At 45.7% G+C, this 288,358-nt stretch overlaps 2 protein-coding genes across 2 annotated transcripts; one reads left to right on the forward strand and one right to left on the reverse strand.

Moving 5' to 3' along the window:
* The first annotated feature begins 35,129 nt into the window (after positions 1-35,129).
* On the forward strand, positions 35,130-188,189 carry CPXM2 (carboxypeptidase X, M14 family member 2). The gene is made up of 14 exons (XM_033180031.1): positions 35,130-35,760; positions 47,026-47,124; positions 64,855-64,964; positions 85,269-85,408; positions 136,584-136,668; positions 137,645-137,795; positions 153,425-153,513; positions 162,542-162,665; positions 164,827-165,023; positions 166,365-166,544; positions 171,676-171,973; positions 176,449-176,588; positions 179,055-179,154; positions 186,801-188,189. Exons 1-14 carry the CDS (start codon positions 35,457-35,459, stop codon positions 187,052-187,054), a joined length of 2,271 nt encoding a protein of 756 aa, XP_033035922.1. The 5' UTR covers positions 35,130-35,456; the 3' UTR covers positions 187,055-188,189.
* Positions 188,190-245,622: 57,433 nt separating this feature from the next.
* GPR26 (G protein-coupled receptor 26) lies at positions 245,623-268,833 on the reverse strand. The gene is made up of 3 exons (XM_033178505.1): positions 268,130-268,833; positions 260,322-260,435; positions 245,623-246,702 (listed from the first exon to the last, which is right to left on the reverse strand). Exons 1-3 carry the CDS (start codon positions 268,795-268,797, stop codon positions 246,471-246,473), a joined length of 1,014 nt encoding a protein of 337 aa, XP_033034396.1. The 5' UTR covers positions 268,798-268,833; the 3' UTR covers positions 245,623-246,470.
* Positions 268,834-288,358: the final 19,525 nt, after the last annotated feature.

Genomic DNA, 288,358 nt, shown 5'->3' on the forward strand with positions numbered 1-288,358 from the left:
AATTGGGACAGAAGCCAGGGGGAATGACTCATTCCTATCTCTGATGTCTGGGAAGCCTCAAAGGCTAGGGGACTGAATGGCTGTGGGTTGGAGTCATCTGAAGCTCATTCACTCATGTTGAACATGTGGTGCTGGCTATTACGTGAGATCTCAGCCAGGGCTATTAGTGGAACACCCAGAGATAACATCTCCATGTGGCTGCTTGGGCTTCCTCACAGCATGGTGGCTGGCTTCCAAGCATGAGTGTCCTAAGAGAACAAAGCAGAATGTTCTGACCTTGTCTCAGAAGTCACATAGAGATAGGGATGTTTCTACCATCATCTGTTGGTCAACACAGTCACAGTATCAAGGGGAGGGGACAGAGATGCCACAATTTGATAAAGCAGTGTCAAGGCCACATTATAAGAAGAACATGCTGTGGCCACATGTGTTGGTGTATTCTGCTTTGTTGAGACATAATTCACATGGAATAAAATTCATCAATTTTAAATCGCAGTCATTTAAAATCTGCATCTTAAAATACAGAAACAGTCCACCATTCCCAGGGGTCATCAGACCATCCACTTTGGCTCTCTTTGAAGAGTTTTTGGAGAGGTTTGGGACCACCTATTGAGGTTGACTGGGCCAGGTGTTCACGGACAATCTGTGTGGTGAATCAAAGCTCTCTGGTGACCTCCCTTGTTCAGCACTCAAGAAACCAGTTTCCAAGCATGAATCTGTGGTCTGTGAAGGTCTCGCAGAAGGTGGGATGATAGGAGTACATGGTGGTGGAGGGGAGTGTGTGCCACGGCCAGGAGGTTTGGCAGACAAGCTCTGTGCTGTGTGTTAATATGGGCATTGACATTCTCGAATAGGCCAGGAGGCTAGGGCACAGTTGAGTGTGTTAGTCCTCAGGGGTGTGCAGATCCTGGTTGGACAAAGAGAATGGGAGTGCCTGGTAGCTACCCCCACACTGGGGGGTTCCTAGAGAAAATCCCCAAAAGGGAGATACAGGGAAATAAGATTGGATATCTTGCTAACAAGTAAGTGGGAACTAAAACCACACAAATGTTGAAAGAAATTATGAATGTGACCCATTTGTACTCACCTGGGGGTAACAAAGCCTGGTGCAGTGAATGCACAAGCAATTACTTCCAGAGTGGCAGGTGTCTGGCCGACGAGAATGGTTATTAACAGTTACTGGGAGCTAATGAAGCAGGTGCAGTTGGGAGCCCTAAGGCCACATGAGCAACAGGTAAGCACCTGGACTCCAGAGCTCGCCTGCTTGGTATAAATCCTGGCTCTGCCATTCATTTGCTGTGTGACCTTGGGCACGATGCTTTAGTCTCCTCATCTGTAAGGTGAGGTTGACATTAGACTTGTAGGTCATGGGGAGGATTAAATGAGTTAAGGGCATGTGAGGTGCTTAGGATAGTGCCTGGCATGGGGTAAGCCTCTCTAGTTTTTGATCTCTGATTGTTTGTAAGAATTGGCTATTCTGATTCTCACATCAACTCTATGAGGCAGGTACTAGCATCATGCCCATATTACAGATGAGAACACTGAGGCACAGGGGCATTTTGCTGGTCTGACATCATTGGAGGGTGGGGCACAGGAGGCTGCCAGGGAAGAAGCCTCAAGGGAAGTAGAGATAGAGGAGAGACTGTCCTTCCTGTAAAGGGAGCAACCTTTGAAAAGGGCCCAGTGGTGAGCTGGAGCTTGGCATGCATGAGGGGATCCCTATGGAGTGTGACTGGGGTCTGGAAATTGAGAGCGGGTAGTGGTGAGACTGAAGTGAGAAGGTTGGCAGAGCTTCAGTAAGGTCACGTGCCCATCCACAGATGAACACTTACTGGGTTCCTGTGTCCCAGGACCTGTCCCAGGTCTGAGATGCAAGAATGAGTGAGTCTGTCTCTTCCCTGAGAGGCTCTGTCAGTTAGGGGGCATTTGGCTGGAACTCTCATGAAACTTGAACAGAAGTGACTTAGTGAAGTGAAAGTGTTTTCTTCACATAGCATAAAGTCTAGAGCCAGGCAGTACAGGGTGGACACAGAAGCTCAGAAGCCACTGGGGATTCCCCCTGTCTTGTCTTCCTGTCTTTCTGCTGCATCATCTTTAACTCATGGCTTTAGTCCTCAGGATTGCAATATGGCTGCTGCACTCTGGACATACATTTATGTTCCAGGCAGGAGAATGGGGAGGAGCAAAGGACAAAAACAAAAGGCAAACAGATTTTCTGGATGTATCTCTGTTAAGAGAGCTTTGCAGAAAGCTAAACTGTTTTGCGTGGTCCGCTTAATTGAAAGAATATCTAGGACAGTGAATAGTTTTAACAGAACCACTGCTCTGGACAAAATTGATGTTCTCTGAGTTCTAAAGAAGGGGAGAAAACATGTTCAGGAGGCAATTAGAGGTATTTGTCAGGAAAGTTCAGTTCAAGGGAGAGAGAGACACAGATGATTCCAATAAACTGTGCTAGGTGCCATGGTAGAGGTATGCCCAGGGCACTGGGGGAACCAAGGAGGAGCATCCAAGCAACAGAGGAGTACTCAGAGAAGGCGATATCCAAATTAAATCTTAAGGACAGTAGAGCTAGCAGAGGAAGAAGAGCAGAAAGTGGAGGAAACAGCATTTCCATGGTAAGACCTGGTATCGGAAGATTAGGTTATTGTTCCCAGTTCTTCACTGCCTTGGTTTGGAATTGGTTGGAGACTTACTCTGGCCAATGGCATGTTACAGACATGGCACAGACACTATGGTGCTGGCCCTCTGGTCTGCTTGGGATCTGCCATGAGAAGAGCACATCATGGGTAACTCCTGTAGAAGAGGGTGGGCTTGGGACATGTGTCTCTGGAAGTCCTTCTAGCCCTGAGATCCTGCTATACTTTAAAAGCATGATATGCATACATACGTTACTGAGATTTCATGGGAAATCAGCAAAAATAGGGCACTTTTGCCTAACGTATAAATCTTGGACCCTAATTTTTAACATGTTAAATTATTACAGTTTGGTATGGTTGTATCTGGAAGCTCCATGGATTTGCTCATTACTCTCTCGATTCTAGAACAGAGCCTTGACACTTAGTAGGTTGTCACTAAATATTTGTCGAATGAATGAATGAATAACTCTTAGAGTCTACAGGAAAAAGTAGACAGGTAAACAAGACAGAAACATGGTGTGGTAACTGTGGTAGGGTGGGGGGGACCCATAGTGTTGCAGGAATAACAAGCTTTACCTCATAATACACACAAGAGAGGCAGGAGATGCCAATTTTGTTGGCTGTGTGCAACTTACAAATATTTTGGCACAGACATAAGATTTCCAAGAGGATGTTTACAAATTAGGGTGTTTTAAAATTTATGCATTTTAATTAAATTCACTCTATTATGTGAAATTGTTGTGGAAGCCACTATCTCTCCCGGTACACTAATTAGCAATCAAGACGCCGATGTGTTTTGCAGATTTAGCAAAGGCTGACAAAGCCGATCTTGGATTCACTGGAAAACAAAATTAATAAGTGTGTGAGATTCTTTCTAATAATCTCCACTGCTTAATGAGGTCTGGAAACTTGCTGAAGAACTGGGCAAACTTTCAAGCCTGAATTATCTGTCTTTTAATTGAAAAAAATAACCAGTGGATCATTTCCTGAACTTCTCCCTGCTAGAAACATGTGTAAAACAGTGGAAAATCCAGCAGATTTAGGGCATAAATTGGACCCAGGGGCCACATATCTCTCCCACCGCTCTGTGAGTATATATATATAAATCATGTGAAAATAAGTTATGACTTATCATGACACTTCACCCCTAAATCATAATGCCTTAGCACTTACTTCCTAAGAACATTTTCTTATTGTGATACAATAAAAATATATGCATTTGGTCTCTGTTCCTGGTTTCTGGCACAGAGCCCCTAAAACCTTTGGAATTTTTTCATCAATAAGGTGTTCTAGGAGTGTCTTTTTTTCTAATAGGGGTCTTTTGTTCTAATCAGGGTCTTTGACCCTGGTTCCTGACACAGAGCTCCTAAATCCTCTGGAATTTCCTGAGGTGATAGGGGCATGTTTGTTCTAATGAGATGACTCTTATTGGGCCCCTGAATAGCTTCACAATGGAGTCTGGTTACCAGAAAGACCAAGCCAGGACTAGACGCTTGGAACTTTCAGCTCACCCACCACCACTCTGTATCCTCTGGGGAGGAGAAAAGGACTGGAGATTGACTTGATAATCAATCATACAAAAGTGATGAAACTTACATAAAAATCGGAGAGCTTCTGGGTTGGTGACACGTCCCTGTGCCAGGAGGGTGGTGCACTCCACCTCCATGACGACAGAAGCTCCTGCACTTAGGACTCTTTCAATCCTCATCCTGTGTGCCTCTTCTTCTGGCCGATCATCTGTGTCCTTTACCATAGGCTTTATAATAAGCCAGTATCAGAAACCAGGAAACCAGTAGGCATTTCCCTGGGTTCTGCAAGCCATTAGAACCAACTATGGAACCTAAGGAGTGGGTCATGGGAACCCCTACATGGGGTCATTGTGGATACTCAGACAGAAGTGTGGGTAACTTGGGGACCTGCTATTTGTAACTGACGTCTGCAGTGGGGGCAGTCTTGTGGGACTGAGCCCTTCATCTGTGGGGTCTGCACCAACTCTAGGTAGGTAGTGTCCTAACTGCATAGCAGAATACACAGTTGGTGTCTGGAGATTTGGTAAGCTGTTTGGTATGGAAAATCCACACATTGGGTGTCAGAAGTGAAGTGTGTGTGAGAGTGTAGAAAGAAAAATAGTTTTTTTCCTTTTTACTTATATAACCATGATACTATTATTACACTTGAAAAAATAACTATCATTTGGACCTGTGTATTAGTCTGTTTTCACACTGCTGATAAAGACATACCTGAGACTGTGATTTACAAAAGAAAGAGGTTTAATGGACTCACAGTTCCACGTGGCTGGGGAGGCCTCACAATCATGGCAGAAGGTGAAAGCCATGTCTCACATGGAGGCAGAAAAGAGAAGAGAGCTTGTGCAGGGAAACACCCCTTTTTAAAACCATCAGATCTTGTCAGACTAATTCACTATGAGAACAGTATGAAGGAAACCACTCCTATGATTCAATTTTCTCCCACTGGGTCCTTCCCACAGCATGAGGGGATTATGCAAGCTACAATTCAAGATGAGATTTGGGTGGGGATACAGCAAAACCTTATCATCCAATTTATGTTCTAATTTCCTCATGTGTCCTAAGAATGTTTATTTCTTAAGAGCCAGGATCCAATGCACACACATTTCAGTTGCTTGTTATATCTCTAACTCTTTTTACATTTAGCATGGTTGCTCCATCTTTTCTTTTTCTTTTCCATGACATCAACTTTTTGAAGAACGCAGGCCAACTGTCTTTTAGAATGCCCCAGATTCTTGATCTGTTCTTCTTGTGTCCTTGTGGCAATTTTGCATGTTTTTCTATCCCCTTCCCCCCGCCCCCCCCCGCCTTAAAAAGCTCTTATCTTATTCACAGAACATCCTTTTGGCCTTAAAATCTGCTTCTGCCATTTGAGGCTAGTTGTATTTTTTATTTCTTTCTTCCTTTCAGTCAATGATTTTATCAATTGTGAAGTAGTGGTTACCGACAGCATCTCAGAAGATTCTTTCCCATAAAGGCCTTTTTCTCTTTGTAAACAGAATTAAGAACTTTAAGAACTGTCAGGCAGGCCAAATCTATAATGTCTAATAATTTTGAACTTTAGATGCTTTTTTAAAAAAATTGTATTATGAACATAGATAATTGGAACCTCATGAATATGGGTGAAAGCTGAAACAACTGACCATATTCTTCATCTGGTGGGCACTCTCTTACACCTCCTCTCTTTAGAAAGAAATCTTTAACAATATGTTCTTCTTCTTGGACTAAAATTGAGAGATTTATTCCACCCTTTTCCCTAACTAACCAGTGCATTCAGAAGTAATTTTTTTTAATGTTATAAACATGGTTGATCATTGTCTTCATCTGTTTTTTGTTGCTATAACAGAATACCACAAACTGGGTAACTTATAAGGAAAAAAATTATTTCTCAGAGTTCTGGAGGCTGGGAAGTCCAAGATTAGGACTTCTTGGACTTGTGAAGCCCTCTTGTGAAGGCATCTTGTGAAGGCCTTCTTACTGCATCATCTCATGGTGGAAGGTGGAAGGGCAAAAGCGTGCATGTGAGAGAGAAAAAGAGAAGAGGGAGTCAAACTCATCCTTTTATAAGGAAACACAACATAAGGAACCCACTCCCACAATAATGAATTCACTCCTGAGATAACAGTATTAATCCATTCATGAGGGCAGAGCCCTCATGACCTAATCAACTCTTAAAAGTCTCAACTGTCAACACTTGGGGGACTGAGTTTCCAACACGTGGGGACTGAGTTTCCAACACATAAACTATGGAGACACATTTAAACCATAACAATTATCCACTGTCATTTTGGAAAATATTAAAAAATAAAATAAAGTGACAATTTACCAATAGATCTTTTTGCCAAAAGAAGTCACTAATAACCTTTTATTTTACTTCTACCTAGCTTTTCCTCTGTGCACAGTATTTTTGGACATAACTGCAAGAACACTGTTTTTTAAATTTTATATCATGATTTTTTAAACATTAGATCAGGAATTTTTCAAAGTAGTAACAAGCCCTTTGTAAAATAATTTTGCATTGTATTTATTTTTGAAATCTATTTTTATATTTATACACTACTGGTGATAAATTATCTTAGTTTTCCTTCATCTGAATATATCTTTATTTCATTTGCTTTCATTCCTGAAGGATACTTTTGCTAGATATAGGAATTATGTCTCTGAGAACTTTAAAAATAATTTTCAATAATCTTTTGGTCTCCCTGGTCTTTAATAAGAAATGACACTGAGGCTCTGTTAATTTATTTTTAATATTTTATCTCTTTATCACTGGTAATTTCTATTGATCTATGCCATGGTTTGGATATAGTTTGTTTGACCCCACTAAATCTCATGTTGAAATTTAACCCCTACTCTTGGGAAAGGGGCATGGTGCGAGGTGTTTGGGTCATGGCCGTAGATCCCTCATGAAAGGCTTGATGCTGTCCTTGTGGTAATGAGTGAGTCCTCACTCTATTAGTTCCCATGAGATCTGATTGTTAAAAAGAGCCTGGAACCTCCTCCTCTCTCTCATGCTTCCTTTACTTCCTGAAATGTGATCTCCCCACCCTGCCTCCCTTTCACCTTCTGTCATGAGTGGAAGTTTCCTGACGGCCTCACCAGAAGGAGATGCCACTGACATCCTTCTTGTACAGTCTATAGAACTGTGAGCTAAATAAACCTCCTTTCTTTATAAATTACCCAGTCCCAGGTATTTCCTTTATTGCAATGCAAATGGACAAAGACAACCTGTCTTCAAATTAACTGACTCTCTTTTGTCATTTTCATTTTGTTATTGTGCTTCTCTAGGGACTTTAAAAAAAAAAATTCTATTTGTATGTTTCAGTTTTTAAAACTTTCTACTTGGTTCTTTCCTATTGGTTCTATTTCTTTACTGAGAGCTTATAACTTTCTATGTGTTTCAAGAGTGTTCATTCTTACTTTATGGAGTATGGTTGTCATACCTACTTTAAAGTCTTTGTCTGATAATGCCAAAATCTGGGTTATCTTGTGGTTGCTGGGATGTATCTGGTTCTTAGTATGTTGAGTAAATTTAGACTGTATCCTGGATATTTTTGAATATTACGTTATCACGCTGTGGGCACTGTTAAAATCTTCTGATAAATGTTGATTATTTCATTTTAGCAGGTAATCAAGCTGGTTAGGATTGGACCACAAGTCCCTGTGCATCCTTTGTGGGCTGCAGTTTCAATGTCAGTTTAATTTTCAAAGCCTCTGTGGTGCTATTTGGATATGTCCTGTGCGGGGACCACCCAGGGTCCAGTCTGGGTCCCGCGGTGGATGTACAGCAGTTAAATTCTCAAAGCCTTCTCTGTGCTACTTCATGTCAGTTCCATACATACACAGCTCAGAGAGGAGCTGGGGGCTTCCAACACAGACTTAGGGGTTCTCTTTCTTCAGCTGCCTCCTCTTCCACATTTCTTCCACCATCTCCAGCTCCCAGTGGTCCCCTTTCCTGGTGCTCCAGCTGGGGTTTTTAACATCCCTGGGTTTTTTATGCACTCCTTGTGACTGGTCCACTTTAGGACAAAATAGCTAGGAAAAGAAGAAAGAGGAGATAACAGACATCCTTCCCACCTCACTCTTTGGACCACAGGGACCCCTTTTCCAGCTTCCTCTAGTCAGAGGAAAGAATTTTCTCAGAATTTTACATGCTTGTATGGCTTCCATGACCACTGCTACTGAAGGGGATCACAGCGTCATGACTGGGGATTGCCTCAGGACAGGGCTGGAAGAGTAAAAGGAGGGAAAAGGAAAACAAAATGCAGATTTAGCCCCAAGCTGTGCACTGCAAGAGCTGCCCTTCTGATTTTCTGGCCAGAAAAGGAGGATTTCTCTTGGAACTTATTCTGTGCACATCACATCTGCCACACAGTTCAGGATTTAGCTGCCCTAGTGTCTAAGCCAGGAAATATGAGGTGGGGGCACTCCAGGACACTCTGCTGGATCTGTATTTCTTCAAGTTTTTATTTCCTTCTCCACTCTGCTGTTATTTTTCACAGTACTCTGAGAGTTGTTTTATATAGTCTGTCCTGAGTTTTTAGTTGTAACCAGTAGAGAGTAAGGTATACTTCCTAGCCAGAATCAAAACCTGCCAAGTTATTTTTCATGGCTGCATAATATTTCAGCAAGCACAAGTGTCATAATTCCTTGAAATTTCTCCCTATTCGATTTTAGGTCATTTCTATTTGTTTTCATTATTATAAATAAGCAGTGAGTATTTGTTTCTGTATTAATAAGTATTGTCTTACAATAGTTATTCAGGTGAAATGGCTGAGGAAATAATAAATACCAACATGTTTAGATACCTGGGCTTCCTTCCGACTGGAATACTCTGCCCATATTTTCTGTCTCTCACACCTGCCCTACAGTCTTGAACACATCACCCTGTTTTAATTTCTTTATGTATTCCTATTATAACATCACCCTGACAATAGAGAGATCTGTCTTCTGTACCACTGTATCCCCAGCAGCCAGGATAATGTCTGGCACATAGTAACTGTTCAATAAAGATTTGTTGAACAAGTTATATAGCACAGTGTTGAAAGACATGGGTTTTTTGTCAGGTGGTCCAGATTGGAATCCTTTCTCAGTCCTGAAAAGCTGGCTGAGAGGTATAAATGAGACTGTATGAAAGCTCAGTGCCTAGAGTATGGCAGCCATTCAGTGAATATTAGTGCTTATGTGCTATGAATCATCAAATTGCTACTTCTGTAAAATGGGGCTAGTAATACTTCTCTCCTCTTCAATATACAAAAAGTGAATGTTTGTGAGAGCACATGTGGTTATTAGGTAGAAAGGTGCCATTAAAATCTGAGGCTTTACATCTATTATGATGCATACAAAATAGCAAGAAAACGTCAAATGAATTCAGAAGCCTATTATAATCTTCTATCAAGAGCAGCAGTTGGAAGGAAGGTTCTGTCCGCAGGCTCTCTCCAACTCCCTGATGTCTTTGCAATGTTTCATTTTGAAAGAAAGTGTTGAAAAAAGTCCAGGCTGAGTGTAAGAAATGACTATGTAATTTAATTATTTTTAATGACATTAAAGATGTTAGTCATTGTAACTTTCCTTCCTGTGCCTGAGCACATCAAAGCAGATCCTGAATTAGAAATGGAATAAAGGATCTTTTCTATGGTCGCCTCTAGAGCGATGTTAAGGGAGATTTGGGAACGTTATGAGTATTTTGGCATCTGCTGATTGTATAGATCTATTTTCATCTCCTACTCTCTCCCTTTTTGCCTTAAGCTGAATGTCTATGCCTCCACCCAATCTCACTCAATTTCAAAAACACCAGGTCCAGGCTTGCCTCCCCTCCCTTCCTGCCCTGGCTTCCCCTCTTCCCCCTATCTCCCTATCTGTCATTCGCACTCCCTACTCACCCCATCCAGCAAACAACTGGAATCAAGGTGAGGATCAGAGCTGGGTGTGGTGGCACGTGCCTGTAGTCCTAGCTACTCTGGAGATCAAGGCAGGAGGATCACTTGAACCTAGGAGTTCCAAGCCGCAGTGAGCTATGACACCACAGCACTCTAGCCTGGGCAACAGAGCAAGACCCTGTTTCAAAAGAAAAAGAGAGAGAGAGAGAGAGAGAGAGAGAGAGAGAGAGAGAATCGAATCAAATGGCATAAAGTAACTTGAGTTAGAGGAATGAAAGGATTCTTCAGATCATTTAGCCAGATCAAACCAACAAACATTGATTTGATGCCTGGTGTTTGCCAGGTTCTGAGCTGAGGAAGAGAGAGGAACACAATGTCCCTGCCCTGGAGGGGCCTGAGTTAGGGAGGCCAGATGCACGCGTGGAAAGCTGAGCAGTTAGGGACTTTAGTCACCACTCAAAGGAGTGGGCTTAATGCAGTCAGAGACGACTGGTCAACGGCAGTGAACAGGAACTCCCATGTGGCTCCATGGAAAGGAGTACAGAGTGAATGGGGGTGGGGTGGGAGTGCTTAGTTAAGTGACTTGATGGCTCTGGTTGTCTCCGTCTTGCAGACCTGGACACAGAAGCCCAGAGCAATCCAGAGCCTCATCTAGTGGATCGTTCATCAGAGCAGAGCGGCTTCTCTATCCCAGGGCCCCTACTCCATGGATCCCACCACCTACTTCCACTTCATCCAGCTGCCTCTGATCCCACAAATAATAGCATTTTGCCCCTAATCCCCTGGGATGCAATACAAGCTCACCAATGACCAACATAGTGCCCCTAGGGCTGGGAATGTTTGGTGGCTGAGATGCTTTCCCCTCCTGTAGTAGTTCGGGTTTGCACAAGTATTTTTTTTTTTTTTTTTCAAGAAGCGTAAAGTACAGCACCAAACTTCAAGCCTGAGAAAGAACAGCCTTATGCCAAGTGCCCTGGAATCCATAAGCTTTCAAAGCTGGTGACTGGGTTCCCAGAGAGCACAGAGAGTCACAGCCAGGTGTTAGGTGTTGGTTTCAGGGGCAGAAAATTGCTCAGAGCAGCAGAAGGCTTTGCTGGCCGATGTCAGGAGTGTTCAGCAGAACTCCAGGGCTGGAGTGGGCGCCTGCTTCCTGAGCAACCAGGACCAGGGACTGGAAAGTTCATAGAGCACTTTCTTGGTTCCCTGTCGTTGTTTTCTCTCTGCTTAGCTTTAAATATAATACATGAATACACATTATGGACCGACTCTGAGGATGTAGTGTGGATCAATCACAGACTCGTCCACAAGGAGCCATTGACCAGCGAGGAAAGTTGACGTCATACAAGGCAACAAACTAAGAAGAAATGATCAGTTGTCTGAAGGGCTCAGCAGGTAGCTGAGATGGAGAATAATGTGTGGGGCTTTTGGCTTTTTTTTTTTTTTTTTTGACAGTCTCACTCTGTTGCCCAGGCTGTAGTGCAATGGTGTGACCTCCACTCACTGCAATCTCCACCTCCCAGGTTCAAGTGATTCTCCTGCCTCAGCCTCCCAAATAGCTGGGACTACAGGCACCTGCCACCACGCCTGGCTAATTTTCATATTTTTAGTAGAGACGGGGTTTTGCCATGTTGGCCAGGCTGGTCTCGAACTCCTGGCCTCAAGTGATCTCCTGCCTCGGCCTCCCAAAGGGCTGGGATTACGAGCATGAGCCACTGCGCCTGGCGTACGTGGGGCTTATTTTGAATGGAAAGGTAGGAGGAGCTCTCCCTGCCATGCAGGGATGATGTGCAGAGTCCGATGTGTGAGGCAGGAGCAAGTGTGTGAAGGGCAGGGAGAGGACCTTCAGGCAGAGGAACAGTGAGTACCAGGCCCTGAGGCAGGAAATATTTGAGAAACTGAAAGGAGCTAGTTGGGGTAGAAGTGAGGAAGGCATCAGAGGAGCCGCGGGAGGGGAGGAGACCAGAGCAGGTCCAATCTCAAACCTCTTGGTAAGGACTTTGCGTTTTATTCTTTGGGTGGGAGGAATCAATGAAAGAGTTTGAAGCAGATCCATTTGTTGTTATGAGCTGGCCCCTCTGGCTGCTGCATGGAGAACAAATTGTCAGGAAGCAAGAGGGAGCATGGGGACTAGTTAGGAGGCCGTTAAGCAAATCCAGGTTGTCAGGGAGCAAGAGGGAATATGGGGACTAGTCAGGAGACTGATAAGCAAATTCAGGTTGAAGAGAGTGGTGGCCTGAATGAGGGCAGTAAAATCTTAGGGAATCAGGGAAGAAAACAGATTCATGGTATACACTGGAAGTTGAATCTACGAGATGTGCTGATGGATGCTATGCTGGGGTTGAGCATTTAGGGCCCGGGTGTCAGTCTTCTGGCTTAAGTAACCATCCAGGTATATAATGGTGTTGTTGGCAGAGAGCAGGAAAACAAATGTGGGAAAGAAAATGGGGAGTTCACCTTTTGAGTGAAGTTTGGGACCTGGAGGGGGCATCTGAGTGGAGATGTCCAGGAGGCTGTCAGATGCACAGACCTGGAACACGGGACTTCTCTGCATGAATTTAAAGCCACAGCAATGGGTGGAATGGACAGGCTTCCCTAGAGAGAGAAGGGAGAAATCTAGAAGCGAAAAGGGGCCCAGACCCAGTGCTAAAGAACATGTACATCTTGAGTCTCAGTGAAGGAAGAGGAGGCAAGAAGGCCTGGTCAGGACATTCCAGTATCCCAGATGGGAGAGTGTCCAGGAAGGGAGCCACGGTTAACGTGCTTGATGTGGCTTAGAGATTAACTAAGAAATGGACTCATGGTTAGTTTCATGGAGTTCCCGGATGACCTTGGCAAGTGCTGTTTTGACCTCCAACTCGACTATGCTCATTTCCTCTGCTTCTCAGGCACAGGGCAGGCTGGAGCTCCTCCCAAATTGCATGCTCCATGCCCAAGAGGTCAAGCTGCCAAATGACACTGACTTCCTGCCTCTCAGGTTGGATTCAGAAACCCCAGGAGAGGGAATGCAGTTGGCATTGCCCGACTCCAGTGCTAACTCTGGTCCATCAGGCATGGTTCAGGGTCTGGGAATTATGTATTGCACGGGCTGTGGGCAGCTTCCAGCTTCCAGAGCCGGGGAGGGGGTGCCTCCTGAGGAGGGATGATGCCTGGAAGTATGCCACAGCATCCGGTTAAACAGCCAGTCCACACTATCTTCCAGAGCTTTCTCTCTGTGGACCTGGAGCTGCTGGTCACCATGGAAACAGAAGCTTTTGTTCACCACTTCCTCTTCTCTTTTTCTCGCTCCCCACCCCTCGTCTTTCCTTCCTCTCCTCACACCCACTTGCCCTCCTCTCTGCTTTCTTTCCTCTATTTTTATTCCTAATTTTCTATCTCACTTGCCCTGATTTCCTCATCTATTTATTTAAAATTTATTTAAATTTTATTACGTAGCTTCCTTAGCCATCTTTAATTCCCTTTGTGGGAACAAGGTGCAGAATACATGCGTATATTCATTCAGATGTATGCACGCACCCACCTACACACGTAAACACACTTATAGTGCAATAATTGCAGTGCTCTTTTGCCAAGCCAATGCCCCCTAAACGATCATTAGGGAAAGAATACAGAGTGACAGGACATGTATTCTAGCCTCGTTATTCACCAAATGCTACTTGGAGAATACATATTCTCTTTTGAGTTTATCCTGAGACTCCACCCTTGGATAAGGCTGCATTTCGGTATATCTGTGTATAACTTCAAACAGCCAGGGTTTGACTGCTCCTATCTTAATAAACAGAGCTATCAGTCCTGTGTAGCTCAAAATACCCACAGCGCATCTTTTATTTTATGTATACACACACGACCAATCCAGAATCCTCCAAGAAAGCCTCTGCCAAACTCCACACTCATTAATCAAATCAAGGCAGAGAGCCTGGCAGCCTCCTAGAGTAAGAGCTATGCAGATTTAGAGCCCTTCATCTCTGCAGAGTAGAGCCCAGGGATCCATTTCCATCGCTAAACACTCTTTCAGCAGAGAACTTCCTGTGTGGATGAGCTGTGGAGGTGTCTGGGGTATGACTATGGATATAGGTAAACTCACGAGGTCTGGCACTTCCTTCATGACCCTCTACACCTAGTTGGCAAATGAAAACAACAACAAAGTAGTTGAATCTGTTATGTGGCTTCAGAGACAAAAATAACTGGATGGTTGTTTGATAAATTAACAGGTTGTGGGAATCACAAGAACGGAAGTGGACAGTGGATGAGGGCCAGGATGAAAAAACCTAAGTGCCTTTCAGAGCCTTCCTCCAGCCAGAGTGGAGAGGGCTGGGGGTGTTTCAGTTCACACTCCCATGCTCCTAATCCCTGGCAGTGCCTCCTAAATTAGCAGGCTCTGGGATGAATACCCAAGAGGGCATCACAGATGAAAACAAGCCCTGGCCTCCAGCCCCTCCCCTTCTTTTCCACACCGGTGCAATGTCTGGGAGGGGACCAGTCTGCAGATGCGGGTGTGGAGCCGAATCCCAGAGGGCAGCCTCTGCTGCCTCTCTCATGGGACCTGGGGAGAGAAATGTCAATGCAACAGGTCTCACTTTTTTCACCTGTTCAAGTGCTATTGTGGGTAGCTAGTTAGGTATGAGCAGGGCAGGAATGCCCCCCTCCGCCATCCGCACACACACACACATGCACTAGGAGTGTTGGGTGACCATCAGGTGATGGTCAGGCAACTGTCAACTGTTTCTCTGAAATAATAATTGGTCACAGCCGCTGCCAGGGAAAGGCAGGCTCCTAAGAGAAAACACCTGAAACTGGTCAGCAGCTTCCTAATAAGATCTCAGGAGTGGGGAAAGAGAATGCAAGATCCTGGAAGTATTCCAACGCAGAAACCCCCCAATCGAGAGGTCTAGCTGTGCACTTGGTTCCTCAAGTCACCTGCTTGGCCCTCTTCCAAGTTGTCCTCCCCTCTCCTCCCCTCCCCTCTCCTTTCTGTTCTAAAGCTTTTTAAATAAACTTTCACTCCTGCTCTGAAGCTTGCCTCTGTCTCTCCTTCTGCCTTGTGCCCCTCAATCTAATTCTTTCTTCAAAGGAGGCAAGAATTGAGGTTGCTGCAGATTCACCACCGGTGAGCACCCCACCCCTGCAGGGTTACAGGAATGATTACAGGAGACGGTGCTCACAGTGTGTGTTCAATGGGTGGCACCTGAAATTAGAGCCCACAGATGCTCTGTGGGTGCCTTGGCATCACAGTGACATGTAAGCACCCATGTGACTTTCTGGAGTTTCATCTCTTGCCATGCCTCTGTTTCTACCTTGCTGAATCATTCAAGGTTTCCTAAAGTCTCTCAGCTTCTCTTATCTCTGAGTTTCTTGAAGCTTTTTTCATTCATGGCCTCTTTGCCTGGCTATTAGGTTGGTGCAAGAGTAATTGTGGGTTTTGCCATTACAAGTAATGGCAACCTAATTGTATTCAGCCTAGTTCTCATCTCCATCACTCTTTGCTCTGAGAAACTTCATCGATGCCCTAAGGCTGGGATAGGAGCCCCCTTGGGGCTGCTCTGCTCTGAGTGTCCTCAGACTGCACTTCCTAGCAGCTGCCGGGGGACCTGTCCCCTGGACTGTCAGTTCTTGAGGGCAAAAGTCCCTCATACCCGGTGTGGTGCATGGAATGTAACAGGTGCTCAATAAATACTTGCTGAATGAATTCCCAAATGAAAGAGTCATGAAACTAGATAGATCAAGGGAAACATAAGGTCTGTATGGCTTGAATTTTGTCCCCCACAAAAAGATATGTTGAAGTCCTAACTCCCAGTATCTATGAATGCAACCTTATATGGAAATAGGGTCTTTGAAGGTTTAATCAAGATAAGATGAGGTCCTTGGGATGGGCCTCATCATTAATCCAGGGTGACTGCTGTCCTTATAAGAGGGAAATTTGGACACAGACGCAGACACACGAGGGGAGTGCCATGTGGACACACAGAGACCCAGACACAGCAGCACGATGGCCCCATGGAGGCAGAGGTGGAGATTGCAGTGATGCTGCCACAAGCCAAGGAACACCTGGGGCCATCAGACCTGGAAGAGGCAAGAGTGGATCCTCCCCGAGAGCTGGTGGAGGGAGTGTGGCTCTGTGGACGCCTGGATCTCAGAATTCTGGCCTTCAGGACTGTGAGAGAATAAATTTGTGTTGTCACCCAGTTTGTTACTGCAGCCCCAGAAAACGGATAGTCAATAATGAGGCAGAGACTTGGGTGCAGCTGGGTAAGCACCCGTGTCCACACCTGTATTTCACACCAGTTACGCCTAATTCACTTCCGCAAATGTCTAGTAACCGATGATTCTGCACCAACCTGGGGCTTGTTTCTGGGCAGGCACAATGAGGAGGATGCTGAGGTAGCCCTCACTGACGGGAAGTGAAGAAAGCTGGGATCCAGTGGCTCAGAAGAACTCCCCCTGGGAACTGCACCAGGGGCCGGTGATGCAGTTCCCAGAATCTCTGCAGTGGGGGAGTGATACTAGATCTGATGAATGCTGACAGGACATGAAAGGGCTCTGTCCAGGTGGAGGTCATGATCTTGGCCATTGATTTGACAAAGAATCCTACCTCCAGGGCTGCAAATGCACAGAACTGATTCCCAGACTCCACAGGGAGAAGGAGTGAACAAACCCGGCCAGGTGTCCAGGCATTCAGAGCAAGGCACCTGTCTGGCATGGGTGAGCAACCCAAGGCTGAGTCGGGAGATGAGGCAGGTGTACAGGGGCCCGAATGTGCAGGTGGGCCAACGAGGTGGGGCTAGGTTCAGTGCGGGACATTCCAGCCTCTGTCTGCCACTATGGACTGTGGTGGCCCCACCTGCCGATGGTGGCCGCACCTGCTCCCTGCACTGGCTCTGTGGGCTCAGGCACTGCCTGGCTGCACCCATCAGTGCAGGTAGGTCTCTGTGACCCTGGCAGTCCTGAGATATGGAAGCTGGGCCACCTCTCTTGAGGGCATCTTTGTTTCCACGTGCATCAGCACGGAGGGAGTACATTTTGGCATGAGATTGTGGTGAGGGCACTGCTCCGTGGCCCTCATGGGTGACCACATGACTGATACTGTCCCTGGACATTGAGGAAGCCCCAAATTACCTCCATTGTCTCTGCTTTGAGAGAACACGACAGGAAGAGGAGAGTGGTTATAGTTATCCTTTCTTCTTTATTTTATGAAAGCAGAATGACTTGTTGAAAGATGTCCCTTTGGGAACTTTTACTAGCTTTCCATTTGAGTCATTGAGGGCTGACTGTCAACCTCTGCATTTGGAGAAGTGTTGACAAAGATTTAGTACTGTACAATGGAAAGAGGAATATCCTGGAGGCTTTGAATGGCCCAGCAATGAAGCATCATCAGACATGAGCAGCCTGGGTGAATGCAACTAGAACCCAATGCAGGGCTGAGGGAAAGCAGCACCTGGCCAGGCTTCCACTTGTCAGGCGGAGCCTTGTGGAACATAAATTATAGAGCTGCTTTCCCTTGCTGGACATGGCACTAGTTAATTACTCAACACAGACTTTGGCAAAGAGGGTTCTTTAAAGAAAAAAAAATTAAGCCTTGTGTGGACTGCAGTCGGAATTTATAGAAACAGAATTCCGGAGGTGAACTTGCTGAGGGCAAGTCCCCACTGCAGGCCCTGAAGACCTGTTCCAGGTGGGATGTGGGCTGGTAGTGTACTTTCTGGAGACCTTTCCTGGATGCTGAACCTCAGGGTGGAGGGAAGCCAGTGTCCTCAGCTGCACCAATCCTACTCTTGTACTGTCTTGTGTGGGATCTGCCATGCCTGAGGTTGATGGTGGGGTGTGCCTGTGCCTAGCCAAAAAGCTTGAACCTATAGCTTCAAAAGGGCTGAGTTGCCTCTTAAAAGGTCAAGTCAATGCGTTAGGTTATTACAAAACATTCACTTAAATTTAGTGAGACTTAATAATGAGCCTCCTGGCTTTTTTGTGTTTACAGTTTTAAATCTTTTTTTTTTTCATTGAAGATATAATGTACTGTTAGCAAAATTTACATACAGTGAATTAGATGTAAAGTGTACAGAGTGCTGGCTGTACACTGCTGATTTATAGATTATGCATTTAACAAATTTATAATCTGTACCCAAACCATGATATGGAATATTTTCATCACTGCAGAAGGTCTCCAGTGCTCTTCTGCCATTAATAACCTCATGGCTGTTTAAACCTGCAGTGAACTTGAATATGTGGATAGATCCTGCCCACCTCCAGCTGTTCTGGAGAACTCTGCTCAGTTATCTGGTCCTTGTGCAGCCATCCGTGGTGCCCCAAGCAGATGGACCAGGTGGCCCCTCCCCACACCTGTCTCCTTGCCCTGAGCCCTCCATGGTAGCCTTGACCACCTGGGAGGGTGGTCCTCATGTGCATGTCTGTCTCCCTACTGGGCTGCAGATTGAGTCCTTGTGGCCAATTTCCCGGAATCTGCCCAGGGTCTGGCTCTGGCATGAGTTCAGCCAGTGTCTGCTGATTGAGTGAGTGATCGAATGAAGAACTTGCAGGTGATCTGGTTTATCTGCACACAGGATGGTCTCTGCACTTGGCCTTAGCAGAGAGTCTCTTGTTAATAGCTGCTGCTCAAGCTGCAGCCTTTGGAATCTAACTGCTCTTACTTCCTAGTCTTTCTCCAGCAGAAGTGCCCTGTGCGAGCCCCCACCCCATCCTTTCCTCCTCTCTCCTTCCCACCTGCAGCCACTCCAGGACTTCCTACTGGTGCTACCCCTACCAGTGAGCTTGAATTTGTCCCCTTATTCCCTTCTCCACAGTCCCTGTCCCATCCCAAGTCACCACTATCCCTCCCCTGCACAAGCCCCAGACTGGTTTACCAGCATCCCCACTTTCTACCCAATCCTGACTATGGTCCTTGTTACATCCCTCCCATGTTTAAAGCCTCCTATTGAGTCCTTGCTTCCTCCCTTCCTTTCTCATTTCTTCTTTCATTTCCTTCTTCTTCCCCTTTTCCTTTCCTCCCCCTCCTTTCCTTCCTCCTGCTTCCCCACTCTTCCTTCTTTTTTCTTTTTAAAATGTTTATCAAAAGTCCTATGTTTTGCTGATGTATTGCCCTGTTTAGCACCATCTTCCTAGTCCCCACACTAGAAAATAAGCTCCATGAAGGCAGGGATGGTGCCCTCAGTGTACATCTGGGTGGGTGCCTTGCAGGGTCCAGTCCCTCTCTTGCACCAAGGAGATGCCCACTATTTGATGGGCACATGAATGAACTTGGGGGGAGCATCTATGTTTCTATGATGGGAATGGTAGAAGAGACATTTTAAACTATCCTCCAGAAATGTCAGAGCTGTTGGGGACCCATAGCCAGTTTCTAAGAGAAAAATGCACGGGATGGTTCAGTATCACCTAAGTGATCCCCAGTAGGGTTAGGGTGGGACTTGGGGTGGGGGTGGGGGATTGTTCTGGTGACTGCATCCTCCCTCTGCTGTGGGAGGGTAGGTAAGGACGCTGCGAGGACCCCGCCCAGCGACGCCGCTTCTCTGTGTGTTGTCCGCCCCACGTAAATGCAGGTTTAGGATAACATCGCATAAAGCACAGAAATGTGAGAAAAAGTAAAATCTGACTTGAATAATAGTCTCTCTCCTAATTACAGAAAGCTGTGTGGTTTGAAAGGAAAAGAGTTTTCCATTAAGAGGCCTCTAAAAATAGTCGCTGGGAGTTGAACTGCCTTCTCCAGTTTCAGCCTGAATGTTAATTACACTAGCAAATCGTGTTGGCAGCAGGAGCAGGTATGTCTACCACACCGCTGTGGCAGCCTCTCGTAAACACTCGGTGCTGATGGAAACCCTCCTGGAAACTCTACTATTTAGAAAACACATGCACACACCGTGCTTTGTGTTTCCTAAGGTGCCTCCCAGCATGAACTTTGCACCAAACTTGTAGGGCAGAAACTTGTAAATCCTTTAGGTGAACTTCAGATGGGTAGCGGGCATCCATCAGGCAGCTTCTGGGCAGTTGGAAATTTCACCTGGAGAAGACAAGAGCTGGTTATTGCAAGGGAGGCAGCAGGACATCCGTCTAGAAAGCGGCAAAGACATCCTCCTTAATCTCTTGCTCCGGCACCATTTGGGGGTTGCTTTCCATCCTGGTCTTTTGTGGTTTGGGACTCCTCTTGTCCCTCCTTCTAAAAGTGCATGGGGATGGCTTGAATCCCGAGGCCATGTGAGAGGTTTCTTGCCTAGATTTCCTATCTTTGGAAGGTCCCAGATCTTTTGGAGCCAAGTTTGGGGGTCTTCAGGGCACATGGGGTGAAATGAAGTATTTATTTCGGATTACTTTTTCGGTTTGGCATTCCACAGTGAGGAATTTGCAGTTTAAGTTTTATGAAGCGTTGCAGCTTCTGGATTTAATTTAAACTTTATTCCAATATCATGCACACATGCTCAGAAGCTCAGAGGCAGCTGAGGGAAGCTGACATGATTTATAGCAAGGGTGTTTGGGGAGCAGTGATTTGGCAGATCCATCAAAATCCCACAGCTGTCTGGAAGAAGAAAGGTCCTGCATCTACGAGAGTGAGGAGGCTACTGTGGGTGGGGAGGAGGAGTGAGCTGGCCTTGACTCAGCATTGGGTCTGACATTTACGTAGCATTTCCTTTTGTGAAGCACCTTAGTTCCATCTCTCGTCTAGGTAGACATTAGTGTCCTATTTTATAGATCAGGACACAGAGGCTCAGTAAGGTTAAAGGACGAGGTAAGCCTGTGGTGTGCCCATGTTGCCCTTCAGTCACATTTCTGAGGACTTCTGGGACGAAATGCATGGACTTGGGGATCCGGAGTGGGAGATGGGTGCAGGAGCAGACAGGGGGAAGCTTCCTGGAGCTGGCAAGGCTGTGCCTGGCAGTGAGATGTGAGAGCAAAGGTGCGGGCCACGTGGATGACCTGCCCCCACTTCAGTACCTGGGCATCGCCGGTGGAAAGAAGAGTGAACAGACCATCGGGAGGTGGGGCTTGGCCTGTTCACATAGAACCCGAGAGCCAGAGCCCGGGCTCTGGACGTCAGCCTCAAGGTGGCCTGGAAACACCACAGGGCTTGAGCTTGTCCCCTGAGGGGGAGATGGAAAAGGCAGCGTTTCTGGGTGAGGAGTTGGGATGCAGGAGATGGAGAATGACTGGGTGAGGGTGGGGTGGGAGGCAGGAAGGCGGGAAACAGAAGAAACTACAGGCAGGAGGGCTGGGAGGGGACCCCCAGGACGGTCTGACCCTGGCATCACAGAGATGGCTTCGTGAATAGGGGGAAGCTGCGTGGGAAGAAGGAGGAATGGGAATGTGTGGGCACATTAGGCGGGAGGCAGCCTGGACCCAGGGGCCAGAGGAGGTCTGGAATCTCTTGTGCTGGGTTGGGCCATCCCTCGGTCATTGGCATCCTCTGCCCTGGACTGAAAGCTTCAGAGCTGTGGTCATGCTTTATCAGAAAAGTCAGGGGCTCAAACGGCAGGGTCATCTGTCCAAGGCCTGGATTGGCAGATGGGGCAACTGAGGCCTTGAAAGCCTCAGGCACAGAGTGTGGCATCCCCAGAGCCAAAGTGGCTCCTTGTCTAGTGCTCTTTCCCTGGGCTTCACTATCCGAGACCATGGCTTTATCAGAAGGTCGCACCATCCCAGCACAAAATCCAAGCAGGGCTGTCAAGCTGCTGTTGGAAGGTCTTCATTCTGGAAGCACTGCCTGCAAATGGCCCAGCTCCCAGGCTGTGTGGCGGGGTTCATTCTTTTCTCTTCATTTCTTCTTTTCCCTTGTTGAAAGGCCCACATTACAAATAGCCTCACTTGGGGGTATAGCTCAGTGGTAGAGCATTTGACTGCAGAAATAGCCTCACTCAGGGGAGCTCCACTTGGAATGCAAGTGCCTCATAAGAGGGCCGGAAAGCCCTGCTCTGTCCTTGTCTTCATACATATTCCTGCACAGCTGCTACCTGCCACCTGCCTGACCCAGCTACTGTCACAGGGTGAACTTCAGGGACTGGTACTTCACAGAGCACAAGAGGCTGATCCCTCACTTGGATGCAGGTGTGATGCAGAGCTCGGGCGGGTGGGTGGAGGGGAGGTCACAGGATGCAGGTGCAATGCAGAGCTCGGGCCCTCCAGGTGAGTGGGTGGGACTGGGAGGTCACAGAGGTTGGGGAAAAGAGGGAAGGGCTGACATAACTAGAAGGAAGTGGTATATGGGTGCTGGCAGAGGGCAATGCCTGACGACAAGGTAGGAGAGCTGGATGTGTGAATGCACAAGAGGGTGATACTGAACTAGGCCAGGAAAGGAGATTCATGAGTAGCAGAAGTGACGAGGAGTTTGGAGACACAGGTTCAGACCAGGGTTTGGGAGAGCTCTATGGTAACCTTTACTGAACCCTGGCCCAATGCCAAGCATTGTGCTAGACATGGTCATACCTCAGTAATAAAACACTTAGGAAGCTGATGATGATAATGGGAATAATATAAATTGGCCCCGACGTCAAGGCCCTGACCCAAACACTCTGCGTGTGTTAACTCGTTTACTCCCCACAACTGGTCGGTGAGGTGGGAATGATTGTTATCCCCATTTTCCAGGTGAAGACTCCGAGGCACAGAGAGGTAAGGTGACTGCTCTAGGACGTAGCCGTGGGCAGCTGAGCCAGAACCTGACTGCAGGGCCCACACTCTTACCCACTGCGCCTGCCTGTCCCTTACTCACTCAAACATCAGCACAGTTGGAAAGAAGTGGCCCAGTGGAGTGTCTGCCCCGAAGGGAAAGTACAGGTTGCAGAGCCAGGAAAGAGGGAAGAAGGGTAAGTCCTGTTTGAGACAGAATTTTCCAGAAAGGGGTCTCTGAGGAAGTAACATTTAAGCTGAGATCGAAAGGATGAAAGACATTTATGTAATGAATAACTGGGAAGGTTTCGTTTGAACAGAAAAATGGTATACCGGTTTTAATTGTCAGGCTCTTTTCATTTCACTTCCTAAGGCTCATCTATGTTTTTCTCCAAAGAGGGAGCTGAGAGTTGCATCGGAGGAGATGGGGTGAACTCACACAGCTGGGGCCATGTGGGGACTGACAGGAGGGGCTCATGTCTTAGCCAGGCAAACCCATGCCAGAGTCTGAGAGCTTCCCCCAGCACATCTCCTATTTCTGTCAGGTTACAGCTACGCCTGGCAAACCTTGCTTCATTTGAATCTCTCAGCTGTTTAAAAAGTTAATTGGTTTGGCTCCACTTTTTCCTCCTTTGAGAACGAGATCTGTTGTAAAATTTCAAGTGTCTGTGCCAACTGAGGAATGCTTTCTGCACATTACAAAGCCCCTTGGCCTCCCAGCCTCAGGGCTCCACCAGCGTGAGATGAGGAAGAACCATGCTCTGGTCTCATAGGAATAGCGGAGTCCTCTTCCCCTATCCCTGAGAGGACTTCACCCATGTTAAAGCAGGGACCTAAGGTCTGGGTGGAGACGGCAGAGGTGGCGGGACAGGACAGGTGGGTACCCCAGATCTCAGCTGAGCCAGGAGGCCAGCAGAGGACACTCAGAGGAAATGCAGTCCAGGCCATATGCATTTTGAAAGTCAATTTCAATGCATGACTGTTTATTGAGCACCTACTGTGTGCCAAGCACTGGGACAGGCTCTGAGGATGCAGAAAGGAATCAGACTTTGCACCCTGCTCTTAAGGTCTTTGCATCCAGCCATCCAACTCCAAACAGCATTTACTGAGCACTTTCTGCATGCAAGAGGGATGCCAACAGCTCTGGAGGAGGTAATCAGGTAGCAGGGATCCCTCTGTGTCCTAGGCCCAGGACAAGGTACTCTGTGTCCTATGGCCAGGACAAGGTCCTCTGTGTCTATGCCTAGGACAAGGTCATGAGGGCTGTGAAAGCCACTTTAGGGGAGCTGTGGGAGCCTGGGGGTAGGAACACAGGATCTCACCCGCTATAACCGTCGAGGGCTCCCCTAGGAGGAGGCATTAGAGTTGGGCTTCGATGTGCAAGTAGGTGTTTGCTGTGAAAGGAAGCACCAGAGAGCACTCTAGGTGGTGGCAACTATGTCTGCAAAGGCAAGGCATTGACAAGGAAAGAATGAAAGGGCACGGTGGGGAGGTGGTCTTTCTTCTTCAGGCAGTAATGAGCATGCGCTTTACACTGACAGGCTAAGATAATAATCATGAAGAATGACAACAGCCGCCAGCCTTTCCTGAGTGTTCACCCTGTGTCACAGTCTGAATGTTTGTGTTTCCCCTGTCAAATTCATATGTTGAAATCCTCACCCTCAAGGCAATGATATTAGATGGGGCTTTGGGGGAGGTGATTAAGTCATGAGGGAGGAGCCCACATCAATGGGATTAGTGCCCTTATAAAGAGGCCCAACGGTGCCCCTTCCAACATATGAGGACACAGGGAGAAGCTGCCCTCTGTGAAATGGGCCATCACGAGGCTCCGAATCTGCCAGTATCTTGCTCTTGGGACTTCCAGCCTCCGGAACTGTGAGAAATGAATTTCTGTTGTTTATAGGCCCCTCAGTCTACAGTATTCTGTTATAGCAGCCCTAATGGATTAAGACACTATATGCCAAGATTTACTCTAAGCTGTTACATGCATTATTTTATTAAATTCTCACTGTAATTCTCTATCAGGTTAGGACAGGATTTCCCCACTTTACATATGTGTAAACTAAGGCTAAGTTTGTGAGGTCAGCCTGCTCCAGGCTTTCCAGCTAGTGTGGGAAGTCAGAATGCGTGGTGCTCAGGCTCATGTCAGATTACTCCCCTGGGTAACGTGCCTGCGAGTTGCATGACCTCGCCTGGCCCACTCCAAGTTCAGATAACCCCATTTAGAGACTCTTTATATACTGAAATATACCATTTAAACACTTCCATATTTAACACTCTTCACCTCCAATAAGAGCAAAAATGCTGTTTTATCCACTACAGTTTGTAAGCTTAGGTTTGAAAAACATTTAAACATTTTATCCAGGTTGTGACAGTGGTTACTTTAGTGGGATACTCTGCACAAAAGTTCTCTGGAAAACAGTTTGGAGGAAAGAGACTTCATTCCAGTCAACAGCTGGCAATTCTGGCAAATGAAAAATTCAACCTGGCTTACCTCCGAGTGATGACGTAGCTGAGCCCTGATTGGTCACTATAACTGAGCCCTGATTGGTCAATACTGCTGAGCCTTGATTGGTTGATACAGCTGATCTCTGATTGGCACAAGCAGGTGAACTCTGATTGGTTGGTTCAGGTGCGCTGTGAAAGTCCCAAAGTTAAACAGAGGTGTTGTTTTTTAGGAACTCAAAGTTATGTGTGAGACCTCTCTACTCAGCAAATGGCCGCTTGACTGTACTTTAAATTTTGGCTCAGTTAGCCAATGGTGATCCATCTTGAAAGATTGGCTCTTTCAAGTTCACATTTGTTCACAAGACCCAAAGCATCAGATGTTTGAACTTGAAAGTTAACCTTCTCAGAAATAGGAATGGTTTCTTAGCTACCAAGCTTATAATGCAATGTGAAAACTTGCTTTCATTTGCATAGGGGAAACACACACACACACACACACACACACACACACACACACACACCTGCCTGGGTGGAAGGACAAACAAGGTGTTTGCTGTTCCCAGGAGCTCCTCCTCTGTTACGCCTCAGCCCTGGAAGAACACACTGGGTCTCAGCATGTGATTTACAACTGGAGCTAGTCAGTGAAGCCCAGGTGTGAAGGAATGATGCCAAGGCTCTTTTTTTAATATTGTATTTCCTGATTGTTCCCCTAAGGGTAAATGTAATTCAATTGGATTTAAACTGCTGTGCCTCTGCTTTGATGTATGTTCAGTATTATGATCTCAGGTAATTGCAGCTTGAGAATTAGTGATCTATTTTTCTTACTGTATAAGGGTATTTATATTACAAAGTCCCTGGAGGGCAAAAGGACGTATTAGAAATGCTTTTAATACATTGCATTTGTTTGCTTATTCTTTATGTCTCTTACTCCCTAAAAGCAATCAGAAAATTATAAAAGAATAAAATGTTAATCCTCTTTACCAGATAATTAGTATGGGGTGACTCTAGAATGAAACACCATAAAAAAGGATTGATTCATTCAATTCAGTAGAAAAGAAAAAAAATCTGTTAGGTTGGTTGTGCCGTCTTACTTTTTCAAATGGTAACATGTAGAAACTGTTTCAGTGACTTGTGTCCTGAGTTAATGTAATATTCTCTATTGGCACAAGCATTTTAATAAAAAATGCTTCTCAGCTACATTTATTTTAAATTTATTTTCATTGGACTCATAATCTTTTATGTCTTTTATATGCACCTTTAATTATGACAGACACATGTTTTGGGAATGTCAGGAGCATGCATCTGCTCTCCCAATGGGTGGTACCCATCTGAATCCTCACCAGCAGTGCTCGGGTGCCCCAAAACTCCACACCATCACCAACACTTAACACCATCCAGCTTTCTGATTTTTGCCCAGCTAATAGTTGTCAGATGACACTTCTTCATTTAAATTTGCATTTCTCTGGTTACTAATGGCTTTGAGCATTTCTTTATATGTACTTAGCCTTTTGAGTTTTCTCTTCTGTAAATAGCCTGTTCATAGCTTTTGCCCATTTTCCTATCAGGACTCCTCTCTTTCTTCCTTATGTATCATGGATATTAATTTTTTGACCAGGTGCAGTGGCTCATGCCTGTAATCCCAGCACTTTGGGAGGCCAAAGCAGGCAGATCACTTGAGCCCAGAAGTGTAAGACCAGCCTGGCTAACATGGTGAAACCCCTTCTCTACTAAAAATACAAAAATTATCTGGGCATGGTGGCGAGTTTCTGTAATCCCAACTACTAGGGAAGCTGAGGTAGGAGAATGGCTTGAACCTGGGAGGCAGAGGTTGCAGTGAGCCGAGACTGCATCACTGCACTTCAGCCTGGGTGACAGAGTGAGACTCTGTCTCCAAAAAATTTTTTTTGGTTAGACATTGCAGGTATTATCTCCCAATATGTTATCTGCCTGTTCATTTTGTTCAGTGTGTCCTCTGTAGAACATTAATCTTTTATCTTGATATAAGTAACCTCATTAATTCCTCCTCTTCTTATTTTTGCCTTATGGTTTGTGCTTCTGAGGTTTTTATTTAACAAGTTTTTCTCCATCTCTAGGTTACAAAGATATGTTTATACACTTTCTATTATTGTTATGGTTTCACTTTTCACATTTAGTTTTTTAATCCATTTGGAGTCCACTTTCGTGTGTGGTAAGGATCCAGTTTTACTTTTTTCCATAGAGAGAGCCAAGTTTCCCAAGGCCACATGGTAAAGAATCCACCTTGATGTGTAACAGTCTCATATTGTGTGTTGTTCCCTAAATATTACACATAAGTCTGTACCTAAGCTCTCTATTTTCTTACATTGGACATTGGTCTGTCTATTTCTGTGCCTAAGTCCTTCCTTCCTTCCCCTTCCCCCCAGAGTCTCACTGTGTTGTCCAGGCTGGTTTCAAATTTCTGGGCTCAAGTGATCCTCTCACCTTGGCCTCTCAAAGTGCTGGGGTTAGAGGCATGAGCCACCATGCCCAGCAAGAATTGGATCTTTGATCCCAGGTTGCCCCATGCAAAAGCATAGGTGTCTTTCCATTTGTTCAGAACATCTTCAAACAGATGCTCTATATTATGAACTGCTTTTCTAATTCAGATAATTCATTGATTTAGATCATCATACAACCTTTTTCTTTTGATCTATTGACATGATAAATTACATAGGTAGATTTTTCTACCGTCTAACCATTTCTGTATTCCTGAAATAAAGCCTACTTAATTATACTTTATGGATTTTATGTATACTTTATGTATTTTAAAAAATAAGCTATTGGATTCAGTTAGCTAATATTTGACTTAAGATTTTTAATGTCTATATTTATAACAAAATGAACCTTTTATATTATTTTCTAATAATTTCCTTCTCTGATTTTAGAATTAAGATTACATTAGCATAATAAAATTATCTAAGTAGATTTCCCTCTTTTTCAATTTTCTATAAAAGAAAACTTTCAGGCCGGTTGCAGTGGCTGGTCCCTGTAATCCCAGCACTTTGGGAGGCTGAGGCAGGCAGATCATCTGAGGTCAGAAGTTCAAGACCAGCCTGGGCAACATGGTGAACCCCCATCTGTACTATGAAAAAATACAGAAAATTAGCTGAGCATGGTGGTGCAGGTCTATAATCCCAGCTACTTGGGAGGCTGAGGCAGGAGAATCGCTTGAACCTGAGAAGTTGATGTTGCAGTGAGCCAAGATCGTGCCATTGCACTCCAACCTGGGCGACAAGAGCAAAACTCCATCTTAAAAAAGAAAAAAGAAAAAGAAAAAGAAAAAGAAAACTTTCTATAAGGTGGGAATTTCAGCTTTTAAAAAAGTTTAATAAATTCAACTGGAAAATTGAAAAATGATCTGGAACTTTTGTTTGTTTGTTTATTTGCTTTTGGAGACAAAGTCTCACTCTGTTGCCCAGGCTGGATTGCAGTGGTGTGATTATAGCTCACTATAACCTCAAGCTCCTGGGCTCAAGCGATCCTCCTGTCTCAGCCTCCCAAGTAGCTAAGACTACAGGTGCACACTATCACTCCTGGCTAATTAAAAAGATATATATTTTTTGACGCAAGGTCTCACTGTGTTGCTCAGGCTGGAGTTCAGTGGCTATTCACAGACGTGATTATAGAGTACTACAGCCTTGAACTCCGGGGCTTAAGCGGTCTTCTTGCCTCAGCCTCTCAATTAGTTTGGACTACAGGTGTGTGCCATTGCGCCTGGCTTAGAATTTTTTTTTAATAAAGACTGACTGCCATTTTAATTTATTTAATATTATTGGTCTGTTCAGGTTCTCTATTTTTGTGTCAGCTTTAGCATTTTATATTTTTCTAGGAATTTATTAGATTTTCAAAGTCATTAGGTTCATTAGTTTATTACATTTTTAGTCTCTATCCTACCAAGTTCAGTGTCTCTTGTGTGGTGGGGAGAGGCAGAGATGTTCTCTTGCAGAAACATCAGTGAGACCCCTGGTTTGGGGTCTGATTGCCCGACAGTAGACTACAGGTGTGGGCAGTCTCTCCCAGCCCTGGGGCCTCATAGAGTGTGTGGACCAACTGCATTTGACACTGCTGTTTCAGAGAGCCCTGCACCTTGACTGAGAGGATAGAAAGCGGGATGCCTAAACTCAGACCTTCCAAACCTTTGCTTCTGACTCTGGGCCAGAGCATGGCAGCCCTGCCCATATGGCAGTGATGGACTGGAGGCCGGGGGCTGGGGCAGCATCTTCCTCTGCTTTGCTTCTTGGCTTCTCACACGGAGTTCCTCTTCATGCAAATCTCGACTCCATGGAGATGATTGCTTCTTGTCTTTCAGGCTTCGTGCATTAAGTGACCACAGAAGCAGCTCCAGAACTTCTAAATTTAAAGAACTTAGATCTCGAGCACTCCTGATGGATGGAGAGGCTTGAGATTTACTGGAGACTAAAGCCACCCCCACCCGTGACCACCCCAGGGTGCCCATGCTGCACCCTGACACACTATGCCACTCTGCCTAAGCGCATCTCGGGTCACCTGATGGGCCACCATTCCCTTTGGCTTGAGACTGTAACATGAGTGACGGAGGTGGAAATTTTGGAATGAAACAGTTGGGGGTTCAACTGACTTGATCACTTGTTAATTACATGACCTTCAGCAAGAGACTTAGCCACTTCTAGATTCCTCAGCTGTAAGACAGGGGCAGCTATTCTGCCCTCACGAAGCTTTGGGAGCATAGTATCAGTCAGGGACCCAGCAGGAAACAGAGGCACACACAGATGACAGGTGAATTAAATGAAGTGCAGAGGTGTGGGCAGGGATGTGGAGACAAACAGTGATATTGAGGCTAATGAGTGGAGGCTCAGGCTGTCAGGAAGTCATGTTCCCCCACAGGACTGCAGGGCTAGAGTTGAGGAAGTGGGTTTCAGGGAAGCCCAAGGATCCAGCCACCACCAGGACCCCTGGGCCAAAGTGGGTGGGGGGCATGGAAGGGTGGGGGTGGAGGAAGGGGAAGAAATACCCAGAACTCTTTCTCCTCACCTTCCTATCTCCATTGGTCAATCCCAATCAGAAACCAGATGGCAAGGGGACTAATTTACAAGGGCCTCCCAGTCTTTCAGATACAGAGGCAAGCCCAGAGGGCTGGAGACCGAGGGAGTGCAAACAGAGAACCCAGCTTACAAAGGTCAAATGTGATCACTCCTGTAAATGATCCTGCACATAGTAGGTAGACAAGAAACACCGTGCCTCCAAGGCCTTTCAGCAGGCTCCGGTGTATCCGGTGTTCAGTGTCTCCCCAGGTGCCTGTTCCTGTGGTTTCTTAAGAACTTTCACAACAGCGTCTTACTGTTTACAAATGGAATATCTCATGCCAAAGCAAGTGTCCCAAAGGCCAAATTGAAAATGAAACCACAGAGTAGAGATAATAGTGAGGAGAGGAATGAAGTTGCAAGAGGGATCCACGAACTAAGAATAAGGCTTATCAAAAGATGCCAAATGTACAGGGTATGGGAGTAAGAACAAACATGCTGAAAATTAAATATGAAATGGGTAATTATGTAGTAATGAGATTGAGGACATTACAAAGGACACTGCCATTTAAACTACCACATCTCAACACAGTAATGAACGAGAAAAACCCTCCAGCTTTGTAATTATAATGATAGTTGCCATAACAACTTAGTATCTCTCTCCCTGTGCATCCATCTCAAGACTGTATTTTTAGTAATGGCTGTGCCTGAGTATGTGTTTTTCTTTATATAGCAGCTAATTTTTCAAATTAATGATCTTTCAAAAAAATTCCATTTTCATTCTCTCTGAAAGTGTAAGAGTCTCAGGGATAATTAGGGAAATGAGCAGGTGTGAAAAGTCCCTGATGAAAAATGCTATAAAAATATTGATGTCTTGACAATATTTGTTTCAACAGCATGTTCTCTGGACCTGCACACTCTATTGTTCCTTGCCAAGCCGCTTAACATAAATCCCCTCTGTGGGGCTCATAAATATTTGAAAAATTATTAGCCGTGTACGGTGTTTGAGGATTATTAGACAAGTATGGATTTATGTTGTATAACAGAAACTGGCTTAGCAGAATCCTGTCTAAGGGATGAATGAATGGACAGACACGGGCTTATTTTGCTTAGCGGAAGTGCACTTAGCAGATTCTCAACTGAGGCAAAGAAACAATGGTTGACTTTAAAGAACACCATTTGAAGAACTCAGAAACCAGGGGGGGATTCTGAACTGCCATTTTGGCTTCCCAGTTTGCCCCCATTGCTACCCCTGACTGGAGTGTCTGGTTTATGGCATGGCTGACACCCAGGGAGAGTCAGTGCTTTCTGGAGCTCCACTTGCCCTATGCAGAGAGACTCACAGCCCCTCCTGAGGGTTCCAGTCCTGAGTTATATAGACAAATTATTAGACTGAGAACAAAAAAAGTCTTAGAGAGAAACATTCTTTGGCTGATGCCATGAAAGACTCTAGGCAAGATTAGTTACGCAGAAGGGGTTATTGAAATTTTCTGTGTTTCTTGTACTCTGCTGGTTTCTGTGGAAGATGCAAAGTTAGCATATTATAATAATCACAGAGCTTATCAGTGCTGTGCAGAAGGCCATAAAGAGTCTGTCTTGGCCGGGCATGGTGGCTCACGCCTGTAATTCCAGCGCTTTGGGAGGCCGAGATGGGTGGATCACCTGAAGTCAGGAGTCTGAGACCAGCCTGGCCAACATGGTGAAACCCCGTCTCTATGAAAAATATAAAAATTAGCTGGGTATGGTGGTGGGTGCCTGTCATCCCAGCTACTCGGGAGGCTGAGGCAGGAGAACTGCTTGAACCCAGGAGATGAAGGTTGCAGTGAGCCAACACGGTGCCACTGCACTGAAGCCTGAGTGACAAAGTGAGACTCTGTCAAAAAAAAAGGGAATCTGTCTTATGGTTGTTGCCCAGTGGTGAGAGGAAAGAGCCAAGTTTGAGTGAGCTAGTAAGCCTTGACTCTCACCCAGAGGGGTTAGGTTTACATGGGATTGGTTAGCCCTGCAGATTCTTCGGTCAGGGAGCACGGTTGTTAATGGGTGTTTTGGTTGGTGAGCAAGTTGTTTATGGGTGTTTAGGGAGAATGAATGGCTTGTTGCCTTGAAGGAAGGGTGAACGGCAGGTCAGAGAAGCCCCAAAGCAGGGAGACCTGCCGAGCATGGATTCCCATCATCTGCCATGGGTCTCTGAACCATGGGCTGAGTGATGGGCAGCGGGAACGAGGAAGAGGCAGATTAAAGAATGTGTGCCATGAGATCAGCAGGACTTACTGCTATGTATTAGAAGATGAAGGAGAGATGGGGCCAAGATGACCAGGGAGGTCTTCATCTGAGAAACTGAAGAATGCAGGACCCTTCCAGACAGATAGGTGAGAGTTGGGAGGAAGGATAAGGCTTGCAAACCAAGAGAATGAGTTCAGCTTTGCCACCCTATGTTCCTAAACTTCATGAGCTCTGACTGTGCGTTGCACATTTCCAGGACAGGCAGCACCAGAGAGAGGGAGCCAGAGGTAGACAAAGGATGCTCCAGGAACAGTGCCGTAGGCTTCTGTGTTGGGAGAACTGGCATCAGTGTAATCTATTCTTGTTCTATTTGTTCTGCTTGCTTTCATTATGTGTCTCTCCAGGGAAAACAAACAAGGAAGCATTAATAGGGAGAGCAGTAATAAGTGGGACTCATTTCTTTATTCCAGGGACATGTTGAGAGGCATGTTTCGGTGGGGCTTTTTCTGGACACTTACCAGACACTGCAGAGCGGGTATATGTTATGTTACCTAAGAGGTGCTGAAAAGCAGTAAAATGTCTTCAGGACTCATGGGTTTGAGGCCACTGAGATGTATATGTCCTGACTTTAAATATTGGGTAAAGGCAATAGAGCAGGGTTAGTCCTGGCCATCACTAGCTTGCTGTGTGTCCTCAGGCAAATCTGGGTCTCAGGATCCTATGTAAAATGAGAGGGAGAAGATTCATTTTAAATTTGGACGTGATCAGAATTACTTGAGGAACTTCTTATATATGCTAGTGCTTGAACCCACTCTTTAGGAGATTCTGAAGGTTTGGGGTGCAGCCTGGGTGTCCGTCTGCTGTTGAGCAAGCTCTGGGGGTTCTGATGGAGGTGGTGCAGGGCACAGTCCTGGCCTGGGCAGCCTCTGTAGTCCCTCTGGCCAGGATGCCAGGTCAGCCTCTTGTTAGTGCTTCATACAGCTCGCTGGAACACTGGGTGTGCTGCTTGCTGCTGGAGCCGCTTTCTGTGTCATCACTGAAGACTCTGTCGTTGTCTGGAGTGCCTGGCTTCAGATAAAACTGTCCCCAAGAGTGAGCCCTGGGGATAGGTCATGGAGGAGGGTGGGCGGGGATCCAGGAAGGGGCGGGGAGCAGAGAGTGGTGGGTGGGGAAGGGGACCCTCCTGCCCTCTCACCCTGGAGACTTCTGCTGGCTCTGGATTCCGGAATGTCCTAAGGGTTTGATAGGCAGGACCAAGGCCTCCTGGTCCCTGCGGACAGGGCCTGCCTCAACCAGCAGGCTCCTCCTCTCCCTCTGGTCATTCTGCTTTGACCTTCAAACTGGAAGCCTGGAAGACTGGCCTAAAAGATGGCCTGATTGAGTGGCCTGTGCAGAAAGAGAATGAGAGCCTTCCTGGCCCAAGCCCTGACCACTGTGGAGTCTCAGGAGCCCCCACTCTAAGGAAGTCCTCACTCCAGGGCAATGATGAGGCCTTGCCTTGGTGCCCTGACTCAGCTCAGTGGCATCCTAGGATCATATCACAGGCCTAGAGGAACTGGGAAGGTGACAGGCCAATGCAGGCTTGAGGGTCAGTCTGTCCCTGTAGTACACTCCATGAGATCCCAAAGACATGTATACCTGAATACCTAGAACAAGAGATAGTTAGGGAACCTGGCAAAAAGTTAGGGAACATGGCAAAATGGACTTTGCCGATGTGGTTAAGGTCACCACTTAAGAGAGGATGACTATCCTGAATTTTTTGGGTGGGCCCATCTAATCACACACTCTCTTAAAAGTAGAGAATTTTCTCTAGCTGAAAGGCAAAAAGATGTGGCAGGAAGGGAAGAGATTTGAAGCTGCGTCATTGCTGGCTCTGAGATGCAGGGCCCACGTGCGAGGACCAGGGAGAGGCCTGGAGGAGCCTGCAGAAGACATGAGGAGGAACACAGGCAGCCAGCAGGAGGAAAGGCGCCTCAGCCCACAGCCAGCAAGTGAACTGCACGTCAGTCCTACTATCGCAAGGAGCTGAATTCAGCCAATACCTGAGTGAGCCCGGAAGTGGACTTTTCCCCAGAGGCTCCCCTAAATGACCCAGTCCTGCTGACCCCTTGATTTTGGCCTGGTGACACTTGCATCGGCCTTCTCACCTGCAGAGCTGTCAGAGAGGTGTTGTTTGAAGCCACTGAGTTTGTCGTCGTTTGTTACAGCAGCAAGGGAAACGCATGCAGTCCTTTGGCTCCACATAAAGAATCTATGCAGAGTTGTCCAAAGTGGGAGGCCCTTTCTCAAAGGATCCTCTGGGCCAGAGCCTGCTCTTGCATGAACCACAAACCCTCTTGTGACCTCTGGATGGCTGCCCTGGGGTAACATCACTCTCTTTCCCAAGGCCCCACAGAATCAGTCTCAGATGGGAGGGGGCTCCTCCAGGGTCCCTAAGCCCTGCTCCCAGGGAACTTTACTCCCAGAAACCCCCGGAACCTCAGGAATTCCTCATTCCCAGTTCCTGAAACAGAAGCATGGCTCGTGGGAAGTCCATGTCTGCGGGATGGTCAGCACACGGGGCAGGAGTTTGAGAGCTGGAGGCTGCTTGGGCTCTGATTTCCTTTAGGACCCCGGGCCAATCTTTTCTCCTCTCAGGTCACATTTCTCCACCTGTAAAACAAAGGAATGGAACAGCGGGCCTCAATGTTTTCTTCTAAGATTGAAACTCATTCGCGTCTCTGGGGAAGCAGGCCCCACGTTGGCCGGCCTGTGGGGGAGGGGAAGGGGGCTGGAGACAGACTGCTGGGCGCAGGGGGCTTTCTTGGGCTTGGCTGCTTGGAACACCTGCCTCCAAAGACTGGCCACGGCGGGTCGCGGGGAAAGGGAGGGAAGAAGGAAGGGCGGGGCCGGCCCCCCTGCGCCCGCCCCGCGCCTCTACGCGCCCTTGTTGGCCCCGGACCAGCCCAGCCCAGCCCAGCCCAGCCCCGCGGGCCGGTCACACGCGCAGCCAGCCGGCAGCCTCCCGCGCCCCGCGCGCCGCTCTGCTGTGCCCTACGCCCCTGCCCCGCGCCAGCCTCTGCGCCCGCAGCCCGCCCGGCGCTCCTGGTGACAGTGACCCTGCCCTGGGCGCGGGGCGGAGCAGGCATGTCCCGCCCGGGGACCGCTACCCCGGCACTGGCCCTGGTGCTCTTGGCAGTGACCGTGGCCGGGGTTGGAGCCCAAGGCGCAGCCCTCGAGGACCCTGATTATTACGGGCAGGAGATCTGGAGCCAGGAGCCCTACTACGCGCGCCCAGAGCCCGAGCCCGAGACCTTCTCTCCGCCACTGCCTGCGGGGCCGGGGGAGGAGTGGGAGCCGCGCCCGCAGGAGCCCAGGCCGCCAAAGAGGGCCACTAAGCCCAAGAAAGCTCCCAAGAAGGAGAAGTCGGCTCCGGAGCCGCCTCCACCAGGTAAGGAACTTTCTGCGCTGGGCAGCCCGAGGGGGCGCCGGTGGTTGCGCGCCTCCAGGGGACAACTGGCTTCTCCCCTCTGTGTGTCGGGGATGGGCCAGTCCCGGGAATCTCCCTGTTGCCGCCTCTGCCTCCCTAGGGACTGTGTCTGCGCTTCCTGCGGGCCTGCCCAGCTTCCCAGAACTTGACCTTGACCCTGACACGCATTTCAGCTCTGCCTTATACCCTTAGGTAAAGAGGGAGCTGTGCAATTGGGAGGCTGCCTGGAGAGTCAGAGTTCTTGTTTCAAGCTTGAAATCCCCTGAGCTAAGGATCTTTCTGCTGGATACCTCTTACTTCTCTGCCTACTTCTTCAATCCTCAAATGCGGCTGAATTTCCGCTTTGGGGATATGGATGGCTGGCTGTTTTGGCAGATGGCCTTCTGGGGAAAGTTCTGCCAGTAGGCCTTTACCCAGCTGTGTCCCTTCTCAGCTCCGTCCCTCCCACTCTCAGTGGGCCCCTTGGGTCCTCTGCCCGGCTGGGGCAGGATGACACAGCCTCCGCTGGGGAGTCTGTGCCTGCAGTCTGCTGCAGCCTGGACTCTGGCTTGGGGGCTACCTGGCTGCCTGCGGTGCTCTGTCTTTCATCCAAGTCTCATACCCTTCTCAAATCCATCTTCAGTTTCTGCCAACCCCATTTTCTTAGGAAAATGACTTCCATTAAATGACGTAGTTTATTAACCACCTTGTGAAGTGGGACTTTCTCTAGTTGTTCCAAATGTTCTTTGCTCAAATTGCAGGGGCTGCAGGCCTAGTATTTCAAGAGTAGGGCATGAGCAGGAATGTGGCCAAATTCTCTGGCCTCACAATGGCCTTTCCTGAAAGGAGATACGTGCGAGTGCCACCGTCACAGGGCTCCGAGTATGGAAGGCATTGTCTTTGGTTAAACTGCTCATGGAAGTCAGCAGCTAGGGCAGTGGGAAAGTGGAGGAGGGGTGAGGACACAGAACTCCTGAAAGGGTGGACCTATCTGAGCATCCCCCTTTGCGGAGGCCCTGGCATGCTTTCATTTGTGGACAACTTTGAATGGGCGAGGATTTCTGGGTTGTGTGACAACCCTGAACACATCCAGAATTTCTAGTGTCTCAGGGAGAGTTATGGGAATTCAGATGTGTAAGAGCCACTGTGGCTTAATAACAGGATTAGGAGTGGGAAGAGACTCATATTTGTAGAATGTAGACTGTGACTCCTTTAGAAACTTTATGTGCCAGTTTCATTTAATCCTTTCAGTGGCTCCGAAGGGTGGGTGAGGCTCAGACAGTTTAAGTAACTTGCTCAGTGTCACTTGCTGGCTTGGGAGATTTGAAAGCCTTTCTGCTGTCCTTTTAAATTCAAGGCCCTTTTGTTTTGGTAATTTGAATCAAATCCATGTGCATTCTAGTTTTTTTTTTTTCGTGCCTGCAACATGCTTAGCTCCACCCTGGGCATGGTAGGGTGGTATAGGCAGGAGACATGTATGTTGGGTTCTGGCAGTCCCTGGGAGTGGTGCCAAGGGGGAAAGTGGAAGGAGTCCCAGACTGGGAGTCTGAAGACTGGGCCTAACACCCATGTTTAGGGCTCATCAACTCGGGGATCTGGGATCATGGCTCTGTTTCCTGAGCTTTAACTTCATCATCATTTGCAAATAGGAAGACTGCACCTACCACCTCGCTTTACTTTGTCGATTGCTGTAAAAACCTTTTAACGAAAGCCTCCAGTGTGCCTGCCAGCTTCTGTGCTAGTCTTCCTGTGAACCTTTCATTCATTCCACAGGCTGTTACAAGAACCTGCTGAGCACCGGTGCTGGGGGAGATCCTAGGAATGGGGAGAGCAAGACAGTCCTCTTCCCTGCCCCCCCACCACGTGGAACTAGCTGGGGACTCTGAGAAAGTAATCGCAGTTGTGCAGCTGGGGGAGCTCACTGAATCTGTGGGGCTTGGGTAATGCTTCCCCGAAGAAATGATGTTTAAGACTTGACAAGTAAGTCAGATTTTATCGTCCTGGGGACTCGTACAAGTGACGGGACATCATTCCTAAGATAGGTTTCTTTCCCTACAGAAAACATCTCAGAAAGTCACAACCGGGCCTGAGCAGTGTCCACAGACTAATGTGTCTGCAGACTCAGGGGTTACATGGGGAGGTGACTCTCTTTAATCCTTGGAGAAACAGCTGTTGCCACTCTTGGAATGGGGTCTCTGGAGGAGAAATCAGAATGTAACCTGAATATGCAAGAGAAAGCTCATTTGCTTTTGGGAGGCCATCTTGCAGGTAGAGACAGGCCATGGGGGAGCCTGTTTCTTTGGTGTCTAGCCTCTGCTCCTGCAGGACGCCTTGCCCAGTTCAGCATGGCCCTGGCATCTACCGGGATCTCCAAGCCCCATACTGAAAACATGTCTTCAGAAAACCTAGAGACTCAGATCAGAGGCCTGCTGGGATAGCTGTCTCCGGACCTGCTACCATGTCAGCCTTGTTTCTAATGAATTCTGGGGGGCTTTTTTAGAGCTCTCCTCAACCATGGCAAGACATTTATCTCATATTTTTAACTCCTGTCCTTTTTATTTTGGTATTTGCTCAGCAGAATCCTCTGCCCTGGACCAGAATGGGAAGACTGGTTTAAGCATGAACTTGGTTAGGGGAGTCAGTGACAGTTTTGTGCAGTTAAACTACACTAGGAGAAAATTACTTTTTTCCACTTTAAGTAGTGGCTTGATCTATATGCTGCTCATGGTGTAACAGAAGCACTTATCTCCGCATTGGATTGTTTTGGAATATCTTAGGAAGTCACTTACATAGGAAGGAACATTGGACTGTGGCCTGGAGTGTTTAATGCAAACTTCTGTACTTTGCTTCACTGGGTGGATGATGCAATGCTATGTACCAGGCACTGAGGTGGGAGTGAGGGGTTCAATTTAGAGATGCATAAGAGTATAAAAGCATATATAACTAATTAAAAGTCTATATGTACTTTATCTTTGCAGATGATAAAATATTTCCCAGATAGCTTTTGTCTTGCATAAAAGTGAGTTCAAGGAAAGATGTATTCAGCAAGTCATTTCCCAGTGAATTTCCAAACAGGCAGATTTTCTATGTGGTAGGCCCTAGAAGGGAGCCCTCTTTTAACCATGTAGGGGGGTTTATGCAAGGAGCCAAGGGCATTGGGGATTTGATCTTGGTGTGGGTTCTGGCTTTGACCATTGGCTGTTCTTTCACACCACCACAGAAATGCCCAGTGGGCATACATGCTGACGTTCATGGAGATGCTTGGAGAACTGAACCCTTTGACTAATTGAGAATATTGCATTTTCCACGAGTGGCTGACAGGTTTCCGGAGAAGTAGAGCCCCAATATGCTAAAGAGAATGAAATCTTTAAAAACATTTATTTAAGTTTTTATTTTGAAATAATTATAAGCTCACAGGAAATTGCAAAAATAGTACAGTGAGGCCCCATGTACCCTTTATCAGCTCCCGCTAATGATAACCTCTTAGATGATTCTAGTACAAGATATTTCAATCTTGGCAAGGTTGATGTTTTGGGCCAACCATGTGTTTGTGTGTGTGTGTGTTGTGTGTGCGTGCCAACAGAGGAGGAAGGGGGTTGCCTTCCTGTGCATTGTAGGATGTTTAGCAGTGTCCCTGGACTTGAAATTGGATGCCAGTAGCACCCTTCCCTGTGATGTGACAACCAAAAATGTCTCCAGACATTGCTAAATACCCCCAGGGGATTGAGAATCACCATTGTATACAGTATCAAAACCAGAAGGTTGACAGTGATACTGTTAACTAGATTACATGCCTTACTCAGATTTGACCAGTTCTTGCATGCATTTGTATGCATGTTCTCTGCAGTTTTTATCACATGTCCAGGTTCATGGAACCACCACCACTATCAGGATGTGGAACTGAAGAATCTTTTTCTTAGGTCGCAGTCGGATTTTGGTACTGTACAATGTCTGAGGTCCTCATTGTGAATACTCATCCATCCCAGAATTTTAGAACTCTAAGGAACCTAAGGAACCTAAGTGGAAACTGAGCACAGATTCTTGCTTATTGCAAGATTCTAACAGTGAACCGCCCAGCCTCTGCTCACAGGCTTCCATGGATGGACTCTCACCATTCAGTGGATGAAGAGTACTTCTTGCTAGAATGTTCTTCCTCATATGGGCTTGACAACGTTCTGCTCTCTAATTCCATTTATTTAGCTGGTTCAAATCGAATTTCACGGTTTCTAGATCCCTGCAGTTGGAATGATTTAAGGCCACGGGAGTGACTCTCAGGTCCTCAGTTTTCGTTATCCCAGGGTTAAGCATAAGATAAGGGGCCACATTTTGCACGTGCAAGTGGATTTGGGGGTGTCTTACTTTGCATGCCATCTTCAAATTGATGACCCTGGTTTGCAGCCATATTCCTTTTGAAGAATAAAATAGAACAGAAAAATAAACCATAGTTATTGAACTTACCCTTTTCTCCCACTTGGCAGTGACAATCAAATCAAATAATAAGCTGAACTATTGATTTGAATGAGGGATTTGAAGATTTTATTTATTTCTCTTCATTGCACGTTGGGTTAGAAGTAGGCTTGGATATGTAGTCTTTAAATTTGAGTTTCTGCTTGGTCCTTTGTTCATAGCTTTCTTCATGCGCTGGTGACAATGCGCCACTGTTTGAATGTGGCCAAACCCACATCACCGCCATAGTCTTGAGCCCATGGAATTTGCAGAGGGGGCAGTGAGCCACGTTTGTGTGTCTGTGCTCAGAATAATTGAGTTTGCATTTTGTACTGTGCTGGGCCCCAGTTGCAGGGGGAAATAACCAAAGAGTTGTTCTTTGAGCATATTTAGTTGTAAACAAAGACTTTTCTGTTGTGCGTGCTGTGTGCCAGTTGGTGAAAAGGGCTTCACATTTAAGCTTTCCTTCTCTTTTCGGGGCGGTTTGCTGCATTTGGCTTTTGGATAGAAATGTCTTCTCCTGGGCAAAATGGGAGTGTAAGGATTAGGAGGCTGTGTTTGTAAATATTTCAGTAAGTACTTTACAAAGCAATCACAATGCTACTAGCATACCTAAACAATCAACAAGCAATCCTTAATGTCAAATCATATGCTCATTTTAAGAGTTAAATCCAAAGTGTTTTGTCCAGGTAAACTCCCTACAAAATTCCAAGGGGAGGACGTCATTTCCTGTACATTAGCAAGCAGCTTTCTAAGACACCACCTCCATTTCCAAAATGCTTTCCAAAGTCAACTATTAATGCTGGCAAATTTCCTCTTGCCTGTGCCCAAGGTTCCAGAAACCAGGGCTCGCGCCTGGATAGTAAAGGAGGACACTCCCGTGTTTGCAAAAGCTGGCCTGCATGCTGTGGTTCTTAAAAACAGCCACTGTGTTTTCTTTATGCCCCCAGTGTCCATGGCTGCCAGAGCGCATGGCACCTTTAGCATGGGGACAATGGCAGCCTAGCCCTGGAGCCTTGACTTTTGAGGTGGGGGTTTTCTCTGGATGTCCCTGAGGGTCCAGGGAGGCTGAGCTCTCAGGCTTGGCATCTCCAGCAATGGCTCTGCCCTCTGTGGCCCTCTCAGGCCCCAGCCACTGCAGCTACCTCTCTGGGGTCACAAAACCCAGGAAATTAGGGTTTCTTTGGATGGCCCCTGGAAGGGATGGTATCCACATCTGGCTGGCAGCCAGTTGGCTACTCATTGGACATCATAGGCTGGTTGACATGGCACAAAACACCTTCAAGTGTTAATTTAAGCCCCTGATGTCACAGATTTGTATGGAATGCCTGGTTCGTGCTAGGCACAGGTAGGTGCCCCATGGTGAGTTTTTTCAGGATTAAGAGAGGGCTGAGGTCAAAGTCTGGTTCTGCCACTCACGGGCATTTGTGACTTCTCCAAGCCTCAGTTCCTCACTGTGGCATGGGAACAATTAATAACCCAAGCTTTTGGAGGAAGTGTGTGATTGGATGGGTCAATGCCCAGCCTCCCAGCCTCCCAGCCTCGAAGCCTCCGGAGGGGCAGCTCAGAGGTGTCTCCCCTCCCAACCCCACCCTGAGTCCCCAGCCAGGTTGAGTCCCCATTGGGTCCTGCCAAACAACACAGCCTAAATTATTGGTGTTTCCCCTTTCCCCTTTTCACCTGTGCTACCTGAAATCTCCTCCCAGATACAGCACTGTGCCCAAGGCCTTCTTGTCTCAGGCTCTGCTTCCAGATGGAATCTAAAACGAGACTGGCAGGTACCAACAGCTCCCTGCACAGTGTCTGCACACACCCACCTGCTGCTGTTACCGGGGTGTCTCTTTAAAGGCAAAGGACTCTATTTGGTTGCAAGTCAGAAAGGCGGCTGCAGGCTGCACAAAGGGTGAGAGTGGGAGACCACAGGGCACTGCTGCCCCAACCAAGCCCACTCTTCCTTATGCCCAGATCTGAGGCCAGGTCTTCTACATGAAAGGCTGACCCAGAAGAGGGCAGGACTGACCAGGCAGGTTTCCCAGAGAAGACACAATGGAGAGAGAGAGAGAAAGAGAGAGAGAGTAAGAGAGAGAGACACAGAGAGAGACAGAGAGAGAGAGAGACAGAGAGAGAGAGGCCATGGGATTTTGATGGGTTGTTCGATTGATTGATTTTGGTCTAGTTTTGGTAAAAAGTTCTTAGACAATTTCATGAGTACCTCCATGTCCAGCCCACAGCCTCCCCTCCAGCTCCCATCAAGGTCATTGAGATGGATGGAAGCCAGCGCATCAGTCCACTGTTCAACTCACCCTTCAGGACCCACTGATCCCCTGGATTCTTATTTCCTTTGGGAGCTTCCTGTCCTCAGAGTTGGATAAGGGTGCAGGCAGTTCCTCCCTGTGTCATGGCCCTTTCCCTGCCAACATCACACAGAGCAGGCGTTTCTCACTGCTTTTGTTTAGATTTTTGTGTTCACCTGTGAAGTTCTCCTGGCTCTCCTGGTGTGAGTGTTTCCAGCAGATCTGGTGTGTTTGTGGTGATTTAGCCTTAATGCTGCAATTCCTTAATGCAATTCCGGGGAGCCCCAGAGAAGCTCTTTGGTCATGTCTTTCTCCTAATGTGGGTTCCTTAAGCAGAAGCAGGCAAGGACCTCAGAGCCCTCGGCTGGGTCCTTCACTACAGGAATGCAGAGCCAGTTGGAATTTCCTGGGGAAAATGCAAAATTGCAGCAAAGCATTTTTTTTTTTTTTTTCTGGCTTCTGGGGGTTGCTACTGTAAGCCCTTTGTATAGTGAGGGGAAAAATAGTTCTCTATTAACCAAAAATTATATTTATCACTGTAGACCAGAATAGAACATGTGGTCCGCACTGGCAATTCAGTTTCCTACTTTTAAGGAATTTGGTTTTGTCATGCAGCCCAGATGGAGATGCTGGCTTGATCCTGGCCCCTTCCCTGCACACTGTTTCCATTTTGCTTTCTTCTTTCATCTGCATGGACCATATGCTGCCTTTCTTGTTAGGAGAGAGGAAGGGGCTATGAAGCGGGGGCCTGTGTACTGTCTGTGAAGGGCTCAGATTTGGAGTCAGTCTCCAGCTCTGTCCGTGACCTTGGGCAGCTCTCTTCTCCCCTCTGAGCATCTGCATCCCCATCTATAAAATGGTATGCAAAGACCCTGTTAGAATCTATGTGAAAATGCCTTGTAAATTTTGACCCATGCTATGCACATTAGCTATTATTCCTCCAGCAACTGGAATAGCTCTTTGTGATGGGTGAGAAGATATAGGTCTTGTTCAGTGAGGCTGCAGGCCTGGGCCACCCTAAGCACTTCAGGCAGCATTTTTGTTTGCTGCTGGTAACTTCCAACATGGCAAGTATTGTTGCCTTCTCCTTTCCCTGATGAGGGAACCGAAGTGTAGAGAGGTGACGAGGTCATCCCAGGACACACTTGTGGGTGCAGGGGCAGACGTGGCAGCACCCCAGACTGGAACCAGGCCCTTAGGCCTGTACTCCCAACCGCCAGCTGCCTCCTCCCCAGTGAAGGCGCTGGGCCCCTGTCTGCTGTCTCAGCCCCATCTGCCACTCCCTTCGGGGAGTCTATTCCCCACATGTTGATCCCACCCCCCCTCCCCCTGCCAGGAGAGTCACACTCACAGTGTAGTAGGACTTTTGCCTGACATCCAGACTTTCACTGGAGTCCCAGAGCTGAAAGGGCCATTTCCTCATAGGCCTGAATCTGCCTGGGCCTGGGGTGCCCAGGCCATGGTGTTGTGGTGTGGGGGCTGGCAGGGCCATGGTGTGGGGTCTGCCCAAGCCGTGGTATTGCGGGCTGTCCAGGCTGTGGTGTGGGGGCTGCCCAGGCCATGGTATTATGGTTGCGGGGTTGGTGGGGGGTGCCTAAACCATGGTATTAGAAGCTGCGCAGGCCATGGTATTGGGAGCTGCCCGGGCCATGGTGTTGTAGTGTGGGGGCTGGCTGGGCTGTGATGTGGGGGCTGCCCAGGCTGTGGCGTTGGGGGGCTGCCTGGCTCCCTCTCTCACTACCTGTTCCGTGGAGGCCCCATGGAGGGGCCCTGGCTGAAAGAAGGCTGTCGTGAACACCATCTTCTGGGGAAGGCTGGAAGGGGCATTATTTTCCAGAACGTTGGCTTTTTTTCTCACATATTTTGTGAAACCTTTTCCTTTCCTTTTCTTAAAACATCTTATGTTTCTGCAAAATCCAACTCAGCCTTATCAGAAGTTATGCTCCTGATTTTGTGGAGCCACTAAGGCCTTTACGGAGCTCTGGTCAGGCTTTTTTTTTTTTTTTTTTTTTTTTTTGAAACGGAGTCTCGCTCTGTCACCCAAGCTGGAGTGCAGTGGCCGGATCTCAGCTCACTGCAATCTCCACCTCCCGGGTTCACGCCATTCTCCTGCCTCAGCCTCCCGAGTAGCTGGGACTACAGGCGCCCGCCACCTCGCCCGGCTAGTTTTTTGTACTTTTTAGTAGAGACGGGGTTTCACCGTGTTAGCCAGGATGGTCTCGATCTCCTGACCTTGTGATCTGCCCGCCTCGGCCTCCCAAAGTGCTGGGATTACAGGCTGGAGCCACCGCGCCCGGCCAGGTCAGGCTTTTATGGAGGTGGCCTCCTTCCACGGTTTTCCCACCAGCCAGGATGTTCCCACCCACAGAAGCAGGACACAGCCCAAAGCAGCGTCAGGCAGAGATGTGGGTTCAGCTCTCTGACTTGCCTTCCTCCTCTGGCCTTTACAGAGGTTTCAGTTAACTGGCTTCTAGACACTAATGGGGGCACTTAATTTTTTTATTTTATTTTCAGCTTACATGGAAATGAGAGATACTTCCAGCAGGTACCACCCAAGAATATAACAAAATGGGGGTTTCCTTTGGCTTGGCCCAATGTACTCCTTGAATTTTTTGAAGATTTAAGGTTTTCTTAATAAGTGTCCTTTTAGTATTTGACTGTAACATAGTAGGAAATGATTTCATTATTGGCAGAATCCACAAGCTGATTTTGGTATTTCAACTGGCTTTTAAAGTTCAAGCTAAGTTTCTTTCTCCACAGACCTGCCCTGCCTCTTGTTTTTGTTTGTCACTCACTGACTGGTTCATTTGTTCATTCATGCCTTCATTCATTCATCACAGTCTCCTAAGTCCCAAACTCTGGAGACAGAGCAGTGAGCAAAGCCAGAAGTCATCCCTGTCTCATCAACAGACACGTCCCATTGGCACTGGGATGCTGCCACCCAAGATGGGTGTAGAGCTGCGGTGTGGCTGCCAGTACCCCGCCCAGGTCTTCTTTCCCCACAGGGACACACAGCCCCCAGATACCAAGAGTCTCCTCTTCAGGCAGCTCACACCTGCTTCCACCTTTGCAGAAGCACCCTTGGAAGGCTACATCTCCCACTCTCAGGCTGTAGCCAGAAGCCAACTGTAGTAGAAATGACAGCTCCTTGTCCCGAGTCAGGACAACCCTGTGTGCAGTTGCTGCTCCTGTGGGATGGGCTGAGCCTGACTCTGGCTGAGACCACAGCCTTGCTTAGCTCCTTTCCTCACCCCATCCTACCTCCCTTCCTCTCCCTCTCCCTCAATACACCTTGTGCATCCAAACCCCTGCATCAGGCTCTACGTAGAGGCAACCTGACCCAAAGCAGGTGCTATCAACTTCCATCAAAGTGGATTTGATTTGAAAGTTTAAGGAAGCAATGCCAGAGCTGAGATTTTCAGGATCAGTAGGAGCTAATTAGCTTGAGAGTGAAGGGAAGGGCACTCTAGGAGGAAGAACAACATAGTACAAAGTTCTGGTAGGGAGGTCGGGAAAGTTTAAGAAGGCAATGCCAGAGCTGAGATTTTCAGGATCAGTAGGAGCTAATTAGTTTGATAGTGAAGGGAAGGGAAGTGTGCTCCAGGAGGAACAACATAGTACAAAGTTCTGGTGAGGAAGAAGCATGAACTGAAGGCTGAAAGGAGGCCAGTGTTGCTGGAGCAGGGAGAGGGAGTGCAGTGTGAGAAGGAGCCAGGGGGCCAGCAGGAGCGTGGCAGGCAGGTGTCTCAGGCTATGGCAAGGAGGCTCCCCAAATGGGGGCAGCATCCTTACCTACAGGTGCCAAGCCAGGGCCTGGGAGAGAGTTATGTTGGAGAAGCCCAGCAGGGTGGAAAATGCTAGCTCTGGGGTCACAAGTCTGAGGCTCCACTTCCAGTTCCAGAAACTACAAATGATGTTTCTGGGCCTCAGTAAGGATCGAATGTACTACCCAAAAGCATTCTTCAGTCATTTTTTTTTTTTTTTTTTTTTGAGACAGAGTCTCATTCTGTCACCCAGGCTGGAATGCAGTGGTGCGATCTCGGCTCACTGCGAGCTCCACCTCCTGGGTTCACACTATTCTCCTGCCTCAGCCTCCCGAGTAGCTGGGACTACAGGCGCCCGCCATCACACCCAGCTAATTTTTTGTATTTTTAGTAGACACAGGGTTTCACCATGTTAGCCAGGAAGGTCTTGATCTCCTGAGCTCGTGATCCTCGTGCCTCAGCCGCCCAAAGTGCTGGGATTACAGGAGTGATCTTCAGTCTTATAATAGTAACAACATGCAGGTGTAGGTTGTTTTTATTAGGAGTGTTTGTTCTCCTGGGTGTTTCTAATAACACATTTTCTTTCCTTTAACTAGAGACTCCTTAGAGTCCAAGACACCGTCTTTAGGGACAAGGGCACAGAAGGGGAGATGGCTGCTGTGCAGGAGAGGACAGTTGAACTCAGCATCCTGAACCAGCTCTGACGTATGTGAAAGTAAAGGCATCTCTCTCTCCCCCTTTAGGTAAAAACAGCAACAAAAAAGTTGTGAGAACCAAGAGCTCTGAGAAGGCTGCCAACGATGATCACAATGTCCGCGTGGCCCATGAAGATGTCAGAGAGAGTAAGTGAGGCTCTCACAGAGCCCCTACACCAGTCCTAGGCCCTGTTCAGGGAGGGTGGGCGGGTACAGGCCCCTGGTGCAGCAGCCTGACTACAGATTCCCGAGTGTGGGGCTGCCTGAGGCCTGCTGTCTATTCTGATCGATGCTGCAGGGGCGAGAGCATTCATGGCAGCTTCTGCCCGCGTTCACACTTGTGCACTGCCTCACAACTCACAGCCAGCTTCTCCGATTCAGCCGCAGTCAGTTTTGAATTTCCTGGAGCTCTTGATTGCTTTCCCCACCCCTCTCTCCTCAGAGACGACATCATTTCCTTTCTTGTGGGACCTCTTAGCTGCCCATGGCCTTGAGCGTGCATTCCTTATCTCCCAACCTGACCCAGGAACCTCTGGGGTCAGAGATCAAATCTACTTACAAAATATGCAGTGCTGGGCCAGCATCTCACAGTCATGTGAACATAGTGCACCTTCAATTGCTCACCTTGGGATGTTCAAAGGTATTAGTTTGAGACTCATGAACGATCTCTGGCCCACGTGCTATAGTTATTGCTATTAACTACTACCATTATTATTATTGTATCATTATTGTTCTAAACTGTGGTAACCAGGATCACATTTCGGCTAAAATGAGTATTAGTAATAGCAGCCATTTTTTTTTTTTTTTTTTTGAGACGGAGTCTTGCTCTGTCGCCCGGTCTGGAGTGCAGTGGCCGGATCTCAGCTCACTGCAAGCTCCGCCTCCCGGGTTCACGCCATTCTCCTGCCTCAGCCTCCCGAGTAGCTGGGACCACAGGCGCCCGCCACCTCGCCCGGCTAGTTTTTTGTATTTTTAGTAGAGACGGGGTTTCACCGTGTTAGCCAGGATGGTCTCGATCTCCTGACCTCGTGATCCGCCCGTCTCGGCCTCCCAAAGTGCTGGGATTACAGGCTTGAGCCACCGCGCCCGGCCATAGCAGCCATTTATTAAGCACTTATGCAGTAGCCAGGCACTTGGCTGAGTGTTTGGCATCCCCTAGTGCCCCTCTGACTGTGGGTATTATTATTATCATTATTATCCATATTTTACAGATGAGGAAAATGAGACATGGTGATGTGCATAATTTACTGAGTGTTATGCAGTTTCTACGTGGTAAAACCGGGATTTGAGCCCAAGATTTTCTGATTCTAGACTTTTTGGTTAGCTTAAAATAAACAATGCATTTCACAACTTTGCATTTACAGAGGCAGGACTTTAGCTGCCATGTGAGTCCATAAACCACGTTACAGAGTTGAGTGTCACAGATGGAAGTGCGTGCGTCCTTAGGCACAATGTAATGATTTGGGGCAGTGTTTCTAACCAAGAACTCACCATCAGAGAAATCATAGAGATGGCTAATAGTGCATCCTCAAGTGAAAACAGATGTCAACAACAGTGACCTACTGTGGTCACTCACCAAATGAAAGTTTATGCCTTCTTAAAGTGGGCAGGCGTGCACTCCACCCATCGCCCATTGAGAGCACTCATTGGACCAGGAGAGTGCGTTCTGCACAGTGCACGCTGCGGCTGTGTTTCTGCTGCTTGAACCTGACAGTGTGGTTCTTTGGGGTCTTCTCTAAATGGGGGGTAATAGGACTCCTCACCTTGAGTGGACCTTGGACATTGGCATTTTGTGCCCAAGCAGGCTGATAAAACACCAGCTGTTCCTTCAGGATTACAAATGCCACAGGGCTGACGTGGCTTTGAGAGTTGGTCTTGCCTCCCTGGGTCTTGCTGCCATCAGATTGGATCCTGGTACTTCTTCACGGCCTTGTTAATTTTTAAGTGCTTTTCAACATATTTTGCCCAGATTTTTTTTTAGTAGCTTCAGCAGAAGGGTTGGTTTGAATTATCTTAGTTCTTTATTATCAGAATTGGAAGTTCTTAAACTTTTGGGGAGACATTTTCAGAAAGATTTTTGAAGACTCAATTACACACACACACACACACACACACACACACACGTCTGAATTTGCCTTCTTTTCTGCCATGGGTACACCCCTCCCTACTGGCCCACCCAGGATTGCTCCCCTGGCTTTGGCCTCAAAGCTCTGTCAGGTTGGGATCACTGGTCTCATAGGCAGTCATCAAGGCTCTGGTTCATCGAATGCCCTAGATGTGATTTTAGCCTGTGAGACTTCTTTTACTAAAAGAAAAAAGGAGGGGTCGAGGATAACCTTGGAGGGGAAAAGCAGCTGAGGCGATCCCTGACATGCAACTGACAGTTGGTGGCCATGGAGGCAGGGCACATGTGGCAGGGTGGCATGGCCGTTAGGAACACAGGCCCAGAGTCAGGCACCTGAGCAAGCAAAGTGTGGCCTCAAATGCAGAACTGGGCATTCTCAGAAGCCCGAGTCCATCCTCCTTTCAGGATCTACTCAGGTTGCACTGGGGGGCTTTGAGGGCAATGTGGCGGAATGTTGGGCTGGTATACGTGACAGCTACATTATGTTCAAGGTGGCAGACAGAGCAGATGTCAGCCACTTCATTTGCAAGGTGGTGGGCAGTACAGGCGATGCTAAGCACATCGAGTTATGACAGTGGATGGGGTTAAAAGGCTCATCTCAGATGTAGAAGTCATCCTTATGGAACTTTGGCTTTTGAGGAAGAGAGCATGTACATGGCTGTCACTGTGATTAAGGAGTAGTTTCAGCTGTGGCAAGTATCCAACTACATTTTAGATGTTGTTTTGTAATAGTTTAAGAAGTTGGTTGAGTAATCATTCTAACTAATTCTTCACCTCTTCTCATCCCCACACCCTTTGCTGTGTAACTCTTTAGTTCCCTTTGCCAAAGCTGGAAGTCCCTTGGCTTTGGGCCGGTCCATGAGCCTTGTTAGGCCAATAGGGGTCGTATGTCAGTTCTGAGCCCATGCTTTGCTTGTTTCCATTTGTCTCTTGGGCCCCTTACATCTCCACAAGAAGAGTGTGCATACCTAGACTGCTGGTCCTAGGAGGCTGAGCAATGAGTGGAACAAATGTGGGCCCAACCAGCAACCCAGAGCTACCCAGCTGAGCTCAACTGATCTACAGACACCTGAAAGTAAATGCTAATTGTGTGCCATTAAGAGTTAGGGGTTTCTTGTTATACAGCAGTAGCTGACCAATACAATGAAGATTAAGCATGACCTTTTTTTTCCAAAGGTTACATGACATCCCATAATATAACCACCTAATAATAGACATTTATGTTGTTTTCAATATTTTGCTACTATAGACAGCTTTTGTTGCAATGAAATTACCTTATGCCATTTTATTTGCCATGCATTAATTGCAGAATTATACTCTACTTGGCAGTTCCCACCATGATTTTACCCTTTTTCTGGCCTCTGCTTCCCTTTGTTTCCAGCCAGATGAGGGCTTGTTTTTCACATGTGTCCCAAGCTTTAAGCCTCTGCTCACATGTTCTCTCTATAGGGAATTGGACAAGCATCAAAGTTGGTGATTGAGAGGACAGCTTTGGGATCAGACTTACCCTCGAGACTTTGGACAAGTTACTAACTTCTGGCTGCCAGACTCTGGACAAGTTACTAACTTCTCTATGACTCAGTTTCCTCCTCTGTGAAGTGGGAATAACATTACCTTTATAGGTATATTGTGAAGGTTAAGTAATGTCTGCACAGTGTAGCACACAGCAAACAGTAAGCTCTCAGCAAACGTTAGCTATGACTTGAATTTACCATCTTGGGGTCTTTTGTGTTCCTTAGAACAGGGGCTGGCAAACTTCTTTAAAGGATCAGATTATAAATATTTTATGCTTTAGTAGCTAAGAGGCAAAATCAAGATATTATATAAGTACTTATATAACCATTTAAAATGTAAACCCTGAAATATTTAAAATTTATTCTTATTTCACAGATCATACAAAAACAGGTGGTGGGCTGTATTTGACCTTTGCACAGGCTATAGTTTGTTAACCTCTTCCTTAGAAGTTCAGTGCTCTGCAAATCCCACTTCTGGGAAGCCTCCTCTGATCACTTCTCTTCAGTTTCTTATGCTTCTTTCTCATGGTCCTGGTTCCCTTGTTTCTCATTTCACAGTGATTCCTGTGCATAGCTCTTTGGTTCTGAAAGCCTGTGAATGCTTAAGAGCAGAGGCCTTGTCTGATTCATCTCTGGACAGACCCAGTGTTGGTAGCAGTACTTGACAATGGTGAACCTGTTTGTTGAGTACCCACATTGTGGTAGAGCCAGCATCATGGTGAACAGAACAACTGCTCTACATATGCTCAAATGGGTTCTCCATGACCCAGAACAGCAGCTGATACTTTCAAGGAAGTGGTCTTTGATTTCAGTTCTTAGAGCAAGATCTGTAGGAAAGAAACATGATCAGCTAGGTGCAGTGGCTCAAGCCTGTAATCCTAGCACTTTGGGAGGCCAAGGCAGGTGGATCACTTGAGGTTAGGAGTTTGAGACCAGCCTGGCCAACATGGTGAAACCTTGTCTCTACTAAAAATACAAAAATTAGCCAGGCGTGGCAGCAAGCACTTGTAATCCCAGCTGCTCAGGAGACTGAGACAGGAGAATTGCTTGAACCCAGGAAGCAGAGGTTGCAGTGAGCCAAGATCACGCCATTGCACTCCAGCCTGAGTGACAGAGCAAGTCTCTGTCCCACTAAAAAAAAAAAAAAGAAAAAAAGGAAACATGATGTCCTACCAGGATGGAAGTGGGATGGTTTCCCTGATACATGTTGGTGAATGCGAGCTTGCTTTGATGCATCTCCCTCATGCCTTGGCTGGAAGAAGTTTGAGGCCTCAATCAGGCACCATACTTGGGGATTGGCCAACTTAATGTATATTTGTGTGTGTTTTAAGCTTGAGGGTTTTCCATTGCATCACAGACAGTTTGGTTTTTCATCCAAGCCCTTGTTATGAGCCTCTTCTCTTCATTGCATAACCAGACAGTTCCCTGGGGCTAAGTTGGGTCTTCCTTCTTGACATCTGGCACAACTATTCCCAGATCCCTGATTCTGGAGGATTTTACCGACATAGTAGACATGATAAACTGCCATGCCTGTATTTCAGACTCCTATGGGAGTGACAGGGGAGGTGAGGGGCCGGAATTGGGACAGAGTCACACCCCTCTTGACAGACGGTGGTTAGGAAGCCCAAGAAATGTGGGCACTGGGAAACCAAAGGTGCCCCTACTCCTTGCTATTTTCCACTTTCTGCTCCATCTCAAACATGCCTAAAAAGTTCTTCTTTAGCCTCTAAAATGAAACATGTGCCTTTGAAGGATTTTATAGCATTCCTTTACAATGTGGAGAGTTTTATTTTGTTTTTCGAACAATGGGTTTGTGGCAGGGCCTTCACTGGGTTTGATTAGGGGTCCTGGGTTGGCTGTAGCCTACAGTAGACGTGTCTGTAAACTTAGTGTGTTTATGAACACCACATGAGCAGTGTGGCCAGTCTGCAGCTATAGGCTTCAGAAACCTTGGTCTGAAACCATAGGCACAGTGGACTTGTCAGCCTAGAAATACTTCCCAGACAAGGGTTTAGGGGACAGAACTCTGATGTGCTCGGTAGCACCCATAGGTGGCATGAAATTTCATTCATTTGTATCAGTCACTTGACCCCAAGTGTGGTTCTTATTGACCAAGTACACGCTGGTCCATTTATAGGGGAGACATTCTAGGGCTGTACCTCTTCAGAATCCCCATGACAGAGGCGAGTACATGTGCTTCTGTTGTTCTTGGGGAATTTGTTCTTGGCATACTGTGACCTATCTTGTTTCCATCTTCTCAAAGCTTCTGTGATAAAACCCTCTTTATTCTGTATTACTGACTCTGGGATGGATTTAATGGAAAACCAAATTTACCATGTTATGCCCTAAAACTTTATTTTAAAAAAATTGACTCTTAAACCACTTGTGGTGGAAGTTGGTCTTATGGTGAAAGTAGGTTTCTTTCCTGGCTTATTAAACATTTGACTATGAAAGCAGTAAACACATGCTACAAACTGATCATGTCCCCACAGAATGTGTATGTTGAAATGCCAACCCACAGGGTAATGGTATTTGGGGGTGGGGCCTTTGTGTGTGTGTGGTAGGGGGGGCAGGGGGCAGTGATTAGATCATGAGGGTGGAATTCTCATGAATGGGATTAGTGCTCTTATAAAAGAGACCCCCAAGAGCTCCCTTGGCCTTTCCTCCATGTTAGGACACAGGGAGAGGATAGCCACTGTCCATGAACCAGGTCCTCATCAGACACTGAATCTGTTGGTGCCTTGATCTTGGACTTCTCAGCTTTTAGAAATGTGAGAAATAGGCTGGGTGTGGTGGCTCACTCCTGTAATCCAGCACTTTGGGAGGCTGAGGCAGGCAGATCACCTGAGCTCAGGAGTTTGAGACCACCCTGGGCAACGTGGTGAAACCCCATCACTACTAAAACACAAAAAATTACCCTGGCGTGGTGATGCATGCCTCTAGTCCCAGCTACTCAGGAGACTGAGGCACGAGAATCGCTTGAGCCCCAGAGGTGGAGGTTGCAGTGAGCCAAGATCGTGCCACTGCACTCCAGCTTGGGCTACAGAGTGAGACTCTGTCTCAAAAAACAAAAAAAGAAAGAAAAAAAAAAAAGAAAGAAAAAAGATATGTGAGAAATAAATTTCTGTTGTTTATAATCTGGTACAGCAATTTGAATAGACTAAGGCAAGTACTAAGTACCAAATGAAGAGGCAGTATTTTGCAGTGCCACCTGTCTGTTGGATATCAAGTATCCATATATGCCTGGCTTTGTTTTCAGGCTCACTAATCTTTGTCATTAATGCATTTTTCTACCCATGCTTGAAATATCTCACTTTCTTAATTACCGTAGGTTTATAACAAATCTTGACATCTAGTAGAACAGGACCTGTTCTTCTTTAAAAGTTGTGTTTATTCTTGACCCATTGTGTGTACTTGTAAACACACACGCACACATTTACATCATGTAGTCAAGTTCTACAAAAATGCTCTTGGAATTTTGATTTAGATTTGCATTGATTTTACGAATCAATTTGGGAGCATGAACACATTTACAACATTGACTCTTCTAATCCATGAACATGGTATATCTCTCCACATATTAGACCTTCTTTAATATCTCTCATAGAAATTTATCTCTAGAGGTCTTATATATCTTTTAATAGATTTACCCTTTGATACTTGCCATTCTGTGATACTTTTAATTTCAATTTTCTACTCTTTATTGGTAGACTACAGTGTATAGTTAATTTTTGAATGTTGATTTTTATATTCAGCAATCTTGCCAAACTCTCATTAATTACATATTATTTGATATTTAAGTACAAAATCATGATGTATATGAAATAATGACAATTTTGTTTTTTCCTTTTCAATTTTTATACCTTGATTTTTCTTTACTGTGTTGGCAAAGACCTCCATTCATAAAGAATAGATCTACCTTGTGGGTTTTAATTCTGCTTTTGTATTTTTAGTTTTCTTGCTATTTGGCCTTATTTAAAATATTTTTCTGTTTATCCTTTTCTTCAGCATTTTTTTTTTTTTTAATGGCAAGTAGAGGCTATGACTCTTGGATTATACAAAGGATGAGCAGTGTCTGGGTGAAATATTTTCCTAGCTATCACATCAAGTTACTTTCAAGGTCACATTATTTCTCTGAGTGTTTTGGATGGTATACCTCCTTTAACGTTCTTTTGGTGGAATTTTTTGTTCTGCACAGACTGTACATTAGTGTTCGTTCTTTATTTATTTTTCAGTGAGGCAAGATTCAGCCAGATTTTCTCCAGGAGGGACAGTCTAAGCCTTTTCTCAGATCTGTAAATGTTGACTAGCTCAAAATGTAGAACCTCCAATACAGCAGAGTTTCCAGTTTCTTGCAGCATTTTGTCTTTTATATATTTTTGTTCTGAGGTCTCAACTTCAGTCCTCCTTCCTACTTTCAGCCAGTAACCATTACTCCTGCTTCTCCTCAAAGATAACTACCATCAGATACAACTTTTGCCTGTTTTGAACTTAATATTGATAGGATAACACATGGTATGCTCTTTTGTGTCTGACTTCTTTTACTCAATATGATGTTTATGAGATTCATCTATGTTGTGTATCGCATAGTTCATTTATTTTTATTGATTTATAGTATTCTAGTGCATGACTATACTGCAGGTTATTCATTCTCTTGTTGATGGGCATTTGGATTGTTTTCAGTTTTTGGCTATTACAAATGGTGCTGTTAGGACTATTCTTGAATAAGTCTTGTGGTGTATATATGAACGCATTTTTGTTGCATGTATACCTATAAGAATTGCTGGATCATAGTGTATGACTAAGTACTGCTGGAGATTTTTCTAAATTGATTTTATCAGTTAACACTTCTACCAGCAGTGAATGAAAGTTCTAATTGCTTCACATTCTTACCAGCATTTGATATTGTCAGTCTTTATTTTATTCATATTGGGGGGTATATGATGATATCTCATTGTGGTCTTAATTTGCATTTTCCTGATGACTAGTGACTAATGCTTACTTACCATTAGGATAACCTCATTTGTGAATAGGTGTTCAGTTCTTTTGCCTGTTGTTTTTCTTGTTGATTTATAGGAGGGTTTTTGTTTGTTTATTTGTTTTTCTTGAAAATACAATGAATATGAGTCCTGTATCAGATACATGCATAGTGAATATCCCACTTCTTGGCTCACTTTTAACTCTAGTAGAGGTGTCTTTTGAATAACAAATGCTCTTAAATTTAATATAGACCAATCATCAATATTTTCTCTTGTGGTCAGTACTTTTTGCTTTGGGCTAAGAATGTTTTTTGCCCACCCCAAGGTCATGAGATATTTTCATGTTATCCTCTAGTGATAAAGTTTCCTTTTACATGAACATATTTTCATTAAAGTAATCTGATTTAAATAAAAACATTAGGGAAATAATAGTGCAGGTGGTACACGGATGTGGAAAAATTTATGAAGATAATAATTGGCAAGTGCTTGAGGGTTGAGAAATGTTCTTTTGAATCAATAATTCCTTTTTTTGAGCCTTATAAGCAATGTATAAAGAATAGTGTTAGTTTTCCATGATGATGCAGACATAGGGATTATCAGTTATACTGGATCATAATGCAAATTCATTCATTTGGGAACATTGGTTGGACATTGGGCATTCGAGGATGATAACTTGTCATTGCTGCTCTTGAGGCTCACAGCCTGTTCAGGGAGACAGACTAAACTACCACGGTAACAGTGTGGACTTTTCCTAGAAGGTTAGGCTAAAGGCAGGAGTGAGTAGGCTGAGAGGGTTGAGTGCAGGGGAGGAAGTCTTGGGAGGCTTTTCAGATAGAACAGCTGCTGAGCTGGACATTTAAGAAGGAGGTAGGTGGTCAGAACCTTTGAGGCTGAGGCTCCAGGTTGACTCCAGATCTCAGCTGCTGTAGCCAGCGTGGGCTGGAACCCAATTCTTTGAGAGTATCCTCTGTTGGATCCACTGGGGTCTGGGAAAGAAAATCTCTGAGCTTGTGTAGCCTCACAGGTAAAAGACCCCAGCCAGGTTTGCAGGGACTCTCTTCTGAGACTGGTTGTCTCAGAAGAATCACCTGGGAACTTCAGACCAGTGGTGGGTTCCTTTGCTGTCCTATTGATCAGTTTCTGGGGAGGGGTTAAGACACCTTTCCTTTAAGTTTCTTTGAGATTCTGATGCTCAGTTGGGGTGAGAACTGCTGTCTGGAGGAGCTCAGTGATGAGGGTCTGAAGGATCATCTCTCCTGTGGTGGGTGTTAAAGAGCTTTCCAAGGACAACTAGATAAGGCTGAGATTGGCTCAGAGATTTCCCAAGACCCAGAGAGACGCCCTGTCCCTCAGGGAAGCCAGTGGTATCTGAGAAAGGCAGAGAGCTACTGCAGACAGATTTTCAGTGCACTGGGAAGCTGCCTCCACACTTCACTGATCAAAGGGAATGTCATGTTCAGAAAGGCGAAGGAAAGAATTCTGTTAAGTCAAAGCTACTCCATTTATAGGCGGCAATGAAAGCAAAAGTTCAGGAAGGCTGTGAGCTTGTTCCTGGAAGCGCCCACCGTGTCTTGAGGCGATCACAGCAGGCCACAGGGCCTCGTACTCTGAACTCTGGTCTGCCAGCGGGAGACGCCTGTCTTGGCTCCAGCCCTTTTCCTGGTGTGACCCCAAACACCACCAAGCAATTTCATTTGTGTTATGCTCTCGAGTTTTCAAGTCAGACGGAGGTGGTGTAAAGATTATGCTTGAGCTTTTGTAACTCAGACACCTAATGACTATTTAACGGTGTTCAGCATCCCTGAGTCTCAGAGACGATGAGCCACGATGCCCACCTCTTGGGGTCATTGTGCAGATTCAATGACAGGAGTCTCTAGCTGGTCTGTCTCGCAGTAGTTACCTGCAGGTTTTCCTTGTTGCTCCCCAAATCACTACACTTTTAAAATAATTTTCATGACCTGACTCCATAACAGCCCCCACCCCCCAGATTTGGAATACTGAAGGTGGGGTGTTGGGGTCGATGCTAGATTGAGAATTCTTACTTATATGCTATATTCTGACTGTGCCCTGGAATTTCTGGGCCACAAAGGCCTCCATGATCTTAAATGCAAAGGACATTTGCAATTTGTTCAAGAGTTGCTGTGCATAGATGGTAATGTATGGTGGTGACGATGACGATGAGGAGGACTAATGAATCTGTGCCAGAGGGCAGATGTCTCTTTGGTAAAGTATCTGTAATGCAGAGACTGCTAGCAAGAGACAGATCTAAGGCAGTGCGTGTGTGGGGTCGGGTAGAATGAGGCAGGGGACCCCATGCTCACCTCCCGAGGAATAGAGCATGGGGCTGGGAGATGGCGCCCTGCTCAACGTGGTGTGTTCTCAGAGAGCCTTTTCTCTTTAAGAGAAAAGCAGATTCATCGTGGATGATTGTCACTCTCCTTTCCTCCAGATGGTGACACATCTCTGATCTCTAATTAATATTTTCCTGAAATGTTTTCACACTTTTTTCTGTGTTCTCCTCACCCACATGCTTCTCAGGATTAGATCCTTTTTCCTTTCTAGAAGCAACAGAAACTTGATTTAATGGTAAAGGATGAATTTGTTTGTTTTAGAGGAGGAACGGGGAGCTCGTCTTGAGGCTGTTGGAACAAATTGGCTCAAGAGTCACTGAGCGATTGGTTGTTGGAGCCTGCTTTCCTGCATCCTGGCTGGGAACCCCAGCAGAACACTGCTGAGGGATGAAGAGCTGCCAATGAGTTTCCCACTTATTTCAAGCACTCTTTAAACCTAGTAATTATATCATCAATTGACATTGTAATACAAATATGTTACAGTTCCAACAAAGATTTTTTTAAACTCTCTGATTACAGATATTTAAATTAAGCTTCGAAACCTTCCTTCTCCTCAGTTTTGCTTAGTCACCCATGCAACAGTCCTGTCTTTCTCAGTAATGTTTTCTGAAGGATGGGAAAAAGTCCTAGTCCTTGGAAGTAGTATTGTGATTGACAGTTCCTGGGACCAGGAGCAGATGTTTCTTTGAGAATTTGAAGTCGATGGAATTCTAACCTCTCGTTCGAACTTTGCCATGCTTTTGGAGTTCTTTGGCTGGCAGTGTTCCCTGGGCTCATTTTGCGGGAAGTGCCATGCAGTCCTCAGTGTTTGCTGCGCCCGCCGGTCACGTGTCTGGTTGCCTTTATGTCTCTGTTTCTGGGCGCCGTTTTTCCAGCTGTTCTTTCAGTAAAAGCTTATGGTTATGGTGGGAGTAGGGTACGTTTTCTGAATACTCTTGTGTCTGAAAGAGCCCTTAATTACCATGACAATTACCATGACTGTTGACTGTAACTTAGCTGGTAGTGGCTTCCAGATCCCACTTTCTTTTCCTTCAGCCCTTAGAATGCATAGGTTGCTGCTGCAAAGTCTTGTGCTACTCTGATGATCACGCTTGGTCATCTCCTGGTAGTCCTAGACAAGCCCGGGACTGTGGCTGGGAGACAGTGCTTGTCTTCTTTCTGCCGTCTCTGCCCTTCTTTTGAGATTTCTGGTTTTGAAGACATGGAGGTTTCCTGGATGCTGGTTCATTCATGCTGTGGATCTTGTCTGGCTGCTGATTGCTTCAGAGAAGCTGCCTTGGGGTTGCGGTGTTAGCAGCAGTTCCCCATGGTGGCTGGGGTCCAAAGACCAGGGTGCAGCCCAGAGACTGAAGTGCTGACAATGATGTTACTTCAGGGACCAGGAGTGGCCTTGGGCACTGGCCTAAGGGAGCGGGAGCTGCTGGTTTCTGGTGACTTGTTTGCACTGTGCTCCCTTTGGTCTTTGTCAGCCCAGGGTGCAGCTGAGAGAGGTCTCATCCACTTTTCAAGGTGTCTGCAGGCCTGGGAACTGCAGATGTTTTCAAATGTTTTGCTCTAGCCCCTGTGGCTCTGAGGCCTCCACACCATTCTGCAGGTTGAAGATTCCCCAGCCCTCCTCTCTCCGACGTGGCTCAGCATGCTTTGCAAGTGGTTTCCTCATCCTGCATAATTCTCTCCCCACTGTAGTATTGTTCCCCTTAGCCGGAGAACTTGAGGGAGGAGCAGGTCACTTTATTCATTTTAGACATTGAGTAGACCTGTCAAAAATCTCTAGATGGGCCGGGTGCGGTGGCTCACGCCTGTAATCCCAGCACTTTGGGAGGCTGAGGTGGGTGGATCACCTGAGGTCAGCAATTTGAGACCAGCTTGGCCAGCATGGTGAAACTGCGTCTTTACTAAAAATACAAAAATTAGCCAGGCATGGTTGCAGGCACCTATAATCCCAGCTACTTGGGGGGCTGAGGCAGGAGAATTGTTTGAACCTGGGAGGCAGAGGTTGTGAGCCAAAAATCGCACCATTGGACTGCAGCCTGGGTGACAAGAGCGAAAATCCGTCTCAAAAGAAAAGAAAAGAAAGAAAGAAATCTCTAGGCTGATGCTCTCAGGGTAGAAAGAAAAGAAGAACAACGAATCAGGTTGAAATATTCTGAAATTCATCAGAGTGAAGTATTAAGTTTGGTGAATATTTCAATATTCTGTATTTTGAATTAATTTAGAATCTTTAAAGCGAAAGATAATTTTCCTGTCTTTTATTTTCTAGTCCTTTACTTTCCTGTTCTTTAGCATAGGAAAACCCTGCCTTTTTCTAAATGCAGAGATTCCTGTGTCAGATGTTCAATATAAGTCTTTAAGATGGGCTTGGGAACTTTTCTTGGGATGCTTTATTCTGGGATATGGGATTTTTGCCTTGTTGATCTTTGCATAAAGGTATGTGGGATAGTGAGCTTGTGCTTAGACTACTTTATTCTTAAACTTCTTTTTAACTTAACAAATGTTTTCAAATGGGGTTTAGTGAAGGTGGGTAACTCCCAGCTGACTCAGTGGGTAGTTTTATGTGAGCCTGCAGGATGCCGTGCTGCGGGGCATGGCGCCCTGCGTTAGGCAGGGTTGCAGTAACATTTGTGAATTGCCCTGATGCTCATGGAAAACAGGGTGAAGTCAGAGTGAGGCAGACATGGGATGGAAGGAAGGAGAGGAGGCTATCAAAAGGAAAAATAAAGAATGGAAGATTGATGAAATGAGAACCTTCCAAGTGAAGCTGACATTGCTGCTGTGTGCCTGACTGATACTGCGGCCTCTGCCACACGACAGTGAGGGGACAGAGTGCCGAGGAAGAAGTGGTGACAACCTTGAGGAGATTCTTTTGCAGCAGACATTGGAAGATGACAGGGTATTTGCTTCAGCTGCAGATTGCAGGCGGATTATTCCAGCTGTTGCATTCACACCTGCCTGATGGGAGCCACCAGGTTTCTGAGGCCTGCCTGCCACGTCAATAGGCCGGTCTCCAGACAAGCAAGTGGTCTGAGTTTAAACTTGTCTTTTTCTTTTTTCTTGAGACAGTGTCTCACTCTGTAGCCCAGGCTGGAGTGCAGCGGCATGATCTCGGCTCACTGCAGCCTCCGCCTCCCAGGTTGAAGTGATTCTCCTGCCTCACCGTCCCGAGTAGCTGGGATTACAGGCATGTGCCACCACACCTGGCTAACTTTTGTATTTTTAGTAGAGATGGGGTTTCACCATATTGGTCAGGCTGGTCTCGAAATCCTGACCTCAAGTGATCCGCCTGCCTTGGCCTCCCAAAGTGCCGAGGTTACAGGCGTGAGCCACTGCGCTCGGCCCTGAATGTAAACTTTGTGCATGTCATTGGATGCCGAGTGGTAGAGACAGTGCCTGTGACACCTCATAGCTGAGGTGTGGGCTCAGAAGGTGGATTGTTACAGGGAAGGGGAGGGCCTCTCTTAGGGAATCAGTCTGAGGGTGATGAGCCTGTGCCGCAGCAGGGGAAAGACTGCCCTCAGGGAGGTGGAAAGCAAAGTCCAAACAAGGAAGGAAGGTCTGGACTGAGAGGGAAGAAGAGAAAGAGCAGAACATTGTGTGATGGAAACCAGGGCCATGCGTGGTGCGGGGGTGGAGGAGTGGCTAAGAGCGAGAGACTGAGGGGCCCAGTATAGAAGAAACAGAGAAGAGGCTGAGGAGTCCCAAAGGGCCACAGAGTGATGAGCGCCACTGTGAATGAATGGAGTCAGGAGCAAAAATCCCAGGAAAGGAAGGGACAGAGGAAGCGAAGATGGGGAGGTGTTGCCCCTCTTGGGGTTGGCCAGTAGGAGGAGGCAGTTGGAAGAACCGATAACTCAGAAGCGGGACGAGCCTGCTTGAGCTGTGTTCACACTCAGCCCTGGGCAGCAAATGCAGATGCCTGTCCCATGCCCCATGTCGGTTGTGAATTTGGCATCCCCTTGTTTTGCTAACAGCACCCTGATCCCAGTGGGCAGCCAGGGGACCAGGTGAATCAGGCCCTCTCTGGAGGCATGCGTGAGGTTGAGTGGAAACTCAGAGGTGTGATAGGAGGTGGACAGTGCCATTGGAATCCACTGTTCTACTGCCTAGATGACAGGAGCTCTGTGCCTTTCCACCCACACATGTCCTGTGTCCCGCCACTGTCCTTCTCACTTTCTGCCATCCCTGTCATTTCTCTAGGGACTTCCCTTCCTGTCTAAGTTGGCTGTGGTTGGTTTCTCACAACCAAAGGGCCGTCGCTAACCCACGCAGATCAGTAACGCTGTCTTTGCCTTTCAAGGACTTTGTGTGTTCTCTGTGTGGAATCTCTAGCTTCTTTGTAAGTGGCACGGGCAATGGAGAAGGCTTCCAAACCAAACTAATGGCTCTAAAAATAGCATCTTCTAATAAGGACAAAAAATCCCAGTGTCAGAGCGTTGGGTTCCTGTAAGACCACATTTGCGAGCAGACCAAGTTCGTGTGTGTTTATCTGGGCTCCTCCCGCAAAGTCATCATCTGTGCTGTGGGTAGAGGGAGTGAAGTTATTGGCTTTGCCATGATACCGTCACAGGAGTGGACAAGAGTGGCTGTTAGATGTGGCAGCTGCCGGCACTGCTGGCTGCGGGAAACTCAGCCTGTGAGAGGGCAGGCATTGCACTTTTCAGTTGCTATTAGATGTGCATCCATGAAACACCTCACTTGTGGGCATTTTCTTTTCACCCCTTCTGTATCTTGGCAAGAGGATGTGACAGAGCTTCTGTCTCTTGGCAGAAAAGCAATTTTGATGGATATGTAATTTTAGTCAGGTACTTCCTTTTTTGAATTAAAATACTCACATGCATAGGAGTCATTGTCTTTTTCTGGAAGAAATGTTTTGAATAGCAATTATTGTTGCTTTATTGAGATGGTACATGATCTATATATGTCTGCCTGTCCATCTGGTGGGCTATCTGTCCATCTGTCTGTCTCTCACTTTGACTGTATAAATGATATAAATAAAGGTGGCTTTGCTGAAGGAAGTCCATAGAATTTACTGCCTGCTGTGTCTTCTGCTATCAAGGAAGAAGCTGGTGGATGGGAAGACTTTCGACATGGCAATGAAACAGGTTCATAAGATGACAGCAGATCCTTTTGGTGTTTCTGGTGCTTGGTTATGTAGGACTGTTGTGGGTATGTATTGAGTACCAGGATGTGGAGGGACAGGACCTGTGCCTGGTTCCCCCCATCAAGGTCTGAAACCCCCCAGGTCCCTTGAACCCTGAAACCATAGCTGGCAGAGTAAAGATAAATAGAGGCTATTCCCAGGCCACCAGGAATCGCCTGATAGAACCTGCTGCCTAGCCAGCTTGGTGTCACAGTCAGTTGGTGGGGTCTCTCTCTCAGTGGGTGGGGTCTCTTGGTGGGCAGGATCTCTCAGGACAGACTGGTTATTCCTGAGAAAGCTGACTGTGTCTAAGGCAGGACACGCTGAGACCAGGTGATGGGGAGAAGAGCAAGGAGTGAACAGGAGATGAGGATAAGAATGGGGCACAGAGGGGCAGCAACCCCAGCTTAGGGAACCCAAGAGCTTGAGCCAGAGCCCAGGCTCCTGGGGTCAGGCTGCAGGATGTCCTGGAGTCCAGCCTCTCAGAAGGGACAGGCAGTGTAATGGGTCAGTGGTCTTGACTCTCAGAGCTTGCCCTGGATTCTGACGAGGCCCTCTCGTGGATACCAGTGACTGCTGGGGACTGTGAGCTCCAAGAGGCGAGTGGCATTTGACAGAAAGGGCCCATTGTCCTGAGGTGAGAGTGGAGGGCACGGGCCCAGGCTCCTAGCTGTCTCAGAGAGTGACGGGGTGTGGGATTATAACCTGGGCTCAGGGGCCAAGCTACGGAGGTGCCCGACCATGAGAGGGGCAGGGTGGGGCTGCTGGGACAACATAAGAAGGTTCTGTGAAGAGGCAGGGCTGTTGGAGGTGCAGCAGTGAGGATTTCTGAGTATGTAGTGTGAGGATTAACCTTGCTGGTCAGCCACTTGAAGTCCATTTCTGGTAGGGAGGATGCAGAATGACTCTGTGAACATGTGGGACCCAGGAAATACCACCACTTGTGTCAGATTCATGTCCTTCAGGCCTGGAAGGTGTGAGGGTCCTGGGGAGGGAAGAGGGCATGGTAACCAGGGTTTCCTCTGTGAGGTCAGCCTTGGGTGATTGGCATGCCTGCTGCACAAACCCCCTCAATGCGGGGCCCCCCAGTTCATTGTGTGGCGCCCACTCGCTGCATGGCCTTTCGCATTCACTGTGTGCACCCCTCTGCCTTCACTAAATGCTCCCCCACTCACTGTGGTGGGCGTGGGGGCAAACAGCAGCCCAGGGGTCAGGAGACCCGTTCTGGATGCTGCTGTAAACACTGTCATTCTTACAGACAATGGGCTAGGCTAGGACGATCAAGCACTGGTGTTTTATTCCAGAGGCAAATGGTGTTTACTAGCCGTGCTCCATATTATCCGTTTTGCAGAGAATGGAAAACAATAGACTTTTTTTTCTACTTATATTCCTCTGCTCATTAGCATGCACAATATAAAGGCCAGAGTTGCTGAAGCAAAATCAGCAGGTTCTGATTAATTTGCAGAGCTCCAGTGATGCTTCCTGACTGAGTCACGTTGGGGAAGGATCCTTAATTGGGAACAGCCTCAGACAGTAGCATGCACAGCAAAAAAGAAGGAATATCAGAGCAAAAACACCCCTAAAGCAAATGCCAACAAGAAAGAACATAGGCTTAATGTTGACAGTTCAATCAACCGTGTCTGGAAAGACAGGGCATGCCTGTGGGTGGCGTTCAGGGGAAAATGGAAAAGCACGCGGCCAGATTTAGAAAATAAGAAACTCATCCCTTTCAGCATCTGTCCTTGTTTTTAACAAGCATTGTCCTTTCCAGGTTGCCCACCTCTTGGTCTGGAAACCTTAAAAATCACAGACTTCCAGCTCCATGCCTCCACGGCGAAGCGCTATGGCCTGGGCGCGCATCGAGGGAGACTCAACATCCAGGTACCTGGCTCTGTGGTGGGAAGGATTTTGACCGCCTTGTTTATTGCTCTGGTTCCTTGAGCTCGGGTCAGGCAGTGCCCAGGATTTAAAATGCATTAGCCTGAATTCTCACAGTAAGAAAGGATATTGCTGAATGATCCTAATTTTACAGAGAGAGCTCCGAGACTCAGGGAGGCAATGTCTTCTCCAAAGACTGTCGTGAGTAGAAGTGAGACCACCAGTACCTGCACCCAGGTTGTTCCTTTGCCGCCTTTTGAACATTTCTCTTCCACATGCTGTTGGTCTGGAAAGGACAGGAGGAGAAGGTGGAATGCCTGGGGCATGGTGGGGCAGCGCCGTGGCACATGAGGCAGTGGCATTTGTCTTCCCTTGCCTTCCTGCCAATGCTTCTTATCTCTGACACACACACATCTTCTAGGCTTTCCTGTGGCTCCCTCCATTGCATTCCCCCAGGTCAAGCCCCAGGCTCCTGGGGCCATGCACATTCTGGCTGGTCTCCCTCTTGGAGGCTCAAGGGCCTTTCTTAACTTGGGCCTCAAGAGTGTCAGGCCTCCCTCTCTGTCAGTCCCATCAGTCCAAGGTCTTGCTCCAGGAAAGTGAGCTCCTCCCTGCACACTCTACATGCCATGCAATTATTGACTCCAGACCCTTTCTGTAGCATGTTCCCCTGCCAGAAACTTCTACTGCCCAACCATGCCCCACTCACATGAATCCCATCTGCGCCATGCATGAGTTTCCTATTGCTGCTGTGACAAATAAATGTAGCCTCTTCCCACAAATGTATTCTCTTACGGTTCTGGAGGACAGACGTCTCACTGGGCTAAGTCAAGGTATGCAGGGCTGTGCTCCTTTCTGGAGACTGTAGGGAGAATCAATTTTCTTCCCCTTTTCAGTCTTGAGAAGTTGCCCTGTTCCTTGCTAGTGGCTCTTTCCTTCTTCAGAGTCAGCAAAGGCAGGTGGAGTCTTCATGTGACCGTCTCTCTGGTTCTGTGTTCTGATTTCTTGTTCCCCTTTTGAGGATCCTTGAGATTACACTGGGCCCACCTGCATAGCCTGGGATCATCTCCCTTCCTCAAGCGACCTTCGTTCCATCTGTGACCCTCATTCCTCTCTGTGATGTAATCTAATATATGCACAGGTTCTGCGGGTTAGAGTGTGGCCATCTTTGGTACGGAGTTATTCTGCCGTCCCATCCCCAGGTCTTTTTTCCTGCCCCACCTCCTGCCGATCTGTTCTTTCTCAACTTAGCACTTGATCTCTGCCGTCCTGTGTGGCTCCCTAATGGCACCGTATTCTAGTTTTCTTTCTAGAGCTCTTCTGTGTGGGGAGTAGTTTCCAAGTCCCTTTGTACATGCACCATCTCTGGTTTAGGGAAGGAGGAGGTTCCTTGCCCATGGACCTGAGGGCCATCAAGGGTGCACTCAAAGCTAATGACTTCCAAGTGGCAGAGCAGACCCCTCACTCCCCCAGTGATCTGTGTAAATGTGCGAGGGGCTGCTGCTGTGCTGGGAACTGTGTACGAACAGATAAGGGTCCTTCCCAGGGAGCTCATGGGATTGGGGACATCTGAGCCAAGCTCTGACTCCAAGCTTTGTTGTTTCTCCACCCCACCCCTCAGACTGCACCGCATCAAACAGACTTTCGAACTGTTTAACCTCCGCCACTTTTTAGTTCAGAGGAATTCAAGCAGAACATTTGTAGAACTAACTTCAATGAGATCCAAAAGTTGGTTTATACATACTCGTGTAAAAAAAGAATAATAACTATTAAGAAATATTTGGATGTGCACAACTGTCAACTGCAAACAAATCTCTTATGTTTTATGAGAGGGTGAACACATGAGCCCTCAAAGCTTGAGCCGGAGCTAAGTTCATGTTCGCACAGCGCCTCCAGTCCCCTAGAAGGGGTTCCAGTCCTCTGAGGAAATAACGGTCAGGCCCAACCAAGCAGGGTGTGTGCAGCCTGTTTTGTGCATTCATCAGGGGAGATGTCATCTGATGCTTTGCATGCTTTCACTATAATTGAAATTATCTTTTGAAAAAGAGAAAGTGCCCATATTTATTTGTGCTTTTGGTAAAAAATTAAAAGGTCCTGTTAATCCTAAATGTGTTGGGGTTGACTGGAAAGGTGGGGGGCGTGGTGTTTGTGTCCCTCCAGTTGGGAATTCCACCGGCAGAGTGCCAAGCAGAGTATGCCAATGAGACGTTGTAGACAGGCATGCTGAGTGCAGACCTTGGCCTTGACATTTCTAGACTGGGGGCCTTTGGAACAATGATCTCATGTCTCTGAGGCTCAGTTGCCTCATCAGAAAGACGAGAGTCCTGATCACTCACAGGGTTCCTTGAGTGGTGACCTTAGGTGACTTCTGATTTTAAAACATTCCCCGGATCATCTCCTTCCTCTGTTGAAAGGCTCTGGTGGCTTCTACTTACCATATGAGGAAAGTCCCAGGTTGGCCCTGGGTGACTGGGTCCCTCTCTGAACCTTCATTTACTTATTTCCTTGGGTTTTATCTGTCCCTTCCTTGTGAGTAAGCCCCATGTTAGACGTGGCCTTGTTTCTCCTGCTTGCCCAGCCCCTGGTGTGCAGAATAGCACCTGCAACATGGGAGGTGCGCCGAGGACAAGCACGGAGACCTGGCTCAGGTGCAGATGGTGTTTATTCACGGACCTGCCTTTGCTGGGCTGCACAGGAGCCTCGGCGTGGATGGGGTGTCCAGCAGGGAGCAGCTGGCGAGGCTGTCCTCACTTCATCTTCCCGGCTTCAGGTAGTCCTTCACCCATGGGAGGCCCACCCCAGGCAGACGCCAGGCTCCCCTCGGTGAATGCGTTGACCGAGCGCACTCTCCTGCCTGTGGTCGGGGTGAAAAGGAGGCCGTGTTCGGGAATCACATCAGTGCGAGTTGTCTTCATGGGTTTTTCTTTCTTCAGTGGCGTCTTATTTACCCTGATGCCTTCTCACAGGAAAGTCTCCGTACCTGCTCTTAGACTGGGAAGTTGCTGCTTTAACAGCCAAATCTGGGCCCGCCATCCCCAGCCTCTGGCTCTGACCCCAGTCAGGTACCTGGTGTCAACCCCAGAGAGGGCAGCGTCACTTGCAGTGTGTGTCTGTGGGCTTCGACATACAGCCCCAGTCCCCCATGGGAAGCTCACCAAGCTAAATCAAGGTGTCAGCAGGGCTGTGCTCCTGTGCCTGCTGGTGACACAGGGAAATGGGGACGAGGTCAGCCCACTTTTGTGGTTTGTGTCTTCCAGAGCCAGTGCCACATGCGGTGTGATTCCACTGTCACAGGTGCATAATTAAAGCCAGTGTGCTCCAAAAATACATCTCCCCACACAGAACGGTTTGAAACGCAGTTTAAAAATAACCACATCTTGTCTCACATACGAGTATTTTGTAGGCGTGTTGAGCTAATGGGATTTTGTGATCGAGAAACACCAAGATGTCAGAAATAGAAACTGTGTTTAATACCCTAGTGCAGGCTGTGAGGTGGTTTAGCCCAGCGCTGTGCCAGCCCAGGACTCTATAGGCGCAGATGTGGCCGTGGTCCAGGCTGGAAGGCATGGGGCTCACAGGCTGGGATGCTGGTGCTGGTCACTGCTGACCAGCCATGTGGCCTTGGGTGAGATGCCCCCATTCTACGAGGTTCAGTGTCGTCATCAGGAAGGTGCAGATCCCACCGCTGGCTCTGCCTCCTTCATGGTATTGTGAGGGTCAAAAGGAGTAAAGAAAGAGAATTGCCTTGGGCATTTCTCAAATGCATATTCTTACCCATTAGCATTCATTCTTACAGCAGACCCTTGTGAGGTGCCTGCTATGTGACGGGCACAGAAAGGGCCACGACAAAAAGCCCTAGGAATTCTCTGCCTTAAGATGCTTCAGTCTCTAGCAGAGGGAGAGTGGGCATCAGCTCCAGGCATTATTGGCACAGTGCTAAGTGCCTTATGCGCGTGATTTCATTTATTCCTCCAACATGGAAGACAGTCCTGTTATTATTATCTCTGCCTTATAGAAAACAGACACAGGGAGCATGGAGTGACTCAGCTCACATTTCCCAGGAGAGGCAGATTAAGAATCCAGGCAGCTTTAAACCTTAAGTGGTTTCTCCTAATGATGCCATAAAACTGCCTCCCAAGTCAACAGATAGAAGTGGTGTAGGTTCAACAGCTGGAATAGTGATCGAACTGTGTACATCTCTCTTTTCTGACAACTGTCTCACATTGATTTATTCATGGGCACCCTCACCAAATGCTGAGCCGCTTGCAGAAAATGTGACTCTTGCATTTTTGGGTATTCCCTACCCCGTGTGAGCACGGCGTCTGCACATATGGATGCGCTGAGTCAACAAAGCTTCCCTGGAGTGGCTGCAGTACTTAAGGGAGCTTAAGCAGGAGAAGCCTAGCAGGAGGCCGGGCAGGCTGGTCTGCTGTCACATGTGTTTTCCTAGTGCATATTTGCCCTGTGTGGTTAGCAGATACAGGGATGATGTCATTATGACACAGAAAAGCAGCATTGGTTCATGTACAACTTTCGCCAGTCTATGAATGGTCTGTGGGACCGAGTATCAGCACCTAACCACAGAGTGCCCTGTCACGGATAAGTGTGGAGTCTATGAATGGTCTGTGGGACCAAGCACCAGCACCTGACCACAGAGTGCACTGTCACGGGTGAGTATGGAGTCTATGAACGGTCTGTGGGACTGAGTATCAGCACCTGGCCACAGAGTACCCTGCCATGGGTGGGTATGGAGTCTATGAATGGGTCTGTGGGACCAAGCACCAGCACCTGACCACAGAGTCCACTGTCACGGGTGAGTATGGAGTCTATGAACGGTCTGTGGGACTGAGTATCAGCACCTGGCCACAGAGTGCCCTGTCACGGGTGAGTGTGGAGTCTATGAATGGTCTGTGGGACCAAGCACCAGCACCTGACCACAGAGTGCACTGTCACGGGTGAGTGTGGAGTCTATGAATGGTCTGTGGGACCAAGCACCAGCACCTGACCACAGAGTGCACTGTCACGGGTGAGTGTGGAGTCTATGAATGGTCTGTGGGACCGAGCACCAGCACCTGACCACAGAGTACCCTGTCACGGGTGAGTGTGGGGTCTATGAATGGTCTGTGGGACCAAGCACCAGCACCCGACCACAGAGTGCACTGTCACGGGTGAGTGTGGAGTCTATGAATGGTCTGTGGGACCGAGTACCAGCACCTGACCACAGAGTGCCCTGTCACGGGTGAGTATGGAGTCTATGAATGGTCTGTGGGACCAAGCACCAGCACCTGACCACAGAGTGCACTGTCACGGGTGAGTGTGGAGTCTATGAATGGTCTGTGGGACCGAGCACCAGCACCTGACCACAGAGTGCCCTGTCATGGGTGAGTTTGGAGTCTATGAGTGGTCTGACCGAGCACCAGCACCTGACCACAGAGTGCACTGTCACAGGTGAGCGTGGAAGCTGCAGAGTCCTGTGCATGGCGCCCTGTGCCTCTTGCTCCTCTGTGTCGGTGGGGCCTGTTCTGGTACATTGCTCAGGTCCCTTCCCCGTTTTGCCCCAGCCTTCAACTCAGCAGCTCAGCTGCCTTCCATTCGCTGACATCATCTGCCTCCCTGCTTGTTTCCTTTTCAGATCAAATCCTGTAATTACAGCTGTATTTAAACACTGTTTTGAACAACTCAACGTGCTTTCTTAATTGTGCTAATGTGTTTTTAGAATTAATTTTTTTCAGTCTTCTGCTTCCAGACCTGTATAGATTTTGAATGGGCTGGCTGGTGAGCTGGGTTTTAGACTGGGAGCTTTTACTGGAATGCATTTGCCATGTTACCGCAGAAATACCTGTCTCTTTTTCCATCATTTTAAGCAGAAGACTGAAAGAGTACTTATAACTTAACTTAATACTTCCTTTTTTCCAAGTAGTATTTTACTTTTGTTAATAATATAAGGTTAGAGGAAAAAAAACAACATTTACATTTTATCACTACATTGGGACAAAATAGGCTTTCCAGGAATTCAAGGAAGACATCCAGTTCGGCAGGAGAGCAAAAGTTCGGCCCCTCACCTATGATTATTCTTCCTGTGTGCCCAAGACCCTTTTATACTAACTCACTTGCGAGGCTGTGATCTCATTTAGAAACAATCACTGGTTTCTTCCATTCTGGGAGCAACTACAGACAGATTGGAAATTAACATCCTGAGTCTCCGAGTGTTTGTTGACAATGACCTCTAAAATCATGCTCAGGGCCAGGCACGGTGGCTCATGCCTGTAACCCAAGTACTTTGGGAGGCCGAGGCGGGCGGATCACCTGAGATTGGGAATTCGAGACCAGCCTGGCTAACATGGCAAAACCCTGTCTCAACTAAAAGTACGAAAATTAGCCAGGCATGGTGGTGCATGCCTATAATCCCAGCTATTTGGGAGGCTGAGGCAGGAGAATCACTTGAACCTGGGAGGTGGAGGTTGCAGTGAGCCAAGATCATGCCACTGCACTCCAGCCTGGGCGAGAGGGTCAGACTCTGCCAAAAAAACCAAACCAAACCAAAAAAAAAAACATGCTTAGATCCTTTGCCTGTAGTTCGTTAGTTAGTCTTAGGAAGTGACCCTATATTCAGGTGGGTCATCTACTGGCAACTCAATCACCTGCCCCACCCCAAAGAATCCTCCTTTGAGGACCCTAAGATATTTTCCCTGGGTCATAAACTAAGGAAGGGGGTTCAGGGACAGCAGCCCTGCCAGAGTGACTTATTGCACCACTGTTATTATTTTGGATATTTTCTTAGCTGGCAAGCCTTGAACAGATTGCAGTAGTAAGTACTGCCACATCAGAGGGCTGGCTTTCAACCTCATTCTCAAGGATTTAAATTACAGTAAGTCAGGATCTGATGTGTGATCAGAAGAAATGAAACACCAAGTGTGTGGTTGGGACTCATGATGTCACCACGATTCCTGCCTATAACTGGGGATGTAAAAAAGTTGGTGCTCAGATCAGAGCTTGGAAGAAACAGCTGATGTTTTGAGGTCACAAGGAAAAGCATAGTACACTGCCTACACAGCTCTGGGCGTCTTTGTGATAGTCTGGTCACAGTCGTTTGGCACTCTGTGGACCAGGTCTTGTCTCACCCATGTTAGAAATGACTGAGAGTTTGGTCCCCTAAAGAGAGAGGCTCACCTCTTGTAGCTCTTCCATAAGGAAACATCTGACCATAACAATAGTGTCTGTCAGAGCCATTTCCCCAGCACAACTGGAAGGAATCATGAGTCCTCTCCTCAGTCATTTCCTTAAAAAATTCTGTGGAGCATCTTGATGCCAATATTAGAATCTAATTCCAGTGTTCGCATCCCCTTTTTACCTAAAATGAGGTGGGATACTTGGAAGCAGCCGCTGCCCTTGGCTTCATATGTACCCCTGCATGAAGACATGAATGCAATTTTAGAACATTGAACCAACTGAGTTTTATCCTGTGTGACAGCTCATATTCCAGGGCATGTCCTGTACATGTCTCCCTGTGCCTTTTGGCCCCAGTGCTCTTGAGGCCCGACTTTGACCAAAGCTGGAGGCCACATTTCTCCTGGCAGGAAGTCTATGGAGTACCCTGGGCAGCACGATTTTCCCAGATCTCACCCGTGCCCGACCCACACCGGCCTGTGGCTGGGCCCTGCACCTGTGTCTTTGACCCTAAGCCTATCTCTCCCTCCAGGCCTTCCCGATTTACTGTTTTGTTTGTTTGTTTGTTAGTTTTTGTTGTTCCTGGTATGCAAAACCTTGCTGTGACTCTCAAGGTCTTCTTGGTGGCCATATATGTGCTAAGTGCTGCAGATGCAAAAATAATCACAGTAGACGTAGTTTCCGAGTCAAGGAATGTCGTGTTTGTTCTGATAAAGGGATTTTGTTCTACATCTGGCTTCAAGCAAACAGTCTGGGACACAGTGTTTGGATGCCAAAACACTGGAATTTGGGGTATTTGGATTTTTATGGGAATAACAGGACCGAATATTTTAAATTGTGACTCCCTTGAAAAAATCAAAAGGAGTATCTATTATGATGGTGATGCACTGTTCATATTTCTCAAGAAGCTTACAGCGTAAACACCAAGCAGGTAGAAGGGCAATGTGACCTCAAAGTAAAAAGGGTCCAAAACCACCAAAGCCTCCTTGACCCATGAATCACAGATTATTAAGGAACCACAGGGTTATCTGGTTCAGATATAGATTCTGTTCTGTTTGCTATGTGCATTTTTCTTTAATATGTTATTAAATTTCATATGTTGTGTCCTTGAAGCACTAACACAGAATGACCTACACATCTGATTGCCGGGAGACGTGCACATTCAGGAGACGGTCATCCTACCTGTGTACAGTGGGGCAGGTGCCCTGGGGAACCAGCCCCATGAGGCATCGCTGGAGAAGGCACAGTGCAGTTATGACTCCGAGCGGACACACAGGCTCCGGGGGGTGACTGTTGAACAAGCTGAGCCATCACATGGGTGCTGGAGCTGGCAGGAAACGAGTCCTGGGTTTATCTTCAGCCAGAAAACTAAGGTTAGGGTCTCAGGTCTGTACTTAGTAGCTGTGGGGTTAGAGCAGGTCACTTAGCTCCTGACTTCAGTTTCCTTATATCTAAAACAAGGATACATATTTGTTATATAGCTAGCTCTAGGACCACCCCTGCCTCCCAGCTTGTGCCCTATCTCCCTGACCACTGGCTTGAGTTGCCCCTAGGATCTCCCACGCCCACATCCAGGCAGGGCCCAGAACAGTCTGATTTGAGAGGCATCAGTAGTCACCTGTGTGTCCATTCAGCAGTCATAGCTGCTTCTCCAGTGATGCCTCATGGGGATGGTTCCGCAGGGCACCTGCCCCGCTACACACGGGTCAGATGACCATCTCCTGGACGGGCGCGGTTGGGAATCAGGTGTATAGGTCATTCTGTGTTAGTGCTTCAAGGACACAATAAACACTGTGTAGGCAGAAAAAGCCAGGATAGGGAGAGGGAGGAGAGGAAAAAGGAGAGTAGGAGGGAAGGAAAGAATAACAGAGCAGATTCTTTCTTTTTCTTTTTCTTTTTTTTTTTTTTTGAGACTCAGCCTCGCTCTGTCACCCAGGCTGGAGTGCAGTGGTATAATCTCTGCTCATTGCAATCTCCACCTCCCAGGTTCAAGCGATTCTTGTGCCTCAGCCTCCTGAGTAGCTGAGATTACAGGCACGCACCACCACACCCAGCTAATTTTTGTATGTTTAGTAGAGACAGGGTTTCACCATGTTGGCCGGGCTGGTCTCAAACTCCTGACCTCAAGTGATCCATCCACCTTGGCCTCCCAAAGTGTTGGGATTACAGGCATGAGCCACTGTGCCTGGCCAGATTATTTCTTTTATGTATTCATTTTATTATAACAACAATACAAAAACACAACACACCTCTGGAAACCTTTTATGTACTCAGCACTGTCATAAGAACTGAGGAAACAACGCTGAGCAAAAACAGAAGAGCCCTGAGCACTTAGCAAATATTTACTGGGGGTCTATGATGTGCTGGGCCCTGTTCTAGGTGCTGAGGATGGCTTAATGACCAAAATAAAGATTCCTGCCATCTTGAAGCTTGTGTTCTAGTGCAGGAGGCAAGTCAAGGCAGGTGTATTAGTCCATTCTCTCACTGCTAGAAAGAAACAGCTGAGACTGGGTAATTCATAAAGAAAAGAGGTTTCATTGGCTCATGGTTCTGCAGGCTGTACAGGAAACAGAGTAGCTTCTGCTTTTGGGGAGGCCTCAGGAAACTTACAGTCATGGCAGAAGGTGACAGGGAGGCAGGCACTGCTTACATGACCCTAGCAGGAGCAAAAGAGTGGGGAGGTGCCACACACATTTAAACAACCAGATCTCATGAGAACTCACTCACTATCCAACACAGTTCTAAGGGGGAGATCCACCCCCATGATCCAATCACCTCCCACCAGGCCCCACCTCCAATCCTGGGAATTACAATTTGGCGTGAGATTCGGGCAGGGATACAGATCCAAACCATATCAGCAGGAAATGTAACAAGTCGTAGTGTTTATTGTTATAGTATGTTAGAAGGTGGCACATACTGTGGAGAAAAGGGAAACAAAACCAGCGGACAGCTGGTAGTGGTAGTCAGGGGGCAGGCTCTGGGGAGGTGGCAGCCACTTTTCAAGAAGAGGATCAATGGGGAGCCAATGCGATGTGGGAAGAGCGTTCCGGGCAGAGGGGATGGCTCGAGCAAAGGTCAGGGTTGGAAGCATGCTCGGCATAGCCAAGGGGCAGCAGGAGGCTGGAGTGAGCATCAGGGGAGGAGACATGCGCCAGAGGTAGTAGGAGGCCTGCGGGCCCCTGGAAGAACTTTGGCTTTTAACCATGATCCAATTAGGGAAGCCCTGGAAAGTTCTGGACACAGCAATGACATGCTGTGGCTTACATATGAAAGGGATCAACCTGGTCACTGTGTTGACTTTCGGGGAGTAAGCATTGAAGCAGAGGCCTGTTAAAGGGGGTGACTTCAGGCCCTAGACAGGAGATGGTACTGGCTTGAGCCAAGATAGGAGTGATGGAGGGGGTCGGAAGTGGTTGGATTTAGGATATTTTGAAAGTAGGATTTTCTGTTACAGGGCAGATGAGGTTTGGATGAAGGATGCAAGAGAATAGAAGGGAGTTGGGCATGTTCCCTGTGCTTTTTAACCTGCAACTCTGATAATCTAGTAATCTAATGGGGAGATGAAATTACTGAAAAAAATCCTACCCGTGAATGCATAATTACAATCTGTAATGAGTCCTGGGAAGGAGAGGAGCAGGTGCATTCATTCCCTGGTGACTGCCATGACAAAGTTGTAAGCCCAGACAGGGCAACTGTAAACAACAAACACTGATTCTCTCACAGTTCTGGAGGCTTGAAATCTGAAATCAAAGTGTTAGCAGGGCATCTCTCCTTCTGAAGTCTCTAGGAAAGGGTCCTTCCTTGCCCTTTCCAGTGTCTGGTGGCCTCAGGCACTCCATGGCATCCCTGGGCTGATAAATGCATCACCCCAGTCTCTGCCTCCCTGGTCCCTCAGCCTTCTCCCCATAAGCCTCTACATCATCTGCCCTCTGCCTGTGTGTCTCTATGTTCAGATTTCCCCTTGTTTAAAGACACAGTCATGCTGGATATGCCCATCCTGCTCTAATCTGACTGCATCTTAACTAAGTACGTCTGTACCAGCCCTATTTTTTTTTTTTTTGAGATGGAATCTCATTCTGTTGCCCAGGCTGGAGTGCAGTGGTGCAATCTTGACTCACTGCAACCTCCACCTCCCGGGTTCAAGCAATTCCCCTGCCTCAGCCTCCCAAGTAGCTGGGACTACAGGTGCATGCCACCATGCCCAGCTAGTTTTTTGTATTTTTAGTAGAGACAGGGTTTCATTGTGTTAGCCAGGATGGTCTGGATCTCCTGATCTCGTGATCCGCCTACCTCAGCCTCCCAAAATGCCGGGATTGAGACATGGCGCCTGGTCACCAGCCCTATTTCTAAATAAGGTAACATCCTGAGATTCCAGGAATTAGGGCATGAGCCTATTTTGGAGAATGAGAAACACAATTCAATACTGTGGTTCTGTATGCCCAGTATACCTGCCTCAGGCTAGAGCTTGGAGGGCTTTCCTGAGGATGGAGTGAGTACTTGGGCTAAATGAAGAAGGATGATAAGTTGAGAGTTTATTGGACAAAGGTAGGCAGAGGGAGCGAAGAGCATTCCAGGTCAAAGGGAAGAGTGTGTGCAAAGGCCCTGTGGTGGTAGGGAACATGGTATATTGGAAGGACTGAGGCAAAGCTACACTATGGTTATGGTGCAATGTCATGGCCAATGGCCATGAGAAAATGAACTTTCCACCATTAGTCGTCAAGTAAATACAAATCAAAGCCACAATGAGACAGGATGGGCAGGCACCAAAATGGCTTTGAAAAAAGGATAATATCAAGTGTTGGCAAAGATGTGGGGCAATGGAAACATTCATACAATGCTGGGAATGTAAAGTAGCACAGCCACTTGGAAACCTGTTTGGCAGTATAATAGTCAGTTCTTATCTGGGGGATATGTTCCAAGACCCCCAGTGGATGCTTGAAACTGTGGGTAGTACCAAACACTCTTAGATGCTAGGCATGGATTTCTTTTTTTTTCTCCACAATGTCACAGGTAGAAAATTCATTCTTACCGTAGATCTTAGCATCCTCAGCATACAGTTTTATTTCTTTTTAAAATTAAGTTGAGACCTTTCATCTTTTTCACTTAAAGGAAGCATTTTACTTGTGTCCTGGGCATATCTGAATTACCACTACTAATACCCTTACATTGTGGGGCCATTATTAAGTAAAACAAAGGTGACTTCAACACAAGCGCTGCAGTACCAATTCTGATAACCAAGATGGCTGCTAAGTGACTACTGGGCGGCGAAAGTAGTTGGTGTGGATCGCCAAACAAAGGGAGGATTCACATCAAGGTGGAATGGTGAGAAACGGTGTGAGATTTCGTCACCCTACCCAGAATGGCACACAGTTGATAAATTGGTTATTTCTGGAATTTCCCATTTAATATTTTTAGACTGTGGTTGACTTCAGATAACTGAAACTGTGGAAAGAGAAACCATAGATAACAGGGAACTATTGTACTTATTAAAGTTGAACATTCTCATGCACATTGACTGAACAAATTCACTCTCATGCCTAAATGGAAATGTGCTAACATGTGCACAAGAAGACATGAATAGGTGTGTTCATGGCAGTGTTATTTATAACCCCCAAATAGAAATAATCCACATATATCATAAGTCATTTTTATGTACTACAGTGAAATACTATATGACAGTTAAAAGGACTAAATTACTGCTGCATGCAATTGTCTGGGTGAATCTCCCAGATATAATAAATATTGAGCAGAAGAAGCCAGACACAAAGAGTAGTTACAGTAGATTTAATTTGTATAAAGTTTGAAAATAAGAAAACCAGCCAGAGAAGAAAGAAGTCAGAGCGGTGGTTATGTCTGCAGGAAGTTAATGTCTGGGAAGGGGCACAGGGAGCTTCTGGTGTGCTGCTCATGGTCTACATCTTGGCCTGGATGTGGGTATGTGGGTACACACAGTTTGTAAAAGTTGATTGAGCTGCACACTTAGGATTTGCACACTTTTCTATATCTATTTTAAAATTAATGAAAACTTTATGAAAAAGCTGCTCTACTAAAGAAGAGAGGTATATTTGATTTAGTCTTTTAAAAGTGAATGTTAGGGCAGGCATGGTGGCTCATGCCTGTAATCCCAGCAATTTGGGAGATCAAAGCAGGTGGATCACCTGAGGTCAGGAGTTCGAGACCAGCCTGACCAACATGGTGAAACCCTGTCTCCACTAAAACTACAAAAATTAGCCAGATATGGTGACTGGCACCTGTAATCTCAGCTAATGAATCCAGGAGGCCGAGGTTGCAGTGAGCCGAGCTTGTGCCATTGCACTCCAGCCTGGGTAACAAGAGTGAAACTCCGTCTCAAAAAAAAAAAAAAAAAGGAAGAGTGAATGTTAAGAATATAATAAATGAAATTAGGTGATAAAGGGGAAGGAGGAGAAGCAGCAGGAAGTAGAAATAATGATGTAATCACTGCCCATAGTAGGGAGTTAATGGGTACTTTCTAAGAAAATATAGAATTAAGTATGTTATGTAAAAGACATAGTTACTAAATCAACCACTAAAACAAAGGTACAGCTCGTTAGCATTTTCAGAGGAAATATGCACTTAAAGCAAAAAAAAAAAAAAAAAAAAAAAAAAAAATCAATAGATAAAAATAAAACAAAGCTACAGGAAGCAATAAAAATAGAATATCTAAGAAACGCAGATGATTCATTCAGACAAAGAACATCTGTCAATGGGCTAAATGGACCTAACTCACCTATTAATAGAAGAAAACTGAAATTGTACCATAAAGCAAGTTTAATCACAGGTCACAGCAGAAACATACTAAACACAAAGGGAATCATACCTGTACCCCCAGTGGCTTCCATGTCTTGACTGTGTTTTCTGTGACAGGCTCTATATAAAATACCTGTAACTGTGACAGTCGTATTATCACATATTTTATTTCTATCCTCATTTTATAGACCAACTGACCTAATTGGGGGTATTTAAATAATGAGCTGTAGAATGAGGACTTGCACTTGGCCTGCATGGGTTTCTGAGCTGTGCTGCCTTCTTGGAGTGCACAGGAGAATATACACAATCTTTATGGGGTCACTGATAAGTGAATTAATAATTGTTTGAGAATTAAACTTGTTCCCTAGATATACAATGTTAATGGCTAAAGCATTTCGCAGATTGTCGTTGAATTGAATTAGAATGTTGATGTGAAAACATTTGCCTGTTTCTTTTCCAGTTAGTATATTTCTTCATCTTTTCTTCTTTTAAATAGTTAACAAATGGTTTATGGTGTATTGAATAGATTTTATTTTTAAATATTTTAAATTTTAAACTGTGGATGTTTACTAGGTTCCTTGGCCGATGCAAGGAAATAGTTAAGAAATTGGTTTTGGTTTTAAAAATTGCTTCAAAAACAATGAAGCAAAAACAGTGTTTCTGTGCAGCCTACTTTACTGATGATTAAGGTTGGAATTGGGACAAGGTGCATTGCCAATTTGCAGAAGGATCAGCTGATTGCACCTGGAAAGTTTTATGGGTTTATAGCAGTGGTTTATTACAGAGGTTTATTGAAGACAGACATTCAGACCACATGATGGCCATTTTATGGCAGATGACTTCCTTTACTAATCAGATGTCACAGCTAACATTTTTTAGATAACCTCCCCCTGAAAAGGCATTAACTTGCTGATAATCTATAGTTTCAACTATTGCTTCTAAATTTTTTTTTCTCAAAAATATTTAAAAATAACTATCAGTTTATCCTGTTTCTGTCCAAATAGCCCTGGGATACGTCTGCAGAGAGGCAGCTGTACGTCAATTATCCTGGAATCGCTAAATAGTTATATTCACTTGGATATGACTTTTTATTTGCTTCCAGATGTTTCTGTGTAGAGGCAGTCCATGATTATGAAATATGTACAGTGCAGATCAGTGACTCACTGCCGCAGAATGATTTTGATATTCACTGTTGTCTCTGTCTATCAGAAAGCAAAGCACTTTGCATAATACCTAGCACGTAGTCAATGCTCTGTAGATACCTGAAAAATGAAAAATAAACAGTAGACATTGTATCAGTCACGCTCTATATCTATATATCCCTTTCCTTTTGCATTTTAAAATTAAAACTTGTTTTAATCAGTTTTATAACAAACACACTTCACATTGCACCCGGCCCCTGACTGCCATCGAGCACTGTGGATGGCACAGCTACTGGAAACTTTTTAATTGTCTCTTTGGGAATTGAAATCTTCAATTTTCATTTATTTATTTTTTTTGAGACAGAGTCTCACCCTGTAACCCAGACTAGAGTGCAGTGGTGCCATCTCAGCTCACTGCAACCTCTGCCTCTCAGGTTCAAGCAATTCTCCTGCATCAGCCTCCTGAGTGGTTGGTATTACAGGTGCATACCACCACACTCGGCTAATTTGTTATATTTTTGGTAGAGGTGGGGTTTCACCATATTGGCCAGGCTGGTCTTGAACTCCTGACTTCTAGTGATCCACCCACCTTGGCCTCCCAAAGTGCTGGGATTACAGGCGTGAGCCACCGTGCCTGGCCTGAAATCTTCACTTCTAAATAATATGCACATATTGATCTGTATCAATTTATAAATGTGGACTTGATCTTTTAGATCCCTATTCTGGAAGATGAGGCTATCACACATTTTTATCACCCCTTTCCCCTCTTCCATCTTTCTGATAAAATTGTAGCTCAATTTTTGGGTAAATCTGTATCTAAGGTTTTCATTATTATGACTGAAAATTTTGCTTCCTACTTACTGAAACAAGAAATAATTTAATTTTGAGTCAGGAAATATTTACTTTATATCATTTCTTAACACCCTTTTGTTTTCCTGGACCTGCTGGCATTTTTAAGAATATATTCTTCCCCATACCCTGCAATAGGTCTGGATCTGAAAATAAAAAACAAAAAAAATTTAATATCACTTTTTATGCAGCCACATCTGTGCAGTGGTTTTTAGTCCTGTTTTATGTTTTACGTTTCTGTTAGACACCCCTTCAGAAGCCGTTTCACCTGCTGCATTTGAATGGGCTACTCTCTGGGTCTCCTACATGGCTACTGTCTTGGGTCTTCACCATCATTCTGAGAATTCTCTGCTATGTCGGAATCCTTCATTTCTGGATCTGATATATTCCTCTCCGTAGTGTTCAGCCTCATTTTTTTGGAGTGCGTCCTCTAGTGCAGGGTCCCCAGTCCCCCGTCCACAGACCAGTACCAATCTGTGGCTGGTTAGGAACAGGGCATGCACAGCAAGAAGTGAGTGGCAGGCCAGAGAGCAAAACTTCGTTTGTATTTACAGCTACTCCCCATTGCTCAAATTATGGCCTGAGCTCCACCTTCTGTAAAATCAGCAGTGGCATTAGATGCTCAAAGGAGCGCAGACCCTATTGTGAATGGGCATGTAGGGGATCTGGGTTGTGTATTCCTTATGAGAATCTAATGCCTGACGATCTGTTACTGTCTCCCATCACTTCCAGTTGAAAATGTCTAGTTGCAGAAAAACGAGCTCAGGCTCCCATTGATTCTACATTATGGTAAGTTGTGTAATTTTATTTCATTATATATTGCAATTTAATAATAATAAAAATAAAGTGCACAATACATATAATATGCTTAAATTATCCCAAAACCATCCCCTACCCCCAGTTGGTGGAAAAATTGTCTTCCATGAAACCAGTCCCTGGTGCCAAAAAGGTTGGGGACTGCTGCTTTAGTAGCTTCATGGAAATGGTATATGAAAAATAGATTTTTTGAGAATGTGTGAATCTGAAAATATCTTTATTTTATCATATGATTGATAGTTTGGCTGAGTGTAAAAATTCCAGGATGAAAAATCTTTCCCTTTCAAACATTGAAAGCACTGTCCCTCCATTCTTCTAGCTTCAGATGCTGCTATTAAGAATTCTGTCATTCTCATTCCTCTTTCTTTCTTTGTATGTGTTCGTTTTACTCCTTATTTCCTCTTTGGAAACTTTGAGAATCTTTTCTTTATTTCTGATGTTTTGAAGTTTCAAAGTGATATTCCTTGGTGTGTGTATTAGTTTTTTATGTATACCAGATTCTTCGTGTTTCAGAGACTTAACTGGAAAGTATAGTTTTTATTTGGTCGTTTTTTCCCCCCTAAAATCCTTCTGGGTTTCTTCCTCTGCTTTTCTTATTTTTCTCCTGTTATCTATTTTTGTGTTCTGTTTTACTTTTTGTGAGATTTCTTCAACTTTATCTTTTTAGCCTTTCTGTTTTAAAAATAGAAAGCCTTTCTATTTTGAAAGTTGCTGACATTTTAAAAATTCCAACTTCCACATTCTTAATTTCTAAGAGCTCTTTCTTGTTCAGTGCTTTTTCCTTCTTTAGAGTATTCTGTTCTTGTTTCATGAAATCAAGACCTTTCTAGAAATATTAATTATAGACTTTTAAAGCCTTTTTTCTGTTCTCTATTGTAGTTTGCATGGTGTTCTATAGCTGGTTGGGGGAAGGAGCTGGAGCATCTCACTCTTTAGTGTGCTGATGCCCCCAGAAGTTACTGTTTTTATCCATCATGGCACCCTTGCCCTCCTCTGTGCCTAGTGTCCCCAGTCCAGAGTCTCTAGAGTTTGCTTTCTTTTCAGAGAAAAATTTCAGGTCCTCTGTGGTGTGGGGGTAAAAATATGGGGGAATTAATTGTATTTTTTTTTGAGACTGAGTCTTGCTCTGTCACCCAGGCTAGAGTGCAGTGGTGCAATCTTGGCTCACTACAGTCTCTGCCCCACTGGTTCAAGTGATTCTCCTGCCTTAGCCTCCTGAGCAGCTAGGATTACAGATGTGAGCCACTGCGCCCAGCCTAATTGTTTTTTTAATACACATTTTGAAGGAATTCCCTGTTGAGTCCTGCCTTAGCCTTACCTGCCAAAGATATCTTGAAACCCAGGTTCTCAGCTTTTCTAAGTTCTGCGTGGCTTGTTTCTTATTGTGCTGTTTTGACATTTGCACTTCCTTCTCTTGCTGAGTCATTCAGGATTCCTCCATCCGATTCTGTCTTCATATATTGTAATTTAGGGCTTTTATATGTCTTCTGGTTTTATCAGAGATCAAAGCTGTATTTCTGTATGTTGCTTTCTTTCTTTGGAGTTGACTTTTGAGAGAAGAACACAGAAAAACTAACTTGTTTATCCTATCATCTTGAAACAGAAAAATCCTATTAGGTTGATCTTAGACAGTATCAGGTTTTCTCTTTGTTATGGATTTGATAATTCCCACATTTATCTGAAGCAAAATTGAGTCTGTTAGGTACATTGGTGTGCTTTCTTTAAAGTAAAAAAAAAAAAAAAATGCATATAATTTAATTTCCTTTATAAAATTACATTAATTCTCCATTTTTTTTGGTATTGTAGTGGAAAGATTCATTCCATGTTAGTGACGTTTTCAATACTAGTGGACCCTTTAAAGAATCAAACCTTTTATTTCATCAACTTTTAATTGAAATTTCTCCAAAATTTATCAGTGATTTCCCTACATTATTAAAGAGAAAGAGATGAATGCATTCTTCTTATGGTTTCTCAGAGGCATCATCTGAATATCATTTATTGCACGATGGTATAATTTTGTAACATCTCAGGGGCTGGTACCTCCTCTTTCACTGAATTCTCCCAGGCACTTGCTTTTTAAATTCATAATCGATTTTGCAGAGGTGGCTGTCACTTCCCAATGAGTCATCTTTGGAAAGAGCTCTCCATTCCCCTGACACTGTGCTACATTTAATTGACTGTCCAGTGTACTCAGAAAGAACTGAGATTGGCAGCAGAAGCAAAATATTCAGGCTGGCAAAACCAGGAGCCTTAAATTTAATTTCAAATTCTGGTCAGTAAACTTTGATGGACAGTTCCTTCCAGTTTCCATGATTCTATAGGGTACACATCTCAGGCTATGTGGCAGTTCTATTCTTATCTGCTAAGCCTTAGATGTCTAACACTGTACTATGGTTTTGTCCTGATACAACGCTTATGTTAGCTGGTGCAGTGATGGATAGAGTTTTGCTCAGCGCAATCATTGGCCAAGTTGTTCACTCCTATAGCTGGACTCTTAATTTCACATTTCCATTGCCCATTCTAAGGCTGTCCCCAGAATTTGAGCTGAAGGTGCTCAGAGATAGGGAAGATGAGCTGGTTGATCATTTTTATCATTCAGACTTTTAAAAAATCTGATCATAAGAAATAACTTTGTGAAATAGCCATGGAAAAATAGGATTAATAAACGAGGATGCTTCACTTGGTTCAGATGTCCTTTTTGGGAGGTGAGGAGTCAGGGAATTATCTCTTCACGTGGTGATAATATAGAGAAAATTCCAGAGCAAAAACTTTACCTATCTTGGAAATTTAGATCAAAAGAATTTTTGAGCAAGGCATGGTGGTGTGTGCTTGTAGTCCCAGCTATTCAGAGGACCGAGGAGGGAGGATCATTTAAACCTGGGAGTTTGAGGCCAGCCTGGGCAACATAGCAAGACTCCATCTCTGAAAAAAAAAGAATTTTTGGTAGTAATAGCAACTGATACTGAACACATCAAATGACTTAAACACTAACAAACAAATGTTCACTGGATAAACTTAACCCTTCAACGCCTAGTTCAAGTATCACCCTGGACTTGGGGCTTTCTGTCTATGGGCGGCCCTACACTAAGTTAGGGATTCTGTCCTTAAATGCTCCCACAGCGGTTTGCTCATATTCCTGAAATAGCGCCGGCCCCACTGTGTTCTAATTCATCTATTTTCACATCTTTCTTCCTGCTTAGATAGCGAGGTTCTGGGAGGGAACGATTCACCTTTGCATCCCCAGCACCTGGTGTGTGTGGGCTGCTGTGTGGGAGATGATTTCTGTGTGCTAGATGAATGAGTAGTAGGAGTACTCATTAAATTTCATCTTTCACACTGGGCAAAAAGAGGACATGGTATATTGAAATACTTTCAAGTTGTGGATACGAAGCATCTCCCTTTTATGATTTAGGGTAAGGCATTCAGGGCGCAATTATTTTTTTCTTTAACACCTTCCTCATTTTCTTCTCCTATCCTCCCTCCCTTCCTCTCAGTCTCAGGAAAAGATATGTCTTAATTTTCTTCAATTAAGAGTCTTTTTGAACACCCCTTTCTTTCTTTCTAGGCGGGCATTAATGAAAATGATTTTTATGACGGAGCGTGGTGCGCGGGAAGAAATGACCTCCAGCAGTGGATTGAAGTGGATGCCCGGCGCCTGACCAGATTCACTGGCGTCATCACTCAAGGGAGGAACTCCCTCTGGCTGTGAGTGTACCTGGACATGGGCTTTCTGGACCCTGTTTTGGGTCTCACTTTTGAGGGTCTGGACAGACACAGGGAAGTTGCAGAGAAGTGTTTGGTGATGGGCAGTAGAAGGGGAGAGAAAATTGGAATATGAACAGGAGGCCGGGCTCACTGTCGACACATTCTCCTGGAAGGAAGGTGCGTCTCAGAATGACACCCTCCGCCTGCACAGGAATGGAAAGAAAGATCTGCACCAGGTGCTTTAGGCAAGTGGCTGCTGTCTTGGCTCTGGGACGAGATATTGGTGTCCTGACTGGTGGCCAGGGCACAGCCCAAGGCAGGACCTCTGGACAAGCAGTGAGTACACAGTTCTGGAGTAGAGGGCATGGATTGTCCAGATCCTGGGAAGAAGGACTGGAAGTCTAGGTTCCTGAATGAAGGACCACCGGAGAAGTAGTGAAAGTCAAGGATGACACAGCTTGAGGCCTGCAAATGAGAAGGGGTCCTATTTCTCAGAATTTCACTCAGGGCCAAGGCTGGGACAGTGACAAGTGTGACCTGATTGTAATCCCAAGAGAGATGGGCTGCAGCCCCTGAAAAACCTCTGTCTGGTGACATATGCATACAGTGGAACATGTTATTCAGCCTTAAAGAGGAAGGCATGCTGCCACATGCTACACATGGGTACAGCTTGGGGTCGTTCTGCTAAGTGCAATATGCCAGTCACAAAAGACAAACACTGCATGATTCCACTTTCATGACGACCTAGAGCAGTCAGATGTATAGTGGCAGAAAGTAGAATGGTGTTGCCAGGGCTAGGAGGAAGGGGGAATTGGGAGTTAATGTTGAAGAGGTACAGAGGTTCAGTATAGGTTGATGAAAAGTTCTGGAGATAGATGGTTGCAAATGTGAATGTACTTAATACCACAGAACCGTACAGCTAAAGATGGTTAAAATGATAAATTTTATGTAATTATTTTACAATAAGCAAGCAAAAATACATGAACCAAATCACCCCGTCGACCTCGGCTCAGGGCTGGTTGTGGAGACCGAGGCAGAGCTGCATCTGTGAGGGATGTCGTGTGGCTCCAGCCATGTGGACAGTGGTCATGTGGAGCTTGGGGGCTTTGTGGAGGGGCGTAGTAGAGTCAGCAGGACCTTGGGTGCTTTCTGAACGTGTACAAGAAATCTTCAAATTCTTCTCACATCTGCCTACATTGAGAAGCCAAGATCACAAATGTCCCACACGTGAACATTAGGAAACTGTGATATTTGTGAGCTCAGATCCCTCCCGTCTGCAGTCCTCCCCAACCCTCCCATCTATACTGCACTCTGAAAGCTCGTGTCTTACCATCTTTCAATATTTACTAATTACTTGGCAATCAAATAAAATCAAAGTTTAATTTGCTGACTAGATTAATTTTAATTTCTGGAAGGTCAACATTAATAAATAAAGTGGGATAAGTGAGATGAACCTGGCATCTGTGCTCACATTTAAACACCTGTCATTGTCCCTGCAAAGAGGACTTTCTTACGCAGTGACAGTTGTCAGGCAGTGACTCATCATCTATTTTACTCTGAATTTTTTTTTTTAACTGTAAAGACAATAGTATAACATCCAGCAAATTTTTAAAACATTATGCATGATTCCATGGTCTTTATGCTAACAGATTTTTTCCCCTCATATTGCAATCATGTTACATAGCCAGTTATTTTATGTTTAACTTAAAGACATATCAGTAACATTTTTCATGCTGTTACTCAGGCTTTGTAATGATCATTTTTAATGGCCTGTAATTTACTCAGCCACACCTCCATCACTGTCCCAATTTTCTATTATCACATATCATGTTGTGAGAAAGCATTTTCATACTTTTTCTTCATTTGAATTCTTTTCTGTGAATACATTTTCAGAGCTCGAATAATTTGTGCATTTTGACAACAGTTGGTTATGCATTTATGCCATTTTGTGCATCACATTTTATTTGCCTTGCTTTTCAGTAGCGTTTGTGTATGTATTTGTTGATTTTTCCTCTGTGGCACGCGTTTTGCTTTTAGCAGTAGCTTATTCCCATCACAATTGTTTTCACTGTTGATATTCTGAAAGGCAAGAATTTATGGGGGCAGTTGGGTTGCTCAGGAAAAAATGGAAACTTAAAACAAAAGACTGTTTTGAGATTATCCATGGGGATTTTTGCCTTAATGTTTGCATGTTAAGCTGTCTGGCCACTGTCCTTAGAGACCCAGTAGTCGGGTTATTATTGGATTAGAAAATAAGTGAAAGGTAGGTATAAAGCTCACATTCCATTTCAGCTAGAAACACGAGAAGATTTGGGATAAGCAAGGAATTGCAGTGGAACAGTATCTTTCTTTGGCTCAAACAGTACAGGAACATCTCAGAGGGAAGGCAAGGGATAGAATTACTTTAAGAGTTTATTTTTTAAAATGTATTTCAGGCCAAATTATTCTCCAGGAACAATGAAAAGAAACCCGATGAGTTTTGGTTTGTCTTATCTCTTGGAATAGTACTGTCTCCAATGAGAACTGAAGAGGAAATGGGATTAGGATACATCTTGGTATCTGAGCCTTTTTCTATCTCAGTATGTTCAGAAAACATGTCAAAAATGAGTATCATTCAATGCTAACAGTGAAGAAGGCAGTAGTCATCTCCCTTTCTCTCTTGGCATAACCCATCCCCACACTGCTCCCAGTTCAGACGGCTATGGTACCATTTTTAATATTTCTATTGATTGGTTTTCATGTTTCTTCCTGCTAGTCTGTGATTCCCTTGATGGCAGATCCATGTCTTGGCAGTCTTTGTTCCTGGGACCTTACCCAGGACAAGGCGCCTATTAGATGCACGAGAAATAACTCTTTAATGAATGAGTATCAATATGAAGTAAAGAGTTGACAAAGACTCATTCACATGGAATGGTAATGAGCTAATTCATCTATGACGATACATGGATGAGCATTTATTTATATTATACATGTAAGGGGGAATGTGGAGGGGTTCGGAAAGAGAAGCTTGAGAAGCCACAGGTGTGTGGAGCTGGACAGCTCCTGCAGAGCAGCCGCCACGTCAGGGCTTTCGGCCCTTGCTGGTTTCGAGATTTCTCTTCTGTGACCCTCAGTTTCCTGTTCTCTAAAAATGAGATAACTACTCTCTATCTCATAAAGATGCAGTGAGAGTAAAATTAAATTATGATGTTTTAAATGAGCCAGCACATAATAAGTGCACAGTAAGTGGTAGCTGTTCCTGCCACACGTCTTTGGGTTTATCTGTAACTGTGGTTTTCAAGCTTTATTTTTAGGTATAGATTCTTCTCTCAAATAAAATTTTTCTTGGAAATATTTAGAAAATATAGACAGAGGGCCAGGCGCGGTGGCTCACGCCTGTAATCCCAGCACTTTGGGAGGCCGAGACGGGCGGATCACAAGGTCAGGAGATCGAGACCATGGTGAAACCCCGTCTCTACTAAAAATACAAAAAAACTAGCCAGGCGAGGTGGCGGGCGCCTGTAGTCCCAGCTACTCAGGAGGCTGAGGCAGGAGAATGGCGTGAACCCGGGAGGCGGAGCTTGCAGTGAGCCGAGATCCTGCCACTGCACTCCAGCCTGGGCGACAGAGCGAGACTCCGTCTCAAAAAAAAAAAAAAAAAAAAAAAAAATATATATATATATATATATAGACAGAGAAAGCTGCTTTGCATGAATCTGAGGATTTGGGGACAGTCACCTACCTGGTCCTCTCCTCTCTTTCCTCACAGGAACACCTCGGAGGACAAATTGGTGGAAGTATCTGTGTGTAGGAGCCTAGTAAATAGCTCGAGGGTGGTCTGCACAGGTTACTATCCTGCACACTCCCCCCGGTGCCTGTTGCCACTTCCCAGGTCCTGCAGGGTCGCAGGCAGAAGTGGAATTCACACCAAGACAAGCCATGGCAGAGTTGGAATTAGACTTTGAGTTTTCTAGTTAAGTGTGCAGAGCGTACCCTCATCTCACAGTGTGTTGCATTTTGGTTGGTAATGTTTCAGAAATGGAAAGGGAGGAACTTGCCAGCCTGGTAGATTTTTCCAAATGGATGTTGCTATTCAGAGTGGCTTCTAGCTGGCTACTGAAATACAGAAAGACTTGACTAGCAGTTGGAGTTACAATATACACTTAAGAAATAAACTTTTCCTTTATAGGACATTTATAGTTGGATTTTATTTTATTTTATTTCTTAGATGGAGTCTTGCTTTGTCACCCAGGCTGGAGTGCAGAGGTGTGATCTCAACTCACTGCAACCTCCACCTCCCACGTTCAAGTGATAATGCTCAGCTTCTTGAGTAGCTGGGATTACAGGCACCTGTCACTGTGCCCAGCTAATTTTTGTATTTTTAGTAGAGACAGGGTTTCACCATGTTGGTCAGGTGGTCGTGAACTCCTGACCTCAGGTAATACTCCTGCCTCGGCCTCCCAAAGTGCCTGGATTACAGGCATGAGCCACCATGCCTTGCCCTATAGTTGGAATTTAAAAATGAACATTCATGATCTTATTTGTTTCTGATACTCTCTGGATGTCTATGAATTCATTCCTGTGATGTTTATCAAGTGCTCTACAATAAGCACTAGGGATATAAAAGTGGGCAAGAAATGGCCCTGCCTGCAGGGAGCTTTCAATCTAGTGGAAGAGTCCAATACCTTCATGGGTCTACTAGACTCAGCAAGGCTCATCCCATGGTAAATGGGCACAGGGGAGCTGCTGTGAGCCCTGGGGACAAATGGGAGAGATGAAAAGGCGAAAACACGAGGCTTAGCCACCACAGTCCTGACGCAAGCTCATAACCAACTTGATGATAAGTTCTACAACCACAGTTTTATTAGTTTTCCAAATAATTCATGCTATTTGAAAGTAATACAATAACTTATACAAATATAAATTATTCAATATCATTAAAAATATAAATTATTCAATATCATTAAAACAACCAGATTGTTTTAATGATATTGAATAATTTATATTTTTCACAATTATGAAGTATCCTTCCCTACTGCATTATAATTTTGTGCAGTGTTAGTATACTAATGAAAAGCAATCTTTTATTTCCCTAATGACAGAAAGTATATTAGATATGAGTATTAACAGTTATAACCAATGTGATGATTGAAAAGTTAATTATTCTGCTGGAGGTGAATAGATGACTCTAATGATTTGGAATAAATACAGGCAGTTGGAAGGAGCCAAATCTTTTCAATTTTAGCTCTTTAATCGACAAAATGATTCTGTGTATATCTTGAAGTCTGTGCATTTGTCCTTTAAGTGGGGCAAAAATTTGATGAATGAGTTTGTGAGGTGAGGGCTGAGGAGGGTTGGCTGGTAGGCTGACTTTGTAAGAAGGAGTTAGGCTAATGAGAGGAAGATGGATGGAACTTTTGCTGTGAGCCAGGCTCTGTGCCTGAGAGCGCAAGGACGGGGAGGCTTAGCCCTGAGCCCTGAGACGCTCGCTTTCTGTTTGGCAATGGAAAGTCTTAGCAGGAGTTCCACATTCAGCTTTTCTTTGGAGAATTCTGATGGTGAAGGGAAGGAGTGGGTAAGATGCCAACATCAGAAGGAAGACCAGGAGAAGAAAGGCGAATTTCCCTCCTTGCTTCTTGGGAATCTGGCTGTTTCTCGGCTGGACAGAAGATCCAGGTGGAGGGAAAGTCAGTGAGGGATGGCTGATGGGGCAGGTCCCTGAGGGGCTGACTCTGGGGCAGGGGCTCACCTGGAAAGGAGGAGGGTCTCCTTTACCCTGAGATCTCTCCTGTGGGGAAGATCCAGGTGAAGGGAAAGTTGGTGGGGGAGGGCTGATGGGGCAGGTCCCTGAGGTGCTGACACTGGGGGGCAGGGGCTCACCTGGAAAGGAGGAGGTTCTCCTATACCCTGAGATAGTGAAGGTGGGGAGCAGTGCTGAGGGGTGTCCCAAGCCTTCACCCCAGAGGGTTTCACATTCTTGGTGAAGTAGAAGGTGGGGGTCCTCTGCAGACAGGGAGTGTGGCAGAATTTGGGGCTGGAAACTCAGAGAGAGTAAGATCTGCATTGAGATAAAGGACAGGGAGCATCTTCCTCCAGTTGCAGAGAGGGCTCTGTGGGCCTTGGAGATGCAGAATTGTCACTGTCCTTTTGGGCACGCTTGGTGGTATGTTTACTAGGGGCAGTGGAGTTGGTGGCAGTTGCAGCTGGAGGAGATCAGGAACGAGGGCAGTGTGGCACTGGTGGCACCAACTGTGTCAGGAGTGAGGGCCTGTGAGACGCAGGGCTGGTGGGGTGGGAATTCAAGCTAGAGGGCTGATTCCCTGGAGGTGCAGGGCAGGTTCAGGAGCCCCTGTGGGAGATGGCACTTCAGAAGTGATGGAGGATTGGCAGGGGAAAACAGCGGCCCTATCTGAGGACCCCATGGGGCAGTGGAGTTGATGACTGGCGTCAGGATGCAAGGGGCTGAGATGGAGCCACGGGGAGTTTCCAAAGGAGCAGTCTTCTGGGAATCTTGAGGCTTGAGGACTGGCTACTCAGCACCATCCCTGTTGGGGGGATCTCCAGGGGACACTGGACCCTGCAAGGATCGGGAGAGGAGATGAGGAGGCAGCTGAAGTGACAGTGAGGTCTCTAGCAGAAGCGGAAAGGGAGATGAGAAGGGCAGAGACAAATGCAGAAGCAGCTGGAGGACCTTGGTCCACGGCGTGGGGGAGCCCGAGCTTCCCCGAACACCTCCTTTGGCCGAGGTGCCCATTTTCACAGCAGGAAGCATTCAGCAAGGTCCACCCCTTCTCTTCCACTGGATCCAGCTTTCTGCTCCCCTGAGGCATCATCCTGGCCTCTGTGTCCCCTTGTTCCTCCCAAGAGACCTGGGCCCACAGGGCAGCAGCCTGCCACAGTGCAGAGAGAAGGTGCGGGGCCAGGCCAGGAGCTCAGAAGCAGAGTGCAAAGTGAGGCCAGCACTTCATAAATCATTCACCCGTCTTCTCGGGAGAGAGGGTGTGTGTGTTTTCAGAATGTGTCACGCTGTGTCTCCTCGCTTAGAAATGAAATGTTTGGCACCTATGGGGGGCTGGGGAGAGAGAAGTTTCCAAACTCCTTTCTAACGTCTTTGAAAACTGTCAGTTTCTGAACCATAGTGTTTAGCAAGAAATAGAAGCGTTTTAATGAAAACATCTCTAAGTTCAAGTAGAAGGCCAGGCATGCAATCATTTCCGCATTTTATGTTAAATTTCAGCAATGCAGGGATAGTTATTTGAAATTAAATAAAGCTTTCACAAGGGCTCGTTCTTGGCTTTCTGGGTGTTGATGATGAAGGCATGAGCTCTCAGATGGGGAAATCTCTGATTTTTGAGTTTGTTTCCGGATTGGAAGCTTCCACTCTGCTTTATCCAAGGGTCCTTGTTCCCCAGCTGTGACTCCCCAGGAAACCTCTCAGATGGTTGCTGGGCACACCTTGCCTTTGCCTCCCTCTGTTTTTTTGTGGGGAGGCCCCCTTGCTGTGGGCCCCCTCCCCTGATTAGCTCATTAATGTCTCCACCCTTTGACCCATGTCTTAGTCCATTGGTGTTGCTATAGAGGAATATCGGAGGCTGGATAATTTATAAAGAAAAGAGGTTTATTTGGCTCATGATTCTGCAGTTGTGCAAGAAGCATGGTGGCCGCATCTGCATCTGGGGAGAGCCTCAGGCTCCTCCTACTCATGTCAGAAGGCGAAGGAGAGCTGGTACGTGTGCAGAGATCACATGGGGAGAGGGGAGGCAAGAGAGAGGGGAAAGGTGCTAGGCTTCTTTTAACAGCCAGCTCTCATGGAAGCTTGGGGGAACTAATAGGGCAAGAACGCACTCAGCACCCCCTGCCCCCCACCAAGGAGGGCATTACTCTATTCATGAAGGATCTGTCCCTATGACCCAGACACCTCCCATTAAGCTGCATCTCCAATATGGGATCAGATTTCCACATGACATTTGGAGAGGTCAGTCAGACTACAGCAACCCACAAGGGCCTATGGAGACTGGCTCCTACTGCCCATCTGATGTCATTCCCTTTGTTCGTTGCACTCCAGCCCAGGAGCATCCTTTTTGTTCCACAAACACACCGGGCCTGCTGCTGCCCTGGCGCCTTTGCACTTTGCTGTTCCCTCTTCCTGCAGGCGCAACCCTCCTTGTGCTCAGAGGCCTTCTTTGCCCACCTTTTAAAACCCAGCCTCAGTTGCTTCATGTCCTCTCTTGGCTTTATTTGACCACCTATCTATTTGTACTTACACTGATGTTGCCCCTGGGGAGCAGCCACGGTTGTTTGCCCTTGAATCTCCAGTGCTAGATTAGAGCCCTGCACAGGGCAGGTCTCTATGACCAGCCCCTCCTGACCCTGTCTCCTCTGAGGCCAAACAGCTTCTGCCAAGCCAGAGTCCACCTAGCATAGGCGGGGCTCTTTAGTGCAGAAACCACTGGGAGGAAACCTGCTCCAGGATGCCCTGGGGGGATGCAGCTCCACTCCTTTGCTCTCTGTCCCCCCAGATGACCAGGTCCTCAATGGTGTCAAAGAGTGAATAATAGCTCAGATTCTGGAGTGAGACTGGGATTCCAGACCTACCGAGCTGCACATCCTTGAACCTGTTTCTGAGCCTTTCGGGCCCCAGTTTCTTCATCTGTAAGATGGAGATGTAATCGTGGCTACCACATAGGGTTGTTGTGGGGATTAAATGAGTTAATTCCCATCAAGCAGTTAAGATTGTCCTTGGCACGTAGCAAGTGCCCTGTAGGAATCTGTTGTTGCTGCTGTTTTCTTGGGTCTCCTTCCCTTTCGTGGAGGGTCCTATTCTTTTTTTTTTTTTTTTTTGAGACGGAGTCTCGCTCTGTCGCCCGGACTGGAGTGCAGTGGCCAGATCTCAGCTCACTGCAAGCTCTGCCTCCTGGGTTTATGCCATTCTCCTGCCTCAGCCTCCCGAGTAGCTGGGACTACAGGCGCCCGCCACCTCGCCCGGCTAGTTTTTGTATTTTTAGTAGAGACGGGGTTTCAGCGTATTAGCCAGGATGGTCTCGATCTCCTGACCTCGTGATCCGCCCGTCTCGGCCTCCCAAAGTGCTGGGATTACAGGCTTGAGCCACCGCGCCCGGCCGAGGGTCCTATTCTTATGCCAGTACTGCCCCTACCCCATTCCTCTATCTTCTCTCCAGCTAAGCTGAAATGTGCTCAGACCACATCCTCGGTTCTCTGATAACTCTCACTTGCTCTGTGTGGTCCTAGCATCGTTAACTGGGAGGCAGCTGTCACCGGCCTTGAGTAGGTGGGTGGGCCAGTGGCCATCTCGCCCTTCCAAGCCTCAGTTTCCTGGACCGTGGGAAGAGGAGACACCTCACTCTTTCAGCTTGCTGAGTGGTGGTAAGATGCCTGTGGAAAGCCGTGAGCTCAGCCTGGACACATGGCAGAGACACAATAAGCTGAAGATTCTCTCATTTACCAGGTGGCCTCATCTTACCTCTGAGCACCCCCAAGCCCTATTCATCCCTAGCTGGGAGCTCCAGCACCCCTAGTGCCTCCAGAGGGCACCAAGGAAGGCCCTGGCAACTGAATCATGTTGCAGCTAAGAAGTAGCATCTGACATTTTATGAAAATATTCCTGTGACATATCTGTATTTTGTTGGCATAAATTTGACCGACAGGAACTTTTTAAAAATAAAAGCACATGGGTTCCCTACACCAGGGCGGCTGGGCACTTTGCCTGTGTTACCTCCTATGCTGTTCATCGTAACCCTGCCCACATAGGTTCCTTTCTTCTCTCATTGTATGGATGAGAAAACAGGTTTAGAAAGCCCAAGTAACATGGCTTAACCTTCTGTCTTAGTCTGTTCATGATACTATAACAGAAATACCTTAGACTGGGAAACTTATACATAATTGAAGTTTGTTTCTCACAGTTTGGGAAGTCCAAGATCGAAGTGCTGGCAGGTTCCACGTCTTTTGAGGTCTCCTCTCTGTTTCCAAGATGGCGCCTCATTGCTGCATCCTCCAGAGGGGATGAACTCTGTGTCCTCCTCCCATGGCGGAAAGGATGGAAGAGCAAAAGACACTCAGGTGCTCTCTTCACCCTCTTTTGTAAGAGCACTAATCCATTCATGAGGGCTCTGCTCTTCCCCAAAAGCTCTACCTCTTTTTTTTTTTTTTTTGGTGACGGAGTTTTGCTTTTGTCGCCCAAGCTGGAGTGCAATGGCAAGATCTTGGCTTACTGCAACCTCTACCTCCTGGGTTCAAGCAGTTCTCCTGTTTCAGCCTCCTGAGTAGCTGGGATTATAGACGTGCCCCACCATGGCTGGCTAATTTTTAAATTTTTAGTAGAGATGGGGTTTTGCCCTGTTGGCCAGACTGGTCTTGAATTCCTGACCTCAGGTGATCCACCCGCCTCGGCCTCCCAAAGTGCTGGGATTACAGGTGTGAGCCACTGTGCCCGGCCTAGCCCCTACCCCCGACTCTTAATACCATCACATTAGAGGTTTGGTTCCAACATATGAATTTTGGAGGGACACACACTCAACCACAGCACCCGCTTTGCCTTGTAGTAAAATCCTGTCCTTTCTGCTCCCTCTTCCCTGTCCAGCACATATCCCTCTCCACAACACTATTGCTCGGGGCTTTCTCCTGTGTTGTGTGGCTCGTGCAAGTGTAGACACCTCCACAGGCCTGGACTTGTGTGTGCTTCATCTGAGCCATTGCATGGCTCCCCCAGGGCTGACTTACCCCTCAGATGCAGGAGATGCAGTGCCTGGGGTCTCATGACCTTTAGGGGGTCCATGAAAGCATTTAATTTCTTTTTAAAATCAAAAGAAAACCCCCAAACTTCTAGGTTGAAGAAAACATTCAAATATGTAATGTTAATATATTCATCTTTATACCATCATAGTCATAAAATATATTTAAAACTTGGCCGGGCGCGGTGGCTCAAGCCTGTAATCCCAGCACTTTGGGAGGCCGAGACGGGCGGATCACGAGGTCAGGAGATTGAGACCATCCTGGCTAACACGGTGAAACCCCGTCTCTACTAAAAAAAAGTACAAAAAACTAGCCGGGCGAGGTGGCGGGCGCCTGTAGTCCCAGCTACTCGGGAGGCTGAGGCAGGAGAACGGCGGGAACCCGGGAGGCAGAGCTTGCAGTGAGCTGAGATCTGGCCACTGCACTCCAGCCTGGGAGACAGAGCGAGACTCCGTCTCAAAAAACAAAAAAAAAAAATATATATATATATATATTTAAAACTTTTCTTTTTGGAGGAAGGGGCCCGTGGTTGGTAAAATAATCACACCACTGCCCTGCACCAGTCTGCACCCCGCAGCCCCCTATCTGCTCCCTGCCTGCCAACCCCCACTCCTCAACTCCCCTACCCCAGGTCCCCCAGCCTCCACCTACAGGATGTCATTATCTTAATTCTTGGAATCTGTGAATATGGTTGGTTACATGGCAAAGATTTAAGCTTGCAGATGAAATTAAGGCTGCTAATTGCTTGACCTTAGAGTAGAAAAGATTTTCCTGGATGACCTGGGTGGCCCTAATGTAATCACTAGGGTTCTGAAATATGGAAGAAGGAGACAGGAGGAAATACCAGAGATATGGGAACTTGAGGAAGGGCTTGGCTATTGTTGGCTTTGAAGATAGAGGAGGAGACCTACAATAAGGCAGGGGTGGCCTGTAGACATTGGAAAAGGCAAGAACAGGGACTCTCCTTAGGGCCCACAGAAGGAATGCAGCCCTGATTTTAGGACTTGTGATCACTAGAACCATAAGAGAATAAATTTCTGTGGTTTAAACCACTAAGTTTGTGGCAGCAATAGTAAATTAATGGTGCCCATGAAGGCAAAGTGCCGAGAGCACATGAAAGTCCTGAAATGGCTTGACCAGCCACCCTCATGCCTGGCTCTCTGATGCTGGATCATGGGTGCTGGCTCTCCCAGCTGTAGGCAGTGCCTGCTGAACACTAGACAGAGGCAGGGCTGACCCACTTCTCTCTCTTCTTTAGGATTCTTATGAGCTCTTTCTTGGGTGTCTCTCTTCCTGATCCCTCAAGCAACGATTCCAGATTTGGGGGGCTTTCAGTACCTTTGTACCTTTATTTCTCTGCACTGGGGCTGTTTAGGAGCTGATTCATCCTGTACCCAAATTTATTGTGACTTGGCCCCCAAAGTGGCATTTCCCTAGCTCTCTCCCTGATAGACATTTTTACTGGCGGTAATGGAAAATAGATAATATTTCTAAGTTTACAGCATTTCCTCCTATGGTCTGAATTCTCAAAAAGCCATGGTAACCAGTCCACAGTGAAAAATCCAATAAATCAACAGTTCACACAGTGTCCCACATTTGGCTGTACTGAGAATGCGGCAGAGCCATTTAACTGCATGATTAGAGTTCCAGCAAAGAAAGACACACACACACACACACACACACACAGAGATGAGTGCACACTCATGTTCTGAGTGCAGTGTGCACCCATGCTTATTATAGACATAAGATAAAGTTTTCATTTTTTGTTTGCATATTATTCCCAGAAGCTGCAAAAGGCAAACCCAGACCTCCTGGGATCAGCAGTCCTGCCCAATGTTACAATTTGGCCATGGGTAAGATTCAAGTCCGCTAGGCTGTTGGAATGCAGCTGTCAGGAGGTGATGGACAGGAAGAGGAGGCAGCCAGCTTCCTCATAGTTCCAGCAGAGAATTGGCCTAAAAAATGAGGAAAACTTTTGGGACTCTTTGCTCTGAGTAGAAAGGGATTTAATAGTGCTTTCCCTACTTGTATGTGGAGGTGGGCAACAGCCAGTGCCTTGCACAAATGAAGGTTGGGGGCTACTAGCGCTCCTCTTATGTGACTGACTCTGCCCACTTGCCACATCTGGTGGTGTTTGTTGTAGCTGATGATGGCTGCTTGCATAGATTTGGGGAGTTAGAGGGAGAAGATCTAACCAGCAAGGTGATTGCTGTGAAACTCCATCGAGGTAGACCTCCACGATTGAGGCAGCTTCTCAATCTCACCTTGTATCCCTCCATATTGTCCTTTGACTGGGATTTGAGCTACTCATGTTTTCCCCAATTATTCCCTTTCTTGTCACTTTGCTTATGGCATCTTTTGCTGTGCAAAATTTTGAATTTCTATGTGGTTAACATCATCAGTCTCTTAAGATTTATATTATACTTAGAAAGCCCTTAGTCCTTCTAAACGTATAAATAATTTTCCTTATATTTTCTTCTAGTACATTTATTATTTCAATTTTTACATTGACGTCTTTGAACCATCTGGAATTTATTTTGGTGTAGGGTATATGTAACGTGTCAAGTTCGTTTTTGTTTTTTTCTCAAATGGCTACGAGGAAATCCCAACATTATTATATGATCCATATTTTCTCCAACCAAAATGCCACCCACAGGATAGTCTACATTCCTGTGTATTGTGGGGTTTACTTTTGGGTTTTTTATTCTGTCCCATTGTTCTGTCTTTATTGGCCAGAACTACATGTCTGTGGTTATTATAGTGTGCATTGTTTTGCTGTCCCGTTGACTTAGTTCTTCCTCCTTATTAATCTTTTCAGGCTTTTTCTGGCTATTCTTGCTATATTCTTTTTCATACAAATTTTCAATAAGGTCCAAATTATCTCCAAGAAAAATTTCTGTTTATCTTTTAGGGATTGCCTTAACTTGAGGGACTGAGGGAGAATTGGCATCTCTGAAATCAGTGTCTTCCTCTCTAAAGACGTGGTGTTGGCTTTTCCATTTGTTCAGATATTTCTTTTTACTCCTGGTACCGTTTGCGTTTAATTTTGTTGTTGTTGTTGTTCGTTTGGGTTGGGTGCGGTGGCTCATGCCTGTAATCGCAGCACTTCAGGAGGCTGAGGTGATAGAGGGAGACTCTGTCTCAAAAAAAAGAAAAATTTTTTTCCACGTAGATAATACACATTTTTCTGTTCATTGCATATTCAGTTTTGTAAAACATTGCCAAACTGTTTCCTTGAGTGGCTGTTCACTTTATCTTTCCACCAGCAATGTCTGAGTGATCCAGTTTCTGGGCATCCTCACCAGCATTTAATCTTGTCACTATTTTTGATTTTAGCCATTCTGACAGGTGCATAGTGATAGCTCGTCACCATCTTAATTTGAATTTCTTTAATAGCTAGTGGTGTCGAATGTCTTTTTATGTGCTTATTTGCTATCTAGATATCCTTTTTAGTGAAATGTTTCTTCCTGTCTTTTGTCCATGTTCTAGTTGCATTGTTTGTGTTTTCACTCTTGAGAGTTCTTTATCTAGCAGATTTTTGATATATGTCTTTTGTTGGATATGTGGTTTGTAAATATTTTCTCCCAGTCGATGTTTTGTCTTTCTGTCTTCTTAGGTTGGCTTCACATCAGCTTTGCAGAGCAAAATTCTTAAATTTCAATCAAGTTCAATTTCCTGCTTTTATGAATTGTGCTTTTGGTGTCATGTTTAAGAATTTCTTTTATCAAGCCCTAGATGTCAAAAGTCTTTTATTTTCTTTTCTTTTTTTTTTTTTTTTGAGATGGAGTCTCGCTCTGTCGCCCAGGCTGGAGTGCAGTGGCTGGATCTCAGCTCACTGCAAGCTCCGCCTCCCGGGTTTACGCCATTCTCCTGCCGCAGCCTCCCAAGTAGCTGGGACTACAGGCGCCTGCCAACTCGCCCGACTAGTTTTTTGTATTTTTTAGTAGAGACAGGGTTTCGCCATGTTAGCCAGGATGGTCTCGATCTCCTGACCTCACGATCCACCCGTCTCGGCCTCCCAAAGTGCTGGGATTACAGGCTTGAGCCACCGTGCCCGGCCCCAAAAGTCTTTTATTTTCTAAAAGTTTTATTTGTTTTACATTTAATGCTATTATCAATTTTGAGTTAATTTTTATATAAAAGGTGAGATTTAGGTAAAAGTTTGTGTATTAGTTTGTTTTCATGCTGCTGATAAAGACATACCAGAGACTGGGTAATTTATAAAGGAAAGAGGTTTAATTGACTCACAATTCCACATGGCTGGGGAGGTCTAACAATCATGGTGGAAGAGCAAGGAAAGTCTTACATGGTGGCAGGCAAGAGAGAGCTTGTGCAGGTGAACTCCCCTTTATAAAACCATCAGATCTCATGAGGCTTATTCACTATCATGAGGACAGCATGGGAAAGACCTGCCCCCATGATTCAATTACGTCCCACCAGGTCCCTCCCATGAGACATGGGAATTGTGAGAGCTACAATTCAAGATGATACTTGGGTGGGGACGCAGCCAAGCCACATCAGTTGGTTTATTTTGCTTATAAATACTTAATTGCTTCAGTACCAGTTGTTGAAAAGATCTATCCTTCCACCATCAGATTGATTTTACACTTGTAAGCAATCAGTTGGACATGTTTGTATGGATTTATTTCTCTTTCTTTAACTTTTTTTTTTTTTTTTTTGAGACGAGGTCTTGCTCTGTTACCTAGGCTGTAGTGCAGTAACAGGACCATGATTCACTGCAGCCTCAACCTCCCAGGCTCAAGCAATCTTCCTGCCTCGGCCTCCTGAGTAGCAAGGACTAGAGGCATGCACCACAACATCTGGCTAATTTTTGTTTTTAAAATTTTTTGTAGAGACAGGATCTCACGATATTACCCTGGCTAGTCTCAAATTCCTGGGCTCAGGTAATCCACTTGCCTTGGCCTCCCCAAGTGTTGGGATTACTGGTGTGAGCCACCTTGCCCACCCTGATTTATTTTTCTGTTCTGTTCCACAGAACCTTTACGATCATACAGTCCTGATGACTGTAGCTATATAGTATCTTGAAACTGGGGAGGCTGATTTTCCCACTTCATTCTTTTAAGAAATTGTTTTAGCTATTCTTGCTCCTTTGTCTTTCTATATTAATTTTAGAATAATCTTGTTTATAGCTACAAAAACATCTTACTGGGAATTTGTTAGGAATTGCAGTAAAGCTGTGTGTACATTTGTAGATAATCGGCATCTTTACCATGTTGAATCTTCCATCGAGGAACGTGGAATATTTTTCCATTTATTTAAATCTTCTTTGTTTTCTTTCATCAGAATTTTACAGTTTTCAGCATACAAGTCCTGTTTTCTAAGCCTTTTTGTAAACCTTTTGTTAGGTTTTACATCTAAGTATTTTGTCTTTTTTGAGCAATTGCAAATGATATTGTTTGCTACTCTTTTATTTATGATTTTTGCACCATTATTTGCATATGACAGTATGGTAAAGGTTTCTTTTTGGTGGGCAATCTTTGTTGGTTTTTGGTATCAAATCTTCCTTCATTTTCTATGTTCTGAATACATTTAGGCATGGTTACAGGAGGCTTCTTCTCTTTCTTCTGTGGTTATCAGTCTGTTTAGATTTTCAGTTGTTTCTGCAGTTGATTTGGACAAAATCTGTTGTCCTAGAACATTTGTGTTTTTAAATATATTTGTGTTTAATTCAGCAAAATTGTCTCTTAAGCAGTTTTAAATTTCTTCTCATTAGTGATTATTTTATTCTTATTATTTTTATTCTAGATATTTGTGCTTTTCCCCTTTTTAAATGGTTTGTAATATCATTTTTTCTCTTTTTAAAAAACAAGACTTCATTAGAATTATGTATTTAGCTATTTTCTGTTATTGGTTTTATTAATTTCTTTTAAAAAAATTAATTCTTTTGCTTTCTTCAGATTTATTTTATTGTTCGATTAACTTCCTGAGTTGAATGCTTAATTAATTTACTTTTCCCTAATTTAATAATGTAAGTTTGTAAGGTTTCGAGATTTCTGCTGAGTGCTGCTTTAACTTCATCCCACTGGTTCTGATATAATGTTTTTATTAGCATTTGTTTCTAAATATTCTGTAATTTCAATTTGATTTTTCTATTTAGTCCAAGATTGTTTAAGAGACTGATTTACATTTCCCCAGGGGGAGGTTTTTGGATTTTTAATTTTATATTTATACATTTCTCATTGCCTCAGAAAATGTTATCTCTACTTTCTAATTTCTTGATGTTTTGGAAGTTTCTTCTGAGGCCTAAAATAGGGAGAGTTTCTGTGAATGCTCCATGAATGCTTGAAAAGAAAGATTATTTTTGTTTTTAGACTATAGAACTTCAAGTCTATTAATTAGATTTACCTTATTAATTATGATATTTAGTCTCCTTCATACTAATGACCCATTACAGTCTAGAGAGTTTGTCTTCCTCCCTGTATTTTCTGTAATTTTTCATTAATGTTGGTGCTATTTTTTAGTGCATAGATATTCATAACTGTTTAATGCCTTATTGTGAGCTGTGTCTTTTGGAATAATGTGATACCATTGTTTGTCTGGCTTAATGCTTTTGGCCCTGAATTCCACCTTCAGGTTTTACAAATGCATTCTTGGCATGCTTTCTGTATGTCCATAACTTGATTTCAACTTTTCTGAATTGCTTTGTGTGTTTTTTGTATATGAGAATAGGATTGTGTTTCCTCTGATAATTAAGAATTCCTGTAATTTAGTTCTGGTGTCTCTAATTTTATAGCCATACAATTATGACTATAATTTTATATCATGCTCAATACAATGTTTCTCCAGATAATATTAACATCATATTATGAACAATGGTTAAATTTGTGTAATCCTTCATACCCTGTCCCCTTCCTCTACTCCTCCTTCCAATTTTAGCTGATTAATTACCATTCTTAGTGTTTACCTTTGCACTGTTAAATGTTCCCGTACCTCCACTTCTTATTTATTAGCTTTGATACCTTTCTACTTCCCTTTCCTTTCTTTTGCTATTAGTAGCACAGTATAGTGACCAGGATGCCTGGGTTTGGGGTGTCATTCTACCTCTGAGTGAACTGGGAAGTGCTCTTAACCTTCTGTGCTCAGTAGCGTCATCTTGCAGGGGAGATGAGAATCCTGCCAGGTGGTGTCTTCCTGCCATTGAAGGGGGAGTAAGCTTAGCAGTGAAGAACTTTGCCACTTTCTGTGTGACCCAGAGCAAATTACTTGATTTCATGTGCTTCACTTTCCTTATGTGTAAAGCAGGAATAATAATGATACCTCATAGTGTTGATTAAATTAAATAAAACAAGTATAGTAGTTCAGAATTGTGTCTGGCCCATCGTCACTATTCAGTAGATGTTTGTACTGATTGCTGGAACTACATGATGCCATGCAGTGGAAAGTGATTTTGACAGGAGACTTCACATCAGAGCCAACTGAGGGGTGTGAGGAAAACCATGGAGCTCTTCTCACTTGGAAGAGCTGTTTTGTGGTAATATACCAGTCTTTAAAACCTCACATTCTGCAAAATTTGTGCCCTGAAAGTAAGGGAGCTTCTTTGGGAGGTCTTTCTTTGGGAAGACCTCAAAAAAACCCAAACAACTTGGAACCAGAACACTACTAAAAGTGACAGTAATCTTAATAAAAATACTAACATAGTTAAAGATGTGTTACACTCTATATTGAAATTTATAAAGAACTCTTTTTTTTTTTTTTTTTTTTTTGAGACAGAGTCTCACTCTGTCACCCAGGCTAGAGTGCAGTGGCACGATCTCCACTCACTGCAAGCTCCACCTCCCGGAAGAACTCTTTTTTTTTAACAAAAGTTGAAGGTACCTTGGAAGGATTGAGACTGTTGTGTGATGTTTATGGAGACAAGGACAGATGGGCATCGTCAGTGGAAGATAAGGTGAGGTTTAGCAGTTGTGAACCCTAATTCAGTGCTGTGATGCCAGAGATGAAGGTTGATTGGTTCATTGTCTTGTGTTTCTCTTGCACAAAGACTGTAAATAACTGTGTAGTAAATATTGCCAAGGCAGAACACATGGCCAAAGTGACCGGAGAGAAGAAGATGGGGAGAACGGGCATCAGGTACTGTGCCGTATTCCTCCATGGCCTGCTGCATTCAGCTGAGTTAATTCTTCCATTTGTCCTCTTCTTCCATTTGTCCTCTGATACTTGGTGGTGCAAACATTAACGTGCTGGGAAACTCATCATGCATGACCCAAGATGACTTTGGCCTTATATATGGGCATTTTCACCCTGCCCCCTTCCTCTCTGTCTCTTCTCTAATAAGTACATACACACATACACACTGTATGTGTGGATAGAGCACATGGTGTGAGGCCTGCATGTAATCTAGCCACTAGATTGTCCACAGTATGAGGCTCATTTAGAATTGTGGCCAGTTTAGATGCAGAAAGTAAATGTTTTCCCCTCAGAATCCTCCAGAAGCCTCTGGTCTTTTTGGAATTTCCGGTAAGTGTCCAATTTCTAAGCCATGTTGGGTAATTTTGATTTGAGAGAAAGGGAGAGTTTCAAACAGGAAGACATGATTCCTCCAGGTGAATGTTTCTGTGCATTGGCCTGGCCTTCCGACTGGAAGTGGCAAAATGGCAGTCAGTTGAATACCTGAGTCCCTGTGTGTCATTCAGGGCTGGGAGATGTCATATTTCATTACAAAATAGTCATGATGGAAATAACTACCATGTGTTGAACTACTGTAATAGTAAATATTGTTAACTCTGTTCCCTACTACATCCCTGGAAGTTAGGATTTATCAACTTACTGTTACAGAGAACCACAACCACTAAGTTGGCATAGTTAGGATGTGGCAGAGCAAGTCTTTGAGCCCAGTTCTGCCGGGCTTGAAAGTCCCTGATCTTTTCAGGATGCCATCCAGCACTACAGGTTGTTTGCAGCAAATCTCCCTGCCTGCTCTCAGCACGCCAGCTGGTCTTGAGAATATACAACTCTCATGGTGTGGATTTTGCTCACTCAATACCATCTTTCATGCCTGCTAGGAAGCTTCTTTATTTTCCATGAAGATCTCTCTCTTTGTGGGAATATTTTTTTGTGCTGTGTTAGCTTCAATCCAGGTTGAAGGAATGGTTGAGCCTATGATTTTTGTAAGCATTTTTGACAGATGAAATATTTGCTGACTTTCACAGAAGTCAATATTTTTCTTCTTTTCTAACAACATTCTGATCTCCAGTTTTTCTTTAAAGTCCATCTGAAAAATAACGTTAGCACAGCCAGCAGAGCGGTCAATTGGCAATACATTTAGAACACAAGCCAAGCAATGGAAAGTAAAAAGCAAAATGCTTTCCAATTTTATTCACATAAACTTCCACTGACTTTCTCTCCAGAGAAACATAGTAAAATGTGAACTCTTAAAAAGAAGAAAGAAATTTTGCTTTTTAGTCCTGCTTTGAATGTGTAACAGAGATATAAACTGGCCTCAATCCTTGCATGCATTGGAAGAAAATGACCCTAAAATGAGTGGAAGAGCTGAAAATGTGCCAAGGGAGTGAAATGGATTGATTTTTTAATTAAAAATTATTTTGTAGTTTAAAAAGCCAAATAATGCTACTTTTAATAAAACATGGTGGCCCATGTCTCGTACGTTTCTTAGTTTCAATTCTGGTCTCCCAAGGCAACAACTGCAAACCCATTAGCTGTTTCTTCTGTTTTCTATTTCTTAATCCCAATATTTCGGAATAAAATGCTTTTAGTACTCTTTCCCCAGATTCTTTTAAATTAGTTATCATCTTCTGACATTCTACTACGAAAAGTGAGAATTTATCTCTTATTGACCAACTTCTAACACACACACACTTTTTTTCTCTTTCTCATTCTGTCTCTTTCTCTCTCTGTCTCTTTTTATTTTCTTATCCTTCCAAAAGAGTTATATTGCTAAATTTTGTTAAAACAGTGTTGAATTTTTACACAATAGTTATTATTGTATTGTTATTTACAAGCTGGGTCAAATAGTGTACTATAGTTAAATTTCCTTCCCTGTGCAACTTTTTGTTTTTACTGGAGGTAATAATCACTTATTTTTGATGGTTTTCTAGGTACTTCTTACTAGTTAATTCCGAAGCTTTCTGACAGACATGAAAATCTCCTTTTAATATATCCATACATATTAGCAATCTACTTTTTCATTTTCTTCCTGAGATATCCCTCCTGGAGCCATATGGTGTCTGCTGGCCTCTGAACTGGTTTGGTTCCCAGGCCTCTACATGGCTCTTGTCCCTTCACATTCATCTTAGAATTCTTTTCACCTCTCTCCTGAGTTATAGTCTGTGTTTCTTAGTTCCTACATCTCTCTGTTTTTCCTTTATTTCAGTGGTACATATCTTCTGGAAATGGAGCTTGGGAGGTAAAATTTTAGACTTCTTGAATGTCTGAAAATGCATTTTTGTTGATATCACTCCTGGTTGTATTTTGGAAATAATTTTCCCCAAGAATTTTTAATGGCTTTATTGAGATGTAATTCCCCTACCATATAGCTCAACCATTTAAGTGTATAACTCAGTGGTTTTTAATATATTCCTAAGGTTGCACAATCATCAATTCAATCAATTTTAGAACATTTTTATTATAGCAAAAAGAAACCCCATACCTGTTATCTCTGGAGACTGTGAGGCACTTTTCAATACTTTCCATTGCCTTTGGTGCTACAGAGTAGAGGTCTGAGGGTAGGCATGCTTCCAAAGCTTTGAGTTATTCCTCCTCAATAAAGTTTTTCAATTCTGGAAAATTCTATTATTATTATTTTCAGGTCCTTTTTTTGCTGCCTACTTTTTTGAAATTATTATTTGCATATTTAATCTCTCATATACATTTTTTCTGGCTTAAAATGAAATGTTACCCAATCCTCACCTAGTTAGTTCCTCTTGACTCTTTAGCTCAAATATCACCTCCCAAGAAGTGCCTCCCCCAACTCACCCAAAATTAAGCTAGTCCTCACCCCTTATTTACAAGCACTCTTTATTTTCTCCTTTGAACAATATCACAATTGCAGTTCATTCATTAATATTATAGTTAGTATACAATCTCTATGTTCCCCACTAGACTATAGGCTCCCTGTGGCTAGGCTCTGGGTTTGCTTTGAGATTCACTGTACCCCTGTGCCTGGCACACTCCCTCTACCTGGGTATTGACAAGTATTTGGCACAAAGGTGAAGAGAAAGAGTGGCTTCTATGCTAGTACGAGAAAGATTTGAGCTGAAGCTTGCACTGTCCATAAAGAAAAGTTTTGTTAAGTAAAGGAACAGGTTAACTTTGTCCAGGACACTTGAAAATAAATTGTGTCCAGATACTTTGGAGAAACCAATTTCTGTTTATTCAGCAGCTGTTTGTGGCATGTGTCTTTCAGGTAGCTGAGCTCCATTCTGGAAAACTGTTTGGCTTTTACCTTTTTCACTGATCACACATCTGTTTCTGAATCCTTTCTGTTCTTTTAGGCAAATCAACAGGAGTGTGTTGAAAAAACCTATATTATCTAATTAATAATCTGGTGTTTAAAATGTTATAAGTCCCTGGAAAGCCTGTACTCTAGTTTCCTCACTCATAAATTGCCAGTGACATTTACCCTTTCCTTAACAGTTTTGAGCAAATCAAATGGAGAATTAACATCTTGTTATTTGAATTGTTTAGAATGGGTTTCCCAAACTTAGCACAATTGGCACAATGGGACAGATAATTCTTTGCTATGAGAATCTGTCTAATGCATTTTAGGATGTTTTTAGCAACATCCTTGGCCTCCACCCACTAGATGTCCCCAGTTGTAGCACCTTACCCAATGTCTCCAGACATTGTCAAATGTCCCCTGGGGGACAACATTACCCCCATTTGACAGCCATTGTTGGACATGCAGACATAGTATCACTTCATAGTCAAATGCAATTGGTAGTATCTGCCTTCCTGACATGTGAGGAAATTGACATTCCATGGTGCTGTGAGAACACACTCACGTGGATGGCAGAATGCTCAGAAGAGCATATTGAGCTTTGTGCTGGAATCAGAAGAGTTTTCAGAAGTCTCCAGTGGCCAATCCTATGACCTGTCAGTTCTTGCCAGTCAGGCTTACTAGGGTAAAACATAGAATGTGCCTCTTCCAGGAATGCAACTTCTAACATTGTGTAGAAGGAGCCAAATGTTTTGAGAAGTACCAGGAAACCCTTATTATGGTAAGTGGGCCATGAAGTCAAACACTGATTTGTCAAGTGGGAGGAATTTTCTTAAGGAAATTTGAACTCTATGTCCACTTTGGGAGACACACTGGTGTTTGTGAGTTGACAGAGTAACTTAATTTTTGTGGCTGTGGCTTTCTTGCTGTGTTCTAAGCTTTCCATTTATTGAATGGAATTAGGGAACCATTGTTTTGTCCTGTTGGGACCAAGGTGGCAGAACAAGACTGGATCGTCAATCTTGGGTCAGGATAGAAAAGGATCTGGAATGAGTCCTGGAGTAGAGCCAGAATCAAAGTGAGGTTTTTGTGGTAGGCAGACATCCTCTCATAGGACATTCACATGCTAATCCTTAGAACCTGTGACTATGTCACCTTATATGGCAAAAGGGACTTTTAAAATATGATTCAGTTAAAGATCTTGATGGAGAGAAGAGCCTGAATTATCCACATGAGTCCAATCTCATCACATGGGTTAAAAGGGGCACTGCTATGGTCAGAGGAAGCCACGGCTAGTGAAGAGACATGCACTGTTAGAGACATGCCACGGTTAGAGACATGCACTGTTGCTGGCTTTGAAGGTGGATAAAGGTGGCCACCAGCCAGGGAATGTGGGTGGCCTCTGGAAGCTGGAAAAGGCAGGAAAACAGATTATCCCTTGGAGCCTCCAGAAAGGAACCAGCCATGCTCACAACTTGACTATAGCCCAAGGAGAGCTATGTTAGATTCTAGCCTGCAGAACTGATAGAGAAGGTATTTGCATTGTTTTAAGCCATTGTGTTTGTGATAATTTGTTGTAGCAGTCATAGGGAACTCATACAGCTCTCAGAGGCCTTCATAGGCCAAAACAAGAGTCCAGCAAGCATAAAGCCCAAAGCGGGACACTAGTGAACACACACATGTGTCAGTGAGTTTAGGGTCAGGAATGGAGATGAGCTCAAGCTCTTCCTCTGGAACCTGGGGTCTGAGCACTGATGGGACTCTCTCCAAGGGTCTCTTCTATGAGCTTCTCTGTGCTGCTCTCTCACTCTTCTGTCTCTGTAGAGTGGCCTCTGCTTCTCCAGACACATGACATGGGATGAGTGTCATCAGCACCTGTATTAGGGTTCTCTCTAGAGGGACAGAACTAATAAAATAGAGATATATATATAAAGGGCTTATTAAGTATTAACTCACATGATCACAAGGTCCCACAATGGGCTGTCTACAAGCTGAGGAGCAAGGAAAGCCAGTCTGAGTCCCAAAACTGAAGAACTTGGAGTCTGATGTTTGAGGGCAGGAAGCATCCAGCACAGGAGAAAGATGTAGGCTGGGAGGCTAGGCCAGTCTGGTCTTTTCACATTTTTCTGCCTGCTTTATATTCTAGCTATGCTGGCAGCTGATTAGACCCACCCAGATTAATGGTGGGTCTGCCTTTGCAAGCCCACTGACTCAGATGTTAATCTCCTTTGGCAACATCCTCACAGACACACTCAGGATCAGTACTTTGCATCCTTCAAGCCAATCAAGTTGACACTCAATATTAACCATCACAAGCCCACCACTTGTCAATTTGAACCCATACACATCTCCTGATATCATATATAATCTTCAAATAAAGACAGTAATAAGGTCATAATAACAGCTAACATAACACAACTATCCTTTGTACAACTGGAAACGCACCAATCCCCAACCCAAATACTATTACATAAAGTTAACAATACTCAAATGCTGATATGAAGTCAATAAATCTCATGTCACTCCATAAAGGAAAAAGCAAATAAAATGTAGATATTTTCTTAGTACACGTGTAAACATGCACAAGCATGTTTTTAACAAGAGAAGGAGGACATACTCATGATAATTGCAATCTTGTTTCTGCAGCTAGTCACATGGTCGTAGATGGTATTAATGACTACCTTCTTCTATTACCCATTCTGTATTCTCTTTGCCTTCAGCAACCACCTCAGCAGGTCATGGTTTTTTTTCCCTGGTGGAGTGACCCAAACCTTCATTCCTGAAGGGTCTGGCCCATTTGTAGTGCTGCCTGAATTGGACTGTTTTAGTTTCCCATTGACCCTAATCACAGGGCACAGTAATACTAAGAGATGACCTAATGGATCTCCTGTAGTCCATGCATACTCTCTCTTATTTCCATTGTGGAATGGTAGACTGATTTCATCTTGATAGTCTGGGTCAGTCACCCCAGCCAACACTGTAACTCCCTTTTTAACCTGTTGACTCAAAGGTAGGAGGAGCCCAAAGCATCAGATGGCAATTTTAACTTCCAGTTTAATGGAATTTTTGTGTCTCCTGGTGGCAGCATTCCTCCCTCTGGAGCTAAGACCTCTAGGCCAGCAGAATGTAATGTTGTGGGAACAGGAAGCAAAAATTTTGCTAGTGGATCACTAGGGGTGATGGTGAGTGGTGCCACTTCCACTTTCACCCCTTGATTCCTGGCTATGGGAGAAACAGTACCATATATTGGAGGCTGATTCAGAGCATACGTGGCCTTCTGGAGAACTTTGCCCCAGCCCTGCAAAGTATTGTCACCGAGCTGGCATTGTAATTGTGACTTCAAAAGGCCATTCTACCATTCTATCAATCCAGCTGCTTCAGGATGATGGGGAACATGGTAAGACTAGTGAATTCCGTGAGCAGGAGCCTACTGCCACATACTTCTTTAGCTGTAAAGTGAGTGCCTTGGTCAGAGGCAATGCTGTGCAGAATACCATGACAGTGGATAAGGCATTTCTTGAGTCCACGGATGGTAGCCTTGGCAGAAGCATTGTGTGCAGAATAGGCAAACCCATATCCACAATAAGCATCCACTCTAGTAAGGACAAACCTCTGCCCTTTCCATAATGAAAGAGGTCCAATATAATCAACCTGCTACCAGGTAGCTGGCTGATCACCCTGAGGAATGGTGCCATATTGAGGGCTCAGTGTTGGTCTCTGCTACTGGCAAATTGGGCACTCAGCAGTGGCCGTAGCCAGGTTAGCCTTGGTGAGTGGAAGTCCATGTCGCTGAGCCCATGCGTAACCTCCATCCCTGCCACCATGGCTACTTCGTTTACGGGCCCATTGGGTGATTACAGGGGTGGCTGGGGAAAGATGCTGAGTGGTATCCACAGAATGGGTCATCCTATCCAGTTGATTATTAAAATCATCCTCTGCTGAGGTCACCCGTTGGTGAACACTCACATAGGATACAAATATCTTCACAGTTTTTGACTACTCCGATAGGTGCATCCACATACCTCCTTCCCAGATTTCTTCCCCTCTTCACCAATTTTCCAGTCATGCTTCTTTCAAATCCCTGACCATCCAGCCAAACCATTGGCTACAGCCCATGTATCAGTATGTAATCGCACATCTGGCCATTTATCCTTACATGCAAAGTGCACAACCAGGTACACTGCTCGAAGTTCTGCTCACTGGGAGGATTTCCCTTCAGTGCCATCCTTCAGGGATGTCCTAGAAAGATGCCGTAGTGCTGTAGCTGTCTACTTTTGGGTGGTGCCTGCATATCGTGCAGAACCATCTGTGAACCAGGCCCTAGTCTTCTCTTTCTCTGTCAGCTGATCATAGGGAACTCCCCATGAGGCTATGGGTGCAGTCTGGAGGAGAGAAGGCAGGGTGGCAGGAGTGGAGACCATGGGCATTTGAGCCACTTCCTCATGTAACTTACTTGTGTCTTCAGGACCTGCCCAAGCCCAATCACATGTATACCACTTATATTTGATGATGGAATGCTGCTATGGATGACCCACTTTATGGCTAGATGGGTCAGAAAGCACCCAGTTCGTGATAGACAGTTGAGGTCGCATGGTGACTTGATGACCCATAGTCAAATGTTCAGTTTCCACCAAAGCCCAGTAACAGGCCAAGATCTGTCTCTCAAAAGGAGAGTCATTATTTGCAGAAGATGGCAGGGCCTTGCTCCAAAACCCTAGAGGCCTCTGCTGTGATTCACCTATGGGGGCCTGCCAAAGGCTCCAAACAGCATCCCTATCTTCCACTGACACCTCAAGCACCATCGGATCTGCTGGGTCATATGCCCCAAGTGGCAGAGCAGCTTTCACAGCAGCCTGGACCTGTTGCAGAGCCTTCTCCTGTTCTGGAACCCACTAAAAACTGACAGCCTTTTGGGTCATTCAATACATGGGCTAGAGTAACACACCCAAATGAGGAATGTGTTGCTTCCAAAATCCAAATAGGCCCACTATTTGGATTATATTGGCATTGTGCCTCTTTCTTGGTTGTAGGAGGGGCCAAATGCAGCAACTTACCCTTTACCTTAGAAGGCATATTTTGACAGGTCCCACACCACTGGACCCCTAGAAATTTTACTGAGGTAGAAGTTCCCTGAATTTTAGTCAAATTTATTCCCTATCCTCTGGCAGGCAAATGTCTCACCAATAAGTCCAGTGTCTTTGCTACTTCTTGCTCACTGGATCCAATCAGTGTAATGTCATCAATGTAATGGATCACTGTGACATCTTGTGGAAGTGAGAAGCGGTCAAGATATCCCCAAATAAGATTATGATACAAAGCCAGAGAGTTAATATACCCCTGATATAGGACAGTAAAGGTATATTGCTGGCCTTGCCAACTGAAGACAAATTGCTTCTGGTGGGCCTTATGGACAGGAATGGAGAAAAAGGCATTTGCCAAGTCAATGGTTGCATACCAGGTACCAGGAGACGTGTTAATTTGTTCAAGGAATGAAACCACATCTGGTACAGCAGCTGCAATTGGAGTCACCACTTGGTTAAGCTTATGATAATCCACGGTCATTCTCCAAGATCCATCTGTCTTCTGCACAGACCAAAAGGGGGAGTTGAATGGGGATGTGGTGGAAATCACTACCTTTCAAGCCCTTGATGGTGGCACTAATCTCTGCAGTCCCTCCAGGAATGTGATGCTGTTTTTGACTTACTATTTTTCTAGGTAGAGGCAGGCAGCTCTAAAGGCTTCCATTTGACCTTTCTCACCATAATAGCGCTCACCCTACCAGCCAGGGAGCCAATGTGGGGGTTCTGCCAGCTTCTAAGTATGTCTATGCCAATTATGCATTCTAGCACTGGGGAAGTGACCACAGGATGAATCCAGGGAGCTTCAAGGTTGCAGGTGCTACCCTCGCAAATCTATTTGGCATGGCATTAGTTAAGGGTATGTCTTCTGGACCCTCCCAGCTGGGATGAGTAGGTCTAAAGTGACTAATCCACTCCACCATCCCAATCTCCTTAAGCCTTTGGATCTCTTCCTTTACACTAAACCAAGGGAGATGAGGCATTTCCAGATCTCTCACAGTGGGCCATCTTCTAATCCATATTTCAGCTAACCAAGCAAATAAACTATCAGAACCTTTTTTAACTACCTGAATTGCAACATTAAATACAGAGTCCCTACTTAGTGGCCCAAATCAGTAATTTCAGTCTGATCCAACTCTATATTCCTTTCCACCATTATCCCACACCCTTACTATGCATCTCCATGCCTGTTCTTCAGATTTCTGTTTATATAAATTAGAGAACTCAAGCAGTTCTTTTCGAGTCTGGTGCACCTCCTCATGGGTCACGCTCTCAACCTCATCCCTCGGGGCCCGCCGGGACTTGAGTTATCTGTCCAGAAGGAAACAGGGGTGTTGGGGGTGGTTCCTGAGGAGAATCAACATTACCTTGCCTGGCAATTGCCTCAGGGGAGGCCATCACTGTTGCCTAAGGCAGTGTAGGATTTATCTCCTCAGACAAAGGTGGAAAGGCTGATGGCAGCATGGATTGGGGAGGGGATGTTGCCACTACTGGGGATGGGGAAGCTGTTCCTTCTGGCAAAAAAGGTTCATCAGAGTTTACAAACTCAGTGTCCTCAGCTTCATCAGGGTCCTCCAACATGTTGCATTCCAAGTTACAGGATCCCATTCTTTTCTAATCAATTCCCTCACTTTAACAGTAGACACCAGGCGAGGCTGTGCATGCACCTTTCATTGCAGGTCAGCCACTCGCATGATGAGAGCTTGTATCTGTTTTTCCACAATTTCAACTCTTTCTCTACCAGAGATAAGACTCTCACTCAGGACAAACTTAGCAGATTTGAGGCTCAGTATCTGCTTGTGAACCTGGGAGACAGAATCCCTTGGTTCACCATTTTCTTTCATCACTTTGTCCACTGAACTCAGGAGCAACCAACCAGCTTCATTATGTTCCTTGGTTCTCTACATATGGTCAAGGGTATTATGTATAGAGTCACTGAACTCCTTGCCTATCATGAGTGATGAATCAGGAGTGTCAAATGCATTTATTTTGCATAACTCTTTTTTCTTTTTTAGACAAAGTCCCACTCTATAGCCCAGGCTGGAGTACAGTGGCATGATCTTGGCTCACTGCAACCTCCACCTTCCAGGTTCAAGTGATCCTCCCACTTCAGCCTCCCAAGTAGCTGGGACTACAGGTGTGCACCACCACATCCAGCTAATTTTTGTATTTTTAGTAGAGATGAGGTTTTGCTTTGTTGGCCAGGTTGGTCTTGAACGCCTGACATCAGGTGATCTGTCCACCTCAGCCTCCCAAATGGCTGGGATTACAGGCATGAACCACGGCACCTGGAAATTTTGCATAGCTCTCTAAACAGTTTACAACAAGGACTATCAGTGTCATCCATACTATTAGAAGTAGAGTCCTTAGCATTTTTGAGTCTAATCATATTAAGCAGCCAACTCCAGAAACCCCTAAACCAATGAAAGAACTCCATCCTTAATATTCTGTTCCTCTAGAACTACTCCTAGTACCAAAATCTGTATTATTCAGGATTCTCTAGAGGGACAGACCTAATAGGATAGAGAGATATATAAAGGAGAGTTTATTAAGTATTAACTTACATGATCACAATGTTCCACAATAGGCTTGTCTCCAAGCTGAGGATCAAGGAAAGCCAGCCTGAGTCCCAAAACTGAAGAACTTGGAGTCTGATATTCAAGGGCAGAAAGCATCCAGCACAGGAGAAAGATGTAGGCCGGGAGGCTAGGCCAGTCCGATCTTTTCACATTTTTCTGCCTGCTTTATATTCTAGCTGCACTGGCAGCTGTTTAGATGGTGCCCACTCAGGTTAAGGATGGGTCTGCCTTTCCCAGCCCACTGACTAGATGTTAATCTCCTTTGGCAACAGCCTCACAGACACACCTCAGGATCAATACTTTGCATCCTTCAAGCCAACCAAGTTGACACTCAGTATTAACCATAACAGCACCCAATGACTGATAACTGCAGCTATCTCTTAGTCTCAAATCCAAAATCCCAGGAAAGCATGTATCGGATCAGGTGTCTAGTGTAGGCCAATCAACTGTGGTCACATCATCAAGGTACTGTGATTGGCCTAGTTTCTGTCAGGTGCACCTTTAGGTATTCCACTGTGGCCAAGGAATGCAGTCATGCTGCACGACACATCTGCTCCAAAGGTGATCATGTGCAAGGGTCTAAGTGGAAACGTAACTTCCAGAAACAACAGAGCCAAGCACACAAAACATTGTTTCCAGGTAGACATAGTTAAAGCAGATTATGATCTCTGCTGGGCACCACCATGTTTGGCACATCTTCCAAAAGTTAAGATGCTCATCTCTATTTATTGAAGACAACTGACATTACAGTCATTAGAAAAATTCACTAAGATCTAGATTTCATGTTTAGTTTATGCTTTCAATGTTCAACTTCTTAAATTCTGATTGATGATGTGGCCTCTGTGTTTCGAGAAAGGGAGGTTATATGCAAGTGATGGAGAAGTGCTAATTTTAGGTTTAAGATGTAAGCATTTTTAACCAAGAACAATTTCTACACATCATGTGCAGCTCCAGATAACTTGCTTAAGTAACCATAAAAGTTGGCAACTGATCTGAGAACACTGAAATCCTATACTTAGGACCTGGGGAAAAGAGGAGTACAATGAAGACCAAAGAATAGGGGAACAGAGCATCTAGGTATGGGGAAATAGGAAACAAGTGATCTGATCCTTTATTTCTACAAACCTAGTGAATTACCACATCCTTGATGATGAACTTGGCTTGTTCTTCTTAGACAAAGTAAGATTATGTGTATGGAAGCATTTTGCAAACTGAAGTGCCAGATGAATTGTTATTAGAAAATGTTAATACAGTTGCTCTTTCAAGGAAAGAAGAAATTATACATAAGGAAATCCAAGAGCAAAGATCTTATTTTTTACTTATAAAATGTCTTTAAGAGATGAATATGGCATATTTACACACATCTGTTTCACAAAAGGTAGTTGTGGCATTTTCCTGTATGTAGGCCTATTGTACAACATTCAAATAAATATATTTTAGCTTTATCATTATGTAATATTTGATGGATACAAAAGAATGGATATATGTGTAAGGTGTTAAGCACTACAATAAAACCAATGCTTATGAAACTGCCATGCAACTAAATGGCAAGAACAGCTGTCCCCAACACCAGGGACTGGTTTCATGGAAGAGTTTTTACACAGATGGTGGGGGATTGAGGGTGGGGATGGGGGTGGGGAAGGGATGGTTTCAGGATGAAACTATTCCACCTCAGGTCATCAGGCATTAGATTCTCATAAGGAGCATGCAACCTAGACCCCTCATGTGCACAGTTCACAATAGGGTTCATGCTCCTGTGGGAATCTAATACCCTAATGCTACCACTGATCTGACAGGAGGTGGAGCTCAGTTGGTAATGCTCGCTCACATTCTGTTGTGTGGCCCACTTCCTAACAAGCCACAGACTGGTACTGGTTCACAGTCCGGGGGTTGGGGACCCGTAGGCTAGAATATTGTCCAGTCACGGTGATCTCCGATTGATGGAAATAATCTCTGTACCTTTTCCAGATCCCCCTACTTCTTCCCAGAAGTGGAATCATTCTCCTTATTGGGGATCAATTAATCTCCTACTTTTAAAAACGACTCTTGTCACATATGTATTACATATGAAAAAATATTATTTTTCGTGGTTCAGGCTTTATAAAAATGATTTTATACTGAATGTAGCTTTTGGATTTGTCTTTTTCCACTCCACATTATGCTTCACAGGATCATCCATGTTGTTACCTGTGGGTTTAGTTCATACATTTGTAATGCTATTTAACCTTGCGGGTATACCACAATTTATCTATTCTTCTTTGATGAAGATTCGATTGTCCTCTTTCTGATTTTTTATTGTTGCTACTGTCATGATTGCAATTTTCTCTTAAGAATAACGCTGCTATTAGCATTCTTGTATATGTCTCCTGGATTACATGTACAAAGCAGTCCCCATGATATATACACGGGAGTGTAATGCTGGGTTGGAAGGTATGCAAATGGTAGTTTAACAGGACAATGACATTTGCTTTCTAAAGTGGTTGTCATAGTCTTCTTTAAGGTTTTTATTGTGAAACATTTTCACCAACATTTGCCATTGCTATTCTTTTTTTTTTTTTTTTTTTTTTTTTTTTTTATTATACTTTAAGTTCTAGGGTACATGTGCATGACGTTTATATCATGTATAACTCCCCAATGCAATCCCTCCCTCCTCCCCCCTCCCCATGATAGGCCCCAGTGTGTGATGTTCCCCTTCCCGAGTCCAAGTGATCTCATTGTTCAGTTCCCACCTATGAGTGAGAACATGCGGTGTTTGGTTTTCTCTTCTTGTGATAGTTTGCTAAGAATGATGGATTCCAGCTGCATCCATGTCCCTACAAAGGACGCAAACTCATCCTTTTTTATGGCTGCATAGTATTCCATGGTGTATATGTGCCACATTTTCTTAATCCAGTCTGTCACAGATGGACATTTGGGTTGATTCCAAGTCTTTGCTATTGTGAATAGTGCCGCAATAAACATACGTGTGCATGTGTCTTTGTAGTAGAGTAATTATAATCCTTTGGGTATATACCCAGTAGTGGGATGGCTGGGTCATATGGTACATCTAGTTCTAGATCCTTGAGGAATCGCCATACTGTTTTCCATAATGGTTGAACTAGTTTACAATCCCACCAACAGTGTAAAAGTGTTCCTATTTCTCCACATCCTCTCCAACACCTGTGTTTCCTGACTTCTTAATGATTGCCATTCTAACTGGTGTGAGATGGTATCTCATTGTGGTTTTGATTTGCATTTCTCTGATGGCGAGTGATGATGAGCATTTTTTCATGTGTCTGTTGGCTGTATGGATGTCTTCTTTTGAGAAATGTCTGTTCATATCCTTTGCCCACTTTTTGATGGGGTTGTTTGTTTTTTTCTTGTATATTTGTTTGAGTTCTTTGTAGATTCTGGATATTAGCCCTTTGTCAGATGAGTAGGTTGCAAAAATTTTCTCCCATTCTGTAGGTTGCCTGTTCACTCTGATGGTAGTTTCTTTTGCTGTGCAAAAGCTCTTTAGTTTAATTAGATCCCATGTGTCAATTTTTGCTTTTGCTGCCGTTGCTTTTGGTGTTTTAGACATGAAGTCCTTGCCCATGCCTATGTCCTGAATGGTACTACCTAGATTTTCTTCTAGGGTTTTTATGGTATTAGGTCTAACATTTAAGTCTCTAATCCATCTTGAATTAATTTTCGTATAAGGGGTAAGGAAAGGATCCAGTTTCAGCTTTCTACTTATGGCTAGCCAATTTTCCCAGCACCATTTATTAAATAGGGAATCCTTTCCCCATTTCTTGTTTTTGTCAGGTTTGTCAAAGATCAGATGGCTGTAGATGTGTGGTATTATTTCTGAGGACTCTGTTCTGTTCCATTGGTCTATATCTCTGTTGTGGTACCAGTACCATGCTGTTTTGGTTACTGTAGCCTTGTAGTATAGTTTGAAGTCAGGTAGCGTGACGCCTCCAGCTTTGTCCTTTTGACTTAGGATTGTCTTGGCAATGCGGGCTCTTTTTTGGTTCCATATGAACTTTAAAGCCGTTTTTTTCCAATTCTGTGAAGAAAGTCATTGGTAGCTTGATGGGGATGGCATTGAATCTATAAATCACCTTGGGCAGTATGGCCATTTTCACGATATTGATTCTTCCTATCCATGAGCATGGTATGTTCTTCCATTTGTTTGTGTCCTCTTTGATTTCACTGAGCAGTGGTTTGTAGTTCTCCTTGAAGAGGTCCTTTACATCCCTTGTAAGCTGGATTCCTAGGTATTTTATTCTCTTTGAAGCAATTGTGAATGGAAGTTCATTCCTGATTTGGCTCTCTGCTTGTCTGTTACTGGTGTATAAGAATGCTTGTGATTTTTGCACATTATTTTGTATCCTGAGACTTTGCTGAAGTTGCTTATCAGCTTAAGGAGATTTTGGGCTGAGACATGGGGTTTTCTAAATATACAATCATGTCATCTGCAAACAGGGACAATTTGACTTCTTCTTTTCCTAACTGGATACCCTTGATTTCTTTCTCTTGCCTGATTGCCCTAGCCAGAACTTCCAACACTATGTTGAATAGGAGTGGTGAGAGAGGGCATCCCTGTCTTGTGCCAGTTTTCAAAGGGAATTTTTCCAGTTTTTGCCCATTCAGTATGATATTAGCTGTGGGTTTGTCATAAATAGCTCTTATTATTTTGAGGTACGTTCCATCAATACCGAATTTATTGAGCGTTTTTAGCATAAAGGGCTGTTGAATTTTGTCAAAAGCCTTTTCTGCATCTATTGAGATAATCATGTGGTTCTTGTCTTTGGTTCTGTTTATATGCTGGATTACGTTTATTGATTTGCGAATGTTGAACCAGCCTTGCATCCCAGGGATGAAGCCCACTTGATCATGGTGGATAAGCTTTTTGATGTGCTGCTGAATCCGGTTTGCCAGTATTTTATTGAGAATTTTTGCATCGATGTTCATCAGGGATATTGGTCTAAAATTCTCTTTTTTTGTTGTGTCTCTGCCAGGCTTTGGTATCAGGATGATGTTGGCCTCATAAAAAGAGTTGGGGAGGATTCCCTCTTTTTCTATTGATTGAAATAGTTTCAGAAGGAATGGTACCAGCTCCTCCTTGTACCTCTGGTAGAATTCAGCTGTGAATCCATCTGGTCCTGGACTTTTTTGGTGGGTAGGCTATTAATTGTTGCCTCAATTTCAGAGCCTGCTATTGGTCTATTCAGGGATTCAACTTCTTCCTGGTTTAGTCTTGGGAGAGTGTAAGTGTCCAGGAAATTATCCATTTCTTCTAGATTTTCTAGTTGATTTGCGTAGAGGCATTTATAGTATTCTCTGATGGTTGTTTGTATTTCTGTGGGGTCGGTGGTGATATCCCCTTTATCATTTTTTATTGCGACTATTTGATTCTCTCTCTTTTCTTCTTTATTAGTCTTGCTAGCGGTCTGTCATTTTGTTGATCTTTTCAAAAAACCAACTCCTGGATTCATTGATTTTTTGGAGGGTTTTTTGTGTCTCTATCTCCTTCAGTTCTGCTCTGATCTTAGTTATTTCTTGCCTTCTGCTAGCTTTTGAATGTGTTTGCTCTTGCCTCTCTAGTTCTTTTAATTGTGATGTTAGAGTGTCCATTTTAGATCTCTCCTGCTTTCTCTTGTGGGCATTTAGTGCTATAAATTTCCCTCTACACACTGCTTTAAATGTGTCCCAGAGATTCTGGTATGTTGTATCTTTGTTCTCATTGGTTTCGAAGAACATCTTTATTTCTGCTTTCATTTCGTTATGTACCCAGTAGTCATTCAGGAGCAGGTTGTTCAGTTTCCATGTAGTTGAGCGGTTTTGATTGAGTTTCTTAGTCCTGAGTTCTAGTTTGATTGCACTGTGGTCTGAGAGACAGTTTGTTATAATTTCTGTTCTTGTACATTTGCTGAGGAGTGCTTTACTTCCAATTATGTGGTCAATTTTGGAATAAGTGCGATGTGGTGCTGAGAAGAATGTATATTCTGTTGATTTGGGGTGGAGAGTTCTATAGATGTCTATTAGGTCCGCTTGGTGCAGAGATGAGTTCAATTCCTGGATATCCTTGTTAACTTTCTGTCTCGTTGATCTGTCTAATGTTGACAGTGGAGTGTTGAAGTCTCCCATTATTATTGTATGGGAGTCTAAGTCTCTTTGTAGGTCTCTAAGGACTTGCTTTATGAATCTGGGTGCTCCTGTATTGGGTGCATAGATATTTAGGAGAGTTAGCTCTTCCTGTTGAATTGATCCCTTTACCATTATGTAATGGCCTTCTTTGTCTCTTTTGATCTTTGATGGTTAAAGTCTGTTTTATCAGAGACTAGGATTGCAACCCCTGCTTTTTTTTGTTCTCCATTTGCTTGGTAGATCTTCCTCCATCCCTTTATTTTGAGCCTATGTATGTCTCTGCATGTGAGATGGGTCTCCTGAATACAGCAGACTGATGGGTCTTGACTCTTTATCCAGTTTGCCAGTCTGTGTCTTTTAATTGGAGCATTTAGTCCATTGACATTTAAGGTTAATATTGTTATGTGTGAACTTGATCCTGTCATTATGATATTAACTGGTTATTTTGCTCGTTAGTTGATGCAGTTTCTTCCTAGCCTCGATGTTCTTTACATTTTGGCATGTTTTTGCAATGGCTGGTACCGGTTGTTCCTTTCCATGTTTAGGGCTTCCTTCAGGGTCTCTTGTAAGGCAGGCCTGGTGGTGACAAAATCTCTAAGCATTTGCTTATCTGTAAAGGATTTTATTTCTCCTTCACTGATGAAGCTTAGTTTGGCTGGATATGAAATTCTGGGTTGAAAATTCTTTTCTTTAAGAACGTTGAATATTGGCCCCCACTCTCTTCTGGCTTGTAGAGTTTCTGCCAAGAGGTCTGCTGTTATCTGATGGGCTTCCCTTTGTGGGTAACCCGACCTTTCTCTCTGGCTGCCCTTAAGATTTTTTCCTTCATTTCAACTTTGGTGAATCTGGCAATTATGTGTCTTGGAGTTGCTCTTCTGGAGGAGTATCTTTGTGGAGTTCTCTGTATTTCCTGAATTTGAATGTTGGCCTGCCCTACTAGGTTGGGGAAGTTCTCCTGGATGATATCCTGAAGAGTGTTTTCCAACTTGGTTCCATTTTCCCCCTCATTTTCAGGCACCCCAATCAGACGTAGATTTGGTCTTTTTACATAATCCCATACTTCTTGCAGGCTTTGTTCATTTCTTTTTCTTCTTTTTTCTTTTGGTTTCTCTTCTCGCTTCATTTCATTCATTTGATCCTCAATCGCTGATACTCTTTCTTCCAGTTGATCGAGTCGGTTACTGAAGCTTGTGCATTTGTCACGTATTTCTCGTGTCATGGTTTTCATCTCTGTCATTTCGTTTATGATCTTCTCTGCATTAATTAGTCTAGCTGTCAATTCTTCCACTTTTTTTTCAAGATTTTTAGTTTCTTTGCGCTGGGTACGTAATTCCTCCTTTAGCTCTGAGAGGTTTGATGGACTGAAGCCTTCTTCTCTCATCTCGTCAAAGTCATTCTCTGACCAGCTTTGATCCGTTGCTGGCGATGGGCTGCGCTCCTTTGCAGGAGGAGATGCGCTCTTATTTTTTGAATTTCCAGCTTTTCTGCCCTGCTTCTTCCCCATCTTTGTGGTTTTATCTGTCTCTGGTCTTTGATGATGGTGACGTACTGATGGGGTTTTGGTATAGGTGTCCTTCCTGTTTGATAGTTTTCCTTCTGACAGTCAGAAGGACTGTCTGTTGGTCTGTTGGAGATTGCTTGAGGTCCACTCCAGACCCTGTTTGCCTGGGTGTCAGCAGCAGAGGTTGCCGAAGATAGAATATTGCTGAACAGCGAGTGTACCTGTCTGATTCTTTCTTTGGAAGTTTCCTCTCAGGGGTGACTCCACCCTGTGAGGTGTGGGGTGTCAGACTGCCCCTAGTGGGGGATGTCTCCCAGCTAGGCTACTCAGGGGTCAGGGACCCACCTGAGCAGGCAGTCTGTCCGTTCTCAGATCTCAACCTCCGCGTTAGGAGATCCACGGCTCTCCCCAAAGCTGTCAGACAGAGTCGTTCGCGTCTGCCACGGCCCTGCTCTTTCCCCTAATGGACTGCAGCTGTGCGCTGTCCGCAGAGGTAGAGTCTACAGAAACAGGCAGGCTTCCTTGAGCTGCTGTGAGCTCCACCCAGTTCGAGCTTCCCAGCGTCTTTGTTTACCTACTTAAGCCTCAGCAATGGCGGGCGCCCCTCCCCCAGCCTCGCTGCTGCTTTGCGGATAGATCGCCGCAGACGGCTGTGTTAGCAGTGAGGGAGGCTCCGTGGGCGTGGGACCCTCCCGGCCAGGTATGGGATATATTCTCCTGGTGTGCCTGTTTCCTTGAAGCGCAGTATTGGGGTGGGAGTTACCCGATTTTCCAGGTGTTGTGTGTCTCAGTTCCCCTCGCTAGGAAAAGGGATTTCCTTCCCCCTTGCGCTTCCAGGTGAGGCGATGCCTCGCCCTGCTTCAGCTCACGCTGGTCAGGCTGCAGCAGCTGACCAGCACCGATTGTCCGGCACTCCCTAGAGAGATGACCCCAGTACCTCAGTTGAAAATGCAGAAATCACCGGTCTTCTGTGTCGCTCGCGCTGGGAGTTGAAGACTGGAGCTGTTCCTATTCGGCCATCTTGCTCCGCCCCCGCCATTGCTATTCTTTACTCTTCAGTATAAAAGGTGTAAAGCATTATCTTTCACTGTTGCCCTTAGAGAAACTTGCATTTCTCTAACCACTAACAGGGTTGAACTTCCTTTCCTATGTTTATTTGCCATTTGGTTACCTTTGCTGTGAATATTTGCCATGTTTCTCCATTTACATTGTGTGCTTTTTCTTTGTCTCATTGATTTATAGAATTTTAAAAATATATTCTCAATATTATCTTTTGTCAGCTACATGTGCTCAAAATAGATTCTCTCAGCTTAGAATTTCTTTTACTGCTTTCTTGATGATGTTTTTTGATAAGCAAAAGTTTGAAATTTTAATGTACTTCAGTTTATTTGTCTTTTATGATTTGACTGGTTGTTTTATATACAAATTTCTTCCATACTCTATGGTTATGAACTTCTTCTTCTATTTGTTATTCAGGTTAAGTTTTAAGTTTCACTTCTCACATTTAAGTAGCTAATCCATTCAGAAATGATTTTGTGAAAAACATTATGTAGAAAGTCCGGTTTTAGTTTTTTTCTATATTAATATTCAGTTGCCTTGAGATCATTTATTTAATAGTTCTTTTATTTAAAATTGATATGCTAGAGATCTCTTTCAGGTTTTATATATGCATGGGTCTGTTTCTGGGCTCTAAATTCTCTTACATTTATAAATTTGTCTATTCATACACCATTATCACAGTGTCTTAAAGCTTTATAATAATAAGCTCCAATATCTTGATAGGACAATACTCTCTACTGTTTCTTTTTCTCATAAAGTATCTTGGCTATTTTGGGATTTATTCTTTCCTATACATTTTAGAATCAGTTTGTGAAGTTTCTTGAAAATGCAATTGAGATTTTTGGAAAGAATTGACACATTTCCACTATCTTCCTATCAATGAACATGATATAGATCCCCACTTAGGTATGTCTTAAAATGTTATTCAATAAAATGTTAAAGTTTCCTTCATAAATATCTTGCACATCTTTATTTCTAAGTGTAAGTACCTTATTTTTGGCTGCTGGTGTATAGAAATGTAATTAATTTTTTGTATATTGGCTTATGTCCAGTCATCTTGCTGAACTCTCTTGTTAATTCTATTTTAGAAATGTTTTTACCTTTATGGATAATTACATAGTCAGTTTGATAAATGTTTTATGTATGCTTAAGAAATGAATATTACCTAACTTTTGTGTTCTGAGTTCTATGTATATTAATTACATAAAGGTTGTTATGTTATTAAAATCCTGCATATTTTTGCTATTTTTGTTGCCTTTTTAAAACAATAATTGAGAGAGGTATGGTAATACTTTTCTATGCTGATGGATTTGTCAGTTTTTTACTTATACTGATTTTTATTTTATTTTACTTTTTGCTTATATTTTTGGGGCTCCAGTATTAGGTGCATACAATCTAAAATTGTTATTTTATACTGGTGAACTGAATCTTTTATAATAATGTAATGACTGTCTTTATCTCTAATAATGCTTTTAGTCTTAAAGTACATTTTGTCTGTTATTATTATAACTACCTAGTTTTCTTTTAGTATTTGCTTTTATGGATTGTTCTTCCATTAGTTTCAACTCTCTTATGTTTTGGGTCTGTCTCCTATAAACAATATATTTGTAATTTTTAATCCAATGTAATAATCTATTAACTAATCTATTTATATTTGTGTGATAGTTTTTATGATTTGATTTATTTCTGCTTTCTCTCTGTTATTCTTTTTACTTTTCTTTTATATAATCTGAGTTTTCCCACCTTGCTTGGTTTTTCCATTAGGCTGATTTTGCATAACACACTCTATTATTTCAGTTTTTACTCTTGGAATTTTACCAGGTATACTGAGCAAATTTGAAGTAAGCATGTTATTAATTTTTAATAAGTTAATACTTCCTTAACAATAATAAGATTCCTATGTGTCTCAAGTTCTTCATCTGTAAAATGGAGATAATAATACCTACCTCATAGCATTGTAATGATACTTAAATCAATGTATGTACGTGTATGTGTGTATATGTATCTGTATCTATCTATATATGTATACATGTGAGTATGTCTGTATCTATTTACATAAGTATATTTATATCTATTTATATATCTTGGAGTGGGACCTGGCACATAATAAACACAAATTACTGCCTTTTCTATCTTCACTAAGTACTTAGGCACTATGATTTAACTTTTGCAGTTTGAGGTGCAACAGCAAAACTAACATCAATTTCTTTTCTCTTCTTCACAATTTCACTGATAGAAGATTGGTTCTTACTATAGATCTTAGCAATCTTAGCATACCCTATTTTTTCTTCTTTCATTATTAAGTTGAGAACTTTCACCTTTTCATTTAAAGGAAACACTTTATGGCTTGTCTTTGGTATGTCTGAATTGCCATCATCTCTACTTCTTGCACTTTGGGGCCATTCTTAAGTAAAATCAAGGTTACTTGAACACCAGCACTGCCATATCATGTCAGTTGATCTGATAACTGAGAAGACCACTAAGTGACTAATGGGCGGGAAGCCTATACAGCATGGATGTGCTAGACAAAGGGGTGATTCACATCCTGAGCAGGATGGAGCGGGATGGTATAGGACGTCATGCTATTTCATCATGCTACTCAAAATGATGCAGTTTAAAACTGATGAATTGTTCACTTCTGGAATTTTCCACTTAATATTTTCAGACTTAAAGTTACTACAGTCGGTAGAAAAGGAGCCTATGGATGAGGGGGGACTACTGTATTTGTGAAGTGCTTCCCGAGGCATCTGATGTGCTAGGTACTATATAAGTCTTTGCTAAAGGAAAATTTTAAAATGTGATAATTACAAAATCAGAAGTTCTTTGAGATGTAGGTTTGTTGCTTTTTGTTTATGCTGCCTTTTCCTCATGGAGAATGTTTTCTTGTGTGTTTAATGATTTTTTAAAAATTGTATAAATAGTTGTTCTTAATTCAGTAACTACTTAATTGTACCTGCTGAAACCTCCAAGAGCCTATGTTGAAGATTCTTTTCTTTTGAGGGGATTCGTGTGTGCTTCTATTGGGAACCAGTGGATACCGCTGTGCTGAGATCTTTTAGCCCCTTTGAGAGTCCTGGAAAAGTCTCAAGTTCAACTTCCCTAGCTTTCGATGATTCTCAGGCTTAGTACTCTGATCCTAGCACTGTTAGATGCATTTTGCCTGGGGCTACCCTGGCTTTTGTGTTTGTGCATTACTCACTATCATTTTTTTCACCTAACAACTGGTTTTTGTTGTTGTTGTTTGCCCCATTGGAGAGTTTCTTTACTTGCTCACAAGCCCACTGATGGTTTTAAGCGTTTGTTTTGATGTCACCAGAAACTAGTTGTACACTAGTAGAAGGCCCTATAAGCAATTAATCTGTCTTTTTGTTGATGATAGATATTCTTTGTTTTTAAATTAAACCATATTAGCATCATGTAGTAAAATGTCTAAATATAGTCCAACTTTTTCTATTATGGTCTACCTCCTCTGTTTTTCTGATTTGAAGGAAAGCTGGATTGGAGGGCAATGTGGTAATATCATACAAAGGTATTTTGTTTTTAAATTTTTTAAGTGAGGGAGCTGGCTGCAGCTCATAGAAGCCTCTCCTCATTCCGCAGTCAAGAAATCTTTGACACAAACATTTCTTTATTTGGACTACATTGCTTGGAGTTCGTAACCTCCAGTTGGAGACAATTAAATGTCAAGGTGGTTTTGTGATGTGGAATAGTCTATTTGAGGGAAATGGAAAAAAAGCCACAACAGTGCCATGGGTTTTAAACTTTCCCTGAAGATTAGAAGACTAGGAGGCAATGACATTATAGCTTCAGTCTTCTGAGGCTCTTTAATGACAATGGATTTGCCTGTCACAAAAGAATAACATAATCAGCTTTTATGTTAGATCAGGACTGTCTTTATCATGAAACTTCTCTGCCGCCTTTTCCTTCTAAGCCATGCAGACTTCCTCTGCCCTCCCACAACTTGCTGTGCTTGTCTCATCACAGCACTTGATCATGCTCTCTTGAAATTTCCAGAGTAATTCCTTGTCTTCATCATCAACCTGTAAAAAGCTTGAGTAAAGGGGTGTTGTATAACTTAACTTTGTATTCCCAGAAGCTAGTAACTGCAGGGAGAGGAGCAGGATTTACCACACATCCCATAATGCTTTAACCTTTTCATGTAGGTAGAGCTTTAAGACACAATTCAGTCCTGCCACAACATCATAATGATTGGCAAGTATCTCTTCTATCACCCTGGATTACCAACCTTCATTATTTTAATGGAGATTTAATTAATTATTAATTTCTTTATGGCAGTGACGGAACATTTCCATTACAAGGGCACAAAGGGGTAAGTGTGAAGATCCACTCCCTGGAAGTGTTTGGAGGGAGCAGCTGAATTATGTCCCAGTTCAACTTTAATAGTCATCCTATATGTTGGTATGGCATCTGGCAGTGTATAATTTCTTTGTTCTTATTAATAGCTCATATTTATGGAACAGTTACTATGTGCCAGGTACTGTGCTCAGACTACTTGCATCACCCCATTCAATCCCTACTCACTATACAAGGAGGTAGAGTTGTTACCTTATCTTACAGCTGGGGCTCAGTAGACACACTGCTGTCATATGGGTTGCAGCTAGTAAGTGGAAGAACTAGAATTTCCGTTTGGTCTTTGATATGGTTTGGCTCTATGTCCCCACCCAAATCTCATCTTGAATTGTAATCCCTACATGTAGGGGAGGGATGTGGTGGGAGGTGACTGGATCAGGGGGGCAGTTTCCCCCATGCTGTTCTCATGATAGTGAGTTGTCATGAAATATGATGGTTTTACAAGTGACAGTTTGTCCTGCGCGCGCTCTCTCTCTCCTGCTGCCATGTAAGACGGGCTTTGTTCCTCTTTGCCTTCCACCATGATTGTAAGTTTCTTGAGGCCTCACCAGCCATGCAGAACTGTGAGTCAATTAAACATCTTTCCTTTAAAAATTACCTAGTCTCGGGTAGGATCTTTATAGCAATGTGAGAATGGACTAATACAGCCTTCTTAATGTCAAAGCCTGGGGTATTAACCAGTATACTATAACATCTCTCAATTCATGCATTAATATATACTGTCCTTGTAGATAGCTTTATTATTTTCAAAAGGCTAGGTAGCTTGCCAAGCATATGTAGTTAGTAAACAACAAAGCTGGATTCAAGCTAAAATGGCTGACACTCATTTTTCTACTCATACTCTTATTGCATGTTTACTCAATGCCACAACAGTAGTTTCAACATGTATGTGTTTATATAGAAAAACAATGCCTCACAAGCTAATAACATCAAAATTTTAAAATGCTGAAAGAAAACGTCAATCTAGAATTCCCAACAAAAATATCATTCAAAAATGATGAAATGAAGAAGCCATATTCAGACAACAAAAACTGAAATAGTATATACTATCAGCATACTTGGTTTAAGAGAAATAGCAAAGGTGCTCTTCAAGCAGAAAGAAAATGATCTCAGGTGGAAACGTGGAAATGCAAAATGAATGAAGAGTACCAGAAAGGGTAAATGGGTTGGTTTATAAACATTAACTACACAAAACAATAGTAGGAATATTTTATAAAATTTAAAATACATATGGAATTGAAAATGAATTCCAAAATAATGCAAAAGCTGGAGGGGTAAATGGACTTGAAGTGTTGTGGAGTTCTAGCATTACCCTGTGTGTAGTAGAAATTATCATTTGAATAAGATTGTAGTAATCAAGGATGCATATTGTAATCTTAAGAGAATTATGAAAAGAATATTGTGAGTGTATAACTAATAAGTTAATAGAGAAAAACTAGAATAATCAAAATCTGATTATTTTGTGATTTTTTTCAATCTTAATATTGGCAGTGATCAATTTTGAATGATCAAAGTTATTTGTATGGAACATTGCATCCAACAATTACAGAGCCAATGTTCTTTTCAAGTCCACATAGCACATTTGCCAAAATTGACCATATACTGAGCCATAAATGAAACCTCAAGAGAAACCAAAGGGCTGACAAAATTTAAAATATGTTCTCTGTCCACCATGGAATTAAACTAGAAATCAATAATAAAAAAGTAACTGGAAAATATCTAGTACCTAGACAGTAAACAATACACTTCCAAATAGTTCATAATCAAAGGATAAATCACAATAAGAATTAATATTTTGAACTAAATGACAAAGAATATATGACCTATCGAAATTTATGACATGAAACTAAAGAGTGCTCAGAGGGAACGTCATAACCTGAAATGCTATATTAGAAAAGAAGAAAACCTGACAATCAGTGACCTCAAGAAGCTAAATAAAAAGAATTGTAAATCAAACTTAAAGAATGTATCAGGAAGGAAATAAGTCATTTAAAAAATTTATAATTTATAATATTTATAACTGATTTAATATTTTTGAATGTGGACATGATACAGAGCTGAAGTCACTGTGTTACAACCTAAAGACAACACATATGAAAATGAAAACATCTTGATGTTTTTTAGAACTCTGAGACAATATGAAGAATGAAAGCATACGGATGTCCTCTTAGAAATCTGAGATGACAAGTATGTAAAATGAATGTGTCATAAGTCCTCTTGCAACATCCGTGTAGAACTTGGAGATAATGAGTATGAAAAACGAATTCTTACACAGTCGACTAGCTGAATAAGTGCCAGCAGCATCAAACATCCAGACTCTGTTGTTATGTGAAAAAGAATGAACTCATACTTGATTAAAATAAAAACAAACAAAAAAAGAAAAAAAGTAGAAAAAGTCCTACAGGAAGCATCTTACTCAGTGGTGAAATATAGAAACCTTCCCTTGGATCTCACGAATGAAATCGGGATGTCTGTTATTCACTTTTTTCAGCATTGGACTGAACATCTTAGCCAGTATAATAAGGCAAGAAGAAGAAACAGAGGACCTAATGACTGGAAATAAAGAATCAGAACTGTCATTGTGATATCATCATATTCATAAAAACATCCAAAGAAGCCCACAAACTATTAGACCTAATTAATAAATTAGCAAGGTAGCTGGGTACAAAGTCAACATACAAAAAGCCTCTATGTGTCTACATATCAGCAACAAATGAGGAAGTAAAATTTAAAGTGATATCACGTAAAATCATTTAAAAAATCAGCTACCCAGGAATAAAGCTAGCAAAAGATAAATAAAAGAAGACCTAAATAAAGAGGATCATATACCATGTTTATAGATTGGAAGATTTAATATTGTAAAGAGGTCAGTTCCCCCAAAATTGGTGTATATATTCAACATTAACCCAATTAAAATCCAGAGGCTTTGTTTTAGAAATTGACAAGCTGAATTTAAAATGCATATAGGACTGCAAAGATCTAAGAATAGTGAAGGCAACTTTGAAAAGCAAAAACAAAGTGAGAAAACATATTAATGTTATTAATATTCTAATATTAATTAACATTAGATAAGACAGATTTAGGATAGGATAAGAAATAGACCAACAGAACAGAGTAGAGCATCCAGAAATATACCTAGACATATACAGTCACATGATTTATAGCAAATTGCCACTCTGGTGCAATAGGAAAATAACCATGTAAATGGTTCTAGGTCAGCTGGAAGCCCATATAGAAAACCATGTATCTTGGGCTGGGTGCGGTGGTTCATGCCTGTAAATCCCAACACTTTGGGAGGCTGAGGCAGGCAGATCACAAGGTCAGGACATCAAGACCATCCTTGCAAACATGGTGAAACCCACTCTCTACTAAAAATTAAAAAAATTAGCTGAGCATGGTGGCACTCGCCTATAGTCCCAGCTACTCAGGAGACTGAGGCAGGAGAATCGCTTGAACCCAGGAGGCAGAGGTTGCAGTGAGCCAAGATCGCACCACTGCACTCCAGCCTGAGTGACAGAAAGAGACTCTGTCTCAAAAAAACAAACAAAAACAAAAGAAAACCATGTATCTTGACCCCTCACACTATACGATAATCAACTCTAAATGGATTGCAGATCTTAAATGTGAAAGGTAAAGCAATAAAGTTTTTTAGAAGAAAACATCAGTTAATATCTTTATCATCTTGGAGTAGGCAAAAATTTATTGAAAAGAACAAAAATACTGAAAGCCATAAAGAAAAAAATGGCTAAGATTGGATTATATTAAGAATTTTTTTTCATCAAAAGACACCATAGGCTGGGCGTGTTGGCACACACCTGTAATCCCAGCGTTTTGGGAGGCCAAGGTGGGTAGATCACTTGAGCCCAGGAGTTTGAGACAAGCCTGGGCAACATGGCAAAACCCCATCTCTCCAAAAAAAAAAAAAAAAAAAAAAAAACAAAGATTAGCTGGATGTGGTGGTGCATGTCTGTAGTCCCAGCTGCTTGAGAGACTCTGAAGTGTGTGGATTGCTTGAGCCTGGGAGGCTCCAGTCTGGATGACAGAGCAATACCCTGTCTCAAAAAGAAAGAAAGAAAGAAAGATACTACAAAGAGGATTAAAAGGAAGACAAATTGGGGGAGATATTTGCAATATATGTATATATTATTCAACTCATATCTAGAATGTATAAAGAGCTCTATAAATCAATGTGAGAAAGACAGACAACCTAATTGAAACAGGGAGAAAACTTGAGTAGGCGCTTCTCAAAAGATGGTATTCAAATACCCAATGAACATACAAAATATTGAACTTCATTAGTCACCAAGCAAATTAAAATAAATCAACAATGAGATAAAAGGATACATCCATCAAGAATGGCTAAAATAAAAAAGGAAGATACTATCGAGTGTCAATAAGAGCATGGAACAACCAGACTTTTGTTTATTGCTGGTTTGAGTACAAATAGGTATAATTAATTTGGAAAATACTGCAGCTGAACATAGGTATATGAACATACATCTACCCTCTGACCCTATGACCTAGCAATTCCACTCCTGATTATACACTAAACAGAATTTTTATATAAATTCACTGAAAGATACATGCAAGAATGTTCACAGAAGCACTCTTCCTAATAATCTAAACTGGAAACTACTCAAATCGCGATTAGCAATAAAATGGATAAAAAAAATTATGGTGTCCTCAGAGCAGAGTAGTAGAAAGCAGTGAGAATGAATAAAGCATAATTATAAGCAATGATAAGAATTGTCAAAGATGAAACTAGGCCTGAAACAAAATGAACAAAGGCTTCATAAACCTATGACAAGAGGACCCATCTGTGATTCAAAGCTGGTAGAAAGGGGAGTTAGTTTTCTAAACAGGGAAAAAACAAGGACAGCCTCTGATTGGCACGCATTCTATTATGGTGGAATTTTTGGAAGCAGAGACTTTCTAATTGGTCTTCAGGTACTTTGACCACCCTTGGTGAACTTCAAGAGGGGTAGCTCCTTGCTGCCTGGCAGAGGAAGTTCCACTCCTATCAAATGGCCTAAAAGCCTACCATGCCCTGGCCTCTGCTCCCCTGTCCCTTACTCTGCTCTCCTGGGGCACCAGCATCCTTTCTGTCCTCCAAGTGCCATGGGCTCTCCTTTCTCCATCTGTGAGATGCTTATACTTCAGTGGGAGAGAATGACAGTATCAGGTAATTCCAGAAAGGAGTATGAAATTACAAACTGAATTAAACTATGAAAGAAAGCATACAAGAAAAGAAATTGGCTAGATTGAAGGGTTAGGACTAGCTTTTTTATTTGGTTTGGGGTCTGAATAATTTAAAGGCAGACAGAGGAGGAGAGAAGAGGAGGAGTTCAGACAGATGCAGCAGTATGTGCAAAGGCCCTGGGGCAAGAGGGAGTATAAACAGTATCAGGAATTGAAAGAAAGAACACAGAGAATACAAGGCAAGCAAGGGTCCAGTAGAGTGTGATGAGGATTTTGTTAATACTAAGATAGCACAGTGCTTAATATGAGAATACTTAAAATAAGAGCTATTTTAAACAGGGATGACATGATAATATTTCATTAGAAAAGTAAGCTCTTGCCTGCAAGATAGGTGGGGGAGCAATTTAGATGCCAGGGGGCCTGAGAGAGTGAACTGGGCTGGTGGCAGGGGAGGTGGAGAGAGTTGGATACATTCTTGAAAAATGTGGGAGTTAAAATTGACAGAAGTTGGTGATGGATTCAATATAGGGGAATGTATCAGTCTGTTTTCATACTGCTATGGAGAAATATCCGAGACTAGGTAACTTATGAAGAAAAAGACACTTAATGGACTCACAGTTCCACATGGCTGGAGAGGCCTCACAATCAGGGTGGAAAGCAAAAGAGAAGCAGTCATGTCTTACATGGCTGCAGGCAAGAGAGCATGTGCAGGGAAACTGCCCTTTACAAAACCATCACATCTTGTGAGACTTATTCACTATCATGAGAATAAGATGGGAAGAACCTGTCCTCATGATGTAATTACCTCCCACCCCGTCCCTCCCACAACACTTGGAGATTATGGGAGCTACAATTCAACGTGAAATTTGGGTGAGGACACAGGCAAACCATATCAGGGAGCAAGGGAAGGTGGGACACCCAGGCTAACACTGGGATTTTGGCCTCCCTGGGTGGATGGCAGTACCTTTCCTGGGGCAGGGCCTGTGGTGGACTGCTACGTCACAGTGTAGAGCAGAAGATGTGAATCAGTTCGTGTAAAGCAAGTTAAATTTGAGATGTCGCAGGGACGTTAAGTGGAGGGGTCAACTAGGCAAGAAGATATGATGTAGCTTTGCAGTTCAGAAGATAGTTCTGAGCCACAGAAACAATTATGATTCCAACGTAAGTAGGGGATTAGTATTCTTTTTTTTTTCTTTATTTTCTTAGTTTGAATTTGAGAAATTATGACTTGGCTTTTATTTCCTTTTTTTCCCCGTCCTCTCCTTTTCGTTGGAGAACTTCTTTTTCTTTTTCTCTCTACTCCCCTCTTATTGTCTTGTGCTTCTCTTGACCGAGGGGTTTCCTACATTCATCACCTCTGTCTTGGCAGAATACAGCTCCCGCCTCTGTTGTCTGTCTTGCTGAATCACCCTTGGGCCTTATCAGCTGAAAAACAGACAGCAAAGGGAATGGCAGCTACAAGTCATTTGGAAATTATTTGTATGCAGGGAAACAGGTTGCTATTTTGGGTGTGGATAATTTTCCAGGGCAAAGGAAGGAGCTGTTACTGAGGTGCTTTTCTTGTTAAGGCAATGCTAGTGTATCTCCCTTCGCAGCCCTGAGCAATGCTAGTATATCTCCCTCTGCAGCCCTGAGCAATGCTAGTGTATCTCCCTCCGCAGCCCTGAGCAATGCTAGTGTATCTCCCTCCGCAGCCCTGAGCAATGCTAGTGTATCTCCCTCCGCAGCCCTGAGCAATGCTAGTGTATCTCCCTCCGCAGCCCTGGGCTCACCGTGGTGGCTGTCAGAGGAGGAATGTGATGTGTGATCGATTCTGGCTTCTAACAGGTATTCAGACAGAGCTGGTGGGGAGGCGAGAGGAGAAGAAGAGAAGGTGTGAGGTGAGGGTTTGTTTCCAAGCATGTATAAAAGCACCTAAGAATCATTTTCATGACAAGTCAGTCGGATGAACCAGAGTGCATAGAACCAGCTGTTCTTTTGAAGTAAACTCTGCCAGGCAGTATAAATTCAGACAGGAAACTCAAAACCTTATGTGGATAGATCTCAATCCTGAGGGCAAGCAGGCAAGTAGGAAAAAGATTCCAAATACTTTAATGGGCAGAATTTTCAAAAAAACAAAAAATCTGGTAAATTGCTGCTTAGTTCCAGTATTTACAAAATTAAAGGGGGGTAGGTACTCAGGAAGACTTTCCTATATTGTTCAACAACTAACATTATAAAAAACTGAGGCAGTGAGAAAAAAAGGTATAGGTCGCTTTTCTTGCCAAGGCTATCAGGTTGACCTCCACTCTGGAAAGTCAAATTATGTCGATTTTATCCCCAGAAATTTCTGTGCAGTGCGGTGTGATGATGGGGGTACGGCTTTGGGTCCAGCCATCACTGGATTCTTCCTGGGGTGGGGATTGTCTGTGTGGCTGTGACAGTCAAGGAGAAACCCAGTATCTCTTAGAGACTTAAGATTTTATTTTTGTGATGGGTAAAATCTCATTTGTTGCATTCCCAAATCAGCTTCCCAACCGAAATTTTTTTTTTATTATTATACTTTAAGTTCTAGGGTACATGTGCATAACGTGCAGGTTTGTTACATATGTATACTTGTGCCATGTTGGTGTGCTGCACCCATCAACTCGTCAGCACCCATCAATTCGTCATTTATATCAGGTATAACTCCCAATGCAATCCCTCCCCCCTCCCCCCTCCAACCAACATTTTTAGACCAGTTTGCAATCTTTACTAAGATTATTTTTCCATTAAGTTTCTTGGGTGTGATGTAGGTGTTCAATGCAAAAAGATAGATACCGATTTGTATATCTTTATGTGTGTGATCAACGGTTAGTGATGACTAGGGGCTAGGCCGTGTTCTAAGTGATTAAAGGGCATTAAACTAAGGCTTACATTAATTCTTTAAGGTTGATGCTTTTATGATTCCCATATTATGGATGAATAAATAGCAGCATAGATGGGTCAGTTAGTTACCTGGCTGAGGTCACAGAGCTGTAAATGTCCTGGAACCAGGGTTTGACCCAGTGCTGTCTGCCTCTGGCACCTGCTCTCCTCACCTCTAAACCTCTTCATGGAAAAATAAACATTTTAAAGTGTGTAGTCCTGATGATGTTTTATTTTCTCGTAGGAGTGACTGGGTGACATCGTATAAGGTCATGGTGAGCAATGACAGCCACACGTGGGTCACTGTTAAGAATGGATCTGGAGACATGGTGAGTCTCATCCTCCATCTAACCATGCCTTTGGTGCCTGGCTGGGTGGAGTTTTGCAGAGAGAGGCAATGTATGATCAATTCTTTGGAGATTTGTGGATTCTGTGTCAACTCAAACCTACCACGAGGGTCTGATGGACAGAGACCCCTTCCCATGCCCTGAAGCCCAGCAGCAAGTGACACACATTTAGAGCTAATGTAAAATTCAGCCTTTGTTTACTCCTATCAGGGAACTGCAGGGATACAGCCTCTTATGTAATTTGCAAGGTAGCCCTGGAAGTTGCATGCATGGGGTATGCTGGGGCCTCTTGCAGCTCTTCTTAATAGTTTCCTAACTTCATTTCGTGACCTTGGCCTTTCAGTTCCATGATTAGCTCCAGCTTAGTCCTGATCCTGTCACTCTCTTCCTCAGATTCTCAAGTGTGTATTCCTAGCATGGTATCCAATATCTTACCCAGTCTGACTAGTCCAACTGTGGCCTCCTTTTTCAATCTTCTTTCTCATTCTTACTCCCTACACACAGTCCTGTGTCCTTGTACAAGTGAACCAGCTTCTCTTCTGCCTAGGAATCCAATATTTAGACTTCTGCACTCATTGTTCATTTTCTCTGGATACCCTCTCATCCCTACAGATCTAAATAGCTTTCCTTCAGTGCCAGTTCAAACAGCCCATTTTCCCCAAAACTTTGCCTGGTCCTCTCCATCTTCTGAAATCCCAAAGTTCTCTAGCTGTCCCTTTGCCATGACACCAATAGATTTTTCCTACAATATATAATTACCCCCTCCCCGCATACCAAGTAGATGGAGGCTTCCTGCAGGCAGGGTCCAGGCCTGATTCATTTCTTTTTTTCTCTTCAGTGCCTAGCACACATTAGGTTTTCCTCAATAAGGTCTTGTTGAATGAGTGAATTCTGACTCTTTTATCTCTTGGTTATTATGCACTAAAAGATTTTCTTTTTCTTCCTTGAGCATAAATAGATATTTAAAGGAAACAGTGAGAAGGAGATCCCTGTTCTCAACGAGCTGCCCGTCCCCATGGTGGCCCGCTACATCCGCATAAACCCACAGTCCTGGTTTGATAATGGGAGCATCTGCATGAGAATGGAGATCCTGGGCTGCCCTCTGCCAGGTGAGTTCAACCTCCCCCTCCCGTGCTTCCTGAAGGGTGGGAGTACTGATGGAAAACAGATGCCCAGCCAAGGCAAATAAAAATAAACTAAGCAGTCCAGGCACAGTAGCTCATGCCTGTAATCCCAGCATTTGGGGAGGCTAAAGAGGAAGGATCACTTGAGGCTGGAAGTTCAAGACCAGCCTGGGCCACAAAGGGAGACCCTGTCTCCACAAAAATAAAAATAAATAAATAATAAAATTTAAAAACTACCCAGGCATGGTGGAGTGAGCCTATATTCCCTACTACTTGGGAGGCTGAGGCAGGAGGATTGCTTGAGCCTAGGAGTTCGAAGCTGCAGTGAGCTGAAATCGCACCACTGCACTCCAGCCTGAGTAATGGAGTGAGACCCTGTCTCAAAAAAATAAAAAGATAAAAAGTAATAATACACGAAGCAATTGTTTTCTTGTGTAAAAAAATACATGTCTGTTGTAGAATATTTAGAAAACATAGGTGAACCAAAAAGAAAATAAATAAAAATTTCCTACAAGCCCGCTGGGAAGCACAGTGAACAATGGGGCTACTGAAGTCCCTTGCCAAGTGCAGTTTTACCTACTGTGATTTTAAGATGATACCTACCACTAAGAAGTGAGCAAAAAAAAAAAAAAATTATGTAGAAATTTGGGAGAACACATTTATTTGTCATTGGCAGATCCCATGACACTGGGTAGTGGCAGTGAGGTAAGGAGGTGGTAGAAGTTCATTCTAAACCATTGACATAGTCTTTTTCTGATGGAGTAACTGCTCTTGGAAGCCTGTGTCTTTGAGTAAATGCTTACTCAGGTAGTATTCCACTTGCCTTATTTTCACATGATGATATTTGGGGGTAACCTCAGGGTGGCTTGAAGAAAGGGGGTTTTAATTCACACGTGCCACCTGCATCTTTGGTAATGTCTTTTCTGGACAGGCTGCTCTGTCCTGGCCTTTCAGGCATTCTAAGCTCATGCCTGGATGAAACCTGCAGGCCGCAGCCTCTTCATCCTGAACACACATCTCCAGGGAATGCAGCTGGCCTGAGATCACCCACTACAGGGCGTCATCACCTCATGGGGCTTATAGGAACCTTCACATTCCTGTTCACCTGCAGTCCATCCATGCAGGCAGGCCATGGGGACCTGGGGCACAGTCATCGCTCAACCCCCAAACTCTCCAGTGAGGCCTTCCCACTCCTGCCCAGTGTGAGGTGTGGGGCTGGCTCCCTGTGGGACTCCTAGACCCTCCCAGCACTGCCTGGGGCAGGGTACCAGCTCTCAGGCTATTTCTGTAGTAACCCCCTCTCCATGAACTTACATTTCCTGTAGTTTCAAAGCATACTGAAGGTCATTTAACTGTTTTTCTTTCAATCCCATAGTATTCATGATCTTGCTAGCCAACCTCAGATTTTTACAATCCAAACCTCATATTGGTGAGAAAGACAGATCTTTCTACCTAACTGCTTACCCTCACACTGGTCATATATATATATATATATTTTATATTTATGTGTACTTATTCAATTGTGCAACTTTCTTTGATGTCATCAGAAGCATTAGAGACCATCTGTCTTTGGGATGCTTCTCCTTTAGCCCACGGACAAAATGCCATGTTTTCAATCTGCCTCAGACGGTCGGAAGTTCAGTTGTTTCTAATCACTGCATTCTGTAAACAACCCCACAGAGAACATTCTTATTTCTCTGTCCTTCTTTTGCGTGTGTCCACAATTATTTCCTGAAATTAGATTATGATAAGTAGGATTGCTGGTATGAAGAATGTGCCCAGTTTCAAGGCAGATGCAGAGAGAATGTGGAAGGCCTGCCTGATTGTGGATATGGGCCTCCTTCTGTGGTGGGCTGGTGCAGGAATTGCCCCAGGACCGGTCCCGGCATCCTGGACCTGCCGGGCTCTCCAGCACAGGGCGACCGTGAGCACAGGTATCTTCAGGGAGGCATTTATGGGCTCTGGCCCTCTTGACGCCAGCCCAGGAGTCTTGCTCTCCTGTTCTGCTCGGCACAGCCTTGGTCTGCTTGCTGGAAAAAGTAACCCACGGCTTTTCTCTGTGGGTAGGAATTCATCTGTTGTTGGTAAAGGACAAAGGGCAGCCTGTAAGAGTCTCATGAAATAAATATTTCTCTGTGAAGTTATTCTTGGTGTGTGTGTGTGTTTGAAGATGGGCCCCGGCGGTCCTTTAAACCCTCACAAAGTCAGGGTTACACTGTGAAATCTGAATTCATGTATGGACTCAGAATGGTTCTATTTTCTACCCCCCAGATATTGAGGACTATTTTTTTTCTAGAAGTTACTTAGCAGTTTGCTTAGAAGGGAGTGGCTGTTCATGCCTGCCGCCTGATGGGGTCATGTACGGGGATGGGGCTGCTCAGGGGCACAAAACAAGTCTTGCTCATCACCCTGGTGCTAGAGAGATTCCTTTGTAAAAGTTATTGAGGCCAGGGCCAGGGATTACCCAAGGTGACCTCGTGGTTTAAATGCAGCCTCTCCAAGTCTGCACTTCCCAGGCCTCTTTCTCATGAAACATTCATTTACCTTTGCTTCTGTATCCCTTTGTTCTGTCCCTTTCTTCCCTCACCGTCTTCCTGTGAACTCTCCGGTGGGGGCGGACGAGGGTGCTGGTGCTTTTTAAGACTCTATGCATAATGTTTCCAGAAATTTTTGAGCTGAAAAGTGAATTACCATATACCATGGTCTATTAATAGAATTTTTAAAGCTCAAAAGTAAAAGAAAATGGAGAGTTGTTGTTGAATGGGTAAAGACTGTAGATGAAAACATTCTGGAGATGGCTGGTGGTTTCACAGCAAGGTGTATGTACTCATCACTACTGCACTATACACTGGAAAAATGGTCAAGATGGTAACATTTATGTTATGTGTAGTTTTCCACAATTAAAAGTGATTTGGCAGGGCATGGTGGCTCACGACTGTAATCCCAGCACTTTGCAAGGCTGAGGCAGGTGGATCACTTGAGGTCAGCAATTCAAAACGAGCCTGACCAACATGATGAAACCTCATCTCTACTAAAAATACAAAAATTATCCCAGCGTGGTGGCGGGCGCCTGTAATCCCAGCTACTTGGGAGGCTGAGGCACAAGAATCACCTGAGCCCGGGAGGCAAGGTCACAGTGAGCCTAGATCACACCACTGCACTCCAGCCTGGGTGACAGAGTGAGACCCTATCTCAAATACACACACACACACACACACACACAGCCTTAAATAAATAAATACAAATAATTTAATTACTATTAATAAAAAACAGTAAAAGAAAGTCCTCTTTTCTAAGGTTGAATGGACTAGTCCATTTTGCACTGAATATCTATGCTTATCAGAACCTGGGGAGAATTCTGAAGATAAAGTTTTAACAATAAAAAAATGCGAGTTAAGAACTGTGCCAGCTGACTGGCCAGATGGTCATGGCCTTGATGGTTTTCAGAGATTTTGCTGTTGCAAACAACACTGCATTACACACTGCCTGGCTCTCAAAAGGACCAGGTGAGCTTTGCAAATGATTACCCTACTAGGCTACAGGGTTGGTACCCAGCATTGTAGGAAATGACCTTCAAGATAGGGAGGTGGCTGTGCTTGAGCCCCTGGAAATGCCCAATAGCTTCTATTATGAATGTGTGAGGCTTTGGTGTCTTTGGGGGAAGTTGTCACTCCTTCTACCTCATCTTCCTGGCCACCAGGTCTGAGCAACTGTCCTCCCTCTGCACAGCACTGATGTGTCCAGGGTTCTTGGGTGTAACTCAGAGAACCTAGTAACAGGCACAGAGATCTGTGGACAGGAGCCACTCCCTCAAGCACAGAGGAGCTGCCGAAAGGCAGTGCCTTGGAGTCAGTCCTCCAAGTCGGCCAGGAGCAAGTGACACGCTGCGTCCTTCCTCCCAATATGTACATCCTCCCAGCCCATGTTCACTAGTTCATAATTATTGAAAAGCTATTTTAATTGTAAGGCCACCACCTGTCTTGCTAAGCTATGATGTTTCAGCCAGTCACCCCACCCACCATTAAGATGAACAAATTGGAGAAAGGAATGGGCTGTCGCTCTGTTGGGTCACTATGGGTGCAAGACTTTGTACATAAATTGATTTGCTTTGCTCCCTTCCATTTTTGTTTGCAAAGTCGGGCCTGTAGTCTGAATACCCTCTTGTGCCAAGGAGTTGATCATTCATTTGGGCCTCAGGCCTGGGCTCTTGAAAAGATAGGAATTAGAGGGCGTGAAGCAGCCATTGGCTTCCTCATTCTAGGCCTCCTTTTGCTGAGGGTGATGTCATCAGCATCTTTTTGATGGGCATTGACGAGCTTCTTGGAGTTGCTGAGTACCAGCTGAGCCCTTCTGGTTGCCGGGGCCTTAAAAAGGAGATGAGTTCACACTGCTTTCAGGGGAAGCCTGGTGGACAGAAGGGTCATGAGCTTTGGCTCAGCTCGGACCTGGGTGCAAATTCCACTTTTATTCCTCTGCAACTGTGGTCTCAGGTAGCCTGTGCAAATGTTCTATGGTTTACTTTCCTATGGAGTGGAGGGAATACCTTCGCTGTAGGGGTATGGCTGAGTCCTTCAACTTCTGTGGTCATGCTTTCATAAAACATTCAAATAAAATAACACAAATATTCCTCACAGTCCGATGGGAAATCCCAAATCTCCTCCTTCCCTAGGGATTCTGGGGACTCCGGGGTGGCTACCCACCTGTCTTCTACTGCTTGCGGGGCCCTGGGTTGCCTTGGGTCTTTCCTGCCAGTGGCTCTGGGTTCTAGAACAGCAGTCTCCACTGATGCCGATTTGCATGCGTGAGTATTGCAGAAGGTCTGGGGATAACAAAAGGGCAGCCCAGGCAATCAGCATTTCCCTTCCTGAGTTTTCTTGTCATCCCAGCAAGGGGAACCAATCTGTTGCTCACTGCCTTCCTCCCGGGTCTAGCCCGCTGCCCTGCCGCACTGGCGTCAGAACTGTGCTCTCCCTGGGGAGATCTTTCCTATCTGTCTCTGCTTCTCATTTCCCATCTCTGTCTCTGCTGTCCCCTGGCTTCCTGTCTCTGGGGCTTCTGGGCTGGGGTGGTGGGCGGAATGTCTGGGTTTTTTTTTTTGATAGAGACCTTCTTCCATCCTGGCTAGCTGGCGCCTTGCCTTTCAAAACCATGAGTTCCGTGAGAAGAGCTCTGCTACTCCCCTAGGAAGCAGAAGAGGCTGCTCTTGTTTTGACTGTAAGTTTCCAGCAGCCCCTCCATTCCTGATCCGGGACTCTGTGAAGACTAAATGACTGTGCTTGTAGAGCACCAGTGCATGGTTAGTGCTCAATATGCTTTATTTTTCCCAATTTTCCCTTCTTCATCCTTGCCCTGCCCGAGGTTTGGCTATTTTGTTCTGTGGCTGCCTCATTTCTGAGGTCACCAGATCCCATAGGTGGTGAGTGGATGTGAGAAGATACTTCCTCCCCATTAACCCTGTCCTGGTTTTGTTTTCTGTGCTCTATGTGACTCGCTAATGGTGCTAAATCGTTACTTTCCCAACAACAAGAATGCCAAGGCCTCTCCCTGTGCAAAGTACTCTGGGATTTGAGTTTGAAATAACAGGTCACATGGGGAACCACAGATTTCTCTCCTGGCCTGTCTCAAACTCTGGGCCTGGGTTCAGCTATGCAGCAAGAAGCCTACTGCTCACTGTACAGAAGCAGCTCAGTTCGGAAGGACGGCCTCTCACAGTGGGCATTTGTTCAGGGCTTGCCATGACTGACTGCACCAGGCTGGATAGTGTCCCCAGAATTCATGTCCCCCTCAGAACCTACAATGTGATCTTATTTAGCAACAGGGTCCTTGCAGATATAATCAGTCAAGAGGAGGTCCCCCTAGAACCTTGTATGTGATCTTATTTAGAAACAGGGTCTTTACAAATGTTATCAATCAAGAGATCATACTGGATGAGGGTGGGCCCTTAATCCAATGACTGGTGTCCTTAAGAAGAGAAAACAGATATACAGAGGCACACAGGGAGAATGCCACGTGACATCAGAGGTGGAGGTCGGAGTGATGTGGCTAGAAGCCAAGGGTTGCAGACAGTCAACGGACATTGGGAGACGCAGAGAAGGATCCTCCCCTAGAGCTTTTAGGGAGACCGCGGCCCTGCTGATGCCTATATCCTTCAGAACCGAGAGAGAGTCCGTTTCTGCTGTTCCCAGGCTGGAGTGCAGTGGCACCATCTTGGCTCACTTCAGCCGCTGCCTCCTGGGTTCCAGCGATTCTTCTGCCTCAGCCTTTCTGAGTAGCAGGGATTACAGGCATGCACCACCACACCCAGCTAATTTTGTAGTTTTTGTAGTAGAGACGGGGTTTCTCCATGTTGGTCAGGCTGGTCTCCAGTAAAATTGCCTTGCTGGGAAGATTCTTTGAGTGCTGGTTCTTCTTTTCGGCACCAAGGAACAAGCATTTGTCTCTAACATTATCAAGTTTAAATAAATGTGAGATTTCTCTTCATGGTCCAGCTGCCCAATGTTGATGATCTTGGGAAACTGTTAAAACAGTCACACTCTTGAAAACTGTCTTTCCCGACAGCTTCCCTGCCAGTCAAGCTGCAAATTGGCCCAGGGCTGTCAGCACAGCAGCATCTGCCAAGGAACCAGAGGGTTTCCTGGACTCCCTCTCCCACAGCAGAGAAGCCGTGTGATGGGGACATAGGAAACGGGGTGGAAGTGAGCGAATAAGCACAGAGGATGTGCTGCCACCTCTGAGAGGCCCTGTGGGGTGGCAGATTTGATGCTCTTGCTGACAGTGATGACCCAGGATCAGGTGAAGCTGTGCCTGGGAGTCTGCAGCTCCTGGGTCTCTCTTGGCCTTGCTCTGTAGGAATTACTTTGTCATAAGAGCAGTCAGTGGGGTCTGGACAAAGGTGACTGCATCAGACAGCCAGCTCTTTGTGGGAGGGGGAGGGGTTTCGTGCTCAGCTCACATGTGGAGCCAGACCATGTGTGTTCAGGGGTCTGCTGAGCATGTTGGGGCTTAGGGAGGTCGCAAGGCCACCGTGGCAGCTGTTCCTTGGGTGGGAGCCTGGTGTTGTACCAGGTAAAGAAAAATCTCCTGTAACCTAGCACCTCTGGTGTCCTCAGTCCTCAGAGAGCACTTTGGGGGCTAGGGATCCTTTTTTTTTTTTTTAATCAAGGTGAAATTCATATAATATACACTAAGCCTTTTAAAGGGTACCCTTTGGTGATATTTAGTGTATTCATAATGTTATGCAAGCCCCAGGTCTCTCTAGTTTCAAAACTTTGTCATCGCCCCCTAAAACCTCCCTGAACCTGAAACTGAACAGCAGGTTCATTGCTCTCACCGCATGCAGAGTCCAATTAACAAGAGTGAGGTCTGGTATAAAGAAAGTGGTTTATTCTGATGCCAGCTTAGGGGAAGAGGCGTCTTGTCTTTAAATGTGCCGCTTCACTTTCCGAGCAGAAAGTGGGCACCTTTAAAAGGCAGGGGAGGGAACAAGCAAGGGTGAAGGGTCCATGCTAGCTCTGATGCCTTCCCTACTGGTTGGTCGGGCTGGTGACTGCCCGCACCTTCATGGGCAGGCAACCTCCTGGAGGGGGAAAGGTTCATATCAGGCTTGCTTTGCTTTATAAATCCACTTGTAACTCTCCAGACTTGTTTTGGAGCAGATAATTAAAAGAACTTGCCCGGTAGGGAGAGGCTGGTGAAGGGGGACGTAAAAGGTTGTATCTGCATTCCTTTTTCTTTTCTTTCTTTCTTTCTTTTCTTTTCTTTTTTCTTTTTTTTTTTTGAGATAGAGTCTTGCTCTGTCACCCAGGCTGGAGTGCAGTGGCACGATCTCAGCTCATTGCAACTTCTGCCTCCAGGGTTCAAGTGATTCTCCTACCTCAGCCTCCTGAGTAGCTAGGATCACAGGTGTGTGCCACCACTCCCAGCTAATTGTTGTATTTTTAATGGAGACCGGGGTTTCACCATGTTGGCCAGGCTGGTCTTGAACTCCTACCTCAGGTGATCCACCCGCCTCAGCCTCCCAGAGTGCTAGGATTACAGGCATGAGCCACCACTATTGGCCTGTATTTGCATTTCTAAAGGGCTAAGTAGGAAGTGGGGAACTGGGGGAATAAGAAAAGAAGAGAGAAAAAAAAAATAATTAAACCATCTCTTAGAAAAATGGGGGCTACAAATCCAGAGTAATCACTCCCCAGTCCTCTCCCGCCATCCCTGGGTAACCTGGAATTTGCTGTCCCTGTGGGTCTGCCAGTCTGGATGGAGCATTCACGGGTATCCTGAGCCCAGGCTTCTAGGTTGCAGGTGAGCTGCCTTCCCAAAAAAGGAACCTCTTTTCCCCAGTCAAGCACCTACTCATTTCAGTCAAGGTCCCAACCAGAAGGCAGCAAACAGCAAGCACAGCAGCCCAAGAATCTTGGTCCCTTTGAAGTCCCAGTAATGGGACTTGATCTGGGATTCTTACTGTTCTTTTAAGAATAGTCCCATGTACAAATCACCTGAGGTCAGGAGTCCAAGACCAGCCTGGCCAACATGGCGAAACCCTACCTCTACTAAAAATACAAAAATTAGCTGGGCATGGTGGCGGGTGCCTGTAATCCCAGTACTCAGGAGGTTGCAGTGAGCTGAGATCGCGCCACTGCACTCCAGCCTGGGTGACAAGAGCAAAACTCCATCTCAAAAAAAAAGAAAAAGAAAAAGTCTCATGTAGTGAGCAGGTGCTTGGTTTGGTGCTCAGGAGCCCTGAGCTGTGGCTGGTGTGGGTGCTGGTACCAGCAGAGGGTGAGATGGGTTCTGATGCTGCCAGGCCCACCTGGGGCCTCCTTCCACCTTTCCTAGATCTCCTCTTCCAATTGTGTCCCTTTTCCATCTCTGTCTGCACTGTCATCTGGTCCCCAACATGGCTCACAGCCCAGCTGCATGGGGAACTGGCTGTAGCCACCTCAGAGCCCAGGCCTCCTACCACTGACACTCAAACCTCAGCCAACCTCCTCTTCCTTCCTCCTCCTCTAAGGGATTGTGGCCTGAGTCTCAAATCACCACGGTTTTTTGAGCCAACTGAGGGTGTGCCCCAGAGAAACACAAGTCACAGAAGCATCTGTGGCTGTTTTTTCCAGAGGTTCTCAGGAGATTTAGTATTTATACATTTTCCTTACAAGAAGGGGGGCAGGTTGGCACTGAGGCAAATGATGACATCTTTGGGAGACTTTAGTGCCCGGTAAATCTACATTTGACATAAGATAGGTGAACATTTGAAGAAAAAGGGAATAGAGGAGGCAACGTCTCAGGGAGGGGTGAAGGATCTTGTCTTTTTTTGGTGCTTGGGAAGATAAACTGTGCCTGGGAAGGATCTTGTCTTTTGAAAGGACTGGTTTCTGTTTAGCCCATAGGGTAGAAAGCCTAATGACTGGCAGCGAGGAATGGGGTATAATGAGGAGTGTCCCATCTCTATCCGTTGTAGCTGTGAACTCAGCTTCCAAGATTTCTCTGGGATTCTCTTGGCCAAGAAGTGGTCCATTCAGTCAGTTGGGGGCTTAGAATTTTATTTTTCTCACTTCTGAACAACCTGTGGATGTGCATAGGGTCCTGGGAATGTCCAATTGTTTGCTGTCGGGTATGGGGTTAGTGTCTGCTTGAGCTGCCTGATGCCGCAGAGCTTAGGCCTCGTGTTTCAGGGAAGGCAGCTGGAAGCAGGGCCTCTGTCTCTTGTTCTCTCTCACACATGTGCTTGCTTCCCGAAACAGAAGATGAAGAGGAGCGCAGCCTTTGCCACACGTCCGTCTCTGTCTGCGGATGCGTGTACTCCTTCCATGAGCCTTGAATGAGACCCTCATGGCTGGGGGCCTTGTATCTTTCATGCTTATTTCCCCAGCATCTCACACAGTGTTGGGCATGTAGCAGTGTTCAGTGAACAATAGGGTGAAGTCAGTAAAAGCTTTTTGGTTCAAGATTAAAGCTACATCTGCATAAATCAATGGGCATTGGTCAAATGTAGGTCATATCTAGCCTAAGATGGGATCATGAGATTGCTTTCTCATATACTGTGGTCATTAAGACAGCAAAATAACAGGCTGATCAATTAATAATTAAATTTTTAACTAGAAGACATCTGCAGGCATGCATCTGCCGAGTCAGAGCTGTGATCCTTAAAAAGCTAAAGTGATTTAAGCCACGTAATTAAGTTGTCACAGGAAAGGAGATACCGAGCCAAAGTTGCTTGAGCTGGTTGGAGAGGGTGACCAACCAACCCAGGCTGCCAGGGACTGAGGGGTTCCAACGACATGATGCTTCCTGTTTAAAACCAGGACAGTCCTGGGAAAAACCGGGACAAGTTGGTTGCTTTGTTGTTAGGCCACATGTCACAGTCCCACGTACTATAGGTTGGGGAAGCGACAGATAAAATAGAGTGTGTTCAGAGGAGGAAACCGGGGCACTGAGAGCCCTGGAAATCATCGTGAGGGTTGTGCAGGGAATAGGTATGTTTAGGCAGGAACAGAGACAACTTAGGGGAAAATAGGCTACATTTCCTCCAAATCTGTAGGACCGTCATGTTACTGATGGAGGGTGTCCAGGTTCTTGGCATCTTGAATAAAGAATTGGACAAAATGTATAAACAAAGCAAGGAAAGAATGAAGCAACAAAAGCAGAGATGTATTGAAAATGAAAATGAAAGTACGCACCACAGGGTGGGGGCAGGCCTGAGCGTGGGGGCTCAAGAGCCCCATTACAGAATTTTCTAGAGGTTTCCACTGGTCACTTCATGTATACCCTATGTAAATGAAGAGGATGAAGTAAAGTTACAAAGTCATTTACTTGGTGTATGCCCTCTGTAAATGGAAAGGGTATTTCCTGTCATAGCTGAAGTGTTTCCATTTGATTTAGTTCTAGGAAGTCAGCATGAATTGGCCTTATGTTTCCTTCTTCCAGGCCCTATTCTCCTGCCTCCATCGTACATGAAAGGGAGAAGGCTTAGTTATCCTAGCTGAAGAGGAATGAATTAAGATCAGCAGGTAGATTTCAGCTTGATAAAGGAGGACCTTCCTAGCAATTAGGGCTGAAAATAGTGCGAGAGGCTGCTTCGTGAGGGTGTGAGCTCTTAGTCTCCAGAGGGCTCCCATGAATTTATGTCAGGGATATCTGAGAATAGATTATTGAAAGGAGGTGAAGGGTAGTCCAGGTGATTGAGGGGTTTATTTTATGACCATGTCTGAGGAGTAAGAAATGACTGAGATGAGGGTGACCAGAAGGCCCTACAGGGCAGCGGACATTTGTGCTGGTCTCAGAGGAATCAAAAGAAAACCACAGGAGGACTCGGGGGTGAGGAGGCAGAGATGTTTAGGGCAGGTAGTAGCTTCCTAGGGCTGGTATAACCAGGTGCCCCAAACTGGTGGCTTAGAATAACTTATCCTGCCACAGTTCTGGAGGCCAGAAGCCAAGAGCGAAGTGTTGACAGGACTGGTTCCTTCTGGGGCTGTCAGGGAGAGTCTGCTCCAGGCCTCTCTCAGAGCTGCAGGGAGAGTCCGCTCCAGGCCTCTCTCAGAGCTGCAGGGAGAGTCTGCTCCAGGCCTCTCTCAGAGCTGCAGGGAGAGTCCGCTCCAGGCCTCTCTCAGAGCTCAGGTGGTTTGATGTCAGCCTTTGACATCCCTGGGCTTCTAAGTGCATCACCGCAGCCTCTGCCTTCACTCACCTGGCGTTCCCCCTGTGTATGTCCGTATTCAAATCTCCCTATCAGATGAGGCGTCACCTAATGACTTCACTTGAACTCAAAAGGCTTAGTAAAAACCCCATCTCCAAGCAAGGTCACACTCTCAAGCACTGGGGGTGAGGACTCCAACATAGCTTTTCTTTGGTGGGGGAGCACAATTCAGCCCATAATAGGGCAGGATTAGTAGACCAATTTGGACAGAGCAGAATGCTTGAGTAGTTTAATAAGGGAAGTAAGGTTGGAAAGAGCGTTTCAGGCTCCACTCCTGGAGTCTGTTGATCCCCGTAACTAAGGTGTTGCAGACGAATCAGCTGGTTTTCCATACACAGGAGTTATAGAAGTAACCACAGGAAGGGATCAAAGCTCCCTCTGTGAGGATAAAGCCCCCATAGACTGGATCAGCCTGAATTTCTGTTTCAGAGGTCAGAAGTCCTAATCAAATTAGGTTAAGAAAAATGTAAAGAAATTCGGGCTCACATAAGTGAAAATTCCAGGGGCAGGTCTGACTTTGGCTTCAGGCAAGAAAAGATCTAACATTTCAGGGCCTTTGTGTGGAGGTCGGGGCTCCCCCGTCACTAACTTGCAGACTGGCAGGTTGGCCACAAACACTTCCCACTCACATCCTACCCTCCGAGGGCTCCAGCAGAAGAGTCTGTGCTCCTGCAAGCTCTGTGAGAAAAGTCATCTGATTGGTCTGGCTTGGATCCTGGGATCATCTCTGAGCCAGTGGTGCCCAGCTGAAGGCAGGAAGTGTGTTCCTGAGTCACAGGCTCACACTTGCATATCTGAAGCACCTGGAATAGGTTCCCCACGTGAGTGTTACCGGAAAGGGGTCCCAATCCAGACCCCAAGAGAGGGCTCCTGGGCCTCACACAAGAAAGAATTCGAGATGAATCCATAAAGTAAAGTGAAAGCAAGTTTATTAAGAAAGTAAAGAAAGAAAGAATGGCTACTTCATAGGCAGAACAGCGGCCTGGGCCACTCAGCTGCTTGTATTTATTGTTACTTCTTGATTACACGCTAAACAAGGGGTGGGTTATTAATGAGTTTTCTGGGAAAGAGGGAGCAATTCCTGGAACTGAGGGTCCATCCATTTTTAGACCATATAGGGTAACTTCCTGATCTTACCATAGCATCTGTGAACTGTCATGGAGCTGGTGGGAGTGCCTTTAGCATGCTAATGCATTATAATTAGTGTATAATGAGCACTGAGGACCACCAGAGGTCACTCTTGTTGCCATCTTGGTTTTGATGGGTTTTCCCGACTTCTTTACTGCAACTGGTTTTATATAAGTGGGGTCTTTAAGACCTGTTCCTTGTGCCAGCCTCCTATCTCATCCTGAGACTTAGAATGCCTAACTTACTGGGAATGCAGCCCAGCAGGTCTCAGCCTCATTTTCCGCAGCTCCTATTCAAGATGCAGTCGCTCTGGTTCAAACAACTCTGACAGGAGGAAGGGCTTCTCTTGTCTACAGAAGGAAGCCAGGGATAGCTGGCTTAGATGACTAACTGGCTCTGTCTATCGACTCTGGGCTCAGTCCTCACTCATTGTGCTGGGCTCCTAATAGGGAGGGTCTCAATAAAACTTTGCCCAATCAGAATAAATGGACAGGTAAGGGAGTATTTGTTCAAAATGTGGGTGACTGGAAGTTGTGAAGTTCTGAGACAGTTCTGGAAAAGGTACCCATACCTTTCAGAAGCCCGATTAGCCTTGAGGAAGGAAGAATGTTGCCTGTTGCCAAACCCAGTGCTCTTTTGTATTTAGGGCTCTCAGTTTTTCTTCAATCCTTTTTGAGAACCTTGAAGGCATAATTTGTGTTCCAAAACAAAAGGGGCTTTAAAGTCCTTTGAAAAGACGCCCCCCGAGGTTTAGGGCGTGTTGAATAGCTCTTAGATAACAGCCTGCGAGTAAGTTAGGTGTAAATGAATGCAAAATACATGTTTTACCTTTGCTTTGAAACTGGCAGGTTTGGAAATCAAGGGGAAGGCAGCTTGCCCGAGGCGTGGTCAGCCTCTACTCCCAAAAGGAAAGGGCTTGAGAAATAAATCACTGAGGCATCTGCCTAAGCCTAAGTGGCTTTGCTTTCTTGTCTGGACAAAATGCCAGTTGTACTCCCACGTTATTTCCCTTCCCATAACAGTTATTTGTTTGTAATTGCATGACTGGAAAATCATTTGTGAATATTAAAGCTGTATTTTCAGTGCTTGAGTCTATATGTGATTTTTAACTTGTTGCAAGTGGCCTCTGTTCTCAAGGGTGAAGCCACAGTCTTTAAGTGAACCTTGATCTTTTTGAATATGGCGCTTGTGACCTGTGGCTGTGGGGATGCAGGCACAGGGCTGGCTCAGTTGATGGCAGATGTATGTAACACGTGCTGAGTATTCTCAAACTGTGAATGTCTACAGAGCCAGCTGGGATCCTGTTGCAGTGTGGTTTCTAATTCAGTAGATCAGGGCTGGATCTAGCAAACAGCCAATGCTACTGGTCTGTGGACCACAGTTGGTGGCACAGATCTGGCCTCGCTGCTCCACATACTAGAGAGTGCTCATCCCCCTACTGCCCTTACTGCCTCTAGAGTGGCCCTGAGAGCCACTGGGTTAAACAGACACTGCATGGTTCCCACATTGCTCACACGGTTTCTAGGGCTGCGGGTTCTCTGCATTGGAGGGAACGTTGAACAGAGCAGGAAATGCACCACATTTCCAGTGTCATCTTCTTGACGGAGATGTCACCAGGCTGACTGGGGGACCTCAAGGCAGATGGAGTGGTCCATTCACAGCTGCCCTCCTTCATGCTCTTGCTCCTCCCTGCCCTATCCTCTCTTCTCTGTGTTCTTGGTTTTTGTAATTATATAAACCATACACACTTACAGGAATGCAGAGAGGGAGTCAATTTATATGGAAGGGAATCAAGTGAAGAGAAGACATTGCCTCCCTGACCCCCGAATCCCAGTCCCCAAAGGTCAGCTCTGTTAACACATTCTGATTATATCTGCTAGGGTGCTTCAGCTCCCACAGCAGAAACCCCAGTTCCCACTGGCTTAGCTGCAAAGGTTGGTCTTTATCTTGTCCAAGGCTGGGCTCTGGGTTGGTTGATTCAGTTGCTCTTAGTGTTACTGGAGTTCTCTGACTTCTACTGTGGGCCATCTATACCACGGAAGTCATCCTGAGGCTAGTTCTTCTTGAGGTCAGATGGCCGTAGTAGCGAGTGGGCAATGTGCTTCTGCATTCTTACTGCTGGGGAGAGATTGTTACTCAATCCTCCTCTGTGTCAATCAAGTCCTTCCCTTCAATCTGGATCAATGACAGTGGCCAGTAGATGCTGTGTTCTGATTGGCCAGTCATGTTGGAGCCCTGGAGCTAGGGACTTGAGATCTTCCTAGAAGTGGGAAAAGGGGATTCCCAAACATAGGGCTTTTTTAGGAAGGAAGGAAGGGGAATGAATGCTGGGTAAGAGGCTTATAGGGTCCACATCCTTCCAGAAGTCTCCATGCATATGTGTGGAGTCTTGATATTCATTCATTTATTTATGTAGTGCTGACAGCTTGCTGGGTGCATAGATTTGTCCCATCTATGCTAACAATAAACCATTGAGAGAGGTACTATTCTTTTTCTTGTTTATGGGTAAAAAACCAAGTCAAACACTGTGCAAGTAACTTGCCCACTTACATACTCATACGGCATGTAAGTAGAAGAGCGGCGATTTGAACCCAGGTATTCTGGCTCCACACTCTTAACCACTGGGTAATTCGGACACCTAAGTTGCTTCCTGCAGTTTGGTTTTCTCATCTCTGAACCAACCTTAGAAGCTAGAGATTGGACTGCACTGTCCCTGCAGTCCCCATGAGTCTCTAACAGAGATGCCATGGGAGATAGAAGGATGGGAGTGAATTCAAAATCATGTTTCTGTCCCTAGATCCTAATAACTATTATCACCGCCGGAATGAGATGACCACCACTGATGACCTGGATTTTAAACACCACAACTATAAGGAAATGCGCCAGGTAAGACCCAGATCACAAAGCCTCATGCCAGGAATTTGTCAAAAAAAGCAACATATTATGTGTCCATAAGCGCTTAAATTTTTTTTTTTCCAGAAGTTGATGATTAGGGATCTGAATGATCATTTGATGTGCTGAAGACACATTAAATGCTTGTCATTTCAAGATTCGGGGTTCAGGTGACCAGAGGAAGTCTTCCTGGCTGGCAGATTATTGAAACACAATTTGAATCCAGGTTCTTCTCAGTTAATACTGTAGATCTTAAGAATTATTGTGGTTTTGAGTGCTATTTAAGGATGTTGGTCAGATGCAGAGTTGAAGAAGAAAAAGGATCTAGGATAACATGATAATAATAGCGGAAAATATTCACATAGGACCAACTTATGTACATGACCGTGTTCAGTCCTAATAACTCTAGAAGGGTAGGGACTGTTGTTATTGTTATTTGCAGATGGGAAAACAGCACGGAGAGACTATAGCACTACCCCTTATTATTCAGATTCTCAGAGTTTCGATCTTGGTTGCATATTGGAATCACCTGGGGAAATTTGTAAAGCTAGTGATAATTGAGCCGCATCTCAGGCCAATTAAAGTAGAATCCTTAGGAGACAGGAGCCTGGGGATCCAGATTTTTAAATCCTCTTTTTGTGATTCTGCTGTCCAGCCAGGTTTCAGAACTACTGGTTGATAGCTTCATAGCTCTTAGTATTGTTAGAAAGAAAAGACAATTCCAGATGAGATTTTTCCCCAGATTTAATTATAGAAACCTAATAGTTCTGAGCTTTTGACAGCATTTGCATCCTGAGTGCACAAGGGGGAAGGGACAGTGTGTTTATTAGGACAAGCTAAAAAGGCAGTACCTACGCTAAGTGCGGTGCCTATGAAATCTTGTTCTGCGCCCACCCCCAGCAGGTGCTAGAAAGCATGGGGAGGAGCTGGCAAATGAGAAATCCTTAGAGAGCTAAGAATCTGAAGAGACAGAACATGCAGAAATGTCCTTCTGAATACATTTACAGAACAAGGATCCACCAAGGGCAAATTAACATGGCTCAAAGGGAGGGCTTGTAGGTGCTAAGGGAGGGGAGCAGCCATCCAGTACAAACGTGGAAGATGTTTCTGAGGTCAGAGTAATTAAGCGGAGCTCCAATCCCATGGAATGAACAAGCCTGGTTTGTCTTGATGTGATCTAACTTGAGATACTCACACAGCTTCCAGACACCTGTCAGCACAGACTTAGAGGTGGGATGTGCTAAGAAATCTTCTTGCTGTCTTGCTCTTCAGAAATCAAGATAATGTGTTTGGACTTGAGGGCTGTGAATCATCCCTGCTGCTCTACATTTTTGGGGTATTTATATGGCTCTGCTCACCATTCCATTTTATGGAGCACTGATGTGTTAACTCCGCTTTGCTCACTGGACGTCTCAGCACAGCTTCTTGAGCTCAGAAATGAGACAGATATCAACTCAGTGCAATTAATGTCAAAAGCAATAAATCTAAATGCCTTTAAAATGAGTGAATTGCACAGAGACTTTAGGTAGCTGTTATCTGTAAATAGTTGTCTTGCGTGGAGACTTGGGGCTCTTTTCTCACAAGGAGAGCAAGCGGAGTATGCTTCATTACCCCAGGCAACTCTGACCACTACTGGAGCCAAGAGGTACCTTTGGATAATCAGTGCAGCCCCCTCAGGTGACACTGGAAGACCCATGTGAGATCCCACAGCTCAGCAGTTATCAACTAGAGACTGTCTGGGAGATCGCCCATCAATCCTGAAGAGTCTTCAAGCCAGAAATGATTTGCCATTTGGATTCCTGGCTCCTGGGGATGGGAAAGAAGTCAACATTTTGAGCAATTTCCCCATATGGAGTCTGCTAGGTTACTGTAGAAATCTTTCTCCCTCAGGAAAAACTTGTTCATTTTTCCTACTATTGAAAGAGACATTTACAACAAGCCAAAAAAATGAGAAACAGAAGCAGGAAGCAAGAAGTGAAAATAGAAAACCTTATTGCATTGTACGAGGAAGATAATGAGGGGACATGTGACTCTTTTGTGCAGACAGCACTGACTTGCAAGGCACAGTTCCAGGCAGAGGGGAGCTGCAGGTGGTTGGGTGGAGAAGGGAGGAGGAGAGGAAGGAGAAAGTCCTGACATTGCCACTATAAGGCGGAGAAAGGGAATTGTTCCAAGAAAATACGGAGGACCTTCATAGCGTATGTTGCAATTTATTCTTGCTTAGTTGCTGGTTAACGTGTACATTGCCTGTCTCCCTCACTTGGGGCAATGAGGGAAGAGACCCTGTCATTTTATCATCCATAGTGTGCACTTGATCAATGTGTGTATTTGAGGTCCTTACAGTCATGGGGGATGGGAGAGAGAAGGGAGCCATCTGCTTGGCCTTGGTTTGGGAGGCTTTGGTTGCAGAGGGTGTCAGCTGTCATCCAATGTGTGTGGCTGGCACTGGCAGGCAGGGGTGGAGGGAGGGTGCTCTGAGTAGAGAAGACAGCAAGAGTGAAGGCACGAGGTCGCAGCCGATAGGTGTGTTCTGTGACAATTTGCAAGTAGCTGGGAGGAGGCTGGTCCTGAGTGCCAGGAGAGGCTTTTATCCTGACGCGGGGGTCTGTGGAGTTTCTTTAGGTGCACAGAGCTGTCTTTCTGGAAGTTGTATGGAGGGCTGGCCCCTGGGCCTGAAGAAGGATGAGAAGAGAGGCATTTCTCAGGCAGGCTGCCCAGTGGAGGTCACCTATTAGAGTGAGTTGGGGAGAGAGAGGGGCCTCTCTTCCTTTTCTGTGGAGAAAAGGAAGAAGTGATTTTGAGGACAAGGTTAATGACCTTCTTTGGATTGGTCACAGTGTTGTCAGGTCCCAAACACCCAGGAAGTACTGGCTGATGGCCCATATGTAGACAATGTGATGTGGATAGAAAAAAGTAACATAGGCAGACATGGGCTGGAAGGCAGCCATCTAATGACATTGATTTCCAGGGCACCTAAGGATGGCCGGGGACATCAGGCTGTGGGGACCATGACTGACCCACCCACTTGTACCACGCTTAGCCTGACCCTGTGGGGACAGGAAGCCAGGGCGGAGCAGCAAGCCTGCACATCCAGATACACCCAACTCCATTCCTTCCCTCTTCCCTTCTTCTGGAATTTCTTTTCCATTGGGCAAGGTGCGGTGCCTGTTTCTCAGGCAAATGAGGAAAGATGGCAGAAGAGAACTTTCCTCTTCCCTACTCTCCTCTTTAAAAACCAACCAACCAAACAAAACAAAACAAAACTTGCATTCACTGGATAAACAACATTGTGTCAGCATCAAATGCAAACCAAAAGCCTAAAGACAAATCCTCCACGAACCCACTACTCTAAAAAAAAAAGGCAGTTTCCATTTTCTCCCCATTTCCATGTGGTGTTTGAACTTCTGTATTCACAGAATTCCTACGGTTTTGATGAGAGGATAGTTACATCTTGGCCCTGTGTTTCTCAGCGAATATTGGATCATTAGCCATTTTCCATGCTGTCTTCATAATTGTGATTGTGAGGTTGCAGAATGTTCTGGTGAGTGGATGCATCATACTTTTCTCAGCTTCTTTCCTGCTCTGGAATGTTTGGATATCTCCCAATTCATAACTTTTCATGAATACAAAGTATGAAACATGCCACAAGTGTCAGTGTGCATAACATTTTACCATCTTTATGAAAAATTTCCCTCTGATATTTTGCCAGAAATTGAGGCTCTTGATTCTATCTCCTTCAGTAGAGAGTGAAGCAGCAGAGCCTGGGATTCAGTAGACACCAGGATGCAAATTTTATTTCCATCTCAGAGTTGGGAAAACAGTCTTGAAGAGACCAAGAGTCTTGCAAACCCTGGTACTTTCTAAGATGATGTTTCTCAACATTCTTTTTCATTACTACCCACCTAGGGAAAGTTTTTAGACTTCTTTTCTTTTCTTAATATCCTCCCTGCATTATATTAAATATTAAGAAATAGGATTTTGCTAGATAGGGTTGAGCTTTGGGGGAACACAAAGCACTGTAATACCTAAGACTTTTTCAGCCACAATTTTCAGCCCCTTGGGGTGATGTCATCCCTTTTGAGAATACATGCTCTAAGGTCATGGTGAAAATTCTATTCCTTACTCTGACTGAATTCATCAAGACCCAAACATTTACCACAAAGACCCAGACTCCAAAAAACCATCTTTGACCCCTCTCAAGAATAATTGTATTCCCTTACAAGAATTAATTGTGTTTAAACGGGAAACGTCATTCCTGGGGATGTTCACAGTTGCCTTGCTGAGAAGACCAGAGTGGGCTGCCACCCAGGTCTTTGATGGTACTGGTAGCCACTGGAGAGATGCTTCCTGGCATTGCAGAGGGCCACTGTGCAGAGAGAATTGTAAAGGAACTTCACTGAGAAGAAGATTTTTCAAAGGCCCATGTTCTCATGTGGGAAAGATGCTTATGATACCGTGGCACAGTGGCACGTACTTTGTTAACCAATACTGTGCCATTGGTGGGAAAGTGTGGCGGCTATGAAAGTACAGTGATAGTGGGTAGAATATAAGGAGGTGATTCTGATGACTCATGGCCCAAGCATCTTCCCATGCCATAGCTAAGTGTGCATCTCAGGAGAAGATGATGCTTGTCTTCTTCCAGTGTCAAGGTCGTGATCACTAGTACTGACAGCACATTTCTCCTGCAGCTAATTGGAAGGGGGTGGGGTAACAGTGAAGGAAGCCAGCCTGGGCTGAATGCTTGCATTCATTGCCTAGTTCGTGATGAGCCACCTGGCTTTATGTCCATAGAGCTAGTCACTGATCTGAATGTAAGATGGTGAATTGCCTGCCAGATAGGATTTGCTAAGGTCAATGCTGTTGGCTGAGAATGACTGCATCAGCAGGGACTGGGACATGGGGTCTCAAAGGAGATGCCAAGTATGCTGTGGCCATCAGAATGGTCACAGTATGCAGCAAATAAAACAAGCAGCAGGGATGCACTGGTTCTCATTTCTCTACTACACCTTCATGGACAGATAGGGGTGTGGGAAGAGCCCTGAGATGCCAAAGTCCTGGCTTCTCCTGCTCCCAGCTGGGTGACCCAGGGTAAATTATTCGATGGCTTTCTGGGCCTTAGTCTCCAAGTCTGTAGAATGGGAAAAATCTTCTCTGCCTTCTCTACTTTACCCGCCCAGTAATGATGATAAGACTTAGTAGAGAAATGGAGCGTATTCTTACTGTTCTTGTTAACATAATTGGTGACGTGATTACTGTGTCTTTTATTAAAACATGGTGCTATTCATATGTGGCCCCTTGCTGTCCCTGCAGTATCTGTCTTCGATGACTCTAGAAGCTACATGTCCTTTGCATGTTGCTTCTCCATTTATGATGGGTTTCTGTTGTAGCATTCTTGGGAATAAGAGTCTTTGTAGCCAACTTTCTCTCAGCTAAATATTGTGACACAACGTGTGTTGTCATAAAGGGAAGCCTGTTTTAACCCCTGGAGCAGTAAGAGGGTTAGACCCTGAATTCCAAGTCAAGGCTGCACCTGTCACCTCTCGTAGGCATGTCATAAAAGCCAAGCTACAGCAGCAGTAAATCTTCCCACTCCTTTAGAAACGCTTCTTGATGCTCATTAAACCACTCTTCCCAGTCATTACAGAATGTTGTGTTATGAAAGGCATATGAAGCACACAGTCATATAACTCCAACGTATCATAAATTTTACATAATACCAATTTTCCAGTTCTAATAGATTTCAACCCACCATAAAATTTGCAACAGATTTGTTTATCTACACTTTACAAGGACATTTTATGGATAATTCGGTTGATCCGATTTTTTGGCAGCCTGCTAGAAAGCATTCAGGTCCACATCGCCCCACTGTGGGCTATGCCCTTCCTCTGTCCTGCACCAATTCAGTTCCAGCTCAGCTTTCAGAAGGCCACGGGCCTCCCTAATGGGCACCTGACCACCAGCCACCCTGGCCAGGATGGCCTTCCTGTGTGTTTCTGCAGTACCTGGGCTTCCTTCCTGGTCTTTTAACACACTGTCATGAAATTGTCCCTGGAGCCCTCTGGCCCCTACTGCATGGTCTGTTGCCTGGCTCAATAAAGAGATGCCCTTTGAATCAGATCTTCTTTCACTTGGGTATTGATAAACAAATTTAGCCTAGCAAATCACAGTTACTTGCAGTGAACTCACAGGTACTCATTCAGTGACATGAGGCAAGGCAACCTCTAGGCAGAGGGTGTCTCCGGCCTTTGACCTTTAGGGTAACCTTTTCTCCTATGACTTGCAGAGCCCTTGGTACCTCCTTTGGCCCCTGGTCTCATTTTCCCAGACCTCAGCTATCAGTGTGACGAGCTGACTAAAAAGGCAAAATTCAGAAAACAGCATGTATCTATTTCACTTCCTTGCTGAAGCCTGCTTTTCCTACCGTTTAACCCCATGATTCCTGTTGTCATGGTGACCCAGTGCTCTCCTTACTTAGTGGCAATGAACTGGGTCATTGCATGCCTCTTATTGGCTGTGTGCTGCAAGCTCCAGGAGGGAAGGAGCAGTGTGTATTTGCTCAACCCAACAATGTAGATGCTCATTAAATTATGAGAAAAAGTTGATATTAAGATATATTTATTTGGTCAGGCATAAAAGATAAAAGGCTGAGTCTGTCTCCTCAATGATCTGCAGTGTAGTGAGTGGGCAATAAGAAAACAGGAAATCATAGTTAAAAAGTAAAAACCACTGCTGAGGGAGGTGAGAACCGCAACCAGGGAGGTGAGAACCACAACAAAGGAAGTGATAACCACAACCAGAGGAGTGATAACCATGATGAGGGACCTGATGACCACAATGAGAGAGATAAAAACCACAACCAGGGAGGCGATAGGCACAACCAGAGAAGTGATAGCCACAACCAGGAAGGTGATAACCACAACCAGGGAGCTGATAACCACAATGAGGGAGGTGGTGACCACAATAAGAGCAATATGAACCACAACCAGAGAGATGATAACCACAATCAGGGAAATGATAACCACAACCGGGGGGTGATGACTACAGCGAGGGAGGTGATGATCACAGTCAGGGAGGTGAGAACCACAACAAGGGAGGTGGTGACCACAAACAAGAGAGGTAAGAACCACAACCAGGGAGGTGAGCACCACAACCAGGAGAATGAGGACCACAATGAGGGAGGTGATGATCACAACAAGAGCAATAAGAACCACAGCCAGAGAGGTGATAACCACAACCAGGGGAGTAATTACCACACCCACCCAGGGGAGTGGTAACCACAATGAAGGAGGTGATGACCACAACCTGAAAGGTGATGACCACAACCAGAGAGGTGATAACCACAACCAGAGAGGTGATAACCACAACCAGGGAGGTGATAACCATGACCAGGGAGCTGATAACCATGACCAGGGAGCTGATAACCACAATGAGGGAAGTGGTGACCACAATAAGAGTCATAAGAACCATAACCAGAGAGGTGATAACCACAATCAGGGTAGTGATAACCATGACTAGGGGAGTGATGACTACAAAAAAGGAGGTGATGCGCACAATAAGGGAAGTGATAACCACGACCAGGGAGGTGATGACCACAACCCAGGAGGTGATAACCTCACCCAGGGGAGTGATAACCATGACCAGGAAGGTAACAACCACATCCAGAGAGGTGATAACTACACCCAGGCGAGTGATAACCAGAACAAGGCAGAGGCTGATCACAACCAGAGAGGTGATAACCACACCCATGGAGGTGATAACTGCAACCACGGAGGTGATGACCACAACCAGGGAGGTGAGAACCACAACAGTGAAGGTGAGAACCACAACCAGGGTGGTGATAGCTATAGCAATGGAGGTGATAACCACAACCAGGGAAGTGATAACCACAACGAAGAAGGTGATGATCACAACCAGAGAGGTGATAACCACAACCAGGGAGGTGATAGCTATAATCAGGGAAGATGTCACCATAACCAGAGAGGTGATAATCACAACCAAGTATGTGATAGCCACAACCAGGGAGGTGATAGTCACAACTAAGGAAGGTGTATTAGTTCATTCTCATGCTGTTATGGAGAAATACCTGAGACTGGGTAATTTATAAAGAAAACAATTTTAATTGACTCAGGGTTCTGCATGACTGGGAAGGTCTCAGGAAACTTACAATAATGGCTGAAGGCACCTCTTCACAGGGCAGCAGGAGAGAGAATGAATGCCGAGTGAAGGGGGAAGCCCCTTGTGAAACCATCAGATGTTGTGAGAACTCACAATCAGAAGAACACCATGAGGGAAACCACCCCCATGATTCAATTACCTCCCACCTGGTCCCTTTCATGACATGTGGGGATTATGGGAACTACAATTCAAGATGAGTTTTGGGTGGGAACACAGCCAAACCCTATCAGCAAGTATCTCAGTCCATTCATGCTAAAATACTGTAACCTGAGTAGCTTATAAATAACATCAATCTATTCAGAGTTCTAGAGGCAGGAATGTCCAAGATCAAGGTACTGGCAGATCTAGGGTCTGGTGAGGGCTCACTTTCTGGTTCACAGGGCCATCGTTGTGCTGCATTCTCACTTGGCAGATGAACAAAGAAGCTCCTTTGGGCCTCTTTCATAAGGACACTAATCACCTCCAAGAGGGCCCAGCTCTTCATGCATTGGGGATTAGGTTTCAGCCTATGGATTTTTGGGGACATAAACATTTGGAGGATAACAGGAAGTGATAGCCATAACCAAGGGGTGTGGAAAGTATGGGACGGGGTGGGGGCAATGGCCAGGAGTTTCTTCCTAGGGGGGTGATGGTACAGCAGGTGCTGGAAGGAAAGTAGGCATTATCTAGGGCAGAGGGATATAAGGAGAGTGTTCTGGGTAGAGGCGATAGCAGCAGGAGTGTGCAGAATGTGGATGCACTTGGGAGGCTGTGGAGGAAAGTAAGAGGTTTCCGTCTTCTTGGGAGCTCTGTCCTTTTAGTGCATAGTCATCAATGCTTAGAGTTTTGGATTCACTTTGTTTTTCAGTTGATGAAAGTTGTGAATGAAATGTGTCCCAATATCACCAGAATTTACAACATTGGAAAAAGCCACCAGGGCCTGAAGCTGTATGCTGTGGAGATCTCCGATCACCCTGGGGAGCACGAAGTCGGTGAGAAGGGCCCCTCTGGGATGCTTGGCCCCTTCATCTTTGGTACCCATGTAAACAGTTAGGAGATTGTTCACCCTATGAGAAGATTCATGCCACAGGGCATCAGCTGTCCACACCACTGCTGTCTCACGTAGACAGATTCTGCACCTGTTGGCTCTGTGAACCACTCGTCTTATGATATGGACTATAGAATTATTTACACTGGAAATACCCATCTTCTCTCCAAAGGGAGCATATTTCATTCTCTGTCGTCCACCTCTGAGACCAACCACAACAGCCAAAGAAGAAAGTGGCTGAGGTGGGCAGGACAGAACTTCTTCCTCCTTCAGGATTCCCTGATCGTTAATGGCTCATATTAGAGGAGCTTCTCCCACTTCTTAAAAAAATTCAATTCTATTTTTAGATATTTCCTGTTTTCAGCCATTTCCCATTCAATCACTCCCCAGCCTGCACCTCTATAGGTGAGATGGGCTTCTCTTTTTTGCTTTTTGGTAAATCTGGGAGCTCTTTAGAAATCTGCTGATATTTAGGTACAAAGATTTGTCCGATTTACTTGAACATTCATCACAGTCTCAGGAGTTCCTCTCAGGAGGTTTTTTGTTTTGTTTTGTTTTAGATGGAGTTTTGCTCTTGTTGCTTAGCCTGGAGTGCAGTGGCATAATCTCGGCTCCTGGAGCCCTCTGCCTCCTGGGTTCAAGCAATTCTCCTGCCTCAGCCTCCTGAGTAGCTGGGATTACAGGCATACGCCACCACACCCAGCTAATTTTTGTATTTTTAGTACAGACGGGGTTTCTCCATGTTGGTCAGGCTGGTCTTGAACTCCCGACCTCAGGTGATCCGCCTGCCTTGGCCTCCCAAAGTGCTGGGATTACAGGAGTGAGCCACCGCACCCGGCAGGAGTTTATTTTAAATGATAAAAACTTTATCTTCTGGTAAAATCACATTTCCTCAAAAGCAGCAGCTTTGCCAATGAGGGAAGGAAATATGTTGTCAGCTTGAGCCCAGCACTGATAAATGCCAGGCCCTAGTCCTTTCTGGCTGCTGTAGCAAAATATCAGAGGTTGGGAAAGTTATAAACAACAGAACTTTATTGCTCACGGTTCTGGAGGCTGGGAAGTCCAAGGTCAAAGCATGGGCAGATTCAGTGCCTGGTGAGGGCTGTTCCTCTTAAGACCCCTTCTTGTCTTACATGGCAGGAGCAGAAGGTCAAAAGTGCCTGGCTAGTTCTCTGGAACCCTTTTATAAGAGGAGTAATCTTTTCATCACTTCCTGAAGGCACCAACTCTTTTACTTATTTTTCCTTTTTTTGAGACGGTCTCATTCCATCTCCCAGGCTGGAGTACAGTGGCACAATCTTGGCTCATTACAACCTCCGCCTTTTGGGCTCAAGCAATCTTCCCACCTCAGCTTCCTGAAAAGCTGGGACTACAGGTGTGCATCACTATGCCCAGCTAATTTTTTTTGTTTGTTTTTGTAGAGTTAGGGTTTTGCCATGTTGCCCAGACTGATCTTGAACTCCTGCACTGGAGCCCTCTCCCAAAGTGCTGAAATTATAGGTGTGAGCCGCTGCACCCGGCCGGTCCCTCCTCTTAATACTCACGTTTGATCTTAAGTTCCAGCATATGAATTTTAGGGGGACACATACATTAAACCATAGCACCCTAAGATGTAAAAGCTGAGCTTTGAAAGAAAAAATACCTAAAGAAAGCCTACTTTACACTGCATCACTGCTGATTTGCCCTGATGGACTATTTTCTGCTTATATTCATTTGTCTTTGTTAAACTTAATAGGAAGTTATTTTAAGAAAAATAATTGCCTCCCAAAAGAGAGGCACTGATTGCTATGGCTTGTGCTCAACTTGTAAATGTTAAGCCCTAAGCACTATGCTATTTGATCTGTTCTTGGTAAGTAAGAATGGACATTATTACCCTGTGAGAGGTGTCATGTCAGATTTTTCTACACATTTTCTTGCACACCTGACTCTCTGGGAATAAGACAGTTGTCCTGATGTCATTTTAGAGGTTTGTTTGAAAGAACAAATAGGGCTAAAATGGTAAGCTTATATTATTCAAGACTTTCCCCCTAACACAATGTGACAAGCACTGTTTGGCCCTAGGTGTTTCAACATGAACCTGTGCTTCTCTCTGTCTTTGAGTAAAGGTGAGCCCGAGTTCCACTACATCGCGGGGGCCCACGGCAATGAGGTGCTAGGCCGGGAGCTGCTGCTGCTGCTGGTGCAGTTCCTGTGCCAGGAGTACTTGGCCCGGAATGCGCGCATCGTCCACCTGGTGGAGGAGACGCGGATTCACATCCTCCCCTCCCTCAACCCCGATGGCTACGAGAAGGCCTACGAAGGGGTAATGGCCCTGGCCCATCTCACCCAATAGGATGTGGGCAGCGAGGCCCCAGCTCCAGGGTTATGCAAAATTCCACCTTACGAGCTTTATTTATTTATTTTTTGAGTCGGAGTCTCCCTCTGTCGCCCAGGCTGGAGTACAGTGTCACAGTCTCCACTCAGTGCAACCTCTGCCTCCTGGGTTCAAGCGATTCTCCTGCCTCAGCCTCCTAAGTAGCTGGGATTACAGGCGCCTGCCACCATACCCAGCTAATTTTTGTATTTTGAGTAGAGAGGAGGTTGGCCAGGCTGGTCTCAAACTCATGACCTCAGGTAATCCGCCAGCCTTGACCTCCCAAAGTGCTGGGATTACAGGTGCAAGCCACCGTGCCTGGTCACACAAATTTTATTTTTGAGTGTCTGCTGAGGCAGGGAAGCCCACAAGGTTTATGAAAGGTGCAAAGCAGGCACTGAGAATGATGGTGACCTTGAGAGGTGGACGTGCCGACATACTGGAGGAAGTGAAGATGAACAGCAGTATTGCTATATACATAACAATAATAGAATCCAGTAGTACCACTTTATGTTGGCTAAGCACTTAATCATGGCATGTGTTAGCCTTGATTATTGCCTTTGATCTTCTCATCAGTCTTCTGAGGAAGTTGTTTTATTATTCTGATATATTCTTTATATTTTATGTTCCAATTATGATATAGAACATATTTAGGTTATAGGTGTGCATAGAATACGCACATGTACAGAATTATGTATAAAGAGAACATAGAGTATAGTTAGTATTATGTTGTGTTGTGTATTGACAGTGATATATCACAATACCTGGGAATAAAATGGAAAATTATATTAAAACAATGGTACCTATCAAATACAAGCTTTACAGTATAGAAATGTGGTCGCATTTATTGGTGCAGATATAGTCAGTTAGGAATTTGCATTGCTAAATAGTGAGCCAGAATCATGGGCAGGCAGGGAGAATGCATTACTATGGTGGCCAGTGATACTGCAATGATGAGCTCATTGCTACTCAGAGGTTCACCTGGCCAGTATGGAAGAGAGGAAGGTAGGGGTGGAAGAAGGAACCTAATGCTTTTTAAGCACTTCCATGTGGCAGGGGTGGTTCTCTGAATTCCCTCTTTGGAGTAATTTGACTGAACGATCTACCACCCACCAGATATTAATAGGAAGTTTTTCAATATTCTCCTTTAGATGCCATCTTTGGGTCAAAGGGCATCCAGAGGCTTAGAGACACTCCCCAAGGGGAAGTGGAGATGGATGCATCTTGTATGGTAGAGGGTCCACGTTGTCCTGCAGCCTCTGCGTTCTTCACACTCTCACTTGTCTCCAGGGCTCGGAGCTGGGAGGCTGGTCCCTGGGACGCTGGACCCACGATGGAATTGACATCAACAACAACTTTCCTGATTTAAACACCCTGCTCTGGGAGGCAGAGGATCGGCAGAACGTCCCCAGGAAAGTTCCCAATCACTATATTGCCATCCCTGAGTGGTTTCTGTCGGAAAATGCCACGGTGAGTCAAAATACCCCTCATCTGTAAAGCAGCAAAAGGCCAGGCTTAACCCCCATTGGTATTTGCAGAGGATAGGACATTTAAGAAAGAGACGAAACCATTTTTTTTCTTTCATGTTTTCTCCAAAAGCAGTTAAGTGTGCTAGATAATAACTACCTTTTCGGTGGATATTTGGGGAGATTCTTCGTAGAGGAGAAATCATTTAATTATATTTCTTAACAAACACATGGAGCTTCAAAACCAAAACAACCTCCCCTGAATTGCACATGTTTGTTACTACCTTTAATATCTTTCTCACTGTCGGTTATATTGCTAAGAAATTATCCTTAGCCCTTACTGATTGCTTAATGTATCTTATTTTTATTTTAGTACATCCCCTTGGGTTTACTACCTGTGGTGTTTCTTTGGAAGGAAAAATGAAATTAGATGAGAAATATTTCCTCAGATTTCTTAGGTCTTGTTTTACAAAGAGTATGTTGTAGAAGAAATAATTCTCCCATACCTCTTATTGTCTTTCCTTGGCATCATAGTTGAACTCCTTACTCTGATTCTTCGATCGTAAACATTCTTCAAGAGTTCTACCTTTATTGATATATAAGTTAGTGTTGGGTTCAGTTGCAGCCACAGAAAAATCAAAATAGTGCCTTAACAAGGTAAAAGTTGGTTTCTTTCTTCACGTAAAAGTACCCTGGAAGCCAGCCAAGGGCCAGACAAGTAGAAGCCTGGTAATCATGAGGAATCCAGGATTCATCTCTGTCTCTGTCTCTGCCATGTCAGCATGTGGCACTCATCTTCAAGGTCATAATCCAGGGTGGCAGCTGGTGCTCCAACTGTCATGTGTCTGAAGGAACAGGAGAGAAAGGGTTTGGGGAAAAGAAAAAGTTCTTCTCTCAGGTAATTCAATTTCCTATAAGCAGTTCTACATAATGCTTCTGCTTAACTCTCACTGGCCAGAATTCAGTTGCACATGGTATCAGCCACTGCAAGGAAGGCCGGGAAATGCTATATTTTAGACAAGCGAATTGCAAGCTCAAAACAAACAAACAACAACAAAAAAAGATTGGACTTCTACTGTGGATTAAAGGGAGCTGGAGAGAGGACAGCAGCTCTCCCTTGGCGTTCCAGCCCCCAGCACAGCACATGTGGGTGCCACGTACTGGAGGAGGAGCAGCAGGGTGGGCTCCTTTAGTGACTGACAGTCCAGGGTCATCCAGGCCCTCAGGAAGTGAGCAGTAGGGTGATGAAGACAGATAGCAGCAATGCCACTTGGTTCAGTTAGGATGCCCAAGGGTGCTGATGTGGGCAGGAGACTAGGGAGGCCCCTGAGTCTTCTGTCTTCTAAATCTTCTCTTATGTTTCCCACATCACCTGTTTTAGTTGTTTTTTGCTCATTTGTTTGTTTTTCCACCTAACATCCTATTGACACTGGGCAAAGTTGAGAATTCAAGCTCTGTTATTCTTTAGGAACACTTAGACCAAAATTGGAATTTGGTTGCCGGCTTTCTTAGCCACTAGGCTATAAGAGCTAAGTAATCCTTTTAGCACAATTGTGCAGAGTCTCTGGATGTTCAGTCTTTGCTTTTAGACTAGAATTTAGTTATTTGACCTTGTTGTCTAGAACTACAAGGAGAATTACACAATTCTATCATCACCAATAGTTTTCTCAATTGTGGATAGACTAGGTAGATAAGAAATCAGCAAAGATAAAGATTTGAGTAACAAGGCTAACAGGCTTGACATAAGGGGCCTGAAAGAATTCTATAACCAATGATGGCTGGGCGCGATGGCTCACGCTGGTAATCTCAGCACTTTCGGAGGCCGAAGCCAGCGGATCACGAGATCAGATCGAGACCATCCTGGCTAACATGGTGAAACCCCGTCTCTACTAAAAATACAAAAAATTAGCCAGGCGTGGTGGCGGGCGCCTGTAGTCCCAGTACTTGGGAGGCTGAGGCAGGAGAATGGCGTGAACCTGAGAGGCGGAGTTTGCAGTGAGCCTAGATTGCGCCACTGCACTCAAGCCTGGGTGACAGAGTGAGACTCCATCTCAAAAAAAAAAAAAAAAAAAAAAAAAATTCTATAACCAATGATTAGAGAATATTCTTCACAGTAATCCTGTAACATTTAAAAAAATTGATGATAAACTGGGCTTATAAGGGAAATCTCAACAAATTTCAGAGAATAGGTGTTAGACAGACCTTGGTCTCACCATCATACAGTTAAACTAGAAGACTATAATAAGATTAATGAAAACCTCATCATGTATTTAGAAAATAAAAAACTTCTACAGAATAAGTCAAAGAAAAAAATATTGACAACGAATAAGTAATTAGAACTGAATAATAATGAAAAGATTACATATGAAAATTTGTGGATTACAGCAAAGAATAGTGCTTTAGGAAAATTTATAACTTGAAGTTATTATATTGCAAAAGAAGGCTGAAAGTTAACTAACTTAAGAAGTTAACAAATAAATAAATAAATAAGTAACAGAAGAAACCCAAAGAAAGAGAGATTAATTTATAAACAAGGGCATTGGGAGGCTGAGGCAGGCAGATCACTTGAGGTCAGGAGGTCAAGACTAGCCTGGCCAACATGGTGAAACCCTGTCTCTACTAAAAATACAAAAATTAGCCAGGCGTGGTGGTGCACAACTGTGGTCCCAACTACTTGGGAGGCTGAGGTAGGAGGATCGCTTGAACCTGGGAAGTGGAGGTTGCAGTGAGCTGAGATTATGCCACTGCATTCCACCCTGGGCAACAGAGTGAGACCCTGTCTCAAAAAAAAAAAAATTAAAAGTAATAAATAGAAAACAAGGACAAAAATGAATGAAATAATAGAAAACAAAGAAATAATATGAAGTGATTTGTCTATAGAAAGGTGTGTTTGATAAAATTTAACAATTATTCACAACAATATCTCATCAAATTTTGAATATAGCTTTTAGTGTGAGGAAGGCTATTTTAGGTGAGATACAAATGGCATTAATCATAAAAGATTAGTAAATTCGACTACATGGAGGTAAGAAAGCCTGTTCCTCAAAAGATTTGAAAAACTGTGACAAGCTAAAAATTGGGAGGAGTTATTTATAAATTATATGACTGAGAATGTTGAAAATTTAAAAGCTGAAGAGTAACAAATAATAAAAATATGAACAATTCAGTAGAACAATGGACAAAAGAGAGGAGAAAACAGAATTAATAAAAATGACAAGATGTTCTACCTCACTAGTACTAAGGACATGCAGATGAGAGAACATTATATGTCCATTGTTTGGCAAAAGTAAAAATCCCCCCAGTGTGGGAGGGAATACGGGACAGATTTCTTATACATTGTGGGTGAGTATACACTGTGGATGAGTATACATTGTGAATGAGTATACACTGGCATAATGATTTTGGAAAATAATTTGATTACCTTGTAAAGTAGAATATTTTTAGATCCTATGCCTCTGCAATTTCACTTCTGGCGATATGTGCAAGATAAATTCCAACACATATGTACCAGAAGACAGTAAAAGAAAGTTCAAAGCAACACTCTTCCTTATAGCAAAAGATTGAAAATTACCAACGCCCATCATCTAAGAATAGGTATTAATGCATTAAATGGGATCTCCATATTGAAGTGAAAAAAAGCCTGAAAATAGCTTTATTCAACAACAGGATGAATCTGGGAAACACAAAATTGAGTGGGAGGAAAAAGAAATTGCAGAAGGCAACCAGCAGTATCGTTGCGCCCCTCCGCCCCTGCCTTTTTTTTTTTTTTTTAGATCAAAAGCAAGCAAAACCAAACGGTATATTTTCAGGTATACACATATGGGATAAAACAAAAGAGAGAGAATGAGAATCACATCACTTAGGATACAGTAGGCGCCTCTGAGTGGGAGGCAGGAGGGTGAATAGGTAGGATGGTGTAGGCACACAGAACAGAAATTGTTAGTGAAGTCTGCGGTTGGATGGTGGGTTCACAGGTGTTTTCCATGTTGAAATAAATAACAGAAGGGAATCCCAGCACTTTGGGAGGCTGAGGCGGGCGGATCACGAGGTCAGGAGATCGAGACCATCCTGGCCAACATGGTGAAAACCTATCTCTACTGAAATATAAAATATTAGCCAGGCATGGTAGTGGGTGCCTGTAGTCCCAGCTAGTCAGGAGGCTGAGGCAGGGGAATCACTTGAACCCGGGAGGCGGAGGTTGCAGTGAGCCGAGGTCGTGCCACTGCACTCCAGCCTGGCAACAGAGCAAGACTCTGTCTCAAATAAATAAATAAATAAAACCAGAGGGGGACCAAGCACAGACCAACAGTGATACTGTGTAATGAACTAAGCTCTCTCATTGGTCCAATCCAGGGCCCCTGAGGTGTTTAAACAAAAACAACAAAACTTAATGAATCCCAAGTCCATCTCATCCCTTACTCAGTTTTCTATACATCATGGTGAAATGATTTCCAATGTCTGTTGTCATTGTCAATTTGATCTTACTGAGATTATCTTCACAGAGATTAGCAATTTATGATAAATACTTGTTTCACTGATCAATGTTTGACCATATCAAACTTTCAAATTTTAGCTTTTAACATGGTTTTCTTTTTTTCTTAAATGTTATTGTTAAACGATGTCAAACATACAGAATTAGGGAGGAAGCTGCCCAGGATCGCCATGGACCCGTCTCAGCTCTAACACTTACCAATTCCTGTTTCGTCCACATCTTCACTCACTTTCTCCTCCTCCCCCAGGTTACCAAAACTAAACCCAGGCATCATAGCCTTTCCTTTGTAAAGATTTCAGTAGATATCTCTAAAAAATAAAGGCACTCTTTTTACAACCATAAGGCATTACCATTATTATATCAAAATAAAGTATTCCTTAATATTGTCAAGTATCTGGTCAGTGCTCACATTTCCCCTCCCCAAGGTTGTTTAAATCAAGATCCAAACAAAGCCCATTCATTTGATTGGTTTATGAGTCTTTCTAAGTCTCTTTCACATTTTTCCAGAATTGATTTTGAAATTCTAAACTTTACTAAGATTATTCCATAAAAGCACTGCTGTTTTGGCTACATCCCCATTTGACAGCTGGGGAGAGAAAGCAGCTTCCTGCTCATTTTACTTGTCCGTTTGGGATGTTCACAGGTGGCCGCCGAGACCAGAGCAGTCATAGCCTGGATGGAAAAAATCCCTTTTGTGCTGGGCGGCAACCTGCAGGGCGGCGAGCTGGTGGTGGCGTACCCCTACGATCTGGTGCGGTCCCCCTGGAAGACGCAGGAACACACCCCCACTCCCGACGACCACGTGTTCCGCTGGCTGGCCTACTCCTATGCCTCCACGCACCGCCTCATGACGGACGCCCGGAGGAGGGTGTGCCACACGGAGGAGTTCCAGAAGGAGGAGGGCACTGTCAATGGGGCCTCCTGGCACACCGTTGCTGGAAGTAAGCCTCCCTCTTGGGGACAGTGGGCTGCAGGTGCAGGAGGACGCTGTAGGGGTCTCCTCCTGGCCCTCCCGGTATCACTACTGTCCCATTGTAACTAAGTGGTGGCTGCCACGGTGGAGCACTTAGGACCCGCCAGCACTTTCCTAAGCACAGCACTCAGGCTCTCCTTCCATCCTGGCCCCAGTCTCACTTTCCAGTGCACAAAGGAGGTAACAGGGGCTGGAGACCCAAAGGGATCTGCTCGAGTAAGAAAGGCACAGGGCTGGGGTCTCTGACTCAATGGCCTGTCCTTAGCCTCCAAGCTATTCAGCTTTGACAGGGTCAGAGATGGGTAAAATTGGAGTTAATGGCAATAGTGGGCAAAACAAAAACAAAGACAAAAAAAAAAACCCAACCTAGTGAAGGGGTGGAGAGCATGCTGGTGCTGGCGCTGGAGCCTGAGTTTTTCTTATCTATATGAGCTCTTCTGTTCTTGGGTGATGTCCTGTGCTGTAAATCCACAGAGGGAGCCAGGTATCCATCCCAAGCTCAGCTGTGCAGGGACTCTGAGCTGCAGACTGAACCTGTGGTGAAGACGGTTCCATTCTTACCTGCTGTCCTCCAGCGGCCAGCAGGCCGGCCCGTCACACTCATACCCACAGCCTGCGGTCAACACTGACCGTGTGCTGCATGGAGAATACAAAGTATTGCTCCTGGCATCCACTCAGGACTGTAGAGGCTCTCAGGAGAGACTTCAGAAATTCCCTCACAGCAGCCAGAAGGCCCCGCGGTCCACACGTCAGGGCAAGCACTTGGTTTCCTGTCTCAGGGCTGTTCCCTAAACCAGGAGGGATGAGGATGTCCCATTTCCAAAGTCCCTCTGCATTGACTGCAGGACCCTGGGCATCATGCTTCTTGCTTCCTTCCTTTGCTTTGTGAGGGTTGCTCAAGCCAATGATGAATTTGCAAACTATGTTCACGTCAGACTGGGGGTTCAAATCCCACTCTGTTACTTAGTTGCTGTGTGATGCAGGGCCAGTTACTTAACCTCTCTGAACCCTTGCACTTTTTCATTTGTAAAAATGGTCATGATGAAGAGGATGGTGGTAGTAATACCAGCTCCCTCCAGGAAGCTGTGAGGATTACGCAGGTGGAAGATGATGTGAATGTGCTTGATGTGTGGCTCACAGAAACAGTCTCGATAAGTTCCTGTCCCCTGCGGACTCCCCTCTGCAGTAACACGGTGCTGTGAAACCTCATATGAGCACATCCTTATTGTCGGTTTCACTGTACTGATAAGCGTTAATATTGTTTGACTTTGTTAGAAACTCAGCCTTCACCTACTTTTCAAGTATGTTCCCACCTTTGGGAAAAGAAAAACAAAGTAGAAATACTTGTGTCCCTGGGCATTTTAAAACATGTACAGAAAGCTTGACGTTTTTGCCTTTTACAGACCAAGTGGAGGCATTTTACCTAAATCCATCATGGTTTTACCTTGTATAAAATAAAAAAAAAATGCAAATCTCTATCTATCAAGAAAAATTCCTAATGGCAAAAAGCATTCTTGCTTTTCAAGTTTTTAGCCCTAAAAACGCACCTACAAAAAGCTTTAAGTAAAATACCTGTTTATTTTTTGTGGCTGCTGTGACTAAATTGGGCATGGGCACACCCGGATTCCCCAGCGTTGGTCACTCGTAACATTTTGCGAAGTTGGCTGCCACACAATCACATAGGTAGTGTTTGATTTTTTTTCTATCAATTATATTTTCCATTATTTCTGGGACTTTGCAGCAGAGCCATGTGGTAGCTTGAGCCTTTTTAATCATTCATCTTCCTGACAGTGTGATGAAGTCTGCAGATTCATTGCTTTGTAGATTAATGAAATGTGACTTGTAATTTCCTTTCCTCCCCCTCCCTCTCCTCTCCACCTTTTTGTTCCATTTTTTTCTCACTCATTAGCTGTGCCCTGCCAGGCACTAGTTAATGGGGAGTGGCCCAGTCGAGAGCAAGGGTCAATACATTTTGAAATGGACATTGTTTGGAGTGTGTGTGCTTTCACTCCAGACTCCTTTGAGCCTCTCTGTTCCTGCAACCCTGCACCTTCTCCTCCACAGCGAAGGAAGATGTTGTGGTTGCATCAGATGCACAGAGCTGTAAGGAATGTGGCTGTGCCTTCCCTGCTGAAGCTGGTGACAAGAGAAGGATGCCAGTTAGGGAGAGAACACAAAGGAATATCTCACCACCCCAGCTAGGACCGAAGGCTTGTGAAGAGCTATCTGGGGCACATCGTGGCCCCTTGTTCACACACTTCAGACAGGAAGTAGCATTTTGCGTTCGAAGCCCGTCTCTGGCCATGTGTTCTCAGCAAGGTGATACACTCTGGAAGGCTGGCGGGCAGCAGCAAGACAGCATGGCCCAGGCTTCTCCACTTCCCTCTGGTTTCTCATTTTGCCAGTTCTTCTAAAACTTCCTGTGCTCTGAAGACACATGTTGCAAAATGGCAGGCTCACTCCAGAACGTTTAAATATCGCATTTATTTCGGTGCTAACGAGGACTGGAAGGGTGGAAGTGACCATCGTTTTCTCTGCAGACAGGTGTTCAGCCCTCCCGGAAAGCTGACACCTGTGCTCACGGGTGGCTTGTTGTGCCCCGGCCTTCTTGCACTGTCTGTAATTCCACACTGCGGGTTTGACCGAAGGAATTTTGACCAGTCTCCTTCAATGAGACGGGGGCCCACGTGAAGGATTTTCCATTGACTTAGCTCTGTCCCACCCTTTTTGTTCCACTGCTCTCACTGCAAACACGCTGTGTTTCATCACAGGCTTAATCAGAAGCCCATTGCTGATGACATGTGGATGGTTCGAATCTGGCATTGGGTAGAGCGGCCGTATACTTAACGCCATTTTGCCTCTGACTTCAGTGACCAGGCAGCAGATTGATAGAGTTGCTCTTGATACCCCAAAGCCACGGCTTTGATACTGAGCATTGCAGGAGAGGGTTCCTTCTGGTGCACTGAGTGAGAATGAAGAAAATTTGTCCAAGGCATACAGCACTCCTGCTTTCTGTGACCCCAACCCTAGAGCCCAGGGAGGGTGGTCAGAGGGGCCTTCTACTGGGTGAGTCACTCAGAGCACAGCTTGCTAATCATCATCCTGTTCGAAAACAAAAATGTTGGGAAGGAAGCCACTGGTACTTCAAGCCGTCAAACACTCATCTATTTATTTCTCAAATGTTGGCTAGTAGAGTGGGTGGAGTAGAGGCCTCCCCAGAAGATAATGTCTGCTTTCCAAAACCCCACACCTGGGAATGTTAGCTTATTTGGAAAACGAGTCTTGGCAGGTATCATTATATTCTGGGTCTCCAGATGGGGTCACCCTGTGTTACCTGGAAGCAAGACAGAAGAGGAGAAGCCCATGTGAAGACAGAGGCAGAGAGCTTAGTGATGTGGCCTCAAGACAAAGAATACCGGGGGCCCCCAGAAGCTGCAAGAGGCAAGGAAGGCTCCTCCCCTAGAGGAGGCTCCCCCTCCCAGAGGCTTTGGAGGGACCACAGACACCTTGGTTTCAGACTTCTGGCCTCTGAGACTGTGAGAGAATAAATTTCTGTTGCTTTAAGCCAACCATTTGGTGGTAATTTACGTTGTAACAGCAGCCCTAGGAAGTGAGTCCAGACACCCACTACACATCAGGCTGGGGCTTCCTGTCCTGCTGTTGTCACGCCAGGAGGCAGAAGGCTTGTCTGCTTTCAGGTGTACTGAGGGAGTGGGTTTGCCTACAAGTCCCCATGCAGTGATGCTCTATTCGGAGCCGTAGGCAAGGGCATGCAGACCTGGGCCCAAACCCTGACGCTGACCCTTTCCAGACACATACATGGTCCTGGGTACGATTCTTTCCCTTCTCAACCTCAATTTTCCTATTTGCAAAATTGTGCTGTGTTGCCTACCTCTGCTGGGTTTGGGATGAAAATTAAGTCACCTAATGGCTGCAGAGTGCTTAGGACAGATCCTGGCTTATAGGAGGCACTCGGCAAACAGTGGTAAGGATCGCAATTTTTGGAATCAAAATAGAAGACTGTCATAGAGCTATAGCTGAGACAGCATAACTGTAGAGAGAAACTTAATCAAAAACTTAAAACCTGTAGTGTTCATGAATGACAGCTTTGCTCAAAAAATGGAGCTTTAAACTGTTTTACTTTAATAAAGTATTTTATCTAAATAGCATTATTTAAGTTCTTTTGGCTTTTTTGTCAAAGCCACACTTCCATGTGTCCGTCCTCACCACAAACCATTCCGGCTGCATCTTCTCTCCAGACTCTCTCTAACTCACACACATTTGCTCTAATGCAAATTTTTGTCTATAGTAGATACTTGATACCTTCCTGTTTAAACAAGGCCTTCCGAATGTTCTTATACATTTCTGCTTCCCCCTGTGTCCCATTCCCCAGTGCCATTTTGAGTGTTGTTCAGTTACACTGTTGTCCCATTGGCTTGGCAGGTCTGAACGATTTCAGCTACCTTCATACAAACTGCTTCGAACTGTCCATCTACGTCGGCTGTGATAAATACCCACATGAGAGTCAACTGCCCGAAGAGTGGGAGAATAACCGGGAATCTCTGATTGTGTTCATGGAGCAGGTATATTGAGGGCATGTGGCTGGGATGAGGGGGACTAGCTGGGGGATGAGGCTGCCAGGTAGCTGAAAGTATGGGATGGAATTAGAGCTTCAGACCTTGGCCGTCATACTGGGCCATCTTAGTGCTTTGAGGAGCAACTCTGTGTTGACACTTGAGCAGGCCCCAGGGAAGAGAGCTCTAAACCAATGGTCATTGTCCCCATTGGCCTGGAGCAATTGGAACTGGTTCCTGAGCTCTCTGATGCTGCTCTGCAGGGAACAGGTGCTATGTGTTTGAGCCAACGTGCCCAGGCCCCTTGTCTCAGTCTGCTCTAGCTGCCATCACAAAACACCACAGACCAGGTGGCTTACAAGGTAGACTTGCAGCTCTGGAGGCCGGAAGTCCAAGACCAAGCTGCCCACAGAGTCAGTGTCCTCAGAGGCTTGTCTCCTCGGCTGCCATCTTGCCACCTCTTCACATAGTGGTTATCCTTCTGTGCATGTGCCTCTGTGTATGAGTCCAAATTTCCTCTTCTTAGGAGGACGCCACCTTAACAGCCTCATTTTCACCTAATTACCTCTTTGAAGGCTCCATCTCTAAATAGTCACATTCTGAGATACTGGGGTTGGGGCTTCAACATATGAATTTGGGGGCTGGGGTGGGGTGGGGACACAATTGAGTCCCTAACACCTTCCCAGGCCTTCAGAGTCACTGTTGCAGGTGGCAGGGGTGAATGACCTGGGAGCAGCTTTAACAAGTACCGCTGGGCTCTGCTACCCAGCTGGGGAGGGGCTGCTGCTACCTCCACTGAGAACCTTGGACACCTCCCTGCCGTAGGCTGTCAAGGACACATCCATCTTGCAGCATTAGTGAATTCACCAGTTCTAGTTCTGCAACTAACCAAACAGTATCCAGGCCCCACTAAGGAACAGACTAACTGGAAAGTAATGGATTAAACAGAAACAAATGTCAAGCCTCAGGGCTCCTGCTTTTTCTAAGTGTTAATTCTGACTCCACCTTAACCTCCATCCCTTTGGAAGTAAGACCCTGAGGCTGGACACAAGGTTCCCCTTCCATGGATTGTGCTCAGCAGTCAGAAGGCACATTCAGCCAATGGCTTTGGCTGGCACTTTTGGCTGCACTTCTGCACAGGGGGCAGAGGTTGGCACCAGGATTTAGCATCTGACTCTGTCCCATGATGGTCTTGGTAGACTCAGCCCCCAGTGAGCTTCCCTGGCACAGAAGGGTGTGAGTTCGTTTTTCCTTCTAAGGGGAACCTCACCCAAGGAATTCCTCTTCCCAGCCCGGAATTTTGTAAGAGAAGGCTCTTTTTCTTTTGCATTTTGTAAAGAGAAGGATTTGACTGTAACAACCTAATCAGTCTTAAGTAATGATGCCATTTAGCCAAAAGGCCTCCTGTGGATAAAATGCCTAGTCCTCGTAATATGCAAAAAGTCATTGGTAATGATGGAATGTCACCTTGGATTGGCACATCGTTCTACAAGTGGGGAAACTGAGGCATAAGTTTCCAGTGCATCGCATGACACAATTAAGTCTTTGGAAGGGTCTATGCCTGGAGTTGTCATCTGTAGGAAGGTTTCTTTGAATTGTTTCTTTTCCCTCTGACTTTTAAGTCAGCAAGTCCCAAAAAGTCAAAATAAATATGCCTATAAAAATTAAATTTCAGCTTTTAGTAAATGTGTTTCTGTGAACCGTCTCAGATCCTAATATTTTTTAAGCCTCTGGGCATTTTAATGGAAGACTTTCTGGTGCAAGCACCCAAAAGAAATGCAGAAGTTTACATTCCAAATGCATACAGAGCCAGGCAAGCCTATAACCCGAGGACTCCTGTTTTTCTAAGATATAATTTAATTGGTGTTTTTCTCTTCTTTTTTCTTTCCTCCTTTCCCCTGCTTCCCACTTAGCCTTTTTTGAAATGCAAAATAACCTGTCACTTCCCCCTCAGCAGACATTCCCTGCAGGGCAAGCTCATCTGTGCTCCAAGGCAGAACACCCACCTCCAGGGGCTGGCCTTGGAGGGCATGCTGAAAGCATGCCCGCTGGCCACTTTTACAACTTATTTCTGCCTAGGAAGATGCCAACTCAACTGTTTGGTAGATAAGACACCAGGCTAGCAGGGTCTAGATAAGACACCTGCCCTTGCTCACTAGCCCCCTCACCTCATAAAAGTATCAGCTTTTTGCTACAAAGGAGAAGTGGCACATTTTAAAGCAGGATGGTTCCCTAATGCTAGCTTCAGAAATAAGTTCACTTTTCTTACACCAAGACCTCGCCCTTGTTAATTGAACCTGACAATGCAGCGAGCAATGAACCTGCTTTTCGGTTCCGTGCCCCTGAGCAAGACGTGGTGCTGTGTGAGTTCTTGGTGGGAACCGGCCAATGGCGGGTTGACAGCCCCCTCCATTGTGCCGGTTGTGTCCAGATCTGGTCGGTGGCCTCACCCTGTGTCTCATGTTCGCTGAGCAGGTTCATCGTGGCATTAAAGGCTTGGTGAGAGATTCACATGGAAAAGGAATCCCAAATGCCATTATCTCCGTAGAAGGCGTTAACCATGACATCCGAACAGGTAACTGCAAATGTGTACCAACTGTCTCTTGGTAAGAAATATCCATTTTTTTTTAGGTGTTTTACTTGGGTTACAATCATGAAATGACTGCCGGAAATGTCTTACTCAGAGCCGAATCACAGTCTCCTTCCTCTAAATTTCCCGCTTTTCAAGAGACCCTTGAAAGGGAGGTTTTCAACCTGTGCTTCCTGGTTGCTCTCTGTCCCTTCCACAGGACGGTCATGCAGCAGCCAGCTGACCTCCAGGTGCAGTGGAAGTTTCTACGGAGTTGAGGAAGCAGCTCTGTCTCTATGGAGTTGTTGCATCTGCAGGCATCCTAGCTCTCAGACCAGGTGGAATGTGGCCTGTGTCCTTAAACCCAGAGGGGCCAGGGAGGGAGGGAGCCAGGCTGCTCCGGAGAGGGAGAAGCCATAGACTAGGCGACTTGTGGAGGAGTGGAGAGTTTGAAGGGACCAGCAGCAAGAAAACAGCTGGAAGGGTGGGTTGGGAGTGGCCTTACATTCCCCTCCAGAGAGGATGCAACTTTTCTATTAAAGCACAGGAAATCACTGAGCGTGATGTCTTAGGAAGACTCAGATGTCTGTAATGTGAAGGGTAGGATAAGAATAACAGTAATAATAAACGTGGGCATCTCCTATATGCCACTCTGTTAATAGCTCTCTTGTATTAACTCTGTCATTTAACTGCATCATTCCTCACATAAATTGTATCTTTCTTGATGCTGTCATTAGATGAGATGCATCAGGGAGACTCAGCTCCCACTCACTGGAAGGGATGAGTGTCTGATGGTGTTAACAAGTCAGGGTTAGCACACGTGATTCCCTTTTGAATGCAGGGTAGAAAATTCTAGGAACTTGGATAATCTGAGGGTCAGAGAATGATCTCTAAAAGGCAGGGCTCACATCTTATTCCAACTCTCTTTTCTATGGAAGAAAAGAAATTTTAAGACCCAGGGTTTATAAACCAAATTCGGTTTCCAGTTCCTAAAATGCCAAAACAATCTCCCATTTTAAAATGCACTTATGAAGTGGCCACACCACGTCAGGACAGCAGAAGGCTGCCCCTGGATCACTCAGCAACAGCAGGAATAAGGAGCTGTTCCCTACACGATCTGTTCTCAAAGAACGCTCACACATGCTTTCTCTCAGTTGTTTTCACTTTATCCCTCTGAGGGAGACAGGCCATTCGTTCCCACTTATTCAGGTGAAAAACAGAAGCTCAAGGAGGGCAGTGACCCACTGATGGTTAAGGGGTTAGAGGAGTTTGACTTCAGGTCTCTGACCCCCAGGTGGGCTGGAAGAGGCCCTGCAGGTACCCCTCAGGGTCCCAGAGGACTCTGCCCTATTCTTTGCTGGTTACAAAGTGATATGAAAACAAAGGTGCTTAACAAGTCCAGGTTTTTCTTTTGTGCCACAGGGCTGTCATGACCTGGGATGCCCCACTTAAAACTGAAAATGCTGTGTCCCACTCCCCACCCCTGTCCTAGGCAAACAGGGCTGACTGTCCCATGATCTGACTTCCCACTGCTCCTCGTGGACTGACAGCCACACAGGGGGTCATCACTGCGGCGCCTCTGTCCACCTGAACCTTCTTCCCTGGGGGGTCCCTGGGTTCCTGCCTCCTGCCTTTCAGGTCTTTGCTCAGATGGCGCCATCTCACTGCAGCCAACCCTGACCACTGTGAGCATGGCACACCTCCCTGCTGCCCTGTCGGTCCCTCTTACCTGCTCCGACTTTGTCCCTTCCCCGTGGCACATCTCCCTTCTAACACATCACGTAATAGGCTCATGTGTACTCTGCTCGTGATTTGTTTCTGCCTCTTCACCCCCACGAGGTCAGGAGCCCTGGACTGTTTGATTGGTTTGTTCCTCAGTATATTACGAGCCCCCCTGCCTGGCCACTTCTGAGCAGTGGATGCTCAATAAATACTTGTTGATGAATGGGCGGATGAACAGTCCACGATGTTCCAGGATTACCCAGTGAGTGGCAGAGCTATGATTTGAGCCAAGCACTAGAGACTTCAAATCTGGTGCTCCTTCCTTTATTTCCATGCTATTTTTCTTGATCAGGGAGGAGAGGCTCCTTCTCTGCAAACTGTTCCCATGATCCTGTCGTGCCAACAAAAGATCCCATTCCACCTGCCAGGAAGCAGACTTTGGGACATTAGGATGAGGTGAGGCTGGGGTTCAGGCCTGGCCCATGTACCCTTCATTGCCAGGCTCCCTAGCAGTGGGCCTGGCATAAAAGACCAAATATGCAAATGGGTGAACTGTGTCTAAAATGCCACAAAATTGTAATTGCTGTATAATGCCATAAATTGCATTTTTCCCATCTAGTTACTGATTTCTTCACTTAATAATATTTTCTGAACATTCATACCATTTGTCACTAATCTTATAGCCATGAACCATGAGGCTTCACACTGAATACCATGGAATTTTGTACATAGTAGTCCCTCATAGGTGTTCATTTTTTCCATATATTTATTCACTATTCCTTAATTAATTCAGCAAATGTAGATTGCAAAGCTGTAATGTGCCAGAGACCACGCAGAGTGTTGGCGATCATTATGCATGAAAGGCTGTGTGATGTGGTTCTGCATAGGATTTGTATTTTAAACATTACAAATGAAGCTCCTTTGAAATGACAATTCTAGAAGAGCCTAGAACATTCCTTGACTATTTAGTGCTTTGTATGCAATGTGAGAAAACATAAGAGTTTTGAACTGCGTGGGAGATAAAAAGACCCTGGGGCCCCATAAGCCAAGATAGAATACTTTGCCTGATGGGTGCTGAGTTTCAAGCCCCTGCAATCAAGGAGACAGTTTTGATGAGCTAATGGGAAATGCAACTCCCTCCCTTGATTTTCCCCTCTATAAATAATTTCCCAGTGTATTATCATGACAGATAAACTCCATACTTTACACACGGCTCTTTATTCTGTTTCAGAATCTTTCGGTCCTCAAGAAAAGCTCTGAATTTGCCTTGATTTCTGTCTGAGGTTTATGTGATCTGACAAGTTTTATTTTGGGATGGATTTTGCATAAAGTAAACAGAGGTATTAAATGGAATTCCACAGGGAGGGAAGCTGGTAGGAATGCTTTGAGTTAGATGCATATCAGTGCGTTGGACAAACACCCGGCTCACCGTTCCACACAACTGTCCTTTACTTGGTGGGTGCTGACCTGACCTGCTCGTGTGGACATTCTTTAGACCAGAGTTGCCCCTTCTGCCCATGTATAGGAGATTGGTCAGGTGGTGGGAGAAATTATAAGGAAAGAAAGAAACCTTCTTAGAAGGTCAGGAGGTTTTGCAAACACTTCAGAAGGGCAGAGTAGATAACAAGGGAATGTAAAGCAATTTATCTAGATGAATTTGTTTACTTATGTCTCCAGAAACCAACCTTTGATCATTTGTCTGCAGGACTGCTTTCTACTGGGGGGGGGGGGGGTCGACAATGTTAATTGTGTTTGCTCCAAGCCTTTGTCATTAAATCTGTACTAAATAAATACAAACATTTCTGGTTTATGGGGGCTGCATTCTTGTCGGTGGTGCTAAGTCGTGCAGTCCCCTAGCCACACGCTCAGGCAAAATACTTGTGTCTGCATACTTCTTTCATCCATTGCTTGGCCAGAGTCTGTGGGACAGGCTTGGCACGCATGAATGCCTGGGATGCCCATTATGTGTTGACTTCCACTGCAACTCCCTAGAAGGTTCACCCTGAACACAGACCTGAGCACTCATGGGGACAGCAGCCCAACACTGCATCTCCTGCTTTTCATATTGTGATTCCAGACTTTTCCAGTGGCTGGAGACAGAAACAGAGAAAATGAGAGCCTCAAGGAAGACATTGGGAAAATAGCCAAGAACTGAGGACAGTGTGCCTTGCCAGGCCAATGAGGGCATCAGGCAGATCTGTATCTCCGCAGTAGAAGCTTTCAGATGACAGGGCCAACGCCCCTCAGTCTGACTGTGTGAACCCACACACAGTCCTGATCATTGTATTCATTCTTTTGACCTTTCTTATTGAGCTCCTACTGTGCACCAGACTGGAAATACTGCAGTGAGTAAAACAAGTATGGCCTCTAAAAGTACACATTCTAGTGAAGGAAACCTAGAGATAATTCCAAAGGAAGATTTAAAAGTTTACTACGCACTGTGATCAGTGCCATGAAAAAAAATAAATCAAGTGATATTTACAGATAGATGGGAAAGCCAAAGAAGGGTCCCTCCCTTAGGGGACATACACAGGCTGGCCTTTAGAAGAGCAAAGAATAGCATTCCAGTGGAGGGAACAGTAATTGCAAAGGCTCAGAGTCAAGAATCAAGAAACAAAAGGAAGCCTTCTGCGGCTGGAGAGAGGCCGGGTGGGACCAGTGGAGCGCAGTGATGTGGAAGGGGCCCACAGGATCTGCGTTGGGTTTTGCTCTAAGCACTGAGCCCTTATCTGAATGGAGTGAACCCTCAGGCTCACAGGAACACTGTCTCCACCTGCTTGTCTCTTCAAATTTAGAGGGCTTACCTGACAGGGCCACAAGGACAGAACAAATTCCTTGAAAATTAGTAAGAATAGCTTTCATTATTAAAAACAAACTCTAGGACTGGCATGGTGGCTCATGCCTGTAATCCTCGGCACTTTGGGAGGCCGAGGCGGGCAGATCACGAGGTCAGGAGTTCGAGACCAGCCTGGCCAATATGGTGAAACCCCATCTCTACTAAAAAAAAAAAAAGAAAAAGAAAAAAATAGTACAAAAATTTGCCAAGCATGGTGGTACGCACCTGTAATCCCAGCTACTCAGGAGGCTAAGGCAGGAGAATTGCTTGAACCCGGGAGGCAGAGGTTGCAGTGAGCTGAGATCAAGCCACTGTACTCCAGCCTGGGCGATGGAGTGAGACTCTGTCTCAAAAAACAAAACAAAACAAAAAATCGAACTCTAGGCATTTAAATGGAATCTTGCAAGGCCTGACTTCACAAAGGGTGAAAGGAAGTGGACCTGGCACAGGAGTTGGGAACAGCAGTGGGAACAGTATATGCAAAACCCAGAGGTGTAAGATGTGTGTCACTGCAAGGCACTCAGAATGGCTGGAACAAAGGGGTGTGAGATACAATAGGGAAGGGCAGGAACTGGGACCTCAGAGGCTCCGGCCACCCAAGGACTTTGGATTTCATCACCATGTGGCCCTGGGATAATGGCAGGTTTAGGGAGTAAGCACTATGATGTGTATAGCACAGAGGGTGGACTGGGGAGGGGGCAGGGAGAGCTTCTTCTGGCTTTTTCGGGGACAAGGGGAATCACAAAGGCTTCTTATTAGAAACATGAACTTGAGCCAGTTATGCTGATAACCATTCATTGTGGGTTTCTTTCACTGCTCAGCTCACTGAGGACCTCCCTTGGTGAGAACCTAGGCTGCCCCCTCCCTGAGGTGTTTAACCTCCAAGTGCCATTAAGTCAGGTGCTCCCACTGAGAGGTCTGCTTCCAGGGGCCTCCAATGTCCAGCGCCCCACAACAGTTGGTGGGGACAGGCTCTTGGCCTTAACTAATCCCCTCTGAGTACCCTTGGTAGTTGAGACCTGATACACCCCGCTTCTCAGGCCAGTAAGCCGCATGCTCTCCTGGTCGCTCACTTCTCTCCAGCCCATTCAGATGAACCAATGTTCTGACCTGTTCGGTGTTTAATCCAGGAGGATAAACGGCATGCGTGTTGAGCACAAAAGAGGAAAACACAGGCTCTACAGGTGCCTTACAGCTTTAACATAGAGCCGAGGCAGGAAGCAGAGGCCATTTCCACTCTTAAGGATGCGCTGCCTGGTAGCAGGGAGAGGGGAGAGGACAGGGAGGGCACGTGGAGGAGGTGGCTCACTTGGGCTTGTCAGGGACTGTGGGAACCCTGAGGGAGATCTCCAAAGACAAACTTTACTGTGAGGCTTGAGTCACCTGCTGGTATAATTCAGGCTGTCGATGTGCTCCCGAAAAGGTATGAAGTGGCATTTTATTTAGTTGAAGAACTTGCCGTTTCACTAAAAAAGACCCAGGACATATGCCAGGGAGCCACCCACCTGAGCGTGTACCTGGGTCTGTCAAATGAGTCCTGTTTTCCTTTCAGCTCCTTAATGATGTACATGTGGTAAACGACTGCCTCCACATTTAACTTCCCGTCACGTCCTGTGCTCCTGTGAGCTCAGCGTATTGCACTGGGTGTCTCGGATGAATTGGGATTAGAATGTCATGATTTCAACATGATGCTTCCAAGTGTTGTAGATCGGTGTATATGGGAGATGTATATTTACAAACACATACATAGTTTTCTTCCATCCATTAGAAGACTTCAGGACTTATTAAGACAAGCAAACCTTGTCCAGGGACTACTAAGTACTTGATCAAACCCAACCTTTTCTCTACCTGGCTCCAAAACTTTAGACTGGTCAGATTGTCACAAGTGAAAGACTGCTGATTACTAGCTGTGTGACCTGGAGCAGGATACTACACCTCTCTGGGCATCAAATTACTCACATAGAAAAGGGAATAAGCGTGCAGCCTGTATCACAGAGTCACTTGGAGGGTTCAGTGAGCCAGTGCCAGCCTCGTCTTTCTGTGTGTGGGTAGTGTTCTCCAGGATGGCCTCTGGTGTCTCCTTTTCTGTCTCATGGTCTCTGATATGCTGTGGATCTAAATGTTCTCACCAGGCTGTAGGCTCTCTGGGAGGAGTGATCTTAGCCTAGAACCTGTCTTTTTTTTTGAGCCAGAGTCTCACTCTGTCACCCAGGCTGGAGTGCAGTGGCATGATCCCAACTCACTGCAACCTCTGCCTCCTGGGTTCAAGCGATTCTCCTGTCTCATCCTCCAGAGTAGCTGGGATTACAGGCACCCACCACCACACCCAGCCTCCCAAAGTGCTGGGATTATAGGCGTGAACCACTGCATCTACCACAGGGATCCAGCCTAGAGCTGAGGATGGACCCAGGTCATGTTAGGTGCCTGGGAGGTAATCGGCCGGTGGTTACCTGGGTGCATGGGCACCACCTCAGCTCCAGCCTGGGTCTCATGTGGTCTTAAGGCTCCTCTGCCCCGCAGCATCCATGTATAGATGCCCCTGCAACTCCCAAGTCTCTCCAGGCCCCAGCCAGGGAATGGGGTACAGGTGCCAGGGCCTCTCCTGGGTCATCTGACCTCAGCCCAGTTAGTCCTTTCCTTCTCTTTCCAGAAGTGAAGAGCCCACGCCTTTAAAAAATAGTTATTGTGTACTTGCAGCCACGCTAAGGAAACCAGGAGGCCCTGCACTGATGGCTTTTCAAGATGGCATTTTGTGACAAGGGCATACCGTTTGGAAGTTCAAGTTCATAATGAATGGCTCATATTGTCACAGAGCAAGGAGCATTCGCGATCGGCTCTCCAGCTGTGCTCCTGTGTACTGACACTGCGGGAAGCCTATACCTCCCCTCCCTGTGAAAACCATTAAGGCAGCTTTCAGAGAGGAAAACATCTTGGCTTCCAAATGCATTAAGAATTTGCATCTGCAGGAGCTAGGATTCCACGTTGCCAGCCTGAGAGTCTCTCTCTGGCCCAGGGAGCTGGTCTTGGAGGAGGGCTGGCGGGATTTGCATTAGCAAAAGTTGCTCTGAGTCTCCCCTGGTTTTCTTTTCCACAGCCAACGATGGGGATTACTGGCGCCTCCTGAACCCTGGAGAGTATGTGGTCACAGCAAAGGCCGAAGGCTTCACTGCATCCACCAAGAACTGTATGGTTGGCTATGACATGGGGGCCACACGATGTGACTTCACACTTAGCAAAACCAACATGGCCAGGATCCGAGAGATCATGGAGAAGTTTGGGAAGCAGCCCGTCAGCCTGCCAGCCAGGAGGCTGAAGCTGCGGGGGCGGAAGAGACGACAGCGTGGGTGACCCTCCTGGGCCCTGGAGACCCGTCTGGGACCCACGCAAATTAAACCAACTTGGTAGTGGCTCCATAGTGGACTCGCTCACTGTTGTTCCCTCTGTAATTCAAGAAGTGCCTGGAAGAGAGTGTGCATTGTGAGGCAGGTCCCCAAAGGGAAGGCTGGAGGCTGAGGCTGTTTTCTTTTCTTTGTTCCCATTTATCCAAATAACTTGGACAGAGCAGCAAAGAAAAGCTGATGGGAGTGAGAGAACTCAGCAAGCCAACCTGGGAATCAGAGAGAGAAAGAGAAAGAGGGGAGCCTGTCCATTCAGAGCCTCCTGGCTGCCTGGAAAAGGATTCTGGTGCTTCCCCTGTCTGCGTGACAGCAAAGTTTCCACATGCATTTGCAATTTGCACAGCTAAAATTGCAGCATTTCCCCAGCTGGGCTGTCCCAAATGTTACCATTTGAGATGCTCCCAGGCATCCTTCGAGAATCCACCCTCTCTGGCCCTGGGACATTGCAAGCTGCTACAGACAAATTCTGTGTTCTATTGACAATAGTGTCATTGCCAAGTGCACATCAGTGAGCCTCTTGAATCCATTTAGTCTCCTTTTTCAACAAAGAAGTGTGTTCAGAAAAGGAGAGAGAGGCTGAGATCATTCAGGAGTTTTGTTGGGCAGCAAGCATGGAGCTTCTTGCACAAATTCTGGGTCCATAAAGAACCCCTAAACTCCCTGCTGATCCAGTAGCCCTGGAGTCTCCCCAAGTAGGGAAAGCCAGAGGTGCCAGCCTTCCTGAGGGGCCAGATAATTTAGCCTGGATCTCCTCTTTTACCTGCTAGGACTGGAAAGAGCCAGAAGGGGGGTGGCCTGAAGCCCTCTCTCTGCTTGAGGGGTTGCCCTGTGTGAATTGCATGCTCATGGGCTGGCCTCATGTCAGTCTGGGAGTTATTTTTGATATGTGGAATGCCAGATCTTCCAAATTAGGCTAATTGTAATGAAAACCTCTTAGGATTATCTGTGGAGCATCAGTTTGGGAAGAATTATTGAATTATCTTGCAAGAAAAAAGTGTGTCTCCGTTTTTGTTAATGTTGCTGCCTCATTGACCTGGGAAAAATGAAAAAAAAATAATAATAAAGAAAGCAAATGGAAGACCCTTCTGGTGTGTCTGGCTTTTCTGGGTAGGCTTGCAGCCACCCCACTACCTCTTTCTGAGGTTGGTCAGCCTACACAAGGTGCCTGCTTGGGGGTGGCCATCCTACACCCCGACTAAGCTCAGCACTGATGCTGGCAGCACTGTGTTCCCTGCCTCCTTCCTAGGAGAGACACATGTTTGGGACCCACTATTGGCTCTTGGAGATGCCCGTGAGCATCTTTAGAGAAAAGGTTCTCATGTAGCTTTTGCACAATCTATACTCAGGGTCAGCTAACTTTTCTTTAAAAGGGTCACTAAATATCTCAGGCTTTGCAAGCCACACAGTCTCTGTCATAACCACTCAGCTCTGCTATTGTAGCACAAAAGCAGACATACACAGTACAGAAATGAATGGGCCAGCACTTTGGGAGGCCGAGGTGGGCAGACTGCCTGAGGTCAGGAGTTCAAGACCAGCCTGGATAACATGATAAAACCCTGTCTCTACTAAATATATAAAAATTAGCTGGGTGTGGTGGCACGTGCCTGTAGTCCCAGCTACTCAGGTGGCTGAGGCAGGAGAATCATTTCAACCGGGAGGCATAGGTTGCAGTGAGCCAAGATCGCATAATTGCACTCCAGCCTGGATGACAAGAGAAAGACTCCGTCTCAAAAAAAAAAAAGAAAAGAAATGAATGGGCATGACTGCATTCCAGTACATCTTTATTTACAAAAACAGGTGGCAGCTGGATTTGGCCTGCAAGCTAGGGCATAGTCGCATAGTCAGCTCCTGCTATAAGCTGTTGTTGGCTGATAGAACTTTCCGTGATGATGGAAAGGTCTTATTGCGTGCTGTCGAATGCCACAGCACTGGCCATGTGTGGCTATTGAGTACTTTAAAGGTGGTCAGTGAAGCTTAAAAACTGGGTTTCTCGTATTATAGAATTTTAATTTTAATTTGACTTTTAATAGCCACTTGTGGCTAAAGGCTACATATTGGACCACACAGATCTCAACTAAGCCCATGGTAGGAAAATCTGACCCTTGCAGCAGTAGATATGGAGGTGGTGCTATAAAGCATTTAAAACTATAAACCACCTTTGTATTTCAGAAGGTGGAGTTGCGAGGGTGAAAGAGATGATGGTGCAAGTGACCCTTCTGGGCCCTTGAGACATGTCCTGGACCCACAATTTAAACCCGAGCAATCCCACATTTGCTTGGAAGATTGTGGATTTGTCCAGTCCCTGCCATGCTGACCCAGAGGCCAGGTCCTGGCCCTTGGTGCCGAGATGGCTCGAACTCTATTCCAGTAGTCAGTTCTGGAACTTGCAGCGCTACTGCACACAGCCTACTGCGTCCATGCCATTCTAGGCCCTCCCTGCAGCCTTGTCACCAAACTGAGCCTGTTTGCAGGCACCTTGGGATCGCAGGCAGGGGCTCTGCATTCAGGGCTGGCCAGGACTCTTTGGTGTGTGATGTGAGGTCAGGCATCCTCTCTAATCTCTCATCTACTCCTGCAAAGTAAAGCCCTCAGGCTTCATAGACTCTAAAGGTCAGGCTGGCTGTGGCATCCGATGATTTCTGGCAGAGAGCCAACATCCTGGATTCCTAAAGCTCTGTTCTGTTGGAGTCACTTCTCTCCTCGGCCCCTCCATGACACAGCGGCTCCTCACTGGACCTTCAAGCCCACACCACCTTCCTTGACTCGGAGCCCGGAACCTCTCTCCTACTTGCCTTCTCTCCTGCTTTTCAGTTGGAATTACCCTCCTAGATCTTTCCCTAGGTTCAGCTTGGGTCTCTGCACACAGCTGAAAAACCCTCCTGCTTCTCTCCAGTCCTGTCTCAAATGCCTCCTCCTCCAGGAAGCCTTTCCCTTCTCAGGACCATGGTGATTTCTCACTCCTTTGAACAAATCTGCAGAGCCCTCAGGGCCTCTCAGAGGAGTTGTGTTACTTCGGGTTCTCTCCGCTGTTGGTCTGGAAGCTCCCAAGGGCAGGACCTGCATCCTCCTTGCTTCCCACTCCTGCAGGGCCGCTCCCCACTGCAGCAGGTGCACCATGAACACATGTGAAGCTGAGCCAGCCTCTGCCATGTGGTGCTCTCTTTGTAGGATTCCCTTAACAAATTCACAAAATGTGACTTGATAAATTGAAAATCTATACTTTGAATTTATTTGGTGTCTTTTTACCTCTTCAAGAGTCTTCATTTTTATAAGTGAAATCTGGTACTTGACTGAGTAGAAACACGTCCACAGATTGACAGGCTGTTTGTTTGAGATGTTTTTCTGCAGGATAAAATCAACCAACATGGTATGTCTCTTTCTGACAGAGTCCAGTGCCTGTCTACTGTCTTCATCCTCCCACGCGGGTCCTAGGAGGGCCGCAGCAGCATCACCCTCTTTCATGTCTGTTTTATGTTGAGGGGCACTTAAGGAGCTGTGCAGAGCAGGAGCTCAAATCAGCATTTGTCAGCAATCACAGGCCACTTTCTATGAGTTTTGGAGCCTGGTCTTTACCAGGAAACTCCAGGCATTATTCAGTGTACACAACGGCATTACAACACCTTGAAACTGTCATGTGGTGTTAGCACACAATCATACCAGGAAAGAGTCCCAGGTTTGCAGGTTCAGAATCAGCTTTAGAGGCTGCCACCCTGCCTGAAGAAGCCCACATGTCCATGCCACTTTGTGCTGTGTCCCTGATCCCATGGGGTGGTCACAGTGTGGAGGGAGCTGCTGCTTACGGAGCCACAACCCAGCAGGACTGGCCAGAAGGAGGCAGAGCCTGGCTCACAGCAGCCCAAATCTGCCTCTACTACTGAGCTCTGTGTACTAGGGTGACCTGTCCTGAGACCATGGGGGCTCTTCCTCCTGTCTGTCGATGCCCCTGACAAACACATCCCCAACTTCCCAGTCAATGCACAGGAAATCAAGGGAAAATCAGAAAATAAGTTCATGGCCCACTGCGGTGGCTCATGCCTGCAATCCCAGCACTTTGGGAGGCTGAGGCAGGTGGATTACAAGGTCAGGAGATTGAGACCAGTCTGGCCAAAATGGTGAAAACCCGTCTCTACTAAAAATACAAAAATCAGCCGGGTGTGGTGGTGCATGCCTGTAATCCCAGCTACTCAGGAGGCTGAGGCAGGAGAATCATTTGAACCTGGGAGGCAGAGGTTGCAGTGAGCCAAGATCAAGCCATTGCACTCCAGCCTGGGCAATAGAGTTAGACTCCATCTCAAAAAAAAAAAAAAAAAAAAAGTTCAGAGAGCTGAAACACATGCGGCAGAGCCTTCCAGTATCTTCTGGTGTATACAGAGGGCAATGGCAGGTCTTTAGAGCTGACGGGCAGCCATGAAGTCAACGAGCCTGGGGATGGCACCTAGGCTTCCTCTTGCAGGCCACCTCTGGTTTATCGGTAGTCCTTGCTTGGAGCTCTGTGTTAAGAAGAATTCTGAGGCAGAGAGCTGGCTCAATGAAAAGATGCTCCAACTGATTATCTATGTCTGCTCTGGGTATGGCAAAGGTGAGGGCACGGATGCCTGCTGTCTCCATCCCTGAGCTAGTCTAGTCCCCCTGCGGGTAGAGACAGGAAAAATGAGGCCCAGGGAGGGGCATGAAGTGTCCAAAGTCCCGTTTCAGTTCGTGCAGAGGCTGAACTCTCAGGACAGTGCTCTTTCCACTGCTTGCCTGGGAACCTGGAATTAGGTCTGGGCGCAGGCCAGGGGGCTGAGCCTCTTGACCTGCAGGGCCAACTTTCCCAGGAGCAGCTCACACGCTGGGCAGTGACCGAACATTGGGAACCATGGGTGCATTTCAGCAATCAGAGGACAAAGGATGGAGCCCTTGTGTGATGAAGGTGGCTGGGGAATCTGCTAAGGAGGAGCCGATTGAATATGTAGCAGAGCCGGCGGAAGCTCATCGGGCCTGATTCTGGATGTCCTTTGCTATCATAGCTTCCTGTCGGCTTGAGATGACCTAAGAGCCGATGATGTCCTGACTTCCCAAAAGCTGACAGTTTTGATTTGCAGTTGGTAACGCCCAATTTGATTTGCGGTTGGTAAGGCCCGATTTGATCTGCGGTTGGTAACGCCCGTCCTATGTGCAGCTTCCACATCCTTTGCAACCTGGTTGGTGTGCTGGGCACTGTGGGGATCAGCACCACCCTGGCATTTCTTGTTATCTAATCTGTCTTGAGGGCCAGCCTGACAGAGGAAGAGGACAGTAGTTCTACCCAGTGCTCACAGGTGCTGTGGATAGTGGACTCTGTCCCTGCCTCACACATGTGTCAACATCTGCAGGGAAGGCCACTTTCTGGAGCTCTCACCCAGCCTCCCTGAGCAAGGCTGAGTGGTGAGTAGCCACTGAAATGTCAGTCCATCATTATGAGTCAGCACCCACCCGCCTCCCTCGCCTCCAAGGCCTTCAGGATAGCAGTCAGTAAAGCAAAGTGTCGGGGAGCAATACATTCAGTGCTGTTCTCTTCAAATTATCTCTAAACAAACATTTTAAAAATTCTGTTTTGAAATGCAAATCAAAACCACAATGAGATACCACCTTACACCACGCAGAATGCCTATTGTTTAAAAGTCAAAAAATAACTAGGAGATATCCCACTCTCACCATAGCCCGCTTTTGTTTCAGATCATTTTGATGCTGAAAGTCTAAGCATCTCAAATATATCACATTGAACTGAATCCCCATGACAATCCTAAGAGGCAGAGATTCCTATACACATTTTAGAGATGTGGAAACAAGTCCTGGGGATATGAGGTGACTTGTTTAAAGTTGCTCAGTTGGCAAGAGGTGGCACTGGGACCAAACTAAAGCTCATCCACCCCAAAGCTCCATCTTTTCCTTCTGTATCCCATCCCCAGGGAAGTATAGTGACACAGGTTAGGTCCCTGCACAGCCTAAGGTAAATTATGTACTTTATGAATCTCAGTCTACTCATCTATAAAATGGGCATAGTAGGCCGGGCGCGGTGGCTCACGCCTGTAATCCCAGCACTTTGGGAGGCCGAGGTGGGCGGATCATGAGGTCAGGAGGTTGAGATCATCCTGGCTAACACAGTGAAACCCCATCTCTACTAAAAATACAAAAAATCAGCCAAGTGTGGTGACACGCACCTGTAATTCCAGCTATTCGGGAGGCTGAGGCAGGAGAATCGCTTGAACCTGGGAGGCAGAGGTTGCAGTGAACTGAGATCACACCACTCCACTCCTGCCTGGGTGATAGAGCGAGACTCTGTCTCAAAAGAAAAAATAAGAAAAAAGATGGGCATAGTAAACAGGGCCTACCTTGCATATCCTGGGGCTCCAGTGAAGAGCATTTAGACAGGCACCCAGCACATGGCAAGTACTGAGATGCAGAGCAGCTGCTGATTATTGTTTTCAGGTACTATGTTCCCAGCAGTGTGCTATTTAACACCCCTTGTCATCTTCACAACTACATTTAGAGGTAAATATTATTATTCCCTTTTTTCAAATGAGGAAAGGCTGAGGGCATGCATAGATGTATGTAGTTAGACGTTGTAGTATGGTTTTTCCAAGTTAATCACCAGGATGGAAGAAGCTGTTTTGATGCACTCCTTACTTTGCTCTTGAAGCCTGCATTAGCTGAGTGGTGAGGGAAGTGGGAGCTGAGCCCAGGAGGGAAGCAATCAGTTACAGAAGCAGGTTTCCTGGCCATGGAAACCCTTACTGCATGGGGTTGGTGTTCAATGAATTTTTGTTGAAAATAATGGCCCCTGTCTGACTCTGCCATGCTCTTCATCCTCCCCAAGCATGAGCACAGCTGTCAGGCTCCCTGTGGGGACTAGGGGAAGACAGCAAAGGCCATGATCCCATCCTTTGGGCATTGCTCCTTTCCAGCTCCTGGAAGTCCAGAGACTCCACAATATCAGGTTCCAGCTCTGGGCCTTCTGCCAACCTGCAGGGAAAAACAGCACCGGGCCTGGGGTGGGAGCAAGAGACGGGGCCTTGAGGCCTGTGGAGAAAGGCAGCCCCAGGCCACTGGAGGAAGAAAAAAGCCCTCCTCACTGCACTTCCCTGGGGATGGGATCAAAAAGGAAAAGATGGAGCTTTGGGTTGGATGAGCTTTAGTTTGGTCCTAGTGCCATCTCTTACCATCTGAGTGACTTTGAGCAAGTCACCTCATCGCCCTGGGACTTGTTTCCAAATCTCTAAAACGCCTATAGTAAGGTCTGTCTCTTAGGATTGTCGCGGGGATCCAACTCAACGTAATATATTTGAAATGCTGAGACCTTCAACGTGGAAATGATCTGAAAGAAAAGTGGGCTATTGTTAGAGCAGAGTGCAGCCCACTTTAGAGAACAGACCAACAGTTTCTAAAAATGTTAACTATGGAGTTCCCATATGATCCAGCGATCCTAGTCCTAGGTATATACCCAATAGACACGAAAACATATGTCAACATAAAACGTGTGCACAAATATTTACAGCAGTGTTATTCATGACAGCCAACGTGTAGGAACAACCCACATGCCAAGGGGTGAACGGACAAACAAAATGTGGCATATTCAGACCGCGGCATATTATCTGGTAATGAAAAGGAACGAAATACTGATACACGCTACAACATGGATGAACCTTGAACACATTATGCTAAGTGAAAGAAGTTAGTCACAAATGGCCACCTCTTGTGTGGTTCCATTTATATGAACTGTCTGGAACAGGCAAATCCGTAGAGACAGAAAGCAGATTAGTGATTGCCTGGGGCTGGGGTGATAGGAGATTGAGGAGGTGTTGGGGTGCGTGAAGGCTGAGGGGTACAGGCTTCCTTTCATGGTTAAGTCTTTCAAAACTGATTGTGGTGATGGCTGCATAACTCTGAAAAGCCATTGTATATTCTAGACAGGTGAACTCTATGATTCACTGATTATTTCACTCCAAGGCTGTTTTTTAAAAAACCATAACCATACCTCATTAAATAGGCATCATTTTCAAATATGACATTCCAGGCAAGACTTTGGTAGCTGTAATAGTCCATTCTCCCATTGCTATAAAGAATTGCCTGGCCTGTGAGGGGGCTCATGCCGGTAATCCCAGCACTTTGGGAGGATGAGGCAGGAGGATCCATTGAGGCCAGGAGTTCAAGACCAGTCTGGGCAACATGGCAATATCCCATCTCTACTAAAAATACAAAAAATTAGCTGGGCATGGGGGCGTGTGCTTCCAGTGCCAGGTACTCAGGGGGCTGAGGTGAGAGGATCACCTGAACCCAAGAGGTCAAGGCTGCAGTGAGCAGTGATCGTGCCACTGCACTCTAGCCTGAACAACAGAGTGAGACACTGTCTCAAAAAAACAAAACAAAACAAAACAAAAAAACACCTGAGACTGGGTAATTTGTAAAGAAAAGAGGTTTAGTTGGCTCACAGTTCTGCAGGCTAGGCAGGAGCATGGTGACTCAGGAAACTTACAATCATTGCAGAAGGTGAAGGGGATGCCAGCACTTCACATAGTTGGAGCAGAAGAAAGAGAGCGCAGAGGGAGGCTTTTAAATGACCAGATCTCATGAGAACTCTATCATTTAGGATGATGGTGCTAAACCATTAGAAACCACCCCTATGGTTCAGTTACCTCCCATCCGACCCCACCTCCAGCATTGGGAATTACATTTCAACATGCGATTTGAGTGGGGACACAGAGCCAAACCATATCGGTTGCATAACCAATTTTTCGAGTTATATGCAAGTGAAAAAGGAGGACAGATTCCTACTATGCAAATAGCCATACCAAGCCATCCAAAGTAGGGAGCCTCAGGAAGAGTTTCTCAATTCAGGAAGTAAGAACCAAGGCAAATAAAATTCACTTTCCAAGTTGGTTCTCCACAAGCTCATTCATGTTCTGGAATAAACTGACACTTTACCTGAAGATAGATATCAGGAGTCTGTGAGGTCAGGACTGATTGACTAAGGATACTAAGATGTTATTAACATGCAATACATTCACTGCTGTTCTCTTCAAGTTATCTCTAAACAAGCATTTAAAAATTCTGTTTTGAAATGCAAATCAAAACCACAATGAGATACCATGTCACACCAGTCAGAATGGCTATTATTAAAAAGTCAAAAAATAACAGATGCTGGTCAGGTTGTGGAGAAAAAGGAACACTTATACACTGTTGGTGGGAGTGTGAATTAGTTCAGCCATTGTGAAAGACAGTGTGGCAATTCCTCAAGGACCTAAAGACAAGAAATACTGTTCCACCCAGCAATCCCATTACTAGGAACATAGCCAGAGGAATAGAAATAATTCTGTTATAAACACACATTCACACAAATGTTCATTACAGCACTAATCACAATAGCAAAGACATGAAATCAACCTAAATGCCTATCAATGGTAGACTGGATAAAGAACATGTGGCATATATACACCATGGAATACTATGCAGCCATGAAAAAGAATGAGATCATGTCCTTGGCAGGGACATGGATGAGGCTGCAGGCCATTATCCTTAGAAAACTAATGCAGGAACAGAAAACCAAATCCTGCACGCTCTCACTTATAAGTGGGAGCTAAATGATGAGAACACATAGATAGATACATAGAGGGGAACAATGCCCACTGCGGTCTATTGGAGGGTGGAAGGTGGGAGGAGCAAGAGGATCAGGAAAAACAGCTAATACTTGGGTGATGAAATAATCTGTACAACAAACCCCCATGACACAAGTTTACCTTTGAAACAAACCTGCATATGTACCCCTGAACTTGAAATAAAAGTTAAAAAAATAAAATTATCTGTTTCAATTGCCAATACAGAAAACAGTGATAGTTATAACCCCAACATCAAAAGTTTTATAAGGTCTTTCATAAGTTTTATGAGTGTAAGTTATCTGGATACCAAAAACATCTGAGAAATGTTGCTTTAGGACCAAACTACTGTTTTCCTTAAAAGACAAGCACACACTGTTGTATTTCTCTGTTAGTGCTGCTTCTAGCATAGTCTCAACAACTTCTATCAATTACAATTTTAACTAAAGTAAATAATGTCTCTTTCATAGAGCAAACTGTGAAACATTAGTTGAGAACTGCTATCACATACCAGCATTTTAGCAAATTAACAACTCCTTAATTGATGCAACAGTTTCTATAGCCATATACCTACCTCTCTTAAAGAAACGCTACAAACAGCAAAAATGTACATGCTCACTAATATGGCCTGAGCATTTAAAAATTAAGAAGCAAACACCTATACATTCAAAATTATGCTGAATAACCAGTGTTTCAGTATTCATCTTAGGAATAATCTAGGCATCCAATGATTATCTATTACTTAATGCAATTTAATATCATCCAAAGGTTTAAATTACTCAAAGATCTTGGAAGGTATCTTCAGGCTGACAAACTATAAAGCAAGTGAAACAAACCTTTTGTTTTCCCAGTGCATTTATGGTGTAAACAAGTTATGTTTACACCATACTGGTTTGTTACACCATACTTGTTTGTTAACAAACAAAACTGGTTTGTTTGTTATTATGCCTAAGAAAATGATGTAAATACCTTCGTTAAAAATATTGTTGGCCAGGCATGGTGGTTCACGTCTGTAATCTCAGCACTTTGGGAGGCCGAGGCAGGTGGATCACTACAGGTCAGGAGTTCGAGACCAGCCTGGCCAAACATGGCGAAACCCCGTCTCTACTAAAAATACAAAAATTAACCAGGCTTGGTGGCATGTACCTGTAGTCTGAGCTACTTGGGAAGCTGAGGCAGGAGAATACCTTGAATCCAGGAGGCGGAGGTTGCAGTGAGTCGAGATCGTGCCACTACACTCCAGCCTGGGTAGCAGAGCAAGACTTCATCTCAAAAAAAAAAAAAAAAAAAAAAAAAATCTTTATTTTTAAAAGGGCTAATTATCATCTGAGTCTTCAGGAGTCCTGATTTTTTTGCTGGTGGAAGGTCTTACCTCAATGTTGATGGCTGCTAACTGATCAGGGTGGTGGCTGCTGAAAGTTGGGGTTGATGTGGCAATATGTTCACGGCATATCCACAAATAGATTCCATCTTAAGAAACTATTTTTTATTTTTGCTTATCCTTAAAAAGCAGCTCTTCATCAGTTAAAGTTGTATCATGAGATTGCAGCAATTCAGTCACATTTTCAGGCTCCACTTCTAATTCTAGTTCTCTTGCTGTTTCTACCATATCTGCTACAGTTACTTCCTCCACTGAAGTCTTGGACCCTTCCAAGTCATCCATGAGGATTGGAATCAACATCTTTCAAACTGCTGTTGATGTTAATATTTTTACCTCCTCACATAAATCACAAATGTTCATGATGGCATCTATAATGGTGAATTATTCCCAGAAAGTTTTCAATTTACTTTGCCCAGATTCATCAGAGGAGTTACTATGTATGGCAGCTATAGTCTTTTTTTTTTTTTGTGAGATGGAGTCTGGCTGTGTCGCCCAGGCTGGAGAGCAGTGGCGCGATCTCTGCTCACTGCAAGCTCCGCCTCCCCGGGTTCACGCCATTCTCCTGCCTCAGCCTCCCGAGTAGCTGGGACTACAGGCGCCCGCCACCTCGCCCGGCTAGTTTTTTGTACTTTTTTGTAGAGACAGGGTTTCACCATGTTAGCCAAGATGGTCTCGATCTCCTGACCTCGTGATCCGCCCGCCTCGGCCTCCCAAAGTGCTGGGATTACAGGCTTGAGCCACCGCGCCCGGCCGGCAGCTATAGTCTTAATAAACATATTTTTGAAATAAGAAGACTTGTATGACAAAATTACTTCTTGATCCATGGGCTGCAGAATGGATGTGGTGTTAGTAGGCATGAAAACAACATTAATTTCCTTGTACTTCTCTGCCAGAGCTTGTAGATGACCAGGTACATTGTCGATAAGCAGCAGTATTACAAATAATCTCTTTTTCTGAGCAGTAGGTCTCAACAGTGGGCTTAAAATATTCAATAAACCATGCTGTAAACAGATGTACTGTGATCCAGGCTTTTTTATTCCGTTTATAGAACACAGGAAGAGTAGATGTAGCGTAATTCTTAAGGGCCCTAAGATTTTCAGAATGGCAAATATACATTGGCTTCAACTGAAAGTCACCATTAGCCTCTAACAAGAGAGTCAGCCTGTTCTTTGAAGCTTTGAGGTCAGGCATTGACTTCCCTCTAGCTATGAAAGTCCTAGATGACATCTTCTCATGTAAGGCGGTTTTGTCTACATTGAAAATATATTGTTTAGTGTAGCCACTTTCATCAGTGGTCTTAGCTAGATCTTCTGGATAACTTGTTGCAGCTTCTCCATCAGCACTTGCCGCTTCACCTTGTACTTTTATGTTATGCTTCTTTCCTTAAGCCTCATGAAGCAAGCTCTGCTAGTTTTATGCTTTTCTTCTACATCGTCCTCACCTCTCTCAGCCTTCATAGACTTGAAGAGATTTGGGGGCCTTGCTCTGGATTAGACTTTGGCTTAAGGGAACGTTCTGGCTGGTTTGATCTTCCATCTAGACCACTGAAACTTTCTCCATATTGGCAATAAGGCTGTTTTGCTTTGTTATCACTTATGTGTTCGCTAGAGTAGCACTTTTAATTTCCTTCAAGAGCTTTCGCTTTGAATTCACAACTTGGCTGTTTGCCACAAGTTCCCTGGCTTTTGGCCTATCTTAGCTTTCAACCTGCCTTCCTCATGAAGCTTAATCATTTTTAACTTTTGGTTTAAAGTGAGAGATGTGTGACTTTTCCTTTCATTTGAACACTTACAGGCCACTGTAAGAATATTAATTGGACTAATTTCAATATCATTGTATCACAGGGAACAGGAAGGCCTGAGAAAAGGGAAAGAGATCAAGGAATGGCTGGTCAGTGGAGCAGTCAGAACACACACAGCATTCATGGATTAAGTTTGCCATATTCCATGGGTGCAGTTCATAGTGCCTCAAAACAATTACAATAATAACATCAAAAATCACTAGTCACAGATCACCATGACAGATGAAATCAGAATGAAAAAGCTTGAAATATTGTGAGAATTACCAAAATGTGACGCAGAGACACAAAGTGAACACATGCTGTTGGAAAAATGGCACCAACAGACTTGCCCAATGGAGGGTTGCTACAAGCCTTCAATTTATAAAAAATGAGGTGTCTATGAAGCACAATAAAGCAAAGCACAATAAAATGAGGCATGTCTGGGTACAGTCTATCAGAGTAATGATTCTATTTAGTTGAACACAAATTTACTTTTTTTGTAGCCTTAAACATTATCTAGGAATAATGCTAGCTTATTTGAGCAGTAAACCTGAATAAAGTTAGGAAACACTGTGTATAGTAGAATAAAATCTAGCTCATGTTATACGTAGCATTAATTAGAAGGACATAGCTGCCTTGTTATTAATCAAAATTATTAAGCTAGTTTCATTTGCCAAAGGTTTACCTTAATTATATGGATTCCTAAAATGCTTTTAAGTTAGCTTTGACTGACAGACTTCAAGTATTCAAAGTTTAATGTCCTTATTTTCTAGTAATTTAGGAAAATTTCACTTCTAGAAGTGTTTGTATTCCAACCAAAATATAGCTCTTTAATTTTTTTTATTTTTAGACAGAGTCTTGCTGTGTTGCCCAGGCTGGAGTGCAGTGGTGTGATCTCGGCTCACTGCAACCTCCGCCTCCCGGATTCAAGCGATTCTCCTACCTCAGCCTCCCAAGTAGCTGGGATTACAGGCACGCACCACCACATCTGGCGAATTTTTGTATTTTGAGTAGAAACGGGGTTTCGCCGTGTTGGCCTGACTGGTCTTGAACTCCTGACCTCTGATGATCCACCAGCCCCGGCCTCCCTAAGTGCTGGAATTACAGGCATGAGCCACCGTGCCCAGCCTAGCTCCTCTAATTTAAGAGACTTTTAAAATTTAATTTATGAATACCTTCTAGATATAGAAAAACATCAAATACACAATGAAAGGTAGTTTTCTGAATTACAGACACCTAGACTTATGATCCTGTAGACAGTTTATAGCTTCAATTCTACCATTTTAGCCGCTACTCATAAAAACTCACAGGTCCAAGTATCAAAGAGCTGTTGTCCTTCCTAGTAGGCACAAAATTATTATCTCCTTTCCATAGACAAATGGACAAACAAAAGACTGCTGAGAGGTGAGCTCTTACTCCCAAGAGAGGGCACTGGCCCCTCCAGGCATAGGGCTGCCCTCAGCCTTCAGGGCTCACTTTGCCTGTGCTTGGAGAGCCGTAGTGCCTGGGAACGCTGTTCCCTGGAGCACTCCCCCACCAATAAGTGATCACACCAATGACTGATGTGGTGTGAGCCTATAAATACCCCAACTCTTTCGCTCCTAGATCAGGATATTCTGAGTTGGACCCTATACTGTCCCCTGAACCCCCCCATGGGACTGAGCCAGGGTTTCCCTTGGTGGGACTTTCTTTGGCGTCACATCTTTGCTTGGTGCCTTCCTTTTCTGATCAAAGGTCTCCATGCCCCTACCAGGTTTTCTTGGACTCACTTTCCAATAAATTTCTTTCTCACACATCCTTATCCCAGAAGCTGTTTCTGCGGAACTCAACCTAAGGTTCTACCTAATATCCCCTGCATCTTTCAGAACAGGACCCTGAGTATTTTTGGGAGAGCAATATTGTGATACTGTGATTTACAATCAGAAATATATATTTGGTCTCTGTCCCCGGGTCCTTGTAATTCCTGAGCCATAGAGGTGCTAGGTGCATCTTTTGTTCGAATGTTTGGTCTTTGACCTCAGTTCCTGATACAAAGCACCTAATCCCTTGAAATTTTCTGGGTGATAGGAGCACCTTTTGTTCTAAGGAGGCTACTCTTAGTGGGCTCCTGGATGGAGCTAATCACCAGAAATACTAAGCCATGATTAAAAGCTTGGAACTTCCAGCACCACATCCCATCCTCCAGGAGAGGGACAGGGGATACAGACTGAGTTAATAATTGATCATATCTATATAATGAAGCCTCCATAAAAATTCCTAAAAGATAAAGTTCAAAGAGCTTCTGGGTTGACTCAAATTCAGGTCTGTCTGATGGTGCAAAAGTCAACATCTCCAACCCATAAGTAACACAGAATGCAGGAACAATTTTGCTTACATTTTCATAATTTAATCTGCCTGAGAACTTTAGATACCAGAAGCCAAAACACTACACGGTGACTAAAAAGAATAACAGTGTTACTGGACTGATTTCAGCCATTTTCAGATGTTCCTTTATGTACTGAGGCCCTTTCCCAGCATCCTCCCCAAATCACCTACAATTTCTAACGTTGCCGGAGCTGTCACTAGGCCTCACCTCATAACTCAACAGCCATTGTTAGAATTAGAAGACAAGGGCCGGGCACGAAGGCTCACGCCTGTAATCCCAACACTTTGGGAAGCCAAGGCAGGCAGATCCCAAGGTCAGGAGGTTGAGACCATCCTGGCCAATATGGTGAAACCCTGTTTCTACTAAAAAAAAAATACAAAAAATTAGCCGGGCACGATGGCACGTGCCTTGATTGAACCCAGGAGGCAGAGGTTGCTGTGAGCCGAGATCGCACCACTGCACTCCAGCCTGGGCAACAGAGTGAGACTCCATCTCAAAAAAAAAAAAAAAAAGGGAATTAGAGGACGAGAATAAAAATGTTTGTGTACACTGACCTTGTTGGAACTGTGACTGCTGCTGCGTTCACACATTTGGGTGGAAACGTTCAGCCTGGTAAATACCTATCAGTGATCCTGGACAATTCTGAATTTACAGAGTATGAAAACATGCTATTTCCAAACATTGCTTCCTCTCTTCTAGTTGATCAGTAAACAAAGAACTTTATGAGATACTTATTCTGGATAACAGAAAAGGTCATGAGCTTCTTAGGGCACTTGCTTGCTTAGTTCTTTCACTAAGGATGAAATTATCTATGTTCCTAAAACCCTGATAAAGAAAGACATCCTGTTTGTGAAAGCAGTGGGTTTTGAGTCAGGTGATACAGGAAAGTGAGAGACTGAATATACAGTGCAAGGAAGGCCTGACAATTTATAACAATTGAATTCTGACCCATGACCTGCAGCAACCAGTCAGAAAACCAGCCTGGGAAACCAGCCTACTATTTGTAAGTCAGACTTGCAGGAAGCCAGGCCACTATGTCTATTGCAATCCAGGAAGCCACGCAGTAACCTCTGTAACAGTCTGTTCAAAATGACCAAGGCTCAAATAATAAAGAACCGCTTCCCTAGGTTTTATCTCTGCTTCCAACTTAGGACCAATCAGAGAAGGTTAGATTTTTCTTTTTCCCCTAACCAATGACATAGAATGTTCTGCTTCTTCTTAGCCCATCTACAGCTTCCTGTGCCTGCAGCCTCAGGTCTAGGCCCACAGGAAGCTTCCCTTTCTTCTGCTATGAAGCTCTCCCACTCTTCTGCCTGCCTTTTTTTTTTTTTTGAGACAGGGCCTTAGTCTGTCTCCCAGGCTGGAATGCAATGGTGAAAACATGGTTCACTGCAGCTTTGTTCTCCTTGGCTCAAGTGATCCTCCTACCTTAGCCTCCTGAGTAGCTGGGACTACAGGGACATATACCACCACACACAGCTAATTATTTTTTAAATTTTTTGTAGAGATGGGGATCTCACTATGCTACCCAGGCTGGTCTCAAATTCCTGGTCTCAAATGATCCTCCTGCCTTGGCCTCCCAAAATGTTGGGATTACAGGTGTGCACCGCTGTGCCTGGCCTTTCCCCGCCTTTCCCCTTTGAGTTTCTACGAAAACACAAGTGATGATGACTGACTCCCTTGCTGAAGCAAGCTCAGAATAAACAGCTCATTCCCATTTGGTTGGTCTTTATTTCCACAAGAAAGAGGAATGGATTTGAATTCAGACTCTGTTACTCACTGCCTGTGTGATTCCAAGCAAGTGACTTCATTCTGCTCTGGCTCAGGATCCTCACCTGCAGAGGGAAGGTGGTGGAGCTAAGCACCTGCAAGGTGCCCACAGAGAACAGCAGGCAGCCAAGGAGGATCCTGGGCTGCTTTTAAAAATTCATGTTTTGGAGTCAACTCTATTGCTCTCATTTTTTTCCTTTTTTAGGAATATAGGGTAAATATTTTTTTCATTTACATGGCACTTTGCAATTTATAGAGGATTTGCACATCCATTATTTTATTTGTTCTCAGCAACCCCCTAGGGGAGGCAGGAAATTCCCCTCAGCTCCATTATGCAAATGAGGAGGTGAGGCTACCTCACAGAGGGCTGCACAGGTGGAGCCGTGCTAAGTGCATACCCTACCCTGACCCCTTTTAGTACAGAGGAGGCAAACCAAACCCGTGCACTTGGCTTACAGGAGTATTTGTTCAGGATCCACTGCCTCTGGATAGTGGTATATGGACTCTGATCCAGAGCACAGTTTCTCTCCAGGTGCTGCTAACTGGCAACGTCCTTCGCCTGCAGCCCTAGCTTTTGTTTTGAGAATCTCTTTCCAGCTCAGGCTCTGTCTGTTGTGCCAACACCCACAGTACTATCGGAGCAGCGGGGATCACACAGCATCAGAACAGGATGTTGGTGCTCTTGAGGCTTGTAAGGTCAGAGGTGCGGAAATGTTCAAGTTCTCCCTGCAAATCACCTCTACTCTCTCCCTAGAGGTTCAAAGAGGCTCCTAATCAATACATCACAGAATCCCTTAAAATGCAGGTTTGTTGTAAGATGAGCTTTGGTGTGAAAAGCCTTTCTTGAGTGTCTGCTGTGGTCCCACCTAATAGGCATTGGGACATCTTAAGGTGGAAAGACTCCAGCCTTGTGGTTCTAACACAGGTGACAGCAAAGGCATGTATGTGCACCTCGAAGGCATGTTTTAGAGGCTGGTCAGCTCTCTCTGATGACTGCAGTGGGTGGGTGGGGGATTGACAGGCAAGGAAGGTGACCTTTCATCTGGATGTAGAAGATGAACCAGAGTTCTCCTGGCTGGCTGGAGTGGGGTAGGGGATGGGGAGGATAAGAGCGGGGCCTCTTTAGGGAGAGGGGACAGTCTGTGCAGTGGCTCTGAGAGACATGAGTACATTGTATTTGAGGAGCTATAAGAGGACCCCACATTAGAAAGGAAAAAAAACCAAGGTGGGGGAAGGCAGGTGATGCTGAAGAAGGAAGGCAAGTGATACTGCTGGATTCAGCTGTGAGCCTTGCCCTATGCCTGCTCCAGGCCCATAGAGCACTCGTAAAGGCTACACTTGCAATCCCAAGAAGCAGAAAGAACAGGGAGCACAGGCTCTCACTGAGAAGTGATGGCGTCATTTCAGAGCACGGTTCCTTCAGTCTAAAAACATGCAAGTTAAAGAGCTTTATTTTAATAAATGAAGTGGAAAAATTGTTTAGTTCTTAAGAAAGGAGAATAAATTGGCCTTTTAAGAAAGTCAAGCAACTGTGGGACAGGCCTTTGGATTTAATTGCAAGCGTATATTTGGCAAATCTGGTACCTTCACAATCACCTCCCACACATTTGCCTGCCCAGTGAGCCAGGCAGGGAGACGGGGGAGACAGGTGTGCTTATTTCCTGCTTCCTGATGGGAAAATGAGGCCTGGGGATGGCCAGGAACTTGCCTGAGCTTTTTTCCAATTATCAAGCAGCAGAAATTTTGAGAGACTGGTATTTAGTAAAGGACAGATAATTGAAAAAATTGCAAGATGGGAGTTTGGAGCAAAAATATCCACAATTGGGAAATTTTGTCTAACTGTGTGCCTTGGTTTGGGGGTTCCCAACAGTCAAGTCTGAGATGAGAACTTGAGTGCAGGGAGTAATTTGGGGGGTGGTCCCAGGAAGCAGGAGGGAGGGAACAGAGAAAGGGACGTGGCAGGGGAGAAGCTAGAATGAAGTTCACTGTGAACAGTAGTGGGAGCCTATGGAATGCCTCTTGCTATGGTCTTGCTATGGCCATGTGCAGGATGGGACATTTTGTCCCCTGCTCCCCTCCCATTGGCCAAGGCTTGTCCCCAGGGTGCTCACTCCCTGCACTTTCAAGCTACACTTGTGTGAAGCCTGGTGGGCTCCTGGGTGCCCACAAAGGGCCCAGTGAGAAAAGCCAGCAATGCAGAGCCCTCGGGCAGAACTGAGGAGACGTGCTGGTCACCATAGGCATCTGTAACACCAAGCGAGGCATCTTTGCAAGGTGAGCCCGGACAAATGACCCGTGCATGGGACAACTGAGTAGAAAGATGTTCCGAATTCACCATTTCAAGACCTGGACCAGTGAAGGCCCAGGAATTTCTCTGCCTGCGTCTCCCCGATGCACTGTTGGTTATAAGGAATCCTAAGCCACTGGGTAACAGGAGGGCAGGAAAAGGACTAAAGGGTGAGGTGAACACCGATTCATTGATTTACTCATTTAACAAGTGTTTACAAACACCCACTGTTTACCAGGCACTGTGTGAGGTTCAGGGTATAAAGCAGAGATGGAAACGGGAAATGTCTCTGTCCTCACCAAAACGGTATTTGCTAGGTCTTCGAGTTTCTCTAGCTGTTTCAGTCCCAGTGGGTTTGCTGTGACTGTACAGAAGATGAGAGCACGGGGTCACAGGTGGAGGGAGTCAGGTGAGGTAATCCCTTGTCCAGTGTGTGATGTACTCAGCCACCTTGCAGGTAGAAGTCATTCAAGAAGGACATGGAGAAAGAGCTGTGGGATGTAAGCATCTTTGTCCAAGAAAGTGGCTTTCTGGAGGGAGAGATGAGGCTGGGGTAATCCCTGAGCGTTCCTGATGGGCCAGAGGATGGTGGGATTAGGAGATGGAGGACCTGTCACTGCAGGAGAATGAAATGTCCTGGGGGAAAAAATATACCTTATCTCTGTAAGGTCTGGCTAGGTGGGGATCCATGGTTCATGTGTTCATACATAACACTTAGCTAAATTCACATCTACATGCATACATACATGGTTCAGCAATCCTGAGAGATGCTATAGAGACAAGGATGGCTGGCCTTTCTCCAATTCATCTGTTCCATGTTTTAGGGAGGAAGCTTTGGCAGCAGCAGGAAGGATGGAGTTAGCAGGGGGGCAGACTGGGAAGAGGAGCAGCCATTTGGCTGGAAGCTCCTGCACCAGTCCAGGGGAGAGATGGGAAAGGTCTGGAACAGAGTAGCCGCTGTAGGGGATAGCGATAGACCATTTCAGGCACTCTAGGGCTTGCTCGAAGGGATTCCACACTACAGGTTCTAGTGGCAATGTCGAGTCTCAAGTCCAGTGTTTCTAACTCTCCCAGTTACTGCTCATAAAATGTCAATGCTACACGTGGCCACCAGTGCTTCCAACATGGTCCTTTTTCCCCTCACGAGACAGGATGGTGGCTCAGGCCATGGCTCCTGGCCTTGAAATCAGCCAGGCTGCCATCCATCTTCCCTGTCCATCTCTCTCATATTTGGGACGTTTCTTTGTGCCGAGCTGATGAAATCCATTGGCTTTTAGCCAAACAAACCAGGGCACTATTACTGCATTCTAAAAGCTCATTTTTAGGTAAGATGCTCTTCCACTCTTAGAGTCTTAGCAATCAAACACTCTACCTCTTCTTTGTACTGATGAGCAAGGAACATAAGTCATCCATTTGCTCAGCAGGGGAGCATATGCTTCCATATTATCAGTTGGTTATAATCCTTGGAGATAAGCACGGTATTTTTCTATACATTAAAAGTGGATTCGAAGGTGTACCAAGTTTTCCAAACGATGTCTCTCAGTACAGGGTGTTTGCCTTGTGTGGTCTGACCAACCAGAGAATATAGTTAGTTAACCTCTGTAGTCCTGGCCTATGTCTTGTATGTCGTATGTCATGCAATTTTTTTTTTTTTTGAAACTGAGTCTCACTCTCTCACCCAGGTTGGAGTGCAGTGGCATGATCTCGGCTCACTGCAACCTCCACCTCCTGGGTTCAAGTGATTCTCGTGCCTCAGCCTCTCGAGTAGCTGGGATTACAGGCATGTGCCACCATGCTCGGCTAATTTTTGCATTTTTAGTAGAGATGGGGTTTCACCACGTTGCCCAGGCTGGTCTCGAACTCATGACCTCAAGTGATCTGCCCACCTCGGCCCCCCAAAATGCTGGGATTACAGGCGTGAGCCGCCGCCCTGGGCCTCATGCAAAGTTTTCTACACAAAGGAACAAATATGTTTCTGGAACAGAAATGTACCTTCTGTGGGAAAGAAAACAGTCGGTGGTGGTAGCTGTGTCCTGCAAAGAAATTCTGCGTTCTCCTGGGGATGCATCGAGCTACTGAAAAATTAGCAGGGTTGGGTTACACATTTAAGTGACTATTAGTCATCCCACTCAGCAGAAATGCCAGAGGCTGATTTATATTCTGGTTCCTGACATGAGTTTTGTATTTAACATATATCAGCCAATAGAAAAATAACTGTAGGTGAGAGCAATATAAGGCTCTTTCTCAGGACTTCCTTCCATCAGCATCACTTGCCTGTTCCCAGCCTCCACACCATGAGGAGTTGCCCCTCCCTGAAGCCCAAAGTCCCGGGAGGACTAGACCTTAGTGGGAGACCAGGTCAGGGAGAACCCTTTCTGCAATTCCCCATGCACTGCCTGGAAGGTAAGTCACCCGCCTGCCCTCCTGGTTTCCTGGGCCAGACAGTAGTTCTGGATGAAGGGAGGCGCCATGTTGCTTTTCTTCAAGCTGGGGCAGCAGATGGGCGCGCTGGGCCAGAAGCCGGTGAACTACTTAGCAAGGTGCAGAACAGCAGCCATCTGATCTTCAATTGTGGGCTGTTTCAAAGGGTCGTGGAACTTCCTTTTCTTAAGATTGTTAAGAATGATTTGAATTAGGATTTCCCAGTCCCCGTAGTCTGACTGAAATCCTTCTTCAGGAGAAGTGGTATCTGGGCCAGCCCAGGACCATCTTCCCCAGGGCAGGCTGACCTCTAAAGCCTGCGTGTGCGGCTGCTCCAGCCCCAGGAGGGGAGGGGTGGAGGTAGAGAAAACAGAGGGCCCAGAGTTCAGGGGCAGATTCTAGCTTGGCTGCGCTTCCATAGGGAGGCTGGGAGTACCTCAAGAGAGAAGATCCAAGCTGGGGTGCGGGAGGGCCCGGCTGGAAGAGCTCATTTCCACTCCGCCACCTTCTCTCCCAGCACCCAGGCTGTGGTCACTCCTCATAGAACCTGTATGTGCCACCTGATTGCCTGGTTGCCAGGGGAGGTGCCACTACTGTTAATCTGAACGAGATTACGGATAGGGGGAACAAACCAGTGTACCTGGTGGGAACGGGAGAAAATTACCAGAAATGCCAGAATCACTGAGCACAAGGGCACAGCACAAAAGGTATCCCGGGGTTTCCAGTTCTGCTGACTCCTCCAGTAAAGCCAGAAATCAGGATTTTGCAGGGATGTCATTCTTGGCCGCTAATTTAAATAAAAATAATGTCTAGGGTCAGATTCAGTTTTCAGACATGGGTTTGTGACCTCTGATTAGAAGCAACTGTTAATTTTTTTCTTTTCTCCCCTCTACCTCCAGAAGAACCAATGCATATAACCTAGGCCTCTAAAATCCTATCAGTAAGCCTGAAAAAAAGGAGGGCATCTTTATTTGAACTTTTGTTGTTTGATACAATGTTTCTAAAGCATTTTAACTTGGTTATAGCTGGAGTCAGTCCCTAAAATGCTGTCCCGGGGAAATATGAGCTCTAAGAGATTAGATTACAAGGATCACTTTTATTTTTTTTATTAACTTTTGGGGGAACAAGTCACAGTCCTCTCAAAGCAATTCAAATAAAGGATTTTTTTGCGTTAAACTGTTTTTGTAACCTCCCACTGTTTACCGATTCAAAATAGGAAAAGCTGTATTCTGTGTTCAGCATTTGGTGGAATTTTATTATTTATTTATTTATTTATTTATTTATTTTTTGCCTTTCTGTCCTAGAAAAGTTCCGTAAGAAACTGTGTTGCTTCTGCCTGGTTCTCCTCTCCTGGCAGGGAGGCTGGGTGGGAAGGGTGTCCCCTGAGGTCTGGGAAGGGAACATGAGGGAGGCCTTTCCCAGAGTTGTGATATCTGGCACCAAAAATCATTCTAAGGGGAAGGGACAGAGACAGGGACATCTGGCAAAGCAGAGGGACCTGGGCTGTTAGGAGTCCAGTGAGGGCCAGTGTGGGAGGGGAAGTAGCGCTGGTTGTGGGGGAATGGAGAGGTGGGAACTAAAGCTGGGGGTAGTTGAAGTACAAGTGGAAAACTGGGGTACCGTGGGTGGGAGGGGTTTGAGTTGTTCCTTGACTTTGCTTGCTAATGGAGGCTCCATTTGCAAGTCCAGAGTCATCCTCATTATAGAGGTTAGGGCTCTTTCCACTGGACGCTACAGAAAAGCAACTGAAACAGGCTTAAGATACAAGGGAATTCATTGGCGAAGGAGACAGAAACTTCAAGGGGTATGTGGAAATCAGGCATGGCTGGATCTGGGCATAGATGATGTCGTTGGGAACCTCTCTTTACATCTTGTCTCTGGTTTCTTCTGAAGTTGCTTCATACTGAAGGAAATCTCAAAACATAGCATTAGAGACAAGTCTTAGCAGCATCAGACTTTCATCCTATCATCTTAAAAAGACCTGGAGAGGAGAGCACTTCATTTCAATAATTCCAAGAAAGACTTTGGGTTGACCAGGGATTCTCCAAATGTGAATAGCATGCCCATCTCTGTCCCCATTTCTTTGGCACAGAGATTACAATTTTCCAACCCACCAGGCCTGGGTCTTGTGCCCTGCCTTGGGGCTAGGAAAAGGAGGTTACCCTTCCTAAAAACTCAAGTGGAGGAGAATGGGAAAGAGGGTGCTTCTACAGAGGAATATCGGAGGGTTGCTCCCAGAAAACGGTGATTGCTGAGCTGCAAAAGCAGCACATGGCTCTGTGGAGACAGGGATTCACGCTCTCTTCTTGACCACTGCGTCACTGGCACTATGTGGTCAAATGAGTGTGTGTTCCATTGACAGCACGCTTGACCGGGAGCAGGGACAACATGATCTGGTCATTGCTGCGTCAAGTTCTTATAAGTGATTTAGATACAACGACCTTACATAACCAGGCTTCTGTGTTCCCGTTAAGCTCTGAGTGTTTGAGTCAGATTCATAAAATTTTACAAGCCCCGCAGGGAAATTTGTCTCCTGCCGTGATGGATATACCCCATGCTGTATCCTGTGTATATGGGGGGGTCTCTGTACTGATCCCCCAAGTTAACTATACTCTCCCAAATTGAATGGCATCATATTGGGTATACAGGAGCAGTGCCTGTCGGCAGACAGTCCTCCCTACTTTTATCTCTGCTGGGCCCCTTACAGCCTGGGGAGAATTATTTTCCCCTTTGACATTTTATGGCCTTAAAGGAAATGCTGTGTTGAAGGTAGTAGGCAGCAGGGACTTGGGGACTGCTGGATGCGAGGGACCAAGCTCAGCTGACACATTTCTTTGATTTTGATCATGCTGCTGGTCAAGTGCACTGTCAATGGAACGTACACTCATTTGACCACACGGTGCCAGTGACGCAGTGGTCAAGAAGACAGCAAGAATCCCTGTCTCCACAGAGCCGTGTGCTGCTTTTGTAGCCCAGCAATCACCTTTTTCTGGGAGCAACCCCCTGATATTCCTTTGTAGAATCATCCTCTTTCCCATTCTCCTCCACCCATGTTCCACCTTATGGCTTCAGCTCACAGATGCACCTTATGTGCTTGTATTTTCCAAATCCCATCAATCTCTTCATGACTCTTTGCGTTGCTGGTTGCGTGTCTTTCCTGAGTCTGTGTCTGAGAAAATGAGAAGAGGAGAAGAAGCCGTTGAACATGTAATAGTGCGCTTCTACCACCAAAACTCAGGCTGTGGGGTTTCTTTTTATATTCAGAATGTTTGTGTAAAACTGTACTTTGCAATGTCAAGATGACTCTTGCTCTGGGTTGGGGCACAGGAGCATCTGACCGAAGACTTTTCTTGAGGATCTAGTGCAGGATAAAAGCACAGGCATGGATGACAAGGTAGGTCATTCTGACTTCCTCTGGTCATGTGCTGATTTCTCATCTTATTGCCTGACACTGGATGTGATCAAAGATTCAGGTTTAGGCACTAGAAACACAACTTTTCATGTTCCCTGTGGAAATGTCTTGGCCACGTTCAGGCATGCGGGAGTCAGATATTCTAGGGCAGGGAGGTCTGGTGCTACCTCTGATTTGGAGCCAGCTGGTCCCCACAGGATCCTGGGATTCTGGCAGTCTTTGGTGACTGAAGGTAGTCTGGGTACTTGTTTGTTTTCAACTAAGAGCTAAGTCCAGGGAAGCTAGGGAGAAGACGCCCGAGGTGTCAGCATGCTGGACCGGACTTCCCAGGAGCAAATGGACCTAACTCCCCCAAGCAGGAAAGCCTGACTCTTCCTGAGTCCCCAGAGGACACTTCGTGCCTGAGGCTGGCTTGCAGTTCCTGCAGCAGAGAGTCCCAGAGCGAAAGCTCCGTGTCACCAGGCCTTCATGTCAGGCAGCATGACCAGAGACCTAGGCACTCTATGATGCACTCCCCAATTCCTGCTTCTCTTTTCCCATGGAAGCCCTTCACCCATTCTCAGCCACCCCATTGGATCCTCTGCCCTGCCCGCCTGTCTTCTGTGGGCTTCCGCAAGTCAGCATTGTCTGCTTTCCGTGTTAATTAGGGCTGATTCTGCATGGCCCTGGGAGCCTTCCCAGTGACTTTCATCCCACTTTAGGGCAGAAACATCCCTTTGGTACAGAGGAATCATTGAATTTGAGTCTGGATTTGATACTTTGTTAAACCTGAGATCCTAACCTCTATAAGCTTAAATGCTTTCATCTTTTAAATGGGAATAATAACACCAACATTTCAGAGCTGTTAAAAGATTAAATATAATAATGTTTATAAAATGCCTGACATGCTTCTTAACTGCTGTGAATTCTTCTCTGAGAACAGTATATCTGCAGAAAGTTCTTCAGGACTGGTGTAAGCCTGATGAAAGTGCCGTGTCCATAAAGCCAGGTGCTTATGAACAGTGGCTCCCGCACACACTTCACCCCCTATTGCACTTGTGTTTGTCCACTGACCTCTCTTGAGGTTTCCCAGTTAAGGGAACTCTTGAGAGTTTCCCTTCCACCAGCTTCTTCCACAAACTCCCCACCTGTGCCCTCCTTTCCCTTTCAGAATCACCGTTGGCTCTTATCTCAACCTCGTTTCTTCTGTATAGGAACTCAGTGGAGAGGACTGTGTGGGGAGCACTCAGGTTTATTTCTTAATCCCGGCCTGCATCCTCAGGGGCCAACCCTAGCAGACTTAGAAGGTGACCACGGAGCTTCAGAGTGGACTCTACACCCACAGTGAGACCCAACTTTGTTCTGAGGAGTTAGAAGTAAAGTCAGGGAAGGGAAGAGAGGTGGATTCCTCCTCCAGGGTCCTTGCTGTTGGTACCAGAAGGAGTCAGCCAACTTTATCCAATTAAGTCTTTCCTGGCAGTTATTCACGGGCCAGGCTTAGAGCTTCGGTCATCTTCACAGAGTGGGGGCCTGGGAGACTGTGAAGGAAGACCCCCCTTTGGAAGGCTTGACTGGAAAGCATTTCTCTAAAGTAGACCTCACCATTTCCTCCTAAGGGGCTGAAGGGGTTATTATTTTTAAGGCTTTTAAAAAGAAATAGAGATGGGGTCTTGCTGTGCTGCTCAGGCTGGACTCAAACTCCTGGCCTCAAGCAGTCCCTCTGCCTCAGCCTCCCAAGTGGCAGAGTCAACAGTTGGCACCCTGATGATACAATTTTGAGTATATTGATGAAATGAAATTTTTCTGAATATTTAGGTTATATGTGTGGGTGGTGTTTTTTTTCCCCCCCTCAAAAATGTGTCTCTTCTTTTTTCTTCTCTTTTTGGAGTTTGGAAACATTTCTGAGTGTTTTGCCCCCTCTGAGTTACTGGGAAGTGCTTTACAGAGCTGCTCTCATTTTCTAAAGAAGAAATGGAAGCCTTTGTACATTTGCAGGAAATACTAGAAAATAACTAAAAGCATGTGATTTAGAATGACTCAGACCCAGGCCCAAGGCCTGGAGGCTCATTTCCTAGGTAAGTTAAGCAAATCAGTCAATCATCATACAGCTCAACATATTTACTTGTAAAATGAAATTAAAATAGTGTCAACTTTTTTATTATCTTAAAATTGTCCTCTGAAGAACAGCTTTTAATTTTGATGAAGTCCATTTTATCAATTTGTTGTTTAGTGAGACATGCCTTTGGTTTTGCAGCTAAGTAATATTTGCCTAACCTGAAGTCCCGCACATTTTCACCTCTGTTTTCTTCTAGAAGTCTTATGGCTTTAGATTTTGCATTTAGGTCTATAATCTATTCCTGGGAGAAAATCTTCGCAAAGGACATATCTTATAAAAAAAAAAAAAATCTAATAGAACTCTCAAAACTCAACAATAAGAAAAGAAAGAGCCCAATTAAAGAATGGGGAAAAAATTTGAACAAGCTATACCAAAGAACATATATGGAAGGTAAATAAGCCTATGAAAATATAATCAACATCATTAGTCACTAGGAAAATGCAAATTAAAACCAACTGAGATGCTGCAAAACAACTCTGCGAATGACTACAATTTTTTAAAACTTTATCATACCAAGTGTTGAGGTGTAGAGAAGCTAGAATTTTCCTATACTGCTGGTAGGAATGTAAAATGGCCCAACACTGTGGAAAACAGTTGGGTCATGTTTTAAAAAGTTAAACATAAACCTACTAAATAATCCAGCAATTCTACTCATAGATGTTTATCCAGGAGAAATGAAAATGTATGTTGATACAAAGAAGTGTATAAGAATGAATATTTAGAAAAGCTTTGTTTATAGTAGCCCCAAACTGGAAAGAACCAATATGTTCATTAAGAAGCAAATGGATAGCAAATTGTGGTCCATCCAAACCATAGAATACTACTCAGTAATAAAAAGGAATGAACTTTTGGTACACAGAGCGACCTGAGTGGACCTCAAGATCATTCTGTGAGTGAAAAGGACAAGCTCAAAGCTACGTACTGTATGATTTCATTTACGTACCATTATTGAATTGACAAGCAGAGCTTAGTAAGTGCTTGCATACTGGGACTTGACCTTTTGGAATGCTTGATCTTGGAGCTCATTGGCCAAACTGTGGAGCCCAAGTCACATGAGGAGGCTGCATAGAGAACAGAGACCTTCCTGTCAGCAGCCCCACCTGAGCTCCCAGCCAGCAGCCTGCTTCACCTGCCATCTGGATGCTCTAATCCAGGAGAGCCCCTGCATGGCTGCAGCCCAACCCTCATCACATGCAGCAGATGAATCCCAGCCAAGCCACAAAATCATAGAAGTTAATAATGTAGTTGTTGCTTTAAGCCACTAAGTTTTGGGGTAGCTTGTTATAGAGCAACAGTTAAATAAGTTCCTGGCAATTCCAAACTTACATCCTGCTAGCTTACTGACTCTCGTATAACACAAGGCCTGTTTATAAATATTTTCTGGAAATATCCTGGTGTTGCTCTTCACAGGATTGACTTGGGCCAAGTGTCCAGCTGTGAAATAGTATGACCGTGACCAAGGAAGGTGCCAGTCACCCATACCTTGGCCATATGTCCAGCCATGGAGCTGGGATGTAGTCAGCTCTCAAACAATACCACCCAGTGAGTGGGGAAGAGCTTTTCCAGAAGAAAGTCAAAGTGCAGTTACCAGAAGAAAGGCAAATGGGCACAGGGCAAAGAAGCCCAAAGCAGCAGCCCCAGAACATCCGGACGACAGGGAACTCTCAGCAGAGGGAAGAAATGAGTGAATCTGGGAATCTGAGGTTATTTACAGAAAGAAAGATTAATACTTTGTGTAGATTACAGAACATAATTTTAGGTAGAGCCTTTTGCCCACTGCCTGGCACGTAGGAAGTGCTCAACCAGTCATAGCTATAATTATTTTATTTTTATTATCATTACCAAAGAGTGGCCCAATAACATTAATAGATATTCCTACCTCTGCAGGCATCAGCCCAGCACTGGCTATACTGACATAGAAGTACATTTGGTTCTCCATGAAGGAACTGCCCCTAGTCTACAAGGCCCCAGTATTTAAAGGTGGAGAAGTGTTGTGCATGTCTATTTGAAAGGTTCTTGTCTTATTAACTCGTAGCGCCAGGGGCTGGTCTCTGATGTAGCTCCTTATTTAGGAGACAAATAACTCAGCTTGGCCTAGTCCTGTCTGGTTTCAAGGTTTCCATGGAGACTAGGATGGAGACAGACTGAGCTTCTGAAGCCTCAACACCTTTCCTTTGCAGTCAAGGGACAGGTAGGGGCTCTTATGTGAGATCACAGATAGGCAATGTGTGGTGTGTGGTGTGTGTGGTGTGTGTGTGCAGGTGTGTATCCAGACATGTGCACAGTTGGTCCTGTCTTATGAGAAGCAATGTACCCCTGGAAATCACAGTGAAATGCCACCTCATGTGCCCAGGGTTAACGCAGGACAAATCTCCAGGACAGCCTCACACCCATGACAACACTAAGACCAAGCTCCATGAGACCCAGGTCATATCTCCTACTTTGCTTCTGCTACAGGCCAAGCACTTGCACCCAAGCCATTTGCATTCACATAACTGAAGTTGTGATGCAGTCTAGCCTTGGAGTTTAAAAGTTAGCAGATGCCAGCCACCAAGTGGCCCCAGCCAGCCTTTAACAGTGAAGTCCCATTCACAGGAGGATTTGTGGTCAGCCAGCCTGGTGGAAGCTGAGCCCAGACCGCTCCTCACCCAGTCTGCTCCTCCCGCAGTTTTCCCGTCATTATGTGGGTGGCAATTCCATCCTTCCTCTGTTTCGGCAAAAACCCTAGAACTGTTCTACTTGACTTGGCTCTTTCTCTCATACCCCCAGCCAATTCCTTAGCTCCTCCCCTTGGTGCTTCTTCCCAAATAGACCCAGAGTCCCATTGAGAAATACCACCTTGCTTTGAGTCTCCATCGACTTTAGTCAAGACCTTGGCTTTCCCCAACCTCTCCCCATTTCCACTCTACTTTCATCTATTCCCACAATTGTCTACACTTGTCTAGACATTTTGTATTTCACTGACTCATTTCTTTTTATGCCTCATACCTTCTTCCTGGGGTTAGTTTCTTTCTTCTTGAAATATATTCACTGGAAGTTCCTCAGTGGGGTATTTTGGTGGTAACAAGGTCAGGACTAGAGTGAGGCACCTAGGAGGTAAAATTAAAGTGAATGTGTTTGTATTAGTCTGTTCTCATGCTGCTGATAAAGACACACCTGAGACTGGGTAATTTATATATTTATTTTTATTATTATACTTTATGTTCGAGGGTAGATGTGCACAACATGCAGGTTTGTTACATATGTATGCATGTGCCATGTTGGTGTGCTGCACCCATTAACTCGTCATTTACATTAGGTATATCTCCTAATGCTATCCCTCCCCCCTCTCCCCACCCCACGGTAGGCCCTGGTGTGTGATGCTCCCCTTCCTGTGTCCAAGTAATCTCATTGTTCAATCCCCACCTATGAGTGAGAACATGCGGTGTTTGGTTTTCTGTTCTTGTGATAGTTTGCTGAGAATGATGGTTTCCAGCTGCATCCATGTCCCTACAAAGGACATGAACTCATCCTTTTTTATGGCTGCATAGTATTCCATGGTGTATATGTGCCACATTTTCTTAATGAGACTGGGTAATTTATAAAGGAAAGAGGTTTAATTGACTCACAGTTCCATATGGCTGGGGAGGTCTCACAATCATGGTGGAAGATGAAGAAAGAGCAAAGGCACATCTCACATGGCAGCAGGCAAGAGAAAGCTTGTGCAGGGAAACTCTGCCTGATAAAACCGTCAGATCATGAGACTTATTCACTACCACAAGAGAAGCATGGGAAAGATCTGTCTTCATGATTCAATCACCTCCCACCAGGTCCCTCCCATGACACAAGGGAATTGTGGGAGCTACAATTCAAGATGGGATTTGGGTGGGGACACAGTCAAACCATATCAATGTTATCCCTCACTCTCAGGCACTAATCCTAAACTTCACATCACTGATAATGAGTCCTCCTCAAATTTTATGTTCCAGGCACCTCACTTGCCTCACCTAGTTCCAGTCTGGGTGGTAAATGTTCTGTTTTTATCTAAATGTAGGTAGTTCACTCTTACTCTTGAAAGGCAATTTCACTGGCTGTACAAGGTTAACGTTCTTTTATTTATCCAAAGATGTTATCCCACCATCTTCTGGTTTCCAAAGACGGTGGAATAATATTTTTGTTGCTATTGAGAAATCTGCTCCCAGTATAATCATTTTTTCCTTTTGTTAATAATTTGTCTCTTCTTTCAGGCTGCTTTAAGCCATTCTATTTGTTTTTGGTGTTGAGGTTTAACATCACACATCTAGAAGTGGATTCTTTTTAGCAGACCAGCTTAAAGGATTTAGGAATTTAGATTTTTTCCTCCCATTATTTGCAGAAAATGTTCAGCAGTAATCTCACTGAGTATCATCTTTTCCCCAATCTTGCCATGATCTCCTGTGGAACTTCAAAACCTATCTGTTGACTAGCCTTACTTTACCTTCCACACATCTTAATTTCTCCTTTATATATTTTTTTATCTCTTTTTGTCTCTGTTATGGTTTCTGGATAAATCCTTTAGATCTATCCTCCATTTCACAGTGACCTCTTCTGCTATATCAATTCTGGACTTAAACCTCTCCATTATTGTCTTAATTCCTATTATTATATTTTCAATTTTCAAAATTTACACTTGCTTCTGGTCATTTTTTATAGTCTCTTATACCTTATTCATGTTAACAATGCCTTCTGCATTTACTTATTGTATATTCTGGAACTGATAATTTCATTATTAAGAGTCATTGTAGCTCTGTTCTGTTATGTGTTGTTTGGTCTGACTCTGGATCAAAGGGCTTGTTGTTTTGCTATTTTGTAATTATTGTAAACAGGGGACTCATACTTACTGACACTCTTTTTCTGGGAGTTCTGAGCAATCGCATAGCGTGTCCCTCCTGGGAGGACTTGTGTTTGTTTCTGCCAAGGTCTTAGGGGGTACTGAGGACCTGGGTGCACTATAAATGAAATGTTCTTTCTTAGGTCTGTTAAATTACACCAGTGATGTAATTTCTCCAAGGGTCAGCTTCTGGTAACAATATTTTAGGGGAGGCTTTAAAAAAGATAGTCCCTGCTGGAGCCAAGTATGAAGTAGATGGGATTCATGGCATTCAGTCCTACTGGGCAGGTTTTCTCCTAGTTCATACATGATCTCATAGCGTGACTTTACTGAGCCCAGTCTTTAAGCAGGAACATCTCAGTCTGGGCCCCTGCCCTGCACAGAGCCCAGATGCTCTGGGCCACATGGAGCATCAGGTGACCCCAAGTGATTACCAGCAGTGATGCTGTGCTCTGTTACCTGCCTGGTCTCCAGCTCCCACCCTATCCCTAGCTTCGGGAACTGTTTGCTACCACAAAAGGTTCAAGAGCTTTGAAACTGAGTTGAGGACATAACTAAGAGCTAATCTGTCAACTGTGCCTGTATTTCTGGGCACACTTCCTCCGTGACCCTTGGCTTTCTCTGCCTTGCATTTTGGCCTCGTAGGAACCTGGTTGCTCTCCCATCAGGATCCACTGGGATCCTCCACATAAAAGGCCACATGACCTGCCTGGTGGCCTTCTCAGTGTCTTTGTAAACAGCATGTACCCAGAAAATATGTGTTTAACATCTTAGATTCACAGTTTTGGTTTTGTTTTTTTGTTTTTTTACCCAAACTGAATGAAGTTGTTTATTCTGCTAGACTAAAAGCTTCATAAGGGTAAACTGAGACTCTTCGCTATTGAAATGCTATTGCCAGGTGCATCCCCCAGCCCACAGTAAGTACTCAAAAAATCTTTCTTGAATGGCTTTATAACCATTTTTGATGGAGAAATGTAACATACGGTTATTACCCTTTGGTTTTTCATTTCTCTAGTCTACAGATATTTGATGAGAACCGATCATGATGGTTAATTTTAGGTGTCTACTTGTTTGGATTAAGGCATACCTAGAGAAATGGTAAAGCATTATTTTTAGGTGGATCTGTGAGAGTGTTTCTGGAGGAGATTGTTGTGTGAGTCAGTGGACTGAGTGGGGAAGATCAGCCGTCAATGTGGGTGGGCACCATCCAGTCATCTGGGGGCCCAGAAAGAGCAAAAAGGCAGAGGAATGGTGGATTCTTTCTCTCTCTCTCTCCTGGGGCTGGGAAACCCTTCTTCTCCTGCCCTTGGACATCAGAACTCTGGGCTCCTTGGCCTTTGGGCTCCAGGACTTACACCAGCCCTCCCTGGGTTCTCAGACTTTTGTCCAGGAACTGAGAGTGACACCATCAGCTTTCCTGGTTCTGAGGCCTTCAGACTTGGACTGAACCACACTAGTGGCATCCCTGCGTCTCCAGCTTGCAGATGGTCTGTTGTGGGACCTCTCTATAATTGTCTGAGCCAATTCTCCTAATAAATCTCCTCTCATATATCTATATTTTCTATTGGTTCCATCTTTCTGGAGAAGTCAAATATGCGTATTACCTTCAAGCATTGTTCGAAGTACTACAGAGGTAGGCAATGATGAACAAAATATAGACATGATTCCTGTCTTTATAACACTTGCTGTCTAGGTTCATGATTTTTAAACATTTCAACTGGTACACACTTACCACACAATAGTAAAAGCTTGACGTATCTTTAGTACATGATGTACTCAGATACTTTCTATTTTATTCATTTGTTTTCCTAAAGTAAAAGGGCCATCACAACCTGCTAAGTTGACTTTATGACCCGTGACTGCTCAGATTATTGTTGCAGTTTGAAAACCATTGATCCAGTGCAGAGATTTGGAATCTCTGTCATGGATTCCTCAAAAACATATTTTACAGTGCACAAAATAATGTACATAGGATTAGAAGGAAACCCATCACCTTAAAGTGCAATTATAAGAATATTTTCATAAACAAATGTATAATACAGTAATATGTGTGCTTCATTATTAATGCATTAAACACAAGATCTGGCAGCCAACTCATATTGCTGTAATTTTGAAGTAGTGATGAGTAGAAATGCTATTTTTAGAATTCTGCAACTGTAATGTGATATGAAAATATCCATGATTATTATTAGTGACAAAGTCATACGTGCTGCTAATGCTACTTTTGAGTGTCACTTACATTCATGATTGAAGGAAAGCTACATTTCAAGTTAGCGTAAACAAATAAATGTTTTTTCACCATCCAAATTCATAAATCCCAAAATGTCTGTGGATTTCCAGATAAAAATCCCTGGTCTAATGGATCCACATTTTATCTCAGTAATCCCAAACTTTTTTTTTTTTTTTTTTTAAAACAGGGTCTCACTTTGTCACCCAGGTCGGAGTGTTGTGGTGCAAACACAGCTCACTACAACCTCAACCTCCCAGGCTCAAGCTATCCTCCTGCCTCAGCCTGTTGAGTAGCAGAGACTATAGATGCACGCCACCACGCCTAGCTAACTTTTGTATTTTTTGTAGAGATGGGGGTATCACCATGTTGCCCAGGCTGGTCTCGAACTCCTGGGCTCAAGCAATTTGCTTGCCTCAGTCTCCCAAAGTGTTGGGATTATAGACGTGAGCCACTGTGTCCAGCCCTAATCTCAAACTTTTTATTGCAACAGGATTAGAGGTGCTACTCTTTTCTTGTAACACTGAAATGAGAGTACCAAACAGGAAAAAGTGGGTAAATTATGTTTGCTTAACAACTGTCGGAATCAGTCAGGGGGGCCCTTAACTGCCCAAGGTTGATCATTTTCCCACAAGCCACTGGGTCTTTCCAGTAGGTCAGACTGAGAAATGAAGATCCACGTCCCAGGCAGACCTGCAGCCACACCTCTTGTGGGTGCTGCTCACTGGGCATCTACTGATTTTAAAAGCCAGGAAAAGAAGAACAGCTGCACAGAGGTAAAAGCAGCAAGCCCACTGGTGAGGTGCAGGCAAACAGGAATCCCAAGGAGCGCCCTGCAGCCCCACCATCTGCTCTGTCTTGGTCTGAAGCCAGTGACCTGCCCAAGGGGTAGCTGGTCCTGCTGTCTGGTTCACTCCCGAGTGGCCAGGTTCAGTTGGAAGGAAGAGCATCTTACAGAGGCGGCTGTGTGGGTGTTTCAGCAGCGTCTCACTTCCATTGTGATAATATGTGTGTGGCCCTCAAGGGACATCCCTTAGAGCTGCTAATAGGTTGACATTAAAAAAAGGCGGGGAAATACCAACAAGCACTCTGAACTAATTTACTGTTGTTCAATCCACCACGAGAGCGGAGCGTGGGAGGGAGCATTTTATCAGCTCCCCAATGTTTGTCCCTGAGAAAGCGCCTGCTTGCTAACACGTCGTGGAGAAAGTCACTTCGAGACTCTAACTGTTGGGTAAATAAGAGGTTTCCTTGTGCCTTATAGGCCATGGGAGGTGAATTCTCTGAAAGAGCTGAACGTTGACTTAGAAAGCACGGTTACTGCAGCCACCTCTGCTATCCCATGACTTATTGAGGGGCCAGAGGAGGAACCCTACCCCAGGTTCTTGTTCCATTTTCCAGTATCTTGTTAAACAGCAATGAGACTGTCAGTGATAAAGCTTAGGCAGGAAATTAGCAGTTTGCACGATTTGGAATGTATGATGTTTAGTTTTATGCATTAACTTGGCTAGGCGATAGTAGCCAGTTGTTTAATCAAACAAGAATCTAGGTGTCACTGTGAAGGTGTTTTGTAGATGTGGTTAGCATCTACTCTCAGTTGACTTTAAATCAGAAAGACTGTTATCCTCAATAATGGGGCAAAGCCTCCTCCAATCCATTGAAGGCCTTAACAGCAAAAACTGAGGTTTCCCAGAGAAGAAGAAATTCTATTTCAAGACAACTGCATTAACTCCTGCCTGGGTTTCCAGCCTAAGTTTCACACTTGCCGCCCCCACAATCACATGAGCCAATTCCTTAAAATACATTTCTTAATATATATTGGTTCTATTTCTCTGGAAAACCCTGACTGATGCAGGATGCATTACTTTTTTCCCCTGTTTTAAATAGTTTTAAGGCAAGAATCTGAAAGCAAAGCGACTTAAACACAACACACACACAGGCACACAGACACAGACATAGAATCTATGAGGTTGGAAGAAGAGGCCTCCAGGCCAGTGAGGGGCTGGAAAAATAGAAACATTTATCTTTCTTTTTCTTTTTCACTTTGTTTAGTGTGCGGAGAGGAGCAGCCAGTTTTTATCCATCCAATGGGAGATGAGTCCTTCATCTCCCACTCACATCTCTGTCTTCTGTGCTGACTTTCACTGCCACTCTGCTGCCCAGACCACACTTGACACAGTCCCATAGTCCCCACTGTCTTCATTCCGCTGTCCAACATCATTGTGGTGGCCTTACCTTACTGATGCTTTCTGCCCCATTTTCAGGCTTGGAGCTCCTCCAACATGGGTTCCTGTGGCCCTGCTCCTTCTAGTTCTCGCTGCGCATCTCTCTGCATCTTCTCAGTCTCCACCTGTTCTCTTTCCACCTACCCCATGAGAGGTTCTCTGAGTCTCTCTCACTGAACACACAGTTGCTGGGCAATTTCTTCACTTGGATGGCTCCAACCACCTCCTAAATCTAGATGATTCCCAAATCTTCCTCTCCACCCTACAACTCTCCCTCCTTTAAAACCATCAATCAACTATCCCCTGGACTCACCCACCTCAGACTCAACATATCTCCAAATGGACCCCTCATTTCCACCCACCCCATTCTTGATCTCAGTGGGTAGAATTTCCATCCACTAGCCACCCAAGCTAGCCTCTCCCCAAATAAGAATTCAGCCATTTAGTATGCCTGATCTTAACAGGAATATAGACTTTTACTTTACTCAGGTGAATGGAATTGGATTATTCTGAAGCACAGTCATTATTCCAAGTACACTGTTTCTGTAATGGGATAATTGGCCGCCCCTGGTCCTAGACAACACCTGAAGTAAGTAACAAGTGCACTTGTGTTTTTAATCAAAGTAAAAAAAATAATAACCAAGAATAGTCAATAGGCACAGTGAATGTGTTAGTGGTACTTCGGATAAGTCCATGGCACTAAGCAGTTGGACTGTGACTTAATCTATTTGGGTTGCTGTAATGAAATATCTAAAACTGGATGGCTTAAAAACAACAGAAATATATTTCTGACAGTCCTGGAGTCTAAGATCAACGGAAGTCCAAGATCAAGGAACTGGCAGACTTGGTGTCTGGTGAGGTCCTAATGCCCAATTTATAAATGACCATTTTGGTGTGTCTTCACATGGCAGAAGGGGGCAAGGGAGCTCTCTGGATTCTCCTTTTTCAGGGCACTAATCTCATTCATGAAGATTCTACCCTCAGGATCTAAGCACCTCCCGAAGGCCCTGCCTCCTAATACCATCCCCTTGGAGGTGAGGATTTCAACTTAGGAATTTTGGGGTGACATGAACATTCAGACTATAGCAGAACACATCCTTGTGAGTGAGTGAGAGGGACAAGAATTGGTTAAAGAGGCTGGGAGAGAGTGAACAACAAGAGGACTTGAGACCTTGGTAAGGATATCATCTTTGTCCTAAGTACAATGGGAAACCATTGGAAGGTTCTGAGCTCCATTTGGAGCAAGATTAGATGGGGCCAGAGTAGAGCTCATATTCCTTATTCTGGTTCAGATGGTCTGGGGTAACCCTGGCGTCAGTGGGATTGACAAGTTCCCCACATGATTCCAGCTGCTGCCCGGGGAGGACTTTCTGCACTTTACAAAATCCTCCAGAACCTGAGACTCTGCTGTGACCCCATGGGAAAGGTTCATCTGGTGTCTACCTCAATAGCCCCAGCAGCCACAGGACATGCACTCCTCTCTGGGACAGCCTGGCTCTTCTTTAGGCAGCTCTGATGGTCAGAAAAGTCTTGTCTATTTCAAGTACAAATCTTCTCCATTGGTCCTGTCCTTTGCCTTGTGTAAGCATTCCGGTTCCTTTAACAGCCCACACATGAGCTGGATTCAGAGACCTTTGTTTCCTTTATATCTTTCTTTTTTTAATATGTAATGTAAGTTCATGGAGAAAATGCAGAAGATGGTAAGGGGAAGGGCCAATGACATCTCATCTGCCACATCCCCCAATCCCTCATTCTCCTTCCTGAGCCAACTGTGTTCCTACTTTCTTGTGTATGTTTTCAAAGGAACTCTATGCATTTACAATGTCTACAAATGTGTTTTAGACAAATATAACACACACACTCTTCTGCAGCTTGCTTTTTAAAAACACTAATAATGAAATTTGGAGATTCTTGCACATCAGTGTAGAAAGTCCCACCGGCTTATTGGTAAAGCTTCATAGTGTCCCATTGTTTATTAAACCAGGTCCCATTTTGATGGGTATTAGGTAGTTTCCAATCTTTTGCTTCTACAAACCAGGCAATTATAAATCTCCTGCATTGTATGTACTTCTTTGTACATGTTATCTGTGTGATGAATTCAGAGCAATGCAATTGCTAAGTTGAAGAATATGTGTGTTGAAAATTTTAATACACGTTGCCAAATTGCCATCCAATGAGGCAGTACCAATTTGTTCTCTGCTAGCAAGAGACGAGTGTTACTGCTCTCTCATGGCTCTTAGGTTGTGCCAGTATGTAATGCCCTGCTAGAATTGTTTTGTCCTGAGCTGAACCCATTATTCTTGTGACCCAATGACTTTGGTAAATGTGGGCCACTTCTACTTCTGTTCCAGTCGCCCCTCATGAAAATATCAACACTAAACCTGCCATTGTGATCATCACCACATCTTGACATGTAGTCATCACGCTCTGTTCCGAAGCGCAGCTGCTGAACCAATTTTCTCCCATTTTGTACCTGGGATATTGGATTTCTGTACACAAGTTGCAGAAGCTTTCATTTATTTATGAATTCATTTCTTTTTGCTGCTGTAACACATCACCACAAGTTTGGGGCCTTAACATAGCACAAATTTATCATCATACAGTTCTGTTGTTCAGAAGTTCAGAATGAGTCTCACTGGGCAAAAACCAAGGTGTTGCAGGGCTGCATTTTTTCTGGAGGCTGCAGAAGAGGCTCTTCCGGCTTCCAGAGGTCATCTACATTCTTTGGCTTCTGGCTCCTTGCATCTCAAAGCCAGCAGCATAGCATCTGCAAATCTCTCTCTGATTCTAAGCTGTGCATTCATCATCTTAGCTCCCCCTCTGACTCTTCTGCTTCCCTCTACCATCCTTTAAGGACCCTGTGATTGCATTATCCACCTTGATAATGCAGGGTAATATCCTGACTTAAGCTCCTTCACTTAATCATAGCTGCAAAGTCCCCATTGCCACATAAGGTAACATGTTCACAGATTCTGGTGAGTGGGGCATGGACATCTTGAGGGAGCCATTATTCTGCCAGCCACGATCTTCATTAAACATTGCCTTGTTAAGTAAGCTAATTGCTTCAAATGATGCTTGAACATAAGTGGGTTTTCAGTGAAGGTGTGTATCTTCCCTTCTACAGAAGTTTTAAACTAAGTACCAACAAGTGAGTAATATTGAGAGCAGAACGTCCCTGGGGCTAGATTGAAGAGTTTTAAGAACAAGTAACAAGTAGACATGGGTTTTGCAGTTCATAAAGAACATTTACCGTTCCTTATCAGGATATAATTTCCATGATCAGGTGAGGAAACTGAGGTTTGGGACATGGCCGAAGTTGCACAGTGGACTAGTGCCAGCATGGTTCTTCCAGCTCTGAAGCCATCACCCTCACCATGGCACCAATTGTGTGAAAGTCATGCAGCCAGCCTGTAGGGAGTCCCCAGGAAAAGTTCTTTAGAACTCTTTTCATTTGTGGGTTTCCAGAGCTGTCCTAAGGCACTAATTTGGACTCACCTTTAACAGTTGATAGAACCTGTTTTCATGCTTTACTACCCAGAATTCATGGCAGCCTAATCCGCTGAACTGGGCAGGCAGGCCTGGGATGATGTCTCTATATCCCTGATGGCCCCAGGAAGACATAGGTTCAGAGACATTGGGCCATGACCAAGATCACAGAGTTGGCAACCAGAGTCTCAAACCCATGGGGTTCCTCTTACTGACCACACTGCCTCATGCTGCCCTGGAAGGGCTAGAAGTTCTAAAAACTCTGAACATGGCGCCTACCCCAGAGAAACTAGAGGCTAAGTGGCATGAATGCTGCCTGTTGTGGGCCAGCACCTTCCAGAATAGCTCACTTAATCTAAGGGTTCAGCACTGTTGTCAACAGTTTGCTAATGAAGGTTGAGGTGAAAAAGATGGCAAGCAATGGACTCCATTCTAGGTCATTCTGCTTCCAAAGCCCATGGCTTTCTACTCACCTATGCTGAAATTGCTTCTAAGCATAAGCCCATGTTAAAAACAAAACAAAACTAGGACCTGCTATGTGATAGTTCAGGGTTAGGAGCCCCATGTGCCCTGGGTAGGTTTGCAGATGGTTGGATCAAAGTGCAGCAGCTGGTGGGAGATGCAGGGAGGCAAAGTGGAGGAAAACTGTCTCTTGGCTGATGTCCTATGACCTGTAGCCCCAGAAGTAGTTTCTAGAAATCTTCCCCCACCAAGAGGAAAGAGAGGAGGTGCAGCTGAGTGACATCTGGGGTTGGGGAGAAACAGTGGAACCAATTACCTAGGTAAAGTCACCAAGCAAATAACTAGCTAGAGGCTTGTCCAGAAATTCTCATGGCTTGCTTTGATGATCATTTGTCTGAGTTACATTTCATTTCGATTTTTCCTTCAATTTAGATCCCATCTGCTGCTCTGTGTGCCTGAGCCCACCGCTAGAGACACAGGCGTGCAATTATCCAGCTCCTACGCATTTTCTTCTTCTCTTCTCTTCTCTTTCTCGTTAGGTTTGATTTCTCTGAAAGGCTCTGCCTTGAGCTTGCTTTAAAACCTGTAATTATGAGGAGACACCTAATGAGACCAGGAGGAAACTTCTGCACTGCACAGCTATTTCTAAAAAAATGAGATTAAGAGGGGAAAATGTCAAACAGGGGGATCTCCATGCTTCTGCAATGCATTACAGGGTAACCCAGCGTTCCAAATAAGCATGCTGTCCTTAGCACACATCTGGGAGGCTGCATTCCTGGGGGTCCTGGGCTGTCTGACCTTGCCTGAGATGTGTGACTAGATCTCATCTGGCTGGGGGTCCTCTGGCTGATGCTCCCAAGTCTGGAATGCCTCCTGGTCATGGTCAACAGAGAAGTGCTCCTGGAAAGGTCACGGAATTTGGAGGCAGAGCTCTGACCCCAACCACTACACGGCAGCATTTCCAAGAGAGGTTTGTTTTCCTCCCCGAGCACATTGTGGGTAATGACTTGGATTGTGGAAATTGCAAACAGCGTGTGTCATAATGAATATTTTGACTTGGAACACAGCATTCTCTGTGAATCCTAATGTCTGCAGAAACTCAAGGGGTGACAGAAAAATCTATCATGAAAGCACCATTCACACAGTGTAGCTATTAATGGGAATTTAATTAAAGAAACATTTATTTAGTGCCTGCTGTGTACCTAGCACTGTGCTGAGCACTTAGGATATGAGGAGGAAGATGGGGGTAGGAGAAGAAACAGAATCAATATGTAAGTTTATAAGTAAATACAGGTGCTTCTGCACAGGACAGTGCAGACGTAGAACAATGACCAATGTGGTAGAAGCCGATTGGGATTCAGGACCTAGTGTTTCCAAGATGAATCAGCGAACACCCCAATCCAGTGGCTCATTTCTAATCAGTCTGCCTCCATTAATTACGATCCCCAGGGCTCACTGTCTTCTTGCCTGAAGCAAACCCCCAAAAGTGTAACTGCTGTAACCAAATAACTGTACTCCCCTACTTCTGGGAGGTGAGGGCATGTGGGCAGGAGGATAGGGGTGGGAGAGAGGATGGAGAGAATCAATACATAAGTAAACACAGTGGCCTCTGCACAGAACTGAGGGTAAAAGTATTTGCATTTTTTAGGGCTTCTGTATGTGTGTTGCATTTGACCCTCACAACCAACCAAAGTAGCTATTACTGTTTCCTTCATACAGTTGAGAAAACTGACATTCAGAGAGGAGAAGTAAATTGTTGAGGTTCGCACAGCCAGCAAACCTCCCAACCAGGGTGGTACCAGGTTTTCTGTCTGCAGCCCTGCAGGCTGCATGCTCCAAGCTTCCTCCATGGTTCCCGCAGTGTCTTTCCCCATCCCGCCTTCCCAGGGCTCTTCCTCTTTCCTGGGGAGAGCTCACTGCAAGGTCAGTGTCATCTCATGTGTTGAGGAAGTGAGTGCCCCTCTCTTCTACCCATCAGACATGAGAGCACTTGTTTGTTATCCGATAACTGATTTCACTCCCAACCTTTCATTGTCATTAACTTAGACATGACACAAAACACCCTCCAGCTGCTGAAAGCACTGAGTGCAAGAAGGCCAGGTGAACTGGGGGACATAACGTCCTGCTCACATACCTCCTTAAATTTCTATGCTAGCTACTCAAGTTTTATGGAGTTAATTTAAGACGTATACCCTGCATTGATTGAAAAGGTTTGACATAGCGAGTTTGGATGCACGACAAATTGATATTCAAGGATGAAACACAATAGATATCACCTAAAAGCAAAGGGCCCATGAGCTGATTTCTATCATCTAATGCTAAGTTTTTTGGAAGCCAAGGAAAGTTTTTGAAATGTCATCTTCCAATGAAAGAAGAAATGCAAACTTATGTCTTAGAATAGGTACTAAACTCAAGCCTGGACTCATCACAAGGGTCTTTGGATAAAAACTGATCTATAATCCAAGGGGCCACAGCTTGGAGTGCACGGACACCCCTTGTATCCCATTCCCCACAGGGTGCCCCACTTCTCCACAGACAGCCACATGGCAGAAAGGAGTTTCTCACCTGAGACCTCTGTGACACTAACACCGCAAGAGAAAGCAGAGTCCAGAGCAAAACAGGAAGCTAGGTCCAAATGTGTGATCCAAGGAGGAGACAGAAGCAGATTGCAGCCCTAGAGGCTGAGAGGCAGGGGCTGGGAGTGGGGGCTGTCGGTGAGGAGGGCATGCTGGGCAAGGTGGAAGGGCTAAGCTGCGGGACGCATCAGATTCCATAGACCGCTGTGGTGACGTGATGAGCAGGAAGCTAAACTGAAACTCAGAGGTGCATTTCTGCTAAGACCCGGGTGCAGAATCCCCTGGTGACTGAGTCAGAATGAAGATAGATTTTGGAGAACACAAACGCTGTCCTGCGCTGTACTCACCCCACTTATGTGTGGGCTGAGTCCTAAGGCCATTGATCCAGGCCAAAGCCCTGCCCAGCTTTGCTCCTTGGGGCTTGGGGCCACAAAGTCCAGCCCTGTGACCTGGTTGCCATCCCTCATAGCCACTGAAGAGCAGTGTAAGTGTGGGGGTCAGGGATGGGAAGTTCCACCCACATGCTCCGGTCCCAAGCCTCAGAGCACACTCCATGTGGCCCCCAGCTCAGCTAAGACTAAATTCTGGCCCCGACCCCAGCCACACATCCTTAGTTTTAGATGCAACCAACCAACAAAAAGAAAGAAGTGAATCAAGTGTCTTGGATCAGATGCTCTCTCCAAGCTCTTCCCTCCCTCTGCCCACAGCTCAGGACCTCTTCCTAGGCTACACTTGGGAATGGCTCAGTGCCATGAGCCCCGAACCTGGCTGCATACTGGAGCTATCTGGGCTGCTCGTTGACAGTGCAGATCCTAGGCCCCTCTACAGAACTGCTGATTCTGTAGGGTCAGGCCTGGTGCCAGCAGACATGTTTTGAGTGAGCAATCCAGGTTCTAATACATGGTCAAGTTGGGGAACCACGTACCCAAGGGCTAACGTGCGGTTTCACCACCTACCAGCTGGTGGTGTTAGCAGGAGCCTCTACTCTTTGCCCGGCCACATTTTTCCTGTTTATAAAAGTGCCCTGGATGATGTCTGAGATCTGGGCTGCCTCTAACCACCTGTGTGTCCCCAGGGTGGCCTCACTGGTGCCTGTGGTCCTCCTTTCTTCACATTCCCATGGGAGCTGGTCTGAGGGGAGGAGAGGGCAGAAGCCCAGGGCTGGAAGGGCACCAGCATGTCCCCAACCTCCTGGTGACCTCGGCCAGGTCCCTTCCCCTCTCTGGGCCTGGGTTCAGGGTAAACCTGTGGGGAGTTCAGCAGGTAACCACCCCTTTGTCTTTCCTTTCCTGGGGGATTTTTTCTGGGCGGAGAGCAAAGCACCCCGAAGCAAAGCCCAGAACCTTGGGTCGAAGGTCACCCTTGTGGCAGTGAGATCTCAGAGGACAGCTTGTGGGGGGTGGGCTCTGGAGGGTGGGCCTTGCCCTGCCAACAGCCAGCAGCTGACTGGAGCTGTGTGAGTTGGGGAAGGGGTTTTGCTCTGTATCCTTCCCAACCCAGAAGACCTAGAAGCCTGGGCACAAAGGCGTGCCCCCTCCTGGCTTTGCTCGTCCATCCTTCCTCTAGTGCCTCAGTTAGGGCCCACAGGAGCTGGGCACTCCAGACTGGGGAACCCATAGAAAACCCCCCCGAACTCTGTCTCTATAGAGCTGTCTGGAACAGGAGAGAAGCTAAACCAGGCCCCCCACCACCACACCCATGAAACCTGAGATGGCTCCTTCCCATCTTGATTTTGCATCCATTCTCCAGCTCTGCCCATCCTCAGAGCCCTTCCTGTCCTCCCTACCTGGTGCTCCAAGCCTCCTTTTCACCTTCATGTGGGTGAGGGGCTAGTCTCAGAGTTAACTGAAATAAACTTGATTAAAAATTTCACACTAGGTGTAAATCACTTGTTAAACTAGGGTTCTCGAACTGGGTTCCATAGACAGAATTCAATCTATGAAGCTGGATGGAAAATCAGGTCTTCATTCTCACTAACGTCTAATTAAAATTTAGTATTGGCAGGGCGCAGTGGCTCATGCCTGTAATCCTAGCACTTTGGGAGGCCTAGGCAGGCAGATCACCTGAGGTCAGGAGTTTGAGACCAGCCTGACCAACATGGAGAAACTCTGTCTCTACTAAAAATACAAAATTAGCCGAGCATGGTGGTGGGTGTCTGTAAGCCCAGATACTCGGGGGGCTGAGGTCGGAGAATCGCTTGAACCCAGGAGGCAGAGGTTGCAGTGAGCCGAGATCACGCCATTCCTCCAGCCCGGGCAATAAGAGCAAAACTCCATCTTAAAAAAAAAAAAAAAAAAAAAATTAGTATTACTTTCAATTGCAAGTGAGGAATAGACTATAGGGATGTCAGGTGGCCTGTGACTTTGTCACCAACAGAAAGCAGGTGCATCTTCATATCACTTTACAATTGTTGCAGGCATTTGAAATATTGTTTCAACTCATATTTTGGAATTATGGTAATTTTTAGGCTGCCACTAGATTTTGTCATTTAATGTGCTAACAAAGTACATATATTACTATATTGCAAATGCAAATGTTTAAAAATATTTTGGTAACTATATTTTAATATAATTGGCTTCCTTTGAAATCTTACCTATTTTACCTCCTTTGAAATGTGTTATTTGGAGGAGTCCATAGTTTTCACAGGCTGGCAGCAGGTCCACATAAAAGGTTAAAGACCCCTGCTCTAAAGGAAGATGAGTTAGCATAGATGAATTTCATTTTATTGGGAGAATTTGAGGCAGTGTGAAAAAGCGAAGAATTTTCATAACGAGGAGAAGGTAATTCTGCATATTTGTCAAGGTTTCCAGGAGCTAGAAGAGATCTTAGAGAGAAACAGCTTTCCTTGTTATTAAATCGACTTTTTTTTTGCCATAATTTATACACAGTAAAATGCACCAATTTAAAGTGTTGCAACCCTATGAGCTCTAACAAAATACTTGCATAATCACCAGTACAGTTAAAGTACACAATATTCCCTTGGCTGGGCGCAGTAGCGCACGCCTATAATCCCAGCACTTTGGGAGGCCAAGGCGGGCAGATCACCTGAGGTCAGGAGTTTAAGAGCAGCCTGGCCAACATGGAGAAACCCCGTCTCTACTAAAAATACAAAAATTATCTGAGCGTGGTGGTGCATGTCTGTAATCCCAGCTACTCGGGAGGCTGAGGCAGGAGAATCGCTTGAACCCGGGAGGCGGAGGCTGTGGTGAGACAAGACTGCACCATTGCACTCCAGCCTGGGCAACGAGAGCAAAAATCTGTCTTAAAAAAAAAAAAAAAGAAAAGAAAGGTAGACGATATTTCCATCACCCCCAAAATATCAATTTTGTGCATCTTTACAATCTCTACCATCCCAAACATAAATAACCATTGATCTATTTTTTTATTGTAGATTAGTCTTTCTTTTTTTTAACATTTCATATAAATAGAATAAAATAGAATATACCACAATTGTTTGATGGACATTTGGGTTGCTTTCAGTTTTTATTTATTACAAATAAAGCTACTGTGAACATTCTTTCTGCAGACACATTTGCATTTCTCCTGGAACAGAACTTAGGAATAGAGTTATTGGGTCATATAGTAAGTTAATGTTTACCTTTAAGAGAAACAACTTTCCTTGTTGTTAAATCAACTCTATTCTGCCATAATTTAAAGACAATAAAATGCACCCATTTAAAGTGTTGCAACCCTATGAGCTCTAATAAATGTATATACTTGCATAACCACCAGTACAATTAAAGTACACACTTGTTTATTACAAATAAAGCTACTGTGAACATTCTTTCACAAGATACAAAGTGATTGTATCATTTTGTATTACCAACAATGTGTGGGAGTTTCAGTTGTTCCACATTATTTTCAACACTTAGTATTGTCAATCTTTAATTTTAGCCATTTCAATGGGCATGTAGTGGTATCTCATTGTGGTTTGAATTTGCACTTTCCTGATGGCTAATCATGTTGAGACCTTTTCATATCCTTGTTTGGCCACTGGCATATCTTTTTTTGAAAGTGTAGCCTAAATCTTTTGCTCATTTTAAACAGATAATTTGTCTTATGTATTCTGGATACCATTCTTTTGCCAGACTATGTATTGCAAATGTTGTCTCCATTCTGTAGCTTGTCTTTTCATTTTTTAAATGATATTTCAAGAGCAGAAGTTTTTATTTTGATGAAATTCCAATTCATCAAATTTTAATTTTACAGTTAATGCTTTTCACATTCTGTCAAAGACACCATTGCATGCCCTAAAGTTGCAAAGATTTTCTCCTATGTTTTCTTATGGAAGTTTTATATTTTCCATCTTTACATTTGGGTCTTGAGACATTTCAAGTTAAGCTGAGCACATAGGGTGAGGGATGGGTGGAGGTCTGTCTATTTATTTTTGTATGTGGCCATTCCAACACCATATGAAAAAAAACTATCCTTTCCCTCACCAACTTATCCTAGCATCTTTGTTGAAATCAATTGATCATCTGTGGGTCAGTCCATTTCTGGACTCTATTCTATTGGTTTCTATGTCTAATCTTACACCTAGATTTATTTTTAAAGTTGAGAAAATTACAGCTAAGAGAGTGAAGAGCCTTGTATCAGGCCAAATGACATAAATTAGAAAAGCCAAGATGGAATGTGACTCTGTAAATATCCATCTTAAACTCTTGTTGAAAGTCAGCAAAGAGGGAGTAGTAAGTCGCGGTGTGGATATTGATGCTGGGACAGTGGTTCCCTGGATGGCCCCGACCTTGCCTGCAGGGCCCCTGCAGAAGGGAGAGGCAGTAGGAGCTAGAGAGATGGAGCTGGCCTTTCTGGGAGCAGTTGTGTGACCTTGCACAAGTTGCTCCATCCCTGGAGGCTCCTCAATGGTAAAATGGGATAAGAAAACACTTACCTCATAGGAGTATTGAGATATTAAATGAGATGGTGCTTTTGGAGTATTTAGTGCAGCATCTGGGACTGGGTAGATGTTCAGGGTAGGTAGCTACTCACAGCCTTAGTCAGCATAAGGGTCTTCCCCTGGAGCTGATACTAGAGATGCTCCCATGCTGGGGAGAGTGGCCCCCACAGACTGAAGCATCCCATTCCCATTCCCAGATACAGCAGCTTTCCTGATTCCTTTTTCTTCTGGGACTTGGCTGACCTTCAAGGAAACTCACAACTCCCCTGAAGACAGCCCAATTCAGCATTGGAGGGCAAGAAGAGGTCCATCTGCTCAGAACAGTGGCCTGGAGCCCACCCTAAAAGAATGTTGTGGGGCCCCTGCCACTCCTTCACTTCCCAGGAGTAAAGCCCCATACACAATGTCCATGCTCTATGGGCCTAGCGAAGTTAGAATCAGCTGCGTTAGTCCCATGTGGGTGCTGGGCCATCGAGCACCATGGGATACCCGGCTGCATCGTATCTGGATCTTCTTGCTCAAATACCTGGCCCCAGTGTCAGGCTTGAGACTGCTGTGAAAATTCGCTCAGAAATGGATCAAGCTGCAATGTCATGAGCACTACGGGTGTGAACAAGGTTAAGGAGCCCCAGCCGAGTCCCCATATCCACAATCTCTCCCAAGTCTGCCTTTATACCCCCTCTATGGAGACAGAGTGCTATCTAAAAAGACAGCACTAAGGCTGACTGGCAATGTTCACTGTGCAGCTGACCCTGTGTCAAGTGCTGTTCTGAGTGCCTGAAGCATGACTCAGTAGTGATGCTAGCCAGTGTTATCCGCAAGGAAACTGAGGCATAGAGAGGACAAGTCACTCTTTCTAGGTGGTACAGCCAGTTAACGGCAATGCTGGTAATTTGATAACGTGTGCTCTGGCTCTTAGTCGCTGTGCATGTTGGGATATTAATTTTATGTTAATTCTTTGGCTGAGCAGGAAGTTCTGTCCTGAGGAAACAGTAGCTGAGGCCTGGGGGACCCCAGTCCCGTGAGAGCCACTGTGATGTGGATTGGGCATCTGGTGTGTCCAGATGTGAAGCACCTGCTATGTGCTTTATGTGCCATGCTGATTTAATCCCCACAAGACCTTGAGGAACAGAGGGTCCTTCTCCCTATTTGGAGGGGAGGAAATGGTGCCACAGAAAGGGGAATGTGCTAGGATAGAAAGAGGCAGATCTGATATTTGAACCAGAAAAATAGTAGAGAGTTTTGAAAGAATATAGTAACTTGCCTAAGATCCTAGGACGTGCAAGTTCTACTATCTGATATCAGGAAGTCAGTTCCTTCTCTATGCATCAGTCTCCCCAACTGTAAAAGACAGGCCTTTGCTGAATCATCTCTAAGTTCAGGAAGCGTCTTCATGGATTTGGTAAAAATGTGAGTTTAGTATCAGTCACACCTGGGATCAAATCTCTATGCCCCCTTACTGTGTGATCCTGGGTAAGTCATTTAACTTCTCTGAACTCAGTCCCTGCATCTACTAATTGAGAAGCCCCACCTCTAGAGCTCTTCAGTGAGAAACTATAGCCAAGACCCCTAGCAAAGTGCCAAGCACACAGCAGGCAACCAAGAAGTCTGGTCCTCCTTCTCCCAGGCCCCTCCTACTCTGTTTCTGAGATCCGAGAAGTTAATTAGTCATCTAGCAAAGCCTGAGGAACTGGGCCAAAGTGGCAAAAATTGCAAGGTATTTGAGAGGGTGGGGAATACACATCCCCCTGGTCAGGGGTGTTTGGGAAGGGGAGGGCTGCTGTGGTTTTGGGCAAGTTAAGAGATGGCCCCCGAAAGATAAATACCTACTACTCAGAAGGCTGCAGAGGTGGGCAGGAGCACCTAGGGCACTGGACATGGAAGAGAAAAGGAGTACAATATTGGAAGACAGGAAAGATAAGAAATAGAAACTTTGGTGTCACCATGAAATTACATGAAACTAACATTTCTGGCAATTAACCTGTACCTAAAAATGTGTTTACATCAGGTCATCAAAAGGTGCATGAGATTTTATAACAGGAGGCTTTATTGGACAGAATCACAATATATACTTTTTCCCTGTGTTAACCATCAATTCTATCATAAAAATATATTACAACATTTGATATGTATTCACGAAACACAAACCATTGTAAACAGAGCAGGCAGCATTGGCCTTGGATTCAAAATTCTTGAGTCCCATTTCAACAGAAAACAGCTGTTAGCAAGTGGATTACACAGAAGGCAATATTGCCGTATTGGGAGGGTCTCTGGTAATACTAAACAAATGGAGCCATATTTATGTTTAATAGATTAGAAGAAAGTAAACGTAAAACTACGATGTTGACAAACATGAGAGGATGCTAAACTTTTGCTTCATTTGTTTTCTACTCCGAGTGTAGCTGTATCTGTTCATGAACATTCACCCACATGAATATAATCATGGGCACACAAACATTCACCCATATGCATATAATCATGGGCACACAAACATTCACCCATATGCATATACTCATGGGCACACAAACATTCACCCATATGCATATACTCATGGGCACACAAACATTCACCCATATGCATATAATCATGGGCACACAGGCACACAGGAGCACAGGGTTATGGGCACATTCACTCCAACACAAACACACAGATGTCCCACCCATTTTCCTAAGAGTCTGACATTAAGAGATTACAGCATTGTACAGAAGCCAATCATTTGCAGGTCACTTTGTCCCCAGGAATGAAATATCTTTTATTTTTCTAAATCCTGGTTTCCAAAAGTATTCTTGACGTGTGCAAATAAATATAAAGTGCATTTCCATATTGAATGCTAAACCAGCTGGCACATACCTTGGGTTTCCTTAATTGGACTCCCTTCTATCATCTACTAGCCACTCTCTGGATGCCCCAAGCTGTGGTTGGTGTGAGTTCCTCACCCCACTTTGCACAAACATGAAAAAAATACGAATCTATGAAAATTCAAGGAATGTAAAGAATTGGTGTTCAGTGCCCTCATTACTAGGAGCCTCCAGGAGCACTGAGAATAGCATTTAGCCAACTGTCCTCTCACTAAAGGGAAGGGATGGTTCTCCCATTGGACACTGGGCAGAGTAAAGCCTCCATGTGGGGAAATGAGGGTGTTCCATAAAGAAGGACGTACAGAAGTGGCTAAAGTTGTCTACTGATGTCCACTACGCACGACATACAATGGCAGAAGGAGAGATCTATGCGTTCCTAGGAGCTTCCTCACCAAACACCAGCATGAATAATGCACATCCAGATGGCAGGATTTGATCCTTCTCCCAGATGAGCCTGAGAAAATTAAGTCTGGCCTATTCCAGTGTCTAGAAAAACCACCCCAGGTGGTAATGGGGGTCAGGCAAGGCACCTTTTTGATTTGTTGCTGGACTTCCAAGTCTGTTTGTGATCCAGAGTTAGCCACTTTCCCCTGGGGAAATCCTGATGGGGTTGGCGGCACACCAGACTCCACAAATGTTTCTGCCCTCCAAAAAAGGTTGTATTTACATGTTTGTTGTAAAACAGGAGTGTTGAGGTTTGGAACAATTTCAGCTTGCAAGGGAACTTGACATTCGAAGGTTGTTAGAGCAGAGGGTTTGATTACTATAATAATTCAAGCAAAGATTTGGTAATACATGAGTTGAATGCAAGGCAATGTCAAGCTGAGTCTTTTGGTGCAGAACGTTTGGTATTTTAGCCGATGCATGAGCAGTCACTATGGTCTGGTCCTTAGGAAACTGACCATCTTGGGTCACCCAATCAATTGAGTGTCAATATGATGGCATCCAGTGCTCCCCTGACACCAAACCCAATCCCTGAGGATTGTCCAGGATAACACTGAAGCCTTGGGCCTTGATGGTGATACTCTAACTCTCACAGTTCAGAGTAGACTTCCTCTCTCCAAATATAGCTTTTAGGCTCTTGAAACCATCAAATCATGGACTTTGGCTTCTATTAAAGATGTGCAACAATTCTTCCGTGCCAGGGAATGAGTACAACACTGACATGCTGAGCATGCGTGAGAGGACACAGGAAATACCACACGCTGGGGTTCCTAAGAACACACGCATGCCCCAAGGAGGACATATCGTCTTTTGCGTCAAAAATCCAAATTACTTTAAAAGTCCTTAAATATGGGTATACGTGATGAACTAAAACACTGCTGAGATTGATTAGACTCATCAAATTTGACCTTGAAGTGCTAGATGCTATTTACATGACACACTGTACGGGCAAACTGTGCAACACCCGGAGATAGGGGTAGAAGTGAAGGGAGGGTGATCGAATTGCCAAGTAGCATGAGGACAGCTCTTGCCAACTGCTTGTTTCTGCAGTGTGGATTTTTCCGTTTGTCGCAGGGGTATGTGGCAGTGCCCATCAGGCCCCTGCATTGATATTAAATGTGTGGCACTCCCCTACTGAAGACAAACATTCACCCCCCTCAGGATGTTGTCAGAAGATGTGCCCTGGCTGATGTGGTTGGTTTCTTGAGAGTGAATTATGCTTCCTTCCCCATGCTGTGTAATGCAGATGCCCTTCAAAATGAATGAGATTCGTTTTCCTTCCTTCTTTCTCTCATTCCTTCCTTCCTTCTTTCCTCGTGCAACTTGCTAGGGAATCTGCATCAGGAGAAAGAAGTGGCTAGGACTCCTTCCTTCCTTTTTCCTTCCTTCCTCCACTCTCTCCTTCCTTTTTTCTTTCCTTCTTTCCTTCCCTTTTTCTCCTTCCTTCCTTTGTTTTCCCTTCCTTCTTTCCTTCTTCCTTCCTTTCCCATTCTTCCTTCTCTCCTTCCTTCTTTTCTGTCTCACTTCTCTTCTTCTTTCTTTTCTTTCTTCCTTCTCTTTTTTGGTAGCTAAGAATATATGGATTTTCTCCTTGTCCTCTCTTTCTAAAAGAGACCTAATTCTGATATTCCCAACCTCAAAGACTTCTATCATCTCCCACTGGCCACAGATCATCATCATGTTAAGCCCATCTCAAGTGGCACTTGCCCTCCCTCTCAGCCCTCACCTGACACCATCTCTGGACCCAAAATGAGCTCTGTCACCACTGGACCCCTCACCAGGCAGGCTCCCATCTCCTCTATGCCTTGCCACATGCTCTTCCCTACTGTAAGTTCTGGCCCAATGCCACCACCTCTGAGAAGCCTTCCAGAACCCTCCTTTCCCACCAGCTAAGTCCTCCAGCCCTCCCTCTGTACCCCCACAGCACTGAGTACACACTTCCAGGGCAGCCCTGCTTCCCACATTGCAGAGTAATGACTTGTCTCCCCAGAGCCTGACAAAGCATAGGGCCAGGCACACAGTAAGTGTTCAGTAAATCTTTGGAGAGTGACGAGCAGGTGTGTTCACAGTTCTGGGCCAGAGCCTGCAGCTGCCACATGCCGCCCTCCCAGAGGCTCCAGGACTCTGCTCCTCCGGACCCCTGACAGATCTCTTCCTCTGCACAGTGATGTCTCAGCCAGGCTGAGCAAAGCCACCATGTGTCCTAGCCGCTTCTTTCTCCTGATGCAGATTCCCTAGGAAGTTGCACGACTGTGTTCCTTGGGACCTCTGATTCCTCCTTTCTAGACAGTCAGCCCCCAAAAGTGTCTGGCTTTTACTCTTTCACTCTGCATTTGTGGAAGGAGGTGCGAGGAGGCAGGAGCAAGCCTGGGGTTCCTGCCACCTTCCTTTGACCAGGCCAGAACTTAGGCCACAGCAGAGCAAAGCCAGCTGGTCTGGGGTTGGACTAAGTTTTTGGGGGCTAATAGGCCATTGGTCTGGGGAGATAGTGTGAGCCAGCGGGGAAGGTAGGGAACTTACAAACCACACTGCTCTCAGACCACTTTCCCCCCTGAATCTGCAAGAACAAACTGTAGAGGCCAAGCTCTACCCAGCCTCTCCCCGAATCCATCTCAGCCCAGGTCCCAGAGCTAACACCAGGGCCCTCTAAGTCAGTTCTCCTGGCTGCAAGGTGCAAAGCGGTCCAGTTTGGTGCCAGGGGAAATGCTGGGTCCTACTGATGCTCCTGGGGGCTGCTGGTCCAGAGTTTCGGGGAAATCCAGGTTGACAATGAGCCTCACACACTAAAACAATTAGTTAGATACATTCTCTGTTGGCGCAAAGGGCTTCGAGCCATATGTTCTGGGCACAGAGGTTGCTGCAAAGCTTCTTCCCTCAGAATTCCCCTAGAAACATACAGAGTAAGAGAAGTCTAGAGAATTCCTTCCCAAGCAAGTGGGAGCCATATGACGGGAGAGGTCCCAAGGCCCAGCTGGTGGGTATGGGTGTTAGAGCAGGAGCTGAGAGTAAGGGGCTATTTCCTAATGGCAGAAAAACATCTGCTGAGCCTAGAGCTGCCCAGAGTGAGGTGCAGGTGATTTCATGGAGAGATCAATTTTGTCCCTCTGGGAACCAAATGGCTCAGCCCTTGAATAAAGCTGGAGATTGAACTGTTTGGAGAATTAGGGAAAGATACAAGACAATTGAAACTTAGATACTTATTAATAGAAACACTCAGTTTCCCCATAGTCACTGGTCTTCTCTTCTTGAGAGCCCTGCCCTGTTTTGGATTCTCCCCAAAACCTCCTTGTCTCTAGAACCTTCAAATCCTCCCAGATCTGTAAAGTAGAGATAATAACAGCACCTACATCAAAAGATTATGATGAAGATTAATGGGAAACACTACCCCTAAACACTGATCTCAGACAACTTTCTCCCCTGAACCTGCAAGTGCAAACTGCAGAGGCCAAGCTCCACCCACCCTCTCCCCAGGTCCAGCCCAGCCCAGATCCCAGAGCCCACACCAGGGCGTTCCATGTGAGTCCACAGCCTGGTGTCTAGTCTTTCCTTCATACCCACCAGCTGTTAGGACACTGTCAATACTGGCTGCTCCAAGTGACCTGGAAGGATCAGCCACACGGGATGAGCTGGGAGCCAACAAGAGACCCATACCCAGAGACTGGCAGGCAGAACTGTCTCTTGCTGACCTTGCTTCAGCCTGGCTCAGTTCCTGTGTATGAGGCTGGCTGGGAAAAGGGCAGGACGAGCTCTGGGTAGTGGCAGAGGTGGCAGACGTCATCACCTCCCACAACCAGGCTGCCCCAGTTGAGTTTGATCCAAGACCCAAGCAAGTGCCCCCAAGAGGACCCCTCTGAATGCCATGGTCCCTTCCTCTAACACAGCTTCCTGGCTCAGAGCCAGCCAGCACTGCCATCCTCTGCCAGCACCCAAAATATGTCTCATCCTTATGACCTGGAGCCCCGTAGAAAATAATGAAGATGGGTTTTTACAATTTCATGGAGAGATCAATTTTGTCCCTCCGAGAACAAAATGGCCCAGCCATTGAATAAAACTGGAGATTGAACTGTTTGGAGAATTAGGGAAAGGATACAAGATGATTGAAACCTAGATAGTTATTAATAGAAACACTCAGTTTTCTATAGAATTTATCCAAGTGTCTAAGATCATTTTTCCTTAGGGGATGGTTTGAAGACAACTCCTATCAGTTACCTGGGCATCAATGATTAAAAGTGCGGAAACCCAGGTCCTGTCTGGCCCTGCTGAAATTGATATCTGAGGAGGGGATGCTGGAATCTGCATTTTAAACAACTTTCCATGGTGGCTTCTGTGAATAGTAATTTAAGAGCCAATGGCTCCCTTCCAGACACATGAGACCCTAAATATGTCTCGGACCTCTTTTTCCCATGCTGCTCCCAGTCCAGAGGATAGGAACTGACCCAAGGGATTCCTGGCACCTGGTAAAATATCCTCATTAAACTCAGGCAAGTTAGTTTATCCTGCATCTGGGCTAAATTCTAACAATGCACAGACTTTGGTTCCTCCAAGAATCACATTGCAGCCATGGGAAGGCCGCATCTACCTGCACCCAAGCATGTAAAAGGGACATGAACCTGGCCCCATTGTTTCCATCTTTTCTCAGAAAGAAAGGCACCATGAAAAAGAAAACGAATCTCACAGACACAAGGAGAGTTTTATTGCTCATGGAGACAGGAGGCTGAGCTGAGTCCTAGAAGAGATACAGTTGGTCTGAGATGGCTCAAATCCATTTTCCCTCCTGCCCGAGCCTGCTTTCTAAGTGAAAACAGGCAGGTGATTGGTGAGCCATCTTTGAGAGGTGAGCTTACCACGAGACAAACCCTAAATACCACAGCACACATGCAAATAGACGTTCCCTTTGGAGGTCCCTCCACTGCAAAATCCCCTCCCTCAGAAAGGTGCCATATAAAAAGCCGGAATAGTTGCAGGGTGACTTAAAAAGGCAAATTCTGATTGTGTAGGACTAGGAACTCAGCCCTATATGTGGATTTAGGAATTTGAAAGCCCCTCCTTTATGGCCTTCTTGAAAAGTTTCTACCCAGTCCAATAGTTCACCAGAGTTGAGGCCTTAAAGGTCAAGTCTCACCCTAGAGTGAAGTCAAGCAAGTAGTTTAGTGTGACTCAGATGCTGAAAATCTTGGTGTTTCTATGTGTTATACCTGAGAAAACAATGTTACCTTTGATAAATTAAATTAAAAATGAGGTAGATAATTCAATTCAGAGTAATAAAGCCGGGGGCAAATTTGATAGACTGTATAGCGATGAAAATAAACATTGATCTAAAGGTGATTACAGCAGAGTTGGCTAACGCTGGTTGCTAATACAGTAATTTTCTTCTCACTTTCCCTTGGGATTTAATTCATGTGTCCAAATAATAATGAAAATGCCCAATGAATCGACTTATCTGGAGTTTTTGTCTACATGATGCCGGTACGATTGGTTTTAGAGGTATAGTGAAAATTATGAAAAGCATATTTTCAAGATATGCAGTGTTGTGGGTGACAGATCTTGCTTCTTGGCTAAAGAAGAGGTAAAAGAGATCTAGTTGCTACTGGGAGGACACCATGTTGCCTATACAGTACAGAGAAAGCAGAAAGAGCGTGTGCCACAGTTATTCTCCCAAAGTGATATTGATGAAAATGTATTTTGCTGTTGGAATTTGGCTGTCGACTGACCTCATGCACTGGGCCACTTTTGCCCAACTTTGAAAGTGTTTGTGTGAGAAGGGAGCTACTCTCCTCCCATTCAGCTGTGCATCCTGGCTCAGCTTCTGCTGGTTTTCAATCCCAGTGGTCCTTCTGGGGTTGGGATGATGGAGGGTGCACAGCTGCTTGCCACCAGGAAGCAAATGTCTGTAGCTACTGGAATATGAGTGGCCAAAGGAGCTCTGAACCAGAGCAATTTTGTTTCAGTGACACACAGAGTCATGTCTGGCAGTGATGTGCTAGTAGATGTTTCACAATCAGCTCTCTGTGGGGCACAAGGCCTGATTTACAGCATTTGCTGATTTTCATGGTATAAACACTCCCACCGTGGCTGATTTCCAGCTACCAACATGACGCCCCAGATCATGAAATTGGGAAGGATAGTGCCCCATTGGCTTCCTCAAGCAGGGACGAGCCCATCTCTGACAGCAACCGCACGATGCCAAAGCCTCCTTGGAAGCTACACCTGTCTCCATTCTAGTCTCCAAGGAAACTTTGAAACCAGAAAAGACTAAGCCAGGTGAATTGTTTTCTAACTGAGGAGCTAAGAGTTAATAAGACATCTTTTCAAATAAATATGCAGATACTTGTCTGCCTTTAAAAATTGGGACTGCCTAGAAGTAAAAACCAATAAACTCTTTTCACTTCCTTCCTGTTGGACCACATCCTTCCTTCTACACCTCCAAAGTTAGGATGTAAAGAGCTGGAAGGAGAGAATGAGCCATCTGATTCCATTGCTCCCCGTGCTTTCCACCCTGGAGGAATCACTTAGAGTGGAGGATTGAAAAATAACTGCTCTGGGCTGGGTGCGGTGGCTCACGCCTGTAATCCCAGCACTGTGGGAGGCCAAGGCGGGCAGATCATGAGGTCAGGAGATCGAGACCATCCTGGCTAACACGGTGAAACCCCGTTTCTACTAAAAATACAAAAAATTAGCTGGGCGTGGTGGCGGGCGCCTGTAGTCCCAGCTACTCGGGAGGCTGAGGCAGGAGAATGGTGCGAACCCGGGAGGCGGAGCTTGCAGCGGGCTGAGATCGCGCCACTGTACTCCAGCCTGGGTGACAGAGCGAGACTCCTTCTCAAAAACAAAAAAAAAAGAAAAAAAGAAAAAAGAAAAAAGAACTGCTGTGAGTATTCGCAAGTCAATTAGAAATGGTAGACAAAGAAGAGATGGCCAGAAAGCAGGGGTGGCTCTCCTTGGTTTTTATTAAATCAAGTCAGGACTGCTAACAGATTGGCATATGTATTATAGGTGCAGTATTCCATAAAAATTTCACTGTCTTTAATCACTTGAACCCGGAAAGCAGAGGTTGCGGTGAGCTGAGATTGCACCATTGCACTCCAGCCTGGGCAACAAGAGTGAAACTCCCATCTTGGAAAAAAAAAAAGAAATTCACTGTCTCATCATTAGCACAGGGCAATCTCTTGATAACCTTGAACAGCCTCTACTTTCTGTTAATAGACTTACAGAAACTAAGGAAATGGAGGTGCCAGGACAATGGAACCCAGTGACTTAAAATCAAGGCAAAAATCCCTGCTCAGGCCAGTTCTTGCCCATCCATCTCCCAGGACATGCCAGACAAGATACATAAGACAAAGTGAAAGACTTCCTGTACATTCAGGTCACAAACGGGGAGGGGGGACTAACCAGCCACCTTCCTCCTGCCTTTACTGAGCTCCAACAATTGGGACTTGTAAATCAGAAAAATGTGACCTCCCAGTCAAACTTGAAAGAACCTAATACATGTAGGACCAGCCTATTTAAACCATTTTCATGCTGAGATTGTCTGCACACACAAACATTCGCTTTTAGGGGGAAGGAGAGGACACAAGTTGAATCCAATTGACCATTTCTAAGACAACTGGTCAGCAGCAATTGGGCAGCCACTACTTGTGAAACATTTTCCCTCAGGCACAGAGCCCAAGAGTCCCAGCTGGGCACAATGTCGTTAGTACCAGCTGAATAATATTTGGGTTGAAGCAGCCGTCACTACCCTGTGGAGACGAGGTGCCATGTTAGATCCGGGCCAAATGACCACTGCCAGCCTCCCTTTCAGCATGGCTGAAATCTCCCCTGGAGACTGTCACTTTTCTTCAGCATGGAGTAGCGCCCAGTGGTCAGCAGGCAGGTGGACACCATGCTCCCCACCTACCATCAGCTCTCTGCATCCTTGACAGTGACAGAACTGAGTGATCCCCCAGGGAGCCTCAGGTGAGTCCAGGAGCTCAAAGGAGCTTCTTAGAAAGAAAGGCCAGCACACGGCCCACAGTCATCCTTTGGTGACAAATAGTGAGTGTCCAATGTCTGCCCTTGAGGAATCAGGAAGCAGGCTCTGGAGCCCCTACAAGCCAGGGAACCAGGATCACTGGGCGTGCCAGGGACTGGCAGCTGGTGGTGTCCACCCAGGGGCCCCCACGCCCTCCCTCCCTTCTTCTCACCGCTGCCTCATTCTAAACTCTTCAGCAGGAGCGTGGTCCTTCACTCAGACACCGGCAGAATGTTCTGGCTGTGAGAGTCGCCCGTGAGGCCAGAGGAGTGGATGGAGCGTCTGTGCAGGAGCCTGTTCAGAATCTCCTTGCAGCTTTTGCGGTACTGATGTCGCAGTAAGGAGTACACAAAGGGGTCGGACGCGGCCTTGCTGTAGGCCAAGCACTTGGACAGCACCCCCCAGTGGGAGCCGATGGGCACAGTGGAGAAGAGCTCCACTAGCCTGCGGAGAGACAGGGAAGCTGTTAATGAGGACACAGCTAGGCACCGCCTGGAGTAGCCATGGACCAGGGCCTGTCTGTGCCCTGTGGACCACAATTTCCCAGCCCAACCCTCAATTTATCTGAGACTGCCTCCTCAAATAACAATGATAACAGTTTACACCAATAACAATGATGAAAGTGAACATTTTCCAGGCTGTATTTTATTCTACACACTGTGCTAAGCACTTTCCATATGTGATTTTGCTGAGCCCTGGGAGATATGACCATCTCTGTTTTACATGCAAGGAAACAGATGTCCCAGAAGGTCAAATATTTTGCCCAAGGTCACATGGCCAGTAATTGTAAAGGCAGGATTTGAACCCAGGTCTATCTGACTCTGAAATCCAAGCTGCACCGAGAACCCAGCTATTAGCTAATAGCTGGCTGTCCTGGCTTTGGCGCCAGCTCTGCTGCTGACTTGTCATGTGGCCCTGGGCACCTATGTTCACTCCTTGGACCTGTATGTCTCATGTGAAAAACAAAAAGGTTGGACAATATTGTCTCAATTATCTTTTCACTAGAAGAGTCTGGTCCCATTGTTGGCTTCCAATCCTGGCTTTGCCTTCCTAAGGAGGTTGCATGGGAGGAAGGGCTGAGAACAATTGTGAAAACATTTTGCAAAGCTCAAAGTATGTCATGCACAGGAAACAATGCTGGCCACGAAGTCCTATTCCCTGGGTTGGGATCCTGGTGGTCTTTGACGATAGCCACGGTCAGGGGATCCTAAAGGGACCCTCATTCTTTGGAGGAGGGGCAGGGAAAGACACAGCCCATGTATCTTAGAGTCCTCTCGGTACCATCAGACAGCTCCATGCGAGGTGCTAATACCATGTTATGAGCTCAGGGAAAGCCTTCAACAGAATCCTACCCTCCACCCAAATCAGGCCATTTACTCTCTCAAGTGTGTCCAGCACCCTTGGCCATATTTGGACATTATCCAGCATTAACATGAAATAGAAAAGACCCACAGAGCTAGGAAAGAGTCTGGAGATGACATATCACTCTCTCCACCCATCGTCATATGAAAAAAATTGAGGCCTAGAGATGGAAAGGGATTGCCAGACATCACACAGCAAGTCAGTGGCCATGGAAGCTGCAGCACCTATACTCCCCTCTGACTGGGGGTCTAGCACCTGTATTCTACCTAGAGTGCCTGCAGATAGAAGGTGGTGGTGGCTCTCAGCTTGGGGATCTGCCCAGGTGAGGACCCAGGTACAGAAAGAACTGAGCTTGAGCTGGAACTCAGTGCTGCTATCTTTAGTTGTTTATGCTTAAGCCTTCTTTGGGCTGTAGAGCTGGCAAAGAGGAGGAGGAGGAAGCTTGTGGACCACGATCCTCCACAGAAATGCCCCTTTCTGGAACAGGCTTTCAAGGAGTCCACTCTGAGGCCCCTCTAGTTGGCATTCTATTTTCAGCACCACTGTCTACCTTTGCCCTCTGACCCTGTGGGGGACTGTGGCTATGTCTCCTCTCATATGCTTGGGAGCCTGAATGGGGAAATGGAACTGTGAACATTTAGGAAATCTGTACTTTTAAGAAATCTATTTTGAGAAGTGATGAATTCAAAGGGACAAAAAAAAAAACAAACCTGAATTTAGAATTTACACCTAATAATAATAATGACATAGCTGAATGCCAACACATTGTTGCTGTGTGGTGCCAAATTGCTTTTCCAAAATGTCTATAGTTTTTATACATTTGCTAATTTCAGGCTTAGCATTTTGGCTCTCCCAAAAGGATTTACTAAAAGAACCAGATATCATCAAACCGTCCAGCAAGATCGAAATTATTTGCAGGCTCTGTAGATTTCACAGAATAAAATTATTCAGGACAATCTAAAATTTCACCATTTAGATAATAAAGAGGTAAAATCTATTGCATTTGCTTCTCAGAGATTTCATGGCAAGTCTGAGCTCTCCACCTGGCTCAGATATCGTAAGTCCCAGTTGAATGTCTCCTCTGGGCCAAGCACTTGTGTGTACAATCTCTAACTGTATAATTATCCAGCAGAATGAGAATCATTATTCCCATTTTACAGATGAGGAAATCGAGGCTCAGAGAGGTGAGCAGCAAGTCAGGGTCTCCTGCATGGGAAGCCCAGCTCCATCTAACTGCAGTCCAAGTCCTGGCTAGTGGCCATGCCAAGATGTGAATCTCAGCATTGCAGACATGACAAAGGAAGCTCTGGCTCCAAGAACCCCTTTTTCATGAGGTCACTATATGCTGTCTGGAACTTTTGTCCCTTGCCCCTCCTCACTTTGCACAATGACAATTTCTGCTTTGAAAAGTCAATGTCTGGCCTTTGTCAGGGCCTCCAAGCAAAGAGATGCTTTGGCTGAAGACAGGCCTGGACGCTGCTGCCAGCGGCCACTGTCGGGGGGTAGCTGGAATGCCCCCTCCAGGCTTGGCTGTGACTGGCTGAGCTGCTTTCTCATGGCCCCATGCAGGTGGCTCCCTGTGCCTGCCGTGGCTGGCTGCTGGCTATGATCCACACCAGCTCCGACAGCCCCCAGCTCCTTTTGTTGATGAGAAGAGGCAAGGGTTTCCATATTGCAACAACGACTTCTTTCTAATTCCAGATCTGGGCAGGCTTCTGGATAAGCACCAGATCCCTTCCAGATGACTTTTTAGAGAGGGACTATTCAGCCCCTGTTTTCCTGCCAGATCTAGCTCTGCTCACCCCTTCGTGGTGCCCTCCCCCCAGGAAAGGGGCGTTAGGGTTCTGACCAGTCACATGTCACTAGTGGGCAGGGTCACAGTGTGCTAAAGGGAGCCTCTCCTCCTCCATGTGGTCAGATTATTTAATGCCTTTCCCTCTCCTTCCTTCCCCTCCGCAGTCAAAGTTAATGGATGGTCTCAGGATGGGACGCGGGAGGGAGGCAGCTCGCAGAGCAGAAGTCTCTAGTGTAAGGCCCTGTCTCCTGATTAGTTCTGGCCGAGAGTCCTGCAGTGAGGGGTTATTGGGCTCAGGTGTTGACAGAGCCGGACTTGGCTTCCTTTTGTCATGGCCCCTCTTACGGTTGAATTGCGTCTCCCCCCCAAATTCACATGTTGAAGTCCTAACCCCTAGCGTTGGAATGTGATCTTATTTAGAAATAAGATTGTTTCAGATACAAATCAGGTCATAATGGAGTAAGGCGGGCCCCTAATTCAGTACTATTGGTGTTCTCGTAAAGGCAGAAACTTGGACAGAGACACACACACAGGGTGAGCACCGTGTGAACGTGAAGGCAGAGATCAGGGTGAGACATCTGCAAGCCAAGGAACCCAAAGATGGTTAGCAAACCACCAGGAGCTCAGGGAATGGATGGAGTGAGCTCTTCTTCACAGCCCTCGGAAGGAACCAACACCTTGATGTCGGACTTCGGGCCTCAGGAACTGTGAGAGGTCTTTCTGTGTTAGAGCCGCTCGGTTTGTGGTACTCTGTTACGGCAGCCCTAGCAAACCAAGACGCCCCCTGAAGAACCCCATGGGGAGGAGGGGAGGCTGTGTGGTTGTTCTGGGGACCCCTGGCTATAACAGCATCAACCAGCCCCGCCTCACTCCTAGAGCCCATGTATGCCAAGGTCAACCCTGGAGATCTGACAAAGATTAGCAGCCCCAGGAGCAGGGTGCCGCCCCTTGCCACCCACGAGAAAGCAGGGCCTGTCCCCACAAACATCACTGCCTGCCACCTCCCCCGACCTTTCACTGAGCAATAGATGACTTTCCATGTGCTCTCTGGAGCATGAGGCTCCATTCAGGGGGAAGCGTTCATGCTTCTGTGCTCAAAAGGCACACATGTCTGTCCTGACCCAGCTCCCCGGGAAAATCCCCTGGGGTGAGGTCCACACCCTTGGTCAGCAGATCAGGTAGGGGGAGGGGACGGAGCTGGAAAAGGGCCGGGATCCCCTCTTCCAAGCACATCAGGGGATTCTGACACAGGAGCCCAGCCCCTAGGTAAGCCTGCGGTGTGTAGGTTTGGAGAGGATAGAAAGCGCTGCAGGGCGCAGAGCTTGTTGATGAAGAGGAAGCAGAGCACAGAGATGTGTATTTTTCTGACTTAGGGTGACACACAGAGCAGATATCCACAGATCTTGCCAGACCCCGAAACCCTGTGTGCCTGCACCACTGTGTTCTGATAGCTGTCCAGGGAAATATTCCATGGAGCCATGCCTCCTCTCTCAGTAATAACCCCCTCTGATGCGGGTCACTGGCACGTCTAAGCTGGCTGCCACAGTCCAGTAACAAACCCCTCTGATGTGGGTCACTGGCGCATCTGAGCTGGCTGCCACAGTCCAGGGCTGATGGAGACAGGAAGCTGCCCATCCTTGCTCCTCACCCATGGGGACCTCACACTCCCACCCAGCAGCTTAGGCAGTCCTGGTCCCAGGAGGGAGGCATGTCTGCCAGAACTCCAAGGCCTTCTCTGAGCCTCTGGAGAGACCAGTGTCCTGATCTTGCTTCACAGTGGGAATCCCCAAGGGAAGCAAGTTCCAAAGTGAGAACAGGACCAGTAACCCCTGTAGCCCCTGACCCAGCACCTCCTGCGGGCCCCCCAGGGACTCTGTGTCTCCTTAACTGCTTCACAGAGACCATCTCAGGACCCCAATATCACTCTATGGTACAGAAGATGGAACCAAGGCAGAGAAGTGTCAAAGCTACATAGCCTGAACATGCAGGAACCAGGATTTGAAACGGGAAGGCGGGTGCCGGCAACCACGTGCCTTCCTGGTGCCAGGCTGCCCCACCGGCCTCCTTGACTCGGGTTCCTGTTCCTCAGTGTGATCAAGCACCTGTACTTTCAAATCCTGAATTTACAGTGACAAATTAGCACCCTCTATTTACACCTTCTATGCCACCATCATCTCTCCTCTCTTCTCTCTTCCTCTTTCCCTCTCTCACTCACACACACATAAATGCAAATGCACACACACACACATCCACATAAACACATGCACACACATATATACATACACATGTGTACACACACACACATACATTGTATACTAAATGCAATGCAACATGGGCCACAGAGCATTCCCTGGACAACCAGCCCGGTGTCTTCCCAAGACTTCTGGAGAACTCAGCTTGCATATTTGAAGACCTGCATATTTGAAGTAATAAGCTGATGCTTTAGATTTTCATGAGACAGAATGGAGAAGTCATTTTATTAATAAAATATCAATCTTCGGGGATCCCCTACATATGAGACCCCTCTCCCATCTACACGTTTTCCTGACTTTGAAAAGCCACAATAATGGTGCTGTCAGATTTTCAAGTGCCTCAAAGCCTGATTCCAATGATATATGACAACCACAGTTATTTGTAAGTGTAGATCGCTGCGGAGAGCATAGCCTTACAAATGCTTCTAGACATGTGGATTTTAATTCAGAAAATACGTCATTTGAGCTTTTGGATGAGAACCTGTTGTGGATCTGCAGACCCTGCTCAAAGACTCTGGGAAGAGTCCTCTGTGACCTAGGGCTTTGAGGACACAGAGCAGTGTGACTGTGACTTGGAGGTGTCAGACTTCTATTAAGAGTGAAGGTGCAGCTTTGCAAATATGTTTCCCACTGTGGCCTTGTGTGCCCCAGTACACAAGTGCAGGCAGCTCTTTGGCTGGTAGAGTTGGATGTCCTGTCTTTCTGAGATGCCAACTGCATCCGCCAGTGGCTCTGGCTACTAGTGCTGATGGTCTCTTGGGAACTCCAGCTACACAAACTGCTGTCAGTGAGATGGGAGATTGGGGGTGACTGCAGGAGAACCCACCAATTTTGCTAGAGAAACTCAATGCCTGCTTCACTCACAGGAGCTTGGAGGCCATCTGAGTTCATGCCATGGTACTTACGCATGGCCCTACTGGAAATTGGGCTGAAAACATATACATGTGGTTTCTCTGTGTTTCCAGTGCCTGCCCCAGTCTTTGGAGTTGTGGCATGGCCTAAAGGCTGAGTTATAGCCAGTTGGCCTGACACTGACCTTTAACTCTTGGCTCGGTCACTCACTACCCATATATCCTTGAGAAACTCATCTCACCTCTCTGAACTTCTGTGAGACTAGGATTCTAGCACTTACCTTGTTAGAGCTGTCCCAGATGCAACAAGGTATGCGCTGATAGCCTCAGGTGCTTGGCACGTGTTCACTAAGTGACAGGTATGGTTATAAAGACTTCATGCTCTCCAATAGAAAGCTTGATAACCTATAGGAACACTTGAATGGTTCTTTTAAACACCTGACCCAAGAATTATGCTTTCCTATCTCAGAAAGTTAACAGGCAAATGTGAATAGATAGGGTACACAGAGAAGGGAATCCCCTGCCCAGCCAGTGGGATCTTCTCCATCAACTCAAAGGGGTGGCAGATGTTACAGCAGAATCCTCCTCTCTTCCTCAATATCCTGGCCTCCCAGCTCCCAGCATTCCCAGCCGCCATCTGATGTCAACCTATGCTCTTGACACATCTCCATTTATAAGGTACAAGGCAGGTGGAAGCGGCAAGGCTGGCTGCCTAGATATAGTCACTGGGGAGTTGTGGGGAATATTAGTTTCTGTGCTGACAGCTCAATGAAGGGTGTAAATGACAATTGAACAACTTGGTTTCAATCATCTCAGAAACTGTAGCATTCCACTTCTGAGTGGGTCATGCCTCAATGTGTCTGCCCACACACCTGTGGGAGGAAAGCAGGAACCTCTGCTTCGACTGAGAGGAGAAGCAGAGTGGTGCATTGTGAGGGGCTGGGCACACGCACTGGCTTCGGGCAGACCCACACTAGAACTGAGGCCAAGTCACTTGATGGAATTGGGGAAGGCTGGAACCTGACTGAGCCTCAGTTTCCTCATCTATAAAATGGGAATGTTAGCGCCAGGCGCAGTGGCTCATGCCTGTAATCCCAGCACTTTGGGAGGCCAAGGCAGGTGGATTACCTGAGGTTAGGAATTCAAGACCAGCCTGGCCAACATGGTGAAACCTCGTCTCTACTAAAAATACCAAAATTAGCCCAGCCTGATGGTGCGCGCCTGCAGTCCCAGCTACTCGGGAGGCTGAGGCAGGAGAATCACTTGAACCAGGGAGGTGGAGGTTGCAGTGAGCTGAGATCGCACCATTGCACCCCAGCCTGGGCAGCAAAGTGAGACTCTGTCTCAAACAAACAAACAAACAAACAAACAAACAAAACCCAAGAGAATGTTAACTAGGTGCAGAGGGTGTCAGGACAGCTCTGGTACAGCTTCAGGTACAAAGTGAGGACTTACAGGATTAAAAATGAAGGGACTTTCCTGAATTAGTTAAGGAGATAGAGCTTGTCCTTACTTTTCCTTTCTGAATTCCCCAGGATCAGCCTGTCACTGCCTCGGTGGGTTTTGATTTTTATTTCTGTGGACAGTGAGGAGGCAGAGAACAATGAGGAGGTGCTGCATGCAAGGAAGACGTCCTTCTGCGCGGGGGGCCCTGGAGCTGCCCAGTGGCACCTGCAGATGGGCTCAGGCTGCCGGTTCCCCGAGTCTCTCTAGCTAAATGGCCCATGCAGTGTCTTTCCTCTCTGAGCCTTGGTGCCCCCATTTGCAGAGTGGAGCTCACATAGCTCACCCAGTCCATCTCTTGGGGGCACTTTAGGGCCCAGGAAAAGAACATCTGAGCAAACTGTGGAGTGCTGTGGAAGGCACAGCCACGTCAGATCCAACTGAACCTGTTGCAGTAACACACTTCTTAGCTCAAACAAGCTCTGCCCAAGGGCTGCCTCCTGGTCCCCATTAATCCCATCTAGGCCAGGAGCCCCCCATCTCAGGGATCTGACCCAGAACAGGGTTCACACCTGCCACATCTTCTGTGTTGCCTATTTAGTGCTGGGGCTGCAGCTGAGCTCAATGCCCCTGAGCCACCACCACCGAGCACCTGGCAGGTTGGAGGGATGCAGCTCAGGTGGCTGTTCTCAAGAGAGCCTAGGCCGGGCACGGTGGCTCATGCCTGTAATCTCAGCACTTTGGGACGCTGAGGTGGGTGGATCACTTGAGATTGGGCATTCAAGACCAGCCTAACCAACATGGAGAAACCCCGTCTCTACTAAAAATACAAAATTAGCTGGGCGTGGTGGCACATGCCTGTAATCCCAGCTACTAGGGAGGCTCAGGTGGGAGAATGGCTTGAACCTAGGAGGTGCAGGTTGCAGTGAGCCAAGATTGCACCATTGCACTCCAGCCTGGGCAACAAGAGTGAAACTCCGTCTCAAAAAAAATAAAAAATAAAAAAGAGAGAGAGCCTGTAGGAAGTGACTCCCTCCATATGGAGCTCCAGAACCGTCCAGCCGTCCAGGACCTGTCCCTGGCTGTTCCCCCAGGCTTCTGCCTGCCCCAGGGCCACAGTCCACGATTGCAGCTGCAGCGCAGTGGGCTGACGGGAGTCCAGGAGTATGACTCACTCAGCAAGCCTCGGGAAATCTGCCTTGGGAGTGGGTAGAGGATCCTGGGGAAGGGGTTTAGGAGCACTCTCTGCATGCCATGAGCTTTAATGCCACAGCCACAGACCTACACAAGAAAGGAGGGGAGGGCTGGGTCTGCAAAGACTCCCCAGAGGCCTCTGAGAGCCTGAGGGACGGGTGGAGAGCCCAATGAGGTTGGAAGTCCAGTCCCACTGCCGACTAGATACATAGCTCCGGGCAATTAGTCAAACACTCCCTGACCCCAGTCCTCACTTACTCCAGCAGTAAAATATGTTGGGATGCAATAGAGACACGGCTATCAGCACACTGGCCATTAGAATCATCGAGGCGCCTTAAAGTCACCCATGCTCAGCCCCACACCGAGGGAGTCTAACTGAACTGGTTCAGTGTGAGGTCCAGATATGAGTTTGGATGTAAAGCTCTCCAGGTGATTCTAAGGTAAAGCCAAGTTGGCAAACCCAAGAAAAACTTCAAGCATGTGTGCCTCTCCCAGCCATTCCTAGCACTTTCCCGCTAATCCCAGCCTGGCTTCAGAACTGCTTTCAACACAGTGCTCTGCTGGTCACCAGCAGTGGGTTCAAGTTGGTCTGCATGGTGCAACCAGCTCACCCTCCCTGCATGAGATGATAGCTTAGGGGATCCTTTGCCTCCAAAACCCATGGCTCTTGGTTCTCCACAAGGACTCATTTTCTGTCAGAAGTTAAATCCTCAACTACATTTCAGAGGTGTGTCTTCAGCTTCTTCTGAGACTGGTCATCTCTATACTTGGAAATCATTTTGAAAAGAACAGCAGAAAAATAAAAAATTGTGACTGGAAATGTCAGTGATCCAGATTCCAGCGTGGATGATAAGTTCACACTGTGCTGAGTGCTCTGCAGGATGATCTTGCTTATTCCTTACCATTGATTGGCTTCTCCTCACAAGCAATGTGTTTCTCAACCCTGACTCAAAGGAAGACGGAATGGTTTGCATCAGGCTCCCTGGAGGTGGCTGTGAGATTAATCCTGTCCCCTCTGCACCCTGCCCAGCCTGGCAGTCCATATCCTGGCAGGGGAAGTAGAGCTCTGATGGGATCCGGGCCGCGCCCATGCACAGCTGGGGCTCAGATGGCCCCTGGTACAGTGAATATAAATTCACAGAAGCCCATCAGATGCGCCTGGTGGGGACTCCCAGTCACCCTAAAGACCAAGCATCTGGTTGGACATTGTGGAAGCCATGTGGGGGTAGAGGGATCGGCAAGGTCAGGCGGCTCCAAAAGGGGTGTGATTGCAGGAGGACCCGCCAGGAAGCTCCATTTGCCTTGCACTCCTCTCTCTGCTGCCTTCTTTCAGGGTCTCATGTCTCCTCCCTTCAGTCCTCCTGACCCCAAGGAGAAAGACGCTGATTTGACTGCTCAGGAAACATTCCCAGATAAACCCTGACTTTGAGCAGGGCTGTGATGGGAGAGAAAGGTGGAGGAGGAAGTTCCGTGCATCCTCTTAGAGTGGATGACACGGAGGTCCTGGCCACTGAAGGATGATATGAGCAGCTCGAGGTCTAGGAGTAGGGGGGTGGGGAGCAGGGCACCGGCACACCTCGCACCCCAGACGTCCCTGATCGCAGGCCAGCAAGGGCCAGAGAGAGAAGGCAGGCACAGGTGTCACCTGAAATGTTCTGCTAGTGAATAGAAACAGGTGCAATGAATTTTAATTACATGTTTTATTTAACTTTATCATTTCACGATGAATTCGATATAAAATTACGAGTTATTATTTTAAATGTTTTTGCAGAGAAAGAGGTCTCACTATGTTGCCCCAGCTGGTTTCAAACTCCTGGCCTCAAGTAATCCTCCCACCTTGGCCTCCCAAAGCCCTGGGATGACAGATGTCAGCTGTTGAGCCTGGCCAAAAATGTACTAATTTCATGTATAGAGTGTGTCATGCTAAGTCTCAGAGCTCATGTGTTTTTAAACCTATAGCATATCTGTTTGGACAGGCCACATTTCAAGTGCCCTGTAGCCACCTGTTGCTGGTGGCCCCCATGCTGGACAGCACAGCTCTAGACCTGGCTCATGCTGTCCCTTCTCCCTGGACAGTCGCCCTGAACAGTCAGGCCCACTTCACAAGGCTTGTCCATGAAGCCCCAGCCGTGAGAGCTCATTTCTGCCCCAGAACCTGTGGAGGTTGGGTCTTTTGCATGACACGGTGCTCCATCTGGGTTAGAGGACTACAAGGTCAATGTCTCCAACAGAGGGGAACTCCTGGGGTCGTACCAACCCATGCCTCCTCTGCAGGGATTCTTGTATGCTCTGCAGAAAAGGTGCTCTAGAGATGCACCGAACTGGAATGTGGGTGTGTGTGCTCATTTTAGGGGGTGTTCTTAGGATGGCTCCTCCACACACAAGAGAAAGCCAAGGCAGGAGCAGCCAGGGTGGTGGCAGTGGGGCCTGGCGGGGTTTTGCCAGAGACATATTTTGTACTCATGAGGTTTCCCGGGCATTGCTTCTCTCCCAGGTAAGTTGCTGCTCATCCCCATGGAGGATGAACTGTTCTGTGAATGGTTTTTAAACCTGAGATGCATCAAATCCATTTGGAGGGAGCATATTGAGTTGTAATCTATCATCCATTTTACTGAAACATTACTTCCTGGGCGCTATGAGAGAGAACCCGGCTGTATTTTTTTTTTTTTTAATGGAAAATGTTGTTGGGAAATGAAATTAAGCCGGAGAAAAGTCCAATAGTTTGAAGTCGGAGCCGTGTCACCTATCCTCTGAGGGTTCCCATTCACCTCATTAACCCACGGCTGCCCGTCCTCTGTGACCTAAGAGGAGGGGCTCTGTGTGCCCTTCCTGTCTGATGCACCTTCCCTCACTGGATCAAATCCCCTCTTGGTGCAGCAGCCAGTCCGGGGCAGGGGCACTGTGGATGGTGCTGTAATTGCCAGAAGGAAGGAGAGCGAAGACCACAGATATCCTCAGCAGGCATGTGCCGCATGTCCCCACGGTCCCTGTCCTTAGATCCTCACAACACTGCACTCTCTTCTGGAGGCCCAAAGAGGCCACATCACTGGCCCAAAGTCACACAGCAGGATGTGGGGGAGCTGGGGTTTGGGCTCTGAGGAGGCACACTCCAGAGTCATGCTGCTAAGTCCTCTCCTATGCCTCCCTGGGGGAGCAACAGAAATCCTTTCTCCTCTGTTGCCATGCCCAGGCTTTGTGTCTTGTGGAAATCCCTGAATGATGTGAGCTCTGGCTTCCTGGCTGGATGTGGTGGGTCTAGACTAGTGGTTCTCAACCAGGGGTGATTCTGGTCTCCAGGGAGCATTTGGTGATGTCTGAAGACATTTTTAGTTATCAAAATTTAGAGGGACCTGGGAAGGTACCCCTGACTCACTAGGAGGTGCTACTGGCATTCAGTGAGTAGAGGTCAGGGATGCTGCTGAACACCCCATGATGCCCAGGACAGCCCTGGCATCAAAGAAGTATCTGGCATAGAATGTCAGTGGTGCTGAGGTCTAGTGAACAGTTCTAGAAAAAAGAACCAATAGTTCTGCTCCGGTCAGACCCATCCAGAGACCTGCAGACAGGTCTTGGTCCCCACGTTCAAAGCGAGACACAGGCTAACTAGATCTCCCTTAGAGAAAGCAGCATGCCACAGAAGACAGAGGAAGGCACCATAGAGTTGTCTATCTGGGGAAAAGAAGAGGGGAGCTGGTCTCTAGGAAGTCAGGCCCAGTGTCTGCAATTCGCAGAGGTTCCTGGGAATAGAGGACAGCCTCCTGGATGGCAGAAAGAAGAACTGGGAGCAGCAGCAGAGGCCACCGCAAATCATGCTTCACCTCAGTGTAAGGACAAATGGGAGGAAACAGGGGCGAACTGTCCACAGGGCCCCCTCTTCACTGGGGCGTGCAAGATGCTGAGTGATGGTGAGGCATGGGGGACCCCGCGTGGTTCCTGCAACTGAGGATGCTGGGGGCTGCTGGCAGCTGGGATCTGTTCATGCTAAGTCTCAGAGCTCATGTGTTTTTAAACCTATAGCATATCTGTTTGGACAGGCCACATTTCAAGTGCCCTGTAGCCACCTGTTGCTGGTGGCCCCTGTGCTGGACAGCACAGCTCTAGACCTGGCTCATGCTGTCCCTTCTCCCTTCTGCCCTGAACAGCCAGGCCCACTTCACAAGGCTTGTCCGTGAAGCCCCAGCCGTGAGAGCTCATTTCTGCCCCAGAACCTGTGGAGGTTGGTTCTTTCGCATGATAGACCCAACTCTCTCTCTCTCTCTCTTTTTCACACACACACACACACACACACACACACACCACACACACACACCCTGCACAGATTCTGCTTCCCAGATTCAATGAAAGCTTCCATATCCACCTTCTAATAACCATCAAAGTTCGTTTTCTATTGTCAGCTTCTCACCTAGTTAACCCCCTTTAGATGCAAAGTTGTGGAGTTTTTTTTTCCCTCCAGTGCACAAAACTGATTGGGTAATACATATTTTCCTTCTTTCTGGCTAACACATATGGGGAGTGCTGCAGCTAGAGCAAGCTGGCTTGAGAGACGCACAGCCCAAGGCTAGTGTATTGCAACCTTGGCTGGCTCGAGGATCTGGAGATCTGGGAGAGTACACGAAAAGCCTCACAGTACCTGGCCTAACAGCGGAAGAGCCCCTGAGCCATAGGACAGGTATGCCCACCTGGCTGGACACAGAGCATGCTACCTGCTCCTTGTGCAGGTGGCAGGTGACCTTGCTGTGGACCTGGGTGTTCGGGCTGGGGACGCCTGGGGGTTGGCCTGTCTTGCATTCAGTGGGCAGTGAAGCAGGATGTGGGGAGCTGGGGTTTGGGGAAAATGATGCTTCCCTCCGTCTTCTCTCACCTTCTCCTCTTTAGGGCCTCCCGGGGGTTGGACGCCTGGGATAAAGGGTTTAATGATGTGATTTAGAAATTGAGTGGGAGAGAGTCTTTCACACCCTTTGGGTTCTGAGTTGAATCCAAAAGAATTCGAGGGTGGAGAGGAAAAGCGTGCAGCCTCCTGTTCACTAAATCTGGCAAGTTCACTCTTGCACCTCACAACACACCCTGCAGAAGAACATGTGACCAAGAGAGGCTGCCACTGCTAAAGGCCACTGGGCCCTGCCTTGCTCTTCAAAGTCCCACCACACACCTGCCAATCAGGCCTACCTGGTGATCACATAGGGTGCGAAGCACACAAGGAAGCTCCCTATGAAGGTGCTGATCTTCTTGGTGGCTCGCTGTCGCCTCCGCTTCTGCTCCTCCAGACAGCGTTCCCGCACACTGCAGGTGAGAGAGGAGAGAAGGTGAACTACAGGGCACCCTTGCTAGGTCAGGATGAGGCACTATTTACTAACACAGGCAGCAGTCTCTAGTGTGAGAACTTGACTATGGAGTTGGAAAGACCCAGGGTCAATTCTTGGCTGTAGATATTTTGGGCAAGCAGTATGACATTGCTAAGCCTCAAGGTCCTCGTGTGTAAAATAATAACATGCATCATATATTTTAGTGTATTACGCATAATAAGATGCTACAAGAGGCTGTTTTGAGAATTAAATGCATAAAGCAGAGATGCATGGAATGCATTCCATGTGTAAAGCACACAAAGCCACCAGCACAGTGCCCAAATCAGTACAAAGAAATGTTAAACATTACATCTTATTATTGCTGATATCATTCACTGACCATCTGCTATGGGCTGGCTCCAGAGTGCCCCACTCTCTAAGTAGTATCTCGAATTCTTGTCTTTACCACAATCAATCCTGGCAGATGTGTTTTATCTGCAAGGCAACTTTTTACCTGCCCTGGTTTACAGTGAAAACCATGAGCTTGGCTAGGCACGGTGGCTCACACCTGTAATTCCAGCACTTTGGGAGGCCGAGGCAGGTGGATCACCTGAGGTCAGGAGTTCGAGACCAGCCTGGCCAACACGGTGAAACCTCGTCTCTACCAAAAATACAAAAATTAGCCGGGTGTGGTGGTGGGCTCCTGTAATCCCAGCTACTTGGGAGGCTGAGACAGGGGAATTACTTGAACCCAGGAGGCAGAAGTTGCAGTGAGCTGAGACTGCGTCATTGCACTTCAGCCTGGGCAAGAACAGCGAAAGTTTGTGTAAAAAGAAGAAGAAGAAGAAGAAGGAGGAGGAGGAGGAGGAGGAGGAGGAGAGGAAGAGGAAGAAGAAGAGGAAGAAGAAGAAGAAAAAGAAGAAGAAGGGGAAGAAGAAGAAGGGGAAGAAGAGGAAAAGGAAGGAGGGGAAGAAGGAGGAGGGGAAGAAAAAGGAGGGGAAGAAGAAGAAGAAGAAAAAGAAGAAGAAGAAGAAGAGGAGGAGGAGGAAGAGGAGGAGGAGGAGGAGGAAAGCACAAGCTCTGTGAGGCCAAATGATTTGCTTATGTGGAGGCAGGATTTGAACCCATGTGCGTGACTCAAATCTTTTTCATCTGGGGCAGCCTGGACTCCAGCCATACAGTTTGTGGCATGATGCCTTTCCTCCATGTCTTCAACCCTACTTCTTCCATCCACAGCCTCATCTCTGCCTGGAGCTACAGACACCACATGATGGGGTCATTGAAGGAGGAGTTATTTGGTTCCTCCAGGGACCAAGCTTGAAGAATCTAAGAGACTCCCAAGTCGCCAAGGAATCAAGGACATAGCTTCAAAGATGGAATGAAGAGCCACCTATGCCTCTAACTGTAACCGTGTTTCTGCTCTACTCTGCTGAGGGACCTTTCCAGAGGATCAAAAATGAACAAGAAAGAAGACTGCAGACACAGTTGCCCAGGAAGTGAAGATAACTTAGCAGTGCCAGGCCTGAGCTGCAGTGGTCTGGCTCCAAAAATAGGCCAGTCTGTTCAAAAAATGCAAGCAGTGGAGAGAATATTCATGAGCCAGGTTCATGTACATCGCTAATGCCAGGGCAGCCTTCCCTGCCTGCCGGGAGACTCATGATTTTGATACTTAATCAAAACTCCTCTTAACTATATTTCCTATCACAGGTGGACAATTTCATATTAGTTTAGACTGAAGCCTCCTAAAATTCTTCAAAGATTTTTTCCCCCTGACTTCTGCATTTCCAGGAATTTAAAGAGTTAAGAACCGGAGTTGGGCTTGGTACAAACAGATTTTGTCCTGGCTGAAAATGTATTACTCATGACTAATATTATTAATTAATTTCTAGAAATTAATATTAATTAACCCACATTTCTTGAGTCTATAATATGTGTGCCATGCTAGAAACTGTGATGGGGGATTATTCATTTATTTAAAACTCACATGTATGTGAGTGAGGGATTGATATCATCACGGTCCCCATTTTTCAGATGAGAAGATATAAACCACAGAAGAGTTAAGTAACTGGCCCAAGATCACACAGTTGGAAAATGGTGGCTGTAGGGTGACCAATTGTTCCAGTTGATCTGGTACTGTTCCTGAACAGTTTGCAGGAGACTATCCAAGTTTTAAAAGGGAAAGGCCTAGATCTGAGAATCCCTCCTCTACCTCAGGCAAACCAGGATGGTTGGTCACTCTAGGCGATGGCAGGACCTGAACCCAGACCTTCTGACTCTGGGGCCATGTGCACCACCTCCAAAACCACAGAGCTCCCCCACTGCAGAAGTTCTCTTCCTGCCCCATGCATTCGACAGAGACAGCTCTAACCAGAGACTGTGTCAAAGGTGTAGTAAGAGTGAACCAAGAGTCAGGAGGTCTGAGGTGGAGATCTGATGCTCGTGCTGGCTCTGTGACCCTCTCTGGGCCTCCAGGGACCTGGTGGACATGGCTTCCTAACCTTAATGACACCGGGCCTGCGGTGGAGCACAAAGGGTGTCTATACAGTGGGCACTGTGCCTGGGGCTCACATCCACGTGGGTCTGGTCATGCCTCTGCTCTGGGACAGACCAGCTAGACCCCACAGTCATGTATAGTATGAAAGGTCAGCTCATCCACACACCCCAGATCACAGATGGGGAAACTGAGGCTCAAAAGAGAGAGTGATTTGTCCACTCAGGGAGTGCAGTTCATGTGGGGCTAGCAGCCAGTCACTGACTCCTAGTCCGGTGCTCCTAGTTGGGAGCCACATCACTCCTTTCCTGAAATCTTTTGAAAGAAAATGATAAATCCATCTCCTCTGCTTGGGGCTCTCCTGCTTTCCAGGTGAGAACAGGGAGGTGGCAAGAGGTAAGCAAGGCAGAGCAGCCCCCAGGCTCTGAGGGAAACATCACAGCCCTCTTGCTTATTATTACGATTATTATTTAAGCACAGTATGAGAACTGCTCATCCGCTCCCAGAACAACATCACTTTGGGCTTGCTGTCATTTTTTTCCCCCTCCCTAGCTTTGCAAAACTGAGCTCCTTGAAATCTTGCAGCCCTGTGAGCTGTTATTTTACTTATCTTCAGATGAGAACACTGAGGACTGGGAAGTTTACAACATGCCCAAGATTACACAGCGAGTTCAGGACAGAGACAGGCCTCCTCCCAGGTCTCCTGAGTGAGTTCTGGGTTGACTCCCTGAAATCCCACTGACTGCCATAGAATCACTGAGAGGCGGGCATTCTCAAACATCCCAAGGCCTGGTGGTGATACCTGGGGTCCTCAGACCTGCAGGCAAGATCTGTGGTGCAGAGGGTGTGAGACTCAAAGCTCTCCCGAGGCAACCCAGTCAGGTACATTCAGCCAGAGTGCGAGCATGTGTGTCGGTGTGGCTGAGTGGGGGAGGGGGGAGGTCCCGAGGCTGTGACACAATAGTTTCCTTGAGACCAAAGGAGACAGGCCCTCCAGCATTGTGACATGTGGGGTTGAAGAGATGTTCCCCAGCGGCTCCAGTCATAGGGCAGAGGGGATGGCACCTTTCGGGAATATCTGAAAAGTCAATCAACGAGGTGATCTCAGCTAAAACCTTCCATCCACAGACACCTCCCTGCTCTCCACAAGAGGCCTGGGTCCTGAAAGATCCCTAGACCACTGGAGTCCAGCTAGAGCCCATGCTCTGAGTATTTGGGGAGTGACTCAGATTGGTTTTTCTGGCTTTTAAGGCAAGGGAACAAGCTGACCAACGGAGGGCAAGAGCCCTGAGTTTGGGGTCAGGACACTGGCATAAGCAGTCTGGCCCTCAAATCCAGCAAGAGGGACCCCTGCCCTGGGCCCTGCACATTAAGAGTCCCACATCCCTCCCCATATGATAAAGAGTTCATAGGGCTAAGGGGATGTGCCTACCCACAGCCCCCACCTTCTGTTTCAAACCAAGCTCTAAATGCCTAAAACATGGAATTCTTTGCCCAAATGCCCTCATCCTGCCTGCAAGATGTGTGTGGGCATCTCCCCTGGTCCCATCCTCCTGAGGGTAGACTGTGCCACCTGTGTGCCCAGCTAGATGCCTGAGAGGTGGTATTTGTGAGCAACACACGTGCATGGAATATGGGTGTGCAACCTGCAATGTGCACCTGTGCAAGGGAGGCCCCTCGTGGTACTGGGTAGAGCTGGGGTGGTAGGCAAGACAGGTGGGCCAGCTCGGCTCTCCCAGCACATATGAGGCTGATCCTCAAGGAGCCTGAGAATTCTAAATGTGAACCCAGCCTTGCCGGTCATTATAAAGGTATATTCACCAAGGTAGGAGGGCAGAACACATTTCATGTAACAGTTCGTAAGCTTAATGTAGAATGTCTAAGTCTATATGCACAGCTGTGAGCCTCCATTTGCACTGTTTGCTCCATCCATAACTCTTAGGGGCAGACCTGATTGTGAGTCTTAGCTTGAGACACTTTCTAGATTTGTTGAATTAGGAGAGTGCTTCTCTTCTTGAAAATTGGGTCTCTCATTTTCTCATCTATAAAGTCTAGGGCACAGTGTAGTTCCTGTCTGTTGAGCCACAATTCTGACACCCTCCAGAGTCAGCTACTCAGCCAACATCTGCAGACTTTGCTCACAGGACATGGAGGACATGCTGGGGGACCCAGCAGAGCCTGGGGGAGCCTCAGAGGAAGCCCCAGTTAGGTTTGGCACTGCTTCCCTTTTGAGACCTCATCATCAACATTCTGTTTCTGTTAAATCACTAAGCCAAGCCAGTGAGTCAGGGAAAAGCAAGGTCCCTGCAACCACGCCCTGGGGCCCACCTGCTCTGCCATGTCTGGGAGCACCAGGGAGAGGGGCTGCCTCTAACTAGTCCCCAGCTGTGGTTTGGGAGAATTGAATGCTGCTCATTCAGGTGGAGCACCAGGTGTCTAACAAACATTAGAAACTCCAAACTTCTTCAGAAATGTAACTGAAGAAATCAACATAGAAAGGCAGGAGTAGGGAATGCTTCCCGGGGCCAGGGTCCCAGATTGAATTAAGAAGAGACGGTCCTGGGTATTCTGGAGGTGGGCAGACACCACCAGGGAGCTTCCTGACAAAGATAAACGCCACCCTGGGTCCTCAAAACAGATCGTTTGTAATTAAGTCCCAGGAGGCTATCAGTGTGGAGGCTGACAAAACTTCCAGTGAGCAGACTCCAGCTTCTGCCCTGGCTGTCCAGAGGGAGAAGCCGGCTCCCGCTGCCCAAGACCAGCACTCCCAGGTCCTATAGGCTCTCAGCACTGAATGGCCTAGGAGGCTTACTGCCTGAGACTGGTGGTGCCCAAGGCAGCCCCTGAGCTAGCTCTGTACTTGCTCATTTGTAGGGAGGAAGAGTTTAGTGCTGCCAAGATAGAAGCTGGTGGACTGGCTGTCAGGGTCTCTTGCGGACTGACCATCCGCTCCTGTGTTGTCCCTTCCACATGCTTGGTGGAGATCAGCCCCTCAGAGAAGGACAAGTTGTCTTCACTGAAGGGGCAGTGCTATCAGGTCTGCCACTATTCCATGACCTCAGGGAGCATTAGACCGGGGGGCCTGTTGGCACTGGCCAATGGCAACCCCGGCTCCAGAAGTCTTTCCTCTCTCCGACAAGACTGGGCTTGGAGGGTTCTGGGGCACTGGGAGCAGGGGCTCCTCAAAGCAGCCTGGGGCTAAGAAGAGATCAAGGTCCTCCCAGAGGAGTGGAGGGGAGATAGAAAGGGAGCAGAGTAGCTGCCTCCACTCCTGAGACCCCAGGACTCTCTCTGCAGTGTCTGGCCTGGCATCAGCCAGAGGGATTTGCAGGAGTGGGGCTGGCCCTATATCCCAAATAGGCTGAACAGGAACCAATGCCCCTCTTCTTCTGGAAGTTGGAGGAAGAGTGGGAATGCAGTTTGTACTGTTCTAAATAAGAACTGGTTCCACTCCCAGCTCAACCCTCCTTCACTGTTAGACTCCTGGTGAGAGGGCCCGCTCTAGGAGTCTTCAGTCTCGAGAGTTAAACGATATTGCCCTACATCTTCTAAGAGCAGTCCCAGCCCAAGTGCTAAGGATGCACCCTCTAAGGAAGACCCTCTCAGCCCTGAGTCATGGAAAGGGCAATAGCTCTGCAATTGTGGCTGCAAATATTTCCTTGAAGGACACTGAACCATGCAGAGATATGTGGTGTGAGAACCAGTGTATGTCTTTGTGGCAGAATGCATGCACGCCACTCTTGTAAACCTGTGTATACATGGCCAGCTGTCTGGTACATATACAGTTTATGTGGGAACACATGAGATTGTGTGTGGAGCTCCCACATTTACATGTCCTGGTATCTATTAGCTCTCAGTCACTCACATGTACATTCTGTTCCGGAATCTGTGGGGATTCTGTGGCTGGAAGATTGGTCCAGCGTGCAATCAGGAATGGCTGTGCTCAAGGGGACAATGAACACGTGCACAGTTGCCCTTCAATGTGCCAGCACCGTGAAGGTCAAGGACTGCCTGTTACTGCTGTCATGCAGGAAATACTCAGAATGCTCAGCCTGATACCTCCAGTCTGTCCCCTTTAATCCTGGTGTGGAACATATCCACCAGAGGATACAGCTTCCTCTGCCCCGAGGCTCCCCTGGGTTCCCAGGTTCTCTCACATGGAGGGCCCTTGCTGGCCCTGTCGGAGCTCTCTGCCTGCCTCACCTGCCATACCATCTGGACCCCAGCACCCCCTTATCTAGGGTTCCAGGACACAGAGGGGGAGCCTGCCTTCCCCTGGGACAACAGGATGTAAAATAGCAGAGTCTAGACGCTGCCAGCTGTTTCCCTCCTCGATTTCCTATTCTCCTGGGGAAAGCCGAGGTGAGCTCAGGACAGCGCAGCTAAGAGTTCCCTCCTTCTCTCTCTGACAGACTCCTGCGGATGGCAGGGGTTGCCAGAGGGTACCTATGCTTGCCCAGCTCCATCTGCCCTCTTGAGAGCAGCAGCCAGTGTGAGGACAGAGGTAGGGGCAGATTCAGCCCCAGGAGCCTTGGGGCAACACTCCTTCTGCAGGAGCCTCTAGGCACCAAGTCTGGCAGACATTGGACAGTGCTCTCTGGGGAGGGCAGGAAGAGCCCCCAACCCACCCCTCAGGGCCCACCACAGGGAAGGATGCAGCTCGAGTCCATCAGAATTCACACACACACACACACACACACCACACACACACACAGTCGGGAGACAGAGGCAGCGCCACACACCCGAGAAGGGAAAGACTCAGAGAAAGGACACACTTGGGTCTGAAGAGCTCTTAAGGAGCGCCCTAAGCCTCCAGGCCGCCCTCTCAGGGCCAGAATCAAACACTTGGAAGGTCTTTAACGGGAACAAAGACCACGGACTTCCCATGTGCCGTTTAAAGTGAAAGCTACAAACACAAAAAATGAGCATGAAGAAGCCCAACAGAGTTCTGACTGTCTGTGATTCTTACCCTGATGCTTCGAAAAACGATGTATAGATGGGCTCACCCACGTTTTTTGTGGCCCTGGTTTGCTGATACCCTAAGCACCTCCTTAAACCCCACAGCTGGGCCGCTCTCCCCACCCTCGTGTTCTCAGAAGAAACAGAGGCTGGGTGGAAAAGAGCCCCTGGGGCTAGGGACCTCCCACTCCCACCGAGATCCCGCGCGGCTGTTCCCAGAGCCCTAGCGGGGCTTGGCTCACCTGGGGTGCAGGTCCACGAGCAGCACGAGCGTCTGCATGGTGATCACGTCGATGCGCTTGCAATGGAAGCGGGCCACCTTGAGCACCTTGAGGTACGTGCAGCAGAGCACGACGAAGGAGAGCAGGAAGCTGAGAGCGTGGAAGGCGCCAGTGAAGACCGCGAAGCGCAGGCGCTCGTCCGGCCGCCGGCTGCACAGCGTGCACGAGGCGTACAGCTGGTGGAAGCCGAGCCAGGACAGGGCAAGCGCGGTGGCTGGGAAGGTGAGCGCGTGCAGCCACGTGTAGGCCACCATGAGCGCCGCGTCGCGGAGGCGCATCTTGGCCCGGTAGCTCAGCGGGAAGACCACGGCCACCCAGCGGTCGATGCTGAGTGCGGCCATGCTGAGCATGGAGTTGGCCGCCAGGAAGGTGTCAAGGAAGGCAGCCAGGCGGCACAGGCGGTCGCCCGCCGGCTGCCGCTGCGCCACGACGCCGGCCAGCGTGAGCGGCATGTTGACCACGGTGCACAGCAGGTTCCCGCACGTGAGGTTCAGGGTGAAGAGCGCCGGCGCCTGGCGGCGGATGTCCGCGCTGTGCAGCAGGCAGAGCAGCACCAGCGCGTTGGACAGCAGCGAGACGCCCATCGTGCCCACCAGCAGCCCCACCAGGCCCGCGTCCCACGAGTTCATGGTGCGCGCCCCCCGCCGGCGCTCAGGGCCCGCAACCCGGCGCCGCCATAGCGCAGCCCGCGGCCGGCTCAGCCCCTCGCCGCCGCCGCCTCCCGGCGACCCCCGGCCCCAGCCGCCATGGCTCCCCGGAGGGCGCGCGGCCACCCCGGAGCCTCGGGCAGCCTCCGGGGCAGGCGTCTGGGCGCGCAGCCACCCCGGAGGCCCGCGCCGCCTCCCGGGCAGGCACCTGGAGCGCAGCAGTGAACCCCGGTCCCCCTCGCTGCACCTCTGGGGCCAGCGACTGAGCGCGCGGCCGAACCCGAAGCCTTTAGTGCCCCGGGATCCTGGGTTGCAGGCACCTGCGCCCCCGCTCCGCCTCTGCCTCTGCTTCCTCCCGCTCTCACCCCATCCCCGCGAGCTCTGTCTCCGTTCCGCTCCGCGCACCCTCCCGCTCTCTTGCTTTCTCTCTTCCTCCCTCTCTGCTCTCTGGCTCGCGTTCTCTCTCTGCTCTCCCCTCCACCTCTCTCCCTCTCCCCGCCCCCCGCGCTGTTATCTCCGTCTGTCTCTCCCACCCCCAATTTTCTCCCCCCTCTCGTTCTTCCCCCTCCTCTTCTCTCTGTCTCTGGAATCTGGCTGCTTCTATCACAGAAATCCCCACTGGTGCACACACAGACACACTCGTGCACACACACTCACACAGTCTCGGAGGGAACCAGCCCTGAAGGCTCTGGTGCAGGGTGATTGGCTCACTGTCGCTCCCTTCCCCCATCACCCTCCATCCCCCCGTGTGTGTCAAAGACAGGCTGAGTCAAGGAAATCTCTCTGAGAAAAGGAAGGGATGCCTGGACACCTTCACACCCCAGTGCCACCTGTCCCCACCTGCATGCCATCCTGGCAGACCTTGACATGAGTGTCCCAGTCTGCCTGTCCCAAGAACAGCTGCTACACGACTGGGGTTACTCTATTCGCAGTACCTTCCTCCCCTCGCCCTACAGCCCGAGCTTCCACTGTATCCTGAGCCTGCTGCAGGGACCCCGAGGCTCTCTGTAACATCCCTTGGGCATCTCTCCAGCCGGGAGAGGCCTTTATCTGACCCTGACTGCTCCCACCTGGGCACGCCAGGCTGTCCACAACCAGCCTAGATAGCCCTGGTGTGGTGGATACTCTGCTGTCCTGCTCCAAGTCCCAGCAGCTGCCTTCTCTAGCCCTGAAGCCACATACACCCATCTGCCCTGAGACTGGTGAGACAGCACATTCTAGTTTATGAGGGACCTGCCTGACATAACGTGCCAGAACTCTTCAGAAAATGGGGAGGGTGCCAGCTGGCAGGCCTGGTCCAGGCCACAGAGACCCTGGACACAGGGTACCCCTGCCTCCCCTCAGGAAAATGTGCAGGGACTGTGGCCCTTCTGTTCTCAACCAAGACTCTGTGGGGAAGGGGTGGGGATGGACAGACAGGGGCAGCTCTCAGAGCCCCTGCAGCCCCCTTCAACTCTGTGAGACCCTGCCCTGCAGTGACCCCCTGCACCATGTCAGCAACCTCAGGTCCCTGTCCTGGACACAGACAGCCCTATCCTGGAGCCTCCCAGTGTGGCCAGTGGTGACTGGACATTCCTGGGCCTCAACCCACTAGATAAAGTAAGCCAAGCAAGAATGTGGTTGACTCTACTCGTTGAAGGTAGGGACCTCATTATACTTAAGTATCTCCCTCACATAGCACCAAGCACATCGTAGACGCTGTATTGTACCATTTTGCTTTGCTGTAAAGGAATACCTGAGATTGGGTAATTGATGAAGAAAAGAGGTTGAACTGGCTCATGATTCTGCATGGTGTGCAATCATGGCTCCAACATCTGCTCAGCTTCTGATGAGGACCTCAGGAAGCTTCTAATCATGGCTAAAGGCAAAGTGGGAGCAGGCATGTCACATGGCAAGAGTGAAAGCAAGAAAGAGAAGGGGGAGATCCCAGGCTTTTAAGCTACCAGATCTCTCATGGCCTGAGAAGTCATTCAGGATGGTGCCAACCCATTCGTGAGGGATCTGCCCCCATGAGCCAATCGCCTTCGCCTCCCACCAGGGCCCACCTCCAATATTGCGGATTATGTTTCGACATGAGATTTGGAGGGGACAAACATCCAAACTTTATTATATGCTCATGAAATGAGATGTCGGGAGGGCAGAAACAAGATGCCCTCTCTTCTCTGTGTGTCCACAGATGACACTCATTGACAGTTATTTGAGTGACTGACAGCTGCAGACAGTGGAGTTCTGGAGCCAGCTCACACCAGCTCACACCAGCTCACAGGGGCCCATCATGGGCATCTCTCTCCGTCTCTGCTTCAGTGACAGCATGTTGGTACCTTAAAATCCACCACAATGAGAGTTTTTGCACTATAGAAATCAGCAAACTCCACAAATCAGGGCTTCTCACACCCCAGCCCGTGGTGAAACATTTAACAACACACCACTCACTGACTTCATAGGACCCTGAGCAAGTTACTCAACATCCTTGAGGCTAGGTTTTCTTATTTACCTTTCAAAGCTGTGGTGATGACTACATAAGGTAATGTGTATGTTTAGCTTTGCTTCCCAGAGAAGGAAACAGAGCAGAATGCTAGCAATATCCTCATCCCTTGGCCCCCTCATGTGGCCTACAGATTTCAGTGTTGACTACATGTCTTCATTAAATATCTGGTATATGACAGCAGAGGACGCTGTTCATCTGTGTGTCTCTCCTGCTGCCAAAGAAGTGTCCCCTACAAATAGCTCCTGGCAGGAGATAGGAGCTATTTGTGCTATAGTTTGAATGTGTCCCCCAAAGTTCATGTGTTGGAAACTTGACCCCCAATGCAACAGTATTGGGAAGTGGGGCCCAATGGGAGGTGTTTGAATCATGGAGGCACTGCCTTCAGAAATGAATTAGTGCCTTTATCATGGGAATGGGTTCCCTCCCTCTGCTCTTCCACTTTCTGCCAGGGGATGATGTAGCAAGAAGGCCCTCACTATATGCCAGTCCCTCAGTTTTGGACTTCCCAGCCTCCAGAACCATGAGCAATACATTTCTATTCATTGTAAATTACCAAGTCTCAAGTCTCAGGTATTCTGTTTTATCTGCACAAAACAGACTAAGATAGTGCCCAAGTACTGTCTGTGGAGTAAATCAACCAACATTTTGGGGTCACTATTGGATCTCTGATTCTCACACTTTTGTGTGTATCAGAGTCACCTGATAAGCCTGGGGTGCTGGTTAAAGAGTTTGATTCCTGGATCACACCCCCTGGGATTTCCAAATCAAAAGGTCTGGAAGTCTGCATTTGCATGAGGTCCTTAGGTAGTTCTGGTGAGGGTGGTCTGTGGTCATGTTCTCAGGAGTGTGCTCTATGAGAAATGGTCAGGGTAAGCCACTGGATGCCAAACAATCACCTGGGCACATCCTCCAACCATGACCTGATGTTCAGTCCTGGAGGCACTCACTGAAGCCTCACCAGAGACTTTAGACACACGGGATCCCATTTATATTTTTATATCTTTATATAAATATTTATTTATATTTATATTGACAATATAACATGTCAGTATTCTCCCAGCATATTGGAGTTTATAAAACATGTCCAAACAGTACTATGCTTTATTTAGTTCTTGCAACAAAGACAGGAAGAAAAGCTTTTATTGCTACCCCACATTTTCCAGATGAGAACTCAAAGACTCAAAGAAGTTAAGTGACAGAGTTGGTGAGGGATGAAGCCAGTACTTCTAGCTCCATGACTTGGCTCTTCCTGCATACTCCAGAGGTCCCCAACCACCTTCTCAGGAAGGTGTCCTTGGACTGTAACTTAAAAGTATGTCAATTTTGCAACACCAAACTGGTGTTGGTGACTTGGTAACTAGGTCCAGCATCAATAAACCAATGAACACACACACATGCACGTGTGCACAGACACACACACACATTCATATACCCTCTCACATCATTTTAAAGATCATTTGCTTTCTAAATTCCTAAAGGCGACATTGAAAGGTTAAAATGCCAGAAAGACACTCAGAATATATCAACTCAGTTTCCTAAAGAAACTGAACTCATTTTCCTCTAGTTTTGAGCAACATTTCCTGCCTTCAGTTGGGCCATTGGCAGGGGGTGCTGATATCCCACAGTAACTAGGCCCCCAGCCCTGTTGGCTTCAGTCAGGCTGAGCCTGCCCAAACACGGGTTCCAACATGGCCCCAGACACCAGTTGGCAGTGAGATCACACTCAGCAAGGAGAGGAGATGCACGTCCCTATCCAGGCCTTGATACAAGTCCTCACTGCACCTCCATGAAAAGCCACAATGATCCATCCCACCTGACCAGAGGCAAAAGGCCTGGAGTGTGCCCACCAGAACACACTGTGGCTGGATCTGCATGGCATGCTCCTTCATGCTGGAGGGAAGTCAGCAGCAATGGAATGTTCGTGACAGAGTCAATGTGAATCACTAAATGCTGTAACTGGGACCCAAGGGAGGGCTCAAAACAGAACTATGGTAGAGGCAGATGGGTGTGCACGTCATTGCCTATCTTGCAGCAACCCTGTGGCATAAATATCATGATTCCATCTTGACAAGTGAAGGAGCTGAGACTCAGAGAGATCCACATTTGCTTAAGGTCACTCCAAGTACACACCAATAGATAGAATAAAATGAATTGATGAAGAGTCAGGATTCAAATCCACTGTTATTTCCACTGTGCTACTGTCTTTAACCCATGCATGTGCCTGAATACACACTCCAATGAGAGGTTGCAGACTGCAGTGGTCCTTTCCACAGTTATCTTTAGAAAGAGATGAAATATTGATATAAACTTAACACAAACCAGAATGTCACCAATGCCCCAAGGGAAGTTCTGTAAAAGTGCCATGGACACAGAGAGCACATCCCTTGGGGGAATCTGGAGCTCTGCAAGTGGAGTAGGGCCAGGGCCTGGCATTCCATGGGAAAGGAAGTGCCTGAGCAAATGCCTGGAACCTGAAGCCTAGCATGTGGTTGTGGCCCTTGAGCATACCACAGGTCTGTAGAAGAGCGGGAAAAAAGGACATTGGCAAACTCTGAATGCAAACTGTGGATGCCAGCCCAATGCCAGGCTGGACAGAAAGGTCAGTCCTATTCAGATGATAACTTACAGGACATGCAGCATCCAGTCATTCTGGGGATAGGCCCCTTCTAGTCCTCTCCACCTTGGCCCACCAGCAGTTCTCTATTTTTAAGCGTTTACACATCTGATTCTTCATGGGATTCTTGTAGAACCCTGGGAGTTCTAGGAATGATACACAGATAAGAATTCTGAGACCCTACAGGGGATGTTCACTGCGTAAGAACATGTGGCAGATCAGGGCCTGGAACCCAGGATCCTGACTGCTGTCTAACAGTCTCTCTGCTACCACTATCAGACAGGTGGTCCCTCCCCCCCAGGAAAGCTGTTTATGCATATCCCTGGCCCAGCCCTCAAGTGGGGTAAGCAGAATCACGAAAACAAAGTCCAACAGCACCATTGGGTCTCTGGCTCACTTGCTCATTATCAGATAAGACAAGAATTGGTTTGCTAGACAGGGCCTTTGCCACTCCTGAGTCTCTGGTTGGCCCAGGCCCCACAGGCTACGCAGAGGGCCCAACCAGAGAGAAGAGGAAGCCTGCTGCCTGGAAGTGTCAGCTGACAATCTCTTGGAAGAAGCTGAGACCACACTGTCTGATGGGACTCAGAATGATGAGCAACATCTATTGAAGGTTTGCTAGGATCCCTTGCTTTATCTCACGTAAGTTTCATGGCAGCCCTTTACTAGAGATACTTTAGTTACTCCATCATACAGATGAGGAAACTGAAATTCAAAGAAGTTAAGCAGCATTCTCAGGGAGCCAGAGCTGATGAGGGAGGTAATGTGGACCCAGGTCTATGTGTATAAACATGCTGACTGTGTTCTAATGCCCAGGTTTGGTTCTCCCAGTCTCTCCGGATGATGTCCAAATGCCCATCACTCCCATTCTTCTCTCCTCTAACTCTCTTCCCAAACCAAGTGCTTGGACTGAATGCCAGCTGAGTAGTATAGAAAGTCAGTGTCTATCTGAGGGCTCACTGTGGACTAGAACTTCTGCTAAGCACATTAAATTCATTTCACCCCTTATCATTCATGGGATAGGGATAATTACCCCGATTATAGACTGGGTGTCAGAAACTTGCAGCCAAGCAGCTTGCTTAAGGTTTCACAGATGCCCTGTGGCAGATCTGAGATCAGAACACAGGTCCTTCCTCAGCCCAGGACTTCATCCCCTACACCACAGTTGCCCCACAGTTGGACAAATAGAAAGAGTTGCAGTTCAGCTACAGTCTACCTGACTCAAAGCCATTCCTCTCCACTGAACTCACAGGCAAGCAGCCAGCCAGTGAGTTTGCACCTTGCTCTGAAAATCCATTAAATGTGTCTGTGGTGGCAGCAGCTTCTTTATTTGCAATGCAGGCTGACTCCAGGAGCAGAGAAGTGTGTGATTGATCTTCCTTAGTGTTAGACTGCGAGGCATTGAACCGATTCATGAACAACAGCTTCTCTGGGTTTAAACTGACTTCTAAAGATGTCTGGCCCTGTTCATTTCCTGTCTCTGAGCTGGAGTGAGGCAGTGGAGGTTGTCTTGTATTCCCAGGACTGAAGCTTTCAGGAAAAGCTGTTTCTCCCAGTTCTTTGTCCCACTCCAGTCCCCACTCACCCACAACCACAGCCTAGAAATTTACCAGGGTGCCTGAGTGGTTGCAAGCCTGCTGAGTCCTGCCCAGGCTGGAGTTCTCAGCAGGTCAGCACTGGGACAGTGGACAGCTCCTCTCCTCCCACTCATCCTCCCGCCCTCCCATCACGTTCAAGAACACTGCGGGGCGGGCGTGGTGGCTTATGCCTGTAATCCCATCACTTTGGGAGGCCGAGGCGGGCGGATCACCTGAGGTCAGGAGTTCGAGTCCAGCCTGGTCAACATGGTGAAACTCTGTCTTTAGTGAAAATACAAAAAGTAGCCAGGCGTGTGGCAGGTGCCTGTAATCCCAGCTACTTGGGAGGCTGAGGCAGGAGAATCGCTTGAAGCCGGGAGGCAGAGGTTGCAGTGAGCTGAGATTGTGCCATTGCACTCCAAAAAAAAGAGAGCACTGGGCCCTGAGAGGTGGCTCATGCCTGTAACAATCCCAGCACTTTTGGACGCTGAGGCAGGAAGATTGCTTAAGCCCAGCAAGAGCTTGGGCAACATAGGAAGACCCAGTCTCTCTCACTCTCTCTCTTTTTTTTTTTTTTTTAAGGTGGAGTCTCACTCTGTTGCCCAGGCTGGAGCGCAGTGGCGCAATCTCCACTCGCTGCAAGCTCCACCTCCTGGGTTCACACCATTCTCCTGCTTCAACCTCTGGAGTAGCTGGTACTACAGGCGCCTGCCACCATGCCCAGCTTTTTTTTTTTTTTTTTTTTGTATTTTTAGTAGAGATGGGTTTCACCGCGTGTTAGCCAGGATGGTCTCAATCTCCTGACCTCGTGATCCGCCCACCTCGGCCTCCCAAAGTGCTGGGTTTACAGGTATAAGCCACTGTGTCCGGCCAAGCAAGACCCAGTCTCCACAAAAAGAAATAAAAAAGCAACACTGGGGCCAGGCGTATAGGCTCACACCTGTAATCCCAGTTTGGGAAGCTGAGGTGGGAGGATCTCCTGGGACTAGGAGTTCAAGACAAGCTTGGATAACACTGCAAGACCCTGTCTTTACAAAAAAAATTTTTTTTTAATTAGCCGATGTGATGGTTAATATTGAGTGTTAACTTCATCGGATTGAAGGATGCAAAGTATTGTTCCTGGGTGTGTCTGTGAGGGTGCTGACAAAGGAGATTAACATTTGAGTCAGGACTGGGAGAGGAAGACTCACCCTCAATCTGGCACCATCTAATCAACTGCCAGTGTGGCTAGGATAAAGGCAAGCAGAGGAACATGGAAGGACTAGACTGACTGAGTCTTCGGCCTTCATCTTTCTCCTGTGCTGGATGCTTCCTGCCCTTGAATATCAGACTCCAAGTTCTTCAACTTTTGGATTCTTAGACTTACACCAGTGGTTTGCCACGGGCTCTTCAGCCCTCAGACTGAAAGATGTACTATTGGCTTCCCTACTTTTGAGGTTTTGGGACTTGGACTGGCTTCCTTGCTCCTCAGATTGCAGACGGCCTATTGTGAGACTTCACGTTGTGATCATCATAGTCGATACTCCTTCATAAACCCTCTTTCATACATACATCTATCCTATTAGTCCTGCCCCTCTAGAGAACCCTAACTAACACAGCCAGGTGTGGTGGTGCATGCCTGTAGTTGCGGCTAATGGAGAGGCTGAAGCAGGAGCACCTCTTGAGCTCAGAAGTTAGAGATTGCAGTGAGCTGTGATTACCACTACACTCCAGCCTGGGCAACAGAGTGAGACTCTGACTCTACAAAAAAGAAAAGAAATTAAAAAATTATATTCACTGGCTGTGAAGGCCCAGACCTGGCCTATGGGTGCTGTGTCTCCTGAGTTCTGAAACTAGATCTTCAAAGCAAGCCATCCTCAGGTACCGTTCACTGAGTAGATGCTGGGATAACTGTTCCTTTCCATTTATAGGCTCAGAAAGTGGGGTTCATGGCTACATATCCAGTGAGAGGCAACATCCAGGTCTATTGAATTCCAAAGGCCATGCTTTTAATCACTGAACTATACAGTCCCATCATTTTGAAATAGATTCTTTTTTTTTTTTTTTTGAGATGGAGTTTTGATCTTGTTGCCCAGGCTGGAGCGTAATGGTGTTATCGGCTCATTGCAACCTCTGCCTCCGGGGTTCAAGTGATTCTCCTGCCTCGGCCTCCCGAGTAGCTGGGATGACAAGCATGTGCCACCACACCCAGCTAATTTTGTTATTTTAGTGTAGATGAGGTTTCTCCATGTTGGTCAGGCTGGTCTCAAACTCCTGACCTCAGGTGATCTGCCCACCTCAGCCTCCCAAAGTGCTGAGTTTATAGGTGTGAGCCATGGTGCCCGGCCAGAATATTTCAAAAACTATGCCTTCCACTTCCTCTGTCTATCCTCCTGTAACATACACGTCACGGAGCACATACCAGGCTGCTCTCAGTGGTATGTACAGCCTGACTTAATCTGACTCCCCTGGACTTCCTGGGGGCCGTAATCTGTACCTCTGTGGCTATGTTCTCAGTGAACAGCTAAAGGGGAGACCGACTCTTTACTGGTGATTCTGAAGCTGCTTTAATTGTGCCCTCACGCCAGGACTGGGAAAGCAGCCTGGTGTGGGGCCCCCAGCAGACCACTGGGGGAGCCCATAGCCTGGGTGCCACCTTCCAGTACTTTCCAATGGGAATAAGCCCCCTTCTCTGATGGAAAAGAGACTGTGGGCTGGCAGCATCATGTAGCAGACGTCACCCTGAACTGCAAACCAGGAGTTCGGGATGCTGGTCTAGTCAGTGACCCTAGCTGATCACATGCCTTTGGGCGATTCCTTCTGCTTTTGTAACTCAGATTCTCCACCTGCGAAATGAGGTGGGTGGATGAGGTGATTTCACTTGGCAACTTAGGTCCCTTGAAGATGCCACACAAGGAACTTGGATAAGGGGAAATGGGCCAGGAAAAGGAAAGAGAGACAGACATCTTAGGGCCTTCCTTCCTCCATATAGCTGAAATTAAATCCCTTCCGCTGCAGTGGCAGCTGAAGCTCATGTACCACTTTTGCTTCGGAGGTCTGTGTGGGTAGATGTGTGGAGGAGGATTCACTCTTCTCTGGCCGCATGGCTGGGAACAGTCACTGGGCTCAGCTTTTGGCCCTCATCACACATAAGGGGCCTATGCATTTCAGGCCCCACTCTGTACATGCATTCAGGGAGAGAGTGTACTTGTAAGTCTCCCGGGGACAGGGGCAGTGCATTTGTGTGGATGTGTCTGAGTGTGTGCAAGAAAGAGCAAAAAGCTCAAGTCTGGTTAGTAGCCTCAAAGTGATGTTTTCTTATGCAAGTTGGTGTAGGTACGCAGGGAAACCAAGGCAGGCATACACCTCTTTCACTAAGTGACTCAACTCTCCTAGGGGCTTAGCAAGATTTGGAAAGCAAAAAAGGTCATTTCTTTATTTTGCATAAATATTCAGGGCATTTTATGGAAAACCAAACTATTTACTCATGGCAGAGAGGTTAGAGGGAGCCTGTTACAGAAAGGGGATTGCCAAGCTCATCTGGTGCCTCTCTCTGACTGTAGCCTGACTATGCTTTCTCAAATATCACTTGTCAGCCTCAGAAGCTCACCCTTCCAACCAGTTGTGGTGTTGACACTTTGGAGGTTCCACCAGGAGGTGTCGCAGGGCCTGGCCTAGCCAGATGGGAACAGAAGCCTTGATCCTGCCCACACCACCTCCCCTTCCTTTCTGCTCCTGGCAGCCCTACCTTCTCTGTTGGTGATGCAGTCCAGTAGTCAGATCATCTGAGTTATTCTATTCTGGCTCTTCATGGCTCTGAGAGTAGAGACATATTTTCCCTCTGTGCAGATTCACATTTTTTTCTTTATTATAGGAATTTTTTTCTTAGCAGGTTATGATTTACATACCTTGAATGTAAAAATTCTAAGTATACTATTTGATGAGTTTTGATAAACACATCTTCCAAGTAACTCACACACCTATTAAGATACAGAGTGTTTCTGTCACTCCAGAAAACCCCCTCATGCCCCTTTCCAGGCAGTCCACATCTCATCTTCCCCAGCTAACCCTATAGAGTTCTGCTTTCTATCATTGTAGATTCATTTTGCAAGTTCTAGAACTTCATCTGAATGGAACCATACAGTGTGTGCTCTTTTACATCAAGCTTCTTTCACTCAGCATAATATCTTTTAAGTTTGTCCATGCTGTTGTGTATTTTAGTAGTTCATTCCTTTCTCTTGTTGAGCAGAACTCTGTTGTATAAATATACCACAGGGTTGTGTTTTGTTTTTGTTTTTTGATTTTAAGCTATTTTCCTATTGATGAACATCTGCATCGTTATATCCAATTTGAGGACATTCTGAATAAAGCTTTTTGGACATTCTTCCACTACTTTTTTTTTTTTTTTTGACACAGAGTCTCACCGTGTCACCCAGGTTGGGATGCAATGGTGCGATCTTAGCTGACTGCAGCCTCCACCTCCCGGATTCAAGCGATTCTCTTGCCTCAGCCTCCCAAGTAGCTGGGACTACAGGCACCCATCACCACACCTGGCTAATTTTTGTATTTTTAGTAGAGACTGGGTTTCACTATGTTGGCCAGGCTGGTCTTGAACTTCTGACCTCGTGATCCACCCACCTTGGCCTCCCAAAGTGCTAGGATTACAGGCACGAGCCACTGTACCTGGCCCTCTTCCACTACTTTTTAAATATACATATGTTTTCGGTTTTTTTTTTCAGTAAATACCTACATATATATTTAATTTTATAAGAAAATGCCAATTTTCCAAAATGTCTGTACAATTTCACCATGCAACTAGCATTAAAGTAGGTTATCTTTCATTACTAAGTTTTAAAATATATTTTGGATATAAGCAATTTATTAGATATATGTGTTTTAAATACTCTTCTAATATGTGGCTTACATATTTCTTTTCTTAATGGTGTCTTTTTATGAGCAGAACTTTTTAATATTTGTGAAGTCCAATCTATATCTTTATGATTCTTGGTTCTGCTAAGAAAAATGTTCTTATCCCAAATTGGCAAAGATATGTTTTCTACTAGAAGTTTTACAGTTTTAACTTTCATATTTAGGTGAAAGATTCGTTCAAAGTAATTTTTGTATATGACGGTGAGGTAAGGTTAAGGTTCATTTCTTTTCCATTTGATATCTAGTTGTTCAAGAAACTTTTGTTGAACAAATGTTTTCTACATTAAATAACTTTGGAGGCTTTGTAAAAATCACTGACTATAAGAGAGATCCTATTTTTGGACTCTTTACTGTGTTCTATCTCTTTTTATATCTTGACATCAATCTATCCTGTTTTGATTACATTTTCTTGGTAGTAAGTCTTAAAATAATCACCTTAAAATAAATCCCATCAGACCCCTTAGTGGGATCTCCAAGTGCCAAAATAAGGCTACAGGAGTTCTTCAATTTTATTCTTATTTTTCAACATTGTTTTCATTATTCCAGGTTCTCTAACTTTCCATATAAATTTTATAATTGGCTTAAAAATTTTAAAAACATGCTGACATTTTGACTGGATGGCACTGGATTCATAGATACTTTTGGGAAAACGTGCCATCTTAACAATATTGAGTTTTTCATTCCATGAACCTGGTATATCTTTTCACTTATTTAGAGCGCCTTTAATTCTTCTCAGCAATATTTGTCATTTTCAGGCTTACACGTCTCCCTTTTATCTCTAAATATGTTTTTATGTTATTCTATGCATCATTGTTTTGTAAATTTTATTCTCTATTTGTTTATTTGTTCACTCCCTTCCCTTCCTTTCCCATACCTCTTCTCCCCCTCCCCATCCCGCTCCCTCTCACCCTTCCCCTTCCCCTTCCACTTCCCCTTTCCTTTCTTTTCCTTTCTTTTTTGACAGGATTTGGCTCTGGTGAACTGATGTAATCTTGGCTAACTGCTACCTCCGCCTCCCAGGCTCAAGTGATTCTCATACCTCAGCCTCCTGAGTAGCTGGAAGTACACGTGGCCACCTGGCTAATTTTTTTTTTTTTTTTTTTTAAGGGCAGGGTTTCACCATGTTGCCCAGGCTTGTCTTAAACTCTTCAACTCAAGTGATCCTCCCACCTTGGCCTCCCAAAGTGCTGGGATTACAGGCATGAGCCACCGTGCCCAGCACCTTGGACTTCTTATTGCCAAGCAGCATCCAGAACCCAAAAGAATGGCTCAGGACTGAGTCCTCCTATTGAATGAAGAGGCAGGTAGCCCACAGCTTCCAGGGACTCCTGCACTGCACTCAGGATTTTCCAAATACTGGCCTTCTAGTCTTGCATCCCTTAATAATATAAAACATTTGTAAGTATTAGTAAGACACTGCAAGTATTGTTTTAACCCCAACTGCCTAGCAAAAGAAGACAGTTTGGTATTATTATACCCATTTCACAGATGAGAAAACCAATATAGTTTAAGTGACACAGGTAGCAAGTGGCAGAGATGGGGTTTAATGCTCTGTCTACTCTTCCCACTCCACCATCATTACCTTCTGAGAAAATCTGATCTAAAGCACTAGCAACATATAAGAAAACGTAGGTTTACCAGCCAGGTTTGGGGACGGAGACAGGGCCTGTAAGTTCAAGAGAGTAGGGTTCTTGCCAAAGCCCTTCTGTACCCTGAGATCAGACTCATCTTTGCAACATCTTTGCCAGCACTAAATCCTGCAGCTAAGTCAGCACAAAACCTCAAAAGAAGATTTCTGGTTTGTCAATAAAATCTTTTCTTTGTTTTTTAGCAGAACCCTTTTGTTGTAGCTTTATGTAGCAAGATCCTTCTGGTTGTTGTTGGTAACTCATTGTCTTTCCTCACATACATGGGATCTTTCATTTCATGCCCAAGTTGCTGGGGAGGCACAAGTCTGGATTTCAACCATGCCTGCAAGGCTCCCCCAGCCGTCTCCTCTCTTGATCATCTTTCACTAAGTCCCCAATAAGGCAAGCCCATATCCTCAGAGTCACATCCATAGAAGGCTACTAGGACCCTGAGGATAATCTACTGCAGCCCCCAAATTTTACAGATTGGAAATCAAAAGCTCTGGGTGAAGGTGAGGGTGCTGGTGAAAGTCACACAGTGCTGGGACCTAGAACCCAGATCCCTACCTCCAGCTCCCCAGCTGTGTGTTATCCTTCCTTATTTCCACTTCATATAATAGAGAGATAGCATAGGGAGGCAATCCATCTTCTCCCCAAACCCATGGGCCCTGAGAAATCTGGGATAAGAGCTGTATTTTGGCTGAGCATGGTGTCTTACACCTGTAATCCTAGCACTTTGGGAGGCCAGGCAGGAAGTTCCCTTGAGTCCAGGGGTTCAAGACCAGCCTAGGCACCATAGTGAAATCCTGTTTCTATTTTTAAAAAGTATAAAAATAAAAACAAGAGCTCTATTTTGCTTGTAGAGAGTGTAACTTCCCTGCCTTCAAAGAGGAGGTCAATCAGAAGTCCCACAAGTGGTATCCTTGAGGGCTGACACTGTGATTATTGAGGGAAGGGAAGTGAGTCAGGCCATGCCAGGCTGAAGTGAGGCTTCTCTTCCTTTTGAGCCCGTGTCTTCCTGGGTGGGTCAGCCTCAAGGTTTTTTGGTTGCAGTGAGGGACTCATTCCAGGATGCCCACATGCCTGCAGGGCAAGCCAGAGGGATGGTCCCCATGATGGTACCCTGGGAGGAGCTGCCCCCACTGCAACCCAGGCAGATTCACCCCAAGATGAATTTCTGGCTTCCTGTGGGCTCCTTATCTCCTGCTCCTTGCAAGACCCCTTCTTCCTAAATACCCAGCAGTCAGAGCCCCCAGCTTCCAGCTTTTGTCAGGAAACTGGGTTCTCTCAGGAGAGCACAGGCAGCTCCCCTCTCCTCCATGTCAACAAGCATCACAAGAGAGGAAAGGGTGGGGTGGCTCCCAGTTGCTGAGGCTGCTGTGTACCAGCCAGTGTATGCCGGTTCTCCTGCAATGTCATCATCCTTGTCACGCAGCCCCTTGAGGGGCCCATCATGAGACAGTTAGCCTGAGTTACAACAAGAGACGGCAGGACTGTTAGAAGCAGGGCCTGTTAGGTTTTTTGTTTTTGTTTTTGTTTTTGAGATGGAGTCTTGCTCTTGTCACCCAGGTTGGAGTGCAATGGCGTGATCTCAGCTCACTGCAACCTCCGCCTCCCAGGTTCAAGCAATTATCCTGCCTCAGCCTCCCAAGTAGCTGGGATTATAGGCACCTGCCACCACACCTGGATACTTTTTATATTTTTAGTAGAGACGGGGTTTCGCCATATTGGCCAGGCTGTTCTTGAACTTCTGACCTCAGGCGATCCACCCACCTCGGCCTCCCAAAGTGCTGGGATTACAGGCGTGAGCCACCATGCCCAGCCTGTTTGTTCTAAAGCCCATGTCCTTGGCCACGCCAAGCAATCTCTGGGCTGGGCCACCTCTTTTGTCAGTTCTAAGAGGGAATCAAATTGGCCAGCATGGGGGTTCACTGCTACTGGCTGCTTCTTCAAGCAGCTCCTGGAAGGTTCCACTCACTCCCTCCAGGTTCTGGCTAGTCATGTCCAGGTGGACTTGAAGGCAGCTTCCAGAACTTCCTGACAATGCACAGACCTCGAATCCTCATCACTGGGGGCACAGTCCTACAGCAGGAAGTCAAGGAAAGGGCCAAGAGACTTCAACACCAGGGCCCTGAAATCTTGCATAACCCTCTGTGCTGACCCTATGCCGTCACTGCAGCTTCAGCTATGGGAATCCCAAAGGGTTCAAAACCCTAACAATGGGTCACAATTGTGCTTCAGCCAAGACCCAGGGCCATGGCTCCCCTGGGCTGGGTAAGGCTCGCTGTGTAAATCCACAAAGCAATCTGGTGCTTTCTCCCATGGAAGGAATGGAGCTTCAACAGGAAACCCGTGCCGGCTGGGGTGGGGCTTCTTGGGTTTGAAGCTTTCGGGATCCACCCAGGAGAAAAGAGGAAAACCTGGGAAAAACTTGCCCCATCAGAGTGTTTATTGTCTCCCAAGATCTTCCAGTTAGTGTCTCATCAAATATTTGGGACATCAGCTCTGCATCCAGAAACGTTTAATAATTCCAAGTCATCATAAAGCTCTGTCCCATTTGTTCAGCATCCCACGTGCTGTCCATTCCTTTACTCAACAGACTACAGAAGGTCTCTGGGTCTTGCAGAAAGTACAAGGACCAAGAAGCTCCAGGCCTTGCCCCCAAGGTAAGGGGCACCCTCTCTGACACCTTCTTTCCCCACCACTCACCCCTTCCTCTTATTCCATGTCAGCTTTCTTCTCCATGCTGTTTTCATTGGTCTGATAGCCAGAGACTAGCGAATCTCAAGTCTTAATTAATTTACCTTCAATTAATTTGCCAGGTACCTGGCAAATCGTAGGTACCTGCTTGCTAAAGATGTGTTGGCTGAAGAAAGAGAAATGTCTGAGCTATGAGCTGTGCTTTGAACTTATACCATGAAGAGGGCATCTTCCATAGAAGGCAGGGTTTGTGCACACGCAGATCAAACAGTGGGAGAATCTCTAGTGCTTTAGGCGAAGGGGCCAGACGTCTTATTCCTCAGCCTTGCTTCATACTTGGGAGTGAGCAAAAAATATCCACAAAAATAGGTTTTGAAAGGCCCCAGCAAGGTGACAGACACCACTAACTGCAGATAAATGGTGCCAACAGCCACTCTCTGCCCCTGTTGGAAGGGAGACCATCTGTCAGGACCATGTTCAGCCGCGTGGGCAACCTGTTCCATGGTGGTGCCCTGCAGGCAGGAGCTCCTCTCCAATCAGAAGGGGGCTCCCACATCTCCCCTAGCCAGTCTTTTCCCTGTGAAATACGGTTAGAAACATCCCGACAAACAAGCTGGATGTGAGAACACCTGTCACCCACCAACACCTGAGAAATAAAACCCTGGGCAAACACTTCTGTTTTTGAAGACTGACTAAGACTGACTATTTCTGAATATTCAGCTAGGGCAGACAGGATGCTGTTTTTGTGTTTAATCACACACACACACACACACACACACACACACACGCACATACACCTCTTTGTTTTCTTCCCTCTAGGAACAAGGGAGCGAACTAAAACCCATGGCAGTAGCATCAGACTACACTCTCCCTGATGTCTTTCTTGTTTATAACTCTGTCTACAGTAGGAATTATTTGTTCAATTATCTCCTTTCCCCAGAAAAACTGTCCCAAGAGGACAGGGACTACATCCAAGTCCCAAGTACATAGCCAGTTATTTTAGTAAGGGCATTTGTGTTTGTAATGGACAGAAACCCAATTTTAACTACTTCAGGCAGAAGAGAGTTCTTGGGTTTCATGTACCCTTGAGCCAGAAGCATCTGGACCTGCAGATGTCTGGAAGCCGGTGCTGGAACGCACCCTCTCTGACACCTTCTTTCCCCACCACTCACCCCTTCCTTTTACTCCATGTCAGCTTTTTTCTCCATGCTGTTTTCATTGGTCTGATAGCCAGAGACTTGCGAATCTCAAGTCTTAATTAATTTACCTTCCAAGGAAGCCCAAACCTCCTTTGTTAGAGAATCATTGTCTGATGTTTCTGATATGGCAGCCCTAGGAAACGAATGCACCAGCTTACAGAGGAGCAACTGGCACAGACAGGTACAAACACCTTGCCCAAAGCCACAGGACCAGGAAGTGACAGAGGTGGAATATGTCGGGGGCAGGAACAGGGGCCCACGGTCTGAAGCAGGCCAGCAGGCACAGCCTTGCCATTCAGTCCTGCATATTGAGTGGCCTCTGCAATCCCAGGCAACCTGCTGAACAGGTGGCACAGTGTCCTTGGTCCCACTCTGTGCTGTGTGGCTTTGCTTCTGGGACGGAGCTTACTATGGTCTGGCTCTTATCTTCACCTCCCTGAGGCTACTCCCCAGCCTCTGCCAAAGTCCCACTTTCCAGCCGGGGTCTTGCCTTTGGCCAGGCCTCCTTCCCTTTTGTCACTCATATGCCCTTCCTGGGAGGTGGGGGCTCCTGCCGGCTCCCAAGCATCCATAAGAATTGCTTAGCCTATTGGCACCTGCCATTTATAGCCCTGGCTATGTTGATCTTTCTACATGTCTAAAACTTTCACAACTTTACCAAACCCCAAAAGACTTTACGGTCAGCCTTCTATTCTTTTCTACCTCCTCATTATAACAGTAATAGGCATTTGTCAACATTTGGAAATAGAGAAATGTAATTCCACCTCCACAACCCAATGGTGTGAACGTTTCCATGTGTTTCTTTATTGTATTTTTAAATACTTCTTTTTAACTATTCATTTTTCTCAGTTGGGACTATACTGTTAATTGTTCTTTTACTTACTTATGTTATCACAAAACTAGTCCACGTACATCTCGACTTTCTCCGGACACACTGTCACCTCTGCCTGGTGCTGTATTCAATGGATTTGGCACAGTCTACTTGACCATCCTCCAAATGTCGGATGGTGGGAGGAGTTGTAATTTTTTAGAATTATAAATAATGTAATGAGAATCACATTTTCATATTATGGTTTCTTTTTTTTTAGAAGAAAGAATCCCAGAGATGGAATTGCTGAGCACAGACAACTTGAAGGGTCTTGGTGTTCATTGCCAAGTGACCTTCCACGGTGGCGGTGCCAGTGAGTGTGCCCACCGGCGCCCCCTCTCACCATCCTCAGGGCAGGATCTTCCTTTTCTTCTCAGTGCTTGTTCATTTGTTGGGTAGAAATTTGGTTCCTCTTTCTAGTTTGCATTTCCTTGATTACTGATGAGGCTGAGCATTTTAAGTAGACGCGTCCTTCACATTTCTTCGTTGGTGGATTTTCTAGTTGCCTCCCACGCCCGCGGTTCCATTCCTGCCTTGGCTTTCTTATTAGTTTCCGGGAACACTTGCTTGTGAACCCTTTTCTGCCATGCTCACTTACTAATATTGCCCAAATTCTTTGGTCTATAAATTTTAAATAATCTTTCATTGTTCCAGAAGCTCCACGTGTGCATTGTAAAAAATGGAAAATACAGTCAAACAAAAATAAAAAGGAAAATTATCACATTCCTACCACCCAGAAATTTCTACTTTTAACACCTCAGTACACATATCATTCCCTTTTTACTTCACCAAATGAGATCATTCTGCACATAATGTTTTATAATTTGATTTTTTCAGTAATTGATCTCCACTATGCTGTCTGTTTGGAACATTTTAATGCTATCTAATACCCAGACCATATTCTGATTTTCCTGATTGACCCAACAATGTCTTCTAGAGCTGACTTTCCCAAAGCAGCATTTGATGCGGGACCCCTCAGATCATATTTTTATGCCCTTAGGTCCCTTTGAGCTCAGCAATGTCCCAATTAAGTGATACAAGCTTGAAGAAGAGACCAGGCCAGTGTCTACAGACAAATCCACTGGCTGGATTTGTCCAGCTACTTTCTTTCTTCCTTTTTGCTTGCTTCTTTCTTTCTTTCTTTCTTTCTTTCTTTCTCTCTCTTTCTTCCTTTCTTTCCTTTTTTTTTTCTTCTTTCTTGAGACAGAGTTTCACTCTTGTTGCCTAGCCTGGAGTGCAATGGCATGATGTCAGCTCACTACAGCCTCTGCTTCCTGGGTTCAAGCAATTCTCCCACTTCAGCTGGGATCACAGGTGTGTGCCCCCACGCCTGGCTGATTTTGCATTTTTAGTAGAGATGGGGTTTCACCATGTTGGTCAGGCTGGTCTCAAATTCTTGACCTCAAATGATCCACCTGCCTCGGCCTCCCAAAGTGCTGGGATTACAGGCATGAGCCACCGAACCCAGCCTTTTTCCAGCTGCTTTCTCATGATGTCATTAACTAATTCCCCTCTCCCCTGAATTTTCTGTAACCATTTTTTTCCCTGTAACTGACATGCA

Source organism: Trachypithecus francoisi, unplaced genomic scaffold (assembly GCF_009764315.1).
Source record: "Trachypithecus francoisi isolate TF-2019V2 unplaced genomic scaffold, Tfra_2.0 Contig01579, whole genome shotgun sequence".
NCBI classification, from domain to species: Eukaryota; Metazoa; Chordata; class Mammalia; order Primates; family Cercopithecidae; genus Trachypithecus; species Trachypithecus francoisi.

Excerpts from the sequence above, each read along its gene's own strand:
- CPXM2 (XM_033180031.1), top strand. The coding sequence starts at position 35,457 with ATGTCCCGCCCGGGGACCGCTACCCCGGCACTGGCCCTGGTGCTCTTG. Across the intron at positions 137,796-153,424 it reads CCTGGGCTGCCCTCTGCCAG|ATCCTAATAACTATTATCAC; the intron begins GTGAGTTCAACC and ends TTCTGTCCCTAG. Across the intron at positions 176,589-179,054 it reads TGATTGTGTTCATGGAGCAG|GTTCATCGTGGCATTAAAGG; the intron begins GTATATTGAGGG and ends TTCGCTGAGCAG.
- GPR26 (XM_033178505.1), bottom strand. The coding sequence starts at position 268,797 with ATGAACTCGTGGGACGCGGGCCTGGTGGGGCTGCTGGTGGGCACGATG. Across the intron at positions 260,436-268,129 it reads CTCGTGGACCTGCACCCCAG|TGTGCGGGAACGCTGTCTGG; the intron begins GTGAGCCAAGCC and ends TCTCACCTGCAG. Across the intron at positions 246,703-260,321 it reads GCACCCTATGTGATCACCAG|GCTAGTGGAGCTCTTCTCCA; the intron begins GTAGGCCTGATT and ends GTCTCTCCGCAG.